Source organism: Haliotis cracherodii, unplaced genomic scaffold (genome assembly GCF_022045235.1).
Source record: "Haliotis cracherodii isolate W230 unplaced genomic scaffold, xgHalCrac1.p SCAF_8, whole genome shotgun sequence".
Taxonomy (NCBI): domain Eukaryota; kingdom Metazoa; phylum Mollusca; class Gastropoda; order Lepetellida; family Haliotidae; genus Haliotis; species Haliotis cracherodii.
In genome coordinates this window covers 54,407,896-54,686,501 of record NW_027266341.1, presented here as the reverse complement: position 1 = coordinate 54,686,501, position 278,606 = coordinate 54,407,896, and the positions used below count along the sequence as shown (strand labels likewise).

The 278,606-nt window shown below is 40.3% G+C and overlaps 3 protein-coding genes across 6 annotated transcripts; 1 reads left to right on the top strand and 2 right to left on the bottom strand.

Annotated features, from left to right (window-relative positions):
• Nucleotides 1–36,539: 36,539 nt before the first annotated feature.
• On the top strand, nucleotides 36,540–55,173 carry LOC139450605 (acid-sensing ion channel 1A-like). The gene is made up of 9 exons (XM_071232372.1): nucleotides 36,540–36,831; nucleotides 40,110–40,529; nucleotides 45,112–45,241; nucleotides 47,336–47,434; nucleotides 48,999–49,244; nucleotides 50,706–50,763; nucleotides 52,262–52,427; nucleotides 53,563–53,654; nucleotides 54,717–55,173. The coding sequence occupies exons 1-9, from the start codon at nucleotides 36,659–36,661 to the stop codon at nucleotides 54,863–54,865; spliced, it is 1,533 nt and encodes a 510-aa protein (XP_071088473.1). The 5' UTR covers nucleotides 36,540–36,658; the 3' UTR covers nucleotides 54,866–55,173.
• A 2,449-nt stretch (nucleotides 55,174–57,622) lies between these two features.
• Nucleotides 57,623–276,698, bottom strand: LOC139449916 (uncharacterized). Of its 4 annotated transcripts, XM_071231523.1 has the most exons (11): nucleotides 276,498–276,698; nucleotides 252,697–252,842; nucleotides 162,819–162,992; nucleotides 128,196–132,093; nucleotides 123,745–123,770; nucleotides 96,092–96,760; nucleotides 71,469–73,691; nucleotides 64,774–64,909; nucleotides 63,507–63,608; nucleotides 61,494–61,667; nucleotides 57,623–60,636 (listed from the first exon to the last, which is right to left on the bottom strand). In XM_071231523.1, the coding sequence occupies exons 1-11, from the start codon at nucleotides 276,627–276,629 to the stop codon at nucleotides 60,379–60,381; spliced, it is 7,938 nt and encodes a 2,645-aa protein (XP_071087624.1). In that variant the 5' UTR covers nucleotides 276,630–276,698; the 3' UTR covers nucleotides 57,623–60,378. The 4 variants fall into 4 exon arrangements, with proteins under 4 accessions (XP_071087624.1, XP_071087625.1, XP_071087626.1 ...); XM_071231524.1 differs by lacking the exons at nucleotides 252,697–252,842; nucleotides 276,498–276,698 and adding an exon at nucleotides 227,478–227,527; XM_071231525.1 differs by lacking the exons at nucleotides 252,697–252,842; nucleotides 276,498–276,698 and adding an exon at nucleotides 198,362–198,680.
• Nucleotides 165,388–173,054, bottom strand: LOC139450223 (uncharacterized). The gene is made up of 3 exons (XM_071231893.1): nucleotides 172,870–173,054; nucleotides 172,324–172,431; nucleotides 165,388–165,394 (listed from the first exon to the last, which is right to left on the bottom strand). Exons 1-3 carry the CDS (start codon nucleotides 173,052–173,054, stop codon nucleotides 165,388–165,390), a joined length of 300 nt encoding a protein of 99 aa, XP_071087994.1.
• Nucleotides 276,699–278,606: the final 1,908 nt, after the last annotated feature.

Here is a 278,606-nt window from a genome sequence, read left to right as displayed (position 1 = left end):
ACAGGACATTAAGCGACTTCCATGCATATTCATTGTCCAAACTACCCTTTTGAAACCGAAGGCCGAGAAAGAATGAAACAGCAAACGTGCAGGCTCGCTCGCCTGTTTTTTTTCCGCTCGCTTCGGTTCAACTTTCATGTCTTTGGGTTTCATTTATAACTAGCATTTCTCCAACTGTGTTTTACCGTAATCAGGGAAGTAATGTTTGAATCACGTAGTAAATGGCCATGTTATTTGAAACAGCCGCCTTCTCTCGGACATATTTCTTCCGGTTCGTTACAGTCTGACGGTTGCAGTTCTTTTCGCCTCTTGCTTAATTGACAGGTCCAATGAACATTGTTTTAATCCCACTCTCCGTTGATTGGCTACTGACTGTGTAGGCGTGTCAAGTTATGTGCATAAATTAAACGATCACCTGATTCATGTCACGCCACTGTATGTATTCCTACACCTGGAATGTTTATCAATGCCGTCATTTTTGTCTGTTTTGATATATGTTTTAACTGTTTTGGGTTACACTATTGTAGATAAAACATGTTTTACGTTGTCGAATAATTATAACCATGGACTGTATATTTTTTCGGTTCATTGAGGTATGAATCGAAACACCGATGTGCAAACTTTTGTAAGAATCCGCTACGCGGATTCATACAGTTTGCACATCGGTTTTTTTTTTCATACCTCAATGAACCGAAAAAAATACCCAGTCAATCCTTAAACAACATTCTTGCTTGTTGAAGGACTTGTCCTGTTTTCTCTGATTGTCTCTGCTGTTATCTGCTTTGTTGTTGTCGCAGCTGGCTTAGCGCTGTGCCTGGAACTGGCGTCGTCCAATATTGGCGCTTGACTTATATAGAACACCTTCTATCTTATCTGTCCGCCCTCAGTACTACACAGCCTACGATTGCAGGCGGACACTCTCACGCCGAGGCGTTAAGGGGACAGTACTATTACCGCCTACTTATAATGAAACTGTTGTTGATAATCTTGAGTGTATCTACCACCTGTTTTCGTAAATATGTCGTTCTATATCCTACGGGGGTGAGGGAATATGCATGCTGAAGCCCCTGGTTTTTTATTTTGAGAAGCTGTTTACCTATGATGTTGTGATAAGGTTCAAGATGAAGCGAACTTATAAACTAGACAGTGGCCACGTAGGACATGTGGACGTGAGTAAATGTGTTCTTTGTCACTGTTCTTCGTACAATGTTGAGACGTAAGAATAAATGTTTCAGTCAACCTTATGGAAACCTGACAGATTAACTAAAAGCTTGTGTTTCTTTGTCTTATCAGGGACCTACAATTTTGTACTCTTGGGGATCTTGGAATTCGTTTAAAAACAAATTTGTTCCAGATCAAATTGTGGGGAAAGGAATTTGTGGTTAGATTTTTCACACTACAAAATGTTTGCCGGCCATGCTGGGTGTCCATTAATAAAACATGTGATACAGAAAGATATGTGTGGTTTGGCCGAAGCGGTGACCCAAGAAATATTGTTTTCTTCTGTGTTCGGATGTTATGTAATATTAGCAACATCTACAGTTGTCTTCTTAGAAGAAGGTACATTTTCTTAAGAATACAGTTGCCCCACGTGTTGTACTTTCGAGTATTTTACTCTTTGAAACAAGAAGGGCGGTACCGAATATCCAATTAATACTTGGTATGGTTTATTGAGACCATTTGTGCAAACGGATGACATACAGTCTATTGTGGAGGCGGATTGAGTTCTTGGCTTCTTGTCACATGTATTTGTTTCAAGCTACGCCATAAGGGTTACCTTCGTCCTAGATACACGTTAAGGATACGTATACAGAGAGCGAATGTTTAATGTTTAGTATGTGTCAGAAGTAACGGACACACTTATCGAGATTTCATGTATTTGAAGGGATCAAAAATGTATTTAGGGTCATTGCTCAACCTAGTTGTTTCAGTAAAGTATAAACGTTAATGCCTCTGGGGCAACATACTAAAGAACCTTAACACTCATTGATAATGTACAGGTTACCTGATTGGTTCATCAAAGAGCATCAACTCACAAAATTGCTTGCCTCTGATTTAAGCAGCCTGAAACTGTCCAGATGAAATGACACGATATTGGATCTGTGTTAAATATGTTTCAAATGACAGGATAATGAGTATCATAATATTGTTGTTGAATTATTCTAAACATGTGTACAGGTCATTATGTTGTGGTTTGTATACTGTAGTTTTGGATATGGGGGACATCATGAAAGTGTGAAATTTTATTTCAGTTACTTTGAAGTCACGTTTGCAACATTCTAATGGTTAAACGCCTTTTCTGTCAAACATTTTCATGTACTAATTGCCGATTGAGCATCATAACTAAACTATAAACGGTTCACTTCATTCAGAATACAGTGTTCTGTGGTTTATTTATTTAAATAAATTGTTTATGTATAGTTACAGTAATATGGTTATAATTCATTCAAACATTAGTCGAAAGTGTTTTCGTATCGTATATATCGCATATTAGCAATAAAATTGTATTACGCGAGCATAGTATGTATATCAAATCATATCATTATGAAACGTTCGAAATGGAGTGTTGGGTGACTTCATATACAAATCTCGCATATCGGATTAGAATTGCTCCGCAGCAACCAGTGCTAATGTGCGAGGCACCTCAGAGAATCAGGTGGTAAGGTTTTGTGATTTGGCTGATAACGTGTCAACGGTCCACGACGTCAATCGTTGTTCGTGATATCAATCGTTGGCATCATTATATACAGGCCATCATCACATAGCTGGAATATTGCTCAGTGCGGCGTTACACAACTTACAAACATTTGCATATTTATTGGACCGTGATACCAAGTTGATCGGATCGGTTTATCGCACCGATTGTGCTTTCCATTAAATGGTCAATGAGTGTGTGTGTGTGTGTGTGTGTGTGTGTGTGTGTGTGAGTGTAGTTTTACGCCGCTTTTAGCAATATTCCAGCAATATCACGGCGGGGGACACCAGAAATGGGCTTCACACATTGTACCCATGTCGGGAATCGAACCCGGGTCTTCGGCGTGACGAGCTAACGCTTTAACCACTAGGCTACCCGACCGCCCCAAATGGTCAATGTAAGTATCACCAATTATCTCATTCAAAATATAGCTTAGGTTACTAAGGAAGAGGTCGCTAACTACTTGGACATGGTAAGAATGAGAACAAACATATCATGTGGGTCAGACGATTAGACATCGTCTACATGCAGCTCATCTCCATGCTCCAAGGTCACGTGTTCTGCAGCCTCATCATATTGCCAAAAGCCAATGGCGTACACAACGTCGAAATTGGAGTAATCGTCGCTTGCCACATGTTATGATTTCAGATGAGTCCCAATTCACGTTGCACTTCCTTGCTAGGTCGTGCCTGGCGACGTCAACAGGAACGCCAAGGCAATGTCAAACTGAGACCTCATGACAGATGTGGTGGTGGATCAGTTACGGTACCGATGTGGGGGGCATCACCATGACTGCGCGAACCCCCCACCATATTGTGCAAGGTACTTGACAGTACTATCGGGACAACACATTGACACCCTCTGCGGGTTGACGTTTTGTCTTTGTGCACACCGTGCCCGAATCACCAATGTTCTCCATCACCAGCACAGCATCCATAGAATGCCATGGCCAGCAATGAGCCCTGACCTTTTCCCCATTGAAAACGTCTGGGAAATGATAGGGAGACGCGTGCGTCAACGTCATAGGTCGCCGACTACGTTGGCTGAACTTGGCCAGGCCCTGCAAGAGGAGTGGGACAGACTCCCGCAGTAGGCTTCGTCCAGAGAAAAAATGTTTGACAACTGTGGCGGTATTATATTTCGGAATATTGATCCAAAATCAAAAACTTTGAAATTTCCCATCTTAGCCCTATAGTCCTTAACGATCGTTGGCGGTCATAATAGCTGCTGTCATCCTTCATAGCGGATGTAGAGCGGATGTATTACTGGGGCGGTCGGCTAGCCTAGTGGTTTAAGCATTCGCTCGTCATGCGGAAGACCTGGGTTCAATTCCTGACATGGGTACAATGTGTGAAGCCCATTTCTGGTGTCCCCTGTCGTGATATTGATGGAATATTGCTAAAAGCGGCGTAAAACCATACTCACTCAGTCACTACAACTATTACTAGAAGCTAATATCTCTTACCATCAAAAAAGGCAAAATAGCGGTGTCAATTATATGAATGGATCACTGAAAACAAGTGATGACACCAGGTATTTGCGAAATGGGTAAGCATTTCCTGCCCAACCTGTATCCGCCGCCCCTCTCTTTAAAGTTTTTTTTTATATTCTGCTTATAAAACAAATAATACCTATATTTTAAAAATTAGATGATAGCCTATAATTTATCCAGTGATTTAAAAAAAGTTATTATGGTATTAATTTTCCGTGCTCTTTTGAAGTGCTTTTCAAATCATGTCGGACATGTCGCCAATACGCATCACACAAACTTAACATGCGACTGGTGAATTCAAATTTATGTCGATAGCACATAAACTCGAGGCAGTGGTTGTTCAGACAGCCTCCCCTTGAAAGATTGTCTGTGCCGATTTGATATGCCACTTCGCCTGGTTGATATTCATTTCTTTACTGTCCATCAGGGAAGAAACTTCAATAAAATCAACATTGACATTGCGATTATGTCCCACATCTTTGGCCCGAATAAGAAAACCATTAAACGCCTAGTTTTCAGCATGAGTCTTGACAACCTTCACAAGAGGACCATCTGCCTAATAAATGTGTGAAAAAGTGCACAATACAATTATATCATGAAAAGCTTCCAAGCTTTCGATTATCAAACCCGAATATGATCAATTTACGTTTGCCTTTTCTTGACTGACTTCGGCAACATTCACATAGCACCGTGCGTGGGTCAATATTGTGGGTCAATGCCCAAGATAACTCACGCTGTGTTCGTGATTTTGACCCCTGATACTCGGTCTACCTGTCAGACAAGAAGAGATAACAACAAAAAAACACCCACTTGGTCATACAGTCACTTATCTTCTCACACATCTGTTTCAACAGGCCACTGTAAGGCCGTCTCTACACTATAGTGACATTCACAGCACACAACCGTTTTAAACTCTTCAGACATGTATTTTCCTACCAGACTACCACTGCAATGATAACTTGCAAAACAGTCACACACTTGACTCATGTTTGATACAACATCTGTCATAAGACTTGTTAATGTTTGGATTTACTCAAGCGATTAGAATCTGATTAAGATTTTTTTTTATACTGACAGAGTTTATAACTTGGGCAGGGTTTTTAAACTGTTGATACATATATTTGCTGTTACAAACAGTATATCTTTCTGCTGATTACTTAGCATACGGGAGTACAAATACTAACACATTTGTAACATTCGACACAAACCCGAAATTACATAGGTTGACGATCTGGGATAGAATAGGTCTTCAGCAACCCATGGTAGCCGTAAAAGGCGACTATGCTCGACTAACGGGATCACGTGGTCAGGCTCGCTGACTTGTTTGAGGCATGTCATCGTATCCCTATTGCGTGGATTGATGCTCATGGTGTTAATCACTGGATTGTGTGGTCCAGACTCGATTATTTACAGACCACCGTCATATAGCGGCGTTATACAACACGCAAACAAATAAATAAAACATAGGTTTGATTCAGTTTTAGTGAGTTGATTGATATTCGTTTGCATACCACTGAAGACACAAATGCTTATTTTGTCCGTTGAAACGTTTGTTTATTCGATTAATGACAGTTAACAGAGAGCTCACGAAAATAATTCATTTGGAAAAAAAACGCAGACAAGAAGACGCTCCTTAATTGTCTGTTTTCTAATTTTGCAATTTTGAATGCTAACTTAATATGCACATCCTAATAATTAAGCCAAATAGTTGATACGGGGACCATCCCGTCAGCCTCATGTCTTTCCTTTAATTTTCTTTCACCTGTGATACATGGGATAGTTAGGAAGTCTATCGGGGTTGAGTGATAAGTTCTCAGCCTCAGAAAGAACAAAGTGCGTAATAGTTCAATCTTTTATTGTGGAAATTGCATGTTGTCATGGAGTTGTATCCACAAAACCTGAGTCAAATGAGCAAATTATTTCGCTGTGACACGTAAAATAAGCTCGGGTCTTTGGAAAATGGACAAACTTGAGGATCATGCGGTAATAAAGTACTTGAAGAAAAGGCCATCCATTAACATGTAAGTAAAACACTAGGTATGGGTGCCCATTTTTGTGTCACTGTAAAGGTGTGGGCAGCAGTTTAAGCGTGGAATGGATAGCCTTGAGAAGCCCCCCCCCCCCCCCTTGAGACGTGAACATCATCAGAAGGGATCCAGAGAAACCACGATATTTTGATGACCGACCGGCGAATGACTGAGCGTCATAATGCTAGTTCAGTAGGCATGTCTCAAGAGAATACATTCCATTATCATAGAAACCTTGATAATGAGGAAATTATCAGCTCGTTGGGTTCTAAAGCTTCTGCAATCTGCAAACGCATCATGCACAACCACAGGTTCCTGTATCGTTGTTAACAGTACTATATAGTTCTAGGTCAATTAATAGCACGTGTCAGAGATGCGATTTCCAATTATAGCGTTACACAAATGCCAAACACACCGTACAGCACTTCTCGCCTTGTATCGCTGTTCCTAAAATAAAATCGCAAATCATCCACACAAACTTGATATCTCTTGTCTTGGGTGATTATTATATCGACCCCAAAACGTGATGCCTCCAAATTCGTTATTGATATTTAATAATATCGACTGAAAGTATTCGGCTCGCCACCATCTGGGCACAAAAGGCTGACATCACACCAGCATAGAATGGGGGCGTGTCGAAAAGCAGCATTTCACTCGTGATATTAATTGATCTTAAAATATTTAAGCAACGAAACAAGGGCCTGTTGGCACAACATGTCTCGTGATAATAATCTAGCTCTCTTTGAAGCTGGGCCAAGAGATTCTTGCAACTGTTTGTGACCATGGTATGAATGAATGAGTTTATTCAGTAAAGGGGCCAAATGCCCATTATACATGGTACATTGGATTGGTCAGTTCACCTGTTCAGAGCGCTGACTATTACATCAGGGGACCGATTCACAAAGCGCCGGCAACCTACGAACAAGTGGTCAATGCTCATCGAAGTGCTGAGAAGGATGCACAAAAGGTTACTGAGGCCGATCATAACCCACGAACACCACATGGATCGGGTCCCAACACATGTTACACACACTGGCAACAACCAGTCTCACATTGTTACAATGGCATAGCGCTACATAACTGGCACATCTTTAAGAAGAGCTTCCTTTCCTTGAGAGCGAGAAATACATATCTTGCAAATCTTTTTATAACATAAAGGTTGCAGCTATATATTTGTTTTAGTTTATCAAGAGTTGGACTTATGCAATAATATTTAGGAAGTACATGTTACCTCAAATTCGAGTAGAATGGACACTCGAGACAAAAATGGAATTCAGTTTCTATATATGGCGCAATACAAAATGGACATAGGCGTTCTGGCCTTTGTATTTTATAATGCCTACCTGCTCCTACCGATACATTATGATTAGAACAGCTAAACCTAATAAGTGTTGTTTGATGGATGGCTATATCAATACAATTGGTCAGATGTTCATGATTTTAAATTGTCCTTGACAGAGCAAAAATATTCCGGCTGAGAATAACATTCTAAATTATTATTCCATGTTTGTTGGCAGATATCTTTACATCTTTGCTTAAAACACAATATAAATGCATTTATATTTCCAAGACCTTGCTGTAACCAAACTTCGCCAAAACCATATGTATACAGCAAAGATTTAACAGAAGTAGAACCCAACAAGCTTTACCATTTTCTGCCCTTCTATACTGAAAATCATAAGAACCTTTCATGACAACATGCAAAACCTAGATTGCTGTTGTATTCCCAATACCTCTTGCAATCATGTTAGGGGTGTTTCTCTTCAAGCTCAGAAAAGTTTACAGAAACGATCGTGTAGATTTTCAGTAACGGGTGAAGGATGGAATCCCGAAACCTCTGCTTCATAATTTAAAATTGGCAATACTTTTATACGAAAAATATGAAAACAGACACTAGCTGGGATTGTTGAGAATTTGTCCAGTGTTGATTTTAGTATTCGAACTACTTTCCATGTCTGTTGTGCCCAAGTCTTTTGAGCAAGATACCAAGAACCAGAGGATGATAACTGCACACCTAGATATTTATAACTAGGGACTATGTCAATGACGGAATCTCCGATACTACACTTTTCATAAAATCTAAGTTTGCCTCCATTCCTGAATACAATCACTTTACTTTTAAAAAAAATTAATAGTCAGTTTCCATTTATCACAATATAAAGATAGTTTTTGTAGACCATTAGCTGTTACATCTAACAAGCTTATGTCACCACTAATCGCTAAAATATATAATTCCAATGGACTTACACCATGAGCTCCCTCACAAATAAAAACTTTCACAATATCATTGATGTAGCATGAAAACAAAAAAGGCGACAGTTGGCATCCCTGTCTAACACCAGAGTAGGGCTCGAAAAACCGCGTATATCCACCTTCTAGAGAAATACACGACTGTATATATATATATATATACTGTTGTTTGGTTTAATTTCTATTTTGATAGTCTGTGACATGAACACGTTATCATTTACGTATACCCCAAGGTCAGACATATTTCACAAAATACATCCCCCACAGTCCGACATATTCGACGAAATGATGAGCTCACGTAACAATCGGCAGTGTTAGGCCACCAGTAAGCAAGTATATATGTCATTGGAATAAGATCGCTCCCCTCCCCTTAACAAACAAATAATAAACCTCCATTGACGTCATCCCTTTGTCATTTGAAGTTTATATATCTTCGAAAAACCTCTTGTGACATCATCATATTGTGTTAAGAGGGGGCGTTCTACAGGATATCCGCCTGTCTCAGAGATATTCTACAGAGAATCCTGCTGACCAAGGCATATTCTACAGAAAATCCCCGTGACCAAGGGATTTTCTACAGAAAGTCCCGGTGACCAAGGGATTTCTACAGAAAGTCTCGGTGACCAAGGGATTTTCTACAGAAAGTCCCGGTGACCAAGGGATATTCTGTAGAAAGTCCCACTGTTGCAGATAAAACAATCCAAAACGCTTATTACAATGCTAACTAAAGGGTATGTGCGGGATTACGTAAAGTCAAACGACGAATAGTACAAATTTTCGAGGCATCGAACCTGTGACCTTCGAATCTGAATCCATGTGAACCTCTAGGTTACAGAGGCGCTGACAATTCACAATGCTTAAATGAGTATCTGTTTCAAGAAGATATATTTTACGTCCGTTTCCTAACATTCATGGAAAGTGTGTTGGAAACATTATATTGTTGATAAATGTTTTAGATTTTTCTTTCGACTTATATCACAGATAAAACACTATCCATAGGATTTAGTTAAAAATGTACACTCTCGGGATCAGTGATGAAAGGGTGTTCAATCGCCTTCATGAAGCACGCTATTGTTCCACTATAAGGTGTCCCGATGTCTTGGGATATAGATAAAACACTCTTCCCTGGTCTTGGTTAAGAATGTAAACACATTGGGTCGGCAAAATCTTTCAACAAAGCTCTTGAAACTGAGAGTCGTGTTTTATCCTTCACTTAAGGTCCGGGGTTCGATCCCCGGCCGCGTCATACCAAGAGACGTTAAAAGATGGTACTTGTTGTTACCCTGTCTGGTGCTCGGCATAAAGGGGCTAAGACAAGGACTGGTCGGCTCGGAGTCAGTTCACTGTGTCTGATTGGGGGTATTCATGTTAAACTGCGGTATGGTATCTCAGTGAGCTAGCACTATAAATCGGCATTAGTCCGGACTAGTACAAGCAGCCACATACACACACGTGCATGCACGTCGATATATAAGTGCAATAATCTTTTACCTCGCCTCTTTCACTTAAACGTACTTCCTGATCTCAAGGAGCAAACTAAACTCACTCACTCATGTACTTTTCGGATAGTACCATTACTATCTTAATAACATCACATTTAAACCGTCTGTATAATTACAATTTGTTACTTCATTCTTGATTTCCAACATATTTGATGAAGTTGATTGTATAATCAATCGATATTCGAGCAAACCGAAGATTATTGTGAACAGAAGTGCATAGAACTTATGTAGGGATCGAACAATCTGAATTTTGAGTGAACATAGCGTTTTTGTAATGCAGAAATTAGATAAACATCGTAGGCTAGTGGGGTATAATACCCGTTTCAACAGCGTTAAGTTTCACTGGGAATACTTACAACAACAACAACAATAAATACAGTCCTTTTTTAAAGCGCCATATTACATTCACAGGTGTATGTTTAATGCGCTACATATTTATTACTCCAGTTACTCTCCCTTGGTTAGTAGGTCCACCATTTGCATTGTCACCTCATACTACCGGGTGCCCATTCACTGCTGGGTGAACTCTGGCATATTTGCAACAAAGTCTCTAGCCCAAGGAGACACCACATATGAGTTGTATTTCAATGCGAGACAGGATCGAAACACTCGAAACTCAGAGATAAAGGCATCGTTTCCCTTTAGTCATGGTCACTTTGATGTGTAAAGAAATATTGTAATAGCCTCAATGTCATGGTTGTTGTAGAATATCTTTATAGATATGCGAAACAATCTGTAAATTTCACCGAAAGGCTACCATCAACATGCACTGCTTCAGTTCAGTTTGAGCGGGGTCCACGGGTGACCCAGTCTTTTAAGGCGCCGCGATTCGCTGTGCGGAGTTGCGTCCCTTGGGCACGCCAGAAACCTATGAATGTTGGTTCGAATCCCGGTTCGCCCCGATTATGTTATTAGGTTTGTCAGCACCATACCCGTGCTCGTGGGTTTCACCGAAGTGGTAAACGTCTAAGACCTGCATCACTTCGGGCTTCCCTCCCACATTAAGTTGACACGCCGCGATATAACTGGAATACTGTGAAAACGGCGTTAAACCCAACTCACTCACTCAGTTTAAGCGCGTTTACTTACAAAGTCCGCTCACGTGATGTACCAATTAGGGTCAGTAATCAGCGCGACGGAAAGTGGGCCAAAATATGACACTACTCGGAATATGTACTACCAATGAATGGTCACATTAATCAATTTTATTCTGCGTTGTCATAATTCGGATATGTTCAATCACCCTCAACCTCAATTCTTCAATGCACCAAACATGACACTTCCGGTAACATGTTCTATCAGTAAGAAATCACGTCAGTCCATTTAACCCAGGGGTGGGTTGTCATAGTCCATATGTAAATGTCTATCCTCCACCCCATGTTTGGGAGTATATTCTTCCATGCGCAAAACATGACACTTCCGGTAACATGTCCTAACACTGATAAATCACGTCAGTCCATTTAACCCGGGGTGGGTTGTTCTAGTTCACACGTAATTGTCTATCCTCCACCCCGTGTTTGAGAGTATATTCTTCCATGCGCCAAACATGACACTTCCGGTTACATGTTCTAACACTGATAAATCACGCCAGTCCATTTAACCCAGGGGTGGGTTGTCATAGTTCACACATAATTGTCTATCCTCCACCCCATGTTTGAGAGTATATTCTTCCATGCGCCAAACATGACACTTCCGGTTACATGTTCTAACACTGATAAATCACGTCAGTCCATTTAACCCAGGGGTGGGTTGTCATAGTTCACACGTAATTGTCTATCCTCCACCCCATGTTTGAGAGTATATTCTTCCATGCGCCAAACATGACACTTCCGGTTACATGTTCTAACACTGATAAATCACGCCAGTCCATTTAACCCAGGGGTGGGTTGTCATAGTTCACACGTAATTGTCTATCCTCAACCCCATGTTTGGGAGTATATTCTCCCATGCGCCAAACATGACACTTCCGGTAACATGTCCTAACACTGATAAATCACGTCAGTCCATTTAACCCAGGGGTGGGTTGTCATAGTCCATATGTAAATGTCTATCCTCCACCCCGTGATTGAAAAATAAACTCTTCCATGTCACAAAGATGGCACTACCACTAACATGTTCTCGAACTAAGATCAAGTCAGTCCATTTAACCCGGGGTCGGGTTGTCATAGTTCTTATGTTAACATCTATCCTCCACCCCATGTTTGAGAAGTATACTCTTCCATGCACCAAATATGACACTTCCGGTAACATGTTCTATCACTGAGAAATCAAGTCAATCCATTGATCCTGGGGGTGAGTTATTATAGTTGAACATGAACCTCCATCCTCCACCCCATGTATGGATCCATCCCATAAATGTACCCAATGAATGAATCAATCAATGAATGTTAAACGCACGAGTCACTTGATAATTGATCATATTACTGATTAGATTGATGGGCACAACACAAAAGCTGAACAATACGCTGACGACCAACCCTAAATTTCACAAGGGTCAAGAAAATGATATCCATGACAGACATGATCACGATGGCAGCAGACAGTACATAAACACAAGCTTCAGTCGTGCAGTTGACACCGGCAACATTACCTGCTATCAACGTGATGACAAATACAACGTTGACAACAGCGACCACTAAATATGTTCGAAAGAGTTTTGCACGCATGCGCCGTATATTCTCTTCACTCTCGCCATTATGGGTCGCATTCAAATGGATTATCTGATTGGCTTGTTGCAGTGATACCTTGATTATGCTGTACGTTGCTACCAGGAGAACTAGAAGGAACAGGCTTGCAAGAACTGGTATCAGATACACATATCCGGGTATCAGCACATGAGAAAAACAGTACGAAATTTCAGTATGTCCAGTGTCCATGGCCATAAACACCACCATAGGGATAGACACCGACAGAACAGGTATGATCCATACAAGCGCAAACGCAAGGCGCCGTCTGAATGAACTGAACCATACATGCATATACATCGGATGAACGATCTCCATATAAACTGCGACAACATAAAAAGACGTGTTTGTCATTGACAGAAACAGGTAAACCAAGTTTATGTGAATCAGCACCAGGCATGCTTTATAATTCGTATGAATGTGAGACCAGTGCATGTATGCCAAATTGGCAGGGTATAGTCCAAATAACTGGTACAGAGAGGCCAGCAAATGACTTCTGAGAGGCAAGCTGACAGCGCTAGGGTCACTTTGACGGAACATCGAACGGATTAGAAGGAAGATCAATGTCACACCAAGAAACCAGGCAGGAATGGTCGCTGCTGTAGAGATCCATGCCACAATGGGTAGGTCCTGTAGCTTGGGACCCATAGATTGAGATGTAAAGTTGTCCATTATGCTGTATTATTCCTTGAAGCGGTATAACATCCAAGGACAGCCGTCTACTGGTGACCTCCACTTGCAGGGAGTGTATAGCAGCTTATTCAGATTCAAGCCCAGAGGGAGACCTGTTTGGTTGTGATTGCATTTGACGTTACTTACAGTACACGTTTCACTGCGCATGTTTGACCTACCTCCTTATGAGTCTCGTATTTGGTCGATGTGATTGTATGGTTATTGATTCCGAATGTAATCGCTTTGGCAAAATCGAAAAAGGATGGTCCCGGTTGTGTAAAACACTCTTAATGGGATATATACGTAAACATCATGTCCATTAGTGCCACATTAACGACAGTATTGCCTTTCTTTGTTATGGGTCATTATCTTGTCATTGCTAACATATTTAGCATCACGTTGTTGGAGTATTGTAGTCAATAGAAATCAAGAAGTGATAGCCGTACATCATAGCAGGTACGAGTGCGTTCGACAAAGGTTACATCATGTCCTTATCTGAGTAGAGATAGAGGACCTCACATGTCCATTGATGTCAGTGATACAGTTTGCACACGCTGACTTAACCTTTCATACATATCAAGTCAAACCCTCTAGATATACTAGTAGCTACTTCTTGCCCCTTGATCAGGTGAGACTACAGCATCTTCTTGCCCCTTGATCAGGTGAGACTACAGCATCTTCTTGCCCCTTGATCAGGTGAGACTACAGCATCTTTTTGCCCCTTGATCAGGTGAGACTACAGCATCTTCTTGCCCCTTGATCAGGTGAGACTACAGAATCTTCTTGCACCTTGATCAGGTGAGACTACAGCATCTTCTTGCTTCTTGATCAGGTGAGACTACAGCATCTTCTTGCCCCTTGATCAGGTGAGACTACAGCATCTTCTTGCTTCTTGATCAGGTGAGACTACAGCATCTTCTTGCCCCTTGATCAGGTGAGACTACAGCATCTTCTTGCCCCTTGATCAGGTGAGACTACAGCATCTTCTTGCCCCTTGATCAGGTGAGACTACAGCATCTTCTTGCTTCTTGATCAGGTGAGACTACAGCATCTTCTTGCCCATTGATCAGGTGAGACTACAGCATCTTCTTGCTTCTTGATCAGGTGAGACTACAGCATCTTCTTGCCCCTTGATCAGGTGAGACTACAGCATCTTCTTGCTTCTTGATCAGGTGAGACTACAGCATCTTCTTGCCCCTTGATCAGGTGAGACTACAGCATCTTCTTGCCCCTTGATCAGGTGAGACTACAGCATCTTCTTGCCCCTTGATCAGGTGAGACTACAGCATCTTCTTGCCCCTTGATCAGGTGAGACTACAGCATCTTCTTGCCCCTTGATCAGGTGAGACTACAGCATCTTCTTGCTTCTTGATCAGGTGAGACTACAGATTCTTATCACTTCTTGATCAGGTGAGACTACAGCATCTTCATGCTTCTTGACTAGATTAGATGCACCTCAAGCGCATATCACCCAATTACCCTACTCCGGGTGTCTTAATACGTTTGTATGTGTGCTAGGAAACGTAATGGTGTCAACTGGAGTACACCAAATGTTACGCCCCCTTCCTTCACGCCCAAGGGAATCTGTTTCGGCAGATAACCTACCTATAGACTGGTTATTCTCTGGCGTTGACGTTTTATATTTCAGGAAACACGCCACTCAATCCCTTGATTGTCTGGTCAGTCGATTGTTTTAAGGCCGCCATCGCAAGGTGGCAGTACTGCTGTGCAGCGTTGGGCAAAATACTTATTTCTTTATACAAATTGTTTGAGAGGTAGAGCGAGACATGTTTACCTTCATCGGGAACACCTTGTGTAATCACTGAGTTTCAATGATCCAATCATTTAATTTCCACCGCTATTTTGCCTTTAGTGCCTAATGGAATCTATTTCGGCGAATAATTGAGACTGATTACTCTCAGCCATTGACGTTTTATATTTCATTGTAGGTGTAAAAATGTTTTGGAATGGTTACCCTGATTCAGCTCGTCGAATGCCAAAGGCGCAGGTCGATACTTAATGTGCTTAAAACAATTGTCAAGTACTGTCTCGATTATTTGCTGGCACCAGGGTACTCTACAGAGAGCGGAGAATGTAGTTAGAATGCACACTGATAACGGGTAATAATATCAGGCACTTTGAGCATTTATCAAGAACAATCAGAGAGTGGGTGGAGATTAGGTGCATAATATAATGCTTTGTTAATTGCTATGCTTATATTGCTGAGTGGGCATGCAAACTTATTCATGGACGCCTGTTTGACCCGGTCGTTAAACAGCCGCAAACACTGCGGAGTTACGTCAATTACCCGTACAAAAAAAGCTATGAGTGTGGGTTCGAATCCCTGACCTGCCCTGATTATGTTTCTAGGTTCGCCAGCACAATATCCGTAGTCGTGGGTTTATCCAAAGTGGAAAGCGTCCAGACTCGATTATTTTCAGACCGCGGTCATATAGCTGGAATATTGCTGAGTTCGATGTGAACCCACAACAAACAGTAATACAACTGAACTGAATTATTCTTCACAGCGACATTAGACCAATTATGAAGTAGTCAAACTTGATGAAATATTCATGTTTCACCGACATAGAAAACTTTACGGTAAAGGGTACATTTTCCCTGGACATGTTAGGATGCAATAAAAACAAAATACCATTACTCTTTAAAGATCGTCAAAAACCTTTTCAAATTGGCTGGCAGACGCGTAGAGGTACCATGACGTCATGCTTGATGTGAGGACACCTGCTTCTCACGACACAAGTAAGCATGTTACCACACCGACAGAACGATGACGCTGACGCGATATATCTAATTGAAACACATACAAAATACTTTTGTTATTTGTCAACATGTAACATGTGTTCACAGTGGGGAATGGCAATTCGGGTCGTAAAATCAAATACGCCCTGCTGTTGTCCCATTTAATTGATATTTTCTTCACCTCATCTTCAACTTTGTTCGAGTGTGATGTCTACAGAAAGTGCAATGTATATAATTCATGACAAATAATACAGTCAGTTATACGTCATGTATAAATTACAGCTTATGTGCCCGTCGATCAGTCTGTGTGTGTTTCATGTACCAACTGAACATTGCGTGGATCTGTCATCGTAACGACCACCACTTACACACTGAACATTTACTAGAACTGGTATCTCAAATACAACTACTTACCAACTGGACATTGCGTGGATTTCCCATCATAACTACCACCAGTTACCTACTGAACATTGCATGGATCTCAGTTCTTTACTAGTACCACTTACACACTGAACATTTACTAGAACTGGTATCTCAAATACAACCACTTACCAACTGGACATTGCGTGGATTTCCCATCATAACTACCACCAGTTACCTACTGAACATTGCATGGGACTTCGATCTTAATGACCTCCACTTACACACTGAACATTAGAACTGATATCTCAAATACCGCCAGTTACCTACTGGACATTGCACGGATATCCCATCTTAACGACCACCCCTTACACACTGAACATTTACTGGAACTGTTATCTCAAATACAAGTACCAAAACTTACCTACTGAACATTGCATGGATCTCAGTTCTTTACTAGTACCACTTACACACTGAACATTTACTAGAACTGGTATCTCAAATACAACTACTTACCAACTGGACATTGCGTGGATTTCCCATCATAACTACCACCAGTTACCTACTGAACATTGCATGGGACTTCGATCTTAATGACCACCACTTACACACTGAACATTAGAACTGATATCTCAAATACCGCCAGTTACCTACTGGACATTGCACGGATATCCCATCTTAACGACCACCCCTTACACACTGAACATTTACTGGAACTGTTATCTCAAATACAAGTACCAAAACTTACCTACTGAACATTGCATGGATCTCAGTTCTTTACTAGTACCACTTACACACTGAACATTTACTAGAACTGGTATCTCAAATACAACCACTTACCAACTGGACATTGCGTGGATTTCCCATCATAACTACCACCAGTTACCTACTGAACATTGCATGGGACTTCGATCTTAATGACCACCACTTACACACTGAACATTAGAACTGATATCTCAAATACCGCCAGTTACCTACTGGACATTGCACGGATATCCCATCTTAACGACCACCCCTTACACACTGAACATTTACTGGAACTGTTATCTCAAATACAAGTACCAAAACTTACCTACTGAACATTGCATGGATCTCAGTTCTTTACTAGTACCACTTACACACTGAACATTTACTAGAACTGGTATCTCAAATACAACTACTTACCAACTGGACATTGCGTGGATTTCCCATCATAACTACCACCAGTTACCTACTGAACATTGCATGGGACTTCGATCTTAATGACCACCACTTACACACTGAACATTAGAACTGATATCTCAAATACCGCCAGTTACCTACTGGACATTGCACGGATATCCCATCTTAACGACCACCCCTTACACACTGAACATTTACTGGAACTGTTATCTCAAATACAAGTACCAAAACTTACCTACTGAACATTGCATGGATCTCAGTTCTTTACTAGTACCACTTACACACTGAACATTTACTAGAACTGGTATCTCAAATACAACCACTTACCAACTGGACATTGCGTGGATTTCCCATCATAACTACCACCAGTTACCTACTGAACATTGCATGGGACTTCGATCTTAATGACCACCACTTACACACTGAACATTAGAACTGATATCTCAAATACCGCCAGTTACCTACTGGACATTGCACGGATATCCCATCTTAACGACCACCCCTTACACACTGAACATTTACTGGAACTGTTATCTCAAATACAAGTACCACAACTTACCTACTGGACATTGCATGGATCGCCCATCTTAACGACCACCCCTTACACACTGAACATTTACTGGAACTGTTATCTCAAATACAAGTACCAAAACTTACCTACTGAACATTGCATGGATCTCAGTTCTTTACTAGTACCACTTACACACTAAACATAAACTAGAACTGTTATCTCAAATACCGCTAGTTACCTACTGGACATTGCACGGATATCCCATCTTAACTACCACCAGTAACCTACTGAACAATGCAAGGGTCTTCGATCTTAACGACCACCACTTACACACTGAACATTAACTAGAACTGGTATCTCAAATACCGCCGGTTACCCACTGAACATTGCATGGGTTTCCCATATCAAATACCACCACTTACCTACTGGACATTGCACGGATATCCCATCCTAACTACTACCACCTACACACTGAACATTAGCTAGAACCCATATCTCAAATACAACCAGTTACCTACTGAACATTGCATGGGTTTCCCATCTTAACGACCACCACTTACCTACTGGACATTGCACGGATATCCCATCTTAACTACTACCACCTACACACTTGAACATGAACTAGAACTGTTATCTCAAATACAACTACCACAACTTACCTACTGAACATTGCTTAGATCTCAGTTCTTTACTGATACCACTTACACATTGAACATAAACTAGAACTGTTATCTCAAATATCACCACTTACCAACTGAACATTGCATAGATATCAGTGGTCCCTTTGTGTTCGTTGTAACCGTAGTTTACTGTACGCTTATAACGAACACGCTTATTACGAGCTGTCGGATATAACGAACTGTGTTGGTTCCGCCCATTTGCTGTATATATGCTGTAAATGTGCTTATAAAGAACTGCGGTTATAACGAACTTAACTTAGAGGTCCCTTTGAGTTCGTTATAACCGTAGTTGATGAATTGTATATTTATGGCAAGTGATGTTAAATCTGAAGCAAGGGATGTTGAACATAGCAGTTAACCCAATGTGTCATACCTACACTGATGATGATGCACTGATGCTGACATTAGATGTTCAGCGGTATTGTCATTCGATGTTCCCTGATGCGGACGCGAGATGTTTACTTATGAATACACGTCTAAATGGCTTCTAACATGCAATGAGCCGCGAATGATTTCGAACGACAAGACGAGTTTTATGTACAGTTTCACTTTATCATTGAGGGTGACAAAATGTTACACAGAGTTCACGCAAACGCGTTCGACTGACTCTGAATTTGACAATGGTTAAAATAAGACCATCCATGGTGAAAAGGACAAGAAATGCAACGCCAAGTATGTGCATACATGTTACAGACGTACAGTCGACCGTGGATACGGTTGCAGAAAGTACCATCATCACGAATGCACCGTTGATAGCAGCAACTACTGCATACGAACGGGACAACTTGGAACGCATGTCTCGTTGGGTGCTTTGGACAGTTCCAATTGCAGCCATGTTCAAAGTCCTGATCTGATTGGCCTGTTTCTTTGACGTTCTCAAAATAAGGCATGACATTGTAATGATGGTAATTAGAAATGAACACACCACAACTGAATACGCGTACACATACCCGTGTTCCAGCACATGGGTGTAACATACACGAATTTGACCGGACATGTCAGAACCCGAAGCTAAATGTGTGATCAGTGACGTCAAGGTCAGCATGGAAGGTACTGCCCACACCAGAGCAGCAGCTAATCGTCTCCTGATTGGACTGAACAACGTATGCACGTGGAGTGGGCACACGATCTCCACGCAGACAGCAACAGCATAGAAACAGTTGCATGATAGAGATGAGAGGATACCGAATGCATTGATATGGATGATCAGGATGCAATTGTTTCGGACCGTGTACATATCGGGCCAGGATACGAATGTACAGCAGGAGGGGTATGTTATCAATAACTGTAACAAGACATTCACCAAATGGCTTCTAAGGGGAAATGTAAGGGCACAACGTTCGTCCTTGGTGAAAGTTGGTCGAATCAGGAGCAAAGTCAAGACCGAACTGACAATCCAGTTGGGTATACCCAAACAAAAGGAGATGTATAGCAGTACAGGTGTATCGGGTAGGGAATTTACATTGAGCTTGAGAGTAGTGTTGGACATGTCTATCCTCAAAGGTGTCATTGATTAGGATTTCAGCGACTTATCTTTGGAGTCTCAAGGGTGCTGCACATACAATATATGGTGCTGAACCGGCGCTGACACGATATGATCCCTGATGATGATGCCAAATCTCCACTAAAGCTGGCACTAGATGTTCACTGGTACTGACGTTAGATGTTCCGTGATACTGACGTTGGATGTTTTTTGCTACTGGCCTTGAATGTTCACTGATGCTGATGCCAGATTTACCCTGATATAAAGGCTAGATGTTCACTGGTACAGACGTTAGATGTTCACTGATGCTGACGCTAGATGGTTACTAGTACTGACGTTAGCTGTTCACTGGTACTGACGTTAGATGTTCACTGGTACAGACGTTAGATGTTTACTGATGCTGACACTAGGTGTTCAATGATGCTGACGCTTGATGTTCACTGATTCCGACGTTAGATGTTCACTGATGATGACGTTGGGTGTTCACTGGTGCTGATGCTAGATGTTCACTGGTACTGACGTTAGATGTTCACTGGTACTGACGTTAGATGTTTACTGATGCTGACACTAGGTGCTCACTGATGCTGACGCTTGATGTTCACTGATTCCGACGTTAGATGTTCACTGGTACTGACGTTTGGTGTTCACTGGTGCTGATGCTAGATGTTCCCTGATGAAAATGCTAGATGTTCACTAATGCTAACGTTAAATGTTCACTGGTACTGACGTTAGCTGTTCACTGATGCAAATTCTAAATGTTCATTAATGCTCATGTTAGATGTTCACTGATGCTGGTGCTAGATGTTCACTGATGCTGACACCTGATGTTCACTGATGAAGGTGCTATATGTTCACTAATGCTGACGTTCAGTGGCATTCTCATATGATGTTCACTGATGCTGACACCAGATTTTCACTGATGCTGACACCAGATGTTCACTGATGCTGATGCTAGATGTTCACTGATGATGACGTTAGATGTTCACTGATGCTGATGCTAGATGTTCACTGATGCTGACACTAGATGTTCACTGATCCTGACGTTAGATGTTCACTGATACCGATCCTAGATGGTCAATGATGATGAACCCAGATTTTACTGATGCTGACACTAGATGTTCACTGATGCTGACGTTAGATGTTCACTGATGCTGATGCTAGGTGTTCACTGATGCTGACGGTAGATGTTCACTGATGCTGACGTTAGATGTTCACTGATGCTGATGCTAGATGTTCACTGATGCTGACGTTAGATGTTCACTGATGCTGACGTTAGATGTTCACTGATGCTGATGCTAGATGTTCACTGATGCTGATGCTAGATGTTCACTGATGCTGACACTAGATGTTCACTGGTGCTGACGTTCGATGTTCACTGATGCTGATGCTAGATGTTCACTGATGCTGACGTTAGATGTTCACTGATGCTGATGCTAGGTGTTCACTGATGCTGACGGTAGATGTTCACTGATGCTGACGTTAGATGTTCACTGATGCTGATGCTAGATGTTCACTGATGCTGACGGTAGATGTTCACTGATGCTGATGCTAGATGTTCACTGATGCTGATGCTAGATGTTCACTGATGCTGACGTTAGATGTTCACTGATGCTGACGTTAGATGTTCACTGATGCTGATGCTAGATGTTCACTGATGCTGATGCTAGATGTTCACTGATGCTGATGCTAGATGTTCACTGATGCTGATGCTAGATGTTCACTGATGCTGACGTTAGATGTTCACTGATGCTGATGCTAGATGTTCACTGATGCTGACGGTAGATGTTCACTGATGCTGACGTTAGATGTTCACTGATGCTGATGCTAGATGTTCACTGATGCTGACGTTAGATGTTCACTGATGCTGACGTTAGATGTTCACTGATGCTGACGTTAGATGTTCACTGATGCTGATGCTAGATGTTCACTGATGCTGACGTTAGATGTTCACTGATGCTGATGTTAGATGTTCACTGATGCTGACGTTAGATGTTCACTGATGCTGATGCTAGATGTTCACTGATGCTGATGCTAGATGTTCACTGATGCTGACACTAGATGTTCACTGGTGCTGACGTTCGATGTTCACTGATGCTGATGCTAGATGTTCACTGATGCTGACGTTAGATGTTCACTGATGCTGATGCTAGGTGTTCACTGATGAAGGTGCTATATGTTCACTGATGCTGACGTTAGATGTTCACTGATGCTGATGCTAGATGTTCACTGATGCTGACGGTAGATGTTCACTGATGCTGATGCTAGATGTTCACTGATGCTGATGCTAGATGTTCACTGATGCTGACGTTAGATGTTCACTGATGCTGATGCTAGATGTTCACTGATGCTGATGCTAGATGTTCACTGATGCTGATGCTAGATGTTCACTGATGCTGATGCTAGATGTTCACTGATGCTGATGCTAGATGTTCACTGATGCTGATGCTAGATGTTCACTGATGCTGATGCTAGATGTTCACTGATGCTGATGCTAGGTGTTCACTGATGCTGATGCTAGATGTTCACTGATGCTGATGCTAGATTTTCACTGATGCTGATTCTAGATGTCCACTGATGCTGATGCTAGGTGTTCACTGATGCTGACACTAGATGTTCACTGATGCTGATGCTAGATGTCCACTGATGCTGATGCTAGATGTTCACTGATGCTGATGCCAGATGTTCACTGATGCTGATGCTAGATGTTCACTGATGCTATGTTTTCACTGATGTTTATGCGAGATGTTCACTGATGCTGATGCTAGATGTTCACTGATGCTGACGTTAGATGTTCACTGATGCTGATGCTAGATGTTCACTGATGCTGATGCTAGATGTTCACTGATGCTGATGCTAGATGTCCACTGATGCTGATGCTAGATGTTCACTGATGCTGACGTTAGATGTTCATTGATGCTGATGCTAGGTGTTCATTGATGCTGATGCTAGGTTTTCACTGTAGCTAACGTTATATGTTTACTGGTGTTGACACTTGCGCTTGATATTCACTGAAGATAACCACTGGTCCTGACGCTTGATATTCACTGAGGCTGACACGAAGAGATAGGGCTGGTACTGACAGTAAATTCCCCATGTCTTGATATAAATCCACTAGTGCTGACACTAACACAGACAGTTTCAACGAATTGCAGAATGACAAATACAACTGGCCTGGCAGATCATGATGACATTCAGTCTCTGTTTAAAAGCAAATCTAGTTACGACTTCACAGCGAGATAAATCTGTGATATGCCGACTCTAAATTACGACATTATGCTATCACAGGCTGATGTAATTAATAGAAGTGGTGTGACTTCTTGAGGTCAAACCTCGTAGCTTTACCGCATAAAGTAGAAGCGTGTTTGTCATGCACTCGTGGTTCCCTCAGATCGTGCCGTCCACTACTCTGCCTCTGTCGATGGCAATACTAAGCAGAGGGTTCATTAGCTCTCACACATATTTGAAAACATTTTTCAAGCAAAGTGGGAAATCACCTGGAACAATATTGTCGCTAACATTAATATTTGGCAGCGACTCGGACCATCAACAAAAAATGAAGAACTGTTAGAAAACTGTGTCATGTCACGTGACTTTCATTGGCTCGGAAAAAGCGTGCGGCCTTTTTCTTCGAAGTGGGGAATAAGGGTTTTATTTTCCCGCTCAGAAATCCACGTTCAGCCTGTCTTCTTCGTGGCGGGGTATGAAGTATTTATTCTCCCGCTCAGAAATGTATTTCCCTCCCAGGCGCGATACATAGTATTGTATCAAGATCACATGAACCAATCAGATCTCATCATTCTGATATGGAGGTATGATAAAGTAGCTTATAAAGATCACGTGAACCAATCAGATCTCATTATTCTGACATGGAGTCAGTATATTCATATTAATTCTGGGAACATGAGCCAGTGGAAAACATTCCAACGGGGAAATTATGAGTGCCACTACATACTGGCAAGTTCATTAAAGTTACTACTGGTAACACATGATCTTTTTTACTTGACTGCCATTTAGAAATGTCGTTTTAACAAATTCTCAAACCCCCTCCTCGACCAAAGAAACGTTTTGTTTTATAGATACAAAATTTCAGAAGAATGCTTGTCCTATGTTTCATCTTTCATACCGTGTTTGTATGTTTTTGAATATAAATAAACATTACTGTTCTCGGGAACAATGTACATATGACCTTACTCGGGCATTCTTCCCCATCAAGCTGACACGCCATTATATAACTGGAATACTGTGGAAAGTGGCGTTAAAACCAACTCACACACTCATCTTTCAATTAATACCATACCGATATATAGGAATGTAAGCACATAGATTGATGTATATCTTTCCTGAAGATAACATGAACTTCACCTCATTATGTCAGCAACTTCTTGGAATCGTCTTGAAACGTGTGATCTTCTTCTGATGGTAACAATAATTAAAACTGATCCCTTAAGTCATGCACATATATTTATTATATTGGTATGTTATTGAACATACTTGCGGGATAGAAAAGCATTGAGTGAATGAGTTGAAACGTCGCATCGGACATGGCTCTGTCACATACCGGCGACAACAAGGTAACTGCCATACATCAACGATACATATTTCAGCAATCAGTAAAGCATGCTATACCATATATCACCTTATAGCTAAAATGGATAGAATTATCATTAAACCGCCCGCATGTTATCAGAAATGAGCGGACCACTGTAATTTGATAACGCCCTCATATTGCTTGACAACGGGCCATTATCACGCCCGTTGTTGGGTGACGTCATAGGATAGGATAGTGACGTCATCTGGTTTGTTCTATGACGTTTCCATATTTGTAAAAGTGGGTCGCGTTGATTGAAGTAAATGTTTCAAACCCGATAATGTTGTTTCTTTAAATTTGATTTTAAAAAATCCAACCATTTTAGCTATAATAACGGTAACGCTATTTTTCCTTCGTTGGGCAGTTAATGGAAGACCTCAGGCTTCTGCAAATGATAATGCCCTGAAAAATAGCGTTACCCTTATATTAACTCACTGTGTTTGCAGACTCTGTTAGTTATGTCACATGTCTTTCACAGATATCAGCTCACGTGCATGAGTGCGCGAGTCTTCTTATGACAAATATCATTTGTTTGTCTTGTCTGATGCCATAATCAGCAATATTCCAGCTATAAGACGATTGTCTGTAAATAACTGAATCTGGATCAGACAATCCAGTGATTGGCATCATGAGCATTGATCTATACAATTGGGTTACGATGACATGCACCAACCAAGTGAGCGAGCCAAACCACCCGATCCCGTCAGTCACCTCTTACGACAAGCATGGGTTGCTGAAGATCTATGCTAAACCGGATTTTCATGGGGTGACAGATATCACCTTATGTGTTTGCAGACAATAAATGTAATGACACATGCTAGTCACATATACCGCCTGAGTGCCTCATAGCAATCGGAGATATCACGTTCCAATTACTGACTGTGGACTTTATATAACCCAGTGCGTTTGTGGAGGTGTTTAGTCATCTGAGGTGATGAGAAATGGGGTTTAACGTCGCGTCCAAGATTATTGCACTTATATAGCGACGAGCATGCACGTGTGTGTGTGTATGAGTGTGTGTTTGGTGTGTGTGTGTGTTACATTTTCATGAGAAATCTCAATATTATAAGCATGCGTTTGATGCCGATTTATAGTGCCAGCCTACTGAGATACCATACCGCAGTTTAACATGAATACCCCACTCAGACACAGTATACTGACTCCGAGCCACCCAGTCCTTGTTTAAGCCCCTTAATGACGAGCGCCAGACAGGGTAACAACAAGTACCATTTTGTAACATGTTTTGGTATGACGCGGCCGGGGATCGAACCCTTGACCTTCCGCTCCCCGGGCAGACGCTCTGCCACTAGACCCCGGAGGCGGCCCTTCAGGCATCTTAGCAGCTAGACATTCAACTCAATGACATGCGCTATAACATGACAACAACAATATGGTTGATATTTACACGAACACAGGCCATTAAGCCACGTCATTATCTTAATCTTATTGTGAGTGACAAAAACTTCGACAGAGTTCACGAAATCGGGACCGGCTGACTCGGAACTTGACAATGGTTAGAATGAGAGCATCCATAACACACAGTACGACGAAAGCCCCGCTATTTCCGTACGCGCATAGTTCAGACACGCAGTCCACGGTGGAGATGTTTCCCGTGAGCAGCATCACCACAAAAATGCCATTGATAACCGCCACTATTAGATATGATCGATACAACTTCGAACGCATGCGCTGTGTGTTTTCTTCGCCACTTCCTGTCACAGTCATATTCAGCGCCATGATCTGATTAGCCTGTTTCTTTGATGTCCTCAGAATCAAACACGACACAGACAGGATGAATATGAGAAATACGCCAACCACAGCTGAATACATGTACAGATAACCCGGCGCCAACACCTGGGTGTAGCAGAAGCTGATTTCATCCCCATCGGATCCTACAATATGAACGACCAAAGACATCAGGTTCAACACTATGGGCACTGTCCACACCAGAGCAAGAGCCAGACGACTCCTGGACGGACTAAACCACGTGTGGACGTGGAGTGGGCGAACGATCTCCACGCAGACTGCAACAACATAGAAACATGTGCTTGAAATAGAAGCAAGAACACCGAATCCGTTGATGTGGATTGCAATCATACAGCTGATCCTAACCATGAATATCCGAGGATAGAATACCAGTGCACAATTGGCAGGGTACAGTACGAACAGCTGGAACAACACATTCACCAGATGACTCCTCAGAGGGTATGTTAGAACACCACTTTCCTCCTTGGTGAAAGTTGGTCGAATCAGAAGTAGAGTCAAGGTCGAACTCACAAGCCAGTAGGGTATACCAAACCCTAAGGCTAGATATGGTAGAACAGGGCTATCAAGTAGGAAACCGGAATGAGAAGAAATGTTCATGTTCATTGGAACGAGTGCCGCATCTTCCATAGTTTCAGCTGTATTTTTATAAGAGGCTTAAACACACTCCAACAATAAAATCACCGTCTTTCTTGCAACCATTTGCAGTGCACGACAGTATTCACAGTACCGTGTTCATTGATGCTGATTATTCCTAACACTAGATGTACACTGGCGCTGATTGGTGCTGACACTGAAGGCTCAATCGTGCTTTTGCTGATACTAGATACTCGCTGGTGGTGATGCCAGATGTTTACTGATGATGACACTAGATTATCGCCGATGCTGGTACTGGTGCTGGTGCTGGTGCCAGATGCTTACTGATGATGACGCTAGATTATCGCCGATGCTGGTGCTGGTGCTGGTGCTGGTTCCAGATGCTTATTGATGACGACACTAGATTCTCGTTGGTGTTGGTGTTGACACACAATGCTGATGCTGATTTCTGATGACAGTAGATGTTCTGTGGTGCTGGTGCTGGCACTTGATGCTCGCTAGTGCTGATATCTACTGACACCAGACCCTGAATGGTAGTAATTTCTCCATGACATGCTGACCTGTGGTAGCTCTATAAGTCCTTTCTTTCAAACACCATGTTCATTAGTGACACTTCATATTCGGTCCACCTGAATTTGGCTGATATTTGATGCTCACTCGTGGTGACGCTTGACACTGAACGCTTGATGGTGCTGATTTCGGCTGAAGCTAGAAACTGACTGGTTGAAACGTGGTGAAATATGGGCACTAGGTATTCCAAACGATGGCAATAGAACTCTTTTTTTCTATCACTAGATGTGGACTGGTTGTATCACGATGGAGATGATCGGTAAATCTGAATCCAAAACTAGATTTCCTCTAGATCTCCTCTGATGGCTGAAGGAGATTTCTAATAATAGATGCTGATGCTTTCTATTATAAGAATAAACATAGTCGTTGATGCATAGAACACTCAGTGGCATCAAACGTTTTGATCCGCTTCACCGACGCTGCGATACCGATAACATGCGTTTGCTTGTGATGTTAAAAGGGTATAGGAGCTTTATAAATAAATCATTGTGAATGTGTTATTCTGTTCTATCTTGTCACGGTAGTAGTAGCTCTGATGCTTATCGATTGATACGTGTTTGGAGGGGATTTACGTCATTAGCTATGAATGTGTGTTTACACAACAATTATACAAATGGCGTTAGTATCAAGACTACAGAAGTCGCGCAATTACTTGAAGGTTTTTTTTATCTGAGTTCCCTGACAGTACTCAAACTATTCGGAACTCATTAGTCCAGTACGCCATCTGTTCAGCTGAGAGTGTGGTGCTTATCATCCGTGATCAGGTCTTGTTTGGCAACCCGAAGCTCATTGATCTTCAAAACAAACATAGGAACTTTACAAATACCACGATTCGGATACACGTGTCTGTGTAATAGATTGTATGTACTGACTATGAACATTCATAAAACAGTACATATGGAATTGATGTAGTTTATGCGAAAGATATGCTTAAATACCTGAAACGCTGCTCATAAAAAAAACAAAGTTTTTTAAATATGTTCTTAGCAACACGCGTAAGTGAAAGGATGTACTGTATGTAAAATGTGAACAGGGTTTTTCAACAATATACCAATCCGGTCACTTTTGGCGACAAGCATAACACCCGTCACATTCACATGCAAAGACAAGTCAATTGTTCACATGAAAAAATACACGGGAACATATGGTACAAGTCAAAATAGGGAATTGCATCGACATCATTTTTGTCCATGGTGCTTCAGATTTGGAAATGTCATCCACATGTCTACCATGAATCATTTTGAAAGCTTTACCGAATGTTGTACACGACTTTTGAACAAGATTCGTTTGACGCTCTTTGTAATCTTCGTGAAAAAAGCATTCTCGATTATGCCTCAAACTTTGTGAAATGTTAACACAAAAGGCTGGAGCTGCTTGAATATTGCTCGACATAAAGGGAAAGTGGAATATTGTTAAGTTGAAGGCATCTCTCTTGTCATAAATTCTTGTTGAAAGTTGTTTGTCACTCTGAATCTTTATGCACAGATCTAAGTATGAAACAGATGTTATATAAGTGAGGTATGTGCGGTATGTATTTAGTTCCCACACTGATTACTGAACGTAGATCCGATGATAGTATATCCTATGTGTTGTCCATATATCTAATGCTTACATTTTGGAAACTGGGGGCACGGGTGGCCCAGTCGTCTAAGGCGCCGTGATTCGCAGTGCAGGGTTGCGTCCCATGGGCACGCCCGATACCTATGATTTTGGGTTCGAATCCCGGATCGCCCCGATCATGTTTCTAGGTTTGTCAGCACCATAACCGTGCTTGTAGGTTTCACCGAACTGGTAAACGTTTGAGACTTGCATCACTTCGGGCTTTCCTCCCATATTAAGCTGACACGCCGCGATATAACTGGAAAACTGTTAAAACCCATTTCACTCACTCACTAACATCTAATGTTTACATTTTAGAAACTGGCGAGGCGAGGTAATGATCATAACATTATTATACCATTATATATTATTTTTTTAATATAAGATGAATATAACTACTAATTACGCATAGTACAAGACATATTTTGTAGCTATAAGTTCATGAATCTGTCGTGTATTTCAAAGTACAACGCGCATCTAATAACGTGATACAACGTTGCTGTTATAGCGATGTACTCTTATTATAGTGTGTAGTATCTCAGTACGCATACAAAACATTATAAGTGTTGTGGGAAGTAGCATATACTGAAGAGGCGTACGTGTCTTATAAAAAGCCACATCGAACCAAGCCATCAAAAGGCGATTCGGAGATATTGGCTATTTAAACATTTCAACTTTGATATCTGCATGAAGAAGTTCCAAACGTATTTCATCGCCATGACAACAAACTGATACCCGTGCATTCTGATCCCAATTACTAATGTCTGGTTCACTCTAGTTCGTGTTACATATTAATGATTTTATGTTTGTGAGGTGGAGTGAAATTGGGTTAAACGTCGCGTCCAAGATATAGCGACGTGCATGCACGTGTGTGTGGCTGCATGTACTAGTCCGGACTGATGCCGATTTATAGCGCTAGCACACTGAGATACCATGCCGCAGTTTAACATGAATACCCCACTCCGACACAGTATACTGACTCCGAGCCGACCAGTCCTTGTTTAAGCCATTTAATGCCGAGCGCCAGACAGGGTAACAACAGGTACCATCCTTTAAAGTCTTTAACGTCGAAACTTTCTATATATACTGCTCTCTCTCTCTCTCTCTCTCTCTCTCTCTCTCTCTCTCTCTCTCTCTCTCTCTCTCTCTCTCTCTCTCTCTCTTATATTTATATACACGCCAGAAACCTATGATTGTGGGTTCGAACCCCGGTTCTCCCCGATTATGTTTCTAGGTTTGTCAGCACCATACCCCTGCTCGTGGGTTTCACCAAAGTGGTAAACGTCTGAGACCTGTGCATCACTTCGGGCTTTCCTCCCACATTAAGCTGACACGCCGTAATATAACTGGAATACTGTTAAAAGCGGCGTTAAACCCAACTCACTCACTCACTATTTCTATTACCCTTTGCTGACGATGTGGTTCTAATTATTAATGTATATGGACTACAAAAGGGGTTTAATGTATTGCACAATTATATCAAGTCCTGGTCATTTTCTGTTAATATGACAAATAGTAAATAGGTATTAGCGAGTTTACTTGACTTTTCTTTTCAAATATTATGATAAAGTTGACAGATTAACTGCAATATCAAAGAATCAGGTGTTCTTTAACTTCTTTTGAGCAGTATATTCTTTTGCAAGTAAACAACCCGATCCCGAAGCACTACACTGTCGTAAAGAGTCTGAAAAATATTAAAATATTCCATATCATAATAATTCTACGCAGCTGCTGATACTGCACATCTAATTTATAAGTTTTGAAAAGGATAAAACCATATCCCTACTATCTAACACTATACATATGTGTCAGGTAAATGAATAGTGCCGAAATTCTTTCACACAGTAAATTGACTAGAATTCGGAGTAAATAGACAGAAAATATCAATATTATTCATTTAGGTCAGATTATCATAAATGCAAGACGCAGTAGAGTTTTCTATATTTATCATGTACCTTAAACCCATTACGCAATACCACCGTCTATTTCAAATGTCAAGGTAGCCCTGAGCATAGAAAATTCTCAATAGAGAATCAACAGGTGGGAAGCGGGCTATTCAACCCACATTAGCCACGTACTCGCGCCAGATGGAACGCGGGGTAGTGGACTAGTACAAGGGAGATAAGTGGTGTGCGCCTGGGCGCAACACTGTTGACGAAATGGGACCTTGAAACTCCGTGCGCGATTGCATGATGCGAAATCGTTGTTATAAATACGTCAGGTAAACGGCGTGTGTTCAGTTTCGGCTTGAATACTGCGAGTTATACATCGTATTTTGTTCACCAACAGTTTTTATCAAGATATAGCTCGTGATGTCTGTTGTCAGTGAGGCACCGCAAGTCCCAGAAGGAAAACCTGCCATTTCGACGGAGGTCCCGGAGACGCAGGAGCGAAGAAGGCATGGATTCTTCGGGTGGGGACGCCATCACCATAGAAACATGTCTGAAAGTGGGAACACTGCGGGAGACGTCGGTTTGCAGGAAGGGGTGCCACACCCAACTGATGACGAGGGTCGACACAGGCATCCTTGGGGTGGCAGGCGTGGTTGTCGGCCAAACATGGAGCAGTACGGCCCGGGGCCCCACGGTCCGGGGCCCCACGGTCTGGGTCCCTATGGCCCGGGGCCCCACGGCCCGGGTCCCTATGGCCCAGGGCCTCACGGCCCCGACTTCGTCCCTTCCATGGGAGGTCCGTATTATGGTTGGGGTCACCCCATGTGGAGGCGATGTGGGGGAGTGCTGAAAACAGAAGAGAGGGCACTGTTTAAGGAGTTCGACTTCTGGTGAGCGTGACGGTGACTTGAGCTCCGTTGAATGTGACAGTGACACGATCCACTAAATGTGACAGTGACATGATCCATCGAATGTGACAGTTCCGTGATCCACCGACTGCGACAGTTGCAAGATCCATCGAATGTGACAGTTCCGTGATCCAACGACTGTGACAGTTGCAAGATCCATCGAATGTGACAGTTCCGTGATCCAACGACTGCGACAGTTGCAAGATCCATCGAATGTGACAGTTCCGTGATCCAACGACTGTGACAGTTGCAAGATCCATCGAATGTGACAGTTCCGTGATCCACCGACTGCGACAGTTGCAAGATCCATCGAATGTGACAGTTCTGTCATACACTGAATGTGTGGAAGATCAATGATCCACTGTGTGACAGTTGTTTGATCCACCAAATGTAACACTTGTGTCGTCCTATGAAAGACACACATGCAGTGGTATGTGAGCTTTTCCAAGGACGTCATGTATAACTGATTTGACTTTACATACTGAGTTCATTACATTCGTTCAATCAACAAAATGTTTGTATTTATGTATTCGCGTTGCATAAGTATATATGTACGCGCGCGCAATAATAACTTCCTCGTCTATTTGTGAAATAATTTGTTTCTGTTCAAGCGAAATTCTCGTCATTAAGCCATGGGTGGAAATTTTGTTATGATTTGTAAAGGCTTAATACATTGTTTGAAATGCAGAGAACATTGTATATTCATGCATTGTGTCACAGGTGTTACATATATCTGGGTGTTTCGGATGCTATTATGTATCATTTTTTGTATATCTAATGAGAAATATATGTTTCATGCATAGTTTTTACATATATGCAGACCTACAAGTGATATACTGATAGAGATTTACAGTTTTGTAAATAAAATCCTACGTTTTGTTAATGGTTTTGGTTTTGTTTAATTTACGTAACATTTCACAACTGTTTGTTTATTTCTTATTAAACGCCGAACTTAGCAATATTCCAGCTATTTGACGGCAATCTGTATATAATCGATCATGAACCAGACAATCCAGTGATAGACATCTTGAGCATCGATCTACGCAACTGGGGTACGATGACATGCATCAACCAAGTCAGCGAACCTGACAACTACTTTAAAACCTCGTTGATACGAAGTCGTTGGTTCTCGAAAATCTGTATTTGAGCACATTACAAACAAAAATTCTGCCAACGTAAAGTAACATTGCCGTGAACGATGTATCGAGTGGAGAGGGTTCTTGCTTATGAGGTTCCCTGTAAGGCATACAAAAAACTATTTTTGTAAAATGATTATTTCCTTATTTTTTTCATTTTCAGTTCACATGACTGAAAGTCAAGTGCGCTTATCTCATGGCCTGTTTGTTCATCATGTACCGGCTGTCGTAAGCATTTTCTTCTCAGAAACCAGTGGTCAGTGAGTTTGATTTTACACTGCTTTTAGCAATATTCCAGCAACATCACGGAGGGGGACACCAGAAATAGGCTTCACACATTGTACCCATGTCGGGAATCGAACCCGGGTCTTCGGCGTGACGAGCGAACGCTTTAACCACTAGGCTACCCGACCGCCCCTTCTCAGAAACCACTGGACCAATAAAGATGAAACTTCACGTTATGACAGTTCTTGTTCAAGGGGTTCGAATCTGATATTCAATATGGCCGCCGTGGTAGCCATATTGAGAAACCTCTTTATAGACATTACTCGTCATTTTCTATCAAAATATAATGCAATTTGGGACATGTGTAGTTAGTAGTGGCGGGGCTCAACATATGTGTTTCGTTCTGTGCGTATAATTTTAAATTATGACCATATTTGACCATGCTTGTAGATTCTCTCATAATGTATTTTTGCCTCTGTAAACTTCTCCTTTGAAATTGCCAGACTGAGAGGGAGCTGACCTTCGCCATGTATGTCTATTTTCTTATGATACAATTACACCTTATTCTGTTTAATTTTAGTGTTTAACGTAGTATTTATGCAGAAAATATCCGAATATCATCGGTGACAGCCACATTGTTCTGTGTCTCTCTTTGGGTTTTTAAAGTGGTGAGTATTTATCCAGGTGAGCTACAGTGTCGTGGTGTGTAGAATATGCAAAAACCACATAGGCCACAGGGAGAAATACAAATATTGCGCCTTTAACATATGTTTTATGTAGTTTGATGGTGTTTGACATTTTATTTTGTTCCAAAAGTCTAAGGCCCAAAGTCTTTCAACGTATTTCTCTATGGTTGAACCATATAGCAACGGAAATGCACTGTGGTGATTGTAGGTCAGAAAAGTCCCCAGTAGCTAATGCTTCCCGATAGAGCCGACTAAAATGGAAATCGGGTAGTCAGGCTGTGTGGTGTTGTTCAAGGCGTGTCGTCATACCCTGATGACGTGTATCGTTGTTCATGCTTTCAGTCACTGGATTCCCCGATCCAGATTGGACTTTGAACCGCCGTCATACAGCTGGAATATTGCTGATTGCGGCGTTGAACACAATTCACTCACTCATCCACTTTTACTCGCAACGAACTGCCCACTGAAATATTCAAATTCTGAGTTTTCAATAAACTAAAAACAAAAAGACCAGCAGTGATTTGTTGAAATTAAATTAAACTTTATAGATTATTCCCATAATCATAAACCTAATACAATCATTTTTGACATATTTTAACAATAATTCTCCTTATACTTTTTATCAGCAATATTCCAGCTATCTGTAAATAATCGAGTCAGACAATCCAGTGATTGACATCACGAGCATCGATCCACGCAGTTGGGATACGATGTCATGCATCAACCAAGTCAGCGAGCCTGACCACCAGTTCCTGGTAGTCGCCTCTTACGACAAGCATACTCGCGTTTTACGACATGAATGGGTTGCTGAAGACCTATTCTACCCCGGATCTTCACGGATCATCTCCTAATGCAAATTGCCTCTTGGATATACATGAGACCCGATGGCAAGGTCGACCCGTGAAGATTCCGGGTTAGAACCCATGCTTGCCGTAAAAGGCGACTACCCCGGTATGCTTGTCGTAAAAGGCGACTAACGGGATCGGGTGGTCAGGCTCGCTGACTTGGTTGATGCAAGTCATCGATCCCAATTGCGTGGATCGATGCTCATGATATCCATCACTGGATTGTCTGGTCCAGACTCGATTATTTACAGACCGCCGTCATATAGCTGGAATATTGCTGAGTGCGGCGTTAAACAACCAACCAACCAACCAACCATGGCAAGGTCACAAAGCTGGGTATATTTGAATAGTTTTGCACACGTGTAAACTGATGCATGTGATATGAGTATTGATTTCATTTCACCTGACTCTTCATTTTTATTCTGCAGATAGAAACGATTTGTCAATTCTGCCTTTGATTTCTGTAATAATGCTGACACCTACATGAATAAAGCTTTTATCAATAATTAACCTAATGAATACAATCAAACAAGGCAGGGATTCCACACGCCTCTGCTTTAAGTATCGGCAGTATCGGGTGCGTTAACTGAGAGAACATTGATTGAACTATAAACTGCTTAATGGTGCCTGGTGGTATGTGGAAATGAAAGTCAATAAATGAAACTGACGTGAGTCCATACTGGTTTGTAAATGAACAATAGCTTAGCCCTAACTATACATTAGTGGTGGATGTTAGGTGAGAAACACGAATTGTTTCCATCTCTGCGTGCATTAGCGCTCGCCTTCACTGCAAACTATGCCATTTAAACAGTCGCGTATTATACAACAGCAACGCATCCTCTAAATCCAGTATGAAAGGACGACATATCTGTGGACATCCGATGTGGGCGATGAAAGCGAAGCAGGGGCTTTTCTGGTGAACTACGAGCAGTTAAGGTGAACAAGATCTTGTAACCGTTTGTAGGTGTCTCATAGTTATTGAAGGTGAACAAAAACAACGGTTTAGCTTGGACAAAAGTCATTAAAGTCGGACAAGGTACAAGCGTTGAGGATGAAGGGGTCGCCTTGAGGTGAACAAAGACCTCCATTGAGGCTGACCCAATAGTGTTATTGTGCGCACCAGTAGCTGTTAAAGGGGCATCCATTGGAGGCGATCCAGTACGTGTTAAAGGTGAACAAAAAAGCGAGCGTTGTGGGTGAACCAGTCGTCGTTGAGGGTGAACCAGTGATTGTTGATTGTGAACAAAGAACAAACGTGGATAACCAGTCTCGGTTGAACCAGTAAATGTTGAGTGTGAACCAGTAAACGTTGAGTGTGAACCAGTAAACGTTGGGGGAGAGCCAGTGGTCGTTAAGGGTGAACACAGAAGAATCGTTGTGGGAAAAGTCATTTGGGTGAAACAGGAGCCTATCTTCTAGCTGCGGATGGTGAACAAAGGACAATGGTTGAGGATGAACCAGTACCCGTTGAGCGTGAACTCAAGTCGGTAAATGAAGACAAGCAGTTGATGTGACCGAACTGCTAACAGATGAATACAGACTAGATGTTGATGTGACCGAACTACTAACAGATGACTGTCGACAAGAAGATGGTGGAAACGCCTGGTGTGCAGACCAAGATGGCGCTGTCTCCCGGGGATAAATCGCCAAGAGCGTGGCGTCAAGTCTGGACTTCGTTTGCTGAAGACACCAGCCTCCACGCCTGCAATTATCTGGCGAAGACGCAGAGGACACGGGCCGAGAGGTTAGGGATTCAACATTTAATGTTTTGAGAGCAATGTGTGGAGGTAATTTCTGGTGCCCACTACTCCCACCCGACCCCAGCGTAATGTGGCTGCCATTCTTGTTCTAAAAGCGTCGTACAACACTATCCACTACCCGTCGCCATCCTGTTAACAGCCACACAGGGCATGGGGAGATTTGATTTATCACCTTATTTCTTATAGCCACTGTGGTGAATGAATAAATGTCCGAAGATTTACTACAGGTTGTCTTAGGGTGTGAGGCACGGGTGGCCAAGTCGTCCCTTGGGCACGCCAGAAACCTATGATTGTGGGTTCGAATCCCGGTTCGCCCCGATTATGGTCATTGGTTAGTCAGAACCATACCCGTGCTCGTGGGTTCCATCAAAGTTGTAAAAATAAGCGACAAAACCATTTCCGTATTCATTAGAAGTCTTTGCTAAACAGGCTCGATTGTGCGAGTACAGCTGTATAATGATCACGTGTTCCTGTATCACTATCAGTGAGTGAGTGAGTGAGTTGGGTTTAACGCCGCTTTTAACAATATTCCAGTTATATCGCGGCGTGTCAGCTTAATGTGGGAGGAAAGCCCGAAGTGATGCAGGTCTCAGACGTTTACCTTTTATTTGAGATGACCTGGCATTGGTGCAGTGGCATATAGATATAGAAGAGCTAGCTACATGAGACGTGTAGTCGTAATGGAGCTTCATCGGGTTTCATCCTTATCGTGCTTATTACTGACCTAACAGTATTCGTACAAAATTTTAGTCATACATTTCAATGCCTATTAAGGCTCTCTCATCGAAATCCAAGGTCATGCAAATTAATAGCATATATTTTCCCTTTTAGTTTGATCCAGCCAACAATTAGAAGAACCATATAAAGGGGTGAGTGAGTGAGTTGGGTTTAACGCCGCTTTTAACATTATTCCAGTTATATCGTGGCGTGTCAGCTTAATGTGGGAGGAAAGCCCGAAGTGATGCAAGCCATATGAAGGAAATAACCCCATTGTTACAAATAGATCTCATACAAATTGCTTCTTTTGAAGTTTTTGACAGCATGGCTTTGCTAAACTATTACCGTATTCGACGTAATAAGCACCCACGGCGATATTTTTATAATTATATTGGGTAGTGAACAATCTCAATTAGCACCCCTTCCGATTGATCAATGATAGACTCGTTTGTTATATGCATCCTTAATTATTGGCAATTAAATCCTGGAAAAATATATCAATATTTACCAAAATATTATTTTAATAAGAACCCCCTATTTCTAATTTTGAGAGCTCCCTGGGCGCTTATTACGTCGAATACGGTAACAAGTTTATTTTTAGGTAATTTACTTGAGATGGGGAGTGGGAAGGAAAACTAAAGCTATTTTAAAGGCACACTAACCATTTTTAAGGCAGAATCTCGATTCCATAACTTTTCAAGAGACACCTAAGATTCAAGACCTCTTAAAGCTTGTGTAAAATCTGTTCAATCAGAAGTAGTAGATCCTTCTTGTATTCTCCTACATGCTTCATTGCTTTACTACAGCCCTTCCTTCCATGTTGTCCCCCCAAAAGAACAATCTGGGTGAGTGAGTGAGTGAGTATGGTTTTACGCCGCTTTTAGCACTATTCCAGCAACATCACTGCGGGGAACACCAGAAATGGGCTTCACACATTGTACCCATGTCGGGAATCGAACCCGTGAAAGTGAATAGTGATGATACCAGGTGTTCAAGGTAAGCCTACCCTGTCTCACCGTTGGCACCAGTCACAAACACATGCAAAGCCACAAATTAGGTGAAGTAAGCAACGTCGGTCTCGGAGAGTAGTTGGATAGGTGACCACGTTCAGCAGCTTGACTACTGAGAGTTTCTAGGGCTTCGGTCCTGCCCCACGCTGAAGCACATGTACATGTGGTGTGTCCTTGTGAGTGACTTTGTTCGAAATGTGTCTCTGTTCACCCAGCAGTGACTGGGTACCCGGGAGGATGTGGTGGTAATGTAGCTGTTAACCTTCTATCGGCTTACAGGCAAATTGGGTTGTATACTCCCCAGGGACATGAGAATGAAAATCGAGTGCTCACTGATCCATTGACCGGGGTAATAATAGTGTAGCGCTATGAGCATCCACTTGATGAATGGAATCTGGCGCATTGTAAATGCACTTATTATTATTATTATTATTATTATTGTTGTTGTTGTTGTTGTTATTATCATTATTATTATTACAAAGAATTGTCTCAGATACGTTTTGAAACGATCCATGGGATATGACAAGCAAGAAAGTGACTCTTGCTCAGAAGTTGTTTGATCATGATTACATCATTCAAGGCCTCGATCAAGATTTATAAAAGTTTTACGGTAGACATGTGGAGGACATTTCCAAATTTGACGCATCAGTGACAAAATTCACTATTTTGACTTGTACCATATCTTCCCGCGTATTTTTTCAGGTGAACAATTGATGTGTTTGTGACGGATGCCACCGGGTTGGGCGGCATACGCTCACCTTTTCGCGAAAACCTGGTGTCATCTATGCTTTCAGCAGAGATGCTTTTATTATTATGGAAAGGGTTTTGTCGCTTTCATTTATTCCCACAAAATCGCACTTTTTTAGCATCGAATCGATGCAGATTTTGTCTATTAACATGATCACATCAAAACCCAACCATCACGAGGGCAACCATCACGAGGGACGTCATCCGGTTTACTGCTCATTACTCGTACCAAGTGTGACCCTTCACAAAAAAAGGTTTCAGCCCTATCTGTGGATTATCATGGCAAGAAAGATAATGCCAACTACATAAGATCAAAAAACATTTACTGAACTCTCTAAAACCATAAAGTGTCGCCACAAACATCAATTACTTACACTCAGGAAAGTAGTGCGTCATCATCTGACCTAAGTTTATCAACATGGTGTAGGTCTTCAGCAACCCATGCTTGCCGTAAAAGGTGACTATGTTTGTAAGATGCGACTAACGGGATGGGGTGGTCAGTCTCGCTGGCTTGGTTGATGCATGTCATCGTATCCCAATTGCGTGGATCGACGCTCATGATGTCAGTCGATGGAGTCTTGTCCAGACTCGATTATTTACAGACCGTCATTATATAGCTGGAATATTGCTGAGTTCGGCGTGAGTTAAACAACAAACAAACAAACAAACACCATAGAGTAGCCAATCACGGACCTGGAATTCGATCTCACGCATATGTTTCATACCAGTTATCTCCAATGGGTTAAGATATAAATACTGTTCAAAAACACACTCGTGTCTTCTTTCAGAATATGGTGGTTGATCATCTTTTTCACAATGGTCACCTGCCTGCTGTACATTCTGGGCGACCTGTTAACAAGTTACTTGAGGTACCCAGTTATAACCAAGTCGAGTGTGGAATATCTCCCGTCAATGGAGTTCCCCACTATAACCTTCTGCAACGCTAATGGATTCAACAGCAGCATGGTGGAAAACTCCGATGTGAAGGAAATGTTCCTGTGGTTTAACCCAATTCTCTCGCGTGTTATAAAGAGGAACACGTCTTCAGTGCTTCCCTCACTGAAGACGCGACAGGACACTCTCTACAAAGCCATGTCCCTCAAGAAGGAGGACTACGTGCTGTTGGCCCTGTTCCGAGAACAGGATGTGAGTCTCGAGATGTTTGACGAGATTAGTGGCAACGCAGGCTACTGCTTCCGGTTTAACAGGTATGGATTTTTTAACAAACAACCACCTGAATAGAAATATCGTATGCAATGGATGACCGTTGCAATCTCATCAAAATCAGATCTTAGTTCTCGCTATCGCTAAACAAAGATCTGATGACTTCCCATTAAGAGTCACGTCAGAACGACCTTTCATCCAACTAATCAGAGCGTCGCTTACCAGATCATGAAACTGACAGTCGGAATGTGTTTTCTAATCATGCAACCACGAAATATTTAACAAGGGGTATTCCGAACGACAGATACGGGTTTTATGATTATATCCATACAATCTAGGCCATCTATAAGCCATTCCAGAATGTTCTTATCAGTTTTATTTATGTTTAATCGAGAATACGTCAAAATATGTTTCGAAGCGTAGTCGCCAGTTTGAAACTTGTGTCGATAGCTCGAGAAAGCTTCCCTCTGATTGGCTAATGCCCATTTCTTGTCAGTCATTTCATTGGTCGGACAAAATTCGCGAAAGGTCGTTCTGACGTGACCCGTAATGGGATGTCCTCAGATCTTTGTTTAGCGGTGGCGAAAACTAAGATCTGATTTTAATGAGATTGTGACCGTTGTCGACAACAAATGTAGCCTCCAGATCTTCCAATTTCTCCTAAAGTACCCAGTGCTTGATTACGAATGAATGAGTGGGTGATGAAAAGTTCTAATACTCCTCAATCAGCATTATTATCGGTACTGAATGTAAACGATCGTTTCTGAAAGCTAACTAAACTAAAGGATCTATATTTATTCCGAATCCACATTAGCCAATGGGGACATATCATACATCGGGATCCAATAAGGGACAAGTGTGTCAATGAAAGTAGATAATCTAGCCTGATAGAGACGGCCATTATCCCATTACCACATCTGTACGGCGTGAGCGCACCTGACAAGGTTGGTTGGTTGGTTGGTTTGTTGTTTAACGCCGCACTCAGCAATATTCCAGCTATATGACGGCGGTCTGTAAATAATCGAGTCTGGACCAGAAAATTCAGTGATTAATATCATTAGCATCGATCCACGCATTTGGGATTGATGACATGCATCAACCAAGTCTGACCACTCGATCCCGTTAGTCGCCTTTTAAGACAACCATAGTCACCTTTTACGGCAAGTATGGGTTGCTGAAGACCTATTCTACCCGGAATCTTCACGGGTCACCTGACAAGGATGCCACCTAGGCGTCGTATGTCTGATACGCCTGGAGTGACCGTACCAGTGAATACGTCACACACTATACCAAACGGATGACGATGTGTTGCCTACACAGAAGGTCACCTCAACAGTTCCCTACATAGAAGGCCACTTTAAAGGTAGCCTACATAGACTAAAGGCCTCCCAAAAGATTGCCTACATACAAGGCCTCTTCAAAGATTGCCGAAATACAAGGCCCCCTCAAAGATTGCCTACATACAAGGCCTCCTCAAAGATTGCCTAAACACGAGGCCTCCTCAACAATAGTCTGCACACAAGGCCATCTCAAAGATTGCCTAAACACGAGGCCTACTCAACGATAGCCTGCATACAAGGGCTCCTCAAAGATTGCCTACATACAAGGCCTCCTGAAAGGTTGCCTACATACAAGGCCTCCTCAAAGATTGCCTACATACAAGGCCTCCTCAAAGATTTCCTTCATACAAGGCCCCCTCAAAGATTGCCTACATACAAGGCCTCCTCAAAGATTGCCTACATACAAGGCCTCCTCAAAGATTGTCTACATACAAAGCCTCCTCAAAGATTGCCTAAACACGAGGCCTCCTCAAAGATTGCCTGCATACAAGGCCTTCTCAAAGATTGCCTGCATACAAGGGCTCCTCAAAGATTGCCTACCTACAAGGCCTCTTCAAAGATTGTCTACATACAAGGCCTCCTCAAAGATTGCCTAAACACGAGGCCTCATCAACGATAGCCTGCATACAAGGCCCCCTCAAAGATTGCCTACATACAAGGCCTCCTCAAAGATTGCCTAAACACGAGGCCTCCTCAAAGATTGCCTGCATACAAGGCCTTCTCAAAGATTGCCTACCTACAAGGCCTCTTCAAAGATTGTCTACATACATTTCTCCTCAAAGATTGCCTAAACACAAGGCCTCATCAACGATAGCCTGCATACAAGGCCTCCTCAAAGATTGCCTACATATAAGGCCTCCTCAAAGATTGCCTAAACACGAGGCCTCCTCAAAGATTGCCTGCATACAAGGCCCCCTCAAAGATTGCCTGCATACAAGGGCTCCTCAAAGATTGCCTAACTACAAGGCCTCTTCAAAGATTGTCTACATACAAGGCCTCCTCAAAGATTGCCTAAACACAAGGCCTCATCAACGATAGCCTGCATACAAGGCCCCCTCAAAGATTGCTTAAACAAGAGGCCTCCTCAACGATAGCCTGCATACAAGGGCTCCTCAAAGATTTCCTACATACAAGGCCTCTTCAAAGATTGCCTACATACAAGGCCTCCTCAAAGATTGCCTACATACAAGGCCTCTTCAAAGATTGCCTACATACAAGGCCTCCCCAAAGATTGCCTAAACACGAGGCCTCCTCAACGATAGCCTGCATACAAGGCCTCCTCAAAGATTGCCTAAACACGAGGCCTCCTCAACGATAGCCTGCATACAAGGGCTCCTCAAAGATTTCCTTCATACAAGGCCCCCTCAAAGATTGCCTACATACAAGGCCTCCTCAAAGATTGTCTACATACAAGGCCTCCTCAAAGATTGCCTACATACAAGGCCTCCTCAAAGATTGCCTAAACACGAGGCCTCCTCAAAGATTGCCTGCATACAAGGCCTTCTCAAAGATTGCCTGCATACAAGGGCTCCTCAAAGATTGCCTAAACACGATGCGTCATCAACGATAGCCTGCATACAAGGCCTTCTCAAAGATTGCCTAAACAAGAGGCCTCCTCAACGATAGCCTGCATACAAGGGCTCCTCAAAGATTTCCTTCATACAAGGCCCCCTCAAAGATTGCCTACATACAAGGCCTCCTCAAAGATTGCCTACATACAAGGCCTCCTCAAAGATTGCCTAAACACGAGGCCTCCTCAAAGACTGCCTGCATACAAGGCCTTCTCAAAGACTGCCTGCATACAAGGGCTCCTCAAAGATTGCCTAAACACGAGGCGTCATCAACGATAGCCTGCATACAAGGCCTCCTCAAAGATTGCCTAAACACGAGGCTCCCTCAACGATAGCCTGCATACAAGGTCTCCTCAAAGATTGCCTACATACAAGGCCCCCACAAAGATTGCCTACATACAAGGCCTCCTCAAAGATTGCCTAAACAAGAGGCCTCCTCAACGATAGCCTGCATACAAGGGCTCCTCAAAGATTGCCTACATACAAGGCCCCCACAAAGATTGCCTACATACAAGGCCTCCTCAAAGATTGCCTAAACACGAGGCTCCCTCAACGATAGCCTGCATACAAGGTCTCCTCAAAGATTGCCTACATACAAGGCCTCCTCAAAGATTGGCTATATAGAAGGTCTCCTCAACGATAGCCTGCATACAAGTAACACTCAAAGATTTCCTACATACAAGGCCTCCTCAAAGATTGCCTAAACACGAGGCCTCCTCAAAGATTGCCTACATACAAGGCCTCCTCAAAGATTGCCTGCATACAAGGCCTCCTAAAAGATTGCCTAAACACGAGGCCTACTCAACGATAGCCAGCATACAAGGGCTCCTCAAAGATTGCCTAAACACGAGGCCTCCTCAAAGATTGCCTACATACAAGGCCTCCTCAAAGATTGCCTGCATACAAGGCCTCCTAAAAGATTGCCTAAACACGAGGCCTACTCAACGATAGCCAGCATACAAGGGCTCCTCAAAGATTGCCTACATACAAGGCCTCCTTAACTATATCTTGCATACAAGGCCTCCTCAACGATTGCCTGCATACAAGGCCTCCTCAACGATGGCCTACATGCAAGGGGTGCCTCAAAGATTGCCTAAAAAACCTCCTTAACGATTGCCTCCTTAGTAAGCCACCTCAAAGACTGACTACATAGAATGCTTCCTCAAATATTGCCTACATCGAAGGCCTCCTCTAAGATTGCCTACATATCAGGGCACCTCAAAGACTACCTACATGTATGGCTACCTCAAAGATTGCCAACATAGAAGGCCACATCAACGATTTCCTATATACAAGTTTACACTACAAGGACACTTTAAAGATTGCCTAGATAGAGTGCCACCTTAACGGCTGGCTCCATCGAAGGCCACCTCCTCAAAGGTTTATCAACACTTTAGCTAACTTAATAATGTCATAAGTCATGATAATAGGAGCCCCTTTAAATGTCAACTTGGTTTCAGACATCTAATGAACTTCCAGTCGCCCTTCTATAACCGTCAATGACAGAGTTGGGGGACCTGCATGTTTGCATCATAAATAAACAAGAATTTGTATTTGTATTTTCTCAAATCACTTTATACTATTGAACAAGCTAGGCATTTTAAACAGACTTCGGTGGAAGCGATTTTCCATTTTCTCAGACATCACTTCCGAAAAGTGTTTGAAACTCATCACCAGTTTAATTTCATTCATGCTACACAGTGTCTGTTTGTTAGCGAACAAATGATCCGGCGCCATGGAGCCCAGACAGCAGGCGTCCCAGGCCCGTCGGGGTCCCTGCAACTGCTCCTGGACATCCACCAGGAACACAAATTTCCCGGCCCACACAACCAGGCAGCCATGATGGTAATGGTGTTCACTACTTCCCTAAACACTCATCTTCCCGAGGCAAGGGAGTTAACTGACTTTAAAAGTCCAGTTTCCACCGTTGACGAACTAAGCTGCAATTATGGAGTTATTTTTTGTACGGATAAGAATTTATGGGTGAACAACTTCTTTATTACAATTAAGAGCGAATTTTCGGTGCAGGCTCTAACACCGTTATCAAGCAAGTGATCGATCTACAGAGTGACTGACTGACTGACTGATATAGGAGATTTAACGTGCGCTTTCCGACCGTAGCGTATTTCGCACACTGGCCTGGCCGGACCATTTATTGAATTCCGAAAAGGGTGAAAGTGGTGTGTGCAACCCGAGAGGGGGCTTTTAGGGGCTGCTTATATTGAATTTTTGGAATTTTTAAATTTGGAATAAATGCCGAGGCGGGTGGAGGAGGGAACTAAGGGAGCCTGGTGAGGTGGGTGTTTGTATGTTTATTGGATTTTGGATTGGTAGATTAATTAGTTTTTAGATGCGCTTAATTAGGTCTGTTTTTATTAGGAATACGCCTAGCGCCTTGAAGTTTTCTAATTTATTTTGATGGTTTAGTATTTCATCTAGAGTAGGAACCTTATTTAGATTGAGGGTGGTTTGTAGTGTGGTTTCTCTATCTACAGAGTGTGGTTGGCAAGAATATATACAAGTAGGAGGCAGTGATTATACAGTAGAGTAGATACTGTTATACTGGAGTAGAGAAGCCTGTTATGTACACACAAGGGTATTGATGACAATCATCGGTGAAGTCAGTGACATAAACAAAGGATGAAGCCAGTAATATAAACAACGGGATTATGGCTGATTGGGGTCTTTGATGAGTTGATGGTACGCCGGGGGTAATAAAGAAGTTGTTCATCCATAAAATCTTATCCTTACTTGGTACTCCAACTTCTAAATGCCTATCAAAGAAGTTATTTTTTGTCTGGACTAACGAGTCTATGCATAGGCCAAACAAAATCTTGTAACGCAATCGACATCTGTTTTATCAATACCATGGTAGCTGCCGTACCGAATTCGTTCGATTGCATGATTTGTATCAATACCATCAATATGCCGTCAATCTTTTCATGTTTTTAATCAAGGTGCTCACGTGATTTGATGCACTTCGCGAAGTGAGACCAGTTGTATTACAATATACATTTTGATTATCGATCAGATCTTCTTGACTGTGCCCCGCCATTTTGTTTGAAGCAAATGCTAGTGATATGAGAAGTGGAATCTGATTGGTCAGTAGTGGGGAAATAAAAGGGACATAACTCGTGGTGGCGCTACGATCGAGCCTAGATATTCCAGCCAAGTTTGGCAAGGGTGGAAACTGGAAAGTCAGTTAACTTCCCATGGGAAGATGCTAAACCCTGTGAAACAGAGACCATGAAATAGGCTTCTTTATGGTCCCTGCTGTGAAATGACGCTCACAAATGTCCATTGGTCTGTATGATAATGACCGCCTCCGTGGTCTAGTGGTAGAGCATCCACCCGGAGAGCGGAAGGTCCGGGGTTCGATCCCCGACCGCGTCATACCAAAAGACGTTAAAAGATGGTACTTGTTGTTACCCTGTCTGGCGCTCGGCATTAAGGTGCTAAAACAAGGACTGGTCGGCTCGGAGTCAGTATACTGTGTCTGAGTAGGGTATTCATGTTAAACTGCGGCATGGTATCTCAGTGTGCTAGTACTATAAATCGGCATCAGTCCGGACTAGTACAAGCAGCCACACAAACACACACACGTACATGCAGGTCGCTATATAAGTGCAATAATCTTGGACGCGACGTTAAACCCCATTTCACCTCACCTCACCTCACCTGTATGATAAGGTAAACAAAATTATGAAATCGCACTGCCGAAAGGAAAATAAGATTTAAGTTCTACTGCAATTGGAGAAAGAGCTCTACACGGCCGAGCTGAGGTAAAAGTGGAATCTATCCACTTGTTGGTGGCTTATAACGCTGCATGATTCTGTCAGACACTTGCATCCACAATGTTCGCGTGTTACCATTACTCGAAAGAGGATTTAACAGCATTAAGACTTGTAAAGTAATCCGGAGTTGACTGATCTGCTACAGGTATACATCAATCACCCGTCCGACAAGCAGAGTTTTCTTGATCCCTCGATTGCTGTGGCCCCAGGAACAACAGCTTACATCTCGATGACCAAACACCAGGTTAGCGACGTTTTGTAAATGTTATGTTTCTGTGACAATATTTAATGTAGTAAAATAGAAAGAGAATCCATATCTAAGCGCGAGCATTTCTAAACACACAGCCAATGACAACCTCATCGCATATTTGAGGAAATTGGGCATAGTTGATGTTGCAGTATTGACAGCGGCTGTATCTCAACTTAACTTGCACTGAAACCTACCACTAGGATCACACCTGTACAGGGTATGCATATGAGGGGATGTCACCTGGCCAGCGTAGGTCCTCTGAGTCTGAAGTGACCACACCCATGAAACGTGCCTACAGTGAGGGCTTCCTCAACCTTGCCTGCAGTGATTGCTTCCTCAACGTCTCCTGCAGTGAGGGCTTCCTAAACTGGCTGCTGTAAATGATTGAAGAACGTTGCCTGCAATGGGGGCTTCCTCAACGTCTCATGCAGTGAGGGCTTCCTAAACCGACTGCTGTGAATGATTGAACGACGTTGCTTGCAGTGAGGGCTTCCTCAACGTCTCCTGCAGTGAGGGCTTCCTAAACTGGCTGCTGTAAATGATTGAACAACGTTGCCTGCAATGGGGGCTTCCTCAACGTCTCCTGCAGTGAGGGCTTCCTCAACGTTGCCTGCAGTGATTGCTTCCTCAACGTCTCATGCAGTAAGGGCTTCCTAAACCGGCTGCTGTGAATGATTGAGCAACGTTGCCTGCAGTGAGGGCTTCCTCAACGTCTCATGCAGTAAGAGCTTCCTAAACCGGCTGCTGTGAATGATTGAACAACGTTGCCTCCAATGATGGCTTCCTCAACGTCTCATGCAGTAAAGGCTTCCTAAACCGGCTGCTGTGAATGATTGAACAACGTTGCCTGCAATGGGGGCTTCCTCAACGTCTCCTGCAGTGAGGGCTTCCAAAACCGGCTGCTGTGAATGATTGAACAATGTTGCCTGCAGTGAGGGCTTCCTCAACGTCTCATGCAGTAAGGGCTTCCTAAACCGGCTGCTGTGAATGATTGAACCACGTTGCTTGCAGTGATTGCTTCCTTGACGTCTACTGCAGTGAGGGCTTCCTAAACTGGCTGCTGTAAATGATTGAACAACGTTGCCTGCAATGGGGGCTTCCTCAACGTCTCCTGCAGTGAGGGCTTTCTCAACGTTGCCTGCAGTGATTGCTTCCTCAACGTCTCATGCAGTAAGGGCTTCCTAAACCGGCTGCTGTGAATGATTGAACAACGTTGCCTGCAGTGAGGGCTTCCTCAACGTTGCCTACATGGAAGGCTTCCTAAAAAAAATGCCTGAAAGAACAGCTGCATCAATAGTCCACAGTGAACATTTTTTCAATGCCGACATCGTCATATATCGAATATACTTGTTTGGGGGCGAAGCTTCCCTGTATTGACTCAGGTCTTACATAAATCTCACGTGAGGCAGAGGCTTTGACTTTTTTAAGTTTTATCACAGTGCGTCAGCGTAATGTGAGAGGAAAGCCCAAAGTACCGCGCTGGCAATATTTTATCCTTCTTGTCAATTGCGTATGTATTATGACTCCTAAACGATCTGCTACATGTTTTTACTGGCAGTACAAGTTCCTGCCGAAGCCGTACAAGTCGTTTGGTGCTGACAACTGCCTTGACACCGACAGTCCCAGCTTCAGGAACCCCCTGAAGTATGCGTCTACCTACAGCTGGGATGCATGCATCTCAGAGTGTCTCTCCCACTACACCACCACCAACTGTGGGTGTAAGACCACTGAAGACCCTGGTAAGTGTGATACCCGACTCTCCTCCACCAACTGTGAGTGTAAGTCCATTGAAGACCCTGTAAGTGTGATACCCGAATCTCCTCCACCAACTGTGGGTGTAAGACCATTACAGACCCGGATAAGTGTGATACCCGACTCTCCTCCACCAACTGTGGGTGTAAGACCATTACAGACCCGGATAAGTGTGATACCCAACTCTCCACCACCAACTGTGGGTATAAGACCACTGCAGACCCAGGTAAATGTGACACTCGATTCTCCACCACCAACTGTGGATATTAGACCACTGCAGACCCGGGTAAGTGTGATACCCGACTCTCCTCTCCCAACTATGAGTGTAAGACCATTACAGACCCGGGTAAGTGTGGCACCCGACTCTTCTCCACCAACTGTAAGTGTAACACCATTACAGACCCGGGTAGGTGTGGTACCCGACTCTTCTCCACCAACTGTGAGTGTAAAACCAGGACAGACCCTGGTAAGTGTGGTGCCCGACTCTCCACCACCAACTGTGAGTGTAAGACCACTACAGACCCGGGTAAGTGTGATACCCGACTCTCCACCGCCAACTGTGAGTGTAAGACCATTACAGACCCGGGTAGGTGTGACACCCGACTCTCCTCCAAGAACTATGAGTGTAAGACCATTACAGACCCTGGTAAGTGTGGCACCCGACTCTTCACCACCAACTGTGTGTGTAATTACCATGACAGACCCGGGTAAGTGTGATACCCGACTCTCCTCCACCAACTATGAGTGCAAGCCCATTACAGACCCGGGTAGATGTGGTACCCGACTCTCCTCCACCAACTATGAGTGCAAGCCCATTACAGACCCGGGTATGTGTGATACCCGACTCTCCACCGCCAACTATGAGTATAAGACCACTACAGACCCGGGTAAGTGTGATACCCGACTCTCCACCGCCAACTGTGAGTGTAAGACCATTACAGACCCGGGTAGGTGTGACACCCGACTCTCCTCCAAGAACTATGAGTGTAAGACCATTACAGACCCGGGTAGGTGTGATACCCGACTCTCCTCCACCAACTATGAGTGCAAGCCCATTACAGACCCGGGTAGATGTGGTACCCGACTCTCCTCCACCAACTGTGAGTGTAAGACCATTACAGACCCGGGTAGGTGTGACACCCGACTCTCCTCCAAGAACTATGAGTGTAAGACCATTAAAGACCCAGGTAGGTGTGATACCCGACTCTCCTCCACCAACTGTGAGTGTAAGACCATTACAGACCCGGGTAGGTGTGACACCCGACTCTCCTCCACCAACTGTGAGTGTAAGACCATTAAAGACCCGGGTAAGTTTGGCACCGACTCTCCACAATAATCGCAGATATACGACAATTGCAGACCCCTTTTAAGTGCAGTGCCCGACTCGATCTCCACCACCATATGTGGGCCAGTGGCAACTGCAGACCCGATTAGGTCCAGGCCACTGTGATGTATAGCACTCCTTGCCTTTAAGCACATGTACCTCTATCTACAATTTCATGTTTCAGACGAGCTGCCCTACCCGTACTGCACGATGGAGGGGTTCATAAACTGTACATTGGCCTACATGCGTAAGGGGCTGTTCATTCACCACGTCATCCACGACAATCCTGTTTATGACATAGCCATTGCATTATGATAAACACCCTGGACCAAATCGCTACAAAGCGGAAGTGACGTCACAATCTCACTCGCTCAAATCACAAAGTATTTGTGTTGTTAGACGGACATTGTTGACGAGACGGCTATTTTTAGCGCCGGGGCATTCGAATCGGGCTATGACAGAACGGTGCTATGACAGCTTATGGTAGCATGGTTGTCAATTGGCCAAGGGTATTTATCGCAATAGAATAAAGAAATAATACACTGGATAATCGAGGGTGTGAATTAGCTTAAACAGTGTTCGCTCTCCCCGCACATACCTTAATGGATTTCATATATTATATATTAAAAGAGAGGGGTCCAAAATATCAAAATCCTCTCTCAGGTAATTTAACTACCTACAACATAGTACATTTGGTTGTCAAAGGTGGGCGGACCCCCTGGATGCTCCTGTGTCATAGAACCCCAATACTAAGGCCTCAATCCCGTTCCGACCCGTGAAGATACGGGCTAGAATAGGTCTTCCGCAACCCATTCTTGCCGTAAGAGGTAACTAGCGGAATCGGGTTGTTATGCTCGCTGACTTCATGATATCGTACCCCTATTGAGTAGATCGATGCTCATGATGTCAATCACTGGATTGTCTTGTTCAGATTCGATTATTTACAGACCTCCATCATATAGCTGGAATATTGTTGAGTGCAGCGCTAAACAACAAACAAACAAACAATCCCGTTTCTCGTCCGATTTTCGTCCCTTGGGACCGAACATTTGATATTCTTGGGGGCGGGGCCCGGGACTCTGTATCGAGATTGGATACCATTTCAGCAGCTTCGGCTGCAAACCCAGGTATTGTTTACATCTTTATTTTTTATGAGCCTGACTTTTTTAAAGAATAACACCTAACAAAAATGTATGTTTATGGCAGGCAAATTCTTTTTTTCTCCAGCAAGAATTTTCAGGGACAATTCATTCTTTTCGATAAAATCCCATTCGGTCCCTGGTGGTCGTGAGTTTAAATTAACCTTATCTGATCCGAGTTTTATCAGCAATACCCACATCCGTTGAATTCATCAAAGTGGTAAACGTCTGCATAGCTGTCCTGCTTCAATATGGTGACACGCCGTCCTGAAACCGAAGTGCTGTCACGCGGCGTAAGGCCAACTTGTCCTCCCCCCCCCCCCCCCCCCCCCCCACACACACACACACACACAATGTTGGAGTGAGTGAGTGAGTATGGTTTTACGCCGCTTTAAGCAATATTCCAGCAATATCACGGCGGGGGACACCAGAAATGGGCTTCACACAATGTACCCATATCGGGAATCGAACCCGGGTCTTCGGCGTGATGAGCGAACGCTTTAACCACTAGGCTACCCGTGGCATATGTGGTGACATATTTAGCAGGAATGAGGTAGGGTTTGATATTAGATTTTCTATAGGTTAACCTTCGTTGTTTTTGTTTAGAAACCATATACATCAACCATACGTCACAGCGAGAACTCTGCAACTGCGAGAAGCCGTGTAGATTCTTTGTGTACGACACCAAACTATCCTATGGCGCATTCCCATCCATGGCTGTCACCAACTATATGGTTGAGAATAACTTTGTGCCGTCGGCTGAATATGCCAGGTACGTGTATGTCACCTTGTTTTAAAGGCATTTCATATGAATCTTTGTTACGATATGTGACCCAACTATCTTGGAAACGGAAAACTGTTTCATAACCATCTGTACCAGACAGCCCGGGTATATTACTGTAGGATTAAAATGAGTCGCAGATTTACTCTCTATGTTTGTGATATCAATAATTCATTTTAGCTTTCGTAAAAGTAGGAGCCGTGGGGTATCTAGACTTGCACACGTCTCTAAGGCAATACTTTTTAGTTTTAATCATAACTTCTAGATTATATAAATACTAAGGACAAGTTGTACCTATAAGAGACGTACTTAGGTGTACTGTCCGCCTACCTGGGCCCCGTTCCACAATGCGATCTTAGCGCTAAGACTGTCGTAAGTCTATGTTAAAGTATGGGAGATACGATCCTCTTACGGCTACGATCGCTTTGTGGAACGGGACCCTGGCCTTGCATATTGTAAGAACTATTGTAGAACTGCTATACGTACATTGACTTATCATTCAGTATATCCTTAGAGCAAGGCTACGATGTAGCCTATTGTTTAAGGAATACGATCCTCATGCAAGTCCCGGATCGATTTCCCACACACAGTTTTAGTTATTGGTTTGCCTGGTCAAGACTCGATTTGGCTGGTCCACATTCGATAATTTACAAACCACCGTCTACACTGAATATTGATGACGGTGGCGTAAAACAACATCCACTCTCACGGAGAAATGTCAACATAACGTTCATGAAGCTGTTATTATGTAGCATTATTCCAATTGCGTGGATCGATGCTCATGATATCAATCACTGGATTGTCTGGTTCAGACTCGATTATTTACAGACCGCCGTCATATCGCTGGAATATTGATGAGTGCGGCGTTAAACAACAAACAAACAAACAAATCGAACAATTTATTCCATTTGTGTTTCAACGTAAAACAGTTAATGACATTGTTCATTTGTATGTATACGCACATTTACTGGTATACTTTGCTTTATTGTCAAGACAAATCCGTGGTCATTTGTTTTGAAACAGGAATTTCTACGCCGCTCTAAGCAAAACGTATATATGTGGACCAGCAAATGAATACAAATATACGGCCTATGAAACGACTGTTAATAGCCACCATTCATTACAGACAAAATCTGATGCACATCAACATATGGTACGAAAGGATGATCATACAAAAGCTTGAATACGAGCCGGAGTACACATTGAACTCTATTGTAGGTAAGTTGTCTCCCTTTTTATTGAAATTTTACCACTTATTCATGTTTGTAATTTTTCGATGCAAATCATGTTATACTTGCATTGACATGTATGATTTGTTAGTATGGTGGAGTGTCATAAAAGATAAACAGTTAGGCGCGATACGCTTCAAGGATAAAGGGCTTAAATCTGCATTTTTACATTATATCGCCACCATAAATTCTCAAAGATACATCCTTTGACGAAGAGTTAAAGTAGAATCGCCACATGGTTCTGTACACTGGTCTCGGATTCTAAACACATAGGCATCATTCTGCTCACCTCAGTCCCGCATGTCATCTCGTCAGTAATGAGAGGAATCCATATTTGAACTGGATTCATGTTTAGTTTCACCTGTTTACGTGACTATCATATTACATCTATTTTATCATTAAATTCATAGTTAAGACATAAGAAAATCGAGGATGAAACCATGCAATATCGCTATTGTGTGTACTCCACTGCAGGATGTCATTCGTGAATAAAAGCGACAAAATCCTTTCCATATTCATTTTAAAAATGCATGTTAAAAGCAGAGGCGATTGTACTATTCCGAATATATCCTGAGCATGTGTTTATGAATCACTGTCACATAGTGATGATACTAGGTTTCCTGCCCTACCGGTGGTACCCGTCACAAACACACGCAAAGGCAAGACAATTGTTCACCTGAACATATGGTACGAGTCAAAATAGATAATTGCATCGGACATCAATCTGTGCCATTCCGGAATAAGCCGAATAGGCGTTCTTGTAGGCTGCGGAAAGATACGAGTTGTGACGAAGGATCCCTGTTGGTTTTTGTTGGTAACGGAATAAGCCGAGTGGATCGAATGATGCGGGTGTTTACTACATAGAGTGTCCTCACTAAAAAATCTTCAGTTCGCTACGTAATAGTATGGCATTGTTCGTTTTTTTCGCTTGCTATCAACCGCTCGTTTGCCTGCCCCAGACTCGATTATTTACATGCCGCTGTGATGCAGATTGTATATTACTGACTGCTACGTATTTCAAGTGACTCACAGTGTTATTGTTTGTTTCTAGGCACCCTGGGAGGTCAGATGGGTTTCTTCCTTGGGGCGAGCATTGTGACGCTCTATGAACTGTTTGAAGCCTGCGTGTACTCGGTCAAGGCCTTTATCAAGAACCGTATTACTCGGAAACAAACACACCGCACTCATCCGGGGCACTAGAATCCAATCATCCTCATCCTGCTGTGTACTGTTCACGCTGGGTTACGGTCTAGGTTGAAGTTATTGTTTTGAAAACTTGCTGATTTTGTCTAAACAATAAATAACGCTTGAGGTCCATAGTTTGGATGATGGCATTTATCAAAATCGGCTAAAATTATTACACGTTTCATTTGTTGAAAAATACTTGGTTAATGTGTCTATGAACTTTTATTATTTTGCAGGGTTAAATCATGAAATTAGAGACAACAGGGAGATATATAATAATTCATTATTCATTCAAGTTTGCTTGATAACGGTGTTAAAACCTACACAGAAACGTCGCTCCTAATTGTAATAAAGAAGTTGTTCATCCATATATCTTATCCTTACTTAGTACTCCAACTTCTAAATGCCTCTCAAAGAAGTTATAATAATTCATGTTGATGCACTGATGTAGACAGCCAGGAATCTGTTTAGTCCAGCGCAACCTCTTAAAGATGAAAACGAATTTCCAGGAATTCATCTTGAAAAAGCAAATTTACTGAAACGCCATGACAAAAGCATCATGTACAGACCCAGTTCAATACAAATCATATACTTCAGAGCGGTAAATATCGATACGTTTAGCTCTTACAGAAGCGCACGTAAAATATAGAATGTGTTGTTACTTGAGGATTTTATTTCACCTTCTACACATTTGTGGACGACACACCACAATACTGGGGTATTTATTATTGAGAAAACAGCTTTGTGAATTAGTCAAACTAGTCTGAGAGTAACTGTGTCATTGTTCGGACATATTTGTTGACAATACTCTAAAAAACAAATATTCCTTGACGGTGCTGGTGCCTGGGGCTTTTTTTGAACATATGTGCAAATCTCCACACCTGAAGCCTGTTGCTGCATCTGATCTTGTGAATGTCAGAGGATAGGCCAAGTGGTTCAATAGTTCTTACATCATACAAAATACCTGGTTCACTTCTCAGAATAGCTTGTCATAACCATTTTGGGGTGTCTTTTTGGTATATGTGACTATATGGTTCCTGCTAAAAATGTAGGCCAAGGTTCAGTTTCTATGCAATCTTGATCAGAATTTGTGTGCATGGAGTCACTTAGGCAACATACAAAATGGATTTGTTGTATTCAAGGCTCCAACATATTAATTCTGCTACTTGAAACACTTGCTTGTTGTAAGAAGTGACTAACAGGATCGGGTGGTTAGGCTGGCTCCCACTTGCTCATGACATCAATCACTGAATTGTTTGGTCCAGACTTGATTATTTACAGACCCCTGTCATTTAGCTGGAATATTGCTGAGTGCGCCGTTAAACATACAAACAAACAAACAATCTTCACAGAGGCCTTGACCTTACACAGAGGTCCCTCACTACTTTCTTGTTTTCCTAAGTAGTTCTTAGACCGCACTCAGCAATCTTCACGCTATATGATGATAATAGCTTTTCAGTTTTCTGCCCAACTCAAGGAATGCTATGCACCTGGCTTCATCCTCCCACAGTAACTGCTTTCGAGTTACCCTAGACAAACTCTCTTCAGCCCATGACCTTGGGTAAGATCTTGACCCTTAAAACAAAAGATCAAGATCAAGTTGAGCTGAGGTGAAATGGGGTTTAATGTCGCGTTCAAGATTATTGCACTTAAATTGCAATGTGCATGAATGTGTGTGTGGCTGCTTGTACTAGTCCAGACTAATGCCAGTTAAATGGCGCCAGCCAACTGAGATACCATGCCACAGTTTAATATGGATACCCCACTCATTATACTACCAGTCCATGTCTTATTCCCCTTTAATGTCGGGTAGCCTAGTGGTTAAAGTGTTCCCTCGTCACGCCGAAGACCCGGGTTCGATTCCCGGCATGGGTACAATGTGTGAAGCCCATTTCTGGTGATCTTGCTGGAATGTTGCTTAAAGCGGCGTAAAACCATACTCACTCACTCACTTTAATGCCGAGCACCAAACAGGGTAACAACAAGAACCATTTTTTAATGTCTTTTGATGTATGACACGTCCAGGAATCGATTCACTGACATCCAACACTTGTCACATCCCTGCCAAAGGTGAACAATTCTGACAAATGTTAACGCATCCCATTTCTATGGGTGGGTTTAATGTTTGTTTGTTTGTTTGTTGTTTAACACCACTCAGCAATATTCCAGCTATATGACAGCGGCCTGTAAATAATCAAGTCTGAACCAGACAATCCAGTGATTGACATCATGAGCATTGATCCACGCAATTGGGATACGCTGACATGCATCAGCCAAGTCAGTGAGCCTGACCACCCAAACCCATTTGTCTCCTCTTACGACAAGCACTGTCTCTTTTTACAGCAAGCATGGGCTGCCAAGACCCCGGATCTTCACGGGTCATCTGTTCAAGGTGAGGTGAAATGGGGTTTAACGTCACGTCCAAGATTATTGCACTTATATAGCGACGTGCCTGTACGTGTGTGTGTTTGTGTGGCTGCTTGTACTAGTCCGGACTGATGCCGATTTATAGTGCTAGCTCACTGAGATACCATGCCGCAGTTTAACATGAATATCCTACTCAGACACAGTATACTGACTCCGAGCCGACCAGTCCTTGTTTTAGCCCTTTAATGCCGAGCGCCAGACAGGGTAATAACAAGTACCATCTTTTAACGTCGTTTGGTATGATGCGGCCGGGGATCGAACCCCGGACCTTCCGCTCTTCGGGCGGACGCTCTACCACTGGACCACGGAGGCGGTCTCGTCTGTTCAATGAGTACAACACAGGTATAGTTCACACACCATTTATTGATGATTGTGGTACTGTAGGAGCAGCAGAAGGTAGTACAGCAAGGAGGGTCAGCTGACTATAGGGCTAGTACATGTGGTTATCATCGTAACTCATGCGTAGCTACAGTCGTAACGCACATGTAGCTACGCATATACAACTTGACCAAAGTCATACAAAAGTCATACATAGGTATGCCAACTCAATCATGCCACATACACAGTGCATGATTGCATACACAGCGTGAACACTCGTGTATGTGCAATACAGATATGATATTGCATAAAAATGTACGTAAAGTAAAATGCTGGGTACAAACTGCTTCTTATCATCATGCTTACATAGGTCACACGTAGTACGCAGATAGGGGTAAAGACTCATGGTAGCCAGCCAACTAACATCATTACGTTACTCTGCCTAGAGGAATACCCTAACATACCGTATTCGATGTAATAAGCGCCCCGCCCTAATAAGCACCCACGGCAATGTTTGCTAATATATTGGCAAGTGAACAATCCCAATTAGTACCGCTTCCGATTGATCAATGTACACAAGACTTAATTTAGACAAGACAAATTTATTTGTGTATAATACGCACTGGTGTGTTATATGCACCCTTAATTATGGGCAATTAAGTTCTGGAAAATATATGTCGTATAAAAACATTTTAGGCTGTCAGCATAAACCACAAAATTAACCATCTTTCAACTATTATTTTCACCAAAATAATATTCTAATAAGAGCCTCCTATTTCTAATTTTGAGAGTGCCCTGGGTGCTTATTATGTAGAATACGGTACATCAAATCTTTTGAAATGACAATAAATAGTCAACTACAAAAATATCAAATCTACAACTTCAAAAAATATCTCTCATGCTTTATTGCTGGTTTAGAAACATTGTATGTTGACATTGACAACTTGGAGGGAGATGATGACAGCAAGATCTTAGTAGTTTAACATGCATGCACCAAGATATCACGTTCCCAAGTACACAGTCACAAATAACTTATTGCAATGAAAAAATTGTTTATTAATAAACTGGTGAAAAATAAACGATTGATGTTTTATCTTACAACATGTCACGTCACAACCATGCTTGTTAAAATACCCAAACAACCTCAGAAAATACCTTGTGTGAAAATATCCGTGATGGGCTTATGTATTGCTAATATATAAGGCCAAAGATCACACAGTCAGGAATTTCATCGAACTAGCACTTTAAGCACCTTTTATAATGCTCAAAAATATGGCATAACTGTAAACTACACATGAAAACTATTCACAGATTAATGGCCGACTTTATCACATTGTACATTAGTCTCATCAGACTTGTCCATCATGGTCCACTGCAAAGGAAATTCATTTAATCGATCAGAGTAATATCATAACGTGTATGATTATCTCCCTTGAATCAGATCATAACTTCACTAATGAAATCACAAATATGTACAGTCATACGCGCTGACAGATTAAGTTGTCATGGCGATCTTTTAAATATCTAGAAATATTTGGCGCCTTAAACATCCGCTGAAATTTCGAAAAAGAAAAAAATTGCAAGCACTTTAAGATGGTGTGCCAGCTAAAATACAAAAGAAGATATTATGGACAAAATTTACAAATAAAACTGACAGAAGGAACCACGAAGGGCGTATGTACAGCATCGATTACACGAGGGCCAAGTTCCAATAAACTGCACCCAAAAGCCTCATCATATATGCTTCCAAATGACTATTTATCATAATCTCAAAATAAATTTCAAACAGTTTACACCAGAGTCAAGCAGATTCAGTCCTATAAAAGACCTTTCTTAATTCCTAAACCAAAAAACGTACACACAAAAAGAGGTTACGATGGTTGCAGTTTCGATGTTTTGATGAAATCAGTTATGGTAGAGAATCAGGATAGATAGATGTGTCTTCGCCTTTCGAGCAACAATAATTTATATACAGCGCAACACAGGCAAGTTAACCAAGTTGTGATGATAACAATGAAGACAATCTGAAGTGGAGATTATGATGTCTATTTTTGGTGTAAATCTGCAATCAAGACCTACATCCATATGCGAAACACAGAGAAAAACTCTGCGACATATGCATCCTACCTTCCAGTCACAACTAGGAGTCACAGACAGTCAAGGAAGGAGGGTTTATACTGTGGCATTTGCATATTGTTTGTTTCTTTGTGTCTTGGCGACAGCTTTGGTTCGTCCATCCATTGTCACATAGTTTCTTCAAAAACTGAACACACTTCGACTCCTCAGAATCAGTGAAGAACGAAAATATATATATTCTGAGGATCAACAATCCAGTGTCCAGTTCATTTTGACAGACTGTATGGTTTTGACAGCAAGAAGCATCAAAGGTTTTATCACAACAACATCCTGGGAAGAACGGTGCACATGGAACACCAGAATTGTTTTCCATATCTTCTCATATGTATTTGGCAGAGTTGTCTTCCCTTTGGCCATAGTGGGAACTGTCCACAAACCTTGCATATTCGAATCTTTCTTTGGACTATTCTAATTTTATGAAACCTATTTCGGATCCATATTTTAAAGAGCTTTTTCAGGGATTGACAAAAATCATCTTGTCAGTAGAGTTGTTCTATGTTAATTGATGGTTAATAGTCTTAGCTTCCTTGTAAGGAGACTGGTTAGAAATGGCTGGAGCACTGTCTCTCCTTGTCAGGGTTAGATAAATTGCCCTCTTCCACATGACGAGAAGAGTTGTCTCCCTTGTTAGAGTTATGTCCCTTATGTTAGACATCTGGGATACTTTTCTTTAACTCCTGAATCTGTTCCTCTCCAAGCATAATCTTGTCCTCCAAGTCCTGTCTGTCTATTGTCAGTTTCGACTTCATTTTAATGAAGTACATGTAATCATCAAATTCGTCATCGGAAAGGAAGTTACGAAGCATCGTAGCCACACTTTCACTGCGCTCGTCAATGTCTTCCTTTAATCCTTTGGCATCCTGGTACTTGGCATTGAGACGTTCACGCTTGTCGATTGTCATTTTCTGTAAAACAATGCATATAATTTAAATATCCATATTTTAACAGCCGCTATACTCTCTCAATGAGCTAGAGTTGAAATATTAAAGACCAGACATCTGAAACATTGATTATTGTTGTTGGGGCAATATTATCTTTTCCGACATTTTCATCCCAAACATGTCACATGATCCTAAGTACACTAGAACTGCCAAAATCTTGGCTACTCAGCAGCCATATCAACCCATGCAAGGGCCATGCTTTATATATCATCCAAAAATTGGTTTCCACAAGAGATGACGCTGGTGCAGACCATTGTGATGTCATACAGTCACCAAGATGTCACAATCAAATGACACCACTAATCTCTCTTCCCATGAAGCTGATAAGCTCTACTTCTTACATTCAAGACACTGGTTATTTCTGTTTTCAAACAGAAAAAGTTGGAAGCCTTGGATATTTTCAACTTTTATCACCAATCATCTTATATATTTGATCTCAGAAGATGAGATTTTTTTAGGCTAAAAAATTAATAGTCTTGGTTCCCAGGCACCGCCCACATCATCATAAAGTCCACAGCACCTTTCGTTATTACTTCCATTGTCAAAAATAAATAATCTTAAAATATTCTGCATCTCTAACACACAACCCTGGCAGTGAAATGCTACAATACTTAAGAACAACATGATTTCATGGCTATTATTGTGAACAATTTATTATTTGATTACATACTAGCTTGTACAACTCCCCCACCCCACCCCACCTCATCCAAAAGAAACACCACTCCCGCACTATATTTTCAAAAGCCATTGCCTGAGAACCAATTCTCCTATTTTTAAAACCTTACATATCTGTCACCAGTGTGTCAGGACAGTGTTTTTACCTTGGTCTTGGCATCAACGTTGGGCCCAAGACTCTGCACTGCATTCTCAGCTCTCGCCAGCTGCCCCGACAAGTTGAGCATGAGGCGTACAATCTTCTCCAGCTCATCAATGAAGCGGTTGAACTTGCCCTTCTCTGCCGGAGTGCGGGCCTGTCTCTCCACCATCTCACACACCTGGGGAAGGAAGAGCGGTGTTACAGTCAGCAGACAGCACAGATGCATGAGACTTTTCTATTACCCATAGGGTTAGAAACAACAGTCATAAAAATAAATAAACCCCACCAGTGTTTTGTTTCCATTATCAAGACGGCATTGTTGATGTCATTCGAATCTTATTGTGACGTAGGGTCGGAATGACATCACATTAGTAATGAAGTCACAGCAGAAGACTGCTGATGTCAATCAACAATTATGGTTTTCAGTGCATTTTTCTAAAGGGGAGTTCAAAAGTATTAAGAAAAAATGGTTAATAATGAAATTATTACACTCGTTGTGTGTCATGCTGATTTTACGAAACTCAGGAAATACAAACACTCTTTGTCATCCTCAGTATGGCACACATGCTCATATTATCTCTATACATGTACATCATTGTGATACTAACATTCAATATACTACAAAACTTGAAATCATATCAAATTATATCGTATGCGTTATTTCATTAATGACTGATTTGAAGATTAAAGTTTACCGACAATATATTAAATATCTCAATCATATGGTAACTGAAGCATTCATAAAATCTCTTCACAAGCCCATGTTCCATTGATTTCTGACAGTTTGTCTGAATAGTAAGTTCAGCTATATCAATATGCCTCCATAGCTGTCTAGTGTCTCCCCTAGCATCCTAGAAAGCTGTGAAAGTGTGAGACACAATATCAGCAACAGGCAGGGAAATCTTACCATGTGAATAGTAAAGTTACACATCATATTTTATGTAATGTATGGAGATGATGGGGTAACTATTGTAATAGTATCAATGTGTTTTAAGAAGACTGCAGTGGTTACAAGTTTTTAAAAAGATTTCACCCACAGTAACAACCTACATCCACATGACCCAATTGTCATCCCTAGCAACAATCTACATCCACATGACCCAATTGTCATCCCTAGCAACAATCTACATCCACATGACCCAATTGTCACCCCTAGCAACAACCTACATCCACATGACCCAATTGTCATCCCTAGCAACAATCTACATCCACATGACCCAATTGTCATCCCTAGCAACAACCTACATCCACATGACCCAATTGTCATCCCTAGCAACAATCTACATCCACATGACCCAATTGTCACCCCTAGCAACAACCTACATCCACATGACCCAATTGTCACCCCTAGCAACAACCTACAACCACATGACCCAATAGTCATCCCTAGCAACAACCTACATCCACATGACCCAATTGTCATCCCTAGCAACAACCTACATCCACATGACCCAATTGTCATCCCTAGCAACAACCTACATCCACATGACCCAATTGTCATCCCTAGCAACAACCTACATCCACATGACCCAATTGTCATCCCTAGCAACAACCTACATCCACATGATCCAATTGTCATCCCTAGCAACAACCTACATCCACATGACCCAATTGTCATCCCTAGCAACAACCTACATCCACATGACCCAGTTGTCATCCCTAGCAACAACCAACATCCACATGATCCAATTGTCATCCCTTGCAACAACCTACATCAACATGACCCAATCGTCAACACTAGCAACAGCCTACATAAACATGACCCAATTGTTCACCCCTAGCAACAACCTACATCCACATGATCCAATTGTCATCCCTTGCAACAACCTACATCAACATGACCCAATCGTCAACACTAGCAACAGCCTACATAAACATGACCCAATTGTTCACCCCTAGCAACAACCTACATCCACTTGACCCAATTGTCATCCCTAGCAACAACCACATCAACATGACCTAATTGTCATCCCTAGCAACAACCAACATCAACATGACCCAATTGTCAACAACTCACCTTCTTCCCAAGGTCCTCGTTCTCCGCAATCTCCTCCTGCAGTGACAGTTTCTCCTCCTTCAGAACCTTCAGCTTGGCGTACAACTTCTCCATCAGCTCCTCCTGGTGTCAGAAACAGGAATTACATATCTCTTGAAGTCAACATTACACTAACTTGTGCATCTGCAAGTTCTGTTTGAGTGACACTGCTTCTTTCCTCCCCAAAACCATTTCAATAGGTCAATCAGCAACACATGATAACTATGGTCATACAGGATCGAACAAGTGAATCTTTGAAAATGCAATAAGTTCATTGTTTAACAGGACACCCCTTAGTGTACATTTTGAAAGAGCGATATTTTTAATAATATTTCAGCAACATAAATAAAGCAAAACACATATACGAATAATGAGGAAATATACACAATTTTTAAGTCATCAGCATGACTAATAAAGGTTTTAAACCATTCACCAAAATAACACATTCACAACATTGATGTTTCCAGCTGTCGTCTGAACAACATAATAATGTTACCATATATAGGTGTCAGTACTTGACGATGTCCAAAATTTGTCAGTGGTCCAAAGGACCGCCATATTGAAATATCTACAAGTCCTGTTGGGTCTCTACTAGACACGAAGGTGAGGACCAAAAAGGGTTTAAAATGGTATTACTTGATTCTAATTCTTCAAGCTCAGTGTTTACCAAATTGCAGTAATAAAAGACATGGCTGGTGAACGTCAGAGGTGTATTCGTTTGCAACAGGGCAACTTTACACCTTTTCCGAGATGCGTGAAACTAGTCATAAAAACAAGTGAGCATGCACAGTTAGCATGAGAAACCGCTGAAGAAGGGAACCACTGTACCATGCAGGGTTGTTAAGGCAGCTGGTGTTGCTTAGAGTTTAGAGTCGATTGATTGCTGATAGCAAAATAACACTGAACCACCGGACCACCATTTTGTTTTTTACTTGGTGCTATAGTTGAGAGCGATCTTAGCGTTAAGGTGATCGTAACTCCCATACCTTTATATAGACTTACAACAGTCATAGCACTAAGGTTGTTTTGTACAACGGCACCCTGGTCCTTTAGAAAATTTACAAGACACGGACAGGTGGACCAGTGTTAGTGTTGAATAATTGCTAGACATACAAATGTCAAAACTCATGCATATGTTTCCCTTCGTCAAATCACAAAACAGTATTATTTCATAGGTTAAAACCTTAGCAGTCAAAGGTATGCCTGGATTAAATCTCAGTATGACTATGCAGCCAAGTGGATTTGTTACCTTCTGTTTCCTGAGGCTGTCGTTGTCCTGGAGGTCCTTGATGATGTCCTTGTTAACCTCCTCATTCTGTCGCCGCAGTTCCATCTCCACCAACGCCTTGGAGGACCCCTTGAAGTAGGACGCAGGTAGGGCACCCCTGGAGGAGGAGGACCAAAAGTGTTACATCAGGGCAACCGTTGCCGCTACACAAGGCATGACCTCAATACAAAACCTGCACCTACACACAGTGTTAGATCAGGGCAACTGTTGCCTCAACACAAGGCATGACCTCAATACAAAACCTGCACCTACACAAAGTGTTAGATCAGGGCAACCGTTGCCTCTACACAACAGCAAATGCATCACCTCAATACATATCTTTCTGGAAAACAAAACATAATAAATTTCAAAGTTCCCAGACCCATAACCATCCTTGAGAAACACATCCAATGGAATCCTGTTTTGAGTACATCACAAAGCTCAAAAATACTATCTTAATGTCCACCAAAACACACGGGATACAAACTTGATGAAACCATCTTGGTCACCATGTTGACTCCTGTTAATACCCAGTACTCACTCCTTGCCTGCATCCATGTTGATGTATCCTTCCACTGTAGTCCTAGTATCCTACAACTGTAGTCCCAGTATCCTACAACTGTAGTCCTAGTATCCTACAACTGTAGTCCTAGTATCCTACAATTGTAGTCCTAGTATCCTTCAACTGTAGTCCTAGTATCCTACAACTGTAGTCCTAGTATCCTACAACTGTAGTCCTAGTATCCTACAATTGTAGTCCCAGTATCCTTCAACTGTAGTCCTAGTATCCTACAACTGTAGTCCTAGTATCCTACAATTGTAGTCCTAGTATCCTTCAACTGTAGTCCTAGTATCCTACAACTGTAGTCCTAGTATCCTACAATTGTAGTCCTAGTATCCTTCAACTGTAGTCCCAGTATCCTACAACTGTAGTCCCAGTATCCTACAACTGTAGTCCCAGTATCCTACAACTGTAGTCCTAGTATCCTACAAATGTAGTCCCAGTATCCTACAACTGTAGTCCCAGTATCCTACAACTGTAGTCCCAGTATCCCACAACTGTAGTCCCAGTATGCTACAACTGTAGTCCTAGTATCCTACAACTGTAGTCCCAGTATCCTACAACTGTAGTCCTAGTATCCTACAACTGTAGCATCCACAACACAGCACTACATCTCTACACAAACACAACTTACAAACATGAATTAACCTCGCACATATTTGCCAAATATCTGCTAATAGCGGTCATGTGACCATGCAATTAGCTGGGAATGTCATTTATCAGCTAACTAGGTCAGTGGGGTTCAAACTCAGCCTATGAAGCGGCTCTGCACTATCTGAGTGTGGATGTGACAAGCTCCACTGACTGGCTGTCTGGGAGCAGTCAAGAGATAGGGATAGTGGTTCTCACGTCAATGGTCCGGAAGATATTCCCAGGGTTAGTTTACTGATACTTAATAAACCTCTAATGAAACAGGATTCTGTCTTTATCAGTGATGCCAGAATATTAAAGTTATTTATAGCTTGGAGACTGATAACAAACTCCTATATCAATATGTTTTGGAATATTCTCGTGTGGATCAACCACGTTGACAGGTGCAGCTGTCTTGCAATGACAACATCATATATCATTTCATTTGGCATATCAAGTTTCCATCAAAAACAATCTTGAATCTTAAGATTTAATCCCGAAAATGCAATATCCTGAGAAATACTAATCCCCTTTCATTCGGATGCTATTTTTTGGGCAAGGTGGCAAGAATTTATTTCAATAAAATGACCACAACATAATTTCCGGGTTTAACAAAAACATGTTTTTCAAATTGTACACATGAGAAAAGTCAAAATTAGTAGCTTGTGAGCATGACCTCTAGTGAGTGAATTTAAGAATTTTATCCCATAAATAATAGTCTAGTCAATAGACTATGGTAAAGTCAAGATAACCCCATATGTACTTGATGATAGTCTCCTTAAGCTGAACTGTTATGATTTGACATGGGCTACATGAAAAACACATTGATAAAACTTGTAGAACATATTGTGTGAGACGTTATATACTTTATTGGCAGATAAACCGGAATAACTGTCACAGCCAATTCTCTCCCACTTTCCTTGTTTCTTGTTTTGTTTGTGAGCGGTTTAATGTTGCACTCTGGAATATTCCTGCTATTTCACAGTGGCTTGTTAATCATTGAATCTGGGCCAGAGTGAATGACATGAGTGAGTGAGTGAGTGAGTATGGTTTTACGCTGCTTTTAGCAATAATCCAGCGGGGAACACCAGACAAGGGCTGGGATTGTCGGGAATCGAACCAGGGTCTTCAGCGTGACGAGCGAACGGTTTAACCACTAGGCTACCCGACCGCCACGAATGACATTATGAGCAAGGATCCTTGCAATCAACCAAGTCTCAGTGTCTGACCACAATCCATATGCCGCCTTTCATTACCAGAATGGGTTCTGGGAACCTGTGTTCTAATCCGGAACTGGCCCTTTTCAATTGATGAAATTATCATACAATCGAACAATGAGTCTGCCACTAACATTGCACCCTACTTGACCAACTAAGCCCCAGCAGTACCCTAGGGGAGACAGATGTGTGTGTGTTCGCAAGGAACTACAGCAGCTGAATGAGTGAGTGATGTTTTACGCCACTTCCTGCAATATTCCAGCCCTATACAACCGGGGAATACAAGCAATGGGAGGCATGTAACCCATGTCTTTGTCTGGACAAAGCAAACACTCTACCCAACCAGCTGACTGTATAAATTATCTAATATATGACAATTATAGCCCTGTTGAAAGAAATACATAAAAAAGATATGAAATTCCAATCCCCTTTTTTCTTCTCCAGATTCCAAACAATCCTGAAATCTACCCATCCCTAGGGCACACATAGTGGGGTAGTTATGGCTAAGAAGACATGATGAGGGCCTTCCCAGAAGCTGATTATGTCTACCCAGCTCCAGCTACATTCCAAATGACCTGGATCTAATAAATTCTGATCTCTCCTACTTAGGGTATGCATGTCTTACATCTCTGAAATTAACAGGACATATGTACCAGCAGGGGCTATATTTACATCCAATACATCATCAATCTGGCAGCCAATCCTTCACAAAAAGAATGCATAATTTAAGTGTTGCCATTTTCTGGCAGTAATGCATCATAAAGACACCCAACAATTACCTCACAGCTTTCCAAGAACAAGAACGTCTATGACAGGTGCACATCTTGCGTACATTCTCATACTAAACAGTTACCTCGCGTGTGGCTTTGAAATAAGCTCATGCAGTTTTTAAATAAATGAAATATAGCTTGTCAATTTCTTTTGCTTTCATCGGTTCCACCCCGCCCCCTTCTAAATATATATGTATGGGATATTCTACAAGTCAGTATGTCTTGGCGCCAGACTTTTACCTCGTTGCTTCATGGGTCTGTTATATGTTCTGTTATGATGTGCCACCACTGGTATTTTCATTGTAAATGTTCCTGAAAATGAAAGCTCCAAGATGGGATAGAAGTGTGTTAACTTCATAGTGATGGTAATTTTATCTCGGCAAAAAGGTTCAGTAAATGAGTACTGGACTCATAACAATTTTCAAGTCTTGCTTACTGCAACTATATAGCTGCACTGTAGCAGAACATGAGTCAAGGAACTGGAGCTTATAGCCCAGCTGGCGATAAGATCACACTCTTAATCTCGGACCCTTCTTGTCATCCCCACACCACATCTCGGACCCTTCTTGTCACCCCCACACCGCATCTCGGACCCTTCTTGTCACCCCCACACCACATCTCAGACCCTTCTTGTCACCCCCACACCACATCTCAGACCCTTCTTGTCACCCCACACCACATCTCAGACCCATCTTGTCACCCCCACACCACATCTCAGACCCTTCTTGTCACCCCCACACCACATCTCGGACCCTTCTTGTCACCCCACACCACATCTCGGACCCATCTTGTCACCCCAAACCACATCTCGGACCCATCTTGTCACCCCCACACCACATCTCAAACCCTTCTTGTCAACCCCCCACCACATCTTGGACCCTTTTTGTCAACCCCCCCCACCACATCTCGGACCCTTCTTGTGCAGCCACTGCACACATAGCCTTGCTCCAAGGCTGTACTGAAATTAAGTCCATGGATGTGTAGTAATTCTATCATCCAAACAAGCAAGTCTAGATATCCAAGGACTCCAGTCTCTATTAGGGACAACTTGTTCTTATTGACTACATAATATAGAAATTATGATTTAAACTAATCATTATTGCCTTAGAGACTAGTGCAAGTCTAACCATATCATGGTATTCACAGCTTTCATCCACACAGAATAACTACGGCAAACAGAGGGCAACATGTGTGACAAGCAAACGCTTTAACCACTAGGCTACCCGACCGCCCCTACTCGAAAAAGCTTTCAACTACTAATAAGCTACTAGCATGTGAACAAGACAAGTGGGCAAGTCTGAGCATCCAACATCATGGTATCTGCCTAAGTCAACTCTTGATTGCTTGATGCAAGGAAATTATAGGAAAACTAGTCCACTGAGATACCATGCCGCAGTTTAACACGGATACCCTAGTCAGACACTGAATACCGACACCAAGATGATCAGTCCTTGTTTCAACATCGTAATGCCAAGAGCCAGGCAGGGTTACAACAAGTATCATCTCTTAATGTTTTTTGGTGTGACGCGGCCAGGTAATGAACCCCTGGCCTTCAACTCTCTCGGCAGATGCTCAGCCTGTCTGTAAAGCGACATACTAACCAATACAATATCTGTATACATCATGCTAATGACTTTTAACACCATAACTTCCTTTGAAATTTCTCTTTAAATTATTTTATGATAATTTGCAGATTGTAAAAACCATAAAATTCAAAAATACCAAAGGCATCCGAATGATAGAGAATCTTTGTACTTGCATACACACATGTATCCCAATCAATCTGGCAATCTTGCAAGGTTTATACAGCATCACTTTAATAGCATATGTAATAGCATTAATTATTCCTCACACAAACAGGCTTTCATTCAAACTTTCATCTTTAAAGTCTGGGAATTATAACTATTTCGGATCATTTATCGTTAAATTTTCTTATCTCCACAATTTCCCCCTGATAGTTACCATGAACACTTCCTATGATCTTGTAAGATCACATGGTTTTCTTCACTGAGTTATGTCTCTTAGATACATGAAATGTAAATACACTTATGGAAATCGCAGAAAGTATGTGAAAATCAAGTAGTCTAATACCCCTGCCTTAGCTTGTCCTCTATATAGCTGTGTCTTGTTTACAGCCCGTGTCCATGAGACAGCAGGCCAACTTTGACCAGATTGCAGATTTTTCAAGTGAATACACAATGTCGGTGATGCAAACAGCAATTCGTCAATTATTATTCAAACAGTTTATACTAATATAGCATCAATTTTGTAATTTCCTCTTCTCACCATGATTAACCTCCAGACCCAGCTGTAAGTAACTTTAAGAAGCGCCCACTACCAAGACCAAAATTTTACATGACAATTCATATTTTCTTGTGCATATTGCAGACTTGCTTACAGAAAACATCAGCTTATGGGTATATCATTAACCTGTATCTATTATCTACATTTTTCAGTTTCATCACCATTTGTACAAAGTTGATACACATAAAACTGAAAGCTAAAACTAGTATAAAGCTACATCAGAGAGTGAGTGAGTGGGTCTAACACACAACAGAACAATTTCATAGTTATATCCTGGCATGTTGGCTTAAGGTTGGAGGACAGGTCAATGCAATACAGGTCAATGCAATACAGGTCGATGCAATACAGGTCGATGCAATACAGGTCATGCATGTTTACCTCTGTGGTTAAACCTATGAGGAAAGGTCTGATGCAGACACACAAAGAATCTCAGATGGGATGAATCTGGGATTCAAACCCAGCACCTAGTTCATGCCTTTGCCCACTCGGCTACCATACCCATCATGCTACAACAGTGAGTCCTCCGAAGATGTTAACCACGACCTTCAACCATAAGTACTCTTCATCGTGGCCACAGGTTCTTCAGTCTGAGATTCGTCTGCCCCATAATTATCATAGTTAGGCAGAATTATGCAATCCAGATGTAGAAATTCCTTGTTTGGGTAACCGCAGTCTACAGTTGAGCTCAAGGGTGCACACCTAGTTCACACTGTACGCTGCATTCATTACTCGGCCACCTTACAGCTCATCCCAACATGGGCCATGACTAAAACTCTCATCAGATCATTACACAGTCCGGACTTCATTACACTACTGATACTGACGTTGTGTCATTAAAGTCATCCAGTAACACTTATACTTGAAGTTCCTTACAAGAAGGGAAGAGAAAAGATCATGTACCTACCTAAAACTGCAGCTTCTCTAAGTCTGAGTTAATATCCACTAAGTAATGACGTCAAGCTTACTACATCAAACCTAAGGAGATCTACAGACTGTAGCCAAACAAATTTTACTGCATTGCCAGGGAGGGAAGTTTATCAAGCAGGATATAGCTAACTTGGAGTAATTATCCACAAATATGTACGCTCCTTCTAGATAAACATCACAAAGTCATAACATCAGTGAGTAGGTGCAGCCATACTATTTTCACATTTCACCTCAGCAATAATTACACAAATACACATAAATACTTACTTTTTATCAGCATCTACAGGTTCACTTGTGTCTTCAGATAAGTTGCCTCCCTTGAGCTGAGCTTTGCCACAAGAGGGCCTCCTGTTGACATCAACAGGGTCTGTAAACATGCCATCCATGTATTTCATCCTCTTATGATCCTGAGTAAGAACCTCTGATAATTTCTTTTCTGAGCCTTCCAATTCCATTGCTAATTGTTTGGCCTGCTCATCACACTCAATCTCCTCTTGTGAACGTTGACGACCATGATGAATTGGAACCACCATAGACTCAGTCTCAGCAGGTTTTGGACTTTCCTTCTCCACCTGAGCATTGGGCATTGATTTCTTATTATCCTGAGTCCGAGGAGAGTCTGACCTGTCAGTGTTCCTCCTCATGTTATTCACACCACTAGAAGCACCTTGTCCTCGCGGAGATTCACTAACACCTTTATGCATATCTGGATGTGGCTGATGATGCGTTCTGGGACTATACATTTCACCATCCCGATGCACACCATTTGAGTCTTGGTCACGTGTGTGGCAGTCTCTCGGCCGTTTCTCCCGATATCTGGGTGACAAGGCCTGAGATTCAGCTGACAAAATTCTGGATTGGTCCTGTCCTTGAGGAGCACCATCAGGAGTTCTCTGAGCACTACTCTGGAAATGTCTTGGTTCTCTTTGGTTATATGCACTCTGATTCACCTGACCAGGAGTGTGAGGACTCCGCTTATCTACAGCACTTTGTTCTGCTGGGGACACATGTCTGAATCTGGGATGGACTGGGGAGGTAGCACTGTTAGCAGGATTGTCCTGAATGTTGGGTCTCCTGTCTGACACATTGGGAGGAGGAGGATTGTCATGAATATTGGATCTCCTTTCGGAGCTAGAGACAGTTGAGTTGGATGAAGAGGAACTGAAAGACTCGTGTCGTGGGTAGCGAGTGCGGGGGTCATCCCGCCATGATTCAAGAATACGTTGAGATTTTTGTGTGTTGTTTTGACTGTTTTGACTGTGAGCAGCTTTCTGAGCAGAGCTTTGACTGAGGTTCTCAATGGTCTCCCAGGAGCTCTCAGCTTTCAAGTGACCACTGATAGTTTTGGGTGATGATGTCCGGATCGGATCAGGGTTAGTTTTCCATGAACTGTCTGCAGGTTTAGGTGATGCTGTGTGTTTTGGAGACCCAACTCTACCTTGTTCTGATCTGGGTGACCCCACATTCTTATTGCCTCCATGTTCTATTTTAGAGATTCTATCTCTCACTGAATTGGGTGTACCAAACTTTTTGCCTTCCCCACCTTCTCCCTCCCGGGAATGATGCGAAACGAAAGGACGGGGAGAAAATAAACTAGTCTTGGACATACCCGAAGGTGACTGTACAGAACCTTGGGGTCGACTCGGCCCTGAAGAAGGTGATTGCACAGTTTTAACCACAGGTGTGATGAAAGTCCCTCCAACAGGACCACTGGGTGCAGGATGCAGCACATGTCTTGCACTTCCACCCGATGTCTGTGGTTGGGCCAGGGGCTTCACTGAAGCTGATGAAGGGGAGTTGAGTTGGGCAGACCGGGAACTGGAGGAGCTCATGGGCAGAGTCTGTTGACTTGGACCTGATGATGGCGAGTTGAGTTGGACAGACCGAGAACTGGAGGAAGAGCTCATTGAGAGTGCTTGTTGAGGTGGACCTGATGGTGAATGGAGTTGGGTCGATCTAGAACTTACGGAAGAAGAGGAGCTCATTGAGAGAGTCTGTTGTGGTGGACCTGATGGAGAGTGGAGTTGGGCTGGGCGGGAACTGGAAGAGGAGGAGGTCATGGACAGAGTCTGGGGAGGTCGGACAGCTGGCTTGGGTGCACTTGTTGTGGGGGATACATAGAATAAGGGGGCAGTTTCCGTGGAGGGAGAATGAAGGGGTTTGCTTTGTAGGGGTTGCACTGTTCCCATAGACACATTTTTCACATGTTCCACATCAGCTTGGAATGCTGGGATATTTCCAGGAAGATTAGGCATGTCATTGTGTCCGATTGAAGCACCAATGGAATGCCTTGACAAAGCAGACTCACTGTTCCATGGCTGATATCCAAGTTTCTTGTCACTGAACACGCTGTTGGCGTCATTGTCATTATTGGTGTCATCTTCCCCTGGACGCAGTGCTGCTGCAGAGGCTGACCTCTTGTAGTTCCCGCTTCCAGAGTTGCGCCGTGAGCGCCTGACGGCAGCCGACATATAGGAGTCGTCTGCATATCTGAAACCGAGAGGACACATATGAATATTACATGTCGGCTCTTTGCCATAATGATTGAAAATCAATGATACTCATGAGAGACAACAACAATGTCATGAAAGACATGAACACCAACCTATTTTTCTTATAGCGTCACAGGACAGATTCTGGGATATCATGAAAAATGAATGACAACCTAAATAATGCAATGCCCTTATGTAACATTATGTCACAGCCTGAGAAATAGTCAAATCAATTTAACAGTTTGAAAGTGTCTATCACGTAATGTGAAATGTGTACTGTTCAAACCAACCATAATTTCAAAGAGAGTTGCTTGTGTTTTTCCACAGTTTGTATTCTCTATTTTAATTTCTTTATACACTTCACATACAATGTTCTGACATGTGACCATAAAATATTTTAGTGTTATAGGCCATCAGGCTGGATGTTGTATGTTTCTGACTTGTATGTTTATTTTTTGTCTATCATGCAATTTCATTTCACTGGTACAGAAAAGTTTGTTTGTTTGTTTGTTGTTTAACACCACACTCGGCAATATTCCTGCTATATGACAGCGGTCTAGATCAGACAATCAAGTGATTGACACCATGAGCATCGATCCACACAATGGGGATACGATGACATGCATCAACCAAGTCAGAGAGCCTGAAAACTCGATCCCATTAGTCGCCTCAGTTTAACTTAAACATATTGTACTGACACACAAGCCAGACAATCTTTATTTTACCCCCATACTGCTGAGCACCATGCAAGGAGACAACAAGTACCAATATATTTTGTAACGACGTGGCCAGCAGATCAAACCACTAAACCTCTGCTCTCCAGACGCTCTATCCACTACACCACGGAGGCAGTGTATGATCAAAAGCGTAAACTACACATGTAGCAGTCTATAGAACATACAAGCTGAAGCCAACTAATGCTTTATATAGATCAGAGTATATTCCACTTGAAGGCTACATCCAGTGGTGACTATAAAAAGCCCAATTTGACAGGAACAGGATCTGTAGCTGATAAGCAGACTTTGACTAGCATCAAAAGAAACAGGTGTTTCCCTTGGCTAGTTACCTCGATCCTCCACCATGGTGGTCTGTGTCAACCAATCACAGATAAATATCACATCTGTATCCACCAATCAGACCTACATACCTCTCCTTTATCAACCAATCACAGATAGATATCACATACACCAGCCTATAACAGATACATATCTAACCTATCTGACACTGAACACTTGAGTGAGACAGGAGATGTACCACATTGAGGAATGAAGAGTAAAGCTTGATCATCACCAGCCTTTCACTAGTACAAACCACCACAAATCTTAGGACAAGATAGAGGGGGAAAATATCATGAGAAGTGATTCAAAATGACCAGGTAACACAGCCTTCTCAGTAGAAAGAAAAAAAAAAACTCTTAAGAAACAATGGCATAGTATTGTACAGATTGCTGCTCTTATGAGTGAGTGTGGGTAAGTGAGTTGGGTTTAACACCGCATTTAACATTATTCCAGTTAAATCACGGCGTGTCTGCTTAATGTGGAAGAAAGCCCAAAGTGATGCAGGTCTTAGACGTTTACCACTTCGGTGAAACCCACGAGCACCGGTATGGTGCTGACAAACCTAGAAATATAATCTGGACGGACCGGGATTCGAACCCACAATCATAGGTTTCTGGCATGACGACCACCTGTGCCCCTGTTGCTCTCATAAAAATATCTGGAAATCTTGACATAGATTTAACATATATATCAAAATTCATTTTTCTCCAGACAAAACAAACAGTTAATAATCACCAGGATTTGTCTAATTGAACCACACAGCGATGAAAAGTACATTTGAAACTGTTCTTGGCATATTGGTACTTTTCAAAGCCAAGTCAGCACACCGAGTACGATTCCTGCTAATAATAGTTCCCAAGGAAATGTTCACATTATAGTTGATGTCTTCTTTCAGTAAACAACTGTCTAGGTTATCTTTTCCTATCACATAAACACCCACTGAGAGACTGTAAGAAATTTCGAATCACAAGCAGGGTAATTATGATCCTGTGACTCCTTAATCCTTAAAACATAAATGTTAAAAATACCATAAACCTTATGTTTGTGAAACAAAAGACTATCTTTCCTCTGGACATATGGGATTGAGATCTGCTGCAGTATTCGTCAGCAACCAAAGGTCATGTCAAAAATAGGAATGCCTCCAAAAATGTACCACTTGGCATTCACACCTGACAATAAGAAATAGCTAAGTACATTACACTCTTCACCATACATCACCTCATGACAAAGGCGTAAAACAAGCGGTGAATTCACCAACAGATATCAATGTACATAAGTCTTCCTATGAGACAATAGACAGCCCATACAGCTGATAAATCAAGACCTGTTGTGGAAGGAAGATTCTTATCTTGGCAATTGGCTTTAATTGAATGTAAAATCTCAACTTGAGATACCCCCATGCCATAATGGCTGACAGGACACTGATCTACAACACATCCCAGACTTCTCTGAAAACCTATACTTCCTGTCTTGAATTGATGCAAAGCAATAATTTTCAAATATTTGTGAAACACTACACGGTAGGTATTTCCTCATAAACTGTTTTCCTGGGCCAAAATATCTGGCAGACTCTGCAGTTTCTTCACAAAGTCTGCTTTGTGTAAATACAAGATTATGATACACATGGGTTTTATACTACTTGGGTTACCACCACTTCCAGCATAAGGTGCATGTGTTTTATACTATTTGGGTTACCACCACTTCCAGCATAAGTCACCAGGGTTTTATACACTTGGGTTACCACTACTTACAGCATAAGGCACATGTGTTTTATACTACTTGGATTACCACCAGTTCCAGCATCAGGCACAGGTGTTTTACACTCCTTGGAGTACCACTACTCCCAACAGCAGATGGCAGATACTTGTTTGAAGACATGTGATGTGCAAGATACACAATCTGGTGGAAGAAGTGTTTTTCAACAGAGCAGATATCTGGGGCAAGGGAATTGATATGCTCCTGTTGCCATTTATATAAACCAAAATAAACACAAATTCATTTCCTCACATCAACAAGTCGTAGATTCACTACTTTTTACTAACATGACATTTCATAGGTTTCCCTCATAATTTGTTCGCAATCCATAAACCCAGTTGTCTCATTTGTAGTTTGTGTTGTCATGAAAATATCAGATTTTTAAAACAAAATGTCCACTTTGATTTACCATAAAAAGCAAAAATATCTCAAACAATGTAGCAGTGAGACATGGATAGCAAATATACCACTCAACCATTGCTGGGGATACTCAGAGATTCCAGGTGAGGATTGTCCTGCTGGAGATCAAATGTGACAGTTGTTACTCAAGTAGTATTTAATAATGGGACTGATCAAGTTTCAGATTCAATATAAGAATAGTTAAAATAATCACAAGTACTCATTTTCATGAGTTGTATTCCAGATTTCATCACAGTGTTAAATATCTATGTATCCCTATTTAACATTGAGTAGCATATAAATGTATTTCCCATGCCACAAGTTAACGGTGCTGTCTTGATAACAGAGCAGTAATTGTCACATTTTATCAGCTTGTGCGACATTAACTACAGGCATGACCAACTGAATCCATTATCTGATCTGTTTGGACAAACACCTGGGATCCCTGGTCAACAGGTCAAAGGTCGCAGGCCACTTCTCATTCCATAGACCCACATCAAACAAGGGGCTCCATGAAAGAGGACATAGTTGACCAACACATACATGTCAACGGTCCCCTCAATGACATATAGATTGGGAGGGTGCTCAATTGGTCACACAAGAATGAAGGCGGACAGGCTGACCTATTTCAAAACCATTCATGAACACCTGTCAGTCTGTACAAAATAAATGCAGAAAACAGAAACACTTCTACAAACATAAATGTGAAAGAAAAACGTGAAAATGTTGAAGGAATTTTTCATTTTACAAATCTTTTTTGAAATTTTTAAGGTACACTATTAAAAATAAAACATCAATATTGATTACCAGTGGGATTCACTGTTTTCATGATGACAAGGATTTTAATTTATTCTTTCAACATATCGGTGTACATGCTTGTACTTTTATCAAGCAAGTGAGAACCCTGTCTTCATTTTACTACAGCTTATAAAAAAGCACTTTTAGATATTCACTGGTTTAATTAAAACCATCTTCATGATCTAAAATACTTTAATAAAGGTGACAATTCCTTTCCAATAAAACCAAAGTGTCAAGTTCTGCAGTGTTTGTGTTTAAAATTAGTTAAGTGTTCACATGTTTGCCCAGAATGTTTTTACTACAAGCAATAAACTGGTTAATTTACTCCGAATCTCCCAAAGCGTGCAGGGCGTCTTGAGCCTTCATAAAACCCAGCTGAGGCATGTTGCACACTGGTGAACCCAACTTCCAGGTCAGATCACAAGCCACATGGTGCTGGAAGGGAGATAATCAGGGCTAGATTGTACACCAATGGCAGCATTCGTGACCAACTCGTGTTATTCCGGGACAAGCCGACTAGCGACTCGTGCCCCTCTCGTGGCCATTATTGCGACCGGGTTCCGTCTAAGCGCAAACGGGCATACCTAAAAAAATTGTCAACTCGTTGCGTAATGGTTCACACATTTTACCCATATATTAATATATATATTTCAGATGCAATTTAAAGCACTTCGGGACGTGCGGAATTATACAGTATGATTGAGACATTTAACTGTGTCTTTGGTATATTTTCAGATGCAAGACATATGTAAAATCAAAAATTATTTCTGAAGGATTCTTTGACGAAGAACTTAAAATCATACGCGCATTCTGATTGGTTTGTCATATTTTCGCACATAACATTCATCGATAGGGGGACAAGACTTCTTGCAGGTGACGGAAAGGGGCGAGTGGTGACGAATGCAATGGCAGTAGAGTAGCCTAGTGGTTAAGCACTGCTTCATCATGCCAAACACCCAGGTTGGATCACATGGGTCCAATGTGTGATGCCAATTTCTGGGGTTGTCCTGCCGCGGCGTTGCAACCTACTGATTCCAAGAACACCACTTTGGATTCCTTGTTTAAGATTGCACAATGGTTTATAAGAGATATGAATGAGTGTGTGAATAGTTTTATGCAACAATTATCAATGAACAGTTATGTCCAGATTCCTCGATATTCCTCGTGGTTATAAGCATAAACTAATCTCAACAGTTGGTAGGATGGCATCCAATTGTTAGCAGGGATGACAGTATATAGTGCACTGTTATATCTAGTAATGGAATACATGGGAATCTGAAGGCGAGGGAAAACATAGTGTTCTGGGAGTTCAGTAATATTCCAGCACAAGAAAAGGCTTCACATATCGTATGCAAGTGGGGAATGGAACTCGTGTCTTTGGTTTGACCAAGGAATGCCTAACCACTTGGCCACCTGACCTCGCTGGTAGGAGATGCTCTGCTAGTTGACAAGCACGTTCTGGTAAGAAATTAGGCTCATAGTGCTCTGGGAGTTGACAAGCAAGTTCTGGTAGCAGAGCAGAGGACAGTGTTGTGGGTGAATGGACAAACATGTTCTGGTAGCACGTTTTGGTAAGAAACTAGGCTCATAGTGCTCTGGGAGTTGACAAGCAAGTTCTGGTAGCAGAGCAGAGGACAGTGTTGTGGGTGAATGGACAAACATGTTCTGGTAGCACGTTCTGGTAGGAAACTAGGCTCATAGTGCTCTGGGAGTTGACAAGCAAGTTCTGGTAGCAGAGCAGAGGACAGTGTTGTGGGGATGGACAAGCATGTTCTGTTAGCAGAGCAGAGGACACAGTGTTGTGGGTGAATGGACAAAAATGTTCTGGTGCCAGAGCAGAGGACACAGTGTTGTGGGAATGGACAAACATGTTCTGGTAGCAGAGCAGAGGACAGTGTTGTGGGAAAGGACGAACATGTAAGAATCTGGTAGGAAACTACGCCAATAGTGCTCTGGCAGTTGACTGACTGACATGTCTGGAACTGGATTGGCAAGAAGCAGGGGAAGAATGTATCCACTGGCCTGTAGACAGACAGTCCCTGAATGTAGGATAACTGCAACACATGCCTGGGAGAGCATGGTATTTGTGCTGGAACTGGACACCCACACACAAACTGAATACCATTTACACAATTGAAGACAAATAAATGTGCAAGCACATCCAGGCATCCCTGTGCCAGAGAGCGGGAAGGGAAGTGTGTCGGTGCGCTGTACAGGTGGTACAGGCATGTGCCCAGGAATGCTCCCACAGACTCTCTGCCAGAACAGTGGTCAATTTACTGCATCACTGGCAAGCATGCAGGGTTGGATCCAGGTCACTATGCAGTACATATGCCTAGACGCTGTATAAACACCATGCACTGAGAATACGGCAACTGTTATGTTATTTACTAAACAGAGCACCATGAGAACTATGTTTATTTGTTCAGGAGAATGAATCTTCTTCACAGCAAATGTAAGTGTAGAACAGATGGACAGACATACAGATACAAATATCATCAACAAAGATGCACATTGCCAAAGATGTATTTACAAGAACATGTGTAAAAATGTGTCATAATCAAAAATAATTTGCAGATCCCAGACGATTATAGTTTATTTCACTTTGTTTAACGCAACACTCGGCAATATTCCAGCTATGTGATGGCAGTCTGGAAATATTCGATTCTGGACCAGAAAATCCAGTGGTTGACATCATGAGCATCCATCGAATATTGGATTCGAACCCATGGCCATAGTTTTGGGGCACACCTGAGTGATGTACTCTGCACTGCGATTTCTACAACATCAGATGACCAATGCCGCTTGGACAAAGAAACTATTTACAGGAAAATTTTGTTTTTATAAACACATGCTCAAATAATAATTGCATAGAAGCAAACAATTAAAAATAAATTTCAACTCCCTGAAGAATATCTTTAACATAAGACACACTGCTTAGGATGAGACGGGACTGCCTTATATTCCCCAGAGAAAAAAACATAGAGTTTGATGCATACTGAAGCAGCCGTTCTGTATTTCTCAGTGCATGGATACACGTGTCATGATACTCTGGTAATACCTGTTGGCAGGATCTACACACGCCAATGTTAAACCAGTGCAATGCGATAACACCATGAAGCAATTAGTGTTATTCAATAGCACTTGATTAACATCTTCAGCAATAAAAACACCTGTGAACGAGTTCCAAAGTGCATCATTATTCTAAAATGTAGCCATTCCTATCCAAATTGTATAACTGAGTGTTTCCGCTTTGAAATGCTGTCCTGACAACCTCACCCATCTAAGACTCATTAAGCTGATTGTCTCCCTTGTTTTGACATCCCCCTCTAAACCATTTTATATGGCGGAAACATCACCTGGTCGCACCGGCTGGCATTCATCTTGGTTATCTCGCAGGAAAACAGGGAACATAGCATCTCACTTTCATCACTGTGAGAAACCTGAGATATATTTCTGTCTGTTTAGCATTTTCGGAACAGAAGAACCAAATTAGACCAGCATAAACCTTTAGCTGGTGGTGGTGAGTGCCCCCTGGTGCTGATCTGACATCAGAATCTACACCACACTACACTGGGGGCAGCTTGTGCTGTTATTACTTTGGACTAGCACTGGTATGTGGACTGTCAGCCCCGCATGGGTCATGTTTCAGCATCCTTAATGTCCTAAAGGCAATGTTTCTTTGGTCTTTCACATAATGTAACCACCACTCCACACCACCCAGACACCATGACACACAATCAGTCAAGACACACAATCAGTCAAGACACACAATCAGTCAAGACAAGACACACAATCAGTCAAGACACACAATCAGTCAAGACACATATTGTAACCACCGATCCACACCATCTGGACACCATGACACACGATCAGTCAAGACACACAATCAGTCAAGACACACAATCAGTCAAGACACACAATCAGTCAAGACACACAATCAGTCAAGACACACGATCGGTCAAGACACACAATCAGTCAAGACACACAATCAGTCAAGACACACAATCAGTCAAGACACACAATCAGTCAAGACACACAATCAGTCAAGACACACAATCAGTAAAGTCACAGATTGTAACCACCGATCCACACCATCCGGACACCATGACACACACCATCCGGACACCATGACACACAATCAGTCAAGACACACAATCAGTAAAGTCACACATTGTAACCACCGATCCACACCATCCAGACACCAAGACACACAATCAGTCATGACACGCAATCAGTCAAGACACACAATCAGTCAAGACACACAATCAGTCAAGACACACAATCAGTCAAGACACACAATCAGTCAAGACACATATTGTAACCACCGATCCACACCATCCAGACACCATGACACGCAATCAGTCATGACACACGATCAGTCAAGACACACAATCAGTCAAGACACACAATCAGTCAAGACACACGATCAGTCAAGACACACAATCAGTAAAGTCACACATTGTAACCACTCACCCTTTGTCATCTCATGTAACCAGCATGCAATAAAGGGACATAGAGGTGAGGTGAAATGGGGTTTAACGTCGCGTCCAAGATTATTGCACTTATATAGCGACGTGCATGCACGTGTATGTGTGTGTGTGTGGCTGCTTGTACTATTCCGGACTGATGCTGATTTATAGTGCTAGCTCACTGAGATACCATGCCGCAGTTTAACATGAATACCCCACTCAGACACAGTATACTGACTCTGAGCCGACCAGTTCTTGTTTTAGCCCCTTAATGCCGAGCGCCAGACAGGGTAACAACAAGTACCATCTTTCAACGTCCTTGGTATGACGCGGCTGGGGATCGAACCCCGGACTTTCCGCTCTCCGGGGGGGGATGCTCTACCATTAGACCACGGAGGCGGTTAAAGCGACATAGAAGCCATGGAAGTCCAATCACTCTTTATTTTTTTCCACAAAGGTACCAGCTGCTTAGATGCTTCACATTCATGAAACATTTTTCCTTCTCAAAATGACACCAGTAAAAATTGAAAGTAAGAGAATCTGAAAGTTTGAAGAGATACCAACATGTCATGTCCTCCATCAACACATTCCACAGATTAACTGAGATTTCAGTTCCAATGTACTGAACCAACTTATACAACTCACTAAAACTAAACCCAGGGATGAAGTCAAAATAACATTAATTCCCCAGACTCCCTGTTTCAAGCTCTGTTGGATACAATCCAGTAAATAGTTTACAATGAAGTAAAAACCTTTGAAAGCGTGTGAATAGCTTTATCTTGATTTCAATCCCAATGATGAAGTAAAGGCATAAGAAGATCTGACAAGGGAACATGTTGGTATCTATATTGCAAAACAATTCTCCATCTAAGTGTCATCCCCATCCAGTTAGCAAGAAGATGATAATGCCAAGTAAAAATAACCTTTCAAAACAACAGTTTCCCAGTACCAAGAAGAGCTGGATGAATATTCAGAGGTATCTGTGCAAACCATGGCTCAACGACCTAAGAAACAGTCTGTCTGTATTATGCCATAGGGAGAAATGTACACAGCTGGGGGATACGAACATTATATCCTTGAATCTGTCTCAGACTGATAAAACAATGGTTGATATGTTATGTTGTCTGACGGGAGGGTTCCAGACCTACATGGGAGGCAGTGACTTGGCCCATCTTGCCTCATGGGCATGGGAACGAACCACAACTAGGGCACTAAGGGATTTATCCAACACATCATATTACTGCTCCTATCATTGTGAGATAACCTAGATTTCACTGTAAGATCAGACGAAAATCAGCTTTTTGTTTTATGGAGTTATTTTTCAGTGTACATTATTTTAATGAATATTATTTTGTAATATCTGAAAATGACTTTTCCCTCCATGTTTATTGGGAAATGTTTAATCAAATCCTACTACCAGTATTGTACAGACACTGACAAATCATTGACAAGCTGCTTGTCAATATAAAAAGTCCACACCAGAGAACAAAGTCTCAATTATCCCATGAAACAGATTGCATTGGGCATAAAAGACAAAATAGCATCGAAAATCATATAAATAGATCGCTGAAAATCAATCATGACACCAGGTGTTCGCAAAAAGGGTAAGCATGTCCTGCTCTGCCGTGTCATCATAATCCAAATATTTGTAGTACTCAGACTTAGGACAAGATTGGCATAATGCATAATATTATGCATGTTGAGAACCAAGTGTGATGTGAGGTGGTGACGTGAAATGGGGTTTAATGTCGCGGCCAAGATTATTGCACTTATATAGCGACGTGCATGTGTGTGTGTGTGTGTGTGTGGCTGCTTGTACTAGTCCGGACTGATGCTGATTTATAGTGCTAGCTCACTGAGATACCATGCCGCAGTGCATGTTGGTGTGTGGCTGCTTGTACTAATGCAGACTTATATAAAAGCCAGTTTTTAGTGCTTGCACACACTGAGATATTATGCCACATCTAAACATGAATACCCCACTCAGACACAGCTTACTGACTCCGAGCCGACCAGTCCTTGTTTTAGCCCCTTAATGCTGGGTGCCTGGAAACAACAAGTACCACCTTTTAACGTCTATTGGTTTGACGGGGCCGGGGATTGAACCCCAGACCTTCCGCTCTCCGGCAGATGCTCTACCACCAGACCACAGAGGCGATTCCATGTGTGAAAGGCAGTGGGTTAGCCTATAATATGTGACTTGACTTCGATGTCCCATATGGTTACACTATGAGAAGCCATTGGCCCTCCCATGGTATGGCTGGGATATTGTTAAAAGCATGTAAAACCGCACTCACCTCACTCACTGATGCGCATAAACAAAACAAATAATTCGTGTTTCATAAACAGTTGTGCATGGAGGTTACCGTGTTTGAAATGTACTACCAATGTAACAACCCTGCAAGGAGTTTGCGATGAAGGATAACACCAGAGGTAGCTCTACTGTCAGAGGGAAGCTCCACACAACACTATCTCCCATCTTAATTACCCTCTCTTATCCGACATATATCACCTTTCTTTCTCAAGAATAGCATGAACGACCCCAGCTTCAATTACCAAAGAATGTTTGTAGTGCTTCCACATCAATATCTCTTTCAAAGACTGTTTATCAAGGTGATGGTTAATTACCACAACCAAAACATACCGACTTCCAAAACTGATTGTTCAAATTCTTTCATAAGTTAGATGTTACTGGAAACTGAATTTATCCTGCGGAAAATCATTCCATAACTGTCCTTAAATGTAAATAGTAGAAGAACCCTTAAAGTGTTAACTTGTAATATATTCAGTCAGTTACTAAGTCAGTCTAATTTCCAATTCACAGCAATCTAGGTGTTGAAGAAGTGGTCATTAATGTCAGAAATAATCCAAATCATTGGGATATTATGGGGGAATAATGACACACAGTGGGTAATCATCTAAGAATTATCCACTTGGGAAGCAAATTTGACCACCATCACCATCATTTGATTGAAAACATTAGTACTGCTGAACTATTTGGCCAAGACACCATATACATAGGGACAAAACACAACAGATATGATCCAATAAACGATGAATGTATATTTCACTTTGGATATGAAATGATATTAGCCTCACTAATCAGATATGACATATTAACACCTATCATATCTTTCAAGCTGCCAGTCCAATCTCCAGCATGCAGTAACAGCAGGAGGCAGAAGCTCCCCATCCCCACTTGCTCCGTATCGGCCCCTGCAGCCTCCATCCTAGACTCGCACAGGTCTCCAAAATTATTATCATATAATCATTACCTTAAATCATAATTTCTAGATTATGTAAATAATAAGAACAAGTTGTCCCAATAAGAGACTGGAGTCCTTACTGTCCATATGTCTAGACTTGCCTATTAGGAGGATAGAATTACGACACATCCATGGACTTATCTTTCAGTACAGCCTTGGATCAAGGCTACCTCAGTTCCCAGCAGCTCCCACACATGGCATCACAAGATAGCTAATTACAACAAGTTACATAAACACAATATGAAAAAGGAGCCGTTTATAGAATTTATACACAATTTATACACTGCATATCAAGTGTGCAGAATTCTTTAAGATAGCGCCTTAAGTGTGTTCTTAGTATTTCAACACTCTCAATGACAGGGACCATATATCAACATACAGAGAAAGAATTCCTACATTTTTTTCAAATAATGAACTGGGTAACACACTATTATTTCAAATAAAAGAGAGTGAGTATTGTTTTACGCCGCTTTTTTAGCAATATCATGGCGGGGGACACCAGAAATGGGCTTCACACATTGTACCCATGTCGAGACGGCTACCCGACGGCCCCTTTTCAAATGATAAACTGGGTAACCTAGAACCAATCTGCTACAATATATATCTTCAAACAAATCTGAAATACTTACAGATAATCTTAGGCCATAACAAAATGATTGTACTTGTATTGGTACGTTGTATTGTTATCCTGACTTTTATTGTATCATCACTGTATCTACATGAAACATGTGCAATAAAATATCTTGTATCTAGATCCATCATATACACAGAAGTGATATGGATCTCATTACCATTCCAATCAATGTATCTGATTAAGAGGAAATAATTTTTTAATTTAAACTTTTGTGACTTTAAGTTGGTAGGAGTTTGAGAAGGCCCCTTTTAGGTTATCAGTGTACACCCAACCTGTTGCTGCAGAGGTAGGGGTCTGACGGTGATCCCAGCCAGACAGACAAGAAGCATCCTCCATAGAGATATCACATTCATGATGATATACTACGAAAATAACTTATATCATTCCCTCTTTTCCGATTACCACTGGCATTTCATCAAATGTAAACTGCAGAAAAGTAGACCTCAAAATAATGCCAATTTCTGGGAAAGGGTGAGGGGTCAAATGAAATTTTTTTATATACTTCTATCAAATAAATTCTGTGATTTCATACTTTCTCATTACTGCTGGCATTTCATCAAATGTAAACTGAAGAAAAGTAGGCTGAAAAAATTAAGCCAATTTCTGAGACATTGCGACGCCAAATGGGAAATATTCTGATAAAATATTCACTATCTTTGCATACTCAAAAGTTCGCGAAGTGGTATAATAAAGATAGACTAACACTTAGTCAATGAAAACATGTCTTTAAAATATTTTTATTTATTTCTTCGAAAGAACCTTTCCTCTTCTATGTGGAATCAAGCAAACTTACTAAGACTTGTTTAGTTTGATCTAGACTTGCTTAGGCTTTCATTAAAAAAAATACCTAAAAATATGAATTCCACAGTCATGGTGCTGTACTATAATAATAAAGACTCCATTCATGAACGCTGATGCTGTGATCGCCATGGGAATAAGAAGAGCAGGAAACAATGCCGATGGTGCAGCAGAGGTTGACAAGTTTACCAACCATCATTCATAATTCATTATTCAAAGTGGCAGCACTGTGTCAGGTAAACCATGTATATAGGTGAGAGACTCTCAGTTGGGATATGGGGAGACAGATCTACCCTTTCTCTAGCCAAGAAATAGAGGTACCGTGACTCCAACCTGACAAATCACCAATCAAGAAGATGAGAACTTGCTGTTAACTCGTCAACCAGCCATTGATACTTTCTTCACGTGCCAAATTCATTAGTGCCATTTCTTCAATGCCTCTCGAGCCTGAGATTGTTACAGGAAGACAGGAATATATTCATCTGAAGAAGACACGAGGCCGAAATATGTTCAGTGCAATTACTCGTCGTCAGAGACCAAGTAGAACACAAGATGTTTTAACACTGAAATTGTGTGAAGTGATCATAAATGATACAAGGCTCTTCATACAAACAACTGGAAAATGGCCAGTCAAAGATGCGCTACAACGGATCTTATGTTTCCAACACCGAGATGTGCCGTATACAATCGCAGTAAACACTCCCCAAAATAACCAACAGGACTACAGACACACACATACTTGTAGACTAACATCCCATCTCTGAAATGAATATATAAAATACAATTAAATTATCATTAAAAAAATATTTAAAAAGGAGCCAGAGACTCTTTTCGTGACACTACAGTAATATAGACTTGCCAAACATTACAGACTTGCATGGGCTGTACTGGATATATTTGTTTCAGGGTCTGCATGACAGACTTACATACTTGTAATGCTTGGTTTAAATGTTACTACTCAGCTAATTAAATCTAGATCAGATACACACCGATAACTGAAAGACATAACTGTTGAATCTTGTCTACAGAATTCCCAGAATGATCCCCTGATAACACGGCATCTGCCATCTCATAAAGTGGTGAGAAACACAATGCCTGAGACTGCTATAAACATATACACTAGAAATCGGTAGATATAGCGCCGTATCCCACAGCAACTGTGATATGATGGAAGATAGGGATAAAAGAGGGTACTGTTTGAAGCATGGTCACAGATAACGGCATGGCGGAACAGAAGTTGAATGTAATCTGAGACAGCTCTCAGACTGCATGATGGCACTAGATGAGACCCTCAAAAAATATGTTACCTATATCAGCACATCCCAAAACAGGTTACGTTGTTTAAGGTTTAACAGTTAATTTCACCTTTTTGCTTTAAAAAAGCATATTTGCAGAATGTGAGTAAGAGATTGCTGAGATCACTGATTTTCAGCGATCCAATATATAATTTCATCGCTATTTCGCCTTTTTACGCCAAACAGAATCTGTAAATACGTAAATCGACTGGTTATTCTCTGGTGTTGCTGTTTTATATTTCAAATGAAGATAATGACTGGTTCACCTATTATACAGCATAAAAAATTACGCTAGTAGCATAAAATAATGACAATACCAGAATAGTGATAAAAGATATGCAACTCAAAACACACAAAAAGTTCTAGGGTCGGAGGGGCAGGTCTAGACAAGGGTCATTCAGGAAACCAAACATACTTTATATTTTGTCCGCCTGAGTGTGTAGCATGAAGGATGAGAGGGGAACACATCCCTCCTACACAGCTGTACAAGGGACAGCTGCAATGCTAGCTAACCCTCACTCAGTAAACCATCACGAAGCGGCTGGTCTTGCATTTATAGTTCTAATTTTTTACGGGTGTTTTTTCTGTTCATAAGGAAAGTAGTTATCCATACGACAAATCCATAGAGTTCTTTGACTAACTTTATCCCTGATGGACTCTCTGACCCTGGGTCATACTACTAATGTAAAATGCCTACTCTGACCTGGTTATGTCTAGGCATAAAGCCGAGATAAAGGATATATATCTGCTGGAGGGAATATTACTGTTAACATACTGAGAACACTTGATGTAAAATACTACTTAGTGTTGAAATTCACTGGGACATATCTACATACAAATTAAAATGGTAGTCTGTCCATGCTTACAAGAATTTTGAAATATTTGCCCAAAATGGAACATTTTAATCCCTTAACACTAAATTTATTATTAAATAGTAATATATTTTTTCTAAATGTAGTGCAAGAGGCATTATATTTTGTATTACCTTTTTAAATAACTGTTAAAGGCATCTGTGTACTCTTACTGTCTGTCACGGAGGGGGACACTAGAAATCGGCATGACGACCAAACACTTTAACCACTCGGATACCCAACCAACCACGCACCCCCCTCCACCACCCCCCCATGAAGCATGAACTAGTCAACTAAAATATTTGCACAAATGAAAACTTTCAATACATCCTTTGGGCCAATACTATTGTTTGCAATTAGGTTTTTGTAGGGTTAGTGTGACCACAGGAGGAATTAACTAATATTCTAAACTGTACTTATAGTCTTTGAGTTTAGCCTAGAATATTAGTTACATGGTTTGCCATTAAGTTTTGTAGGGTTAGTGTGACCACAGAACCATGAATAATATTCTAAACAAAATCTACAGACGAGTCTGCGAGTTTAGTATTGAATATTAGTTGCATATTCCTGTGGTATGACACATTCTATATAGCATCCTTAACCAACGACTATTGTTTATAATAAAGGTTTTGTAGGGTAAGTATGACACACACTACATAGCAAACATATTGTTTGCAATAAAAGTTTTTGAAGCGTAAGTATGACACATTCTGTATACATCCCTACCCAGCTGAACTACCTACACTAGTGGCAACCATGTGGTATGACTCAAGATATCATGCAGCAGCAGCATGAACTGCATCACTGATGGATGCAGCAACATCTGGTACTGCATCTTCTTTAGATATGCCGTAGCATACATAGCACTGCCTCCATGTATATGCAGGGGTACATTCCAAGGAAAGACTTTATTTTCTTAGTTGTCTCTGTTTCCCAAGCCCCAATAGGCCAAGATCTACAGTGTCAACATAGGGTGATTAACAGGCCAGTGCTATTCTCGTCCCACCACTGGGGAATCTCAACACTCCCCCAGCCCAGGAACTGGCTGTAGCAATATGACCTCCATGCTTATGCTCTTAATCCACCAAAAAAAAAATCATTCAGTTTTGAACAGCAACCATGGTCAAATGTCTTTTATTTGTATGACGGTCAAACAATCTTTCACATTGCAGGCAATACCTACCTAAAAGTCTTTTAAAGTTTCAACATGCTTTATGCTCATATCATTTTTTTTTTTGGCAACAAACAAACATAAGATTTCATTTTTAACAGTTTTGGGAATGATCCAGAAATCTGTGTTCAGTAATTTTGAAATTATATGCTACTCTTAATAAATCTTTTCCCAAAATAAAGTAACAATTTTGGGGGGCTAACATCAAGGTTTCAAGATGTTCTATATAGTTTACCATTTACAGTAATTCGGTCTGCAGCGCTGAATACCACAATGTTGAATGGTGAAAAGTGTGTTTCATAAGATAAAATCATGTTATATGTGAAAATTTCAAATCAACCCATGCCCTCTTATTGATCCCAAAAAGGCAGCAGAATTGAGTGACCCCATAAGAAATCAATCTGATTTAAGGGGTCAAGCTGAATTGAAGTGTGAGTCAGAGGTCAGTTACGTGTCACCAGCTTGACATACCCCTGCCCATGTGACAAGAAAACCTGACAACTCTCACCACCACCTCCACCACCACACAGGAACATGGCCTGACCAGAACCAATAAACCATTCTCCCAGGACAGTATCAGGTGGAGAACCAGCAGTGTCATGTTCTCAACAACCACGCTCAACACAGTACAACACAGTACAACACTGTACAACACAGTACAACAAAGGTCATAATGCCAGACTTCCCTGGTGTATACACAAATAGTATAGATGCTACTGTTAGATACATTGATATACACCAACATTCATCTCTCCTTTAACATTGTTTGTTTGTTTCTTTGTTCTTAGTCTTTGCTAGAACCACACCAGTGGTATGATGAAAGGTTGGTTTGTTGTTTAACGCCGCACTCAGCAATATTCCAGCTATATGACGGCGGTCTGGAAATTATCGAGTCTGGACCAGACAATCCAGAGATTGATATCATGAGCACTGATCCACGCAATTGGGACACGATGACACGCATCAACCAGGTCAGCAAGCCAGGTCATGACCACCCGATCCCGTTAGTTGCTCTTGCGGAAGACCTATTCTACCCCAGATCTACACAGGTCCTATCCTTTAACAGAAAACATAATAAATATTTCATAAACAGGGTTTAGAGTGTGGGATTTCGGGTAGGTGGTATCCAGATTTTAATTTCTCAATGGTTTATTTTATTCTGGTGGAGAAAAGATGAAATAGTTTCAAGGGACATGGGTTTGGGGTTAGACTAACATTTAGTCTCTGAAATCTTATATTACACAATATCCTTCTTGACTCTAAAAATAAAAAAAAATTCCTCATGCTGATGGGCTGGCTAGACGTGTTTTTGTATGCGTTTTTAGATTATTATTTTTTCATAAAATAAATATATTCCACAGTCATGGTTCAGGACTAGTTTGGGGTTTGAGGTGCAGGTGGGGGAAGGAGAAAAAAACCTCCATGACCTCTTCTTGATCTACCTATCAATATTCTTTAAAAATAGATATATGCTCTTCTTTGAAGTCCTTTCAAAATTTCATATTTCTTTCTTTACCTAGTATCAGTTGTCTTTCCCAGACAGTTCTCACCGATTCACTATGATGCACACAGTGTTGTAGCATACTTCCTTGTATGTCATAGTTAACAACTGCCACATCACATTACTGAAACTGACACTGGCACAGGCTGCTGTAGTGTAAATAGGACACGACCGAGAGCCACAGTGATCAATCTACATGATTGATTCTACAACTAATTTATGAACTTACAAACAATTGTCAATGGGAGCCTTTATGTTTGACCAGACTCAGCTGTTGCCCCAAAACTGAGAACAATATCATTGTGGACATTGTTCATTAACAGATTATAAATCAATAGAATATTTCATTTTCCATTTAAGGTACCTGTATTCAAGACAGTCAGACAGGGTGATTCTAGGGAGTGTATGTAATGAAATCTAAGCTCCATGCAACCAAATATTGTTCACAATTATAAATGTACACATTACAACGGCAAGGCTTATTTTTTTTATTCACCATGGCTACGATCTGCACCCTTTAATCAAACACATGAAATAAAATGGCTTATAGCTCAGATGCTCTAGTTATGACTACAAATGATGTTATGATATTGCTTGGCAGTCAGAATGTCCAAAGATTTGTGACACTGATAAAATTAAGATGGTGTCAAAATTCAAAAATCTTTATAAATCTTCAGTAACCAATCCAGTAACCCTTAAGGGAAACAGTACAACATCCATTACAATGATAAATGTTGACCTACTTTCTTACAAAAAATGTCAATGAATCACGATAATTTCTTTACAATGAATCATGATTTGCAAATGTATTTAAATCTCCATTTCAAACTTTACACCTTCTGTATTTGAATTCCAAAAAGCCACAGCAAACATCCACAGTAATATACATTGGGTCCCAAGACCTACACACAACTGCAGTGCACCTGCTTATACCTGATAAGACCTGCTGTTTAGTACGAGGTTATGAAACAGTGAGAAGATAACTTACTTGAGCCCCCATCGCTGGAAAGCATACATCACCATTGGTTCTGTATGCAAATGGGAGAAATAGAATTGTCGGTCATAGGCAACAGCTCATCTACATCTCCTTCAAAGAAACTAAACTATATCCATATTCCTCATCTTCTCGAAACTGTTCTCTGTCGCCATCAAAACATTTCACTCCTTGCTAATCCCATGATATTCCCTGACAGGTAACAGTCCTGCGTCTGCTCCCCAAACGAAAGGAGAGAAACTGTCTTCCAGAAGTTCTCGAACTCTCAGGCAAGGTCTGTGACAGGCGTGAACACTGGTCGGAGCAGTCGAGTTGGGTAACTGATACCGCTGCTAGTCCTGCTTGCAAGTCAACTACTACGAGTGACATCCATGTTACTGCATCAGAGACAGAGGGAGCAGGCCAACATGCTACCTGGGAGAGGCCATCAGGTGCATAGGGGAGGCAGGTAAGCAGCCCGCTCCAATTACATATTCCGAAATTGATACCCAGTTGCTAAAAGATATTTCTTTTTTCCAAAAGCTAATAATCATTTCGATGACTAATATGTGTTGGCGTGTACGTGAAAGGACCGATGCGCTTTTTAAAGTTTACCCACAGTTGGCACCCAACACCCCTTCAAACAAACGTGAGAAAAGAAAGTGTTTGCTTTCCTGCTTGTATCAGAAGGGGAGGTTGAGATAGACTTTCCAATTACTCTGACAAACTGACAAACTTGTGAATGTTGTCACAGGCCAATCAGGCATCTACTTGGCCTGGCTGGATGCCCCCTGCACCACGATATGTTGGGAGGTGAGTTGGGTGATGTACTGGAATCTAAATAAAGATTATGATAGTATCTTGGATGTAGTTCTAGTGAGAGCAGCTGGTTAAAGCAATGGTTGTGTTGTGTTTACACAGCCAATGAATCAACATCAGCAGCCAGCCGACACACACCCCATCCTGCTCACGATATTGCCCTTGACTACATGCTCAATATTTCCTTATTACATCTCACACACTGCCCCTCCCAACTCAACATCAACTCTCCCTATCTCTCACATGCCGCCACAACAGGGCTTGCTGTTCACTTACAATCACATAGATAATGTTACACTTGCAGCAAGCCAACAGGAGTTGCTTCCCTTGACACAGTGTTTGTAGTTCTTTTAGTAGTTATGTCCTAGACTAACCTCTCATCTCTGAGATGAACATATCTTAGAGAGAAAAACAGTTGTTAAATTATCTCAATAAAAATATAATAAAACGTCAGAGACTCTTCATTTTAAGATTTTCCTGATACTGCAGCAATCTAGACTTGCCAAACATTATAGACTTGCTTGGGCTGTATTGGATATATTTGTTTCAGCATCTGTATGACAGACTACTTATGTCCTTGAGTGAGTGAATTGGGACCAGCACCAATTTGATAATTATTTCAGGCTTATTGTTGCTTTTTGCTTAATGTGAAAGAAAAGTCCAAGTGTCACAGATCCTACACTTGTACCATGTTGGTGTAACTCAAGAGCATAGGTATGATACTGACACACTAAGGAGATAATAAGCAGGGTGAAACAGGGACTTGCACAATGATCAGCAGATCCTGGTAACTAAGGGAGGGAACAACGCACACCTAACAGATCACTGGTCACTTATTACCCCATATCATTGGAATAAGATGGGCCAGTAATTCATAGTGTATTGTGTAATACTAAAAATTGGATTTATTAACCTACAAGGGCAAACGTATCGGGGTTCGTAAAAATCATATGTGCTCTAGGGTCATATCCCGTCACGACACAAGAGTGTATTGTTTCCGACATCCGGACGTCATTCAAATCTTATTGTGATGTGAGGTCGGAATGATCTCACACTAGAAACAACGTCATAGATGAAGATTGTTGACGTCAGTCAACAAATTGTGGTTCCACTGCTGTTGCGACCTGCTGTCCTTATAAGTAAACACTAAAATTTGTCTGTGTGTGTAGACATCTTCTCCAGTAATGAATAGAACATTATATACCCTGTTACTGTCATACTATGTATGTATTCAGGCTCTCGATCGGGAAATAGCAGAATTTGGACACTCGCGTCAAAAACATGGTATGACATGAAGACTCATATAATATCATATAATATAAAATGAGCTTCCTTTTCAAATCATTTCCTGAGAGGAATAATGTTTACCTGTACTGAGCTTCTGCAAGGGACAGAACAAATTATTCCACAAAGAGCATTCAGTTTTATATATGAACTTATGTATCTAAGCAAATGCATGATGTAAACTAATTTTGTTTCAGTGAATAAACCTACATTATAAGGTATCCATTCTTGGTTACATTTCTAGGAATTCTTAGGAATGAATGACTAAATTAAAAGTAATATCAGAGAGGTCAACGTTCACATATCAACCAATCAAATTCTAAGCGTCATGACATTGTTTTGTGTTACCATGCCACGACAGATTAACTATAATAGGTGGTCCTTAACTTTCTTTTAGTGGTATATATCAAGACGACACCATTATGATGGCACAGATTAATGTCATTGTATGTTCATTCCCTTTCATCACTGAATCAGGTTCATTTAGATGTCATCTCACTCAGGGGTAAATATATATAATACATACCATTTAGCTGAATTTCATGGCAAATAGCAGAGGAATGTCACTGACATTTGATGCCATCTGATTAACCAAACATATTCGGGGGTTCTCAGAAACGAAGAATAATTATCCATGATTGCTAAAAATTACGTTCTGATAGTCAACTCAACCTTAGCACTATGACAGTCATAAGTCTATGTTAAGGTATGGGAGTCACCATAGCGCAAAGATCAGTTTGTACAAATGGCACCATGATTTGCTAATTTTTACAAACACTTGAGTGCATTTCAGGCCAGAGACGTTTACCACTCTGTTGATACCATGAGCACTCCTGTGTCTGACAAACCAAGGATAAATGAGGGTAAATAGGGGTAGATGAGGGTAAACAGGGGTAAATAAGGTTACATACAAATAAATGGGGGTAAATGAGGGTAAATGGGGTAAATGGGGGTAAATGAAGGTAAATGGGGGTAAATGGTGGAAATGGGGGTAAATGGGGGTAAATCATGGATTCCAATCCATGACAAGCATACATTCTGCAGCCAAGGGATGGTTCCTTTAGCCTACACCATTGGACTGATTTGCCCTCTGTCCTTTGAGTACAAACTGATTCATAGTTGACTGTACAAAGTACATTATTTGGTGTATATTTATGTACAATGGTATGATAATTATCTATACCCAAACTGCACTGTTTTGTTTTTAAGAAGTTTTAATGTTTGTAAAAACGACATAAAATGGCGGTGTAATTGTACAGAAAATGGTGAACAGCACCAACACATAAGCCATTGTTCACTGGTTGATGAAGCTAAATTGACTTACCTATCATGGTTTTCTTCCTCCTCTTCTTTGCTAAGGAGATCTGGAGGAGGGGGAGGTAACTCTTCTCCATCGGAAGGGATCTCTGAGTCTGAAATTTTTGGTGGCGATGGTGGTGGTATGTCTGACAGAGTCCTCTCACGGCTGTTCTTGGACGTTGTCACGGCAACCTGCTGGGTAGGGGCGGAGTTTTCCTTGTTGCTTTCCTCAACCAAGTTCCTGATGTCAATCATAGACTGCTCCTTAGAGGGCGATGTTGCTTCCTGAGCAATCAAGGGGTCGCGCTTTATTGTTGTTGGGTAGTTGATTGTTGTTTTTGTATACTGAATTGTCATTGGCTGAGCTGACATCCTTCGTCTTGATTCCATTCGCAATCTCTCAATGTATGCATCTTCTCGTGGAGAACTTTCAAACTGTCGTTTCAAGTCACCAAAGTCCCTCTTTGATCGGTCGATGTTGTCATCCTCTTTCTGGGAGTGATCCTGATCCACTGCTGCAGTGCGTTTACTGAGCACGCGGCCTTCGGAGTGCCGTCTGTAGTTTCTAGGTGGCAAGGCGGGTGGCTGCTCAACTGGGCTCGGTGACCGTGGCGGCGGGGGAGGAGGTGGTCGGCGAGCTGAGAACAGATTCTGATATGTTGGTGATGCAGTGAGGCCGGAGTCCATGCTTGCACTGAAACACAGAAAAACAATCATCAAGGAATGTCCTCATTTGTCTGCCTGGTACACTGACATGTACTCGCTCACTTACATGCTGAAAACGAGGATACAGGTTCTGTGTGTGTGTTTGTTGTTTATCGTCGCACTCAGCAATATTCCAATCAATTAAGGACCAGATAATCCACTGATCCAGTGATCAGCAATGATCTATGCCATCGTCCATTGACAGTCACCATGCCTGACCACCAAATCTATAAGGTTGCAACCAGCAAAGGTTGCTAGAGACTAATTCCAATCCGGAATGCCTATGGGTTTAATGGACTGGATTGTGTCATACATTATGATTATTAACAAATCTTTATCATTCTTTTTATATCATAATTCTTTTCAGACTTTTAGTTTTGACTTCAGTTTTAGTTTCAAATTATGAAATAAAAATATTTAAATTATTTTACTTATCAAAACACCCACTTTCAATTTAAATACCTCCATTTGGTTGTAAAATGCCACATAGCTCATAAACCTCACAGTTATGACATAGCAAAAACATTCTGAAGCACTCATTAAATACACCTGCTTCTCAGACAAAGGGACACAACAAAATATTTAAAGTATTTTACTTATCAAAACACTCACTTTCAATTTTAATTCCTCCATTTGGTTGTAAAATGCCACATAGCTCATAAACCTCACAGTTATGACATAGCAAAAACATTCTGAAGCCCTCATAAAATACACCTGCTTCTCAGAAAAAGGGACACAACTCTGTCAGTTCTATCAGACTGTCGACCTCCCTCACCTATAACAAACAGCCTGAGGCACTTCCCTGCTACACATGACTAGCAGCTAGTCACGCACACCGTCACTCGTGTAACTACTGGATGTCGCGTCCAAGCTGACAGTGGAAACTGATACTGTATATAGACAGAGACAAGTCACAATGACACTTGGTACATGGACCCGACCCGACCCGACCCGCCTGTGATTCAGCGAGGAAGCAGGTGGTGTGCCTGTATCCTGTTCAGTGACATCATCCTCGTCTTTGATGTAAATGTGTAGGTGGGCAAGCACATCAGGCTCTTTACATCCCACTCCATTAATAATTGTTAAATAGGTCAAAAGAATCACACTGCTAGCCTACAATACATTCAGAAACAGGGTTGACGTGTTCTACATAGTCACTGTGAAATGACATCTATTTGTACCTGACAAAAGTAGTCATTTTATACACATTAAATAATTTGTTTCCATATATTCTTATTTACAACTTTGAGCTAAAATTGATATTACAAAGAGAAGACGATAAATCTGAATTGTTTGATGGGCATTATTTAGAAGTTGACGGATGACAAAGACGAGACAATTCATGGATAACAAGTTTCTTTATTTACTGTAAAGGTGACGTTTCAGCCTTGCCTGACAATGGTATAAGGATCTATACGGAAACATCGCCTTTACAGTAAATAAAGAAGTTATCCATAAGCTGTCTCTACTTTGATCGTAAATCTGTTGTTTTTCTCTCTCCCTTATTTGAAAAGATTGTATGTGACAATGTAAGCTTCTTTTCTTTCTTCAAGTTTTGAAAGAACTTTAATACTGACCCCGAGTCCCCAAGAATATCCCAAAGTTCCCACAAAATTTCAGTCATAACACTGAACCAAGACCATCAACTGAACCAGTAGGGTCATCTCTCAATATTGACAAACATAACACCATCATGACTGACCAGTTTACCTCTCCGAGCACTAACCAATCTACACACCTGTCACATCCCTAATCCCCCTTGACCGACACTAATTGACCCCATTAGGCCGTCCGCACTCACCGTTCTCCGTGACTGTGTCAATGGCAACAAATCAACATGTTTGACCACAGCTTCTGGAGCTTGTGCACACACTGAGCCACTAAGATACACTACTACAATATATTGAGGCTGGTATTTATAAGCCAGAATGGCTAACTGGGAGCAATTAAAAATACACAATTTTCCACAATTTTATACGCAAATGCGAATAAGAGAGAGAATTAATGGTTGTCAACTTATTCATGGTGAGAAACACAAGGTTTCGGAGTATATGTTTACTCCTTCATCAATATGAGTGAGTGAGTATGGTTTCACGCAGCTTTTAGCAATATTCCAGCAATATCACGATGGAGGACGCATAAATGGGCTTCACACATTGTACCCATGTGGGGAACCAAACCCAGGTCTTTGGCATGACAAGCGAATGCTTTAACCACATGGCTACCCTTTCATGTGAATGAGTAAGCATATAGTCAGAAACGTTTTGTTCCTCCTAATATAGAAGTTGACATCCATAAATTCTCTCTCTTCTACATGCTTCACTTCCTAATGCCATTCAAAGACTCAAATGACAATGTTCCTAACAATTCAACATTTGACATCTGCCATGAATATGTTACTTTCTGAATAAAAATGAGTGAGTGAGTTTTAAGTCCCGTTTAGCAATATTCCAGCAACTTCAAGAAGGGGAACACCAGAACGGGCTTCACACATTGTACACCTTCTTTAATCTGCTCACTTATTTGTCCAACATATCCACATTGTAGACAAATGTTGTCAATCATTCAAATGACCACTTGAAACTCCCAAACCTATGACAATCACTCAGTAGACATATTCCACTTAATAGGGTCAGTCCTCAGCATTGTTGCCTTTGATAAGGTGTGACCGATATAGCCTGACAACAAAGGCTGTGTAATTCACGAGACACATATCTTAAGTGGATCGCAGTTGAATAGACACTCAGACAATTGACACTATTTGCTCGATAAAGTTGATGACCTTTGAACATGCGACACATGGAAAATGTCACTATTATCACTGATATTCTGTATAATCCTCCATAGATCGTGTATCAAGCATGTAGGGCTTCAAAACTAAGTCCACTCAGTAAAATAAGAAACTGTAAGAAATGAGTGAGTGAGTATGATTTTTTACGCCGCTTTTAGCAATATTCCATCACGGTGGTGGGACACCAGAAATGGGCTTCACACATTGTACCCATTTGGGGAATCGAATCTGGGCCTTTGTCGTGACGAGCAAACACTTTAACCACTAGGCTAGCCCACTGCCCAGAAACTTAAAGAACAACTTTTCGACACTGTATGATGATGAAACGTCCACTGTATGGAAGTCTACATCTTTAATCTTATTTCACTTTCACTTTTTACCAGTAGAAGGGTATTATGATATTTTCTTGTTAAATATAGCCTTTTCGCAACACTTCCTTGATATTTGTCAATGCTTTTTATACCCTTAGGAAAAATGTGAAGTGACAACTAAAGTGGTGATTGGGTGGCCAGCGAAAGCCAGTGTATGTGAGATTGATCATTGTGACCATCCGATCCTCATTCTAGCTCTTACAGCAAGGAGGTGACCTGTTCTGACCTGTCCACAGGGTATCCCTCCGTGGAAGCCAATGTTAGTAAAACTGATCATTGTGAAGTAGTGTCCCTTGCCTCCAGACCAACGGCCAATGTAAGTAAAACTGATCATTGTGAAGTAGTGCCCCTAGCCTCCAGACCAACGGCCAATGTAAGTAAAACTATTCATTGTGAAGTAGTGTCCCTAGCTTCCAGACCAATGGCCAATGGTGGTGGTCCAACCAGACACTTTCCATGAGGGAGATGCATCTGAAATACACCTGACAATTAATGGATGACTTAGACAGACCCAGGGGTCAATGTCTGGTATACATCCAAGCCACCTGGATAACTGGCATACCTCCCTACACTTGGAGCAGGTGCCTGACTGTATACATATGGAGTTGGTGGAAGGCAATTACTAAATGATACAATTGCACTGACAACAAACATATCGGGATCGACAAGCATATTTCTCGAAATTGATACAATATGGGCATGCTTTCAATGGCTACCCAAGACCACTCAATAGACCAACTGCTTATCAATTAGCTGTAATCACCTGGCTGCTGATCAACCAGCAAAGAAAGCAAACAATTTATTTTTCTAAGGTCAAATTGAGGTTAGCAGCTGCACATCCATGTTGTTGCTTTCTTTCCATTATCGCCTCAAGCCAAGGAGTAACAACAAACAACATCTACAACACCACAAAAACTTCACCCAGTCACATATCCAAAAGTAAAAACCACTTATGTTAAAATCAAAAGATAATACTAGACACAACTTGAGTTAAATTCTTTACATCAAATCAAGCAAAAATGGTAAAACAACGCTATGACTGTCAGAAGTCTATTTTAGCATATGATAGTCATGGTGCTAAGATCTCTTCATGAAATGGATCAGAGAGCTGTTAATGAGAGAGTGAGTTGGGTTAAATGCCGCTTTTAACAGTATTCCAGTTATATCATGGCGTGTCAGCTTAACGTGGGAGGAAATCCTCAAGTGATGCATGTCTCAGACGTTTACCATTTTGGTGAAACCCACGAGCACGGGTATGGTGCTGACAAACCTAAAAACATAATCGGGGCGAACCGGGATTCAAACCCACAATCATAGGTCAAGGGGATGCAACTCTGCACAGTGAGTTGCAGCGTGTTAGACGACTGGCCACCCGTGCCCCAGAGAGAGCTGTAAATGAGGCTCTGGGGAACATTTACCTACAAAGTATGTGAAGTCATTTCTGTTATTACCTTACTGTACCGTACATATGCAACAAATACCAACTGCTGTCACTTCCATCTACCGTATTTGCAGTATTAAGCACCCTGTCCAATAAGTGGCCCCTTCTTATCTCCTTGCCCAATCTGTACATAGTCTTAATAAGTGTTCCACAAAGCCAGAAAATTTACCTGACAGTTTGTATTTTCTTGTATATATTACAGATTATTTTACACAAAACCCAGCAATTTCACATAATATGTATGGTTTTAAGAAGCGCCTCCATTGTCAATTTTCTAAGTCAGATTTGGTTTTAATTCTATATGTCATAATAAAAACTTCAGTCACATTTTTCTTCTTTTTTTTAAACTATTTTCAGACGAGGTTGCTACAGATATTTAACCTAGAAATAGTCAAGGGGAAACCCTGATGGTAACAGACAAGCTGACTTTGCTCGAAAAATTTTATTCAACATCAAAGATTTATAATAGTATTTTATTTGCCGGTCCACAAGGACTGGCAGTTACATGAATTAACGGTCCAAGCCTAATTTTACCGGTAAAAAAATTGTAATTACCGGTAAATGGGATCGCTGACCATATAAACCCTCTGCATTTAACGGGCAAAAATGTTTACCCATACATGCATAGATATTCCTGCCATACATCTCCAGTGAAACAAAAATGAAAATCAACCCTGAAAACTTAAACCCAGATACTCAAATCAATCAAGAGTTGCATCCCTTCACCATAATTATGTCAGCTCTTGTGTCGTATACTTCTGCTATCGGGGCAAAATTACCGATTCCTTCTATTTCTATCTGTTTGACCATCAATCCTAAGTTTAAACACACAAACAGTGCCCTGAATTGCCCATATGTAGCCAACAGGAAAAATTACTAAACAGAGAGGCATTAAACACTTTCATTCACAATCCTTGTTCAACTATGAATCATAGCGGCCAAGTGTGTGACTATTCTTGTGCATGTTAAACACAATGTTGCACCAGCTACCCATACAGCAACACAAAAGTTTAATCCCAAAGCATCTTCTTGGCGAACATGCCTTATTTTTGAACTGTCAAAGGTAAACAAAATTTGGGTTGAATAGATTCTCAAAATATCAGCTGAATGAATATACGGGGAATGAAAACAATTTCTCACACAGAGTGAGTGGCGGTATTTAGGCCATTTGTGCTACACAGGCCAGTGTCAGAGAACATTCCTGAGATGAATATACTGTGTTCACTCCCCACTCCCTCTTGTCACAATTACCTGTGCTCACATCTAAGCCTGACTGACCTTCTGTCCACAAGGAACAGTCCTGGAAGGACATGCCATCATGTAACAACTGTCTTGATGATATTCATGCAACAATGTCACTTGAACAATTGAAACAAAGCGACAAAAACCCTTTCCTTATCCAATAGAAATCTCTGCATAAAGCAGAGTCGATTGTACGATTCCGACTATATCATGAGCATGTGTTTATGAATCACTATCAAATAGTAATGATACCAAGAGTTCGCGAAAAGATGAGCGTATCCTGCCCCACCGGTGGCACCCATCACAAACACATGCAAAGGCAAGTCAATTGTTCACATATCATTTGACAAAATACAACACTTGCAGTAGACTAACATCTAGTCTCTGAACTGAAAATATTTTACAGAAAAAGCAGTTAAATTATATTAATAAAATATTTAAATAGGAGCCATGAGACTCTTCATTTCCAAAAACTGCAGAATTCTAGACTTGCCAACTATTACAGACTCGTATCAGCTGTATTGGATATATTTGTTTCAGGGTCTGTATGACACTTGCAGTAGAGATCCAAATATATGTGCTACAAATGTCCACAAAATTCTAATCTTCAAGCCCAAACCTTTCATTTGACATCACTTAGTTGAGTTTGATGAATAAATATGAAGAATTATTATTACCTGAGCTTGGCAGAGAAAAAGAAATTTGACTTCACTCAAGCTATGGCTCAATTATCATACTGCTTTCAATTTTTGTTCATTTTTGCAAATTCCTTTTATGTTTGTTTGTTTGTTGTTTCACACTACACTCAGCAATCTTCAAGGTATATGACAGCGATCTGTAAATAATCAAATCTGGACCAGACAATCCAGTGATTGACATCATGAGCATTAATCTTCTCCATTAATTGGGATCGATGACATGCATCAATCAAGTCAGCGAGCCTGACCACCCGATCCTGTTTGTCGCCTCTCATGAGTTACGAGGTTCTTGTTAGAAAGGAACAGTGCTTCTTCTAATCCTCATTTTTCATATCTTTCATCTTTTACTTCATTTCGTTATGCAGTGTGGTATATACCGTATTCGACGTAATAAGCGCTCTCAAAATAAAAATAGGGAACCCCCTATTAGAATGTTATTTTGGTGAAAAAAACAGAGTAGAAAGATAAATTTTGTGGTTTATGCTGACAGCCTGAAATGTTAATGTACGACAGATATATTTTCCCAGAATTAAATGCCCATAATTTAGGGTGCATATATCACACGAGTGCATATTAAAAGCGAATAAATAAGTCTTGTGTACATTGATCAATCGGAAGGGGTGCTAAGTGGGATTGTTCACTAGCCAATATCTTAGCAAATGTGGCCGTGGGCGCTTATTAGAGCGGGTCGCTTATTACATCAAATACGGTAAATGTCTCAGTGACACTTCCCTCCATACTTCCTGCACGAGGATCCACCACCATCATCTCAAACATATCTTACCATCAATAGCCTTCAGACACAAATAAAAAAAATGTTTTATTTGCTATGCTCCAAAAATTCACACAATAAAACCTTGAAATAGCTTTGTCGATTTTTATCGATGTGTGTAGACAGCTGGTGTACTTCATTTCCATCTCAAAATATTCATCACCATGATAACAAATCGGTTATTGACTACTTGACCAACTGCAATCATGAACGGCCAATATGACATACCAGCCCATGCTGTGTGAACAATCACCTGCTGTCTTCAGATGCTACGCTGTACTACACCAACACAGTCCTTACTTTTCACAGGATGTAAATTGAACACCTTGGGGCTTGGTCTATTAACATGAAGATTACTTACGTGTATTTATAGGTTGTAAGGGAAATGGTATATTGCTGTGCCATCAAATGTGTTAAAAATCCAGCATAGAACAGGTATACACTGTTTTCAAAGGTGAATGAGTGAGTGAGTGTGGTTTTAAGCTGCTTTTAGCAATATTCCAGGAATATCACGGCAGGGGACACCAGAAATGGGCTTCACACATTGTACCCATGTCGGGATTCGAACCCGGGTCTAGGCTACCCGACCGCCCCCAAAGGTGAATGAAATATCAGCATAGACAATACTACCAGGCTGATGCCATCTCAGTTTAGGCTGGCTGTCCTTGTGTGAGAGCATACTGAAATGACATGACAATTTCTTTTACAGTCTGACAGTGGTATGGAGCAGTCGCCCGGAGGTCTGAGGTGCCACAATTTGCTGCGACAGAGTTGCATCCCTTGGGCATGCCAGGAACTGCTGTTTGTTGGTTCAAATGCCAGATTCACCCTGTCTTGTGAGTTTCATAAAAGTGATAAACATCTAAGACATACCTCACTTCGGGATTTCATCCCTACTCAAATTGACCTGCTGTGATATAACAGAAATACTGTTCAGAGCGTTGTTGAACCAAACTCACTCACGAATATCACACCATACAAAACATAAAATGCCAAAATGAAAAAAAAGTATTCTCTCATTCACTTTTATGCTAGACTGATCTACAGTTCAATAAAATATACATACCACTTCATACCAGACAACTGTACGAGGACACCATAAACCACTCCTTGGGAAAGAGCCAAAGAGTACCGGTACTCCACTGTGAAGCACTGGTGCAAAGATCCTGCAAACTCGAGGCGACGTCCCTATCATGTATGGCAGTGCCGACCCCTACATCCAGGCCTACATGACCGTGTCTGATAGATGAGGCATGGCAATTAACTCTCATGGAACACACTTCTGAAGAATGTTATGATGCTGATAATGAGATAATTACTACTATTACCAACTCAAGGTTCTCACACGGAGCTACTTTATTGCCTAATTGTCCCTTTACTCTGCCACTAACTGCCAGAATATTATTATTAAGGAGAGAATTGACTCATTAAATAGAGCAACAGGTAAAGAATTCTAAATGGATCTCGAACATGTGGAATTTACTCCATAGACAAAAAAAAAACATCATAAACAATTTAATCATTAACTATGAAAAATAAAGACACAATTTTTAAATGAATTCATCATAGAAAGACAAAAATTGTGTCGACATTGGAATTAAAGTAAATACTTTAATCATTCAGTAGGCCAACTTTTCCCCAAAAAACTTTGAAATACAAAACTGAAAGTGTTCGACCCTGCTACTATCTACCCGAAGACAACTTGCACACATGACTTAAAACTGTAGTTTCTAAATTTAAAAACATAAGGAGTCGACCCTGCTACTATCTACCTGAAGACAACTTGCACACATGACTCAAAATTGTAGTTTCTAAATTTGAAAACATAAGGGTTTGACCCTGCTACTATCTACCTGAAGACAACCTGCACACATGACAACACAGACAGACTCTACCAGTTACCTCTGAGGCTGATCTCTCAACACGCACTCCCATTTCCCTGCACTGGGCAGCTCAGACTGTACACAGTGTACTTTAGACGATAGGCTGCACAGGCAGTCCGGGGCCTGGCACTGATGGGAACAAGCCGTCAGTCTCACCAGCAGACACTGACCGACACCCTTCATCTGGTAGGTACTATGTTGACTCCACCACCCACAGCTGGAACCTTGGAGGCTGCTTCACCACAGCAGGCAGCCCACTCACAAAATTTTATGAACTCTCAGAATAATTTCCTCAAGATAACAAGCAGGAGAAAGCGTCTGTCCAGAGCAGATGTGTAGTGGCCATTCCTGCCAGGCAGAGTGCAGCCTCAGTGTGAATTCATTGCACGTTTGTGTGAAGTTCCCTCCATGATAAACCCATCAACAATGACACAGGTCTGAGATAATCCTGGGGGTCCAAACTGATCGACAGTGACTCATACACTGCACCTTTTTCTTGAATTAGCTCCCTCTTAATTCTGTTTGAGTTACACACTCGTAAGATGGCTTGAAATACAATCAATGTTTTCATCAATTTCCGTTCTCCTTGGCTCACCTTGGTTTCAAAGGTCATGCCTATAGAAAAGGTAATTTATTGTACTCAATTTTCAATTTCAAATCTGACCCTTATTCAAAGACAAGAATCTTGAGAAAGATAATAGTATATCTTTTTCACTGACCAAGAGTCTAATACAAAAATGTTCAAATAAATAACATCCAATAACATTAAGGTCTTTTCAAATCGACTGCACCTGTTGAAGTGTTTTACAAAATGGCTTCCCTGGTGAAGATGTTCAAGCTAAACTCACCTGATGTACGATATTTGTTAACAGGAAACTGCCTCAGTCTAATCACCTCCAAGAACTGTAACCTAAGTTATCAAGAGACATTAGCAGCAAGATTTAGACATCCCACTTGACCACCATGAGTCATCGTCACCACAGATAGTTCTTATTCACACCCATGATAACGTCGTCCATTATGTAGATGGAATTAAGTCAGCTGGCCTAGCATGAAATGGGACATGAACGAAGAAGAGGTGAAGTGATGGCAATATCAAGCAAGATTTGATTCCAGAATCGGGAGGCTGGGTGAGCAACAGGCGTGTTCATCAATCCCCCGGGACATCCCCTGTTATCTAAGCTGGGGGGGGGAGAGAACGGGATCCTGCTAGCCAATTTACTGAGCGGGCTGATTCATACTGAATGTAACGCTTGGGGCAGCAAACCTTTGTCATAAATAACCATCATCAAAGAAAACTTACACAACTTCATTGACTCATTATGTGAAATTAGAAGACCTACAAAGGTGTTCAGAACCTTTGATGATTTTTTACATTTTTATTTACACACAGCATTGCCAGTCGTATCTTACAAAGGGTTGTCAGCAAAATAGACCCTCAGAGATTGTCAGATCTAGTACCCTATGATGTTGCTACAGCAGGAACAGTTCTGACAACAAATCTGACCAGCAGGGAGCCAGGGGCCCACTGCTCTTTCCTACTACAGCTGCATGAGGTCTCTTAAAGAATATGAGTTGCTATATCTGAGCCCTGTAATTGCCTTGTGAAATGGAACTGAAATGAAATCAAAGTGCTACACTATCGTAACTCTCAACTCTTTACAAAGCTTAATATAATGTGTGACTTGTTGCTGAGGATTACACTGGTGAATGAAACTGCAACAGCAACTGCAACAACTGCAACAGCAACTGCAACAGCAACTGCAACAGCAGCAACTGCAACAGCAACAGCAACTGCAACAGCGACTGTTACAGCCTGAAAAGCCCTCTCAATAAGTGCAGTGGCAGCCATCAAATAAGCCATGAGGAAACCATTTTCACAACAACAAAATAAGACAAATATATCAATATTTGTCATTGCCAGAAACACTTTTCCCCCAATTCAAGGTGCTGATTCCATTCTAGTCCTGCATCATGTAAAGTTATCATACCTTTCATATCACTGAAATACAAGTATGGAAGTTCCCACACTGCTTTCAATATTTTGTCAGATACCTAACAAAGCCAACAAGACCCAATATTGAATGCGTAAATTCCTCACAAGTAAACATAAGCAACCCCATTTTTAATAAGTTGTATCTATGTCTGACTATTACGCTGATATCCCACCTTGGTCTCTCCTAGTGGACTACTGTATTCACCATAGTAAGTGCTCCACTCCAATAACCTACCCCTGACCAACATCTACATCAGTCTAGGTAATCTTGATTAGCGCCGAGTACCAAGCCCCAAAATTGACATGCCAACTTGTAGTTTCTTGTGCATATTACAGATTATTTGGCAGTAAACACAGCAGTGTAGAAAGGATAGTGACTGCTTTGTAACAATTATCGAAAATGTTTTAGTTTCATGGACGTTTGAACCAATTCTGTTCTCCACCACTTGATCTCTGACAACAAATGTAACGTGTATTGTTTTAGGCGAGGTGAAATTGGGTTAACCGTCGCGTCCAAGATTATTGCACTTATATAGTGACGTGCATGCACGTGTGTGTGTGTGTGTGTGTGTGTGTGTGTGTGTGTGTGTATGTGTTGCTGCTTGTACTAGTCTGGACTGATGCCGATTTATAGTGCTAGCACACTGAGATATCATACCGCAGTTTAACATGAATACCCCACTCAGACACAGTATACTGACTCCGAGCCGATCAGTCTTTGTTTTAGCCCCTAAATGCCGAGCGCCAGACAGGGTAACAACAAGTACCATCTTTTAACGTCTTTTGGTATGACGCGGCCGGGGATCGAACCCCGGACCTTCCGCTCTCCGGGCAGACGCTCTACCACAAGACCACGGAGGCGGCGTGTATGGTTTTAAACGCCCCTTTGTCAATTTCATAAGCAGCTAGGGCACTTACTGCGTCAAATACGGTAAATGTTGTACCTCATTCCACGGGTTTAGAGTTATTACTAAACCAATACATTTCTGACACTGGGTCACTGTCATAATGCCCTCCCACTTGTGCAATGAAGGAAAGGAGTTCTTTCTCCCTGGACAATGAAAGGAAACATGACTACATACCAATACACTCAGCATTCACACCGTTTTCAGCCATTCATCATCTGTTAAAAAGTCTCTTCAGATGTTGGCATACATAGAAAAGTTTCATTATACTCGGCAAGGAGTGGAACAACTGGCTGACAGATCAATACAACACACATCATTAACCCTTTCCTTCACAACCTTCCTCGGGTCAATCTTCCTGAAGCAGGACTGATCTCAATAGATTTGCCAATTCCTCTTGTTTAACCCTTCCTATGGCAGAGTAACATGCACTTGGCTAAACCTTAATAAGACAGTACCATTAACCCTTTATATGGTAATAATGGCTCCTAAATTTCTTCACTGACGTGAGATCACTTAATTAGCTGACAGAATAACATCTATTCCATACAAAACCCTTTCTTACAGCAGTATAAAGTACTGCACCAGATTAACCCTCTCACAACCATCACATATCTCATACCAGGAGAAATGTAAATATGAGGTCTTGTCAAACTTTCAATTTCTCTGCACAGTGTTTTTGTAAATATGTTATGCTTGCATGATTACAAATACATGTCACACTCTGAAACTAATGGAGGAAATATAGAACATGCATTCATTCTACAAGATAGGACATGCATACATTCTACAAGATTAACACTTTTTACCACATCCAGCAAATTGGCACTTTTCATAATATGAAGCAAATTAACACTTTTTATCACAACTACCAGATTAAGGCTTTTCATCACATCTACCAGATTAACCCTTCTAATGACAATACTGTCCCATTGTCACTTGTATATTCAGATAACGTCAACTGTTGTGTGGCTGACATATCGCTGATGCCACATCCTGCAGCAGTCAATTCATTCTTACTATGTCAGCAGTTGTGCACCTGTTTAACCCTTGGTATGTCGGGTGTCCCACATTCCATCCCCGCCCTGGGCTGACCCACCCAGCCCTTGCTGGAACAGACCCGCTGTAATTAGCCTGTGTCCTGATCCTGATAGTGTTGACACAGAACAGCTACCATACTAATTGGATTGCAGGGCCCAGAGCAATCCCAGCTCATAGCCTTCTCATTAGGAATGTAAACAGTCACTTACAGTTTCAACAGGATGACAAAGTCGTCATCAGAGAAGGACAATACCTGGATTAACTCGACATTCTTGTCCGATTGGTCAGACTTGGGATGGAGAGGTCAAAGGAGATGACCAAGCAGCTTGGGGGTAGCCAGGGGGATACTGTCACACTGGCTGTTACATGTTGTTTTTTGTTTCTGAATGGGTTGGGTTTTTGTATGGTCTGACTTTGTGTGCTGACGATTAGGTGCCTCACTCTGGCAGTATGGGTTCAAATCCAAAATGGGACTCAACCTTAAAAAGTACTAGAATCTGTATTTTACTAAAAAAAACATTTTTTACGGGTTGGGTTTTATGACAGCTTTCACACAATAGAAAGAATTGTGACACCAATAAGCATGGTGTGCCCATGTGTGCTCATGTTCGGATTCAAACCCAGAGCTAGGCACTATCTATTGGGCTAACCCAGATATATTTGAATAAAGCGCTTCAACCACAACCAACCACACCAAATAATAGGCCATTAATTAGGCTCATGTCTCACACGATGTATGATCAAAATGCATGACACTATCACGCCAGTGAATGGATCAGTGTGCACTGCAAATTGCATTCTCAGCTCCCCGGGGAGTATACCACCCTTTCAGAAGGGACAAGGTATTCCAACAATGAATAGACTTGTCATCAACAGACGACATTATTTTGAAAACAAACCCCGTGTAACATCTGTACTTGGTAAATGTGGAATCAAAAACAAGTTGGTCACACGTTTCCGCTGTGACTAAGAAACACGCAGCAGGGTCACATGACCCACCGATTGGTCATCACAATCTGATCACATAGTCCGATCAGCCTGTCACATTTGACAGGTGTCAGGAACCGTAGATAACAGAATCTATCCTGGCTTTGTTGTCCCATTGCTCCAGCAGGCATACTATGCTGGTCACGCCTCATGGGTGCCAGGCTATGAACTACGGTATGCTAGGTGTCCGATATGTATAGTGTTGGTGTAACGCCAACTGAATCCAACAATTACAAGAATGTCCTATTTTGAATAGCCTTCCTTCCAAGTATTTCAAAACAATATACACAACCTTTTCAATTTGTTCTGGAACACCCACTGAATATTTACACATATGAACACCTATACAATAGTTGGGCAAATTACTTGACAAAACTGGATGGGCTAATCCGATATAAGGCTAGAAATAATTGGTATGTTGGATTCTAAGCCGGAGTTAATTCTTATGTATATTGTCTTCCGTGGGCGCTTATTACAGCGGGGCGCTTATTACGTTGATTGCGGTATATAAAAACTGTAAATAAATTACAGATAACATTAATGTACTGCTGAGTCAGAGACTCTAAATGTCACTACAACATACTACATAAATCCCACTTTGCAAAACAATTAAGATAATTGCCATAAATGAAATCAGAAGATTTAAACTTGCCCGTTAAATCTGCCAAATCCTTGAATGCTATGGCAGCTCATGATGCTGAGCTACAGAAGGACAGATCAGGGTCACTGGCAAGCACATGGACACATTAAAAGCAGTGTTTGTTTGACCATCAGCGCTGACACAATTGGGCTGATATTGATCTAAAAATTCCATCCTCAATACTGGGCGTTAACACTTCATATCACATGCCTATTGTCATTCTATCAATCATAAGCTTAAATATTTAATAACACAGGCCTTTGATCACTGTATCTAATGGACAAAAAAAATCTCAGTGAAAGATTTGGTTGATCTTTTGGACTGCACAGCTTTACATTATTAAAACTAAACATAATTGAAATGAACAGTAATTGATATAAGTTATATTGCAGGATCCCTCGAACACAGCAAGAGAAAGATATGATCTTGAAATTAATGTCAACTGACCCTTGAGCAGAGCAAGGGTTAACTATATGTTGACTAGAGCAGCCATTATCAGATTTCTTTTGTAAACATGTGGACGATCAGTAAATTTGCTCTGATAACAGTTTGAATCGCCCATTATGTCACAGAGGCCTTTTAATTTAATCTGCCCATGAATTATTCACACTCCACTTTCAATTCCATAAAGCATCAACGAGTTTCATTAATGAACACCCACTATTCCTCTACTCACAATGAAGAACAGTCTGGAGGAAACTCTCATTTCAAAACGCATAATAATTCGTTCCTGATGTAGTAAAACAACATACAGTGTTTATGAAACCAGTGTTGTCAAGATTATAACATGACAAAAACATGTCAAATGAGCTTTCTTTATGACTAAACACGAAAGAGAACATAAACATGGTTGATATTTACCTATATGATTCATCCTAATCATGAAAGTTGATAAACAATATCATGTTTCATAACACCTTGCCCTTTTGCTAGCTCTGGGGGCATGTTATCAGACCACATGTCATCTGTCCATACATCACCGCCAGGGGGAGCCACCTCAGACCACTAGAGGGAGCTACAGGTTGTCCATCAGGTTCAAATACTCATTCCAAGGAAGCAATAAATTGGTACTCAGAGCCTTCACTCAGTGTGAGTCATGATGGCAACTGTTGCTTTTCAGCCGTTTTTCAAGAAATAAAGAGCCATTAGCATAATTGAAAGTTTTATTGACAATTCTTTTATTGCAAGACAATCAAATAGTTTCAAATGATTCATTAAATTGTTTATGAAACTACAATTCCTTCTAAACCAGAAAAATAGAACATATAGATTCCTATTTTAGGAATACAAGTAAATAACTTATCCCATGTAATCAAAGTCATAAAATATATACATGCTACTTTAATCCTGATTCATAATAATAAAAACACATTGATTCATCATAGCGTTCCTTTAAAAAATTAATTCACATGAACTATAACTGACCTCTTTTCATCAGGTTTGTACACAATCAATCTGTGACAGCCACTTAATACATGTTCAGTATGTCCTTACAACAGACCTGTGAAGATCCGGGATAGAATAGGTCTTCAGCAACCCATGCTTGCCGTAAAATGCGACTACCCTGGTATGCTTGTCGTAAAAGGCGACTAACAGGATCTGGTGGTCAGACTCGCTGACTTGGTTGATGCATGTCATCGATCCCAATTGCGTGGATGCTCATGATATTAATCACTGGATTGTCTGGCCCAGACTCGATTATTTACAGACAGCCGTCATATAGCTGGAATATTGCTGAGTGCCGTGTTAAACAACAAACCAATCAATCAATCAAAAATCCTCAAAACAGTTATAAGATTTACCAAGGCTTCAAGTATCCAACAGATTTGCCTCAAACTTGTAAACAAAAAAAACATCATCTCAATAATGCAGTTCCTAATATTTCCCATATTTTTTCATACAAAATATCCCATCTTGTCAAGTTTTACAAATGTAATGAAAAATTCATTACACACTTAAAAACTAGCTGTGTGTCCGACTATGGATTTCAGCCTATGTTGCTGCTGTGGCAGCTGGTCTTCATGGAGAAGGTGCTTGTGTACACTGTCCCCTGTAGGCCTGCCTGACTCACGGGGAGAGGCTGGTAGTTTTATTAAACACCACAGCACCCAGTGGTGATACACCATACATAGACTTGCACAAGTCTCTAAGACAATAATTATTAGTTCAAATCATAATTTCTAGATTATGTAAATAATACGAACAAGTTGTCCATATAAGAGACTACGTGCTTACTGTCTACATATCTAGACTTGCCTATTTGGAGGATAGAATTACTACACACACATGGACTTTTTCTTTCAGAACAGCCTTGAAGCAAGGCTATACCATACACTGTCTTCATCATAAAACTACTCAGACCAGGACGGAAAGGGTTCAAATAAGATTTGAAATAGTATGTATAATTACATACTGCGTCCTGTTTCTTCAATAATATTGCCTTGATTTAAATAATATTTGAAAATAGAGGGATAGTTAATATTGTACTGAAAGGTCGATAGATTACGTGGCTAAAAGAAATAAATAAACAAACAGATCACAGAATGTAACAAATAACAAGAAAATCATTTCATTTCTCTAACATTTGCCACATGAATATTCCAGTGTCAACAAAAAGACACATTCCAGACACCAATATGGATTAAATCTGAGAGTCGGGCCTATCGTCCACCTCAACTGAATTGATAGTTTCAATTCAAATCTCCATATTAATTAAAATGTCAAAGAAAATGTTTACCCCAGCTCAAACAAGCCCGAGAAGCAAGTCGAGGACAATAGCAGTTCAATCTCACACCTGACATTCCACACTTGTAACATGAACACACAAACACAATGCAATTGTAAAGTATGTCTGAGAACTTCTATCTAAACCAAGGTGACAGATATTCCTGCTTGTTTATGTTCTTCTACCTTTTATTGATCACCAAGTTTCTACCTGTCAGCTGACGAGGCGGTCACTCGACGCCCAGGACCATGCTACAGGTAATACAACAAGTCTCCCTCATCGATCCTGGCATTGCTGGCATTCCTTCCGACACAGCTGTCTGGGCCGGATTGTGTTAATAACACAAGCGGATATGTTTGGCCTTCATCCATATCACATTTTTTAATGTTGCCTAGATACATACGTCTCTTATTGTTATGTTCAACATGACCAGGCCAATTATAGTACATTTTTCAACCTTGTAAAATGTTTCACTCAGACTTTTGATGCCATGGTTACGTGATTATTTTAACCATCTGCACTGCAAGTGATAGAACCACCTGGTTGATAGGCTTCTGCTCAACTTTCAATTAATGATGGCAGTATTTTATGATTTTTTGGTCTCCAATATCCCAATCTACAAAACGTTTCCCCTTCATCAGCTACTAGGCATTATCCTGAACATCACAGAATATCTAACTGGTGCACGTGTTATCAATCCTTAAATTCACTGCCAATTCATCTCCCAGTGCAAATATATAAATGAGAGTTTTATTGAAATAACAAGTGTGGCCCACGTCATGTTTTCTGATAACTCCTGGCAGTACACATGTTTACGACTTCTCGACATTCCGGACTCTCTTTCCAGACTCTTCTACATCACATGGAATCTTGTTATCCCAATGATGGTTCCAAAATCTTTCTATCAAACCTCTCAAATGTTTCCTGATCGACCTTATTCCTACATTGCTCTGTCAAGCTCTTTCAAATGTTTACTGCTTGACCTTATTCCTCCATTGCTCTGTCAAGTCCTCTCAAATGTTTCCTGCTCGACTTTATTCCTCCATTGCTCTGTCAAGTCCTCTCAAATGTTTCCTGCTTGACCTTATTCCTCCATTGCTCTGTCAAGTCCTCTCAAATGTTTCCTGCTTGACTTTATTCCTCCATTGCTCTGTCAAGTCCTCTCAAATGTTTCCTGCTTGACCTTATTCCTCCATTGCTCTGTCAAGTCCTCTCAAATGTTTCCTGCTGAACCTTATTCCTATATTGCTCTGTCAAGTCCTCTCAAATGGTTCCTGCTCAACTTTATTCCTCCATTGCTCTGTCAAGTCCTCTCAAATGTTTCCTGCTCAACTTTATTCCTCCATTGCTCTGTCAAGTCCTCTCTAATGTTTCCTGCTGAACCTTATTCCTATATTGCTCTGTCAAGTCCTCTCAAATGTTTCCTGCTCAACTTTATTCCTCCATTGCTCTGTCAAGTCCTCTCAAATGTTTCCTGCTCGACCTTATTCCTACATTGCTCTGTCAAGTCCTCTCAAATGTTTCCTGCTCAACTTTATTCCTCCATTGCTCTGTCAAGTCCTCTCAAATGTTTCCTGCTCGACCTTATTCCTACATTGCTCTGTCAAGTCCTCTCAAATGTTTCCTGCTCGACCTTATTCCTCCATTGCTCTGTCAAGTCCTCTCAAATGTTTCCTGCTGAACCTTATTCCTACATTGCTCTGTCAAGTCCTTTCAAATGTTAGGTTGATCTGAGAAGTAACTGAATGAATGCTGTTCAATAATATAGGAACAGTAAGGCTATTCGCCTATTGCCCATGCTGAGTACTCGCGTGGGGTGTAATTTCGTTTCTGCCATTTTGTTGCCAGTTCAACAATTATATGCACCCGATTCATACTTTTTATGTAACCACGTGCTGTCCATGTGTTGACAAAGTGCCATGCCTTGTCTGTATGATGATCAAATAATCGACTGCCATTAAATGGTCTTGAATGACTACCAGAGACTTCTTCTTCATCTTTCAATTTGACTTTTTGTTCATCCATGTCTCCTTCAAACACTTGAAATATTTCCTGCATGATTCTTGGTCAACGATTTCTCTATCAAACCACTCAAATGCTTCCAGCTATACCCCTGTTCCACCATTTCATTTTCAAACCCCTCAAATGTACAAATTTTCCTGCTCACCCAACTCATCTGTTTTCCCTTTCTGTCAAACCACTTACAACTGTTTAAATGCTGGCTGTTGGAACCATGTTCCACAATTCCCATATCAAACCCTCAAAATGTTTAAATTCTTCTTGTTAGACCCCTAACCAATCCCTCTCTTCCGCTGTCTTGATAGACTGCCTCGTCCCCTCTGGTCTAATGCCAACTTCCTCCCACAATGCATCACTGAGATAAATCCCATCCCTCTCCCTAATCCCAATCATGAGTCCTGCTGCCAGGACATCAAACCAACAGGTGCTCCCAGCCTCCAACCAATCACAGCAGTCATGTCAGCCATAAGCACAGATTACCACTTGTAATTTCAACATTTATTACCTTCTGATGGGGGTATTTAACCTGACCTATAACCTCTGACCTGAGACTGAGGTCAGACAGCAGGCAATGAGCTTGAAAAAGCCACCGGTGATATGGGATGATATGGGCCATAATGCCCTTGTGTAAACATACCATGTGTTTCTCCAACCCTGCCACAGTGCATCTGACTACAGGATCTGTAGAATGTCTTAGGCCAGAAATAAACACAAGATAAGATAAAACATAAATATCAACCTACCATGCTACACTGAAATTTGGGGGAGATTGAAAAATGTCCATTCAGCACCTGTATGGCATAAAGGATTAGTTACAGTCTTATCAAAATTCACTTTGGCATTCTATGATTAATCGCTTATAAATTGGATTTTTGTTATAAAGGACGAGGCATGATAAGAGTCCTATTTGGACCACTGAAATGTCAAATTTTAATATTCAAAAAAAGAAAATGGCTATGTTCAGATGATTAACAACTAGCTTTTTCTCTTTCTTTTCTCATCATCAAGTACATTAATATGGCAAAAGGAATTGAGAGAAAAACTAAGTGTCAATAATGTTTTTATTTTTTACCACATATTTGTACACATCACACACATTTTTATCCTCACAAGCTTGGGTAAAGGCTTGCTCATGCTTAACTTAGAAGAAACGCTTGCAGAAAAATCTGTAAAATCAACCCTTTTCTACACATTTTAGACTGCCACATACTTAGTGTTAAATGTAGTTCTCATTCACATAAGCACATCTAATAACTTTAGGACAATTTCGGAATGATCTTGCCTAGTTGATCTATAAGCAGAACCTGTTGGCTCATAAGGGCTCCTGTCATACCTCCTTATCAACAGCAGAGTTGAAATATCTAGAAATGTGCAAAAGCATATCATTTACATAAATATTTCCATGGTATTACCCTCCACCAAAACCAGTTAACTTCACAATTTCACGCTTTTTACAAACATATCCTTTTGTTTAAACTTTAAGCATTTAATAAAGTATCCCTTGTTGAGCTAGTGTAATGTTGTGTGAACTAACACTGTCTCCACACATGATCAGCGGTGTCAGAGGGGTGAGATGTGTGCTGAGCCTGTGGAACCAGGCGAGAGCCCAGAGTCAGTGGTTCACCACATGCCCGCTGTCCCACCCCAGTGTCAACATCAACTCCATCTGCAGTGCACGCACCCTCGTCGTGTTTGTGACACTGTTGTTACTGCAAGCTTCTGTGACTCCAGCTTGTTGACAGTAACAATAGCCTTGTACAGTGTTGAGGTGTGTAATTAACCAATTTTTTTCCGGTAATTACCCCGTTTTTAAAGGAAGCATTTTCACTAACACTTTCTGTTGTTTTTGCCTTTTTCAGTGGTATTAATTGCAGTCATTTAATTCCTGTATTGTCTTCATACACTGATACTAATAGATTCAATCAAGGGCTCTCTCTGGTGAGTGAGTGAGTGAATAGCTAGTGTTTTTGCCTTGCAGTATATCCTGCTTTTAAAAATGAACCGAACCCATATAATTGACTTGGTTCAATGGAAATGACTAAAGTGAAAACATCAACAAAAAGTCACGTCAGCAAAAGACCCCACCTAATAAGACTAACATCTATACCCTAAAACAAAAATATTTTACTGAAAAAAAAAAGATTTTTGAATTATCTTAATAAAATATTGGTTTGGTTTCTTGTTTAACACTGACCTCAGCAATATTCCAGCTATATGACAGCAGTCTATAAATAATCGAGTCAGGACCAGACAATCCAGTGATTGACTTTGTGAGCATATAATAAAAAGGAGCCCAGAGACTTTCTACATTTCCAGAAACTGCAGTAATCTAGACTTGCCAACTATAATAGACTTGTGTCGGCTGTATTGGATATATCTGTGTCAGGGTCTATATGACAGACCAACACCTAAGGCGTGGAAAGTTTCAGTAAAAGAAGTAGTTAATGTCTTTACAGTCCTGCTTTGTAAAGAATCTCATCATCAGTCGAGTCTTGGTCTAAATATTTTCCATTAAGAAAATTTGAATTTTAAAAATCCAAACAGCAATTGGTACCTGACTTTGCTACCAGGTTGCTACGTTACCAGTTTCATGGAAACAATTTTAGGTGTCCTCTGGTAACAAACCCATCAGTGAGTTGAGTGGCCAAGAACTTTCAACTTTTCAAGGAAAACTACATCATAGAGCAGCACTTGGCCACTAGGTTGGTATGTGTTGAAACTTCTATGAAGTTATAATCTGGCAATGATTTTATACAGAAGAATAGACCGAGTTGGTGGTCACATCTAAATGCACCTGATCCCCATCTCATTGATGCCCCTAAACCAGGAAGAGGCACTGGTATTCCTAAGAGGGTACGCAAGAAGTAGTAACCAAGGGAATAAAGAGACAAAACCACTTCCTTAATCATAATAAAGAGTCCATTGAACGATTTCATCAATATTGTAAGCTTGTGTTTATGAATCACTATCAAATACTGATGATACCATCTTGCGAAAAGGTGAGTGTATCCTGGCCAACCGATGATGGCTATCACAAACACATGCACAGGCAAATCAATTGTTCAGAATAAACCACTTTTTGAAAGCTTAATGTTATGTGGTGATCAAACAACTATTGAGCACCTACTACAGCTGTTTTCTACACAATTGCTACAGGATCTAGACGTGCATCATAATGTGTAGTCCCTCAGGGCGGTTCATGATTCTTGAAAACAACAAAATGACCCATAATTATGTAATCTGGCAACATGGTGTTCTCACCCAAACAAAAGTTTTCTTTCAAACATGCCCATCAACATCTGATGCAAGCATTTTGTTAAACTTTGCCCTTTTTAAACACATCTCTGATTTGTCATTCATTGAACAAATCATTAAACTAACAGAAAGTTGTGCTTTTCTTTCTCCCCACATCTGTTTCTAATGCAGCCATTAATATCAATCTCTGAAAAAAGTATTTGCCAAAGCTTAATCAATAGATCCTGCAAAGAAAGAATTGCCACAAGGAAATCATTGTTGCATAAACAGAGACAATTGCACAGCCTTTCGGTACAAACATGTTTACTATTGTGATAAAATCCAGTATTCAACTGTCAAGACAACCCATCTGCAGTTTGCTGCATCTCACTTGGCTGAACATCAACAATAGCCCTTTCAGGATATTTTCCACACAACAAATAACTACACGTGACTTCATTATCACTTAGCTCAGCATGTTTAGCAATAGCTAGTGTTACATCAAATCATGTTTCAGAGAAAACCACTGTCTGTACAAATCAAAATGTAACAAATAAAGTATAGCTTACAAAAAATTCCCTGAAAGCATCTGGCTTAGCCTACTTTGAATGGAATGTAGAAACAGGAACATGGTGGATACCCAAACATAAAACATCTCGTAGGTAGGTTACATTTGCCCAAGGGCTACACCTAGCCTGGAGAGTTACATAGGAAACCTGATAACACTTGGATCTGTGTTGAGAAATACACAGCCAAACTCTAATTACACATTATTCACTTGTCATCACCCTATATTGCTGCTTTATAAACTTCTGGTTATTCATCCAACTGTTCCCGATAACTGTGACTTCAGATCTTGAGATTGGAGAAGAAATGTAGCAAGCTATCTTTTGAAGTTTAAGACCGTCAATAAATCTTCCACCTACATGACATAAGAATGTCCATGAGATTACAACAAGGGTCCTATGTCTCTGTGCCCCTATTTGCATGATATGTGTCACACATTCAGTACAGGAGGAATACACTTTGTACATGGGACTTTCAATTGTACTTATAACAGACAACTACAGATAGAAACATCATAGATTACGCAGCTGGATCATATTGAGGCAAGCTAATTGCTATTACAGACTAATAAACTGAAACAAGTGAATGTCTTTTCAACATTTTTTTACTTCTTATATAACAATGATAACAAGGCACCAAAGTGATTGTTGATGTAACTTTGATAATAAATGAAACTGACACTATTACCTTCTTCAAAATGATCGGTACAAATTGAAGACCCAGGTTCTCATCCAAGTTTATCAGATCTGTAAGTGATATTTAACTTTTCACCCAACTTTTACAACTTTTCGAAGTTCTTAACTTACACTGAGCACAAAACTTGGAACCATGAAGTCATGAATGGAACTTTGTAGAGAAATGAAACTGCCACTGGACAACCGATACAGACTCGTGCAGTCCTGGATATGTGATCTCCTACCTGTAAGCCATCTGTTACTGCAGCATACCACCCTGCCTCTCTACAGCTGTTTCCCTGGTACAAAGCATCAGAAAACCGTCCAACAATCAACAACAACCAACACAAAGTCTGAGATCTCAATCCAAACAGGATAATATGACTGTCACGAATACCACGAATTGACTTCTACCTATATAGGTAATCCAATATAGTTCTACCTACCTCCACGAGCTGTGGACTCCATTATAAGTCATGGTCCCCTGATCTCGTAAATATATCCTGGCCGACCCTCCATATGCCATCTTGACCGTTTACATGTATGTATCCAGCTCCGCTCAAACTGTATAATCCTTCTTGTTAATCCTTCTCTATCACCTCAGTGGCCGCTGCCCATTACAGCACTATACACAAGCCAGGGTCTGTCAGTGTGGTTTCCGACACACACTCAGCCGCTATCGCTGGCCCACTGCAGCCAGCCAATCAGGACACTCGCCACCTTTGTGATTCACTGGTGTCAGGGCATTGTGGGATGGGGGAAAGTAAACACAGCCACATGTCATTGTGAGGGGATCAATCCAGGACAGCCGGGATCATTATGATATCATCCTAAGCAAGTTATAATTGACATAACTGTACACACATAGGAAACTGTACAAGATGATGCTCATTCACCCAAACAGATGACCTTACACACATGACTGACTTTCATTTACCTATATATGCTCAGAGTAAAATAAATGTATTATGTATATTATAAATATTTTGATTAATTTCCTGATTTGTTTGATAGGCATTACTTAGAAGTTGACGGGTGACAAAATAGACACAATTTATGTATAACAACTTCTTTAATACTGTAAAGGCAACATTTCGCTATAGATCCTTATACCATGGTCAAGCAAGACTTGCTTGACAACGGTATAAGGATCTATACCGAAGCGATTATGCAACAATTGATTTAACGAAAAATATTACTGTTTAGTTTGGAGACAAGTGATGGAAGGATAATGTTTTGAAAATATTAACATTTATATTTATAGGTGTAGATCTATATACAGTCCTATGAACTATGCTGTTGATCTTAAATATTATATGAGCATATTGGCATGTGTGTCATACTGATTTTATGAAATGAGTGTAAAATGTCTTGTATTTCCCATGCAAGAGGATAATACATTAATTCTTACATATGTGAGTTTAGTAAGATCAGTATGACACACCTGTGAGTGTAATAATTTATTTATTACCTGTTATGTCTTAACACTTTTGATCTTTCCATCAGAAAAATGCACTGATCACAAATTCAGCCTTGTGTTTTTATGCAGAAACAAGGTCATCATAATATATTCTTTGTGTACCTGGGAGATTAAGAACAGGATTAAGTTAATCCCATATAGTGTGCTACCTGTACCTGCTTGGTGAGTGTCATGTACACCAATTACCTGGACATACAGGTAGATACTCATCAATTACCTATTGTGTATACACTAATTGCTCCATCAGCTCTGATGTAAGGCCCAGGTATGTTGTTATAGTAATTAACACCATTGTTCAACAAATTCAGGTGATTGTCATTTACATGTCTATATTTGCTTGTGACAAAACCGGAAATATCAATTACAAGCCAAGCTGTGTTTTCTTTCAATCATCACACACCTCTCACAGCATCAAAGATTCAAGATATATATCAAACGAGAAAATGTGTTCTTGTCATTTATGACCGCAACAAGACTGAATTTGCATTAATGTTTTGGTTGTGTTTTATCATGTGTGGAAATCAATAGCCAAATAAACACAAAAAGTAGAAAAAGCTCTGAAAATAACACATAAAACAAAATACTGTTCAAAATTGTCCTTACCTTCAATTTTATACGCTCACACAGTAGTTTACTTTCAATATTGTACAAGTGTATTCACATTTACATATACCCTCACACAATTTCTATCAATATAATATATACTTCTCCACTTTTGATGGGGATTCCATGATACACAAAACTGATTCTTATAATGTCAAGTGTATACTTAAAAAGGGCAACACTTCCGCCCATATCCCCCTAAAAAATATATATAACAAGGGCAAAAGTGAGCGTGGCTGACTAATACCCCCGACCCGCCTAGTGTGTCAGTAGTTTCAAATTAAATAATGGATAGGGTAAGGGCTTGAAAAATTCATTAAAAAATGGAAAATTAATAAAAACAATATTTTTTTTGACTGCACCCCTTCATATGACACAGATAATATGTACTAAGTTTGAGATAAATCCACTGAATAGTTTAAGAGAAATCACACAGACAAAGTTTTCGGTCGGTCAGGGGTATAATTGAAAAGAATTGAGCAGCAATGAATACAAATACAACTTTTGAAGGGGGATACAGGCAGAAGTCTTTCCTTAAATAGAATGAAATATCTCATTGTCCCTTTTAAAATTTAAGAAGTACATTTGCAAATTGGTTGTCCTAGAATATTATTTGTAATCACTACTTGCCTTACCTTCAGTGAGATGTAATCATTTATCAATTTCTTTAATAAAATACAGTTACTAATGACAAGACAGTGTTGGTGATCAACTTGTTTATTATAACTGCTGACATGTTTTGATGTAGATTCTAGCACTGTTGTCAAGGGAGTAATAATCAACATCTTTATTACAGCATTGTACGTTGCAATCTTATGAATGACCATCTATACTATCTTGTCATTAGTAGTTACATATCCAAATTCAAAATGTCACTCACAGATCCTGAAATATTGTTGCTTACCTTTGTGTCAACCCTGGATCTCTCTTCTGAAACACAATGGCAGAATGTCAATATATAAAATAATTAACTGATAATATAATATCAGCAGACAACTGGATGGCACATAAATATTATATGAAATGATGGTGAAGGGATTGTTTTCAATTAGGGTACTACAAATATGTTCCTGTCTGTGTACCAAAATGTACCCTATCCCAATAGGATACACAAACGTACCCTAGCTTGGAACTGTAGAGCCCTAAGTCTGGACATTAGACTTGCACAAGTCTCTAAGGCAATAATTATTAGTTTGAATCACAAGTTCTAGATTATGTAAATAATAAGAACAAGTTGTACCTATAAGAGACTTGAGTCCTTAGTGTTGTCCACGTATGTAGACTTGCTTAGGAGGACAGACTTACTACACATCCATGGACTTTTCTTTCAATACATCCTTTGAGCAAGGCTATCTGGACACATCTCTTCCACAAAACTGTATTATGAAATGCATCCACTTGTGTCAAGCAAACACTGTCGAGCTCGGTACATTTAGTGATTGTAATAGGGTACATTTCAGCACAAAGAAAGGTACGTTGGGTACATATCTGCAGTACCCTTTACCGACAGACACCACACATGGAGAACAATCCACCATTCCTACATGATCCACAGCTGCGCCTGAGCAAGATCTTGTTGCACTGAGGACTTGTTTGTTCTTGTGCTTATGATATCAAGCGAGTGGCCATATTGTTAACACTAATTAAGCTGTTCATACGTGTGTGTTGACATTTGAAGAGATTATCACCACACTGCTGTTGTGCAGTTGAATAACATACGGTATCAAATTTCATGTGTTATATCAAATATGTAAAGCATTTCCATTTCTTCTTGTTGTAAGTGTAAAAATCTAAATATTTTTATGAATTTTTTTTATCCATTTGAGGCCTTCACAGACTGGTGCACAGAGCTACTTCCCTCCCCCATTTTTGTCTGATTAAGTGAGTTGGAGGTTTCATGCAGCTTCGAACAGCATTTTTGATAAGCTTGATGTGGGAGGAAGCCCAAAGTAATGCAGGTCAATACCAATTTGTGGACACCATAAGCACAGTTATGGTGCAGACAAACCATGAAAAATATGGGATTCAAACCAACCCTCATAGGTTTCTTGGATAACAAAGGGATACAACTCTGCACAGTGATTCAGGGTGAGTGAGTATAGTTTTTTGCAGCTTTTAGCAATATTCCAGCAATATCACAGCGGACAATACGAGAATCCTATACTTCGTGTCCTCAATTTTGATTTTCGTATAATATTGATAAAAGCAGGTAAACCAAACTCACTTGCATTGATAAAATAAACATTCAATTTTCTGATATTATTTTACCTGAAATCCTTTATATCGGTATAGACTTACACAAGGCAATAATTATAAGTTTAAATCATAAGTTCTAGATTATGTACATAAAAACAAGTTGTCCCTATAAGAGACTGGAGTCCTGTCCACATATCTAGACTTGCCTATCAGGAGGATAGAATTACTACACATCCATGGACTTATCTTTCAGTACAGCCTTGGAGCAAGGCTATTACCAGTACAGTAATTAAACAATGGTGCCTACCACTATTAGATACTGTTATAGTCTGAATCTCGTTACAGCTAAACAATGGAGATAGAAATTGCACGTGACTGAGAGTGAACTCCATGCAACAATGCTCAGGGAGGGTGGTGATGTCAGCACGTCATGTACAGAACTCGGAATAAAGAATGTGAAAATATAGGATGGGTGGCCAGCCAACAAAACGCGAACAGAGATCTAGGTCTGTTTTCTTTCTTTGTCATGCAATCATCTCTTCTGTTTGTGTTTAATTACTCAAAAGGTTAAGATCAGAAACTGGTCCTGTAGGTTGTTTGTCTATCTGGGTTTTCTTACTCAGCGTTCTGGATCTCGTGCACAGGCACTTCTCCTCAAATCGTATTCTATTAAGAAAACTACATTCTTTGACTTGATTTCCTGCACTAACATTCAAACAGGAAGTTACATTTCAACAAAGTATAATTAACAAAGATCATATTTTTGAGCTGGGTCATAGCTAGAAGTCTTTGTTGGGAGTCTATGTTCAGTCTAATTGGCAGTAATAGCAAATATTTTAAGGTCATTCAAACTTTAATACCCTTATTATACACATGGACAAAATCACTGTTAACACTATTCACTAACTGCATGTAGACAGAAAACTGGCACCAGTTCCTAGATCAAAGCCACCATTTAACATAGTTGATAGTTATCATACCAGTTTTTGTTTAACTTCTAAAAAGTCAAAATGCCGTAGGTAGTATATTTTTAAATCAATATATCATGAAAGAAAAATTACAAGTCATAAGTATGAACTGGGAGATATTTGCTTTGGGTGATGCAGGGAAGTGGCTGTGAGTGACTGAAATGGAGGCTGGGGAAATCCCAGGCTGGAGAACAAAGGGAGATAACTTCCACAACAAGACTCAATCTGTTGGTAGAGTGCATGCTGTGTCTGCTTGACACTTCATAATGATGTCACCGGATAGAAATGCCCTCATTATATCACAGTGAACATTCCAAATGCTTACATACAATTTGAATTATACTGTCAGTAAAGAAGGTCATAGAGTGATATTTTCATGTCGAATGATAATAAACTATTACAACAGACAACTAGGTAGTAATATATGGTTTCTTAGTCATAGCTTTAAATAACCTGAAAAAACAACACTTTTTTATGGATAACTCCAAAGTAGCAAGAAGTAGCCATAAAATGGCGTCACAAAGAACAAAGAAGTTATCACAAAAGTGTCACATATTCATGTTCTTCCAACTACTAAATGCCTATCAAAGCTTGATATAAACCCGTTCCCATGATGTGAGCAGATGATTGAAAAGGCATGATCCTCAAATTAACATAAATCTTGAAAAAATATCTACCATATTCAATGTAATAAGCACCCATGCCACTCTCAAAATAAGAAATAGGGGGCTCTTATTAGAATATAATTTTAACAGATCATAAATTTCGTGGTTTATGCTAACATCCTGAAATGATACCAAAGAATAGTCTGTGTGTATTATACACGACAGATATATTACCTAGAATTTAATTGCCCATAATTAAGGGTGCATATTACACACGAGTGTGTATTATACACGAATAAATAAGTCTTGTGTACATTGATCAATCGGGAGGGATTGTAATTGGGAGTGTTCACTAGCCAATATATTCGCAAATATCGCCTTGGACGCTTATTACGTTGAATATGGTATATTTGCCACCAAGAAGACTTTACTATGGAGAAAGATAGCATTGACAATAGTTTCAGGATGAGTGAGTACAGTACTTCATTGCTGATAGAGCTAAATTCATCAATGTGAGTGGGAGGAGGACTAAAATTATAGGTTCACACATTGAACCCACATGGGAATTGAACCAGGGCCTTGCATTGACAAGCAAATGCTTCAACCCTAGCAACACTATGTGTCTTCTACAAGACCCAGCTATAAGGGAATAATTTCCCTTGTATGCTGAGCCATCCCCCTTCTATCAATGAACTTGTTCACTTTGTTCAATCTATCACAGCTGTACTATTGCACTGAAAGTTACTACCGGTACTCTCAGTTGAACTGCCTACTTCCTTGTTACTGCACTACCTAACTCCAGGTGATCAAAGTTCAACACAACTACCTTCTCAACTGCAGGGAAAAAATGAGGATCATGCAAATTGAAATATATACCCAGTAGTAATATTATATCCCTCCTTTTTCTCATCAAACAGAGGGCACGGGTGGCCCTGTCTTCTAAGGCGCCGCGATTCACTGTACAGAGTTGCGTCCCTTGGGCACGACAGAAACCTATGATTGTGGGTTCGAATCCCGGTTCGCCAGATTATGTTTCTAGGTTTGTCAGCACCATACCCATGCTCATGGGTTTCACCAAAGTGGAAAACGTCTGAGACTTGCACCATTTCGGGCTTTCCTCCCACATTAAGCTGACACGCCGTGATATAACTGGAATACTGTTAAAAGCTGCGTTAAACCCAGCTTACTCACTCTCATCAAACAAATGAGCCGCTAACAAAAGCGATTTTCCAATCAATCTGATGTTTCCCTCTCAAACAGCAAATTGATTAATAAAATACTTTTTCAGGAACATTTGTTATTTAAAATTTATGAGCTTCCTTGTTATCCATGTAGTGTTTTCAAACCATGCACAAAGTATGCATGTTCATAATCTTGTAATAGCTGTTACACCAAGATCGCTTTGTGGGACAGTGCCCTTGACCCTACTCCAAACAGTGATCTTAGCACTACCAATATCCCATCTCAAATACTTGAACATAACATACATTGCAGCCATATTGCTGAGACAGAATTGTGAACTAGGGCCATGTCTTTCAAGTATGCTACAGACTAGTGAGACTAAGTCATTTGATGGATATCCTTACCTCTCTCACACCATCCTTAGGCGGAAACTCTTCACTTTCACGAATACTCCCAGGGTAGGAGTTGCGGGGTGTTGATGGAGAGAACACACTGATATCCTCGTACTGGTGATCGGAGCACATGGAGCTGCGGTTGGAGCGGTTCATGTCGGGGCTGTAGTTGAAGGATCCCCGTGACCGGAGTCTGCTCCACTCCGTCTCCTTGCGCTGCTGTCTCGCCATGTCGATGTAGTCACTGCTGCTGCGGGACGATGACCGCTTAATACTGTCGGCCCGATGGGCCTTGGAAGCATTCAGATTCTCTGAAGCCTTGTTGATGAGATCAGTGACAGATTCAGTGGGGGACGTTCCTGGGATGTATTCGTACATGTTCGACCCACTTGAGTCAGCACCCTGTGTGTCTTCTGAGCCAAGACTTCCTGAAGAACTTTTCTTCCCAGTTTTCATCTCCATGAAGGTCCGCACAGCTTGCTGTTGCCGCTTCTTAAGGTCCTCCCCCTTCCCCCCAGTCTCATCAGGGACTGACTGAGAATGGCGAACAGAGTCTGCAGGGTTGTCATCAATGGATGAGGCCCTCGGTCTGTCAGGCCTCTCAGCAGCTGGATAGGAGTTCCTGTCATCCTGGTAAGAATCATCATCTTTATATGATCCTCTATCATCCTTGAAAGAGTTTCTATCACTGTTTCTGTAAGAATTCCTATCCCCTTCCTTGTAGGAATTTCTATCACCATCCCTATACGCACCTCTGTCTTTACCAGAAGCTAAGGAACTAGTTGAGTCCCTATAGGATCCTTTGTCACTGTCTTTGAAGGAGCCCTTCTCATCATCATCAGCTACCACTTTGTCCCCCTCACTGAAAGAACCCTGGTCATTTCTGTCCCTCAGTTGGTTGAGTTGGTCTGAGGACATTCTTTTGAGGCTTGACCTTTTGGTCTCCTCTTTCCACTTATCTCTGGTGGCACGCCAGTCCGAGGAGCGGGGATATTTGGAATCATACACAGTAGAGTCAGGAGGACCACCAGACATTCGTTGCCGAGAAGCAGAATTATCTGCCTCTTCCTGAATCTGGTCCAAGGGCTTTGGATCTGATCTGGAACCACGATTATTAGGATGGTTCATTTGCACATAATCTGTTGCACTATGCATACCATTTTTACCATCAGGACGTCCCGCTCGTAATGTTCCTTCTGTTTCATCATAAATGCCATATGCTTTCTTCATTGATGGTTGACGGCCTACACTTGCTGTGCCGGACTTAGCATCTGAACTGCTCACACGAGTGTGAACATCCCCTTCCCTAGGCATTGGGGATCTCTCATCCCCAGTGAACACAGAATCGTAAGAGTCTAGCCGTGAGTCGTGGTCCCTCTGAATGGGTGCTGGGGGGGAATCCTCATACTGGGTGCTGCCAGAAGTGCGAGTGTCTGTGGAACTCTTTGGTTGAGAAGGGGTAGAGGAATCAGAGCTACGACATGATGCTGATCTCCGACTGTTGATAGAGGATTGGGAATCTTGAGACTTTCGCTGAACACTAAACAAATTCTCTGCATAAGATGCACTCTTTTCTCTTTGATGTGTCACAGTTGAAGCTGAGCTCTGACGGGGCAAAGGGCCACGAGACCTATTGGACATCATAGATGGGTCAAGGCTGTATCTGCCCCGAGGCATGTTACTCTTGCTGCTCACAGAATCTCCCACAGAAGACACATCACCACGAGAATCGGACAGACTAGACTTGGAGCCAAAGTCATCTCTCCCAAAAGGAGCTGAATTTTCTGAAGGGTGTATAACAACACTAGTGTATGACTCTGCCTCTCTCATCCCTGTGTGATGACTTGCATCCTGAGAAGAGGCAGACGACAATCTTTTTTCTTGTTGATGTGGAATTCTACCTCCATAGTACTCCTTAGCCAGACTACGAAGCATGGACTGAGTGCTGGGATCATATTCGGAGTAATGTGGCATCACTATACTTTTCTTACTCTCTGTATTACTTTGCTCTTCTGGTAAATAATCTGCTGCATATTTTGCCTTAATATTTTCAAATCCTTCAAATTTAGAACTGCTGCCTTCATACCCATAACCCATTCCTTTACCACTGTCTCCACCCGAGGCTGATTTGTCCTTGGACAGATCTACATCATGTTTCTGTGAGGACCGTCGAGCCTGGGAGGATTTCTCCTCGAACCCTTTCTGACCATCTGGCAGGGACATGGATGTTCGCGCACCCTCTTCAGTCACCTGCACCTCAGCATTGCACTGTTTGGGATCAGCACTTCGGATAGAAGTTTTGATTGCATAGGAGGACACATCCGTCTGTGTGCTTGTGTTGTAATATGGAGTCTGTTTCACAATGTAAGCCTTTGACTGCTGAATCTGAGCAGATGGCTGATCACTAGGAACACCAAATTTGGGCGGATTTTTCTTATCTTGGGGGCTCTGAAGCGGACTTGTACTTGAGTCTACTAATGTTTTTTCCTTAGCACTTTTATTATCACTGATTGGTCTCACACTTAAGGGTGCACGAGTGTCCTCAACAGGACTGTGCATGGAGCTCGAATCCTGATGGCCTAACCTATGAGCCTTGGCCTCTTTCTCATACTGACTAGAAAACACAGGCGCTGGGTAGGCTGAGACAGATGCTTGTGAGGAAGCCAGTTTATCACTAAGTTCACTCTGGTCCACACCCGGAATATCCCGTTCAGGAGGGGATGGAACACTGTATTCTTTATCACCTAAGTTGTGTCCATCTGAATCAAACCTTGGAGGAGGATACCCAGGCTCAGAGTTGAACAAGTCCTCAAATTTGTTCTTACCAATGTTTTCATAATTCTTTTGCACTACCCTTCCGTATTTGTCATACACAAACTCTGTTTTAAATCCGGGGTCACTCTGATTCCGGGCTGATTTGCCATCCTCACCCTTCCTATCAGATTGTGGACTTTTTTCAAACACAGGTCTCAAGTTAGAGTGGTGGATATACCTGGGTTTGGCTCCCGGGTGAACCTCCTTCTTAGTGTTTGTATGGTCCGTCCAGGACTGAGCCCGTGCTGTGATCGGCTGGCCTGTCTCGCCAACTTCATTAGGCTTTGTCACAGGCCAGGATGGGTACTTTTCATGAGCTTGGTTATAACGCCCATATTGCAGACTGGAAGGATCCCTCACAGGTGGGACAGGTGGGTGGCCAGGTGAGTGCCCAGGTGAGTCCATAAGTTCATGTTTTGGTCTGGGGGGAATTATTGGAGCATCCATATCGGCTTCATCATCTTCTATCTCAGATATTTTTTCACTGCCCAAAGGTTCAATCCCAAAAGCAGAAATATTCTCATAATCTGCCCTGTACCGTCCTAAATGGTGTGGGGCTGACCTGCGGCTGTACTTATCACTTTTCCTTGTATCTGAATATGTTTCATCATTGGTGTACATGTTTGGTCTTGGCTTCTGGTATTTGGGACCACTCTCCTTGTTGTACATACTCCAGGCACTGTTTGGTGATGGTGGGTGATGGACACTTCCTGATCCCCTCACGTCAAGCCGTTTTGGCCGTATGGGGTTACCATAACGATTATCCTGACCAATATCTTCACTGATATTTGGACTGGACTTGGCAGGAGAAATGGACGGCTTCTGAGTACTACCGGAATAAGGAATGTTCTGCGGTAAGTCTTGGTTCAGACTTGGAGTAGATTTTGCTGATACCAGCTGTCTGCTGCGTGATACTCCATGAGACACAGCATCTCTTTGCTCTGCCTCTGAGTAACGTCTTCGTCCCTGGTTCTGGGGATCTTGTTGACCTTGGTTCCCTTGGTAACCTTGATTTTGACCTTTGTCTGGAGGTCGTTGCCAGGGAGGATCATGGGAAGTCCTTTTCTCCTCTCTTCTGTTTGTGGACTTTGCCACACTGAAAGGAAACAAATTATATGTATAAAAAACTTGAATGAATTTTGTAGATAAGACATTTCTTATAATCTAAAATGTTAGTAATGCGACTGTCAGGTAAATAAATATATATACTTTAATTATCTGAGCATATATGTATTTCAAGAATACATTAATAAATACCTCATTTTCATCACGCAACCAGAATGCCGTTCAAAGCTAAATATGCTACTATTTTCCTAACTACAAGCCATGTAACTGTAGCCTAGCTGCACCAGCAAGAACAGGGAACAAAGACTGAACCAGCATATCTCCTACACAAACATTCAGCCAATGAGACATCATTAATTACATGTCTCCTGTAGGACACCAACCTACTCGGAGGTCACAAACTTGTAGTGATACAGCTTTGTCATGTCACTGACTACATAACCCGGTAGCTACCTTCAACTAAGTCACAGATATCTTCAAAATACCTCAGGCAAATCGGATGCTCATAGACCACACGTATGGATCAGTTTCTCAACTTTATGGAACGGCTTCATCATAATCAGTGATTTAGAAAAACCTCATTTGGTGATATATTGGTATAAGATACTTTGGTTCCAGATTATTCCTGCTGAGCCAGCACACATAAGGGGTTAGAGATTGTCTTGGTTTCTATAAATACAAGTGAGAGATAGCCCTTGTCCCTTGCCAGCATCATTCAAATTGTTTAACATAAACTTCTCTGGTTTCAAGGCCATACATGTGTCCCCTGTGCAGCAATGTTACACATGAGAAGGATCTCCTGCAGTGTTGTATGTTAAATTAAAATGACAGTTATGTTTCTTCTACTCAGCAGTACATGTATACTACTCAAAAAAGTTAAGGACCGCTGATTCTTTCATAGTTAATCAGTCATCCCTTGACCTTTATTGACCAGGGCCCCGTTCCACAAAGCAATCTTAGCCCTACGATCATCGTAAGCCTATGTTAAAGTATGGGAGTTAGTGCTAATATGGCTTTGTGGAACGGGGCCCAGTATATATGGTAAGTGGGTATATGTTTCGCACCACAGGAAACATATTCCGGCTATATCATTGCAGGATGTTAATATAGGGTCTGGACCAGGCAAACCAGTGGGTGAAAGCATGAGCAAAAACACGAGGCAGGGGGTAAATTGGCACACAATCAGCCAGTTCACACATTGTGACCTACACTCCTAAGTTGTTAGGTCTTGCGGAAAGAATGGGGTACAAGTGACACGACAGTAAAAAAAATATACCCTAAACTGGCACACAATTAGACAGACCCACATCAGTAGTCAGGTTTTGTGGCAAGAACTAGTGACAGAGCTAATGAGTGTCTGAGTGAGTATGTTTTTATGTCGCTTTTAGCAATATTCCAGCAATATTACGGCAGGGGACACCAGAAATGGGCTTCACACATTGCACCCATGTCAGGAATCGAACCTGGGTCTTCGGTGTGACGAGCGTATGTTTTAACTACTAGGACCGCACTAACCGCACAAGAATGAGTGAATTTTGACCCCCGACAAGGTATGATACCTCCTATGGATGTATGACGGTAGATGGACATTCTTATTCTAGACTTGCACAAGTCTCTAAGGCAATAACTATTAGTTTAAATCATAATTTCTAGATTATATAAATAATAAGAACATGTTGTCCCTATGAATCCTGTCAACATCTTTAGACTTGCTTATTTGGAGGATAGAATTACTACACATCCATGGAGTTTTCTTTCAGTACAGCCTTAGAGCAAGGCAGGTCTTTATAATTCCTATGAGAGGTAACACCATGTATCTTAGCTCAAATTCTCCGCATATCCCAGGCAGTGAGATATGATTGAGATCAATGAGCTCATATCTCCTCCTTACACCTGCATAAAACACGGATCGTATTACACAGATATACGTTATATCAACCAAGTGGACATGGCTAGTCACCGATGCTATCTAGTGACCACATAGTTTAGATAAGTCATTACTATTATGGATCTAGTTGCTTCTATTGTCAGGCTAACGGACCACCCTTATCACTTGTGGCACAATATCAGTCCAACAATACCCACAGTTTAGGATGTCATATCGCACACATAGATGCGTACAGTGATGAATACCACGCCACGAAAGATGAATACACTGCCACGAGGTGGGGACAGATTGGTTGTGATAAAAAGCGTGAGAACATATTTCAGACAGTTAACTTGATAATGATCAATTTTCATGAAAAAGTGTTTGGGTGTCTCAGCCAAAGAAACATCTTCATTTGTCTGTTGTTGAACATTTATTCAACTTGACACATACTGATTTAGTCTTCAATGTTTTCTTTGTACATGAAAATCTCAAGCAATACATTTGAAGATCTAAGTAAAGGATAAATGTACTGTGTTTTCAATTTTTCCTGTGTTGCCTGTATGTCAGCATATATGTGACAGCACTTATTGAATTTGGAATCAAACTTCACACTGTTCATCATGTTTCCTGGCCAAAATATATTCTTGTCTGTCCTTAAAATATCTTTGGATCACAACTTTTGTTGGTTTGGTTGGTTAATGCCATACTCATAAATATTCCAATTTGCAATAGTCTGTAGATAATTGAAACTGGACCAGACAATTCAGTGACTGACATGAGCATCGATCTACTTAACAGGATTCAGTGACATTACAACATCCACCAATTCAGCGAGCCTGGCCACCCGATTCCATATGGGACTTTCTCTTTCAACAAGCATGGGTTTCCCAAGAACAATTCTAACCCGGATCTTCGCAGGATTACAACTATCTAGTAACCCACATTTGATAATACTGGTATCTGAAATCAGTTGGAAAGGAGAACTTTCTCATAAATGGGTCTTTCTGAGGGCAATATTGTTATTCTAAACCCCAATAGGCCATTTCAACTCATTCCCCAAATTCAAGGTAGACTATTTCTCAACAGTCAAGGAACTGAGATTTAAAAAATACAACACAATTCCAATACAAAGTTCTTGAAATATTAATTGTGTTTGTCAGATAAAAACATCTTAAAATGTCATTTGTACTTCTGTCCAACATGGGTTCAATCCAGGCACAATGGTCCAAACAGTAGAATTATACAGTAAGGTAACAGGATCCCTAGCAACACTGAGAACAATTCCATTATGATCGTATTTCATCATCAAGCACCTGTTGCTATCAGAAACTGACACTCTGTATCACCAAGGTATAAAACAACATCACATCAAACACAACCATTTCATATCAAATTCTAAATAAAAGGAAAATGAACAGATAATAAATTGAAACATTCGAAAGTCAATAACTTCCTTAGATAAGGGATCGCAATGTGAAACCCTTTCCCGAGTCGTAACGCAACACATACCTGATAACTGACAATCAAGAAACGAGGTACGTCTCACAGACTTGGAACTATCACGATTAAAAACAATAGCGGAACTCATCTCACCTGGATCTGAGAGCTCAACAAGGTGTATCACAGGTAAGATAGGAAGAAACAATCAGTCCCCGAAGAATAATCCAAGGAGCAGACATGACAGTCACATGGTAAATATTCCTGTGGGTGGGTGTAAATCCCCCACTGACTCAATCCACCCCTAAACTCAGTACTTGTCAGTCCAACAACCACCTACTCCTACCATAGGGATTTTATGTTGAAATGTCACTCAGACCTCAGTCTCATTCAACCCACCTGGGACGACGCTGTTACTTCAGTATCAATACTCGTCAACAAAGGCAGGTACTAACAGTCGATAATCTCTTTGTTGATGTGCTAGGTAAGCACGACAAAAATGTTCTTACCTGTAATATGTGATTAAACATTATGGAGTTCCAACGTAATCGGAAAGGTATGTTAGCGAACGAACAAGAAAAATACCTGCCGAGTGGACTGACCCAGAGAGGGCTATATATAGAACAAACACGCCTGTTTTACTGAATGTAGCACTGCACTGTTAATCCTGGTTGTGGCTGACGCTACCTGTGCTGGGTCCTCAGTGCATCAATAATTAGTAGCCAGGTGAACGTTATCAGCAAATCAACCAGCAGGTGTTCCAGTTGACAGAATGGTTGGGTCAGACAAATGAGAATTCGTTGCAGTGGTCAGAGAGGCACGACACAAGGATGTGTTTTGGGAGAGTAAGGCCACAAAAGAAAACAATATCAAACAAATAAACAGTATACGGTTTCTTATTATTGAGAATATCTAAGGCCATTATAAATACCAATGAGGGCATTTTACTGCTTAAATATTGATGATATTCAAGTAATTTTGATGATAAACGGACTAATGTCACTATTAGTCACATTATGATGCAAATTATGACTAATAAGGACCTGGAGATGTTCTGATCAATAGTCAAAGTGGTATCAAACCCAACTCACTCTCTCAGCAATATATCATAATTTAAATCTAGGGAACAAAAACGACGTTCTTTTTAACATAGGTTTCAGTTAAATCTAATTTTTCAGACTCTATATAAGCATTTAGGGATGGTCATTTGGAGTGACGCTTACATCGAGGAGTGTTGGTTGTGCATCATTAATTTATGAATAACTTCACACACCAATAACCATATCCTGTAATGGATTAGCAGTCCCCAATAAATGAATAACAATAAAATATTGTCACAAAGAATATGCTCGTGACTTAAATGGATTACATTTTGGGACAATACGCAACATAAAGAAATGTTAACATAACAGATGAAACTGATATGGCTAAATGTTATTCACAATCTGTACCAGTATTCTACTCATAGATAGTCGAAACCTTGAGAAATAAATCTCAAAGATATGCGATACATCTGGTATGTCCACTGTAGCTGAACCAGAGAGACAGGACAATGTATTGCATGTGTAATCAACACATGCTTCAGGTGACATAACACCACCAACATTCCTGGGTGTTACGGTGTTTATAGTCTCCTCATAGAGTTACACCACCACAATAGAGCAGGAATAAACACGGGGTAATGTACACACTGTTACACCAACAACCATTATCCAATTCAACAGGATCTGTTTCCTGATGAGATATGTCACCAGCTACTAACTGGCAAATCTATCCCGCAAATAGACAGAGTGAAGGTGTAAGAGTTGTCTCCCCATTGCACAAGTAGAGTAGACAAGTGAAGAAATGTGACTGCACAAGAAACTAAAAATTATGCAAAAACGATATATTCTATCAGTGATTTGAAACAATTGACAACAATTACATTTCTGAATACATAAATATTTTTGGGGGATATCACTATTCTTCTAACCATGTCTTATTTTCCTCAAAACAATCAGTCAATTAAACCTCTCTCAACATGAACTATTCCATTGTCAACGTGCATCTCCGAGTAATTTGTTCACCGCATGCATCAATCAAGTTTTGTAACAATGACATCTCAACATGTATGTCGTTGGTTGTGTTTGCTCTTTAATTGGCTCCTTGTCAACCTTGAATTATTCATTTCAAAGAAAGACCTCAAAAGCATCTCTTCGTGAAAAAATAAAACATGAGGTCGCAAAGTGCTTGAGTGTATTATTGTCAGGATCACACGCTTTTTTATTCTTTCTTCTTGACATACAATGAAGCCCATTTCTGGTGTTCCCCGATTTGATATTGCTGGAATATTGCTAAGAATGGCGTAAAACCATACTCACTCACTCACTCTTGACATACAAACCACAACGCTAGAAATACAAAATAAAGTTCATCAAAATTATTCCAGTTCATCTTAAAGTAACAAAGCTTATATAAATGTCTGGAAATATTGTGTGACCACAACATCGAGAAACATCATTTATCAAATAAACTATTATGAGTTAAAAAACATTACATACACACTCAAAGCCAAGTACATACACACTAAAGGCCAGTACATGAACTTCTCAAAAAACACCTTGTATATACATGATGGGACAGAAGTAACAATGACAGAAGGCAGGATGTCTGCTAAGACGAGGGTTGAAGTCAATGAACTGAGCCAGCGCGAAGGTTAATCTGACTGAGAGAGGGTATATTTTGGTGCCCGTAACAATGCAGGTGAGTGCCACAGAGAGGCAACACTGAGGTAATACTGTGCAACATGACATCACAGCCAGGTACAGGCTGAAGGTGCTATGTGTGTGTGTAGCCTGCAGGCGGGACAGAGACAGCCAGGCAGGGAACACTCCTTCCTTGTTAATCCAGTGTATGGGACAGACAGGAGGGGGAGGAGAGGAGGGGGGGGAGAGACACACACAGAGGGACATTGAGACAGAGAGAGCGAGACAGAGAGGCACACGCACGCACGCACGCACGCACGAACGTACGCACAAACAGAGACACAGACAGACAGGAGGGGGAGGAGAGACACACACAGAGGGACATTGAGACAGAGAGAGCGAGACAGAGAGGCACATGCACGCACGCACGCACGCACAGAGACACAGAGGGACAGACAGGAGGGTGAGAGGAGGGGAGGAAAGAGACACACACCGAGGGACACTGAGACAGAATGTGAGAGACAGAGAGGCACACACACAGGCACGCACACGCGCACACACACACACACACACACACACACACAGGGACAGAGTGAGAGAGACACATAGAGGGACAGTGAAACACAAAGAGCTCGAGAGCAAGAGACACACACACACACTGACAGACACATACACTGAGACAGAGAGAGACGCACAGAGAGACACAAATACACACATTCACAGACACTCAGAGTGAGCAATCGAGTGAGTATAGTTTTACGCCACTTTCAGCAATATTCCTGCAATTACACAGTGGGGGATATCAGAAAATGGGCTTCACAAATTTTACCCATGTGGAGAGAGAAGGAGAGAGACAGAGACAGAGACAGAATGACAGAGAGAGTGAAAGAAACAAAGCAGAGAGGAGATGAGTGATAATGACAATATTTCAGCACAAGCTCCGCACCCAGGCCTTGGTCGTGATGAGCGAATACCACTCGGCTACCCAAACGAACCACTTGTCCAAACTGAGCAATGCATGAGTTGGATTTAACCCATAGCCCCTTACCCTTTCTATAATCAGTACTTTATTCCTTGTGATATCCAGTTACACTCTGTTATAACAGATCACAACAAAGCCCTTGACACATCAAGGTAATTATACAGTGCATGTAAACATGGAAGGTTTTATGAATACTTTTCCTTGTTCTCGTGTCCATGCAAAACATTTGTGCAAACAAGTGAAACAGAACGTCTAATGCGGTTCTCCTCACAACAGTAAAGTACAGCTTGGTGTTCCTGCAGGTGACTGCACACATCATCTAACATTTACAACAATGACTGGCACCTGTCAATCATGTTTATTGTTGTGCTGTAATCTATCTATCGCCTCTTATCTCCTTCCTGCTGTCAAAGAGTCTTTACTGCGATCCTCCTCATTTAAACGTAGAGCAATTAAACTATTCTCCTTATTCAGAAAGCATGTCTGACTGAACAAGTCTTACAAGCTGTCATGAGGTAGATTGCACAAGACTCTGAGGCAATAATTACTGTAAATCATAATAAGTAGATTATAAAAATAATAAAAACAGGTTGTCCCTGAAAAGATTGGCATCCTGTGAATCATCTGTATCTTCAAACCCTAAGAGTGAGTGAGTTAAAATTTAACGTCGCATCGGCATTATTTTAGCAATATAGCGATTATCAATCCCGAAGAGATAAATCACTGGTCTCACAGAAAGGTTTCAACTTCAAAACATAAATCTTTCCACCTAGATATCTTTCATTCTGTTAAAGACAAAGAGTATAAGGAAACTGATATTGATTTCACAGCAAGATGAATTTTTAGAAGCATTTGTTGTGAGACAAGTGTATTTGTCCGACCCCGATCTGAAAAATAATCTTGGAAAACGCTGTTGGAAAATGCCTAAAAAGTTTGAATTTGAATAATTAAGTATAATGATATATGTGGAAATCTCAAAAAGGAGAAGCACATGGCACAGCCACAGCCACACCCACCCCTCCCCACCCCCTCCATCTCCCTGTATCCCCCAGAGATATATGACTATTACCATGCATATATTCGACCCCCATCAATCACAGGGGTGAGTCAAGATGGACCCGTCACACATCGCCCCCCAAGTGCCCAAAACACACAATGACAGCGTAATATAATCAGCCATGCTTCACACTCATGTTTACACAATCAACAAATGAATAGAGAAAGCAAACCAGAATCGTAAAAGTTATCTGAATAAACAAGGATGTGTAATATCACAAAAGGATAAATTCCATCCTTTATCAACAGTTGAGGAAAGTTCTAGACAGGGCTGACTCCCGCCACTTAGCAATACTTGAGTAGGCCGACCATGTAGGACAGACATACACCTACAGGGTGACACAGAGGTAGAAATTAATCTGTATATTGTAAAACTATAGAAATAAATAAAAGAATAATATGAGTGACAATCAAAAAAACACTAATTTCAGAACTGGAGTGAATGAGCATGGTTTTACGCAACTTTCAGCAATATTCCAGCGGGGGACACCAGAAATGGGCTTCACACATTGTGCCCATGAAGGGAATCGAACCTGGGTTTTCAGCATGACAAGTGAACGCTTTAACCGCTAGGCTACCCAACTACCACCTTCAGAACTGGAATGAATGCAGCATGCAATATCAACAGTTAAGTGATCAGCAATCCGAAGGTTGTACAAGTCTCTCCCTCCTCAAAATACAGCCCATGGTGATGTAGCAGAAAATGGCAGATATATCCCTCAATCTCCCCTCCAACAGAATCATTCTATGTGTTTTCCTCACAATTAAATAATATCACTTTCATAATTACATTAACAATTTTATCAGATTTCCATTTCTTTTGAACATATCTATTTGAAACATTACCATACATATCCTTGACATAAATAACCCTTTATTTCATTTGGGCAGGCTAATTAGTCCAGATATCAGACTATCCTTTTGTCTGATTTAATTCTCGCAATGTTGACTTACTTACCGGTATGTAAAACAAACATAATCATGAAGAAGGAAATGACAAGTTATAATGTAGCTTAATTTGGAAATAATAGCACTTTGAGCATGCCCCTGAGTGGTGTGGAATTATACACAAGATGAATGTCCTATTATTATTATCATTATTTACATATTATTATTATTTACATAGTAGTAGTAGTAGTAGTAGTAGTAGTAGTAGTAGTATAATTATTATTGTTGTTGTAATTATTATTTACATATCATCATCATCATCATCATCATCATCATCATCACACATCATTATAATCACAACTGTGGAAATATACAACCTACAATTTATGTTTCCAGAATGTGCCAAAGCAAGCTTACATCACGCACCAGAATACTCCCTGCGTACCTGGCCATAAAGCCCTGGAATGAGGATGCCCGGTCCACGCGTGTCCTATATTCTGAAGCTGACATAAAAGGTCACAACCTCAGAACAGTAAATCATCACCTGCCACACTGGCTTTGCTGTCTCCAATACCAAAGAAATACCAACACTTACAAGTGTGTCAAACAATGAGTACTTATAAACACAGTTACATTTCCAGGAACTTCATAGGACTCGACCACGTTTTTCATACAAATACACTACATACACAAATAAACACACTGTCTATATCCTTCTTCTCAGGAGAGATAAGATTCTTCTTTCACCAATCAGAAACAGGGCATGTTGAACTTCCTTGTCAAGTATCCGCAAGTCCACAAAACTCTCATTCAGTAACATTTAAACAAACACATGTGCAAAAAATGGTAAAAAGATTAAACATTAAACTACACAGCACTGTACCCTAATTCACATAACAGTCTATACCTTCATTTCACATAAAAGCTGTTGAGTTATCTAAGTTGTTAGTAGGGGCACATGTTTTTTTCAAATATAAATCTAAAATTGTAAACTCTTCACTATTTTATGAATTAAACAGCCTTTCTCCTTATATATGTTTCCTGCAGCTAAAGTTGTGATTAGATTTCCAGCAATTTCACTGTACTTGGGTAATAATTAGCATAAACAGAAAAACTCCATTATATACACTTAAGTATGATGATATGAACAGACATGACACTCCTGACCAGCCATGATGCTATAAATATATCGCCATGTCAGACATACACACTTCAACATATCAGTATATATACTGAACAAACAAAGTTAGAATCATGAATATTTTTGAGGATATTGCATATAAAATTGTCAATATCCCCCAAATTACTCCTGATCCCAACTTTTTTGTTCAGTACATATAACCCACCATTACCATGAAGGTGTTATTTCTCATGATTTAAACAATTATTTAACAAGTTTGTAGGAGCTATTTTCAAAATATTCTAAACTTAGACAGTTCTTGCTTTCTTACCCAAAACAGCTTGAAAATAACTCCTATGTTTGCAATTAATCTTCTACGAAATGGTTTTTAATTTAATTTTATTGTAATAATTGTAATTGTCTGCAACAATTTTCTTTTATTACTACATGGTACTTAGACTATGTCAAAACACACATACTTACTCTGCCAGGAGAGAGAGTGAGTTGGGTTTAACGCTGCTTTGAACAGTATTCCAGTTATATGAGGGCGTGTGAGCTTGATGCAGGAGGAAAACCCGAAGTGATGCAGGTCTGAGCCAAGACAGTGAGAAGATGAATGTTATTCAGCTTAGTAGTCTGCAATATTCCAGCCCTATCTCACAAGGCTGGAGATAACCATGTCTGTGCCAGGCAATCAGGTGGTCGATAGTATGAGCAACAATCCATCCGAGAGGGATACGATGATACACCATCAGCCAGGTCCCACCTTATGACACCTGATCCCCGTTTTAGTCAGCTCTTATGACAAGCCTAGGTAGCTGGAGACCCACTCCGACCCCGAAATCCCCATGTGGTTCAGGTGCCAAGAAGACCAAGCTCAGTTGATAATCTGGCACATGCAGTCAGTGAATTTCAAAGCCTGAAATTCTATCCCTGTCCTCTTATCTATAAGCCCCATTCAAGGACTTGGTCTGACCTGCTTGTGTGAACTGACAGGTCTATCAACAACTACACCAGATAATTCACTTCCCTGACAGCTATAATGGCCAATATACACACACAAATTAAGTCCCTGAAGCAAGATGAGTGCCAACAATAAAATTCTTCCTAACATAAAACACATAATTAAATACCATTAAAAATCATATTACCATCATAATTACAGGTTGAATAGAATACACATAAGAGAGATACTTCATGAGTTCCTCATTGTGTTCCTCGTAATAAAGAAGTTGACATAAATAAATACCTTTCTTAAAATAAAACTATTCATTGAACAAACAAATATGATTCAACCCTTGTTTCAAACATTTGAATTTTTGTGTGTTAATTTGATATGATGTAATATATATCCAACTGCTCTTTTTCAAATATGTGAAAAACTACAACAAGGTCACAAAATACAAAGGTGACCTAAAAAACATAAAAAAAATACATCCTTGATTTAACCTTGAGAACCTATTGTTAACAACTGACTTGTTATCAATTACATAACTTTATCAGGTTAACTTTATCTCAGCTCTCTTCTACGAAATTGGCTGCTCTTAAGAACCACAAAGTAGGTGCAGGTTCATACCAGTTATTGCCTGCCTGAATCTGCTGATAGTAGTAGATACTACTTACCTATGTACTAATGTTACATGTGTGACTATTCATACAATGACTAAATGCAAGCTACTTCCCTAAGTACTATCCACCACTAATGGAATAATCCAGCAAGGCCAGAACAGCTTTGTCAAAAGCCAGAGGACAATGATAAAGATTACCAGACTGTCCCACCTATCATAATGTTCCCTAACACACCTCTACCCCCAGGCCAAACTGACCACAATTAATCAAGTGAATATACTAGCGCTGACAAACTACTAAAGGTTAATCCCACATAAGAGGAAAGGCATGTCTATATAACTTACATACTCTCAGCCTTGTTTATACCATTTAAAATACAAATTCAAAAGACTTATTTTAACAGAAAGAATCCAAATATCATAATTCAGATTATTTCAATTCTAATATTAGTCCTACCAACAAATACCCCTAAGGCAGATGATGAGTCTCCCTTGTGCTATATCATAAGATTAACCTTGTCACAGTATATATTCAACAAAAAGAAGGGATAAACGGATCCTGACGATACCTACCTGCATGACATACCTGTAAATATACCAAAACAAAAAAGTTAGGGATCATGAATATTTGGAGGGGGGGGGGGGGGGGGGGGGGGGGGCATTTTTTCGTAGTGGAGGCTGAGCAAACAATTTCATGAAAGTATCACTCGAAATATTCATGATACCGAATTTTTTTTTCTTGGAATATTTACAGGTATGTCATGCAGGTAGGTATCGTCTGGATACATAGACATTTCATGTATGTTAACATGTTGGTCAGGTGTGACACATTCAAACAGAGAAACGAAGTGGGTCATAAAAAGACTATTAAATGTAACAGTGAAATACTGTGAAAAGGAAATGACATTTTCTTTCTATATGTATGTAGTTTTTATTGATTAAATGTTTCACTTCGAGCAAAGTAATTTATGACGAAAAGTGTTTTACATTACTAACGCAATAACTGAAATATTTTAGTGTTTATAGTCATGTGACCACAGCCATATTTGGTGTTTTTGCTTGCAATTAGTACCACCATAACACAAATATGACATTAAATAAAGTGTGAGAAGGATAAAATCAAAGATGTTTCTTGTTTGCAACTTCCCTGTGATTTCAGCATCACATATATATATGCCATACCTACAATGCAATAATAAGTGCAGGGATAGACTTCAACTATTTTATATTTGACCACCTTTGGTACTGAGCAATACCAACCTCATCATAATGCCACATATTGAAAACATGGAAATAAGAAAGTGATAAAAATTATGGGTATGGGTATGGGTAAAATAATTTTATAGTACAATATTAAGGATACCATCCAATGATATCAATATGCTTTTCGTAAGAGGCGATCCCAATTGCGTGGATCGATGCTCATGATATCAATCACTGGTTTATCTGGTCCAGACTCAATTATCTACAGACCACCGCCATTAAGCTCGAATATTGCTGGGTGCGGCGTTAAACAACAAACAAACCAATCCAGTGATATCAACCATTTACATAACACACAGTACCCATCTGAGGAATTAAACATGGGTTATCAGCATGACAAGCTAACGCCGTTAACCACCTTACCCTACTTCATAAGGAAGTGAGACCGCCTCCATGGCTAGTGGCAGAGCGTCCGCCCGGAAAGCAGAAGGTCCGGGGTTCGATCCCCGCCCGCTCCATACCAAAAGACATAAAAAGATGGTACTTGTTGTTGCTCTGTCTGGCGCTTGGCATTTAGGGGCTAAAACAAGGACTGGTTGGCTCGGAGTCAGTATACTGCACATCGCTACATAAGTGCAATAATCTTGGACGCGACGTTAAACCCCATTTCAAATCACCTCACAAGACAGTGGCAGGTATATCAATGCTTACCTGAGCTCCTGAACAATCAAGGAACTCTCATAAAACATTATAGCTGCAGACAAGTGAGTGTCACAAGGCTAAGTATTTACATGAACATCACTTCCAACTCTTCAGCCACCATGGATATTTTCTATTACTCCTGCCATTCTACCTGACAGGCCGCTGCTGTCGACCTGTCTGCAGGTAAGCTTTGTTGACTGATGAGGAAACACCTCCATCAGACAGAAACATGAAACCCCTCAAGATAAAAGACAGATTTCAATGCACTGAAAAATTTGAGATAAGGATTTGTCCAAAAGAATTTATATGAGGGAGAATCATTGGCCGAATCATTTTTTCCTATCTTGCATAATCCTGTCACTGTAATGCTTACACTAGCTCATTAAATAAATGTATCGCATTTCAATCTAAATTTCAATCAAGATGATTTTTTTTTAAACCTTTAACCATTACATAGCCTTGCCCACAAAGGATCTTCATTTTATGCTTGAGGAAAGACCTTATTGGTTATCATGATGATAAGTCTTTGCTTTTGTGTGCGTCTATCTCACAAAGTCTACACTCACTCTGCCTACACCCTTACTGTGCCAAGGGCTGGCAAGTATCCTACTACCCTCACTAACTCTAATATCTACTCTCATACTGGACTGGCCCTGTCAAATCTATTCTGATCATGGTGTACTGCCCCTTGTCTCTCACAGTCCCTGATCCACATTATTTTCCCTTCCACCAGCCCTTTCTGTAATGCAAAAGCACGTCTAGATTTTCCTCAGGTTGATGGGCTCCTTCTCTATTTAAATGAAGTGATTTGTTTCTATCAAAATTATATATTTTCACAGACTAAGCTTTAGTCTTTACTATCCCTTCACATTCCTTACGGCAGACAAGTCTCCTGCTTGTCTTCAATAACTCAAATATCTATCCACATCCTGGACCCTGTGTAATCTACTCTGTTCAAGGTGTACTGTCCAATCACAACCCAAGAGCTAATAATTCTTCTGCTACCCCTTCCCAACCCCAATATCTACCCACTTTCTAGACCCTGAGCGGCGGTGGGTAGCCTAGTGGTGAAAGTGTTCGTTCATCACACCGAAGGCCCGGGTTCGATTCCCCACAAGGATACAATGTGTGAAGCCCATTTCTGGTGTTCCTCAACGTGATATTGCTGGAATATTGCTAAAAGCAGCTTAAAACAATTCTCACTCACTCCTGGACCCGGCCCAATCTACTGTCCCTTCACATCAAAAAGGGCAACTCTCCTGCTACCCTAATGTCTACCCTTATCTTGACGGTCACCTCCTATTCTGTTCTACCCCATGTTGTTATCAGGCACATTAGGAGATGTCTCATGCTTATTCCTAATTCCAGAACATCATCCCACATCCCACGGTATGCTCAAACTACATCCAAATTGAAGTGTCTCTTTGATCACCAGTCCATCCCACCCCCACCCCCACCTCCAACCCTCTATAAAACAAACCCCTGTAACCTTCCTGCCACCCATCCAAAAAGGAAAAGTCAATGGATGTGAAGTAATTCTATCCTCCTAACAGGCAAACCTAGGTATGTGGACAGTAATGACTCCAGTCTCTTATAGGGACAACATGTTCTTATTATTTACACATTCTTCATTATTGAAACTTACAATCATTGCCTTAGAGACCTGTGCAAGTCTATATAACATATACCACACTGTGAAAACACAATTATCAATTTTCCTGTCAATATCTATGTGGTTTTCATTGACTAAATGTTTCAATTCCAACAAAATAATTAACGATGACACCACCCCTCACACTCTCACTGCGGGTTACACACCAATAACCTCATAATTAAAACATCACAGAACATCTGACAAACTCTATCATAAACAAGCATGAAATACTCACATCCACCGCCAATATGACATGCCGGGTGTGTGCAATGGATTAGCTCCTGTGAACTATGTTCACTGGGCCTTTTTGTAAAGAAATATAGTACGTTTTTCAAGATCTGCTCCAGAAACGAGGACTACCACCATTTTCAGTCCAAATCAAAGTCGTTGCCATGGAAACTCGAAAAATAACTTTGATTAAAATCCCAAAGTATCAAAAGGCACCAGTTCACCACTAGATCTAGCTATGTGCCAAGTTTGGTGAAGAAATATGGTACGGTTTTCAAGATCTGCTCCTGAAACGAAATGTGACGGACGGATGGCCGGCCGGCCGGATGGAAGGACGGAAGGATGGCCGGACGGACGGACAGCTCCCATTCCAATATCCCCCTTCCAGTTCGTGGCGGGGGATAATAACAAACTATCAAACACAAACACCTCACACAGTTACCAGTACTTACTCAAAGATGTTGAAATGCATTACAACCCGTACACTGATCACCCGTTAGCTAACACTGACGTCATGGGGCACCTGTTGATGAGAATGCTGACCGTGCTTCTACTGCCAGGCAACACTGACCCCTGGGTAACAATTCTCGGTTAACAAACTTCAGTTAGCTCTCCTTATCTCCTTCCTGTCATCCCACCAAAGACACCCCAGTCAAGGCAATTTGTCACCCGATAGCATAGAAAAACACAGGGACACTCGTAACTGTACATATTCTTGCGTAGTGACGTGTGATCAACTATTATGAAAATAGGAGAGAGGTTACTACCTCCTATTGGCAACAGATGGCATGTTTTCTGTTAGATGCTCAAATTTTGACGACAATGAAATTCCCCATGGATGAGGAAGTCCTAATGTTTTAATGAGTTTGCCCAAACATTTAACTTTGAGATCCAATTAACGTGTCTACTGATCCTTGCAAATCAGTCGGCCTCCCGGAATGGGTGATGTTCTCCCTCTAATTAGCACAGCAGTAGATCACTGACTACCCACACTGCACCTCCAGGTGACCTTTGACCCACACAGAGCCTAGTTGTCAGAACCATCACAACATTATAGAGTAACTGATGCATTTGTCAAATCAACTTTCAAAACTACCAACACATTGTTGGCAACAGGAGCTCACTTTAACAGCAATTGAAAAAAAACCATTAATCCATTTCATTGTGAATGAATTATGAAACTGATGTCATCCACTACTGGCCAGACACCCTATTTCAGATCCCCTCTCACTGGCCCACCTACAACCACCCTATTTCAGATCCCCTCTCCCTGGCCCACCTACAAACACCCTATTTCAGATCCCCTCTCACTGGCCCACCCACAACCACCCTATTTCAGATCTCCTCTCACTGGCCCACCTACAAACACCCTATTTCAGATCCCCTCTCCCTGGCCCACCTACAAACACCCTATTTCAGATCTCCTCTCACTGGCCCACCTACAAACACCCTATTTCAGATCCCCTCTCCCTGGCCCACCTACAAACACCCTATTTCAGATCTCCTCTCACTGGCCCACCTACAAACACCCTATTTCAGATCTCCTCTCCCTGGCCCACCTACAAACACCCTATTTCAGATCCCCTCTCCCTGGCCCACCTACAATGACCCTATTTCAGATCCCCTCTCCCTGGCCCACCTACAACCACCCTATTTCAGATCCCCTCTCCCTGGCCCACCTACAAACACCCTATTTCAGATCCCCTCTCCCTGGCCCACCTACAACCACCCTATTTCAGATCCCCTCTCACTGGCCCACCCACAACCACCCTATTTCAGATCCCCTCTCACTGGCCCACCTACAACCACCCTATTTCAGATCCCCTCTCCCTGGCCCACCTACAACCACCCTATTTCAGATCCCCTCTCACTGGCCCACCTACAAACACCCTATTTCAGATCCCCTCTCACTGGCCCACCTACAACCACCCTATTTCAGATCCTACTCCTTTCCGTTTTGCTGGCCCACCCACAAGTTTCGTTTTTCCCCTTCCCTTGTTGTTGTTCATGTTATTCCTATGCATATAAACCATCTCAGTAACTAGGCCCTGCCTCATCATATCAGCCATGAGCAGATGTCAAACCTCACTTGTAAAATTGTAATTATTTCCTGATGAGAATTACAATGATTACAATACACAATAATAACCCATGTGATAGCTCTGATTATCAACATGAAAATTCAGAGGTGTAACAAGCGCTTTCTCCCCCACCAACCACATACACAATAGTTCCAGTGTCCCTTTAATAACTGATCCATAAGCCCCATTATCACTCACACACCTCTTCTCCAACCCAGCCCCAAGCAGCCCCACCCCCACACCCCTCCCCCTCCCACACTGACCCACTTTACCTATGGTTTATGGCCAAGCAGGGGTCACTCATGTCTTCAGGCCATTGTTTAAGGAGAATGGTTGGTCACTCAGGAATGTGCTTAGTATATCAAGTATAGTCACGGCTACACAGCTCACAGCATCATCAGATACTTGCACCTTGGTCAGACAGAACTGAACACATTCCCTGCACAGGAAGCCCTGTATACTGGAAATGCTGAAGATTTTGTTCTTAATATGATATCCATTTTATGCCTCTACGTCTAGACAGAACAAACCCCTTTAAATACATGTCACATCAATCACAATTGGTGAGTGAGTGAATGAGTGAGTGAGAGAGAGAGAAAGTGAGTGGTGGGTGGGTGAGTGAGTGAGTGAGTGAGTGGTGGGTGGTGAGTGAGTGAGTGAGTGAGTGAGTGAGTGAGTGAGTGAGAGAGAGAGAAAGTGAGTGGGTGAGTGAGTGGTGAGTGAGTGAGTGAGTGAGTGAGTGAGTGAGTGAGTGAGTGAGTGAGAGAGAGAGAGAGAGAGAGAAAGTGAGTGGTGGGAGGTGAGTGAGTGAGTGAGTGAGTGAGTGAGTGAGTGAGTGAGTATTCCAGTTAAATCACGCCAAGTCTGGTTTACCAGTTCGGTGAAACCCCAGAGGACAGGCATGTTGCTGACAGATCAAGGATGACAATCGTGATGAAACTGAAGTCTTATCTTATCTAATCTAATCTTGATATATTCACCCCAAATTTAACACATAATATCGACACAAATGTAAAGGTGAACCACACAAAGGACACATTCCTCAACTCGGGAGTCTTTGATAAGTGCTTATTAATGCTCAGAAACGGATGAAGCTGTCAGCCAGACACACAACATCCCTACAAAAGACTTACTGCATTAGCGTGCCATGGGCCATTGACAATATTCAATATACACACACTTACACCAGCTACACTGATAAATCACAACATCCTTGGAATACCTATACCATGTATCACTGGCGCTCAAGCAGAGCAAATCACACCTCGCTGGACCTCATTCAGCCAGACATCCTCCCTGACGGGCCAGTATGCACCCCTATCACATGCTGCCATTGTGTCACCATTATCCTTCTCTCACAGTGTGGCTACAGCATAAGCACCACATCCCTCACTCTAATACACTATTTAATCATTTATGAAGACGGGACAGAGCACTGGGATGAGTTTAATTACCATGGTAACCTAGGGAGTTGGGGGAGGCCGGAGTCATGGGTTATTTCTCGACATGACCTATTGAGATAGGTAAATGATGGACATATTAGGGCATTATAGAGTGAATGTCCCTCACCATGAATATCAGATTTCACTGGAATAATGGTTCCACTTAATGGGTTAAGCTTGGCTGACTAACGCATTACAAAAAAGTTAAATTTGTTTTGTATATAATGAATAATTATCTTGATTTCTTTTCATTATCTACCTTATACCACTTCATAACAAATACAGTTACATAAAAATTGTGGAGACCTATTGATGATCAAAAAAGCTGATATATTGTAAGAGTTGGCAGGTTCAAAATAACACAGTGATGATGATGATGATGATGATGATAATGATGATACTACTAATAATAATAGACAGTTCATAAAAGCTGATGACATTACTAACATTCTAGAGATCAATACGTATTCAAATTGCATACTCAGGTCCCTGAGAATTATACAATATAGAAATAAGCCATTTTCCTATTATAGGAAAATACATCAAATAAATAAGAATTATGTCAAAGAAAAATACCCCTTCACCCCACATACTTGCCTTCAAGTCACTATGAAGGGGGCCGTTTAATGGCAACTGTCTAAAGGAGAGCCATGACACATTGCCACATTTTAATGGTTTATAGGCACAGTAATTACTGCATAGGAAGATAAAGGGAGAACTTACATCAACTCCTCTGTCTCATACTGTTCACAAGTTTATCCAAGTAAATATCCAGTGGCAGAAAACAGAACCTCTGTGTTGGTTTGTGGTCAGTATAACATTCCAGTGGGACTGGTCACCGCAGACCTGTCTGTCCTCTTATTGGTCGGCTCACCAGGTGATAAGAGTGTTATTCCCCAGTGTGTCGTATTTCCCTCTGGGCGATACAGCTCGTAACCCTCTCAGGTGGTTGAGTAACTCCCACTGTTGGCTGGATCAGCCTAAACAGACTCCTTTACCCGAGGATTAGCCGAACCATTTTATCTCCTATTAGTTAATGCTGTGGGTGAGTCCACTGTCTCAGTAATAGGGGAGCAGGGTCAGAGGGGTGTAGGAAGTTCCTCATAGAATAAGTTACCGTTCAGTGACATTTATTACTTTGGCTGGATTAATTGTCTGACATACATCTGTCAAAGTTATTAACCTGATAATGAACATTTACTCAGAATAATATTTTGAAAATTAATACGAAACTATGACTTAAAAATGTCTGAAACATTGAAACTAAATTTGTAAACAAAAACAAAGTGGATCCTTGAGGTTTACTGTGACAGTATGTGAATATAGTGATTACTAAATAAAATTAACATTTAGGGATATGACAAGAACCCCTGACTGTCACATTAATTTAAAACCTTGAAAAGTAAAATTAAACCTTCAAATCAAATAGCCTAAGTTCCTTGAAATCAACATGAATAGCCTTGTGAATTTAAGTCTTAAGTGGGGAGCTCATTCTCCTCGTCATGTGATCAGTTGTAAGGGGAATACTTCCAAGTAGGATGAGTCTACAGGAACTAGGCACTTGTGGCGGCCATGTTCAAACAGCCCCTAGGGATCTGGTCACACAGAGGGCCAGTGTGACTGTGGCTCACCACGTGTGTCTGACCACAACTGTGTAAGTCCACAAGTCAACATCCCAAACCACTACACAAGGAAAATACTGTCGGGCAGATTGTCAGCAAAATCCTTAAGTCAACCAGCTCTACATGGCAACTCTATGAAAATTGTTGTTATTGTTAGGGAAAGGGTGTTAACTATTCAAATTTATCGAATCAAATCTCTGAAAAAACATTCCTGCGCTGAGAATCTTACGGAGTATCATCTCCATGCTGGAGAGATGGTTGAGATGGGATTCATGAAAGCCAGCAGTCAGAAGGTAGCATAGGTCACAAAGCTGGAACTAGGTAACACAAGGTGGCTGATTCTAGCAGCACTATAGCATATATCACACGATTTCAGCTGCCAGGGACTCACCATTGGATATTCACCCCGTGACAATACTTGTTGTAAGAGGCGACTAACAGGATCGGGTGGCCAGACACGCTGACTTGGTTGATGTACATCATTGTAACCCAATTGCATAGATCAAACTCATGATGTAAAATACTGGATTGTCTGGCCCAGACTTGACTATTAAGAGACCGCTATCATAATAGCTGGAATATTGCTTTATGCAGCCTTAAACAACGAACTTATTCTAACATCTTTCAGGAAAAGAATAATTTGTTCCCTAACTATGGTGGAAGTGTTGAAAATTTTCCTTAAGCACTGACTGAAACAAAATAATAAACAAAACTGTTTGGTCCCTAAAGGTAAATTAATGTCACAAAGAAACTAGGCTCTTGCCATCTGGCAGTCCCAGCTTGTGGGATTAAGTCCTTCAAACCTTGCTGTTTTCCCGATCACATTTTTCAATGTGGCACTATTTACCATTTCTAGACCTAGACAGGAAACTGGCACCAAACCATGCAGCATTTTCCCACTTCAATTTCGGATGACAACCAATTAATTATTTGTTCTTTGGAATTTAAGACCCTTTTTTAAGTATCTTTTCAGTCGTAATAATTTTCGATCATGAAGAGATCAATAGTTTATTACTTAAATACTTCCCTGAGAACAAAGTTTTAGGCCATTTTAACTCACTATTCAGAAAAAAAAGAATCACTAAACCTAAACTCGTAATATATAATCACTGGTATTTCAGAAGAAAATTTCAAAATCTTTCAGTCATTAATAAATTTTTGTTAAAACTAACACATTTTCTTTGGTGAAAAAAGATCCAACAAAAAAAACAACTTGCATATGTAAACATTCCGGTTTAGGCTATTTAAACAACAGTGTTTATACTACATATATTTACTATCAGAAAAAAATTCATAACACCAAAAACTGACATTCTAGTGTGAAGGTCGTATCTTGACCTTCAAACCAAAACATGCATCAAATGGGCTAAAATATGAGTGCATCTAAGTAAATATTTTGTTTGTAGAAACTGTTTACAAAGAACAAATATTATGAGCAAATGTTGATTTATGAGCCTAATTGATATTCGTATCTTTCATTCACACCCCAGTATCATTACATCACAAGGTCAGGGGTCACCCATCCCAGTCACGATGTTGCCTGCTTCACCAGTCCATCACAGGTAGCACTTGACTACCTGTGTTTACCTGTGTGGCAGGTAGATAACATACCTGAAATCCCTTACGGTGTTGATCGTACTGTAATTATGTCCTGGAACAGGAAAACCTTGTGACTACTCCCATACCATCTACTACAATGGGCATTAGGGTCAACCTTGGCCATTATAAATTATTAGATTTCCATCCTGCTGCGTCACTACCAAATACCCTGCCTCACACTGTCTTATGGTCTCCAGGTACCTGTCACAAAATTCCCCTTCTTTTATACATAATGAAATACTCTATAGCCTGTAACATATGTTATATTTGGGATTTCACTTTCATAGTTAAGTACAAATTCTAGTACTTTTTAGGTGGAGTCACATCTGGAATTTGAACCCACACTCTCAAAGAAGCTAGGTCATCTAATCACCAGAACAATCTGTAGTCTGATCAAACACTCATGTTTCATGTGAATCACATCCGTCAACACTATGTGTGAAGCCCATTTCTGATGTCCCCTACCCTGATATTGCTGGAATATTGCTAAAGGTGGCATTAAACCATACTCACTCACTTATGTCTGTCAACAGATAATGTACACAGATGACAAGATCAGTTTCTTTGAAAAAACAAAATAAAATTAAAATTCATCCAGAACAACAACAAGATTGGGATGAAAATCAAATAACAGATTTCTTGTGGCCTATACCCCATGCCTATCACGAGTGATACAGGACGACCTATTCAATAGTATCAACTTCAACGGCTATTTATGGCTTTGTTTGCAGATTCATTAACAAAAAAAACACTTTGTCATTGGGGACATATCTTGTTGGGTGTATTCCCAAATCGTCATGAAAAGGTGAAGGATGTTGTCATATTCAACTGACACTGTAAGAAGTCACGGTGCATATTTTTGCAGTGTTGAAAAGCAAGCAAATTTGTATGCTTGAGATGCTCCTTCCAAGGTGAGGGTTACTGAGTACATGACTAACATGATTGCAAGTTTCTGTCCATGCCATGATTATACACCCTAACCCACAAGGTGGTGAGGTGAAATGGGGTTTAACGTCGCGTCCAAGATTATTGCACTTATATAGCGATGTGCATGCACGTGTGTGTGTGTGTGTGGCTGCTTGTACTAGTCCGAACTGATGCCGATTTATAGTGCTTGCTCACTGAGATACCATGCCGCAGTTTAACATGAATACCCCACTCAGACACAGTATACTCCGAGCCAAACAGTCCTTGTTTTTAGCCCCTTAATGCCGAGCGCCAGACAGGGTAACAACAAGTACCATCTTTTAACGTCTTTTGGTATGAAGCCGTCGGGGATCGAACCCCGGACCTTCCGCTCTCCGGGCGAACGCTCTACCACTAGACTACAGGGGCGTACCCCTAACCCACAAAAAAGGGTGAGACACAATGACAACTCTGCCAGGGAAAATGTGGAATGACCGTTTGTATTCTGCCCAAATTTGAATACTAACATGAACCACTTAGCCCAAAATGAGCTGTGGACTAGTTCAACTTTAGGTGTTACCCCTGTGAAAATTCATTATGCTTCTGACCATATGAGTGAAGTAATCATTGATTATTGCTAAGTTAGAGATAAAAGAATAATGAAAAGCATATAATTTCTTGAGGCAATTGTTTAAGATATGAAGTTGGGGTGTCCAGAATAACAGGTTCCACACTAAGGAGGTTTAAGTGTATGAGATTCGTATGTACTTGAGTTGAGAAAAAGTAGTGAACGAGTAAGTTGGTTTTAACACCGCTTTTAACAGTATTCCAGTTATATCACAACGTGTCAGCTTAATGTGGAAGGAAAGCCCGAAGTGATGCAGGTCTCAGACATTTACCACTTCAGTGAAACCCACGAGCAATGGTATGGTGCTGACAAATCGGTGCGAACTGGGATTCGAACCCACAATCATAGGTTTCTGGCGTGCCCAAGGGACGCAACTCTGCACAGCGAATCGCGGCGCCTTGACGACTGGGCCACCCGTGTCCCCTGAGAAAGAGTAACACCACACTGAGCAACATACCAGTTACATCACAGCCTCAGGAAGATCCGGTTAGAATTAATCTTCAGTAAGCAAAGCTTGTCATAAGAGTGACTAATAGGATCGGGTGGTCAGACAATTTGAATTGGTTGATGCAGGTCATCGTATCCCAATTACATAGATTGATGCTCTCATCTTGTCAATCACAGGATCGTCTGGTTATTTACAGACCGCTGTCATATTTCTGAGTGCAGCATTAAACAACAAACAAAACCAAAAAACATCACAATTGGTGAAAATAATTGTGTCTGGACAGACAAAATCATTGGCTGAAAGCATGAGCAACGATCTACTTCATCAGCCAAGTCACTGACACTGATCCTCATTAGTCATCTCTTATAACAAACATGGGTGCTTGTGACCACCCCCCTCACCCTCACCCAGAATCACACGGGGGTTATGTATCTGAAGATAACGTGCTATTGCTTGGCAATGAAGAGAACAAAATGTATACTACCATTTCACTCAGCATGTTCACGGACATATCTTCTTGATAAGTGGCACTTTTATTGAACACAGCAATAAACATTATTCATTGTCACATGTTCCCTATATTTCCCTTATGAGAAAATTTACTATTTGATAAGACACACAAATTTCATAAAACAAAAGTAAAGTCAGGCTAACTGGCAAAAATATTCTGCCTAAATAGTGAGTCCTACTGAAAACATTTGGAGGGGCAGACCCCATGGCAACACCAAAGCTCTATCAATTTTCCAGGCCTATCATACACTATGAAACTGTATATCCTCTTCCTAGAGTATACGCTGGTCACTGCAACTGACCGCTGACCTTTGAGTGGCAGATGTCAAGTGGACCTCAACAATCGCCAACACCAACAAAAATAGCGGTGTGTCGCTGAACAGCACGGAACGTCAATCACAGCTTACACTACACATACCTGAATTAATTAGCTTCTACCTGAGGTGATAATGAGGCCACAGGTGATTGTAACAAGATGATGGACAGGCAAGGGCTCAGCTGGGGTTAATAATATTCTAAACTGAAGGGGCAGCTTTTCATTAATATAAAAAGTGAGTGAGTTTGGTTTTACGCCGCTTTTAGCAATATTCCATATTATGGCAGGAGACACCAGAAATGGGCTTCACACATTGTACCATGTGGGAAATCAAACCCGGGTCTTCGTCATGACGAACAAACACTTGAACCACTAGGCTACCCGACCACCCCGACTAGAAAAAGATGCATTTAGTTTTTCTCAGACACATCTGTGTGCATGCTGTAAGGCAGATAATTTAACGGTTATCTACATATCAAAGTAAATTTGCTTTAAATAAGCAATTTTCAACATATTTTTTACCCAATTTCACTAAGAATTATTCATGTTTATGTTGTGGTTTTACAAGTAAAATAGTTGAAACATTCAATGATGACATTAAAGTATTTGTTGGTTGGTTGGTTTGTTGTTTAACTCAGCAATATTCCAGCTATATGACGGCGGTCTGTAAATTATCAAGTCTGGACCAGACAATCCAGTGATTAATATCATGAGCATTGATCTTCGCAATGTGGGATCAATGACATACATCAACCAAGTCAGCAAGCCTGATCACCCGATCCTGTAAGTCGCCTTTTACGACAAGCATAGTCGCATTTTACTGCAAGCATGGGTTGCTGAACACCTATTCTACCCCGGATTCTTAATTGTTTTAGGCCAAAATATTCATTTTCTTGTTGTGGAGATTTTTTGGTTCATTATTCCAAGAGGAATAAACCAAACCCTAAAATAGCTAACAATGTTATTTGAGGTTAACTTCTTTAATACAAACTCTCAAAATAAATATTGCTCTGGCCTACAAGCAAATTTTCTGGAACATATTTTAGGCATGTCTTGCAATGACACAGGTGGGATGAGATTCCTGACAAGACATCCACATATTTTCTTTATGTCAATGCAATTATTCCATGTTCGACATTTCAGGAACATTCTTCATTAATAAACATGTTTTGTTGACAAAACACAAACCATGATAGTATCAGAAATATTGATGCTGTCATTTGCTGTTAACAAATTTGTAAACACCACTCATTGTCACATGGAAAAGCATGCAGAGTAATGTGCTCACAAAGCTAACTATTTATAGTAAACACACACGTTCATGTTAATTATTGGATGCAATGCATATATGTCTCCACAATGAATTATTTCTCAGACTGAGGCAATAACAAAAGGATTTTTTACCATAAAAAATTGTACCCAGTGTGTTTGGTCTCAATACAAGACAAGAGCGGGTAACTCTAAACACTCTGCAGTGGAATGGTGGCATATGTGTTTCAGGAAACACTTCATCGAGCTGGCAATGATCCTACTACCTCACCAAGACATACACGCAAACTTTTGTTTTAAATAACTTTATTTCTGTCCTATTTTTAAGAAACATTCTTGACACAGAATGTTCCACATTGACAAAGCAAAATAATGACAGATGGTCATTTATGGAGTTAATATCATGTCTGTGTGTTTGCTATTCTCTTGTAAATGTTTTGTTATAAACTGTAAATTTCTCATGTAAATCGTCAATCAAGACTGTTACTTTCGCAAGGCACCATTTTTGTTACTTGACCAGCAAGTCTTCCGTTGCTTCCAACAGCGTTCTCGAAGCTATTTTTTATTACTTTTGTTTTTATTTTTAAGACTTTGCAAATTTGGAACTACTTTTTAAGTCGCAATTACAAGGGGTGGTGAAACATCCCTGCATGTTGAGTAGAAAGAATCTACGTTTCAAGGTTTTACATTTGGAATGAAAAAAACAACGTAATTTTCCGGAAGCAAACAAAACATTAAGTATATCATAAATAGGATATTCCATGTGTCGAGTGAAATCTCATATTTCTCACAACGAGAGACTTGGGAAAAGGAGATATTTCACGAGTGGCGTATGAAATATGCTCTATCACTGGTAATAGGTTCAAAGATTAAGCTATTCCCAATCATCATTCACAAAAAATCTTAATTAATTAGAACAAAAATGTAAACCTTTAAGCCGAAACACATGGTTGATATTTTGGAAAACATATACATCTAATGACCTGGCATACAGCTGTCACAAGGGTCATCAGGTTCAACCTGGCGGCATCAAGCTGAGTCCGCATCCATCAGTCTCTATTCACTTACTGCGTACGATGACTAAAACAAGGCGGACAGCCCCAGCTGACAAACACACTCACATAATGTTATCTTTCGTTTTCACAGATTTGACACCAGATGAACATGCAGAATATTTTCGAACATCATCCGACGTCAATAAGATTCTTATCTTCATATCCACTGAAAAATAATGTCATTATTTAACGGCTTTGTTTCGCAGTGCACTTGATGACCTTTGGTATGGTTCGCTGGACCAGGGGAGGAAGCGTCTGCGATACAATCAGCCCTAGAATGGCTACCAGGAAGAACAAGCTGTCATGTACACAAATGCCAGCTCAATGATGTACCATCTGTCATACAACATATACTACCACTTAAAATTATCTTGTTCTCATGAACCAAAGGTCAACAACCTTTTTGACACTATCACTGTCTCAAGCCACAGGCATTTGTACCATACCAAATTCCCATACTGAGTGTATAGATACAATACTAATACAAGTAAATGGCGGTAAATGGCGACTATGCTTGTCGTAGGAGGTGACTAACGGGATCGGGTGGTCAGGCTCTCTGACTTGGTTGATGCATGTCATTGTATCCCATTTGCGTAAATCAATGCTCATGATGTCAATCACTGGATTGTCTGGTCCAGACTCAATTTTTTACAGACCGCTGTATTATAGCTTGAATATTACTGAGTGCGGTGTTTAACAACAAACAAACAAGACGAGATATTCATATTCAGTTTCCCCGAATTATAACCATACGATTTACTGCTATGCAGACTTCATAGTGGTTCCAAGCACATCTCCAGCTTATAACATAAAAGGAAAAGGTGCTTAACATACTTCAGACTAGATGAAAGCAAATAAATGTACAATAATCTGCATATGGTCGTCAAACATTAGTCAGCTAATTGTTAGACTTTCTGAAAACATGTGACCAAATGATTCAGTGACATGCATTTACCTGACAATGGGTTTATCTAAAAAACTAATCATAGATAATTTGGCAGTGAAGAGGATGTCTGTAAAAAATCTGAAAGATTTTAGGTGTGATGACAGCCTGTGTATGGTGACATGCCAGCTCATCCAGGCCAACAAAGTGTTTGTTCTCTGGTAATCAAGAGCTCCATATCCACCCTCAGTAGCCCTTGTCATCCCCCAATACCCATTATATTTAAGAGTTAGCTGTATCATGATTCGATCAAAACAAATTGGAAACAGATAGAAAACAGCTGTTCAATTGAGCTGAGGTTAACATGTGCTGTGTCATGTGACTTTCACTGACTCGTAAACAGCGTACAGGTTTTTGCTTCGTATCAGGGTGCAAGTTATTGTCACGCTCAGAAATCCACGTGCAGGTTGTTTACTTCTTGGCAGGGTATAAGGGATTTATTTCCCTCCTAGGGTGGATGTGTAGTATTTAATCAAGTTCACATGAACCAATCAGATCTTAACATTCTGTCATGGAGGTAAGATAACTGGACCTGTTTTGTCTCACGCCAGATACATGATAGGACACAGACTGACTTGTTTTCTGAGGACTACGCTGATTAACATGAGATCAGGAAGCTGTTGTGTGACCTGAACACACGGACAAGATAAATCACTTTTCATTCCAATGATGATATACGTAAACAGTTTCCCCACAAATGAATTTTTCCATTCTCAATCTTACCATGACACTGAAAGAGACAATAGAGATGACATTCCCTGTGACATAACACCAATACCAGGTCATCAGCATCTACCTGATGCAACTGACCCGTGAAGATCCGGGGTAGAACAGGTCTTCAGCAACCCATGCTTGCCGTAAAAGGCGACTATGTTTGTCGTAAAAGGCGACTAACGGGATCGGGTGGTCAGACTCGCTGACATGGTTGATGCATGTCATCGATTCCAATTGCGTGGATCGATGCTAATGAAATCAATCACTGGATTGTCTGGTCCAGACTCGATTATTTACAGACCGCCTTCATATAGCTGGAATATTGCTGAGTGCGGCGTAAAACAACAAACCAACCAACCAACTTGATACAACTGATGCTACTAGAACCCATTAACACAGATGACTTCAAATAGTCCACTATCACTTCACTTCACCTCCCGATGACCTTGACCTTGCTGACAATTGCTTTTCCCACCAATGTGAAAAATTATTCAAGAACAGAATGAGGTGGTATATAACCATAAAAAAAACAATAAAAAAGAAGCATGATAAAACACTGTCATCAGCTGAAGTCAATGTGCACTGATAAAAAGACATGGATAAAAGTGCATAGGCACCAGCCACACATGGCTCAAAGAAAGAGGCATATACTCTTGTGGAATGTAAACAACACTGCTTGTTATTCAGGACATTGTTTATGGTAAGTGCTTTCTAACAAACATTTACTACCATGAGGACAAATAAAAAAATCAGACATGGTGATTCAATAAAAGTGCATTGACGTTAATGGTGTTGCACTCTAAGTGTGAGATTTGTACAAACTCAGTAGCATGAAAAGTCATGGATACATGTTTTAGATAATCCTAAAGGTTACACAACAATTTCTTAATCGCATCATTTCCAGTTGGTTTTAGCTGTCAGTGCCACTCTGACTGGCAGGAGTTATCTACCTTTGATGTGAACAACACAAATTCATTTGATGTTGAATCAACACATATCTTATTCATTATAAGTCATTTCTCATGCAAATCACAAACTACAAGAAATTAATGCCCATAGAGCATGGAGTGAAATTAGCCCACATGCTGCCAACAAATTGTTTATTGATTTTGTTTGCCTTTGTTGACAACTAGAATTTACTCTGTGATGCAATTCAGAGTATCAAAGATTAAAACAACATTATACAGGACACTCGATGTTCTCAGAGACTCAAGGTAGGAGTATCATTTCTCCCGAAAAGTATACAGTCAAGTCCAGTCAAATCCCGTTAATCTGACATTGTTAGTTGCAAATGATTATGTCGGATAAACAAAATTAGGTAGTATCAACGTTTGTGATAAAAAATCAGACAACTACTCGATAGGTAAGGATAGGTAACAATTCAAACGTAATTCAAACACGTAATGAAAAAAAGGAAAAAGGAAATATTTATCTCTGCAGTCGTTGAAATATGCAACTACTCGCATTAAAACATGGGGCTGTGTACTCGTGGGCAGATGACCACTGAGTACGCTGATCACTGTGTCGGACTAATGAGACTGATTAATAAGTGATTTCAGCAATTCATTGCAAATTAGGTGTGTCGGAGTCGGAGTGCGAGACTGTCGGATTAACAGCTCTAAATAGCACTGATTTAATCGGTTCCCATCATTAGTGTCGGATAAAGCTGATTGTCGGATTAACGTGTGTCAGATTAACAAGACTTGACTGTACATGGTAAATATATTCCTTACATCATGGAAACTGATTACAAATTTGTCATAACTGGCATTTGATAGTCATTCACACATTTAGATTAACGATATATGTAAATTATTACTATACCACTTACTTAAAACTCTCCCCACGTCTCTGCCTCGGCCTCATTTTGGCTTGTGATTGGCTGCTTTTAGACTGGCGATAGAGGGCGCTATCATCCTGTATCTGTATTGTCTCGTCAGCACGGTATTCCACACTCAGTTTGCCCGGGTATGACGGCGGGCGGGACACCGACTCATAGTTGCCCCTGAAGAAGAGAAAGAGCATGTTAGACCTCATCATAATAGTTTTTGTTTGTTTAACTCCACACTCAGCAATATTCCAGCTATATGACATCGGTCTGTAAATAATCAAGTTTGGATCAGACTATCCAGTGATTGACATCATGAGCATTGATCCACGCAATTGGGATACGATCACATGCATCAACCACGTCAGGGAGCCCAATCCCATTAGCCGCCTCTTACAACAAGCATAGTCATCTTTCATGGCAAGCATGGGTTCCTGAAGACTAATTCTACCCTAGGTCTTCACGGGGCCTACAGGTGTTATATGTACAGATGCCAACACTTGCATGTACATGTCTGTGTTTGTGTGGCTGCTTGTACTAGTCCAAGCTTTTGCCCGATTTATAGTGCTAGACCACTGAGATACCATGCCACAATTTAACATAATAATTTAACCCCTTGTAACTCAGACACAGCATACAAACTGGGAGGATCAGTGCTTGTTTTATCCACCTAATGCCGAGTGCCTGGCAGGGTAACAACAAGTACCATTTGCACCCGTTCTCAATTTAATGCATATGAAACATGTGGAGCTCAATGTGTTGCATCTGGTACAACCTTATCTATGAGCAGCGATTTTAGTAGGAATTAACTTAATCCAGAAAAGTACCTCATATGCTTCGTCAAATAATCCATAAAACATTAAAAGTAACATATGGTGAGGTGAGTCGAAACCACGGGTTTAACGTCGCGTCCAAGGTTATTGCACTTATAGTGAGTGAGTATGGTTTTACGCCGCTTTTAGCAATATTCCAGCAATATCACGACGGGGGACACCAGAAATGGGCTTCACACATTGTACCTATGTCAGGAATCGAACCCGGGTCTTCGGCGTGACGAGCGAATGATTTAACCACTAGGCTACCCGACCACCCCCTATTGCACTTATAAAGCAACGTGCATGCATATGTGTGTGTGTGTGTGTGTGTGTGTGTGTGTGTGTGTGTGTGTGTGTGTGTGTGTGTCCGTACTAATGCCGAGTTTATAGTGCTAACCAACTGAGATACCATGCCGCAGTTTAACATGAATAACCCACTCAGACACAGTGTCCTGACTCCAAACCGACTAGTCCCTGTTTTAGCCCCTCAATGCGAAGCGCCAGACAGGGTAACAACAAGCACCATCTCTTAACGCCTTTTGGTATGACGTAGCCAGGGATTGAACCCTGGACCTTTCGCTAGACCAAGGAGGCATTCAGTAATATATGGAGCACTTTTCAGACAACCTTTGTCATATTGATTTTTTCATTATTATGTATGGTACATATTTTTTTAAACAAATCTCAAGTTAATATGATTCTGGATTAGTAATTCGGTGATGCAACCATAAAATCACTAATTCATTCCATCAAGTTCTCAAATAGTTTCCTCAGCTTTTTCAAACTGTTTTGTAAATTTGAGAACCAAGATCGCAGATGAAATGGTAATACTATTTAAAACACCTGTTACCCAGATACACCTGACTACGCCCTTTCTCACAATACCACAGCTGTATAAAAGTACAAAGGACACAGGTGTGTCGAAGTGTGCTACTGTCACACACAAGGTAAGTCAGCTATAAAATCAGTCTTTTCCTGTCTTTAGAAGAGTGAATTCTTTGATGAAATATCAGATTAATTCACCTATGCTGAATGAATTCATGTGTCCACTCTGAATAGAAAGTATCATTTTCTCTGTGAACACAAACACAAAAGCACATCATTCAAGGGGATTGTTGGGTTTGTCCTCATTATACAACAGATTAAAGATCATTAAGTGCCAAAAATATCTCCATTGAGCTTTTTCAGGTGGGAGGGGGTGGGGATTTTTTTTCAATTAAATTATGCTTTTCTACTGGGAAAAAATCTCATGTGCCTCAAACTGCAGGGGAAAAAGTGCCCTTCAAATCAACCATATTAATACATCCAAAGAATATAGTCTGTGCTTGTTGGAAAAAAATATTGAGCTCCTAAAAATTAAAAAATATGCTGATCTCAAACCAAAATCTTCAGAGTTTTCTTTTGAAATGTGGTACACATTCTTGTCATTATTAATTGTCTTCTAGGGGGCACGGGTGGCCCATCGTATCAGGCGCCGCAATTAACTGTGCAGAGTTGTATCCCTTGGACACGCCAGAAACCTATGATTGTGGGTTCGAATCCTGATTCGCCCAAATAATGTTTCTAGGTTTGTCAGCACCATACCCGTCCTAGTGGGTTTCTCCGAAGTGGTAAACGTTTAAGACCTGCATCACTTCAGGCTTTCCTCCCACATTTATAAAGCTGACATGCCGTGATGTAACACGAATACAGCTAAAAGCGGCGTTAAACCCGACTCACTCACTTTTGTCTTCTACAGCAATATGTCACATGACCTGTCACTTCCTGTAGTCACAATGGGGGCAGCCATCTTAAATCATAATTGACCTTTTTTGCTAGAGAGTTCCCTCCATCACTGTTAGCCTAGTTCCTTCCCCCAAATCAGAGAGTAGTCCAGGAGACGGGCTACGGGTAATGATGGGGACAGAAGCAAGTCCAGGTGACATTCAACCCTAACTGCCTGACCAATCTACGATATTAAATTCCTGGCTTGAATGAAGACCGTGTGGTCTTTATTAGTGAACAAGCTGACTGACCAGGCAACATGTTATTAACAGGACGCCAAACATTCCACAACATTTTTACATTATCACGGCTGGATCTAGTCTATTCATCACTGACCGACAAACATGGTGACAATGAGAGGGCTTCAGTACATGATAATTATCATTAGCTATGTTGAAATTGGAGCCAGCAACCTTATTGACCTGGTTTCAAAGACAGAACATTTTTTGTATTGTCAAAGTAGTGACCTTGTTTCAGAATAGCATTATTTACCACAGATAAAAACAGCTATGAAATACTGGGGATAAGTGTCAAAAGAAAAATTCCCTCAATGTTTAAATCTGATTAAAAATAAGAAGTGTATGCATTAATAATAATCAAGAAGATAAAAAGTCTGTGTCCTTATCAACCTATAAATAACAAAGATTTTCCAAACAGATTGGAGTAACAGCAATATATTTGACAGCGTTAGACACCATTAATAAATATACCAATATGCACATTTTGTATATACCTAGCTGGGATGAGTCCAAATGTACTACCCGGGTACCCAGCCCCTATTACCAGACCCTACCCGAGTGATTGCTGTAGGTCTCAAGAGATAGGTACAAAATGTCCGCTTGGGAATAAGTTTTAGACGGTATCCCTGGCAAAATGTTTTGAGATACAAGTATAAAATGATCTGGTCATGCATGCACTGAAGTTGACGAAAGTTTTATCTTTATTCAAATACATAAAAGTCAGAAGGAATGGGTGTATAGTCAGCAAGAAATGTGAACATTAGTGTAACTGTAGTGAGTGAGTGAGTTGGGTTTAACGTCACTTTTAATAGTATTCCAGTTATATCACAACGTGTCAGCTTAATGTGGGAGGAAAGCCCGAAGTGATACAGGTCTCAGACGTTTACCACTTCGGTGAAACCCACGAGCATAGGTATAGTTTCGAACCCACAATCATAGGTTTCTGGCGTGCCCAAGGGACGCAACTCTGCACAGCGAATTGTGGCGCCTAAGACGACTGGGCCACCCGTGCACCCTAGTATAACTGTAGGGTTGTAGATAATTTTTGGCATAAGACAATATATCACATGAGTAACCATGTACCCGAGGTACCTATCCCAGCCCTGGTATGAATCGACAAAATTTAAGGCATGTGGACCATGTGCTGTTTTCTTATATAAATTGACTCCTGTGACTGTTTTATGTCAAGTTCTTGAAAGTATCTTTATGCAATACTCAGCATTATTCTGGCTATACATCACGTTGTGGCCTGTAAAAGTCAGGACCAGACAAGCCAATGGTAGACAGACAGCATGATCTACATCTCCTACACAGGGTACAATGACACACAATGAGCCAGGTCACAAAGTCGGATCACCATGTCCCCATATTCCACCATGTCCCCATATTCCACCACATCCTGGGGCGGTTGGGTAGTTCAAGTGTTTGCTTGTCACGCCAAAGGCCGGGGTTCAATTCCCCACAACGCGCAAATCCCATTTCTGGTGTCCCCCTCTGTGATATTGCTGGAATATTGCTAAAAGCGGCGTAAAACCGTACTCACTCACTCCACCATATCCCCCAGATTTATTTAAGGCATTTCCTCCCCCAGAATCCCTGAGGGAAATTATGAATCAAGATCAACAAAACTAGCCAAATAGGTCAACAAACACTTGTCACGTTAAATGTTCATATATGTTCGTCAAGCAGAGAAAGTGTCTATGCAGGAATTACCCCAAAACCAACCCACCTGAGTCGAGGACACATCTATGACCATCAGCACTGAATGAATATTACATGTTGATCACAGGCAAGCACATAACACGGTGAAATAATCGAACTGACACAGTAAATGTTTGACGCCACCGACACTTCTATTCCTGCACAGGTAAATTACCTGTGTGTTCCAGTGTCCACTCACCTGTATACCTCGTTAAACACTGACCGATTTCACAGGTACACAACATGGGGTAGTGGTCAAGTGGCCAAACACTGGACTGGTGCTGGTCAGCATGTAGACATGATCAACATGGTCAGTTTGCAGGATACATGGCCCGTGGAGGAAGGTAACAAATAAATGCAAGCTCAACAGAAATAGTGCTGTCAGCTTCCTACAGACATGTGCCTCTGGACATCGCAATGGGGGGGGAACAGATACAGTGACCAGCTACTCTTGTATACATATCTGGTTCAAATCTTCCCACATGGGGAATACACCATGTCCAGTACTAACTCATGTACTAACCCAATATGAACATCTGGTTCATGTCATCTTGTACAGTGTTGGTTTGTTTGTTAGTTGTTTAACGCCACACTCAGCAATATTCCAGCTATATGAGGGTGGTCTGTGAAAATCGAGTCAGGACCAGACAATCCAATGATTGATATCATGAGCATCGATCCACACAATTGCGATACGATGACATACATCAACCATGTCTCCAAGCCTGACCACCCGATGCCGTTAGTCGCCACTTACGACAAACATAATCGCATTTACGGCAAGCATGGGTTGTTCAAGACCTATTCTGTCCCGGATCTTCACATGACCTTTTAAGTATGCTTGTATAGTGACTACACTATGTTTAGTATCTCATGTCAAACCAATATCAACATCTGGTTCAAGTCGTCTCACAAGTTGACTGCATTGTCCAGTATCTCATGTCATCACTATGCATCCGGTGCAGGTCATCATATGGACAAGGTGATGTGAAATGGGGTTTAACGTTGCGTCCAAGATTTTTGAATTTATATAGTGACGTGCATGTAAGTGTGGCTGTTTGTTTGTGTAGCTGCTTGTACTAGTCTGATGCCGATTTATAGTGCTTGCTCACTGAGATACCATGCCGCAGTTTAACATAAATACCCTACTCAGACACAGTATACTGACTCCAAACCGACCAGTCCTTGTTTTAGCCCCTTAATGCCGAGCGCCAGACAGGGTAACAACAAGTACCATCTTTTAACGTCTTTAGGTATGACGCGGCTGGGGATCGAACCCCAGACCTTCTGTTCTATGGGCGGACGCTCTACCACTAGAGGCATGTCTCAGTCTTCACAAAACTAACTACAATGTTTGAACCCAGCCTTGGCAGCAGATCATGCACGTGTCTCTCATCGTCATCGTAGAAGCACCACCATCACTGTGTGAACCAGTTCATCTTGACTACATACAACTAATTGATTTTGCAGAATGAATAATGTATGAAGAGCTGGAGCCTCCAAGATAAGACATGTCAGTGGATAAGATAACACATACACCACAACATGAACAGAAAGGTGAACAGAATGCCAACACAACACAATACATTCATTGAAACTTGGATATGAATTTCTGGTGGCCAATACCGCCACAGACCACCAGGAGAGACACCATGAGTATGTCAAACTCGTCCACAGCTCATTTCAGGTTGTAAAACAAACTATAACCGGGATAGAAGTAATCCGTAAAACTTGTCACTTGTGTCAGGACGAGTGGAAGAGTGAGTAATGCTGATCAAGATAACTTTCCTTATTTGGTAAAAGAGGTGAGGTGAAATGGGGTTTAACGCCGCGTCCATGATTATTACTCTTATATAGTAACGTGCATGCACGTGTGTGTGGCTGCTTGTATTAGTCCAGACTGATGCCGATTATAATGCTAGCACATTGAGATACCATGCCGCAGTTTAACATGAATACCCGACTCAGACACAGTATACTGACTCCGAGCCGACCAGTCCTTGTTTTAGCCCTTTAATGCCGAGCACCAGACAGGGTAACAACAAGTACCATCTTTAAACGTCTTTTGGTATGACGCGGCCTGGGATCGAACCCTGGACCTTCCGCTCTCCGGGCGGCCGCTCTACCACTAGACCACGGAGGCGGTACCATTTTTGGTAAAAGAAATAAAACAGTTGTGGATAAGAATTTGTTTGTAAATACCTGCAGTATTTCAGCTGTACCATACGACATATAAATCATCAAGTCGGGAGTCAACAAACCAGTGGTTGATATTATGAGCAACATCCTATACTTGAGGTTATAATGACATACGATCATCCAAGGTGGTGCCGTTGTACAAAGCGAACTTATTGCTAGGGTGATCGTAACTCCCATACTTTAACATAGACTTACGACACTCGTAGTGCTGAAGTTGTTTTGTACAACACCAGCCAAGTCACCAAAACCAACCACCTATTAGATTTAGTCCCCTCTTAAGGCAATCAGCAGTTACTGGGTTACTGATGCTGCCCCTGTTAGCAGTCTGCCATCATCCAGCTGTACACGGATGTAATGAGTGACAGGCTGTCGGAGAAGCCACCCACACCCTGATGAATGCCTTGCTATCTTGTGCCGCAGCTCCTACAGCTCCTTAATTAATGATAGGAAGACTCAAACACAAATGAACAACAGCCCAGGGTCTGCAGCATACATCTGAGGAGGTAGGCGAGATAGTTGCAACGATTATAGTTTGTTGTTTAATGCCACAGTCAGTAACATTCCAGTTCTATGAGTATAGACCAGGCAATCCAGTGATTGATATTATGAGAAACAATTGAGGTATGACACACATTCAGCAGGGTCACCTATCCAATCCACTTTGTCACCTTGTATGACAAGCACAGGTTACTGGGGACTTATTCTAAACTGGAATCCACACAAGACAGATTTCAATGGTGAGGTAAAATGGGGTTTAACATCATATCCAAGATTATTGCTCTTATATAGCGAAGTGCCTGCAGGTGTTTGTGTGGCTGCTTATACTATTCTGGACTACTACCCATTTTATAGAGCTAGCCCATTGAAAAACCATGCCGCAGGTTAACAAGAATACCCCACTCAGACTCAGTATACTGACTCCGAGCCGACCAGTCCTTGTTTTAGCGCCTTAATGCAGATTGCCTGACAGGGTAACAACAAGTACAATCTTTTAACGTCGTTTGGTATGAAGAGCCCGGGGATTGAACCTCAAAACTTCAGCTCCCCGGGGCAGATGCTCTAGCACTAGACCACGGACGCAGTCGCAGGTCTCTATGAAGCAATACTGACATGATATAACCTACGTATCTTATAGCAACCCCGAGTCTGATCTTGTGATGAAACAGTGGTTTTGGACAGATATGATTCAGTTTGAAACAAAAGTTAATGTCTGACCTACCTGTGCTAAATACTTTTCCATTATACAGCAGATCAGTTATTGAATAACAGCTTGACATTAGTAACATGTCAACATGGCCATAGGAGTCAAGTCAGCATTGGGTGAAAATGCTGTGTGAACCTGAGTGAGTGAGTGAGATGGGTTTAACGCCACTTTTAACAGTATTCCAGTTATATCACGGCGTTTCAGCTTAATGTGGGAGGAAAGCCCAAAGTGATGCAGGTCTCAGACGTTTACCACTTTGGTGAAACCCACGAGCACAGGTATAGTGCTGACGAACCAAGAAACATAATCGGGGCGAACCAGGATTCGAACTCACAATTATAGGTTTCTGGCGTGCCCAAGGGATGCAACTCTGCACAGTGAATCGCGGCACCTTAGACGACTGGGCCACCCGTGCCCCCCTTGTGAAAATGAGACTTCACATACTTACACAAACATCAAGGGTGACCTAGGTGCTTCACAAATCCTGTCTCACCAACAAAGTGAATTATGTATCAATGCTACATCCAAAATGTTCTGTACTTAATCATATGTAAATTTATGAGTACATAAATGTAATGAAACTACAGAGACATTATGATGGATTGACACCAGCAATTTGACAGGTTTCAATCATAGCTCCCCCAGGGCATACAAGGCAGTGCAGATGATAACCAGGCGTGCATTGACAGGATACAAGTGTACCATGCATTGACAGGATACAAGTGTACCATGCATTGACAGGATACAAGTGTACCATGCATTGAGGGGATACAAGTGTACCATGCATTGACAGGATACAAGTGTACCATGCATTGAAGGGATACATGTGTACCATGCATTGACAGGATACAAGTGTACCATGCATTGACAGGATACAAGTGTACCATGCATTGAGGGGTTACATGTGTACCATGCATTGACAGGATACAAGTGTACCATGCTTTGACAGGATACAAGTGTACCATGCATTGAGGGGTTACATGTGTACCATGCATTGACAGGATACAAGTGTACCATGCATTGAGGGGTTACATGTGTACCATGCATTGACAGGATACAAGTGCACCATGCATTGACAGGATACAAGTGTACCATGCATTGACAGGATACAAGTGTACCATGCATTGACAGGATACAAGTGTACCATGCATTGAGGGTTTACATGTGTACCATGCATTGACAGGATACAAGTGTACCATGCATTGACAGGATACAAGTGTACCATGCATTGAGGGGTTACATGTGTACCATGCATTGAGGGGTTACATGTGTACCATGCATTGACAGGATACAAGTGTACCATGCATTGACAGGATACAAGTGTACCATGCATTGACAGGATACAAGTGTACCATGCATTGACAGGATACAAGTGTACCATGCATTGACAGGATACAAGTGTACCATGCATTGACAGGATACAAGTGTACCATGCATTGAGGGGTTACATGTGTACCATGCATTGACAGGATACAAGTGTACCATGCATTGACAGGATACAAGTGTACCATGCATTGACAGGATACAAGTGTACCATGCATTGAGGGGTTACATGTGTACCATGCATTGACAGGATACAAGTGTACCATGCATTGACAGGATACAAGTGTACCATGCATTGACGGGATACAAGTGTACCATGCATTGACAGGATACAAGTGTACCATGCATTGAGGGGATACAAGTGTACCATGCATTGATGGGATACAAGTGTACCATGCATTGACAGGATACAAGTGTACCATGCATTGACAGGATACAAGTGTACCATGCATTGAGGGGTTACATGTGTACCATGCATTGACAGGATACAAGTGTACCATGCATTGACAGGATACAAGTGTACCATGCATTGACAGGATACAAGTGTACCATGCATTGAGGGGTTACATGTGTACCATGCATTGACAGGATACAAGTGTACCATGCATTGACAGGATACAAGTGTACCATGCATTGACGGGATACAAGTGTACCATGCATTGAGGGGATACAAGTGTACCATGCATTGATGGGATACAAGTGTACCATGCATTGACAGGATACAAGTGTACCATGCATTGAGGGGATACAAGTGTACCATGCATTGATGGGATACAAGTGTACCATGCATTGACAGGATACAAGTGCACCATGCATTGACAGGATATAAGTGTACCATGCATTGACAGGATACAAGTGTACCATGCATTGACGGGATACAAGTGTACCATGCATTGAGGGGATACAAGTGTACCATGCATTGATGGGATACAAGTGTACCATGCATTGACAGGATACAAGTGTACCATGCATTGACAGGATACAACTGTACCATGCATTGACAGGATACAAGTGTACCATGCATTGACAGGATACAACTGTACCATGCATTGACAGGATACAAGTGTACCATGCATTGACAGGATACAACTGTACCATGCATTGACAGGATACAAGTGTACCATGCATTGACAGGATACAAGTGTACCATCAGGAAAATCCACAATGTACCTTTTCATGTATGAATAGGTTAAAGTCCTGACAATCGTGACTAATAACTTCACATAAAAAAACAACAGTTATTCATCAAGATGTCCATAAACAACACATAAACAAAACATAATCTTTCAGGTTTTTGTTGTCATAAAACGTGCCGTAAAATTGTCATAAATCATTAACTGGCAGGTTTAAGAAATATGTTTGACCTGATAACATGACCTAAGAATGACTTGGTTGAGAGCCATTTTGAACAGCGCAGTAAACTATGGTTATAACAAACTCAAAGGGACCACTAATTTTGGTTCGTAATAACCGTAGATCATCATAAGCATATTTCCAGCATATACACAACAAATGGCCAGGATATTTGTTATATTAGTCAGTTTGTTATAAGTGCATTCATAATAAACATAATTTATAAAGATTTTACCGTACTTCAGTCATCAAAAGCATTTTGTCTCCTAACCTGAACATGTACTTTTACAGTATGATATCTTAATATATGTGCCAACCAGAGCAACATAATTTTAATTAGACTGGGGCTTCAGACTACTGGCTACAGATGCAGACAGAGTTACATCATGATGTGTCTGCTAGATGCTGGAGGGCTGGATGCAGTGATGCAGGACCAAGGTGTCTACCACCTTGGTGAAACCCAGGACCACATGGCCGGCAACCAGCATCATCATCAGCGACCTTGGGACACGAGATAAGACAACCAGCAATATTTGACCAGTCTAACAGACAAAGGGGCTGTCAGAGATATGGAGCCTGTTTCAGCCTACACATGGCATCCGGTTGACACACGAGAGTTACAGGTCTCCAGTGAGATATGGCGCCTGTCTCAGCCTACACATGGCATCTGGTTGACACATGAGAGTTATAGGTCTCCAGTGAGATATGAGCCTATATCAGCCTGCATATGGCATCTGGTTGACACACGAGAGTTACAGGTAATAAGTGAGATATGAGCCTGTCTCAGCCTAAACATCACATCTGGTTGACACATGAGAGTTATACTTCTCCAGTGAGATATGAGCCTATATCAGCCTACATATGGCATCTGGTTGACACACCAGAGTTACAGGTAATAAGTGAGATATGAGCCTGTCTCAGCCTACACATGGCATCTGGTTGACACATGAGAGTTACAGAAAATCAGTGAGATATGAGCCTATATCAACCTACACATGGCATCTGGTTGACACATGAGAGTTACAGGTCTCCAGTGAGATATGAGCCTGTATCAGCCTACATATGGCATCTGGTTGACACATGAGAGTTACAGGTAATCAGTGAGATATGGAGCCTGTATCAGCCTACACATGGCATCTGGTTGACACATGAGAGTTACAGGTAATCAGTGAGATATGAGCCTATATCAACCTACACATGGCACCTGGTTGACACATGAGAGTTACATGTAATCAGTGAGATATGAGCCTGTCTCAGCCTACACATGGCATCTGGTTGACACACGAGAGTTACAGGTCTCCAGTGAGATATGGAGCCTGTCTCAGCCTACATATGGCATCTGGTTGACACATGAGAGTTACAGGTCTCCGGTGAGATATGGAGCCTGTCTCAGCCTACATATGGCATCTGGTTGACACATGAGAGTTATAGGTCTCCAGTGAGATATGAGCCTATATCAGCCTACATATGGCATCTGGTTGACACACCAGAGTTACAGGTAATCAGTGAGATATGAGCCTATATCAACCTACACATGGCACCTGGTTGACACATGAGAGTTACATGTAATCAGTGAGATATGAGCCTGTCTCAGCCTACACCTGGCATCTGGTTGACACATGAGAGTTACAGGTAATCAGTGAGATATGGAGCCTGTCTCAGCCTACATATGGCATCTGGTTGACACATGAGAGTTACAGGTCTCCGGTGAGATATGGAGCCTGTCTCAGCCTACATATGGCATCTGGTTGACAAACTAGAGTTACTGCCAGTAACTCCAGCAACAATCAATTGCCATATACTGCAACAACAACCAGTTCAGGTACATATTACTTTACCTGTTCTGATTTGTTTCTTTGTTTAACGCCACACTCAGCAATATTCCAGCTATATGACCTGTTCTGATGTCACATGACTAATAACTCCACAACTAGATGAGTATGATGTCAACAACACACCTCAGAAATGTCGACAAACTCCAGGTAAACAAGACTCTCAGGTACACTGATAAAAGGCACCTGCATACATTGTGTATATAGGTATTACATACACCTGATCTACCCCACACAACTCAGGTAAATATGCATATCTACAATACAGGTATGGTGATTAGAAGTACAGGTATATCTTGATCATGCATTCCCACTGAGGCAAATCTAAAGCTGTTCAGGCGTGACAATGGTTTACTCACCACAATGGTAAACTTGGCTGATATTCTCACAGGTAAATCCAGTGAACTTCTGGTTTCACTTTGTCAACTGTATTCCACAGTGTAATGCAGGAGAACACATTCCAGCAGGCCTAATTCTCCCATGTACATGTAATCAACACCAGCCAACCCAGACCAAACACCCTGCCTCCATTGTGGCTACCTGTCTCTCTGAGCCCACTCAGCCGACACGACCTCTTACCTTTGACCTATATTAGGTCACACACCAGGTCATGCCCTCAGGTAACAGGTGTTGCTCACAGTTTGCTTCCTACCTGCATTAGGACCTGGGGACAAATCTTGCTGTGAAATATAGCCCTGCTACAGCAAAGTAACTGTCTTACACTGTACTGTTAGCTTAACATTTTCAACAAGAAGCATTTTCAAAATGGATGCAAATGATACTTCAAAGTCTTTCATAATTGTTGCTGCCATCATCATCATCATCATCATCATCATCATCACTGAGCAATCTGAATGTATGGGATGATTTATTGTTGGACATTTATGAAGCATATGATTGGATTATATATTATAATGATGGCCATATATTCTCCATTGTTTGTATGAATACAGTGCAGCAAATTGGTGTTTTATTTTAGTGGATGATGTACTGATGGTATATATGACTTTATACTGGTATTTATATCATTAACATATAATAATATTTTCATAACATCATTAATATTACATTATCACTATTACAATATGCTATTGATTTATCTTCTTCAAATATTTCCCATTCTGTAACATGCATTCAACTACTGTCTCTAAACAATTTAGTAAAATTGCGACATTTCCTGTTTCGTAAAGTCACAGACAAACTTCTCAAACATTATCTGTATTTTTCTAACTGCCAGTTTTGTTTGGAGAGAAATTTCAGATTATTTTTGATATCCCTAAAAAAGAAAACCAAGCCATCTTTTAGTTGATAAATGAGCCCAAATAAGGCGTTTCCCCCAGTGTTTGCCATAGCCCAACAGCCAACTGACAGGCTGCCAGCCAAGCTCCTCACAGGGACTATCAGTGCATGTACATCTGAAGAAGTCTGTCTCTAATTTTTTTCCAAACCTTACAGGCTTAAATGTAGTACTGGACTGTAGCTATTATTTGGGACCTTCACAACAAAAGCTATATGGATGAATCTTAGAGTCCAATAAAAAAATTTCTGCATATTCAACACTGAAACACTTTGAAAACGCATATTTGATTTTTTGTAATATTTGGCAAAATGGCCTAAAAAATCAGATGATGTTGTTCTTGGTTTTCAGGTATTTACATGAGATAACAAACACAACAGTGTTGTCATACAGGTTGCTTCATTCCATGTGTTTGGAGATGGACTTGACAACAAAAACACATCTTTTCCAATTTAGAGTTAAAGCTGATTTTGCATTTTCAAAGTGTACAGTTTATGTAATAATTGCCAGGCATTTTTTACATGTTCATGTGTGAGCTACATGTTATTTTCAGGGCTATGTTTTACACAAAAGTATAAGTGCCTTACTGGTGACACACAATTTCAGCATAATTTCAAAACAATTGGAAAAAGTATTAAAGAATACCACATTGATCAATACTGTAATAACATAGCATCAGGGTTACGGCCTTCATTTATGTTGCACAAGTTAGATAATCAAATGTTTATCATGGCACTGGCACACAAGAAAATATGTCTACCCACACTCATAGCTTTGGTTTGATACATCAAAATTATTTACATTTTTTAGGTTAAATCAGCAAGTAAAAGCATAAAGTAAATGTTTGGAAGAAAACTTTTACCATAATTTGAAATGGTTGTAAATGTTGACACAATATTTGTGTGAAAATTTGAATCCTGGAAAACTGAGCAGTTATTACTTCAAAATCTTTGAAAAAATCTCAAAAGTGCAAATTTAAATTCTTTTTCAATGAAGGTTTTCCCAGATCCAAAATAGAATAGTATTGTGATTGCTATCTTAATCCAGACTACACATACTGAAAATAACACCCCAAATCACTCATCTCGACATCTTCAACATCAGCTATGTCCAGACTATGTTCAACACCTTAAACAAATAAGCCCCAACTGCAAACTGTGCATGCGTTGCGGCCCCGGCAGAGTGCAACATCACCGTGTGTGGTTGGTGTACCATCCTGGATAAATGAAACAAACAGTTGTCGTGTTGCAGACAAACACAACACTAGGAGACGGACTGTGCTGGTGTCAGTGCACATGGCATAATGTACAGCTGTACTGGATGTGACGCGATGCTAATATCGCATCCCGGAGGCAGGAGCAACAACAGCATCTACATCAGTTAAAAAGGCTGAGGATCAACTCAACAAACAGTTGTTACGTCGTGGCCCGAAAGACAAAGATGCTGGTATCAATGCACTTACTTAGCCACGTCCAAGATCTGCATTGTGCACAGTGTATATACCGTATTCGACGTAATAAGCGCCCATGGCAATATTTGCTAATATATTGGCTAGTGAACAATCCCAATTAGCACCCCTTCCGATTGATCAATATACACAAGACTTATTTATTCCTGTATAATACGCACTCGTGTGTTATATGCACCCTTAATTATGGGCAATTTAAATCTGGAAAATATATCGTGTATAATACGCACAAATTCTTCTTTTGTATCATTTCAGGCTGTCAGCATAAACCACAAAATTTACAATCTTTCAACTCTGGGTTTTTTTTCTCACCAAAATTATATTCTGATAAGAGCCCCCTGTTTCTAAATTTGAGAGTGCCCTAGGCGCTTATCCTGTCGAATACGGTATATATATATATACATGTCAGGAAGGATGTAGAAAAGAGAGATAACCATCTTGGTGTGCACAACACTCACAGGAACACTCTCCTCCCCAGAGTTCCTTTCCGCCAGCCTTGTACTTCTGCCACAGGCCAGCGAGATGTGACAATTCATCTACCACAATCCATTCAAGATATTGCATATGTTTTTCATCTGTTTAATTTTTGATGAGTCTACACTTATTGATAAACATGTGTCATGAAACGTTTAACTTTCATTGAGAAATATCCTAAAACAAGAAAAACTATTTCCATTTGTGTATTTATCATTTGTTTACATTGATTTACGTTTCCACATGCTGTCATCGATATCCAATATTCTTCCCTAGCTAAATTATTTTCATTGTTCATCAATTTCAATTTCATTTCAACTATCATGTGACTGGTATAGTAAGAATGTAAGGGGGAAGTTTGGTGCTTTTCCGTTAGTCTGCAATCTCGAACTAAACAAACGGACATGGTTTCATCTGAGAAACAGTAAATCAATTGCAAACCATTTCCAAATTTCCAAAAATGGCATTCCCAAAGATATCCACAAACATTAAAATGTCACTACATTTGGGGTTAGAGGTAAAATTTTCAAGAATCTTGGCCACTTTGTCCTATTTGCATACATTAAATTCAAATTCATAAATTTAATCATAAGTGATTTGGGTAATATCCATACAATGAAGTATATTTTATTTTGTTTAAATTATTATTTATTTTTTTTATATATTTTATTTCCCCTTTTCCCTGTTACATGAGGAGGATGGCCATCCAGGGCAATGGTCACCCTCACATTCTGAAGACAATGTATGCATACATTTGGGAAAAATTAAATACAAGTATTGGAAGTGGTGCCAAGTTGATTTTTAAGAAATATAACAAAACATACACACAGTCAAGCGTTTAAATTATTTTTACAAAATGATAGTTTATCCATGTCAAGAGGCAAGATTCTACATCTGACGTATTTACTTAACTCAATTCTCAAATGCCAGCACATCATCACTGCAGATATATCCCTGTGAGACACCTCTACCTCATGCAAAGGAAACTTTTTACAGGACCAAGAAATACCTTCTTAAAGTGAACATTTCATTCTTGTACAACCCAGGCACCTTGAATAACATTCACTACAGTTCAGCCTGACACAAACGAGTATAAAATTTGAAATAACCAGAAAATATTCCATTGAGAAGCTGTGGGTGTCACCTTACACAGGCTTCCAGCCATGCCATGGCTTGACACAAATGTCTGTGCATGTCATGTTTAGCTAAACTTTCCGTTCATTTTTGAAGTTGACAGTTTCCTTGAAAATGCTTTGATGGTGGTGTGGTAATCTACAATACAAACACTGCCAGCTGTAGTAACCTTACTCGACCAACTCACAGACTCGACATAGACTTGAACAAACATTGTCAGCTCCAGTAATCTAACTTGGCCAACTCGACACAGGGCAAGACACAGACACAGACAAACACTGTCAGCTCTAGTAACCTTACACGACCATCTCGACACAGGGCAAGACAGAGACAAATACTGTCAGCTCCAGTAACCTTACTCGACCAACTCGACACAGGGCAAGACACAGACATGGACAAACATTGTCAGCTCCAGTAACCTTACTCGACCAACTCGACACAGACACAGACAAACACTGTCAGCTCCAGTAACCTTACTCTACCAACTCAACACAGGGCAAGACACAGGCACAGACAAACTCTGCCAGCTCCAGTAACCTTACTCGACCAACTCCACACAGGCACGTCATGGGGATGACAACGTCCCTGCTGTTGTTGCTGATGGTGGCCCCCTGCCAGAGCGGCATGGCCTCGAGAATGCACTCTGCAAGGGTCGCCAGTATTTGTCAGCTAATGAAGATCAGCATCCCAGCATCTTCGACAAGTATCAACTTGATCAGGATATCTAACAGATTCTTGTTGTTGTGAATATCAATATGAAGACATCTGTCATACAACATGAAGTTCAGTTGAAGTGTAAACATGCATACAATATGTGACCTTCATCACACAACCTGTAGGTGGAGACTGTCTTGAGTTGTTAATGTCCATATGAACTCTGTCATCACCTGCAGCTCATCTTGACTTGCAAACATCTACACAGTGTACATAAGACCGCTGTCATACATCCTGCAATTCAATATTATACTGAGCCAATATCCATATGATCTGAGACCTCATGAACATTAATAGGTGAGGTGAGGTGAGGTGAAATAGGGTTTAACGTCTCCTCTAAGATTATTGCACTAGTATAGCGATGTGCATGCACGCGTGTGTCTCTGTGTGTGTGGCTGCTTGTACTAGTCCGGAATGATGTCGATTTATAGTGCTAGCCAGTGAGATACCATGCCACAGTTTAACATGAATACCCCACTCAGACACAGTATACTCCAAGCCAACCAGTCCTTGTTTTAGTCCCTTAATGCCAAGCGCCAGACAGGGTAACAACAAGTACCATCTGTTGATGTCTTTTGGTATGACGTGGCCGGGGATATGAGCATTAATACAATCTAAGATCTCAATTATATGACTTCAACCTTATCCTGAGTTGAGAAAATCCATTCTATCTGAATCATAAATGTCTGCTCCATCTCAGACCTCACTGAGGACAGAGACTATGTATTTTAATCAACTTCTATCTTGTATAATTTGTAAAAGGGATTACAATCATTTCTATCTTTTAAGAATTACAAAATTTATTTCCACATCAAACCTAACCCAAATAATTCCAAATACCAATTTCTAAGGCAACAAAAGACTGGAGAGTACAAAAATAACACAGAAATCTGTACCCAGACAGACACAATAATAGTTGATTGTTGTCACGTGTAAAATAAGAAAAGTATTATCCATGGTAACAATAAGTTCCCCGACAACAATCGGCAATCGGACACACAGCAAACACACCTTGTCATCAATCACACAATCGATGACTTTTTCCAATACACGACAACAACCATGTCCAGAGAACCTGCCTCGATTGCCTATAAATCAATCTACCCTCACACTGACATCGGTGTCACCGGCGGCTGTCGCTGTGTGAACCTCCACAGTCAGACCATAACCATTACCATAATCATAATCAATGTCCAGGGTGCATTTCAGTCGCCAAATGTAAACACTGGTAAAAATGTGATGTTATCAGTGAGTGAAAAGCTTCAAGTCACAACAAAAAAAGGACAACAAATTGTCATATTGATGTATTCTGAATCACCTTCATTTAGTGAGTGAGTTTGGAGGGACATTACTTTATCAGTATTTCACTTACCATATTCGACGTAACAAGCGCCCAGGGTGCTCTCAAAATGAGAAATAGGAGGCTCTTTTAGAATATAATTTTAGTGAGAAAAAAAAAGAGTTGAAAGATCGTAAATTTCGTGGTTTATGCAGAAAGCCTGAAATGATACAACAGAAAAGTCTGTGCATATTGTACACGACAGAAAAATGATTTCCAGAATTTAATTGCCCATAATTAAGGGTGCATGTAACACACAAGTGCGTATTATACACGAATAAATAAGTCTTGTGTACATTGATCAATCGGAAGGGGTGCTGATTGGGATTGTTCACTACGCAATATATTAACAAATATCCCTGTGGGTGCTTATGAGAGCAGGGCACTTATTACGTCGAATACGATATATCACATAAAGTAGATCATGTCAGCTTGCTGTGGGAGGAAAGCCCATAGTGAGGTATTGACCACTTTGGTGAAAAAAATGACCATGGGTAGAAACATAATTGGGTCAAGTTAGGATTACAGGCACCTGGCATGACAAAGGGACACGATTCTGCACAGCAAACTGCAGCAACTATGGCATGCCAACTTTATTTGTAATGCAGTTTATCACTTTGAAGAAATCCGGGAGCATGGGTGTGATGCTCACTGACCAAGGACATAAGTTGGGGACTCGAACGCCCAATCATAATTCTATAGCACAACTAAGACATGCAATGAGAGTTGCTATCCCCTAATACCACTGTGCCAACCATTCCCCTTAATAAGTTACCTTGATAGACTTGTTTTTGTATGAAGTAAAAATATCAAATTATTAACAATACTTTCTGCAATTATCCTATGTAAACATGATTAACACATTTGTGACAATAATCTTCTCTTGTGTATCTGAGAAAATACAAACGTAACATTTACGAAATGATTATTTTTAATAGTTAATAACCGCAATCATTGTCATAACAAAAATATATGTAACCTATCATCCTTTCCTGAGAAGACCAACATGTTTATGCCACACATGACACATAATGCATTAAGTGCCATGATTACAAACAGGTACAAAAATATCATGAGTCCGCCTCCAGTCCTTAAGGTGAAGTCATCAATCACAGCTGAGGTACAGTGGCTTCTTGTACTGGTGCACCATCGTCACCACCCAATAGCCTAACCCAGCTCCTTCCACTCCACCTATATCAGTGAGATAGGCTTAATGTCCACGAAGTTAGGGCTAATGGCCATGTGTTTAGTCGCATCAGGATAGGATGTATAATGATGGAAGCAGGTGAGGTGAAATGGGGTATAATGTCGATCAAGATTATTGCACTTTTATAGCGACGTGCATGTGTTTGTGTGATGCTGCTTGTTCTAGTTCGGACTAATGCCGATTATACAGTGCTAGCCCACTGAGATACCATTGCTGCATTTTAACATGAATACCCCACTGACACAGTATACTGACACCGAGCCAACCACTCCTTATTTTAGCATCTTAAACCTGAATGCCAGGCAGGTTAACAACAAGTAACATCTTTTAACATCTTTTGGTATGACTTGGCCAGGGATCGAACCCCTCACCTTCCTCTCTGTGGGAGGACACTCTACCACTAAACCATGGAAAACAAATCAACATGGATAAGGCGACGACAGACCAAGGATCATAATTGGAGTGAAGCCGACGAGCAGGTACTGGTTACTTATATTAAATCATGAACCCCTGACTTAGGTACACACTGAAGATCATGAACTACTGACATGTCACACAATGAAGATCATGAACCGCTGACCTAGTTACACACAAAAGATCATGAACTACCACCATGTCACACAATGAAGATCGTGAACCGCTGACCTAGTTACACACCAAAGATCATGAACCACTGACCTAGTTACACAATGAAGATCATGAACCACTGACCTAGTTACGCATTTAAGATCATGAACTACTGACCTAGTTACACACTGAAGATCATGAACTATTGACCTAGTTACACAATGAAGATCATGAACCACTGACCTTGTTACACATTGAAGATCATGAACCACTGACCTAGTTACACATTGAAGATCATGAACTACTGACCTAGTTACACATTGAAGATCATGAACCACTGACCTAGTTACACATTGAAGATCATGAACTACTGACCTAGTTACACATTGAAGATCATGAACCACTGATCTAGTTACACATTGAAGATCATGAACTACTGACCTAGTTACAAATTGAAGATCATGAACCACTGACCTAGTTACACATTGAAGATCATGAACTACTGACCTAGTTACACACTGAAGATCATGAACTATTGACCTAGTTACACATCGAAGATCATGAACCACTGACCTAGTTACACATTGAAGATCATGAACTATTGACCTAGTTACACATTGAAGATCATGAACCACTGACCTAGTTACACATTGAAGATCATGAACTATTGACCTAGTTACACATTTAATAGGGTCTGGCACAACTGCAGTTCTCAGTCAAAGCATACGAATAGCATGTCGCTAACTGTTGTTACTACTCAGTGATGGGTAGCAGCTACTGGTTACTTATATCAAATAGAAACAAATAATACTTCAATGACAACAACCTTACATTTACATGTTCCCAAGACCATAGAACCAAGACTCTAGAAATATAACCAACACAAAACCATCACATAACAAATATGTCAAATACTCTTTAACTATGGCTACAAATCTTCCTAATCCTGAAAACAATAGTTTTACAAAATCAATGTCAAGGTAAGAAATATCTATTCAATACTGCAAATGCTACAAAAGGTACTATGCCTGAAAGCAACTGTTTCCGTGGTATTCGATGAAAAGACAGCGAGTACACCCTATATTATTGATGGCTTGCGACCCAAGATGGAGCTTGTGGGGTCAGGCCATGTTATCTCAGCTCCATACATTGACAGGTTGAAGTCTTGCAAAGTTTTGGTTGCTAGGCAATCTTAACCATTCAACTTTCATTATTAAACACCAAGATCAAATATCACACAAACGGTAATTTCAATTTAAAATGCATCTTAACGATTTCACTAGAAAAACAATCCTGCATTTTTACAATGTCAAAAAAGATGTTCTGAAAGCATAGATATGTTAATGGGGATACTGACAAAACAGTATTTTAGATTTATTAAACCAAAACTGACAAAATTTAATAAAAGATTATTTTTTTAAAATAACACAAAATTTCAATATTTAAGTGAAAATATAACCCTTAAATATACCTAGAAATAATATTGCTGAATTAATGGCATGAAGGAAACATATAAAGAAATGTGAGTTTGGGTGTTTCATAAAGTCTAAAATTAGATCTCAAAAATGCATGCATGAACATCCATGGCTTCAGGGCTAATGTCTCCAAGTAATGATCTAGGCAACCAAGTCTGGTGACCACTCATCCACAAATATTCATGAGAACTTAAATCATATTGGAAGCAGTTCAGTAAACACAGAATAAACTGAATACCAAACTTCCCTTTCTACAGAATTTACATAATGTGATCCTGAAAGTCAGTCGTCAAAGTTTTAATTGGATCATAATTGTTCTCACTTTTATATACCCTTCCTCTTCATGAATAACATATAAGTATTTTTATCAAAATATAAAAAATTATTAAAATAATTGGAAGAAACTTGATGGCTAAAACGGAAAAAGTAAACGATCAAGTCAAGTGTCTGAATAAATTGCCTTCAACATCTGTCTTATAAAAGTGAGTAGGAAAACCAGTGGTTGGCAGTGTGAGCATCAATCTACTGTATAAGGATGAGTAAGTATGTTTTTTTACGCTGCTCTTCGCAATATTCCAGCATCATCTCAACAGGGGACACCATAAATGGGGTTCACAAATTGTACCCATGTGGGGAATTGAACCTGGCTCTTTGGAGTGACGAATACTTAACCATTAGGCTACCCCAGCGCCCTAGTATCAGGATGAGATAATACAGCCAGGATGTAACTGAGAATTGTCCCAACTAAGTATCCCCATTACGGGTGTAACTTGGACGTTTCCTTAGTATGTGTGGTGACTCATTGTCATCTCTTACCACATATAAAGATGCGTGGGCCCAAATCGGACCTGAATTCTCCAAGAGATGAGCATCAGGTACTGGGGACCTACTCTGCCCTGGAATCCCTTCAGGAAGACAAGCATGGGGAACTGGGGACCTACTCTGCCCTGGAATCTCTTGGAGACACGCATCAGGTACTGGGGACCTACTCTGCCCTGGAATCCCTTCAGGGAGACAAGCATCAGGTACTGGGGACCTACTCTGCCCTGGAATCTCCGGGAGACAAGCATCAGGTACTGGGGACCTACTCTGCCCTGGAATCTCCGGGAGACAAGCATCAGGTACGGGGGACCTATTCTGCCCTGGAATCTCCGGGAGACAAGCATCAGGTACGGGGGACCTATTCTGCCCTGGAATCTCTTGGAGACAAGCATCAGGTACTGGGGACCTACTCTGCCCTGGAATCTCTTGGAGACAAGCATCAGGTACTGGGGACCTACTCTGCCCTGGAATCTCTTGGAGACACGCATCAGGTACTGGGGACCTACTCTGCCCTGGAATCCCTTCAGGGAGACAAGCATCAGGTACGGGGGACCTACTCTGCCCTGGAATCTCCGGGAGACAAGCATCAGGTACGGGGGACCTATTCTGCCCTGGAAACTCTGGGGGACAATCATCTGGTAATGGGGACATGTCCGACAAGGTATCAATAATGTATTCATTGAACATATTGTTTTCAACTTCATGAATTACTCTTATCTTATCATGAAGTATTTCTTTGACATGTGAACGGTATGTTTCAAACGATCCCACAGCATACTTAGACCCATCGTAAGTTCCTTCAGGACAGACATGCAAACACACACAACGTCAACTCTGCCTGGCTGCCTCCATGTTTGTAGACATGTTTACCTGTAAGCGAGCTCGTTAGACAGGCGCGTACCTGTAGCGTACCTGTGACTCTCACCTCTGTTACAACAGGTGGACACATCGACCATCACGACAGCAAGGAAGGAGTTTGCAAAGCAAACCTCCCAATACACGATGTCGGTCAGAATGTCATGTGACCACATCCAAGGCCGATCAGGAAAATGAATACCAAGCATCTCTGGTCAAAATACTCGAATGACAAGACAACGTTTCTGTCCACTCACAAGTTCAAGGTCAGCATATCACACATGCTTGATGTTATTTACAGCAAAGAAGCAACAAATTAAATGTTTATTGACTTATTTTGGTCAACTTTTTTTGGATTGAATAGTCCAGGTCCGAATAAATCTTTCATTGTTTTAGCCATACACAACATGGCCACCATTCTTGATGTGACACTCTGCTGATTATCGTAAAGCAAGAATGTTCAGCGCTACATGGTGACCATTCCTTGGATGGTGGTCATCGAGTCATACTAATGATGGAATCAGGGTTTCGTTCACCGAGCGTCTTCCATCTCTGAATATTGATCTTCCTCACAAACCTTACCTAGAAACATGTTTGCTTGAGGCCTCAGTTAATAGAGGAAAAGGCAAGTCCAGTTTGATGTCTTCCTCATACAAATTTCAATGTTTCAAACAGGCAGAAACAAAAAATCATTCAGTTACTCTCCTAAACTTAACCAAACTTTTTTAGTGAAGCATCACAAGCATGCGAGTGATGAAATTCAAACAATTAATTCACTGTTACTTTTGGATTGATATAATATGGGTTTATGTCGCTTTGGGCAAAATTCAAGCAATTACAGAGCGAGTTACAGCAGAAGTGGACTTTAAAGTTTTTGCGTAATGAGTGAGTATTGTTTCAGGCCACTTTTAGCAATATTCCAGCAATATCACGGCAGGGACACCAGAAATGGGCTTCACACATTGTACCCATGTATCAAACCTGGGCCTTCGGCGTGATGAGGGAACACTTTAACCACTAGGCTACCCCACTGTCCCTTTTTGCCTTATGAGAGAAAATACACCACACTGTTGAATGAACCGCTTCCTAGAATCTCACAATACTCATAACACTATCAAAGCATATCAATGCTTTGTTTCAAGTGTAACATAGTTCACACAAAAACCATTTGAACACTGTACAATAAAGCGTCCAGAGAATGTGTCAGTGTAAGCTAGCAATGGTAGGAGTTTATCTAGACCTGCTCAGAGGCCGATATTCAGCCCCAAATCTGCAACAATTATTGTCAGCAAAAATTCCAATATGGGAATTAAAAAGTTCCTTTTTGATGTATATATTGTTACAAGTGATGTGATGGCCGGTGATTTGTATTCCACTGAAAACAGGACTAAACAAGGGGAGGAAGTTCAATTTTACAGTATTGTATTGAATGCAGTGTCACAACACAATGTTAAAATACCTCTGAAACAAAAAAGTAAGAAGTTAAAAAAATCCCACTTTTGAACAAACTACTTTTTTTCCAGTTTACCCTCCATGGGCACTTAGTTTGGAATCCTGGATAAATCTCTGCATAATTCCGTAGAAGGTAAATGCTGGAGAGGTTCCTTCAGCTTGTAACTACTTTGTGATGTGTACTGTGTTATTCAAAAGCAACAAAACACTAATGTGTGCCTGATGCTAAAAAAGCCTTAATTATCCTATTCCAGAAAGCCTGAAGTATTACACATCCTCTTAAGACCAGGAATATATTTGGATGATATGCCCCATATAATCCTCCAAGGTGGCTTGCAGACTTACACGAACACATTGTGTCTGATGTATTATGATGATCATGGTCCTTGACAAATCACCTTAATAACCATAATGACCAACTTGTCCAGCTGAAGTAAAAATATTGAAAGTAAGGCCCTCTTTGTAGTGGTTTCACTAAGCCCTCGAAGCACACGAGGGAAATACCAGTCGTATTGCCTTCTAACTCAGCATCTGAACAATCCAACTCTCTATGGTAATCATATGACCCCGTATGACCCTGCTTATCCATGTTCATACTGGTAGTAAGAAGATTGACACTGATGCCTCAACCTGAAATCATTGCAAGTCACTAGAGCATGACTGATCCACGCTTGACAGGCGTGACCTAACATTATATCCTGTCTTTCAGACCAGATTAACTGACTGAAAAGGAGTGGAAGCAACCGCACTTCAATGAAGCTGTCGGAAAGAGTGTCATTCAGATGTTGGCAACGCTTGTTCACAACAACTATCCATGTTGTGTGGAGAAATACCACATGAGAAGCCTTTATGTCAAATATAAACATGGCCATGTAGTTTCCGTAGTATTATTATTATTATTTTTATTTTTATTTTTTTTATTATTACTATTATTATTATTATTTGGTAGGGAAGCAGCACAGGGTAACAATCGTTTACCTTCAGGAAAAACAAACATCATGAGTTGTTAATTAAGCTCAATCATTTCCTAAAATGTAGTTTAGTCAAGTATATCCTTTAAATATCATTGTAGTTGTATGGGTAATATTTTCCTACAACTATGATTATAATTTGGAAGTGAGATAGCTCATGTTCACATATGGTCAGCCTTATAGAAAATTTGTTAGGATTTTCAAAAAATGTAAACTAAAAATATCAAAGACAAATGAAGTTGTATGAGAAATACTATTACTATGACTGTTTGGTAGGAATATAGCATATGGTGACTATTGTCTGCCATGCCCCTTCCCAGCATGTGACACCTTCCCGGAACCATCGCTGCCACCAGTGGGCAAGCAGCCATTTCAAGAATCTTGAAAATCTTTGCTCAAACCCCACATCTAGCAACAATCATTTTTGGTGAATGTTTTTGGGAATGCTATAATATTGAATTTGGGAAAAGGTTTCCAAATAACTTACTCTTTCCCAAAGAATTTACATTTGTTTAATAAATCATTTGATCACATCGGTTTGAGATTGCAGACAAACAGAAAAGCATAAAACTTCCCCCTTACTTTCTTATGTACTTATTACATGATAGTTGAAAAGAAATAGCAATTCAAATTGACAAACAAAGCAATTTAGCTGAGGGAAGAGTATGAGGTATCACGGCTGTCCTAAACATAACGGTCAGTCCGTTGCAAGTTCAACTCCATGCATGTACAGTAAGAGAGCTGCACGGAGCAATGGGCTACCACTGTCAGGAGCTTGCAATGACTGCCTGCAAAATGTAAACGTGTTGCATACGAAGCTCAACATATGATTTACCAGCAGAATCACGTACCTGAACGTATTACAGAAACATGGCGTACAAGACCTAGTCAGATGGTTTCAGACCTCATCTATACCTTGCAATACTTTCATTATATTGTTGAACATTAGGTATTCAATTACATGTACATGTTAAACCGAAACCAAATGCTGTCATAATAAATAATTCAAGAATGTAAAACAACATTTAATCGCTTAAAACAAATAATAAAATGACGACTTCTGAAAACAGGAACAACATAATAGCAATCATAAGTGCGGCAACACTTTGTTCCCAGAATTCCACAGTTAGAATGACCTTCACATTCCCATTTTACTGCATTCGTAGAACAAATGCCACCAAATTCAGCTTTCATACAATGAATGTTCAACAAAAGTAATCTGTTGATCTATGTCTAGATGGCAGTTCGCTATATTATGGAAAGTAATGTGTAGGTCTTAGGTGTAACATGAGAGCATGGATATGACGTCACATCACTGGTTGTGTAATAGACAGGCCTTATTTATTATATGTGCTCAGGTGATATAGACTTATATTGCTTTGACAAGGACAGAACGGTAATGTACATCTGTCTTGCATACCATATCAAGCATGTGAAAAGAAAAGAGAAAAAAATGTTGATCTGGTAAATCAAAACTAATAACATCACAAGAAGTCCTTTGCACTTGTAAATCCATGTTTTAAGAAGCTGTAAATCCATGTTTAGAAAAGCTTTAAATCCATGTTTAGAGAAGCTGTGAATCCATGTTTAGAGAAGCTGTGAATCCATGTTTAGAGAAGCAGTAAATCCATGTTTAGAGGACCATTAAATCAATATTTTATTGAATTTTGTTTGAGACAGAATATTTTTAGTCAAAGCTTCTCTGAAAGTAGAAGCAAAACTAAACATTTTTTTCAAGTTATTTACAGAAAATGTGGCAAACCCCTTTGAGGGGAGGTAAAACTTGAAGCAAAATCAATATTTGTCAGTATTTTCTGAAACATTTTTTCAAAAATTCAAAATTTATTTCTAAAATATATAATGGTTGGTCCCTGCATTATCTATGGAAATTAATATCACTTCACATAGGATCTAATTACACAATTTACATACATCTTTAAACATACCAAACAAAACCAAAATATATATATGCATTTTTACTTATCAAAGAACATTTTGCTCTGACCCACATTCCAGTTTTTTTCTTTATTATGAAACGTTTGCCACAGATGTATACACACTGGTTTCTGATATAATCTGCCTTTGAGCTGCCTTGTTTCCAGGGCAACAGACATAACATCAGTATCAGATAGCATGCTACCAGTGTCAAGTAATCCCATCAGCATTCATTAATCGTCATAGTAACCATCAAAGATTACATTTTGCCAGATTGTGTTAACTGGTGTTTCAGAACAGTAGAGGGTGGTCGTAGAGCAACTAATATACACATGTATCATTTCACAGTCACATATTTAGGTGTTGGCCACAGGTATGTTTGCAAAACAAGATTACATTTGGATTAAGTTATGGCCAATGAATGTGTACCACTAAATCATTCATAATGCAGCAGTTATAATAGATTTCATAAAACATCTTTCAAAAAGAATGATTATTTTTATCCTAAACTGATTGTTTGGGAGTGAGGGAGTGGGGAAGTGATGGAGTGAGGGAAGAAGTGAGTCTTACATAGGAAGAGTACAACAAAAGGGAATTGGAGTCTGGACAAGATGGAGTTATGGTTGACAATATGAACAACTCTCAAGACACACAATCGTCAATATGACACTTCCAATCTGGCCTAGTAAAGTATGTTTCAGTCTTATCACACAAACTAGTGGTTTACAGTATTAACACTGAAGAGACACAATCAGTAAAATGACACTTCCAATCTGGCCAGGGGGCACTGGTGGCCCAGTTGTCTAAGGCGCCGCGATTCGATGAGCAGAGTTGCGTCCCTTGGACACGCCAGAAACCTATGATTGTGGGTTCGAATCCCGGTTCGCCCCGATTATGTTTCTAGGTTTGCCAGCACCATACCCGTGCTCGTGGGTTTCACTGAAGTTGTAAACGTCTGTGACCTGTATCACTTCGGGCATTCCTCCCACATTAAGCTGACACGCCGCGATATGACTGGAATACTGTTAAAAGCGGCATTAAAACCAACTCACTCACTCACTCACTCCAATCTGGCCTTGTTAGTATGTTTGAGTCTTACCACTCAAACTAATGGCTGACAGAATGAACACTCAAGTCACAGATGTCCCCTCAAACTGTTTACACAGTTTGTATATACAATTTAGCTACATGTATCCAAAGATGTATATAAATATATATACATCTTTGACACATCACATTCATTCTCAGTATGGAAATACAATATTCAAACAGAACAAACAAGAAAAAGAATGTTTTCTATTGTGTCAAAAAGGGATAAACACATGACAGATTTCGGTGAAAACAAATAGGGTGTTCCTTCATGAATATTGTAACAGACCCATGCTCTACTTCCTGCTTGACATCAATGGATGGAAACAAACACAAACATTGTCTACATATATACATATTTGATAGCTACATAGATGCCATGCTTCATGTTATGGTGTGATAAGGCCTACTAAAACTGCCAACATGGTCATAATATAACACTGACCAACTCATGCCCCTTTCGCCCTCTAGGGGGCGCTGTTCATGGATCAGAGGTCCTGCATGCACTGCTGGTCGGTACGTTTGCTTTATATAGTCATTATGACGTTATAAAATATGTATAGAAGAACAACCATGGGATCAGACTGGATTATCCCCAAGTGGATCATGGTTATTGTTGCAGCAGCAACCCTGTGGAGATGATACCAAAGGTTGTTAAGTCCTTTTTTGGACTGAGTGAACCATGTTTTTAAGCTACATCAGCAGTTTTTTATATATACATAGTCAAATCATAGCTGTTTGTATCTATCATAGTAATTATAACAATAAACACAACATATTTTTTTTCATTTTTGCATACATACTGACGATGAGAAATTTCCACATCTTGAACATATGTTTTTGAATTTAAAGAATTTTTAATGAAATAAGATTTCATGGATCTTAGTAAACTTGAATAATTTTTTTTATAAATGTGCTCCACTGACCACTTAACTGATCCACACAGAGAACTGACATGTAGATGTTCTTGTGAAGAATCCAGTTAATGAGAGGGCTTGTGTGTATCTGTCTGACAGCCCCATACATACACCTCACAGATGTCACAGTCAACAGTGTTCCAGCTATATCATGTCAGCCTGACCCACAGCCCAGTTTAGCGGACTCTTAACACAAGCAACAAAGTGCTGTACATATTAACACTGGACCCCACAGACAGCATCCATATAGGGAATCAAACCTGGCACTTACCACTGACCTACCAACACATCCACAACAAGGGACACTCAAGAAGCAACAATAAACAGAAGGATCTCCTTCAATATTCCTTCATTTTGAGGGTCAAATGCATTCCAAGCCCCCCTGAGTTCAAGGAAACTTACCCGCAAATATGCAAACTGTTCTGCGATGTCTAGGACCTATAATAAACACATGTTAAATATTGACCTGACCTCCTGTATGCAACAGTGTGTTCCAGAAGAGGGTATCTTGTCAAGCAGGTTGTCTTGTGACAGAGTGGCCTGAGAGGGAACAGAGCTGTTTACCCAGAATAAAGATCACGCAGCCAATTTGTACATCCTCTGTGTGTAGCGGTGACAATATGACAACTGACAGTGTTGTAACAAGAAGGTATGTGGCTGGTCGTGACACTGATTGTCAGCATGGGCACATGGTGGATAACATCACAATTAACTGCTTCTTTCTCAGCATTCAGTTTTCAACAGAACATTTCAATGTCAAGACTAAATTACAGCTTTTGTACACTGGCTCTGCATGCTACAGGGTGAAGCTAGCCATTGCATGAGCGATTGTCTCCACTATTTGTTTTTCGTAATAGTCACCAATCCAATCCAAGCAAAACCTATACAGGCACTGAGGCCATCCAATCCCCTATATGAAGCATGAAGAACAGGTTCTGTTTTAGAGGATTTTATCTTATCTGGCCTGGTTTTCTCCATACAGTGAATGAGTGAGTGTGTTTTACGCCACTTTTAGCAATATTCCAGAAATATCACAGTGAGGGACACCAGAAATGGCCTTCACACGTTGTACCCATGTTGTAAATCGAATCTGGGTCTTCGGCGTAACGAGCGAACGCTTTAACCACTAGGCTACCCTACCATCCCGGTAACAGTAGGAAGGGCCCGTTAATATTACCTCAGAACTAAACCTGGGTTTTCGCAAAGAGCAAGCACACTACCCACTACACTAACCCACCATCCATCACAAGATATCAGACATTTTCAAACAAGCACATGATATCTAATATTCTATTGAATCACAAAATATTATTTCATGACTCAGAATGTGCATACACTCATAAATATTATTTAAACAGTCCACCTGAGGAATTTCTATTCAGACTAATGTCTTCTCAAACATCTGAGCCCATTAAACTGAACTATAGTGCATTCCCCCCACCCCATATATTACAGTACTGAGCACTTAAATGTTTTCCACTGACTACCCTTTAGCCCAAGTCTATGTCGAGACCTCTCAGGGCATAAGTGTCTACATGAGTGATCAATCCTGTTAAAGTTTATTGTGGGTACTTTATGGATTCTGAATAAATACCTCAATTACAAGGTAAATACCACCACCATCGCTGTCACATGCACTTTGTTGTTGACATTCTAGACATGTCAATATTGGTTGCCATATTTGTGATGCAGTCGTTGCCGTTGCCGAGACTACCTTACCACTGCAAATAAATTCTCATGAAAATACGCAAAAGTGCATTGGAAGTTTGGAAGCATATGACCAATATACCATTAACTAGATTCTAGGTGATCACTGATCATCAATATCTATTTTAATTCTCCCATTCTAAAAATACCTAATAATAAGTATATTTATATGGTGTTGGGATCCACACCTATTATGCTCAAAGAGGAATAGTGGAATATTTATAGAATGTTATATTGACGACAGATGAGTCCTGATCTTAAACATTAACGACTTTATGCAGTTTTGAGTGATAAATGCAGAGATTATAAATGAAATATTCTAAAATTATCTAATTTTCATTGGATATTACAAATTTAACTTATTTCAAATATACATAGGGACAGTCTGGTAGCATAGTGGTTATAAAGTGTTTTCTCGTCATGCCGAAGACCTGGGTTCGATTCCCAACATGTGTACAATGTGTGAAGCCCATTTCTGGTGTTCCCCGCCGTGATATTGCTGGAATATTGCTAAAACCATACTCACTCACTCAAATATACATCACTAAAGTATGGAAAATACATATTGAACAACATTCCTCTTCACAGATTATTAATTTTTGCTGTTGAAAAATATGACAATTTATACCTGTTATGCATTACATATGATAAACATGTTATTTCCATCATCACTGCCAATTATATTCCCATAATGCTGTTCAAACCAATAAGAGTACCAATTATTTCGAAGAGTAGCCCTTATTCTTATAAATTTGAAAAATGTGGCGGACATTTTCAGCACGGCAGTTCCCATGGCCTTTAGTCGAGCAATCTGAACTGCCTTGGAGTCAAAATTGGATTTTCATGAAACGAATATCAAATGTATTATTACAACAAATTCAAATTAAGACTTGATATACACACATGCTGTTGAACGAGGCTGTTCTAGAATGAGAAACATATCCTATTATCGCAGGGATCTATGTGTATAGCGTACCAAACATGGCTGCCGCAGACATCACAAAATCTTATCCTCTCCCTGCACAAGCTGATTTGCCCATACCATGACCAAAGAACTATGTTCGCATGTAAATATAGTCTCTGTACCCACAAACCGCTTGTCTCGTTTGACCCTGTCAGGAAATACAAACAACCTTCAATTTTCCTTTTCTCAAAGTACCAACAACTGAAGACATTATTTTTATTATCAAACACTTCTCTCTGTTAGCTTTCATCAACTGCAGCAATATTTAAAGACATGGACATCTTGTTTAGTAAATCAGGACAAGAAAATTTAATTCTTTCTTAAGAAATATTAAGGAACTGGTCATTTATTGTAGCAGGAAGGGAGGGTCAGAGGGTCACCCAAAAATATGACAGTCTCTTGGGGTGGGTAAAAAAATAACAAACATATTTGGGGAGAGTCAAATTGACATTTTGTAATAAAATATAAAATGCTTTTGCATTTTGTCTTTTCAAGGAGGGTCATGAAAAAGATGTACAAGGATAGGGAGGGTCTTCAAAAAAAGCATTAAGCATTAAGAGAGGGTCATTATTTTCATTAATTAATAAATCAAAAATACTCCGACCCAAACCCCTGTAATACATGACCGGTCCCTTAGTTCCCTTGATGAAGGGGATTTTCTCCAGCAGTTATGTAAAAGATTTTTTTCCATTAGGAGAAAACAAAATTTACTTGCACTCTTTTGAGATTGTTTAGGAATTACAAATGTAACGCTTCCAACATTGAAGATTACAAGGTTACAAAGGAATACTAGTCCCTCAACATGCCTGTTTTGCTAATAAATAAAATAAAAATTCTTTGAATGCAATAATTCAATACATTAATTTTACAATTTAAATTAATTTTTTTTTTAATTTCAAAATGAAATTTATCAGTCATGTAAACGTATTATTTAAGAATGTTTTTAAAATATTGCTTCTGACTTAAGTAGTCCTATTTATATGGCATTCAGCTTCAAATACTTTCATTGGGGGATAACAGAATTCTGTGATGTTTTACAAAGGTAGATGTCTCCATTTGTCAGTGCTGATGACGCCTCCCATCTTGTGCGATGTAGCTGAGAGCAGTGTCGATTGCTTGTTGTATTGACACGGGTGGTTGACACTCAAAACAACAAATATTGCTGACATTGTTACAAACTGATGGCGCTAGCTCCAAGAGGGACTGGGCCTTCCTATGCTGTATCATAAACAGATATTGACAAGAACAATTTGAAAACAAATACAGTGATCATGAATCACGTAGAAAAAACACCACCGAAGAGTGAGCAATACGGTCACTGTGACCTTTGACCTCAAAAATAGAATGAACAAATTTGAATTCAAGTGATTCAATTATAGAACTGGGAAAATTCTCTTGCATTTAATATCAAAACTGACACAAAAATTCGACAAGAAACATCACATATTTGCAAAATATTTGCGATCTAAATTTGTAATACGCAAAGTTATTTTTAAAGGATTCGCAGTTGTATTGTGTAAAATGACAGGGTAATATATTAAATTACTTTACACTTAGGCACTTCAGAATTTAAGTTAAAAAATATTGTCAGTTCCCCATTTTATGATCCTGACAACAATGTCAAACAACAGAAACTGTTGACTGTATGACTGTTGGCATACTCCATGTTGTATTGATTGAGCGAGTTGAAGTAGAACTTCCCGTTATAGAAACCATGAGACGCTCACCCACAACCTACACAGCTTCATCAAATTTCAAACATTAATATTTTATCACTTAAAATATGTATAAAAAGTTTCTAAATGTCATATCCATTGCTAAGGTTTTCCAACCCTTCCCTTTGTTGTTGTCAGAAACATTGAAAACAAAGGACGAACATTGAAATGTGTTTTATGAAAATATTAAAAAATATATCTTTTTTTAACATGATAGGATTGGTATATTCTCCAAATAAAACAGATAAGAGTTGTTCAATCTTTACCAAATATACTTTCAATTTATAAAAGGAAAGAATATTCAAGTTAAGGACCAGTGCTTAATCCTAATGAACAGTCTGATCATAGTCAAAAAGAAAATATTTTGTTTTCTTGTTCTGTGACTTTATCCCATATATGTATAGATCGAAACTTGAATATACACACCATCATACACCTAGCTAGATATAAATGAGCTTTGAATATACCTAGTACATGTAGGGCAAGTAGACGTATAACAATACCTGTGCATGTGTACCTAGCTTGTGTTATTGCAATCAATACAAACAAAGTAGGTGCAAAACTAGCGCAAGTATTCAGCCACACCCCAATATCAACTGCTGAAAGTCATAAAATTTATGAGCCTCTTAATCAATGGGCCAACTATTATAATACTTGCATGTACAACCATTTTTTTTTTTTACAACAATCATAAAGCCGGTTTTTGGTAATTACTCAAAGTAAACATCCATTTAAATTTTAGACAAATCTATTTAGATATCATATGTTATGTGTCTATATAAACTGACTTCCCTCAACTACAAATGTCACATCTATTTATTTACCTTGATTATCTACCTGTTTGTTTATTGTCAGGTGCAAAACATGATTCACCGTTATTTCTCAGGTAAATTCAAACCTTAGATAAACCGACATCCAAGCCTGCCAATTACAAGTCCATCAGAACTTCATTCAATGTTTCATTCCCCATGCCAGTGTTAAAAAAGACGACTGTTTTTGACAGCAGGGACTTACCTGTTGTACCTGTTCAAACTAATTAACAGCTGTTAAATTCCTTCAGTTATCCGTCCTGAATTGGACAAGGGCTGAAGCAGAGATATCCTCCAATAACAGCCCCGACAGATCATAGAGCACAGCTAGGTCAGAATCACCTGGCTTTACCTGGCTGTACAGGTAAGGTAAATCTCGTTAACACTTCCAGCACACCTCCACACTGTCCTAACACCTTTAGGATGTGACTGATTAATTAGCTCTGCCCTGAAGCATCTTTTCATCTAGACATAGTCACCTAAAGCACAGAATAATCTTTCCGACCAGCCGACCCACAAGGCCGTTCGCTAGCGGCTGGGCGATGGCTTCAGTCGTCAGCTGCTGGTCTCCTTGTGTTGGTGTTCCGGCTGAGCATGCTCAGTGAGACTGATGACAGCCCGGTGTACTCAGCACACAAACAACAAATGGTTGTTCTTTCCCATACGACCAAAACTAATCTGTACAAATATTGCAGTTTTTCCCACATTGCTTGTCAACACCAGCGTCTCCGAGTCCGCTCATCGAGACGTACATGGGTTGGAGCCGGCTGCCACAACTACACAAACTTCCTCACTCCCTGGGGACATCGACAGTAAAGTTCTATTTCGACTGGACAGAACATCACCAGTGCCGACAACCCAAAATTATTACTGCTATTCTCATGATGATGTAAAACAAGACCATTTGCAACAACCTTCATGTTATCAAATAAGTATCTAAATATTTAAATTCATTTATATTAATTGAAAATAATATCAGGACTTCAAAACATTACCAGTATTGATAACCCAAATTATTGCAGTGTGTAAAACCTCCCTAGTATGAAATTGACATTACCATATTTTTATTCATTTAGATTCAAATTAAATATAATTTTAGGACATAAAACACATTTACCATTTTTCATAAGAAAGATAAACTTAAACATTTGTGACTATTAGAAAACAATAAGCATACCATTATGATCATTTATGATCATCAACAGCTGTTAAAATGCACACAACAATATAAACTGAACAAAAAAAGTTAGGGATCATGAATATTTTTGGGAATATTTTTATACCACTGAACACACAATTTCATAAAAATATCCCCAAAAATATTCATGACCCCTAACCCTTTTTGTATATATATGACACTGTTTTACATCCAAAAAATACTACAGTGTTTTTTAAACATATATATAAGTACAACCATAAACAGAAATATCTGCGTAAGTACAGAATTCATGATCCAGCTGTGAAGTTATAGATGTATTGTTAAACGGATTCTATTTTTGACCAAGGAATGCAAAGTTTCTTTATCACATAGTAAATACAGTAAGCTGAAATGGTCTCACTAAATACCACCTTCCTATTTCTATAGGTAACTACAACAGTGATTCAACCCTCCCATACAAACATGCACCTGTATTAGTCATTCCTACCACACCCACTGATTCCAATCAAACATTGCAAAAAAATACCCATAATTCATATAGCTGTACTTTGATTAGGCCATCATTAAAAATAACTCTGTTTCTCTGTGACCTATATATGTTTTCCCAACAACAAAAGAAACGTGAATGCCATACATGTTGATTAATATATGAAGAATTACTCATATTCAAGTGATATTAGATCGGTTCGAAAAACAGACAAATATATTGGTATTAGGGCTGGGACGGGTAACTCGGGTACCCGGGTCGGGTGGGTACTGAGTAGGACCGGGATACCCATAGGACAACCCGGGCCCGTGCTTAGTCACGTGATATATTGTTTAATGACAAAAAGTATCTTTAATTCTATGGTTACACTACAATGTTCGCATTTCTTTCTGACTATTCACCCATTTCTTCTGATTGTTCATATGGTTGAATAAAGATATAACTTAAGTCAACTTCAGTTTATGAATGACCAGATTGTTTAATACATGTATCTAAATACGTTTTGCCAGGGTTATGCTAAAAATGTTCCCAATTAGACATTTTGTATCTCCTGAGACCTATAGGGGGTATCCGGGTAGGGTCGGGTAATAGGGGGGGGGATGGGTCCCCGGGTAATAAATTTGGACTCGTCCCAGCCCTAATTGGTATGTTGTGTGAATCAAAGCTCATGAATACATCACATGTGAGGTCATAGATCCATGATTCGAGATTCACCATTTGTCTTGTGCAGGATTAGCATGTTAAGTTTGAAAATCACCTACAACATTTCATGATAAGAATAAAGTCACTGTGTGGTAACACTTGGCTGATAGTTTGTCATAAATTGGTACACATTAAAACATCTCTTCTAACGTACATACTTCTATATATGTTTCTATGGTTTGCGTTTCTTTTGGCGGTGAGTATATATACCACTCAAGAGAAGTTACGGACCACTTGATTCTTTCATTGTACTGAAGTTAATCTGTCATGGCATAGTATAGGAAATTGGGTGGTTAGGCAGTGAGTTTGTTTTTAACAATAATAATAACAGTCCATTTAATTGTGCTTTTCCAAACTCAAAGCCCACCATTATTATCCTTATCAGTGCATCACTGAGTATTCCTTCTTTGCTCCATTGGTAGTAGACAAACCGATCTGACTCAGTGCCTTAAATAACTGCCCGCTCGCCTGCCCATGGCTCGTAACTTTCTAGTTGGGTTTAGGGCTGGGACAAGTCCAAATTTACTACCCGGGTACCCACCCCACTATTACCCGACCCGCTGTTGCTGTCAAGAGATAGGTACAAATTTCCAATTGGGAATAGTTTGACCGTAGCCCTGGCAAAATGTATTTAGAAATTCATATAAAACAATCTGGTCATGCATACGCTGAAGTTGACTGAAGTTTTATCTCAATTCAAAGATAAAAAGTCAGACGGACTGTCTTGTTGGGTTTTAAAATTATTTCAAACACTGATCTGACTATGACGTGCTAGAAGGTGAACGGTCATGTGTCTCATCCTACTCTCTGTCTCCTCCCACCAAGTTCCCACTCACTGCTGGGTGAACAGAGGCATATTTTGAACTCACTGCTGGGTGAACAGAGGCATATTTTGAACTCACAGCTGGGTGAACAGAGGCATATTTTGAACTCACAGCTGGGTGAACAGAGGCATGTTTTGAACTCACTGCTGGGTGAACAGAGGCATATTTTGAACTCACTGCTGGGTGAACAGAGGCATATTTTGAACTCACTGCCTGGTGAACAGAGGCATATTTTGAACTCACTGCTGGGTGAACAGAGGCATATTTTGAACTCACTGCTGGGTGAACAGAGGCATGTTTTGAACTAACTGCTGGGTGAACAGAGGCATATTTTGAACTAACTGCTGGGTGAACAGAGGCATATTTTGAACTCACAGCTGGGTGAACAGAGGCATGTTTTGAACTCACAGCTGGGTGAACAGAGGCATGTTTTGAACTCACTGCTGGGTGAACAGAGGCATATTTTGAACTCACTGCTGGGTGAACAGAGGCATATTTTGAACTCACTGCTGGGTGAACAGAGGCATATTTTGAACTAACTGCTGGGTGAACAGAGGCATATTTTGAACTCACTGCTGGGTGAACAGAGGCATATTTTGAACTCACTGCTGGGTGAACAGAGGCATGTTTTGAACTCACTGCTTGGTGAACAGAGGCATATTTTGAACTCACTGCTGGGTGAACAGAGGCATATTTTGAACTCACTGCTGGGTGAACAGAGGCATATTTTGAACTCACTGCTGAGTGAGAGGCATATTTTGAACTAACTGCTGGGTGAACAGAGGCATATTTTGAACTCACTGCTGGGTGAACAGAGGCATGTTTTGAACTCACTGCTTGGTGAACAGAGGCATGTTTGGAACTCAGTGCTGGGTGAACAGAGGCATATTTTGAACTCACTGCTGGGTGAACAGAGGCATGTTTTGAACTCACTGCTGGGTGAACAGAGGCATGTTTTGAACTCACTGCTTGGTGAACAGAGGCATGTTTTGAACTCACTGCTGGGTGAACAGAGGCATATTTTGAACTCACTGCTTGGTGAACAGAGGCATATTTTGAACTCACTGCTGGGTGAACAGAGGCATATTTTGAACTCACTGCTTGGTGAACAGAGGCATGTTTTGAACTCACTGCTGGGTGAACAGAGGCATGTTTTGAACTCACTGCTTGGTGAACAGAGGCATGTTTTGAACTCACTGCTGGGTGAAAGGCATATTTTGAACTTGATTAAGTCACTTGCCGAAGAAGTAACAAGTGTTTCAGGACTGAAAACTCTCAGGAGTCAAGCTCTCTGAACAGACGCCATCCAACTACTCTCTGTAACCATTGAATGATTACAGATGGACAACCTGATATAAAGAAATATAATTTTGTTGTCGTGTCAGGCAGGTTACCAGACACAAAGACTTTCTGGTGTGGCCTTACCACTCGATGCATGACAGTACAAGTAAGTCTGTAATCTAGTCAGTGTTCTTCTGGAGGCATGAGTTCAGTAAGAGGTGAATATGAATAATGTTATCTGACCTTGTATCTCGATATAAGGATTTTGTTGATACAAGACTAAAGTCAGATTTGATTCATGTTCCTAAAGGAATAACATGGCTCAAGTAATATAGAATTTTTTTTTTTTGCTCCATGTAAGGCCAGTAACTGAAATTACAGGTAAGTAAGTGAATGAGTTGTACACTGCTAGTAGCAATATTCCAGCAATATCACAGTCAGGGACACAATCCAGTGATTGACATCATGAGCATTGATCTACGCAATTGGGATATGATGACTTGCATCAAACAAGTCCGCAAATCTGACCACCTGATCCGTTAGTCGCCTCTTACAACAAGCATAGTCACCTTTTAGCATGTGTCAACATACGTATGTTCAACAACTCAAAAATGGATGAACAGTAGACAGAATGTATTTAAACAGAAGTGGTGTCTAAAATCTTGGTTCTGTCCTTGTGACAGATTTCTTTCAATTTTAGAAAAATGTCCTGTTTTTTTTTACAGCTCAATAACATATTATTAACAAATTGAAAGTAGTGAGTGGGTGAGTTTGGTTGAAAACTGCTTCAAAAAGTATTCCAGTTACATCACGGTGTGTCATCTTAATGTGGGAGGAAAGCCCTAGTGATGCCAGTCTCAAACATTTTACCACTTTGGTGAAGCCAGTGGACATGGTAATGGTGCTGACAAACCGAGAAACATAATCGGGGCAAACAGGATTCCAACACATAATCACAGGTTTCTGGCATGCCCAAGGGAAGCAACTCTGCATAGTGAATTGTGGCACCTGAGACAAATGGGCCGACCATTTCCCCAACAAACTGATAGTAACATACATGTACTTTAAAATCATAGACTCAAACAAACAAAACTCTATAATAATTCCAGGCATTGCAACCTAGATTACCCCAAAATGTATCCGTGAAGATCCGGGTTAGGACAGGTAACCCATGCTTGCTGTAAAAGGTGACTATGCTTGTGTAAGAGGCAACAAACAGGATTGGGTAGGTAGGTTCGCTGACTTGGTTGATGCATGTCATCATATCCAGATGCTCATGATATCAATCACTGGATTGTCTGGTCCAGACTTCATTATTTACAGACCACCGTCATATAACTTGAATATTGCTCAGTGTGGTGTTAAATAACAAACTAACAAACAACCCAAAATGACAGCATAAGGAAACAACAGTAAATATTTCATGGTCACATATTTCTTCCAACTTCATAAAGAGTGCAGGGTCACGTCAATGTTTCAAGTCATTCCCTTGAAAGCAATTGCTTTTATAATTCATCCAAACAAGTTGTAAAACACATCAAAGAATTTTTTTCCTTTAATGAATTAACTAGAAAAACTACCATACACTGCCTGTGTTGCAAGTGTGAAGGTATACAGGTGTGCCAGTATAGAAATCTGGATCCCATCTGTCCTACCTGTTGGGTCGTTAGTGACAGGTGTGGACACAGGTAGGTGGGAACATTACCTACATAAACATTTTAACCTTCAACTCAACAAATACGATCATAAACAATACATCATTCACTAGGTGCCAAAAGAAAGGGCGTCACTTTGCCAGCATTCAGTCGCAGTTTTCATAATCGGAATAAAAGAACAGGTATTGTATTATTCATAAAAGTTAAGCTTAAAGGAAATTCTCACCTTTGATATGTTTGTTTACAAAGAGCACTAGAGTCAATTTTCTTTGTTTTATTCCCACCTACACATGTATATTTAACAGGTGTGATCAGGTATTAATTAACAGGTGTGATCAGGTATTAATTAACAAGTATGATAAGGCAATGACTAGCCGTTAGCTGAAGTGAGTGAGTATGGTTTAATGCCACTTTTAGCAATATTCCAGCAGTATCACGGGGGGGGCCCCAGAAATGGGCTCCACACATTGTACCCATGTCGGAAATCAAACCCGGGTCTTCGACGTGACGAGCGAACGCTTTAACCAGTAGGCTACCCGACCGCCCCCATTAGCTGAATAACTTCAGAGGTAGTGAGTGAGTTGGTTAACGTCACTTTTAACAGTATTCCAGTTATAGCATGTGGGAGGAAGTGATGCAGGTCTCAGACTTTCATCACTTTGGGAAAACCCACAAGCATGGTTTATGGTACTTACAAACCTAGAAACATAATTGGGCCAACCAGGATTCTAACCCACAAGTTAATTACTTGCTTGCCCAAGGGAAGCAATTCAGGACAACACCTGCCCCCCTGAACCCACTGAAACTTACCATGCTCAATGATCAGACAGGAGTTTCAGAACTTATATTTTATGCTCATCAATACATACACGATCCACATCATTCAATAACCATTTTACAAGAATGTGTTCCAGTCAGCATCATTCAATAATTATTGGTATACTTCATTCAAAGTACAAAAATCAGAGGTGAAGTGGGGTTTAACGTCACGTTCAAGATTATTACACTTATATAGCGACGTGCATGCACGTGTGTGTGTGGCTGCTTGTACTAGACCGGACTGATGCTGATTTATAGTGCTAGCCAACTGAAATACCATGCCGCAGTTTAACATGAATACCCCACTCAGACACAGTATACTGACTCCGAGCCGACCAGTCGTTATTTAAGCCCCTTAATGCCGAGCGCCAGACAAGGTAACGTCTTTTTGTAAAACACCTAAAATTTATGAAAATATTTTGATCCATAGCTCAAATATATAAAAAAAACATTTAAAGTTAAGCCTTTAGAAAGCAGAAAATATTGAATAACAAGAATATATTATCATTTATCGCAGTGACAGTAAACTAGTCATGCTACAACATCATACATGTCCTAACACAATGTTATCTGTGACATGTATATAGAAAAGAACATTATAATGTGGAGATTTAGACTTAATGTCTGAAAAAATGCCTTTCCCCGTGATGTTGTGATTGGATGAAAATATAAACATTCTCATTATATTCTTGTGCATGACAGATTTCGAGACATAAACCTCCTTTCAATGTCAGTCAATAGACAACATGTGACGACAGGAAAAGCGTCCGTATTACCTGGTTAACTCTTAGATACCACCGTTAGCGTAACACAGGTCAAGCCATATGTATGTGCAAATAGAGCTCAGATGAATATTCCATTTGTCTTTTTTATATAACTATAACTTGGAACATGTTCAAAACCCATTGTGTCAGTATTTGATTTTTAATACATTGTTTGCATTAGGAAGTTTTTAAATCTTGCCTTATGTGACCATGGAAGGAAAAACGTTCAGGTGAATAAAAAAATATGTTAACTTCTTTCCATCAAATTGATCCAAGAGTTCGAGTTGACATATATTTTGATCTATAAAGTAAACTATAGACAATAGGGAACGGGGTACAGCAGGATGTGTTTCATGTTCTTTCCATGCACATTAATTATTACAGGATAAAACGAATTCAGTCTGTAACCCATAAAAGCATATACAGTTAACTACAGCTATAACTAATTAAAAGGGACTACTAATTTTAGTTCGTAATAACCAAAGTTCGTTATGAGCATATATACACTATATATACAGCAAATGGCCAGGAATAAAAGAACAATTTATTTTATCCGTCAGTTCATTATAAACATGTTCGTTATAAACGTAATTTACTGTAGAATGGTTTTAGGAGAAATGATATTGGAACATCTTAATATGAATCAGTAATGACAGAATATAATCAGTCTCAGTTTCCTGCCGAAACAGATTACACAGGCCGTTAAAGGCAAAACAGCAGAGAAAATCACATGAATGGACCACTGAAAATCAGTGATAGCACCAGGTGTTCATGAAAAGTAAGCAAGTCCTGACCTACATTTCTATGCTACATTAACAGGTGAATATATCCTGTCGCGAATAACAATTTTCACTCAAGCAGAATTTCTGCAAAAAAAATTTGAAATCTTCTTTACAGATGGTAATTAAAACTGATCTTTACCAGTTTAAAAAATTATTCAAATGGTTCACTCCTACTATGACTACGGGGAGGAAAATAGTTCGAAGCACCCCCATCCCTGAAGTAGACTAATCCACCTTGAAGTACTGTACAAAATATAACTGTGATTGTGACATTAATTTTCTGAAACCATTTCTTTAACAGAAATTACTGATAAATTGTTTTATAATTATCTAAAATTGTACAGGAACATATTGTTATTTTGAATGGTGAAATGTGAGTGAGTGAGTATGGTTTAACGCCGCTTTTAGCAATATTCCAGCAATATCACGGCGGGGGACACCAGAAATGGGCTTCACACATTGTACCCATGTCGGGAATCGAACCCGGGTCTTCAGCGTGACGAGCGAATGCTTTAACCACTAGGCTACCCGACCGCCCCGGTGAAATGTGAGGATGCTCCACATACACTTTTTGTTCAGTAGAATTAAATTTGGATCACCTGTCCATGTCAAGGATCGAGGAACACAGCACTCAAACAATATCAGTGATCATAAATTATGCAACCAATAATCTAATCACACCTACGCAGACATCTTGGAATCGCTTCAGTAGTTGATTTGTACCATATAAAGTCTTGAACATAAAAAAAATAATTTCAATCTATTCAGTGAGATGTAGAGTATGTATAATATTGGTAACATTTGTTTACAAGCAGGAACTATTAGGACGACAACTTGCAGTTTATATGTGTATATAATTGTATATATTAGTACATAATTATAAGACAGCCTCCCTGGTCTGGTGGTAGAGCATCTGCCCGGAGAGCGGAAGGCCCGGGGTTCGATCTCCAGCCGTGTCATACCAAAAGACGCTAAAAGATGGTACTTGTTGTTACCCTGCCTGGTGCTAAGGGGATAAAACAAAGACTAGTCGGCTCGGAGTCAGTATACTGTGTCAGAGTTGGTTATTCATGTTAAACTGCGGCATGGTATCTCAGTGGGCTAGCCCTATAAATCTGCCCAGACTAGTACAAGCAGCCATACAGACACACACACATGTAAGCACGTCGCTATATAAGTGCAATAATCTTGGACATGACGTTTAAACCCCATTCACCTCACCTCACGTAATTATAAAGATTGGTAAAATGTTGTACACATATACTTTCTATAATTGTCTCCTAATTTAAAACCTGGTCACAATGTGCACTACATAGCCCATACACTATGTACACGACACACATATACATATATATACAATATCAGTTTGCGTAGCAGTACATTCAGGAGAATGTTACCATTCAAGCATGCTGACATCTGAGTGCAACAAACAGCTTGCCTGTCAATCTAAAATGTTATATCAAGTTTGAAAAAAGTTCTGCTCCATTTAATCACAATGACAAAATCAGAAAGTATATCCCACGATCACTGAAGCTAACAGCCCCTGTCAGGGTATTATACATAAACAGTGAAACAATCTTTACATGACCTACGCCAGGACCCTCGAAAATAGATCCATTCATTCATAGTTGGACTGTACTTTGTTTTACTTTTCAATTTTCAATTCAATGGATCAGAAAAAGAAAAAGAAACAATTACAAATATATGAAAAATTAAACTATTAAGAGGAGAGAGAATAATATATCAAATTATTGTAGGTAGATCAAATGCAATGTATGTTGGATCAAATGCAATGTATGTTGATCAAATGCAATGTATGTTGATCAAATGCAATGTATGTTGATCAAATGCAATGTAAGTTGATCAAATGCAATGTAAGTTGATCAAACGCAATGTAAGTTGATCAAATGCAATGTATGTTGATCAAATGCAATGTAAGTTGATCAAATGCAATGTATGTTGATCAAATGCAATGTAAGTTGATCAAATGCAATGTAAGTTGATCAAATGCAATGTAAGTTGATCAAATGCAATGTATGTTGATCAAATGCAATGTAAGTTGATCAAATGCAATATAAGTTGATCAAATGCAATGTATGTTGATCAAATGCAATGTATGTTGATCAAATGCAATGTAAGTTGATCAAACGGTTGTATGTTGATCAAATGTGTTGTATGTTTATCAAATGCAGTTTGTTGATCTCAAATGCATTATGTTGATCAAATGCATTGTATGTAGTCTGCGCAGACTGCAAAGCTCTATTAAGAGAACAAGCCTTCTCCGAAGTAAACATGCTACAGGAAAGACACTGCTGCACCCTAAACAGTATAGGCATTTACTGCTGCCCTCTAAACCAACCGACAGAAACAACACTGAAAAACAAAGGAGAAACCTACTGAGCTACACAAATCTGTTTTATTGCCATCTTGATCCACTGTACAAGTCAACCAAATTAGCCAGAATTTGAAAACAATAAAGGCTGCATATTGAATGATATACATACTGGGTGCCTGTGATATATGGACAGTAACAGTATATCATCCATATCACATATTAAGCCATCAACTCTTGTCAACAACATCACCGAAAAATAAACTACAATTAATGACAAAGAGAACTCATTAAACTTCCAAAGGTAGCAAGAGCTCTTTGCCTGTTGACATGTGTCTTTACCATGACCTTAATTGTTATGAGTTGAATCAATAACTGTGTCAGCCTCGGCCATGATCATCAATCGTAGTGCCACTTTTACAAACATGTGAAACTCAACAAGTGGCTCCCATTACATGAATGAACAAAGAAATGAATATTTATTTCTTCAAGTATAGTCGGAAAATAGGTTGTAGCTTACACTGAATATCGACCTGGGATTGCAAATTTGCAAGCATGATACAGATAGGAAAGTACTACAGTGAATAAATGTATAGTATTGCTGTAGGGTCTAGGAACTGACTTCTTTGCCTGCTTAACATATGAAGTTGGTCTGTCATTGAGGTTCATTTCTTCAATGTAGTTGTGATACCACCAAGAGGTGTCATGATTTTGGTGTCTTCACGCTGAAAATCCTCAAACGTGAGATTGTGATGGAGGCTGATGCTGTCAAATAGACATTCACTTGGACTCTGTTGTAATAGATCTTGTGTAAAAACTGATGTTCCACATTACATGAATCAATCAGTTTGTGATATGAAACCAGCAACACTTCATCGGCATTGCTGTTATGTACTGCATCATTAGCTCAAGAACAGAGAGAGTGAGTTGGGTTTAACGCTGCTTTTAACAGTATTCCAGTTATATCACTGTGTGTCAGCTTAATGTAGGAGGAAAGCCCGAAGTGATGCAGGTCTCAGACATTTACCACTTTGGCACAGGTATGGTGCTGACAAACCTAGAAACATAATCGGGGCGAACCGGGATTTGAACCCACAATCATAGGTTTCTGGCATGCCTAAGGGACGCAACTCTGTCAGGAACAGATAAGTCACCAGATGACTGTATAGTGTTTTGTATATGAAACAGGATGAAATGAACACCGAGATTGAATGAATCACTGGTTTAAACAGTGTTTCAGTCCATCTCCACACGTCAGATTAACGTGGGAGGAAACCCTAAAGTGATGCCGTTCTTGGATGTTTTCCACTTCAATGAAACACACAAGTGTGGGTATGATGCTGACAAACCAAGAAACTCAACTTGGGCATATTCGCCATGGAAACCAGGGATGCAACTCAACACAGCCTTTTGCAGTGTCTTCCACAACTGAACCTCCTCAGCCCCTTTAAAATAAGAATTCATCACCCAAATTAAAACCATTTGTGATTGCCGAGGGTCCTGATGGGGCATATTGCTTATCGTAAAATAAAAAAATTACTATAAAAATTGAATGTAGAATGTCCATTAAAACTGCTTAGCATAATCATAAACTTTTTTGTTATAACTGTGTTGTCCCATAAAAGTAAATCCTGTTTGTTTGTTTGTTTGTTTATTTGCTGTTTAACGCCGCACTCAGCAATATTCCAGCTATATGACGGCGGCCTGGACCAGAACAATCCAGTGATTGACATCATGAGCATCGATCCATGCAATTGGGATAAGATAACATGCATCAACCAAGTCAGTGCATGAGCCTGACCACCCGAACCCGTCAGTCGCCTCTTACGGCAAGCATAGTCACCTTTTATGGCAAGCATGGGTTGCTGAAGACCTTTTTTACCCCGAATCTTCACTGGTCAGTAAATCTTGTATATAACTAGATCTAAGGACAAAACATACCCGGTCAGTGTTTTTTTTGTTTGCAAAACACGAATTGCAGTAATGAAATGAAAGCAGAATCACAGGTCTTCATGTTCCCTACAGACAGATCGATGATCCACATTCGCATAGAGATGACTCCGCATTTTAGATTCAACTTGACAGCTTGTTCACTATTCATGTGTGTTTTTACTAAGCCGACAAAATAAGACTACTGACTAAAGGCCCCAAAATACTGACTACTGACATGTAACACCTCCCATCAGGACCCTCATTACTGCGACAACTGTACAAGATGACTTATCACATCCTTGAGAAAGGATTCATTTGTGATGCATGAAACGAATACCTGTCAGCAAGTAAGTAAAATTGTTAAAGTTGAGTCTTCCACAGCATACAGTTAAAATACCAGCTCACAACCACCGTTGTTGTCCTGTTAATACAGAGCTTCATTGACTGCCAGCCAAGATCAACAGACATGAAGGAGTAGCCTCCCTTTGATGTGAAAGCCTGGACCAGATTGTGTACAGAGAGATTAGAGAGTAACCACGGAAGGCAACTTGTGTAGATGTGATGGCAGTGTGCTTCTCCATGCTGGATACCCCAAACAAAGACCCATTGATAAACCTCAGTGCTAAGTGACTTTATACAAATACATTAATCGCCAAGATTTGTGTACCTGTATTAATGACATACTACGCGTACAAGTATTCCATGCATAAATGTTGTACCAAAATATTTAACAATAGATAACCACAATTGAAAAAGGTATGGGACATATTTAGAATTTTTTTACTTGTTTTATCCACTAACCAATCTTTCACAAATGTATTATAATAACATTTTTTTCCTCCATGACCTACAAAAAGTTCAGGTACACAAAAGACTTCAAATGAAGTGAAGGGAAGTAACTCTTTGCATGAAATTCACTGAAACATTTATCTCACATTTCATTCTTTTCTTCTGAATCTGTCCAATTCCAGGAATGTGTTATCAGGGACGAGCCAGTCATGATCAGGAGACTTGGCTATGATTTGTTTGTTTGTTGTTGAACACCTCTCACAGCACTATTCAATCAACATGGACCAGGCAAACCAGTGATGAATAATGAGCAACAATCCAACGAATGCCAAGCAAACAGTTAGCGATCCACAGCTTCAGGTATGATGACATACAATCAACCAAGTCATCAAGTAGGACCACCCAATCCACAGAGTGAGTGAGTGAGTGAGTTAGGTTTTACGCCGCTTTTAGCAATATGCCAGCAGTATCACAGCGGGGGACACCAGAAATGGGCTTCACACATTGTACCCATGTCAGGATTCGAACCCGGGTCTTCGGCGTGACGAGCGAACGCTTTAACCACTAGGCTACCCAACCGCCCCCAATCCACAGAGTCAGCTCTTACAACCAGCATAGGTTGCAGGGGATTTTTTCAAACCAAGAATCCCAATAGAGCCGACATGTCTATGGGAAAAGGGACACAAAGGTTGAATAGGGGTCTTTTGATTGCTTTAAGAATTTTGATGTTCAACAAACCCAGAAAATAGCCCTAAGCATAGGAGTGACAAAGACCAAAATCCAAACAGTTTCATGAAAGTAGAACATTATTTTATGCCATTCGCTTCATATGATCCCTGTTAATATTTCATTGTCACTTCTCATGTATTTGTTTGTCGTGTATCAAATGCTTTATCTCACATATATGACTGTCTGATGTTCAAATGTTCCCCTTTCAAAAGGATAAGTATTTGTTAATTTTACCATGTCAAGGAATAAATATTGCTTTCGCCATCAAACCTGTTTCACATACTCTCAATACGGCCTCGACAAAAGGTTACAAGTATCAAGTTTCTGGTTCTTCGTTTTTTTCACATTCCTCTTGTTGCAATAACATGGTGGTAATGGAGTCTTCACAGCAATTAACATAGCACTTCTATACAAATCTATAGCCTGACCTGGTCAGTGGTCACTTGTCCATGAAGCACACAGAATAATTCAAGGTCCATGGTCAAGCCAGCCATCAGGTGGACACACACCTTGGTGATAACAGACAGTTATATCTCAAGATTTACTAAGGGTATAACAATACATCGGACTATCGATGTATTGCAATAGTGAATCCCCCAATATCAATTTATCGATGGGAGTTGCGTTTTGCAATCGATAGTATCGATGTAGGTGTCATATATACATACTTATTTTATTTTGTAGCACTTTACTGTTGTCTTTATGAAAAGTTAAAAACGTATTCTGATTGAATAGCGAAAAATAGCTTGAAAACTGGTACAGCGGTTAGAATAATGTGCCCCTCCTGTCTCTTAGCAACTCTTCCACAAATTACAAATCACAAATCTGTCCGCAAAATCAAATGTGTGGATGAACTTTGGCCTCGTTAAAGAAGACAACAATGCCGTCAAAAAGTGCATTGGTTGTAGGATTTGTGGAACAATTCTTAGATATAGTGGATCAAAACACGAGAAATTTGTTTGATCATATGCAAAGGAAGCACTGTTCCCCTGTGCAACATCGCCACCGAAAACAAATATACCTTATTCGACGTAATAAGCACCCCACTATGATAAGCGCCCACAGAGATATTTGCTAATATATTGGCTCGTGAACAATCCCAATTAGTACCCCTTAGGATTGATCAATGTACAAAAGACTCATATATTCGCGTATAATACGCACTCGTATATCTGTCGTACATAAACATTTCAGGCTGTCAGCATAAACTATGAAATTTATCTTTCAGCTCTGTATTATTCCACCAAAATAATATTCTAATAAGAGCCCCCTAATTCTAATTTTGAGAGCGCCCTGGGCGCTTATTACATCGAATACGGTAATTGACATACACAATTCACATCATGCCACTCTTGATTTTATCATCATGGATCTCGGGCCCTATAGTATTGTGAGTAATCCAGGTTTCAGAAAACTTATTCAAGTGTTGGAACCGACCTATACAATACCCTCACGTCAGTATTTTTCTGAGATAGCTTTGAAAACGAAATACTAACAAACCAAGAAGCAAGTGACATCTGACTTAAGTAAAGTTACACATGTATCTCTGAGTATTTGTTAGGTATTGTTTTGATATATAGAGAGACACAATACATTCAGTTTATATTGAGTAAGACATGGAGAAGTTTCTCAATTACTTGATGTTATTGATATAGTGCTAACTAGTGCTAACATTGTGTTTTAAGTTAAATCAGCAGTGAAATAAGATCTTATTCTACCATGCGAGAGTTTTGTTTCACATTTTGGTATGGTTGGTATTGTTTACTGTTTGAAAATAAAACAAAACATGGTAAAGTTACAAATGTTTTTCTGTTTGTTAAAATATTTTATCTAAAAAGGATGAAGTTATGGTTGACAATAGTCATTGCAATAGTATTGCAATAACATCTCTCAATATCAATAGTTATTGCAATAGTTGTAATCTTTAGTTGCAGTCTGTAATTTATAATCTATTACTGTTTAATATCAGGTCTCAAAATGTAGGTTTTAACTAGAGAGCCACCTAGCTCATCATGTTATTTTGAACAGGAACATTTTCAATGGTGTCTTGTTCTATATGGAATCATGACTTTCGGAAGGTCTAAAACTTCCCTGACTCGACTTTTGATAGGGAAATTCATATCTGTCCATGATACATAAAACTGATTCTCATGATATGTCAAGTGGATATTTAAATAGAACATCTGCTTATCCCTATCTAAAGTTGAGTGGTATATGTATTGTACACGTGATGCTTGTGTTGATCTGGTGAGAAGTTTGGTATGGCTGTACCTCCACTTCTTCACAGCTAGGTGCAACAGCACTGTCAACACCTACAGCTTTGTATTGTTGTTTATTTATCAACAACTTGCTCACACCATGGAACAAATGTTGGAAGTCGTTCACACATTCCCAACTTACTCAAATATAACCCTGACTCCTGCCTTAACTGAACCTCAGTAGTGTCTACAGTTTCCAGTCCAAACGTTCCCAGCCCCAAAACTGACTGAGACCACATTCCAAGACTATATATATCCATTACAAATGACATTGGACCCTAGTCTTTAGAATGGAGTGACAGATTTTAGAACACTGTCCATTGTCTGCCCTAAACCTCTTTCTCATCTCCAGATGATGAGCTGATTGGTCAAGATAATGTTATTCCAGTTTTACCTGTGGGTCCCATCGCTAATGGAGACAAACCTTTGTGTGTCCATCTGTGATTGTGTCCTTGACTGAGTGTTGGTGCACCTCTGCAAGATGAAATGTCCTCTGGAGAAACGTTGATGTTGGTGTTGTTGTGGTGAGGATGTGGTGATTTTAGTGCTGGTGTTGATGGTGTTGGTGGCGTTAGTGTTAATGTCGTTGTGGGTACTGATGGAGGTGGTTTCTTGGTGTTGGTGTTAATATTGTTGTTGGTAGTGGTGGTGGTGGTGTTGATATTGTTGGTGGTGGTGTTGTTGGTGTTGATGGTGTTGATGGTGCTAGTGGTGGTGTTGTTGTTGGTGTTGATGGTGCTGGTTGTGATGGTGTTGATATTGTTAGTGGTGGTGATGTTGTTGGTGTTGATGGTGATGGTGCTGGTGGTGGTGGTGTTGATATTGTTGTTGGTGGTGGTGATGTTGTTGGTGTTGATGGTGCTGGTGCTGGTATTGGTGTTGTTGTTGTTGTTGTTGTTGATGTTGTTGTTGTTTTTGGTGGTGGTGGTGGTGGTGGTGGTGGTGCTGGTGTTGTCATTGGTGTGGGTATTGGTGTTGGTGTTGATGGTGCACATACTGTTGGTGCAGGTATATCAACATCACCAATATTTGATACTCAGTAGTGAGCAAGTTAGGTTTATGATTCAGAAATAGTTTTATCCCTGTGTGTATGTGTTGGTGATGCCTAGAGTGATGCAGGTCTTAGCTTTTTACCCTCGGTGAAACTCACAACCATCTTAAAAATATTACTACACATCAGACCATACTTGGACAGTTTATTAACTGCTGCAAGAAAGAGTATCACCTCTCCAAAATTTAGAATATAGTACAATTTCTTATCTAGTACTGAAAGGTCTTGAAAGTACCCTATTATATAGAACTGTTAGTTCAGTATATCCCAATGACTCATTAAATGCTGTTTATAGAGATGCCTCTTTAAAAAGTTCAACATTGAAGTGCTAATGTCCATACTGGGTGAAAATTAAAGGAAATTCCTAGCCCCTGAAACTACGAAATGACCTGCTCCCTCAGATAGCTAATCTCCAATCTACCAACAACCTAACCCCACCCCGAGTAAATGAGGGGCAGGCCAGGGCATCACATAGGTGTTAATCCTTGACCAAACCTGTTAGTCTGACCTGTAGTTGTCCCAGTTGCCCATACCAATGTGGTCAGCAGTGGTCAAGTCACATACCATTCTGACATAAGTCAATGTTAGCATTCGTGAAGAAACTGATATGACTGCTCATTAATCTAAACATACAAATCATAGAGGACTGAAGTTGGAACTGGATGAAACTCTAGTTAAGCACAGGGAATGCATGGTTTAGATTTGTTTGTTGTTTGACACCAGACTCAGCAATATTCCAGCTATATGACGACGTTTGATGAAGATCAATTGTAACCCTGAGCATCATAAGTTTACGAAATGAAGAAGTATTACATACTTGTGGAACCATCACCTTAACTAAAAAACTGTTGGGATATTTCATGATTGCATAACTCAAATCAAAGAGAGGCTTCCCTGTTACCAATGAAACTTTGAAGAATTTTAGTGTCATGTTTTTTTTCGCCTATGTTTCTTGGAGAGATACAAAATGCTAATAAAAGCGACAAAAGAAATTGCCATTATCATTAATCTCTACTAACAGCAGAGTCCATTGAATGATTCTGACCTTTATCATAAACATGTCTCCATGAATCACTATGAAATAGTGAGGATACCAGGTATTGCAAAATGGTGGGCATATTCTGCTCCACCCATGGCAACAATCCCAGTAGTCTGTTACTGAGACAACCCACGTGTAACAAGTAGACACCTTCACTTGATACAGAGCTAGAAGACAAGTGGGGAAGTTACTAGAATCTCATACATACAATCCTACAGCCTGCTACAGAGACAACCCACGTGTAACAAGTAGACACCTTCACCTGATACAGACCTAGAAGACAAGTGGGGAAGTGACTAGATTCTAATACATACAATCCTACAGCCTGCTACAGCGACGTCCTGGTAGACTTCAACAACAGGGGTAGCATGACCTTTCCATGGGTCAGATGGACCTAACATGGTCCTATCAACAGCCTGCCATCCCAGCAGTGTGGGAGAGCGAGCAGACGGCTTCCTGTATAATCCACCTGCCTCACCACAACATCACGTCCAACATACAGGTCTCTCATTATAATCGTGTATAGGACTTTCACACTCCAACACAAAACCTATTTGGGATGTTTGTATGAAACTTGACAAAATACAAAGTATTGAATTTGAACTCTCTGCAATCGTTCACAGATAGTTTCTGAGGCTTCAAATATTCAAAGAATGTTGCTTTTTCCACTCGTTTTAATTATTTAGAAAGAATTCTCTTGCAATGACAGTGTACTGCTATCATTTTCTGTAAAGTTTTGGTAGTTGCTGTTTGCAAAATCTGTGATGTCCGACTGAAAGGTCAGTCTAAACGATAAGGTATGACAAATGGACCGGTGTGTGATTTCAACAGAAAAAGGTCAGCCTAAATAATAAGCTGTGACACATGGACCAGTCTGCGATTATTTATATTTTTGATAGCTAAAGGTTGTAGTATTTTGTGATCAGGAAATGAAATTTGACATTTCCACAAGACTGTGAAAGGCATTTCATTCAATATTCCTCTTTCTTTACCATGTTTAATTCTGTTTATAAGAGTACAAAGTTTGAAGAAACTATACAGTGGCAAGTCTGAGGCAGACAGCAAAGATCAAGCTGGAGTCTCCTCACCAAAGGTGTGTGCAGGCTTACATCACACAACCAGCTTCAAAGAGAGCTGTATTAAAGTAGCGTCTGACATGCATGTGTGTGTTAACACAATACCTGATTGCATGTCTAGCTCTTCCGGTATGGAGCTGTTCTAGGTCGAACAGGGCAACTCCGACAGGTAGGAGTGGGTTGGGGTGACAGGGTCAAACAGTAGTCTCTTACCGCTAGTCATGGTGGTCTGTTTACTGTGGGCAAAACTCAGAAGTAATCAAACCTAAAAAATATTGTTTTTGAGAAATGTTTTGGAAGAGAACCAAAAGTGGTGCAAATGGATGAAGTATCATTTTAGGCAACCATCCAGCCATTGGCCACAGCAAGGGGCACTATGAAGGGCTTCACACTTAGAAAATTGACGTGATAAACCAGTGCTTAAACTACTTGCCCACTGAAGTTAGTAAGTGTGTGAGAGAGTGGGAGTTAATACTGCTTTGAACAGTACTTCAGTTATATCAGATACATGTCAGATTCATGCGGCAGGTAGACTTAAAGTGATGTAGGGCTTCGATGTTTACCAACTTGGTGAAATCCACTAGAACCATGGTCAGAGTGAAACTGGAATTCAAACTCCCAATCATCAGGTTCTGTCTCACCTTGGGAATGCAATTAAGCAGAGTGAATTGTGGCACCCAAAATAACAGGGACGTTAAGTACATTCTAGCACCTAAAACAAGTGAGATGTACTGTGAATTCCAGCACCCAAACAACTGTGTGAGAGTGTATTTGACCAACATCACATCTTGTGTCCAAAGTAGCCATGTATGTGTGAGTGGTGGCCCTATGTGGGAGAGTGTGTGACCTGCATCACCAGTTGTGTGTGGGAGAGTGTGTGACCAGCATCACCAGTTGTGTGTGGGATTGTGTGTGATCAGCATCACCTGCTGTGTCCAGTGTGGTCCTGTGTGTGACCAGCATCACCTGTTGTGTGTGGGAGAGTGTGTGACCTACATCACCAGTTGTGTGTGGGAGAGTGTGTCACCAGCATCACCAGTTGTGTGTGGGAGAGTGTGTGACCTGCATCACCAGTTGTGTGTGGGAGAGTGTGTCACCAGCATCACCAGTTGTGTGTGGGAGAGTGTGTGACCTGCATCACCAGTTGTGTGTGGGAGAGTGTGTCACCAGCATCACCAGTTGTGTGTGGGAGAGTGTGTGACCTGCATCACCAGTTGTGTGTGGGAGAGTGTGTGATCAGCATCACCAGTTGTGTGTGGGAGAGTGTGTGATCAGCATCACCTGCTGTGTCCAGTGTGGTCCTGTGTGTGACCAGCATCACCTGTTGTGTGTGGGAGAGTGTGTGACCTGCATCACCAGTTGTGTGTGGGAGAGTGTGTCACCAGCATCACCAGTTGTGTGTGGGAGAGTGAGTGATCAGCATCACCTGTTGTGTGTGGGAGAGTGTGTGACCTGCATCACCAGTTGTGTGTGGGAGAGTGTGTCACCAGCATCACCAGTTGTGTGTGGGAGAGTGAGTGATCAGCATCACCAGTTGTGTGTGGGAGAGTGTGTGACCTGCATCACCAGTTGTGTGTGGGAGAGTGTGTGACCAGCATCACCAGTTGTGTGTGGGAGAGTGTGTGATAAGCATCACCTGTGGAGTGTGGGAGAGTGTGTGATCAGCATCTCCAGTTGTGTGTGGGAGAGTGTGTCACCAGCATCACCTGTGGAGTGTGGGAGAGTGTGTGATCAGCATCACCAGTTGTGTGAGGGAGAGTGTGTGACCTGTATCACCAATTGTGTGTGGGAGAGTGAGTGATCAGCATCACCAGTTGTGTGTGTGAGAGTGTGTGACCTGCATCACCAGTTGTGTGTGGGAGAGTGTGTGACAAGCATCACCAGTTGTGTGTGTGAGAGTGTGTGATCAGCATCACCTGCTGTGTGTGGGAGAGTGTGTGATTAGCATCACTTGTGGAGTGTGGGAGAGTGTGTGACCAGCATCACCTGTTGTGTGTGGGAGAGTGTGTCACCAGCATCACCTGTTGTGTGTGGGAGAGTGTGTAACCAGCATCACCTGTTGTGTGTGGGAGAGTGTGTCACCAGCATCAACAGTTGTGTCCAGTGTGGTCCTGTCAGGGAGAGTGCATGTGACATTTGTCGCTGTTTGCACTGGTTACTCTACACAAAGCGGTACTGACATGGTATTTAATCAAATCACATTCATCACAATTTCCAGATATCACACATAAAACGATTAACCCCTACCAGCTAGTTAACTGATCACTTCTCATAAACTTCAGAACAGATTACAGTGTCACTCTGAAGACTATTGAAGCCAGTTGAAGCCTACTGAAGCCTATTGAATTGTCTTCCTAAACCTTGTCATCTGGAATAGATTCAGAAATATCTAATTGTTAATATTTTGAGGAAGGGTGTTTTGAGTTTTTTTAATCACCACTCTAAAGAATATTATAGTTATCTAATATAACATGGCATGTAGGTATAATTCGGAAGAAAAACCTAAATGATGCATGTTGTACAAATTTAATGATTTGTGTGATGTGGTTGATTGCATCCTACTAAAATAGATCATTGCTCATAATATCAATCACTGGTTTGTCTACACAGCATATTCACAGGCAACCGTCATACAGCTGGTGTTTTGTTTTGTTTGTTGTTTAACGCCACTGCCAGCAATATTCCAGCTATATGATGGCGGTCTGTATAAATAATCAAGTCTGGACCAGACAATCCAGTGATTGACATGATGAGCATAGAGTTTTAATATTAAAGTGCTGCATTAAACAACAACAAAAAAACAAAACAAAGCACAACACTGTACACTAATTGTAGTGCTTTAGATCACAGGGCTGCTTGTGCCTTGGAGTTTAAGACAAAAACCATCAGAACAAAAACCATCAGAAACTGAATGATTCAAGGGTAAAAACTCTCAAATCTGTTTGAAATACAGTCAACTATGTTAATAACGAATATGCCTATAACGAACGGACCGATATAACAAACTTTTTTAATCCATGTATTTACACTGTATATTGCCTATAACGAACTGCCTATAACGAATTTTGGTTATTACGAACTAAAATTAGTGGTCCCTTTGAGTTTGTTGTAACCGTAGTATACTGTATACTCAGACCTTGTGTGATGTAGGCAATGTTGTTTTTTCCCTCTGGTCAAGGTGCCAACTCCCTCCAGATATGCCTACTGAGTAGTGACCTACTAGATTGCCAATGTAACTACATGTAGTGCTGACATGCCAACTGCCTGGACGATCAGCCATTATCGACATGGAAATATCACTTTGATCACCCAAAACATCCCAAGCCCGTCAACGTGGCGCAAACAGACGTCAATGATGGACAATTATCAACACATGATATTGAACAGTCAGTATTGATTCCTGGAAGAGATATTTGTGTATACCTCTGAGATCAATGGCCAATCATCATCCTGTACACATCAGATTTAATGCTAGTCGATATGTGTTCATGATGGTATCAGTAATAATTACAGCCTATTGATACTGTTGACAAAGGTGGGATCTGATAGGTTCATTGTCACTGCTGGCAGGTTATTTGCATATAATCACTAAACATCCTCGGGCGACTGTTATGTTTCTCCATGATCTGGGTCAGTACGTTCAATATGGTCATCACTCTCTCATTTTAAGGGAATATCTGATTTCAACTTATTTTATTATTTGTAGTTTAACACCGCACTCAGCAGCATTCCAGCTTTATGAGGGTGGTAAATAATAAAATCTGAACAAAGAAATCCTGGGATTGATATCATGAGCATTGATATATGCAAATGGGATACGATGACATGCATCAACCAAATAAGCAAGCATGTGTGTGAGTGTTGTGTTGTGTTGAGTGTGTGTGTGTGTGTTGTGTTGTGTTGTGTTGTGTTGTGTTGTGTGTGGGTGGATGGGGGGGGATGGTTGACATCATTTCATCAGCAAGAACAGATATAAAGGTGGTCAGAGGGGCATCCTATGTTTGGGATGGGTACAAAATGTCCGATTGGGAATAGTTTGCCTGTACAGTAGCCTTGGCAAAATGCACATATAAAATGATCTGCCCATGCATACACCGAAGATGACTGAAGTTTTATCTTTATTCACACACATAAAGTCAGAAGGAATGGGTGCATAGTCAGAAAGAAATGAGAACATTAGTGATTTGTAGTGTAACCATAGAGTTCTACATAATTTTTGTTATTAGACAATATATTAGATGACTAACAACAGGTCTGGGTTGTCCTGCGGGTACCCAGGTCCTGTTCAGTACCACCCGACCCGAGTCACCCGTCCCAGCCCTTGTGCCCACATTCCATTAATCTGGACATATGTTAACTTGGCCTGGAATAGCGAGGTCCAGAGCTACAGATAAGCAGCGTATTTGCATAAAATACCCCCGAAAATATTCAAAACACGACTTTCAATTAACTTGCATAAAGAAACGCACACATTAAATGAAAAACTCAAATGTATAAAAACAGCTTACATAAAAACCCAATGAAGCTTTTTCAGCATGCATACAAAGGAGCTAATTTCCGAAACACAATTACGAGCTAAATTACTTTCCGAGTCAAGCCTATATTTAGAACAGTTATATACATCTAAAAAAAATTTTCATTTCTTTAAACCTTAAAATGTTCACTAAATTTGGGAAAAAACCCAATAGAGTTATGAATAGAGGAGTGAAAAAATACTGGTTACCCAAGGAAAAATGTAATAACCCAATTACAATCAAAACCCTGGAGCAAAAACTCAATTGCAGAAAAAGTTGTCTGGAGCTCTGGAGGTCTCCAGTTCATCTACATCCTCCCATTCCAGTTCCCACGTATCTGACAAAGTCACTGCTCTAAGTGGATCTCAAAACAATAAAACTATTTCACTTCACCTTCATGCAATAAATATTTCCACATTAACACAGTTCTGACTTCAGCCCAAACAAATAACTGTATTCTTGTTCAAAATTCCTTTCGTCTTCAAACTTCCGGAATATTTTCATTCTTTTGGGTTTTTTTTCATTTCATCCCACAGTTCATACAGTATATATATATCCAACTTAAAGAGGATATCTGCGTACATCTAATGTCAAATAAGTGTTAAATGACACTTTTCTATAATTGACTCAAGACAAAATTTACCCCATCATCAAAACACACTCCCCACTCTTCCCAAACTACCATTACCAAGCTCAATGGTTTGGCATTCCTGTATAATTGAGATTTCATCCTATTGGACACAGTCTGCAACACAAGACACATCCTCCTAAACCCAAATCAAGCCCAATTCCATACATTCCAAGGAGTCTAAAACGAAGGATTTGTTTCCAACAACACCGCCCTAAGCTGATTGCTGTTCTACTAGCTCAGAAACTAAACCCTACGATCAAAATGTCATTCTTCATAATTCTGGCAACACCCCCACCATGTCCTTGAACATCATGTAGAATCATGTATCTTTGCTGAACAGATTAGATCTCAGGGTAATGTATCACCATAAAACCGACATTGGTAACCTGTTCGAAAGGGAGAAAAATTGGTACAAATTCAGCAAGACGGTCAGTAATTGATACTCCTGTGGAGCCCTGACAAAACATAATTGTCATAAAAACACTGCATCCTTTCACAGGTCGACACCATCCCCGGCTAGCTGTCACATGGCCATTGTCACACGACAACCATTGTCTGACCGCCGGCTGACCACAATGACGGCAATCTTCACCTGACCGACACAATGGAGGCTCCCACAAGAGGCAGGTCACCCACTAATATAAAGAAGTTACTACAATTGGCAAACTAAATTTGCATATCAATGACCACAAGTTTGAATTGAGATTGAAATATATCAATATTAATCCATGAGATCTCCTTTTTGCAATGCCAGGTCACGACATGCCATTGTCAGAAGAGTGATTTATTAAGTCCTGTCACAAAAAATAAGCAAATTATCCAGAGATACTCCACAGTAGCATAATGAAGCCAAGTTGGCCCACAAGGGATCCATCCATAAACCCTTTGTATCATGTGCTAGCTGGATCAAAGATCTAAATTTCCATGTCCAATATTTAAAATTGCCTTGATCATGTTGATTATTACACTGAAACACTACATATGTTTGCTTCAGTGATTTTAATGTGGCCAAGGTCAAAGCTTAACATACGAATAAAATACTTCTTCTGTGATTGGGTTGGGTTGTTAAGGCTGCTTTGAAAGTATTTCAGTCTCATGATGGTGTATCAGAGAAATCATTGTCAATCTGTGAAGAAAGCCCAGGCCAGTGTCTTTACCACTTTACTGAGGTATCGTGCCAACATACCACGATCAGGATCCAGGGGAATTTCTTGAAAAATATTCACAGTATTGTGAAGAGGTTGTGAGTAGTAGTAATTGTAGTAGCAAGAGGAGTAGTAGTAGCAGTAGTAGTGGTGGTAGTAGCAGTAGCAGTAGCAGTCGCAGTAGCAGTAGTAGCAATAACAGTAGTGGCAGCAGTAACAGTAGTAGTAGTAGTAGCAGTAGCAATAGTAGTAGTAGCAGCAGCAGTAGTTTGTTGTTAAACGCCGCACTCAGCATTATTCCAGCCATATGATGGCAGTCTGTAAATAATCGACTCTGGACCAGACAATCCAGTGCTTGACATCATGAGCATTGATCCACGCAATTGGGATACGATGACATGCATCAACCAAGGCAGCAAGCCTGACCATCCGGTCCCGTTAGTCACCTCTTACGACAAGCACAGTCACCTTTTACGGCAAGCATGGGTTGCTGAAGACCTATTCTACCCCAGATCTTCATGGGTCAGTAGTAGCAGTAGCAGTAGTAGTAGTAGTAGTAATAGTAGTAGTAGTGATCATCAGTTGAATTAGTGACAGTAATATAGACTCCATCACTGCTGGTACATCCAGTATAACATCCTATCCAAGTCTCCCTGTCCTAACACAGGGTCCCCCAGCAGCCCTATCACTGCTGGTACATCCAGTATAACATCCTATCCAAGTCTCCCTGTCCTAACACAGGGTCCCCAAGCAGCCCTATCACTGCTGGTACAACAGTATAACACCATATCCAAGTGTCCCTGTCCTAACACAGGGTCCCCCAGCAGCCCTATCACTGCTGGTACAACCAGTATAACATCCTATCCAAGTCTCCCTGTCCTAACACAGGGTCCCCAAGCAGCCCTATCACTGCTGGTACAACCACTACAACATCCTATCCAAGTCTCCCTGTCCTAACACAGGGTCCCCAAGCAGCCCTATCACTGCTGGTACAACCACTACAACATCCTATCCAAGTCTCCCTGTATTAACACAGGTTCCCCCGGCAGCCCTATCACTGCTGGTACATCCAGTATAACATCCTATCCAAGTCTCCCTGTCCTAACACAGGGTCCCCCAGCAGCCCTATCACTGCTGGTACATCCAGTACAACATCCTATCCAAGTCTCCCTGTATTAACACAGGGTGCCCCGGCAGCCCTATCACTGCTGGGCATCAGAACTATTCCTTCTCCTTCTGTTGTGTCTCTGGTCCTGCAGGTTGCAAGGGGTATGATCACCCCTGGAGCGGTAACGCAAGAAGTCTATTTACTTCTCCCAGATTCAACACAAAAACAAAACAGGCACCTTACAAGTCTTGGTTCAACACAAACGACCAAGTTCAGACTCTGATACACCATCCAGATAACCTGTGCAATGTGATATAATAATTACAATAATAGCAGGCACTTCAGACACAGGCTATCATTGGTGTTGTTGAGGCTGCCCTGGTTGAAAGCAGGTAATCACCTTATTACTAAACACACATTGACATAATCTGATCCCTGGCTCACTCCAACGCCATTACTTCATATAATCACAGGTTACAATCAGAGTACTCAACACACCTCCAGATAAACACTGTATTATACAGGATGGAGAGTCCTCAACATTTAACAAAATACAAATATTTTCAGAGTTAAGTGTACCATGTTTTTGCTTGGTTTTTTCCCTGCCTATAAATAATTTAAAAAATCACCTCACATTCTGATAAAATATTGGAAGTTATAATATGTGGTCTAAAAGCCTATGTATGTTAATTTTGGCTTGGAAATTATTGGCACATACTTGAGGTTAGTAACTATAATGAACCACTTCGAAAGTGCGTAATCAATTTTTAACAAAAATCAGAAAAGATGCGTTTTTGTGTGCTAGGCCTTCTCCACACAAGTCTAATGATATTTGAACCCATTATAACAACACTGTTGTGGTTGAATATCTCATGTCATTTTACCAAATATTACAAAAACGAAATATATAAAATAATATATAAAAAATGAAAAATAAATAAATAAAAAATCACGAATTTTTAAAAAAAAATTTGATTATGTATTTCAAATTGTTTTAATTTATTAGCTGATAACAAATTCCATATGGGGTTTGGATGTAATAAATTTCCGACAGTATCAACCCACATAGGCTCTACATGTTAAAAACAATACTGAAAAAAACCTTTGTATCATCCATGACATGCAATAATTGAAACATGAGAGCCTGGTGGCTGAATGGGCTTGACTCTGCCAGTTAATGACAAATGCTTCAGATTGCCATATTCAGAAACGATCAGATGTCAGAGCTCAGGAAGTCCCCTGTAGGTTGACAGTTTGACATATACCCTGACACACGTGAATCAGTACCGCTGTGTGTGTGTGTACGCCATTGACAAGATAGGACACCACCATTAATCATGTCCCTTACGTCAACGTCACCTTGGTATTTTACACTTCTTTTCCATAGAATTAAAGTTCTGCTTGTTAAGAATCATTTTATTAACCAACAGAACATGAAACAAGTGATTTGGGTTCACATGCACTGACAAAATAATCCATAGGAAAGTTCTACGTTCTCAACCTTCGAAATTTTAATTACAAAAAAGTTAGGGAATAAGAATGTAGTTTGCATGGGCATCGCAAGTAACATTTTCAAGTAATCAAACTTAATAACATACTCAAGGAATGGCGTTACTCAGTGCAATAATGTTAATTGAACAATAATATATCTATTTTCAAATTCTGAAGTTGCCGGTGACAAGGTATCAGTTGGATGTAATATTTAACAAGCGTCAGTGAAAGGGCAAGCCAAGGTTCTGGCATTCTGCAGTAGCTTTCTACAATCCCATGTGTCAACATCATCGCCATCACTGCTTGCCAGTCAAATTATTCTAATACAATTACAAAAGTAATGTAACAACATTCAGTTTTGAACAATCCAACCATGCAAACATAAATTATGTTCCTTGCAAACAAATTGACAAAGTCATAATTATTAAGTTCACTGAAATACAAACATTTAAATTGATGAAAAAAAAATGAAAAAAAATATCACATATGATCCAACATCACTCAGAATGAACTTTTTTGATTAACTAAACTATTAACAAAACACCCTATTGAGAGAATTAAGAAGCAAGCAATTCAGCCATATTTGTTTTTGAAATAAAAAACTACAAGTGATTTTAATGAGTGAAGAATTTACCCAACAGCAGCAATACTGTAATTAAGAATTAAAGGAGCACATCTCACACAAGTTACTAGAATGTTGAAAATAACACCTCTCAACAATTCCATCTTGTACAAGTTAAAATTTCATCCTACCTGTTGTCAGGTGACCAACTCGCTCGTATCCTCATCTCGGAGAAATCTCTATTGAATCCCAATCCTCCTACATAACGCAAGTAATCCCTGCGATGTCCGGTCCATGCCATGGTTAAATCCACAAAAAGTACCTCACAACATAGCAATATAGGCCTTGAGGTGCCGGGTCTATCTTCTCCACATGCTTATGTTATAGCCGGGCTGGGATGGAAGGACCACATGCCCAACATGACTGTCAGTAACACCGCTCCGTCCAAACTAAGTCCGTCTTTGAGCCCATGCTACAGGCAGTTGGCCCAGCCAGGGACGCAAACAATAGGCGACTGAGCGTGTTGAATGACCCATTAAATCTCAACAGTGGCCACCCCCTGCACTGATCACACAAGGCCAACACACAGGGCAGAGCAGCCGAGGTGGGGGACAGGCTTTCCCCATGGTCAGTCAAGGTAATGCCAGGGCTTTGGGGGAATCTCCGGCTGAGGATCCTTTCTTCCCCTCTTAGAGTAAGTGAGTGAGTGAGTATGATTTTATGACACTTTTAGCAATATTCCAGCAATATCACACAGGGGACACCAGACATGGGCTTCACACATTGTACCCATTTAGGGAATCAAACCTGTGTCTTCGGCATGTTTTAACCACTAGGCTACCCCACCACCCATTCCCTCTCAGAATAGAATGACCTGACAGACCAATGCTGTGTAGATGGATTTGGATTAATTCTTACAATACTGCCAGATGTACAGACATACTCCCTTGCATACAGATATGTTGACTGATGCAATACTTGATTTGGTAGATGACACCCATACACAGCTGGAAACATCCTCATCCCACAAAAAAATCTCAGCATCTCGCGCGGTAAAGAATGGATTTATTGGACTTCATCGAACTGGTCCAGTTTTCTTCAAATAGGAAAATCATGCTTCATAACCTACCAAGTCACAAAGGCTATCTGTGTGTTTGCTATGGAAATCTCACTGTGTCTTGTTCAGGCTGTTGGCTGAACAAACATGGCAAGATACCATGGAGAAGTTCAAGGTAGATGATAAGATGCCATTTACAGAGAAGCTAAGCAACCCACTGCCTCCCTCTCCCCCTCCACCCCATACACCCTCACACACCCACACAGACACCCTTCCCATGTCTACCAAGAAATAACTTACAACCATATCATGGGCCAATCTATCAGAATCAGTCCTACCCTACAACCATATCATGGGCCAATCTATCAGAATCAGTCCTACCCCACAACCATATCATGGGCCAATCTATCAGAATCAGGTCTACCAACAACCATATCATGGGCCAATCTATCAGAATCAGTCCTACCCTACAACCATATCATGGGCCAATCTATCAGAATCAGTCCTACCCTACAACCATATCATAGGCCAATCTATCAGAATCAGTCCTACCCCACAACCATATCATGGGCCAATCTATCAGAATCAGTCCTACCCCACAACCATATCATGGGCCAATCTATCAGAATCAGGTCTACCTTACAACCATATCATGGGCCAATCTATCAGAATCAGGTCTACCCACAACCATATCATGGGCCAATCTATCAGAATCAGGTCTACCCTACAACCATATCATGGGCCAATCTATCAGAATCAGGTCTACCCTACAACCATATCATGGGCCAATCTATCAGAATCAGGTCTACCCCACAACCATATCATGGGCCAATCTATCAGAATCAGGCCTACCCTAAAACCATATCATGGGCCAATCTATCAGAATCAGCTCTACCCTACAACCATATCATGGGCCAATCTATCAGAATCAGGTCTACCCTACAACCATATCATAGGCCAATCTATCAGAATCAGTCCTACCCTACAACCATATCATGGGCCAATCTATCAGAATCAGGTCTACCCACAACCATATCATGGGCCAATCTATCAGAATCAGGTCTACCCACAACCATATCATGGGCCAATCTATCAGAATCAGGTCTACCCACAACCATATCATGGACCAATCTATCAGAATCAGTCCTACCCTGCAATCATATCATGGGCCAATCTATCAGAATCAGGTCTACCCTACAACCATATCATGGGCCAATCTATCAGAATCAGGTCTTCCCACAACCATATCATGGACCAATCTATCAGAATCAGGTCTACCCTACAACCATATCATGGGCCAATCTATCAGAATCAGTCCTACCCTGCAATCATATCATGGGCCAATCTATCAGAATCAGGTCTACCCTACAACCATATCATGGGCCAATCTATCAGAATCAGGTCTACCCTACAACCATATCATAGGCCAATCTATCAGAATCAGGTCTACCCTACAACCATATCATGGGCCAATCTATCAGAATCAGGTCTACCCTACAACCATATCATGGGCCAATCTATCAGAATCAGGTCTACCAACAACCATATCATGGGCCAATCTAACAGAATCAGGTCTACCCACAACCATATCATAGGCCAATCTATCAGAATCAGGTCTACCCTACAACCATATCATGGGCCAATCTATCAGAATCAGGTCTACCCTACAACCATATCATGGGCCAATCTATCAGAATCAGTCCTACCCTACAACCATATCATGGGCCAATCTATCAGAATCAGTCCTACCCTGCAATCATATCATGGGCCAGTCTATCAGAATCAGGTCTTTCCACAACCATATCATGGGCCAATCTACCAGAATCAGGTCTACCCTACAACCATATCATGGGCCAATCTATCAGAATCAGTCCTACCCTGCAATCATATCATGGGCCAGTCTATCAGAATCAGGTCTTTCCACAACCATATCATGGGCCAATCTATCAGAATCAGGTCTTCCCACAACCATATCATGGGCCAATCTATCTGAATCAGGTCTACCCACAACCATATCATGGGCCAATCTATCTCAATCAGGTCTTCCCTTAAAACCTAAAGATCACAAACATTCCAAGGCCTATCCAACAACTATATCGAAAGGCATTCCAACTAAATCGGGTCTATCCTTGACAACAAGACTACGATCTAAATACAGTGAAACCCTGTTAATCACGACAGCAGTGTTTCCCGTGAATTGATTCGAGTTTCTCCATACATCTGAGCTAGGCTTCCCCCATGTTGACAGAGCCTCTATGGGAAGATCCATGTTACATCATGGGTGAACTCAAATCTCCTGTCCATGAAAGGCCGGAGATCTGAGTACAGGAGCTGGTTGTGCAGGCTGACATAATGAGAAGACATCACCAACATGGCTGACCTCAACATAAAGGCCTGAAAAGGTATTACCCACTTTGGACCAAGTACCCAGCAGAGTTGATTGTTGACCCTGTCAACTTGACATAAACAGGGTATGTCATAGTTGATCCCCATGGTGTGTGTTCAGCAAAATGTTGTGCTTGTTATGGACAATGGGTGATGTGATGGGGATACCTTTGATGAGATGGCGTCTGGCAGACTGAGAACGTTTCTAAGGGACTGACCAGTGGAGATGCTGGTTGGAAGTCTGGACTTTGTGTTGGAGGAAGAATGTTTTCTGTCACTGCTTCAAAAGATAGAAAAAATGTGCTTGGAATTGAGGCTCTAAGCAATTTCATTCATACCCCTAACACATATTTTCAGGATCATAAGTGAATAGGTTCATATTTTTGTGAAAAGCATACGTATTTAACATATAATACTTTGTTCCAATAAGAGTCCATGACCAACTTTTAGATCCATCTGAAATAATCTTACAAGACCAAAATTTTCCATGACAAATATAATTTTCTTGTGTATATTACAGATCATAACTCAGGGAGCAGCAGCACGGAGGGGTGTATAATTGCCTAGTAACTATTATAGAAATATTTTAGTTTCATCTGTTTGATCAAAGATTGTTAGCTACCGATTGATCTTTAGTTGTGTATGGTTTTAATAAGCACCTCTCTTTGTCAACTTTCCAAGTGCCCGGTGAGCTTATTACAGTGTCTATGGTAATTATTTTATCCAGTACATTTTATTTTATTTTATTGAACAATTATTTTTTTTAAATCCAGAGAGCAATTATTTGTCAATTATCACAGATGGGGCAGTATGCATGGACATCACTCTATATCTGTGAGGTGTTGACCCAGGGCCAAAGAATGACACATTGATGATACTTCTGGTTTGTCTGTTCAGACTCAATTATTTACTGGCTGCCTCATAGCTGGAATGTGCTAAATGCAGCATCACACAACCAACAAACAAGCAGAAAGCTCATATCAGACCACAGACCCAATAAGGACTCTTTCGGGACCATATAGTTACATCATCAAAACAGATACATCCAGTTCTGAGATGAAGCTGACAAAAATAATCAGAAAAGTCATGGGTTCCTTGTCATATTCCAATGTTAAAAACGAAAAATTCAAGGACGCTGAGATCCAAATACTATAGCCAGATTTCTCAAGGACAAAGGCCCCCTTAATTTCTAACACTGTTAATCAAACCCAAGCCACAAGCCAGATGAACAAACGAGGCAACAACTTGGCCACTGCAACACACCTTAGGAAACAACACACATAAAGCATTGCAGTCTTCCCAGGCAGGTGCCAGGGTCACGGCTCGCCTGACAGTAGCTCATCAAGCAGCGTCACCTTGATTACTCCGCCGGTACAACAACGCCAGGGACGGCGGTGGCCACGTGGTGGTCATTACGAAACACAGGTCACCCAGTTTAATGCTGGTACACACTGCCATATCGCAACTGTAGAACACCATTAATTCTGCCCTCTGGAGATGGTTGGTTATACAATACTGTTATTGTCAAAGTTACCCTTTTGTATGGAGTCAATAGACTGGAATTTAGTGAGACAGAACATACAATTTTAAACATGAATTCGTTTCTTGTAACATATTACAACAAGTAGAGAAAAACTGAATTACAAACTAATTTCACAAATACACCCAAAGAGTGAGTGTGTGAGTTTGGTTTAGCGGTTCTCTTGTATCAAAGCATGTCAGAGGAAAGCCTTAACATTTACCACAGTGAAACTTACACATGGTTGTAAGGTGCTGACAAACCTAGAAACTTAATCATACTCAAAGACAAAAACAAATGCAATCATGTTCTTAGTCAATTTTGGGATAGTTTAGATGCACAGAAGTCAAACAACTCTCTTGAAGTACTGGTGTGAATAGTAGCATGAAGATAGACGATGTTTTCTGGTGATTTATATATTTTTAATTCAAATTTAAGAAATTTCAAATTAAACATGTACATTCTGACTAGCAGTTCTTGTGTTATGGGATCGCCTCAGTGGTCTAGTGATGGAGCGTCTGCCCAGAGAGTGGAAGGTCCGGGGTTTGATCCCTGGCTGCATCATACCAAAAGATGTTAAAGATGGTACCCTGTCTGGCGCTCGGTATTAAGGGATAAAAGAAGGACTGGTCGGCTCGGAGTCAGTATACTATACTCAGTGGGCTAGCACTATTAAACGGCAATAGTCCAAACCAGTACAAGCTCGCATGCACGCAAAGCTAAACCCCATTTCACCTCACCTCTGGTGTTATGGTGAAATATCTGCTTTGTTTTGAAACACAAGTACTGAGTATGCAATCTGTTCTGGAACACAAGCATAAAACATGTTAAAAGTGACACTGTATTCAGAGAATTAACATTACATGTTCAAACCCAGAAAAAAAAACCTCTGTTACCATGGTTACATGTAAACATGTAAGAACACACAGAATTTGATCTCTGATTACATACGCAGTATATTCACAGTCGTCTTACAATGATCCTCCTATTACCTGTAATCTTTCATCATTTTGACAAAAAACATTTAACAACCTATGTACACACATTTCTGTCATCATAAAGACATTGTAAAATGGCTAGCCACCACAAAAAGCCATAAAACATATGTTGTGTGGTTCATGTTGCACTCAGAAAAAAATGAAGCCAAATGTATGGAATAAACTAAACATCACACGGGGTTGCGCTAGTCAAGGCGTCTAATGTGTGGAATCAGGTCCTCGGTAGCGCAGGTAAATGAAAACAAATCATTATTCATTGACGTGTGTCCCAGCTAAAGTGACATGGCTGCCCCCTTTTTAGCATTTCAAACATCAAGGAGAAAAGGATGTGAAGATGATTACTACCCAGTCAAGTGGGTGAATCCGGTTTTATGCCGCTTTTAACAATATTCAAGCATTTCAAAATGAGTGAGTGAGTGAGTTTGAGTTTACGCCCCTTTTAGCACCATCATTCGTAATGAAAGCCTTTGAAATTTATATTAGTCTGCAAGACTGAGGTGACCAAATTGTGCTGAAGACCAGTTCTCCATGCTTGGATTTTACAACAAATTCGAAATATACAACAGTGATGGAAAAACAACTTAGATCCAAGAAGCTCTGGATGCAACATGGCAGAGGGTGCACAAAGTGTGTGATCTAGACCAGACAAGACCAGTAGTCAGACTTTCATATTAGTGGAAGGCTCGGTGGCTGAGTGGGTTAGATCGGTGACTTTGTGTGCTGGCGATTAGGTGCCTAACTCCAGCAGTGTGGGTTTGGAATCCCAGATGGGACTCAACCCCCAAAAGTACGAGAATCTGTACTTAACTAACAAAGTGTCATCCCAACTACATGTATAACATTTGTTACATTTGACCACTTGCTACATGGTGTGTTCATAGCTCTGAATGGGCTTATCACATTGTGATCATGTAGGAACTGCCCCCAGTTCTTCAGGATGAGGATGTAATGTTAGGACCACAAGGCTTCTCCAGCATTCCCATCCACACATGAGGCCTGTTATCAGTTGCTTTATAAAACTTTTGGGCCTTAAATTCAATGTAGGTGGTAGAATTATTTTTAAAAAGAAGTTTCAACTTCCAGATTAGTATTGCTACTAAAGAATGGAAAAAGTAACATGTAGGTAACACCATCATGGAAGTATGATTGCGAATCGATACCAAAAGATATGTTTGTTTGTTAGAATAAAGATTATATACATATTGATCACCATTTCTTATTAACAGCATTGCTAAAATCCTGTGTTTGCATTTGATCTAATTGTAAAACAGTTGGCCCAGAACAAAATTGTAAAAAGTCATTTTATCCTTTTTCTCATTTCAGGGTGATATGTTTTAAACCACCCCCCAAAAAAGATGTGACATATAACCTGCTGTGAAAGATAAAGAATAGAATCATCATCTTTCCTTGGTAATCTCTTGGTAAATTTATATCTATCCCTGGGAGTCACAGTTACTCCATGCTCCATTAATCAAATTACCTGATAAACACTGCTACTAAATCTACCTGAGGGATAGCCCTGTTGTAATAAATACTGCAGTAATCTGTCAGCTAATCACTGTTTAAAGAGGATTGTTTCATCATGGAGAGCAGACATTTTCTCTCGAGAGTGAATGAGGTGTCAGACCACTGGAATATGATTGAGGTCACAGGAATATGTTTCAAACCAAAGGAAGATGTTTCAAACCAAAGAAATGTTTTAAACCAAAGGAATATGTTTTGAACCAAGGGAATATGTTTTAAACCAAGGGAATATGTTTTAAACCAAGGGAATATGTTTTAAACCAAATGAATATGTTTTGAACCAAGGGAATATGTTTTAAACCAAAGGAATATGTTTTGAACCAAGGGAATATGTTTTAAACCAAAGGAATATGTTTTGAACCAAGGGAATATGTTTTAAACCAAAGGAATATGTTTTGAACCAAGGGAATATGTTGTGAACCAAAGGATTATGTTTTGATCTAAGGGAATATGTTTTAAATCAAAGGAATATGTTTTGAACTAAGGGAATATGTTTTGAACCAAAGGAATATGTTTTGAACCAAGGGAATATGTTTTGAACCAAGGGAATATGTTATGAAACAAAGGAATATGTTTTGAACCAAAGGAATGTGGTTGATGAAAGGTTGTTCAATTTTACATGTCATGACTTTAGTTGTGTGCATGCTGCACATGGCCTTTCACTCACACGCTTTGAATGAATTCCTTTTAGACCGCAACACACTGTATAGTTTCACTATAAGGTATCCCAATGTTTTCTTATTTGTTCTGGTATTTCTTGCATTTAGAAGGTTCATAAGGTTGATAATACACTCCTCAGTTTCAGTTGAAAATATAGAACCTTGAACCTTGGGGAAAGCCCTATGGCTATTCCCTCGCTAGCCGTTTTACATTTTCAATCAAAACTAAGGAGTGTCATCCTTAACTAATAACATATTCTACAGGATGTGATGATTTCCCAAACAAAAGGTCTATGGCGTGACGAGCAAACGCTTTAACCACTGTGCTACCTGACCGCCCCTCACAGTTTGAATATAACCCTTGCCACAGAATCTCTGTGCAACAGAGAGGCACCAAAAATTGAAACAAATTGACTAAATCTCATGAACCCATGTCATTCACTAGTGCACTTCCAACTTTATCATGTCACTGTGACCATGATGTATACATTATTGATATTTTAAAATTGATAAACAGTTAATGAAAATCTTAAAATTACAAAGCCATCTTAGTGCTACAACTGTCGGTGATAAAACATTGAGTTACGACTGTCATTACCAGCATTTACAAAACAGGGCTCTTTAATACTTCTGTCCTCCGTTCAAGGGAACATTTACCACTATATGATGCAGCCGTAGAAATTGGCACTAGTCCTGTAGTCTTTGCCAAACTGCTCTATAGCTAAGGTGTCATAAGGACTGTAGAGACTGGCCCTATTTAAGGGTTTTGCTATATGTTATCATTATAAGGACTAGTGGACTAAAAATGTTAGTTTCTACCGCTGTGTACGTTGTATATCAATATTTTAGTTACATACATGACATACAGACAGATGTATACTCACATGACACCGGTTTGTCAATACCAACTGCAAGGACTACTCGTCATAGTATGTTCTCCCACGGTGAAGTAACTATAGGTCTAGGCTTTGTAATTCCTCTTAAAATCATAAGCAGAGCTGCACAACAACAAATATGTATTTCCACAACAAAACCTCAGTGCTCACGTTTCGCCATTAACTAGCAACTAATGCTCTTGCCACATTTCCCTGTTGATGACGATGACCGAGATCGATGGTGACCTATAATCAATACACTCTCGGCCATAAAATCAGCTGATACCAGGTACAACGACTTCCTCCAATGAAGAGTAAACCTCTGTCCATGGTCACAGTGACTGCATCGCTGATCACTACCCTGGGGGCCACTTCAACTGCCGTTACCTCGTCAATCATTTGACATTTCAAGATGTTCCACCCAAAATATGAGATATATATCTGAGGATAATAAAATCAATTTTGCAGACCATTAACAATTTTCATGGAATCAATTTATTGCAAGAAATAAAAACAAATATTCACTTGGCATGGGCTCATTTCAACAGAGTGAGTGAGTATGGTTTGACACCACTTTTAGCGATATTCCAGCAATATCACAGCATGGGCACCAGAAATGGGCTTCACACATTGTACCCATATGGGGGATTGAACCCAGGTCTTCAGCATGACGAGCGAACGCTTTAACCACAAGGCTACCCCACCATCCCTCTTTTACATCTGAGGTTGAAGGAAACTTATATTTATTTCTGACAATCCTGGTGAGATATGATAGAGTACTAATTAACACATCTGACATGCAATTGTAATTTTCATTTCAAATCATTAATTCACTTCAGGATAAACTATGGTTTTCAAACTGTTTTCAGCAATAAGCCAGCAATATCACGATCAGACATCAAGACAAGATTTCACGTGTAATACCCATGTGGGGAATAGACCTGTATTCAGTGTGATGAGCGAACCCTATAACCACTAGGCTACCACACTGCCCTGAATTTACAAAAAGATCACATCTTGTGATGGCATGAGGCATAAGGCTTGTCAAACAACATTTATTGTTTTCATGTCACTAAAATTGACCCCATCCTGATTTGTTTGTTTGTTGTTTAACACCATAATATAAGGTATATTCCAGCTATATGATGGCAGTGTGTAAATAATTGAGTCTGGACCAGGCAATCCTTTGACTGATATTGTGAGCAACACTTCACACACAATCAACAAGTCACCAAGATCTACCCGATCCACTAAGTCACCTCTTACGACCAGCACAGGTTGCAAGAAACCAGCTTCTGTCACAATGGCTTCTCTATCATTCAAGCTTCGGGATTCGAGGGCTATCACAGGTCATACAAAATATAGGACATATCTTAGAATGAAGTTTACCTGTTACAGATTTGCAAACTACTTTAGAAATAAAACATATAAAAAAATGATCACTCCCTACACAGACAAGTGTGTAAAATGTTTGTTTGTTTGTTTGTTTGTTTTTTGTCCCAGCTAGATGATGGTGGTCTGTAAATAATAGAGTCTGGATCAGACAATCCAGTGATTGACATTATGAGCATCGATCCATGTAATTTGGATACGATGACACGCATCATCAACCAAGTCAGCGAGCCTCAGACCACCTAATCCCGTAAGTCGCCTCTTACAACAAGCTAAGTCACCTTTCATGGCAAGCATGACCTATTCTTCCCTGGATCTTCACGGGTCTAATATGTCTAATGGCCACATCTTGCTAATGATAATGATACAGGATATACACATCCTGTTCGTGATCTTCTTTCCCGCCAAACATGGGATTGTCACGATGGCTTCATATTGCCTCGATCCATATGTAATGCTGACCACGGAACAGGTAACATCATCTGACAGAGTATCTGGTGTGTTTCTTGGCAACTACTGATTAAGGACAAACCTGTTTTCCAGTATCCATGGTAACCAATAGAAATGTACACAAACAATTTTTCCATCTCATTTTGCTGACCTTGACATAATTAACATGACCTAAAAGCATCAGTTAAATGTTACACACTACATTAGACTGAGAATGCACACATGCCACTGTTACAGGTCATATTGTCAAACATCACACACGTATGGCATATTTAAATGAGTTTTTCTTAATAATAATTGAAATATAGTTCATGAAAGGATTTAATCAAAGTCTATCAATATAGAATATAATTCAACACAAAACATTTATTTCTCTAATATATTGTTGGTGAACTTAATGGTCCATTCCACAAGCAATGTAGGACCTGTTCCTATTGATGAAAGGAAGGTTAGTGGACCCGTGAAGATACGGGATAGAAAAGAATGCTATGCTTGTCATAAGAAGCAACTAACAAAGTCGGGTGGTCAGGCTCGCTGAATTGGTTGATGATGCATGTCATCGTATCCCAAATGCGTGGATCGATGCTCATGATGTCAATCACTGGATTGTCTGGTCCAGACTTGATTATTTACAGACTGTATTAAACTATTCACAAATTGAGAGGCTATTATGAAGCCAAGAAGCTTTGTCATCCTCATCACAAAAACACCACTATTAAACTTTGCATTAAAAAACCTGTTTCAAACAAACAAACAAACAACATGTTGTGACCTTAACCATGTTAAGTTAAAAAATTTAGAAAATGAATCATTTGAGTAAATTTTGAAAAAATCAAATGTCTTTTTGGTAATCTGGACAGAAACAGTATACAAATAGTCCCTGGCACAACCAACAACGTACCACAATGCTACATCTCTGATTATTCCACAATATAAGATAGCTACGCAATAAATCGCAAAAAAACAAAAAGAACAAAGCTTGGTTTATTTCACAATAAAACATTGTTCTATCATGACGTCATGACCTTGTAAATTGGACACAGTTATTTTTTAGAGGGAAGTGTCTCGCGAGTTGTTCCCCATAGATGTAGCTAGGCCAAGCAGAACTACGCTATGGCCGAACGATTGCATTTGAAAGTGGACGAGATACGACAATCAGAACTGGGAGAAAAGGTGCACAAAATCGACATGAAAATTGTGAGAATACCAAACTTAAATCCCCTGTACATAAAATGGCTTGTCCGACATTGCTGAGGTCAGATTGTATTCAGGGAGTCATCATTATTTACATGTTTTTAAAGCATGTACATTTTATTGACATCCTTAAAAAGGTCTTTGAAAGGCATTTAGAAGTGATACACATAAGGATGAGAATTTATGGATGTCAACTTCTTTATTTTGAGGAACTCAATGTTTTGGAGTTCATCTGATCTGATGAAGGAGTATAGGTAGCATGTACCATACTCCGAAACATTGTGTTCCTCATAATAAAGAAGTTGACATCATAAATTATCCTTAAAAAGGCTGTACAAAATGTTGATATCTCATAAAAGAAATAAACGACTCGTGGTTGTTGTTTATCATACAGTTATGACTTACATGAGATATCAACATTTTGTACAGCCTTTTAAAGGATGTCAATAACATGATTAATACAGTTCCTTTGTCAGGCAACCTGTCCTGTATGATAATCGGAGCAAACAAGCCAACACATTCCCCATGTTCTATATGAACTGTTTGTTAGAGGTGTCCACAATGCACTGTTAACCTCACAGAACAAAAGGCACAACTGTTTGATAAGCACAGCTTCAGGTGAAACAGATCCACTTCTACACTTTGTCAAAGTGACAGTTATTAATCAAATATGATCTAAGGTTTTACAATCATAAATGTATGCACACTACAAAGCCAGAAAGCAGAAGGTGAATGTCGGACACAAAGACTGGCGGGGACATGAAGGCAGTCAGTCAGCCACAAATCGGCCACCCTCTTCCCGACAACACAAACTCACCATGTATACCGTCTGTACCTTATTGCTGTGTGTAAACACTCTGCAATGAGGCTATGATAGAAGACACTCTCTATTAGCCTTGTCCAGCGGTCCAGTGAATACACATTTTACCACCCAAACATGATAATACCTCACTTGAGTCCATCAAAAGACTGATTCACGGAGCGTTAAATATGTTCCATTCAAAACATGAGAGATGATCCTACACATATGTTATTGAATGTTCAATTTCACATGTTCAATGAGCCCACAGTCTGATTTGTGTTCATCAGTAGATTTCTGTTTGATAAAAGAACCATGATTGTGTACATACTCGTGAGCATTTTGAGACTATTTACAAGTGATAGTGACCAATCAATTTGAATTCATCCAAAGATTGATTAACATGGTCAGTGAGTGGGTGCGTAAGCTGGACTTAACACCGTTTTGAACAGTATTCCAGTATTATCACAGCCATGTCAGCTTGATGGGGGAGGAAAGCCTGAAGTGATGCAGGTCTTAGACATTTACCACTTAAGTTTTGGTGAAACCCACGATCCTGGGTATTGTGCTGACCGACCTAGAAACATAATACGGGCAAACCTTGATTCAAACCCAGGATTATAGGTTTCGCATGCCCAAGGGATGCAACTCTGCAAAGCAAATTGCGGCACCTCAGACGACTGGGCCACCCGTGCCTCCTTATGGCAATCAGAAGATTGATGTTTCATTCAAGAAGTTGACCCAAATAATATTCAACATTACGTGAAACAAAACCAAAACCAACAGGGCATTATATGGGAACTAGGGCTGTGACCGGTAACTCGGGTACTGGGTACTCGGGTACTTGGGTACTCGGGTACTGGGTACTTAGGTGGATACTGATGAGGACCTAACTTTGCCAACTTCTAGAATGCCAATCAAACAGTTATTAACCAACCATTTTTCAGTCACCTTCTATGCTTACAATGATACACAAGCCTCTGACATGAAGCAAACTGTGTCCATTGATCTCTCCCTGCCCAGACAGTAAACCAGTGTATCCAACATATCTCCTGATGTCTTGGTACGACAAGTAAACGCAGTAATCCTTGGAATAAACAGGTTCTGGACAAACATGACATACCATATATATCCTTTATAATGTTTACGACAAGAAATGTGACACTTACTGAAATCCTACAGATCAAATATTTTTCATCCTCCCATATCAACATTAGTTCTGATCACCTAGAATGAATGTGTCAAAAACATTTAATGGTAAAGTTTTATGTCCACTTGAGTGTATATTCCATTTATTCCACATACTTCAGCCTTTAAATATGTTTATGGCAAATAGCTATTTACTGTCCATGTCATTGAAAATCATTAGTGATATTTTTTAACACTAAGTGACCATCACTCTCTGAATGGTCATGCAGAGACAACATAGCCAGGCACCAGTGTTTAACCCATCTGATAATGCTGCAGGTCCTTACCATTTTTATCTCAGGAAGGAACAGGTGGCCATCAACATCCCTTGGATGCGCCTGAATCCTGGTTCGAATCCCAGTTTGCCATGATTATGTTTCTAGGTTTGTCAGCACCGAAACTGTGCTCGTGAGTTTCACCAAAGTGGTAAACGTCTAAGACCTGCATCATGCTGGGCTTTCCTCCGACATTAAACTGACACGCCGTGATATAGCTGGAATACTGTTCAAAGCGGTTCTTAACCCAACTCACTCACTCATCTTGGGAAAGAATCATCATATACAAGCTATTCATATTTTTTCTCTCTAAATTTACCTAACATTTTTTGGCAAAATAAACAACACTTAAAACTTGAATGATGTTGGATTGAAATTATTGTTTATCTCATGATTATTTTGGGGAGAGTTAACAGCAAACGCCACTTTATTTATTTTATTGCAGATCAACCAAGAAAATTCCAAAAACAAGAGTGAGTAAGCAGTGTTTCATGTCCTGTTACCAATACTCCAGACATCATGGCAGGAACTGGCTTCACACATTGTACCCATGTGGAAAATCAAACCCATTCTTTGGCATGACAAGTCAATGCCATGAACACAAGGTCACCAATCACACTGAAACAAAGCAATTCTGAATGTGGCTTCTAGATGACTCGTTCATGAATACCACAAATGCAGAAAGTATCCTAAACCCATATCTTCACGTTCTTTGTACGTCCATACAAGCTAATCCCTGAACTGGACACGATGGTCACTGGCCCCTTGGCACCCAGCATCAAAGTGCACCACGATGCCCCCAAGACATGCTTAACATACAGTGCTTCTGATGACAAAAAATAGCAATGCCAAATATGAATAATATCAAATAAACAAGATATGAAGGCAGAAACATCCCTCCAAACAGGATTTGGTCAGCAGCCAAGGGATTGTCAACACAAGACTGAACTTGAAAAGAAACTGCGGCATCCACACCTGACGTCCATGTCTCTGCAGCAGGGGATGACGGGGGATGGAGTTGCGGAGGTGTTTGCTGAGGATCAAAGTCTTGGACATTGATGCGGTCGCTTCTCAATGCTCATGTTCGGCCATGTGGCTAACATGGCTAAGGGAGGTAACTCTTTGCTAAACATTTTTTGCATTGATGACATTTTGGGTGTCTCATATGATTATATTATCATGCCAAGTATGAGGAAATTTGGAGTATTTAAGTGCAATGGTTAAGTTGCAAATTTCTTGTTCAAACTTTCTCGAAAACAGTCTTAACAGAATTCTTGTAATGTCTCAAGTGAGTTTCATTAACTATGAATTATTTTGGGGGTAATTATATGGTAAAACACATATTCTTGTCTGGTAAAAGACATATGATATTTTTCAGATAACACTGTTTATTAAGTTGTGACATTTAACATGTTTAACTTCATTTTTAATACATTTTTGAATACATTCAATGAATACATAGATGCTCCCAATGGTGAATATGTAGATGTTTCAACGTAGTGAATACATAGATGTTTCCCCATGTTGAATACATAGAAGTTTCCCCATGGTTAATATGTAGATGTTTCTCCATTGGGATTATGTAGATGTTTCCCCAGGGTGAATACATAGATGTTTCCCCATGGTGAATACATAGATGTTTCCCCAAGGTGGATATGAAGATGTTTCCCCATCAAAAATATCTAGATGTTTCCCCTCAGTGAATATGTAAGTGTTTCCCCACAATGAATACATAGATGTCTCCCCATGGTGAATATGAAGATGTTTCCCCATCAAAAATATCTAGATGTTTCCCCTCAGTGAATATGTAGGTGTTTCCCCACAATGAATACATAGATGTTTCCCCATGGTTGATATGAAGATGTTTCTCCATGGAGAGTACATAGATGTTTCCCAATCGAAAATATCTAGATGTTTCCCCTCAGTGAATATGTAGGTGTTTCCCCACAATGAATACATAGATGTTTCCCCAAGCTGGATATGAAGATGTTTCCCCAGGGTAAATATGTACATGTTTCCCCAGGGTGAATATGTAGATTTTTCAACATGGTGAATACATACAAGTTTCCCCATGGTGAATACATAGATGTGTCCCCATGGTGGATATAAAGATGTTTCCCCATGGTGAATACATAGATGTTTCCCCATGGTGAATACATAGATGTTTCCCCATGGTTGATATGAAGATGTTTGCCACAGTGAATATGTAGATGTTTCCCCGCAGTGAATACATAGATGTTTCCCCATGATGGATATGAAGATGTTTCCCCATGGTGAATATGTAGATATTTCCCCATGGTGAATACATAACTGTTTCTCCATGGTGGATATGAAGATGTTTCCCGAAATGAATACAGAGATGGCCTGTGTGTCGTGCTGCAATTAGAATCTTCAGGACAAGAAGTTGAATGGTGACCTTGACTTGTAGGATGATCACAGGTAGCGGCCTGTTGCCGAGACATTCAACAAGTGGTACAGTGAGATTATTGCAGCGATGGTCAAAAGGAAACTAATCTGTCTAAACATGGCAGGCAGACGAGACACATTGCCACGACGGCAGTCTGGCTACAAAACATGCAATTAACAATAGTTAATCTCTACACTTTAAGGCTTTGTATCTATGCAATCATATGTAACAAGCTCTATGTAATGAAAATGTTGGACAACTTTGCTTAATCGATTGAATTGCTACCCTGATTTTTAACCTTAACCCCTACAACCAAAGGTTAAAATTTGAAACTGAAACACCACTGAAGGTTCAGAGGTTCTCATTCATAAAGTGAACAAAACCCATTGAGGTTTAAAATTTACCAATCCCCTACCCCACGCCCAACCTCAATTCCAAAACCCCCTACATCAATCCCCCCCCCCCCCCCCCCCCCCCCACAAACACCTCTTTATAAAAGCCTCTGGATCCGCCTCAGCATCGTCTTTATTGCATATACTAGTAGTTGTTGATGAGGTCACACTGATTTGTTTTACTGTTTCACTTTAATCAGTCAATATGCCTGGAGGTTGTGAGGGTTGATCTGAGGTTAATTCCCCAATAAAACTAATTCATAATATATATATTTTATAAGAGGAACAGTTAGTCACTATGCATGTCATTGCTTATGTGTGTCTTTGTACCTAACAGCAGAAAGCTATCAACGTTTCACTACTGTATTTCTTATTAACAGCAACTTTGAAAAAGTTAGTTCACTTTGGTGTATAATTTCAATCAATCACTAATTTATTTTTGCTAAATTTTATATTGAAATAGTAATTTAATTATTTATGTAGAAACCCATGAACAATTTATTCAGTTGATTTTTGCTGACTCACTAAAATAGAAACATTTTCACATCTAAAACTATCAAGATTTCTTGAAATATTTTTCCCTGACACAGTAATACATCTTCATTGAATACCAATGAAGAACTTGATCCCTCATGTTTATATAATCACATTTCACATAACTTCATAAACATCATCAAAAGAATCGGAGGACAAGAGTTTAAACGTATCATGCTTCGACTCAACCCCTTCTCCACAATGAAACTGTCTCTTATCAGTCACATGACATCACTTAATTGGCAAATACACCGAAACATCAATCTTATGAAATCGCTATACTCTCACGAAAACCAATTATTTCTGATTTTATGTCACATGGTTTTCAATGGGAAAAGCCAGGAATTGGTCATTGACACAGAGACGATATTGCTATGGAACATGAAGAGGGCGTCTAATAGAGTGATGCGATCACCAAAGCATGATGGGATATACAATATATCGGGAGTTTAAGTACTCGAGATACCCGATCATTGGCGTGGAATAAACGTAGAGGAGGGGCACCTTTCATTCCTTCAAACACACTTCAGTGTCGGGGGTAGCCAGGACGTGCCTGCAAGTCAATCTCGCACAATGCTCAATTCTGTGATCAGATCATTGACACTAGTCCTATATAACCTAGAGGGTCTGAGCTGTAGGAACAAGTCTGTGATTACTACCTAAACATAAAAGTTAGAAATTGAGAAACTTGAAATCATCAAGTTTTAACTGACGAGCTGAAATATTTGAGCATCAACATTCTGATTATATTCTGAATTTCAAACATTGTCAATGTTATCAGTGTAAACTAAGTGTACTTCTAGAATTAAAATTGAAAACTAGGTGACAATATTAATTAACTTTACAAGCAATAAATATTTGAATTTCATGATATATTATCAACACATGATTAAACATGGTAAAAGATCCTTCAAATATGCAGCAGCCTTATTGTGGAATGATCTACAACTGGAGATAAAACCATCTCCAAACTTATCATCTTGACAGTTAAAAACCTTCCTTTTTAGACAGGCATGTCCCTAAACTGTTTCTTGACTCTGACTTTTCCAACACGTGCAGAGAGCATGTTTTACTGTGTGTATGTTGGCTCTAGACAAGTGTATATATTATTATTATCAACATGATAAATCTACCATCCTTTGACTGTATGATTAATTCTACTTGAGCTATTTCTTACCATTTCTACATTTGTTCAGAAAACATTACAGGTGACTAAATGAATACGCTATGAATTTTATTGCAGACACTATAAAGAGATGTAATCATTTTTTCTAAATATTTCGGTCAGTGAATAGAATCACAGTTTTCCGTGTTTATTCCTTCCACATGTAATCAAATGTTTCCCCGTGAATTCGTCAACATATTTTACAAACTGACAACTTTTCTCGGCGAGAATGCGGCACAGATTAGAGGGGAACATTACACACACTTAGCAGATTTGACTTTTGAGGTTTTTAAATAGGACAGACATGTAATGGCTTGAGGTCGTTCTGGCATATATTTAGAATGTACACACCAGGGTATTTGTAGGAATTTTAGCAATGTGGTGCAAGGTGAGAAAGCAAACGTTGGGGATACTTTATAGGACGCAAATTTTCTTCCCTTCTGTAGTTTGTAACAGATTTTAGACAGGCAAAAAAAAAATGTTTCCACCTGGTGTTGGAACATGAACCTACTCCGGCCAGGTCTGGTTTGTGAGAAGTATTGCTTCAGCTTCAGGTCGACACAGATTAAGTATATCTGTCCCCAGACGGGGCATGTTTGTGAGCCAAATACAGACAAAAAGTACTTTCAGATTGTGGCAAAAAAATGACTTAAAACAACAAAGGGAGACAAATCAATACTTCCTGTCCGACTTTTCGACATTTGTTTTAAAAAGTCGGTGGCAAACTATACCATGTTAAATTGTACACACTGTGGGTGTTGTCAGTGACAGCCCAAGCAACACAGTCATGGTCACAACTACTACATCAGCCATCATCGTAGGTGCCAGATAGAAAGTCCTTCGCAAAGATACTTTTTGACTGTCTCCAAAAAGAAGACTCCCTTTTCAAAATGACGGCATTCAATTCATTTGACTATTCTCTTTTTGGTTGAGAACGAATCATGTCTTCAATCACCTTTTTTAAAATTAATTGATGGAACGAATGTTTTTAACGCCGCAACCAGCAATAATCAAGACAGCCTGTGAGTAATCATGTCTGGGCGAGACAAACCATTGGTTGCTATGACAACATCCTATGCAGTGGGGTACGAAGTGATGCAGGTCTCAGACGTTTACCACTTTGGTGAAACCCATGAGCACAGGTATGGTGCTGACAAACCTAGAAACATAATCGGGGTGAACCGGGATTTGAACCCACAATCATAGGTTTCTGGCGTGTCCAAGGGACACAACTCTGCACAGCGAAACGCGGTGACTTAGACGACTGGGCCACCTGTGCCCCCCTAATGAAGCAGAAGATCTTATACATATATTTTGGGAATGTAACAATGTGAGCTCCATCTGGTGAGACATGGAAATTTGGATATCGCACAAAACCAAAAACCTGGTAACACTATCTTAAGAAAATGTTCTTTTGGGTTATTTATTGAAAAGTAACAATCCTTTAAGCCTTATAATTAATTTGTCAAAACAAATCATTTTCAACTTTAGAAATAATAAATACCAACCAATATTCCAATTTATACAGTAGGAGCTCACTGAATTTTATAAGTTAACAAAGTATACTTCAGTCATTATTTGTAATAGAGATTACGTTAATAAGCTTTGGTCTAGCTGTTGTGCTAGCCCCAGTCAAGCACTGGTAGGGCAGCATACCAGGTCCCTGTAGCAGATGGGCTCTCAGGGCACTACAGTCCTGTCTCAAAGTCAGGGACACTGAGAATCAGTTTCATACATTGTACCCATGTCAGGATTCAAACCCAGGCCTTTGGTGACATGAGCAAATACATTAACCACTAGGCTATCCCACAGCCCCATAAAACTATAGAGTCAGAGTGTTTAGAGTTAACATGAGTTTGTGAATTTTATGCAATAATCAGCCATTTTTCGAGATTTATGATTTGATTGTTGATTTACGCCACACGTAGCAATATTCCAGTTAAATGACGGTTATCAGTAAATAATCAAGTCTGGACAAGACAATCCAGTGATTTACATCATGAGCATCGATCCACGCAATTGGGATCAACTGAGTCAGCGAAAATGATATCCCGATCCTGTAAGTCGCCTCTTACGACAAGCATGGGTTTCTGAAGACCATTTCTAACCCAGATCATCACAGCATGTCAACATATCTGTTGTGAGAGAGTAGTTTGTGAGTCTGGTTGTTTAATGCCTCTTTTAGTAATATTTCAGCAATATCACGGCAGGGGACACCAGAAATGGGCTTCACACATTGTACCCAAGTGGGGAATCGAACCTGGGTCTTAAGCATGATGAGCGAACGCTTTAACCACTAGGCTACCCCATTGCCCCTGTATCTGTTGTGAAATGTACCATTTGGTATTCAACATATTTTTCAACACTGTGTATATAAATTTTGGTCAAATGGTGTGTGAAAAAATCAGCTGATATCAGGAAAATGTATAATGGATAACAACTTCTGTTTTATTGCATAAAGTGACGTTTCGATTATATTCTTACACCGTTATCAAGCAATAAAGTTGTATGTTTTCTTCCTTTGTCACCACCTTCTAGAATCAAGCAGTCAGCTGATATTGTACAAGATAGTATTTTATCATCCAAAACTGGCTCCCACAGGAGCTATGCTTGGATGAGATCAAGCGATATCTACACTGTAGATATTGCTGCAATGAAATTACATCACAATGCTTTGCAGACCATTGTGACGTCACTGGTTACCATGACGTCACAATCAAATGACATCACTAATGGCTCAGCTACTGAAGCTGTTAGCAGTACTATTTACACTGAAGACACTGCTAATTATTGTCTACAAATTGAAAAAGTTGGATGAATGATGTTGGATGATTAATAAAATCTCACCCGAGTGTCTTTTGATATCAAATATATCAACACTCGTTGATAAAAGTGGCAAAAATCCTCGGCAAGCCTCTGAATTTTTCCACTTTTATCAACTTGTGTTGATATATTTGATATCAAAAGACACTCGGGTGAGATTCTCTGTTTCTCCAAAAGCTACCCTACAATAGTCATGTTATATTCAAGTGTGTATTATACAGAAGAAAGTACGGTAGTTGGTCATACATGTGTTTCATGAAACAATGGAGTTGCTTGTTTGACCAGGAAATGTCTCAGTGTCAAACATACGTGTGTGTCGGCTACACATCTCCGCTCGCTCTGACACTGCGTACACAGGCAATCTTTAATCAGGACAATACTACCTCCACTTACCAAACACTGACAAATACACAGTACTTCCAATCGGGTTTACTTGTTATCTCCAAACTAATGACACGTCAACACACGAAAGAACCTTATCATTTCAGAGTCTATACAAGGGGTTAATGCACTGACAATAACGATGATGATGATGATGATGATGATGATGATGTGAACAAATGGTGAAGGTGGTTATAATAATGATGATAGTGGTGGTAGTGATGATGATGATGATGATGATGATGATGATGATGATGATGATGATGATGAACAAATAGTGGAAGTGGTAATATTAGAAAGAAAACCTGACACAACCATAGATACACAGCCTTCTCTTCAGAACAGCTATGCTCATGTCTTCAACCAAGCACAGATACAGTTTCTTGGAAAAGGATGGGGAAGTTCTGATCACCAATCACAAGTAAACAAACAACTCATGATGAACACAAGTAATCCATGAAGCACTCTTGGGAGTTGTGTTTTTCTCATTGAACACACATACCCAATGAGTTGCTTGTCATGTTGTACTCTCTGTACCGATCACCCATAACAATTCAAGACGTATAAACAATTAGTATGTTCAAAAAGGACGATGTTCACTCCACCTCTCACTGTGTTTCCTCCTGGTGACAGGCAACAGCAGGATATTTTATGGGAGCTTCCCCCACTTCCTTACTCCGTCTACGGACAATCCAGTGTGGTGATTTTATGAGAGCTTGTACCAATAATGAACCAGTTTGTCCACAAAACATCTCAAGTTAAAAGATAAACAATTTTAAAACGTTACCTTTCCCCATCTACAAGATGACATGCGTGAAATGAAATGAGATTCAAATAAAAAACTGATGACAAAATAAGTGAATTAATGAATATCTAAATCTAAAATCAATTCACCACCAAATGCCATAAATAAATCCAAGAAACTTCAACAAGAACATGAAGAAAAGATTATGTAAAATGTCAATGTAGGAACATTATGCACTGAAATCAACGTCTACTTATGATAAAAAAAATAATTATCTTTCATATTCACCCAAGAAAAGAAACAAAATTTAATACATCACATAAGGTCAAAAACGTCTCTCAAAAAGATTATTAAAAAAAACTTCATAGCTTTCCCACATTGAACAACAATAAACAAAACTGCAACCCACTTCCGATCAAATGAACACAAACAGCCTTGGCAGGCTTACCTTCGACTGGGCCTCAGATCCTAGCAACAAGAATTAATCAAAATATCATGAGTGGATGTCAGGGATTGTTCATGACAAAAACATACTTTTCAAAGTATCTCAAGAATTTAAATGGGGAAATCCTGCTGAAACTGTAACAGTGACCTCAATTCAGTATCACTGATTTGGAGTAGTGAGGTATTTTTCCATGCATATAGATTGTGATTTCAGAGCAATTTGAGAACAGGTTAACACAGAGAATACTGATGTGTCTGTGGCATTGTATATCCTGTATGCAGCAGCTGGCTATTAACCATCTAACTGTGTAGAACATTCTTGTGACTGACACCCTACTGTATTTTCTTGTGTATAGTGTGCATGTTTATATTTTCATTTAGTGAGTATGGTTTTACACCGTTTTTAGCATATTTCAGCAATATCACCACAGGGAACACCAGAAAATGGGCTTCACACATAGTACCCATGTGGGGAATCGAACCCGGGTCATCAGCGTGACGAGCGAATGCTTTAACCACGAGGTTACCCCACTGCCCCTTTTCTTCGGGATACTGGATATTTTTTTATCTGAATCTGTAACCACTTGGTTGGTTGGTTGATTTGTTGTTTAATGCAGCACTCAGCAATATTCAAGCTATATGACGGCAGTCTGTAAATAATCGAGTCTGGACTAGACAATCCAGTGATTGATAGCATTAGCATCGATCCACACAACTGGGATCGATGACATGCATCAACCAAGTCAGCAAGCCTGACCACCCGATCCCGTTAGTCGCCTTTTACGGCAAGCAGAATCGCCTTTTGCGACAAGCAGAGTCACCTTTTACGGCAAGCATGGGTTGCTGAAGACTTATTCTACCCCGGATCTTCACGGGTCCTGTAACCACTAAAGTGGGCTAGGAAATGTGTACAGCTTATTGCTGTTTCTGGCCTATCCGACAAGACACTTACACACAGTAATCTTAATGTCTGCATATCTAGCATTGCCTAGTATACATAAAATAGAAACAAAATTGAAAATCATCATGTCTAGTGATGTTTTTTCACCATGATCACAATTTTCACATTTTTATTGACAAGATTGTTAGCTGCTGTTTGTTTACCTGAAGCAAAACAATGTACTTTGTTACTGCACACAAAATCCAAAATAGCAAGTTTCCCCAAAACTTGTACCCAAGAATGGAGTGTGTGCATTATACTCATGTGGGCAAAATACACAAGAACATACAGCATTTGATATCACATGAGCATTGATGAGATCTGAAAACAAGTAGAGTGGGGGTAGACTACTGCTGTGGGCAGACTACTGCTGTGTATTCGAGCTACACAATGGCAGGGACACTGAGAATCAGTTTCATACATTGTACCCATGTCAGGATTCAAACCCAGGCCTTTGGTGACATGAGCAAATGCATTAACCATTAGGCTATCCCACAGCCCCATAAAACCATAGCTGAAAAAATAATAAGTCTTGGTTCTCAGGCACCGCCCGCATCATCATAAAGTCTGCCACACGTTTCAATTCTATTTCGATTATCTTAAAAAAATACAAATCCTAACACATAAAAACAGTGCGATCCAATATAACATGCAATTACTTCCATTTACATGCGTACTGCTTGTATGGCGGCAATAGGAGTTTGTATGCTTATTTATGTAGCGAGGCCCTTTCCCAGGTTGATGATACACAACTGTTTATTTGGTTACTTACTAGTTTGAACAATCAAAAAAAAACAACACCGCCCACACTATATATTCTTCTTCTTCAAGATGGGGATGGATTGGGCACCCCCTGAGGAAGCCAGTCAGTAACATCACCAGACAGGCGCTGTCATGACCCCCAGGGAAAACGAAAAAGAGGACGGCCAAGAAACACCTGGTGATGGGACCTCGAGGCAGACAGCAAGAAGATGGGACACACCTGGAAACAATTAGGGAGGGCAGCCCCAGACCGAGGACTCTGGCGGACTGTTGTCAGCGGCCTATGCTTCGGGAGGAGCGAAAGGCTTAACTGACTGACACTATATTTTCAAAAGTCATTGCCTGAGAACCAATTCTTTTATTTTCTTAAGCCTTTATTAGTGTGTTTTCAAAAAGCTGTTCCATCTTATGATATAATGAGCATTAGTACGAACATTCCATATCAAAAGTGTTATTTAACAGATATGGTTCCATCTGTGGCTACCATGGTAACTGAACTTACCTCCAGACTCTGAGAGTGAGAGTGCGGAAGGCGCTCTCTATCAACTGCCTTGCTTCCTCCGATGTAGAACATGATATTCCGTTAATACTCAACAAAATGTCTCCGTTTTCGAGAGGGGATGAGCAAGCTTTACTGGAGCCCTCAATCTGAAATGTAATGATGATCTCAGTGAGTGAGTGAGTGAGTGAGTAGGGTTCAATGCTGCTCTGAACAGTACTTTAGTTATATCATGTGGAAGGAAAGCCTGTGTGAAATACCGGGTAGGGCTCATACGTTAATGACTTTGGTGTAACCATCAAGGATGGGCATGGTGCGGACAAACCTAGAAAAACTCTTCACAGCAAATTGTGGCGCCTAAGATGATGTAGCGCCCCCAATATGATTTAAAATGTTGTTTTATCCTATACCCTATAATCAAAACCATTGCTAGTGACCCCAAGGTCATAAATCGTCGACAGTAGAATAATTACAACATGCGCAAAGTAATAATTGCACATATATACTTTCTTTGATATATTCATATATAAACCAGTGTCTAAATCTGATCATACAAATAACAATTCCTTGATACAAAACATAACAAGTGCATCCACAATATCAATACTAATCTCGTCCATTCTTTAAACTCAATAATCCAACAAATTCAATTCTCACAGAAGCAGAAAAATACTACTCAAAAAAAGTAAAGGAACACCTGATTCTTTCATCGGACTACAGTTACATGGCTTGACAGATTAACTAAAGTAACATGAAACAATCAGGTGTTCTTTAACTTCTTTTAAGTAGTATATTATATTATATCACACCTACAATTTGATAACAATTTAAATAGCATGATGCTAAAAAATGTCATCCAATCATATAGCCTTCAGTAGTGACAGAAATTCTGTGTCACAGTACTGATATGGTTGGTTGGTTGGTTGGTTTGTCACAAGTTTAACATTAATACCCTACTTAGACACAGTATATTGACTGTGAACCAACCAGTCCTTGTTTAAGCCTCTTAATGCCGAGTTATAAGACAGAGTAAAAACAAGTACCATCTTTTAACGTCTTTTGGTATAACATGGCCAGGGATCGATCCCCAACCTTCAGCTCTCCAGGCATTTGCTATACCACTAGACCATGGAGGCGGTCTCATAACAGAAAGGATGTGTAACACACTGCTGCTGCTGCTTTTCACAACATTCCAGCAACATCACGGTGAGCTTCACACACTGTATGAATTTTGGGAGTTGAACTAGGACTTTCAGCATACAAGCTAACGCTTTACCCACTAAGCTATTCCACTGCCCCTAATACACAGAATAATTGAGGATTTATAAGTTTCATACACAAGCCTATGTTTTCCATTGAAATAGATCCAGAAATTATATCTAAGAAATGTTCTTATGCCACAAAGGAAACAAAACAGACACTGTTCTGTTGTTCTCACAATCTTTATATATATCTCTCAATGCACCAAACTTACAATGACCCACATCAATGTTTGAAAATTCCATAATCTCCCTTTACAAATCATCAATTTAATTTGTCTCTCATTAACATAAGGCATCCATATTTTTTAGCAAAAAACATCAACACAATAGTGTGATTAAAACATTTCAAAGAATCACGGTAACCATCCCATATATAAATGGGGTCGTATTGTTGCGTTATCAGGTTACCATGACGATGCGAATAATTGAATTACAGTGCATATTCTTCATGAATATCAGATCCTGTACCCATAATGAATGAGCCCTGTGGTGTGTGACGCTCCTCGCCCCCTGGGATCATAACAAGCCTATATCTCACACCTCCCACTTCCTCTTCATACAAACACATTCTTTATTCCATACAAACTTACAACAGGATTGAGGACATGCTAAATCCAGGAATAGGTTTTGTGGACACACTCCTCCCTCCGAACAATCACAGAGACTGATATGTGAACCAAAATAATGAGAAATTCAGAACTTGCTTACAACAAAATGATAAATAAGAAACATAATCATGCTCAGGTTCATATTCATCACACTGAGGTCTACAGGTTCCTGCAGAAGCAAGGGTAGGTAATCCTTGACATACACCAGCATGCACCCGTGAAGATCCGGGTTAGAACAGGTCATGCATGCCGTAAAAGGAGACTATGATTGTCGTAAGAGGTGACTAACGGGATCAGGTGGTCAGGTTCGCTGACTTGATTAATGCATGTCATCGTATCCCAGATGTGTAGATTGATGCTCATGTCTATCACTGGATTGTCTGATCCAGTATCCATTATTTATAGACAGCCGTTATATAGCTGGAATATTGCTGAGGGGGACGTTAAACAACAAACAGACAAACAAAGAGACAAACAGACCTTGACATTCAACTTTATACAGCTGGGTACTAGGGCTGGGACGGGTAACTCAGGTACTCAAGTCGGGTGGGTCCTGAGTAGGACCCGCGTACCCACAGGACTACCCAGACCCGTGGTTTGTCACGTGATATATTGTTTAATGACAAAAACTCACCATAGCTCAGTGGTTACACTACAAGTCGCTAATGTTCGCATTTCTTTCTGATGATGCACACATTCCTTTTAACTTGTATATGTTTGAGTAAAAGTCTTTAAAATAAGAAATAATATGAATGTATTGTGAAAGAAAATAGAATCATGTTAGTGGCGCCATTTCATTATATTGTCCCATATTTTACACATGTTGTATTGTTGGCCTCATGGCCATTTATACGGAATAAATGATTTGTTTGAGTAAAGATAAATCTTCAGTCAACTTCAGTGAACGCATGATCTAAAAAGTTTTCGCCAGGGCTTCAGTAAAACAATTACCAATCAGACATTTTGTTTCCCACTCTTAAGAATTGCAGTGGGTACCCGGGTAGGGTCGGGTAATAGGGGGTCAGGTACCCGGGAAGTAAATTTGGACTCGTCCAAGCCCTACTGAGTACCTCCATGCTTGGAACATAGCAACCTGGGATGAATGGGATATGGTGTATCCAGTCCTGTGATTGTAGGGGTATTGTAAGCATGAATGGCTCCAGAGTAGCGAGAGAGGCACTAACATGTCAATGGACTTAAGCAGACCATGTGCAGCTTGACACTTGTATTGATTTCCCATTGTTTCCCATACGAATAAAATATTGTCATGCACTGAAGCTCACCTGCATATGCAGTCAACAGTGTCAAATGTCAAAAGAACAGACACTTACAAAATGTTGCTGTCAGCACTGATATAAAGATGTCTGCATAAATACTGAGGACTAAAAACTAACACTAAACTCTAATGATTTTAACAAAATATGTTTTCTTGATAGGGAGAAACATACACATAACAGTTCAGCTCCTTCAGCCAAATATGCCTTTTGAGAGAGTAAAGCATTGTGGAAACAAAGTCAAAATGAAAAAAGTTGAAGAAAATGGAACATATGTGTTGAAACTAAAAAATGTGAAATTTCATTACAGTTTGAACAAAATGGCTGAAAAATGGCCATAAATAGAGTTTTAAATCTGGCTGCGGTGGCAGGGCGGATTTGAACCTCTTGAACAATCTGGGGTGTCATCATTGGAGACATGTTAAATATCAGTGTCACTGGTCTTGTAGTTTATGAGGAGACGAAGTTTACAGTGTGAGAAAATGTGTTTTGGGAGAATTTAGGAGCATGGTCAAAGTGAAAAGGTCAAACAAAGGTTGAACAAAGGTGAAAGTTTGAAATATCATGAAAAATGGAACATTGTGTTGAGCCCCATTATTAACTACAAATTTACCATCTTTGTTTACATTTTGAATGAAAATGGCTGAGCACTGGCTATAAGAAGTGATGGTCAAAGTGCAAAGTCAAGGTCAAAATCTAAAATATCACAACGGAAAATATATGCAAAACTCCACTAATAATTGTACATGTGCCAATGCTCATGATATTAATCACTGGATTGTCTGGTCCAGACTCGATTATTTACAGACTGCCGTCATATAGCTTGAATATTACTGAGTTTGGCGTTAAACAACAAACCAACCAACCAACCAAATTTTATTCCATTTTGAAAAAAAACAAATGGTCAATTAATGACAAAATAAGTTTATAAATATGGCTCCTGTAAAATTGGGTTTGAACAAATTGGGATATCATCATCGGCAGGAACAAGCATGTGAAGTTTCAACTTAATTGGTTGAGTGGTTTCTTCGGAGAAGCTGTTTACGACTGATGACGGCCATGATATAAACTCACCTGACTGAAAGTCAGGTGAGCTAAAAATTGAAAATGGAAGAAAATAATTTTGCACTGCAGGATCCATGGGATGTGAAAAAGTGCAGCAATTTAAATCATAAAAACAAATAAATATTGCAGTCATGGTAGCATGCACATAAATTGTACTGCAGACATCTTATTTTCTTTCCTCAATCACTGAGGTTGTCTTCAAGGTAGGAAACTAACCATCAATATATAGCTCAAGAATTCACCGATACATTAAATCTTATTATTGTCAGGACAATGGTCACACAATGGCCCCAGTTTCACGCCTGGGACCCTACAAAAGAATGACAGAGCCCCACGGACTCACAGACAGAAAGGCAAAGGTAAATCCCTGTTATTGTCGGATATAGAATATTACAGTAGGGTGGTGGATATACCGCCCGATACCATTTATTACCGCATACCCCTGGCTGGATGAGACATACGAGTAATGACTTATATATCTCAGCTGATACCTAGGATGACTCATGACATATACATTGATAAGAGGATGACATATGAATAAACAGCTTATAAAGCATATAAAGCATATGATATGTGGACGGGAAAATATCACCATGATTGATCAGTGCATTAGGTTTCTTATCAGCTTAAGATCCTCTAGCACTGGCAAGAACAAATATATATAATTATAATTAATTAAAGCTACAAAACCCATTCCATATCCAATAGAAATCTGTACAACTCCGACTATATCATCAGCATGTGATTATGAATCACTATTAACATGATTAAATAGTAATGATACCAGATGTTCGCGAAAAGGTGAGCGTATCCTGCCCCACCGGTGACCCCCATCACAAACACACGCAAAGGCAAGTCAATTGTTCACTTGAAAAACCACGGAAACAAATGGTACAAGTCAAAATAGGGAATGATGGTTGAAGCATGTTATTGTATCCCAGTTGCGTGGATCAATGCTCCTGATGTCAATCACTGGATTGTCTGGTCCAGACATGATTATTTACAGACCGCCATCATATACCTGGAATAATGCTAAGTGCAGCGTTAAACAACCAACAAATGTTACAATCATAAGTAGGTAAAAACAAACCATGTGCACTACTGCAGTCACATGCAGCAGACTGAAATCAATGTCTACTCAATTACAGCTCACCATCTGCTCCCACACTGGGTTTGCCTGCAACACACCATGCATAGAAGTCATGGAAATGTTCGCCCTGCATAAACAACCATCTGTCTCCAGAGCCTCACCACATCCAATCAAAGTGCACTCAGGGGGGTTGGTTTTGATCCCAATTTTCAAAATGGCTGTTTTGGTTGCCATCTTGAAAATGTTGAATGAAATATCAAAACCTTTTGATTGAAATCATTAATTTGATGATTTGAAAATAAAATAAAATGTATTATCAGTGAAGGTAGAAAAAGGTCATGGTCACATAGAAATGTAGCATTCAAAACCAATGCATTCATAGCGACAAAGATTTAATCATAAGACAAGGTAGGATATGGGACCTTTTAGATAAGCCAATATTTTATTAATTTGTTTTGTCTGTTTGTTGTTTAATGCCTAACTGAGCAATATACCAGCTACCGGGTATATGACGGCGGTCGAGTCTGAATCAGACAATCCACTGATTGACATCATGGACATCGACCCACGAGATAGGGATACAATGATATGCATCAACCAAGTCAACGAGTCTGACCACCAATCCCATTAGTCGCCTCTTATGACAAGCATGGTCGCCTTTTACGGCAAGAATGGGTTGCTGAAGACCTATTCTACCCTGGATCTTCATGGGTCAAAAAAACTTTACATTTTGGGAAATCTTTAAAGAATTGTAAAATCTGTATTATGTCTACATGGTATACGTGAGCACTCATCATGTTGATTAGTCAGAATAACTGCTTGTTCCCCCTTGCTTGAACCAGGCCGTGATTTGATTCATTGGACAAAAAATAGCAACTCTACCACATCATGGTCTTATGTATTCATGGGTGATGGAGGAACATATTGCAATCAAAAGCACTGGCTAAAGTGCTGTTATGAAACTTCAAAGAGATGTTCCATTACACGCTCACATATATATTTCAACACATTATGGGGGCGGTCGGGTAGCCTAGTGGTTAAAGCGTTAGCTCGTCTCGCCGAAGACCCGCGTTCGATTCCCGACATGGGTACAATGTGTGAACACATGGTGAAGCCCATTTCTGGACTCCCCCGCCATGATATTGCTGGAATATTGCTAAAAGCGGCGTAAAACCAAACTCACTCACTCACTCAACACATTATGCCTTCTTGAGTGTGAGTGAGTGAGTTTGATTTTACACCGCTTTTAGCAATATTCCAGCAATATCACGATGGGGGACACCAGTAATGGGCTTCACACATTGTACCCATGTCGGGTTTCAAACCCTATTCGGCGTGACGAGCGAACAATTTAACCACAACGCTACCCGACCGCCCCTATGCCTTCTTGAACACAAAAGTAACACATCATATCTCAAATCCATTTTGATCTCAAAACCTGCAAAATTCAACAAATGTTACAACATTCACTACACCTTATTCTCGTTTGCCTGGGACAAAGGAACAGTCTGTGGTACAGATTTGTATGTGCTTTTGGCCCAGGTGTACTTAAAACAACATGCCCAAATATCTAACAAATGTGACTAAAAACTTCAACTCCCCCCAAATAATCCTATGAACCAGAAAAATTAGCAAATTGAAAAACATTTACTCTGTGGCTTTTTGGGCCTGAAATCAACATACATTTGTTGACGGCACTTGCTGTCATCTCCGTGGAAACAAGAAGGAGGCTTTATTGTTGACTCGGATTCAGAAGTGCGGCATTTGTTGGATTTTATCTTGGGCGTTGAATGACATTCCCGGGGTGTTTGGAGATTTATAAATCACATTTTGAACCATCTATGCTCTAAATGGTGTTAACCATGTGATCCTTGCCAGAAGCTGGTGGATTGTATCTAATGGGTCAAAGGACAAGGGGTTCATCAAAGACAAAAGAAAATGGTATAAGAAGAGCACTGATTTTGTAGACGACCCCAGAAAACAAGTTTTAATACAAATATGGTATTTGTGAGGCTCATTGTGATATCCATCGTATCTAAGTCAGGGGCAGTGGCAACATCATCTAAGGTGCTGCAACTGACTGTGCAGATTAGTGTTCCTAAGAAGTGCAATAAGCCTGTTATCAGAGGTTTGAATAGACTGTAATGTGCATCTTTCAATGTCAATGTTTGACACTCCCATCATTGTAACATGCATCTTTCAATGTCAATGTTTGGCACTCCCATCAATGTAACATGCATCTTACAATGTCAATGTTTGACAGTTCCATCATTGTAACATGCATCTATTGATGTCAATGTTTGGCAGTTTCATCATTGTAACATGCATCTTTCAATGTCAATGTTTGACAGTTCCATCAATGTAACATGCATCTTTCAATGTCAATGTTTGACACTCCCATCATTGTAACATGCATCTTTCAATGTCAATGTTTGACACTCCCATCATTGTAACATGCATCTTTCAATGTCAATGTTTGACACTCCCATCATTGTAACATGCATCTTTCAATGTCAATGTTTTGCACTCCCATCAATGTAACATGCATCTTTCAATGTCAATGTTTGACACTCCCATCAACGTAATATACATCTTTCAATGTCAATGTTTGGCATTTCCATCAATGTAACATGCATCTATCGATGTCAATGTTTGACAGTTCAATCATTGTAACATGCATCTTTCAATGTCAATATCTTAAAGTTCCATCAATGTAACATGCATCTTTCAATGTCAATGTTTGACAGATCCATCAATGTATCATGCATCTTTCAATGTCAATGTTTGGCACTCCCATCATTGTAATATACATCTTTCAATGTCAATGTTTGGCAGTTCCATCATTGTAACATGCATCTTTCAATGTCAATGTTTGGCAGTTCCATCATTGTAACATGCATCTTTCAATGTCAATGTTTGACACTCCTATCATTGTAACATGCATCTTTCAATGTCAATGTTTGGCACTCCCATCATTGTAACATGCATCTTTCAATGTCAATGTTTGACAGTTCCATCATTGTAACATGCATCTTTCAATGTCAATGTTTGACACTCCCATCATTGTAACATGCATCTTTCAATGTCAATGTTTGACACTCCCATCATTGTAACATGCATCTTTCAATGTCAATGTTTGGCACTCCCATCAATGTAACATGCATCTTTCAATGTCAATGTTTGGCAGTTCCATGGATGTAACATGCATCTATCGATGTCAATGTTTGGCAGTTCCATCATTGTAACATGCATCTATCAATGTTTGGCAGTTTCATCTAATATTCTAATGTGCATCTATCAATGTATGGCAGTTCCATCATTGTAATATACATCTATCGATGTCAATGTTTGGCAGTTCCATCTAATATTCTAACATGCATCTATCAATGTTTGGCAGTTCCATCTAATATTCTAATATGCATCTATCCATGTCAATGTTTGGCAGTTCCATCTAATATTCTAATATGCATCTATCCATGTCAATGTTTGGCACATGCACCATCTCGCATCACTGTTCACAGCACCATGTCAACCTTGGATGATTTATTCCCAAAGTAGAAACGACGTGGCAATTGTTAGGAAATGTCAGAAAGCAAACAGTGCACACAAACACAACACTGGTTGCAAACATTGTTAACTGTGCAATCCCCGGCAATCCCCCAGTCAACAACTATCAGGGCTCCACATTGCCAGACAGAGAAAATGCCAAGCCAGCAGCGCCAAGAATGCCCCATCATCCTCAATAAAACAAAAACAGTATTCTGCGACAGTTGACCTGTGATCAGGGGGAATTAGGGGCTGCACGATAAAGTTAACATTGGGAAGATACTTCCATGTGAACATACCACACAATCCCATCTCTCATGCAGGCTCCTGATTAACGAAACAGTGGGGGCAGCCATCTGTGAAGCTTGTGTCACAGTGGACAATGCCACTTGTATATCTGTTACGAAGCTGCAGCACAAACAATGACAACATGGCCATATCATACGTGGCATACGTGGCAACTCTCGCAGTTAACACAGTTAACAGTTTGGTTAACACCACTTTGTATTTCAGTTATACTGTGGTATGTCAGCTTGCGGTGGGATGCGAACCTGAAGTGATGCAAGTCTTAGACATATACACGAGCACGGGAATGGTCGCGAAAAAACTAGAAACATAATCAGGGGAACCTAGATTTTAATTCCTGGCACGCCTATAGGGCATAACTGTCCACAGGAAATCTGGTGCCATTGATCATGATGACTGGGCCACCTGTGCCCCTCAATTATGCACAGGATATGTAAATTTTTTCTTGTTTGTTGTTTAACGTGAAACTCAGCAATATTCCAGCTATATGACGGCAGCCTGTAAATAATCGAGTCTGGACATACAATCCAGTGATTGACATAATGAGCATCAATCCAAGCAATTGGGATACAATGACATGCATCAACCAAGCTAGCGAGCCTGACCACCCGATCCCGTTAGTCGCCTCTTACAACAAGCATAGTCGCCTTTTACAGCAAGCATGGGTTGCTGAAGACCTATTCTACCCTGGATCTTCACAGGTGGATATGAAAGAGATGGACACCAGACTGTGTTTCCACAAACACACATCATAATGGACATACATTCACTTCCACTTCGTAGTCATAACAGACATTTTACCCTGTGGGATATAACAGGTCCCCTTAACCTACGCTGGTAGTAAGAGGAAACCAAATGGTCAGACTGGATGATTGAATGGCTTGTTTGTGTCCTCATGCTTAGGTGAAGTGGGACGTCACACATAATATCAATCACTTGTTTGTCTGGTCCAGACTCGCTTATCTGCAGGCAACTGTCATATAGCTTGAGTATTGCTGATCGCTACATTAATCAACAAACAAATATCAAAATCACAGTTAATGTGTAGCATGGAAGAATGACAACATGTATGTCGGGTGGATGTCATTGTGTGTGTTTGATAAAGAAATGCATGCATCCACAACGTTTGGTTGAGCTAGGTGATCGCAGTCTCCCTGTGGCTGAAGAAATTCTTGTTTCCATAAGAACATATATGTCTGCATGAAGAAATGCATGTTTCGATAATGATGTAATTCAGCATGATGAATAGTATGTTTCCAGAAAGACGTATGTCTGCATGAAGAAATGCACGTCTCCATGACGACATATGTCTGCATGAAGAAATGCACGTTTCCATGACGACATATATCTGCACGAAGAAATGCATGTTTCAATGACTTTATAGAATTTACATGCAGATATTCTGCTAAATGTGGAAAACCATATCTGTGAGGACTCAACTTCAGCACAAATTTATATGTGACAACCACGGGTCCAGGTAGTCCTGTGGGTACCCGGGTACTACTCAGTACCCACCTGACCCGGGTACCCGAGTTACCCGTCCCAGCCCTATTAAAAAACCTTATGAACATATTGGTAAAGGAACACTGTGTGGTCTTGATGGACACAAGTACTGAGTCATAGCTATGATGCAAAGAAGCAGATGAATCAGTTGAAATGGTAGTGAAATAACTACTGGCAAGGAACAGTTACTAAACATGTCATTAAATATCGTCGGATCATAGGTTTTCAGACATCCAACGTTTTTGGACAGCCATGTTTATCGCGATCACTCGAGCTATAACAAAGGGTGTTGCGTCACACAAGACTGTAATTACCCAAATGATGGAGTGTTTTTAAGATAAAGTCTTTAATAAGTGAGTGAGATGTTTTACAGTTGTTCATGCTATTAGCTAGAAAACTATGAATGTTTCTTCACCGTCCGAAAACCCGAAACACAGGGATAATTCATTTCAACGTACATGGTGTATTAGCATGCCACTTTGTGAAAAAGAACAAATGCATTTCATCATAAAAATCAATACAGGACACAATAGAGAAAATGACTATTTATGCTGCAAATATACTGTAAGCATGGTAAGCGATGCTTTACTTTTGTATAAAACATGCAACTAGCAAGTCATTGTCCCTGCCGCAGCAGTAACACAAAACCGTCTATATTTGTCAACTATGAATCTTAACCTATGATTCATATAATTCAAAACATGATTCAGCAAGTTTCTATTTCACACAATTTCGCGAACATGATAGCATCAAGGTAACCTCCCCTCCATTCTCGTGTTCCCAGAACCGACCCTGCCAGTCCAACCATCCAGCAAACCACCCAGCACTGCACAAAGATAACCTAACATTAGATGTACAACTTTCTACAGAGGGGATTAACATTCCGATGCTGGAATACCGTTTTCTGGGAAGGCAGTTATGACATGCTGAGAAGTGGGTTTTTAGATTGTCAACACCCCACATGACAGCTGTGTCAGTTTGGACAACCTGAAACACATTTTCTCCTGGTCACGTTAACATAGAACATTAAAACTCAGGCTGAGGGGTAAAGAAAAATGTTACAAAGAGAGCTTCCAGTTGAACTGTCGATCATTGCAAAACTGTGTTTCATGGTTATGGGTTTAAAAATGATCCCGTTACTGAAGATTTTATGAATTCTGACGCTATCATTGTTAAAAAGTCTTAACTTTTTATAGCCCATTTGCTTCTGAGTCTTAACATAAAAGATGAATTTTGTTTTATTTAGAAAACCTTAAAGAAAACCATTCAAAATCAGTTAGAGGATGGCTAACAGTTTCTAGAGTAGGAACAGAAGATATTTTTGACTGAGTATGGTTTTATCAGGGGTTGAAAATACCATTGCCCGACGCCGGTGCCAAGTAAGGTTTAGATGTCGGACGAGTAATATGCTTTTATCATTATAAATTACATGATTAATGTGCCACTCAAAAAACTATTTTCTTAGAGGAAATAAAAACAAGAGGATGGGAATCTCAATAGGTATTCTGACGTACCGGTAGCTTTTGCTAAAATCAAATATTTTGAAAGTAAATAATTGATGATTGCATGGTCAGCTGGAATAAACCCATCTTACAATCTCATTAAAATCTGATCTTTTACTCTAGGTGAATCCCTCTTCATCAACATCTGGGGACACCATACCATATGTATAGAAGGTCGCATCAGGTGAACCCTGAGCAAACTTTGACCTGCCAATCTGCATGGGTTCCTGAGCCAATCAGATGTCAGAAATTTCAATCTTAGCAAAAGAAAATCAAGCAGGACAGAAATATTCCTCGATGGTCCTCCTCTTTGAGTGAAGATGCCACAGAGCTCGGTCACGACAGGGTGTATAAAACATTAACAAAATGATGGTGCAGTCTACAATATGCACTTTGGGGAAAGCTCATTTTCGAGCTACAGGAAACCACTATGATGGTTTGAATGCCGAAGTGAAGTCATCGAAGTTCCATACTCAGTGAATCCCATGGATGTAGGTACAATCAAATCAAATCAATCATAATCAGGGCAAAATTTGCGATATGACCCACAATTAACAAATACTAGCCTACACACCCAACATGGCTGCTTCTATCATAGTTGTATGTGTGGTGGTGTCTATCACATATCCTGGTCTGAACAGACCCCAGGCATTCATTGCTGTTCATGAGGGCCAACAGAAGTAAGGTGAAAATGGGATTAATCGCTTACATAGCGATGTGCATATGTGTGTGTGTATATCTGTGAATGTGGTTGCTTGTACTAGTCCAAACTCATGTTGGTTTTATAGTGCTACCCCAGTGACATATATGCTGCAGTTTAACATGAATACCCTACTCTGACACAGTGTACTGACTCCGAGTCGACCAGTCCTTGTTTCAACTAATTGTACCAAGTGCCAGGGTAAAAACAAATACCAGCTTTTAACATCTCCTGGCATTGAACCCCTGAGTTTCTGCTCTCGGGGCAGACACTCTATCCACTAGACCACAGAGGTGGTCAGCAACAGAAACGAGGATTTGGTGGTCACAATGGTAGATTGGTTATCATCATAACATAGAGAACTGGTCATGCTATCAACTGGGTTTGTTCCGGACCAAGACTCAATTTTTCACAGGCTACCATCATACAGCTGGAATATTTCTGACTTCACCACAAAACAACATTCACACATACCACGTCTTAATACTAACATGATCAGGATCTGTAAGTAATAATACGAAAAGTCATAGTCCATAATAGTGATAATCATAGTTATAATTCTAATAATCATTATATGGTGCTGTACATCAGCATGCTCTAAGCGTTTTGACATCATTACCACAGTCAATGGAATAGTGTGCATCGATATTCATTCTCAGCTCCCTGGGGAGTATTCAAGCCAAGCTGCCTGTGAGGCGCGGTATGGTTACCAGTCTGTACAACACAGGACATCACTGGCTCCCCTGCAACGGATCTATGCTGGAAAGTTCTTCCTAGAGGTGTACACACAGGTTCCTGAGGACATTGCTATTTGTTCAAGTCATGTGACCTTCCACCGGCAAGTCAACATGGGTCTTACATCACAGTTCCTCACCACATTGCCCTGTCAACACTCCAGACAGGAGTAGGGGGTTGGGCATCAGTGGCAGGGACAGTTCTGTGGGTGACAACCCATCCTCAGGGTTTTACCTTGACTTACACAACTTGGGGTCCACGGGACCCCCAATAATCAACTTTAAGGGCCCTTGCGTGCAATATGAGGGTCCCGTAAAGTAATGAAACGGTGCAGTGCTTTACAGCATGGAATGCATCAATGATCATGTGGACACAATCAAGATTGATGGATGAAATAACAGACACCCATCACTGCCCTTGATGCGCTCTAGGTACAATGAATATTATTGTGCATCTCCACATTTTTGCGTCTCCACATTTGTGCGTCTCCACATTTGTGCATCTCGTAAAACCCTGCATCCACACAAACAGTTATATTGTCACATTGAACAGTCTGATGCATTCATTACTGTTGTACAGAATTTCGAACTGTTCAGTTGTTTAATACTTGTATGGTGAAAGTCAACAATATGTTTTTTAATATTATTTTCTTCAAGGTTTCGGAATACATGTGCTGTGAACAGAGGTGATTCATATGAAGCTTCAATGCTTTGTAGCAATGAGAGGAAATAGGGTTTAACTTCACATTCAAGATTAGTGCACTCACAGTGACATGCATTCATGTGGTTGCTTGTATTAGTCCAGGCAGACATTCTATCCACTGGACCACTGAGGCTATAGGGGCACTGAGAAGGGAACACACTGCTACCCTGTGTGGAAGCCCATTTTCATGTAACGTACTTCGTTTTAAAATAATAAAAGAGAAAGACTCAACATGACAGAAAATTCACAAATTGGAATAAAACCTAAATGTAAAAGATATGATGTATTTTTCTTCCCAACGTACGAGTAATCTTACAGAAATTTGAATGATCTTACTTGTCAATCACAGACACCCTCAAAGTACATGAAGAATATTTCTTTCATCCTTGTCATTTCTCCAACCTACCACACTTCTAAAATTACTAAAATAAATCTTTTTGAATTTTGTATGCTTATTTATTCAACCACTGTTTTGAAAATAATCAGTAATCCAAATATAACAAAAGCTTCAGTAACAAAATATCGTTGCACAAGATTCTCAAGAAAATAACTTAAGAACTCTTACTGTGTAAACATGGACAGAACTAACTGAGAACTCATTTGCCAGATCTAAGCCAATTAGCTAGGTCACAGTTGAGGATTGACTTAAACTATCATTCACACCTAAAACAGCCATTGTGGCTAGCTGCTTATTGACCCTGCATAAACACTGGACCCGATATTTGGACTGGCTTCATCAGGGAAGAAAGAGGGACATCTTCCAGAGGCAAGGGAGTGAACTGACTATAAACATCCAGTTTCCACTCTTGACGAACTAGGCTGGTATTATGGATTGATATTTTGACTAACAAGTCTATGCATAGTCCAATCAAAATCATGTAACAAAATTGACATCCGGTTCGTAAACTGTTGTGCAGATTTCGGTTGATTAGGATTTGCAAAGCATGTGCACCAACAACTTAGCGTCAACAGATATTTTCAAACCTTTTTATGTTGTTAATCAAGGTGGTCACATGATTTGATGCACTTCGCAGAGTAAGACCCGTTTTATTATAATATAGAAGTTGATTATCAATCAGATCGTCTTCACTTGGCGACGCCATTTTATTTGACCTTATGCAAGAGATATGAGAGGTGGAATCTGATTGGTCAGTAGAAGGGACATAGACTAGACATAACTCATAATAGACACTGGTGAGCTCAGAAATTCCAGCCAAGTTATGCAAGGGTGGAAACTGGACTTTTACAGTCAGTTAAATCCCTTGCCTCGGGAAGATGAAAGAGGGAATGATTGTGATGAGATAACACCTAAATATCGCTTCGGCACCATTCTTACTTAATGCCACACTCAGCCATACTCCTCCTAATGACGTCTGCCTGCTAATATGTATGTCTAGATCAGATAAACCAGTGATTGTTGTTAGGAGCAGCATCCAAGCACGATGACTCAGAATCAACCAATCCTCCATTATCATGGTGTATCATATCTCCACCTTATTACATTAAATACCCTGGACCCATTCGCCACCATAGCTTCATTTCAGCAGTGACATCAATATCACCTTGATTATCACAAACAGCACATGACATATGTCATCGTATCCCAATTGCGTAGATCGATGCTCATGATGTCAATCACTGGATTATCAGGTCCAGACTCCATTATTTACAGACCGCCGCCATATAGCTGGAATAGTGCTGAGTGCAGCATAAACCAACAAACAAACAAACAAACCAAACTAACAGCACAGAATTTCTCTCAATCCAAAGTGTCATTTGACTGAACAGCTTCTAATATGTGCCTCCCAAATCTGGCCTCAAACGAAGCTGTGAATGGGTTGAGTATCTTTATTACAATCAAAAGGAGCCTTACTACACAGCACACTCCAGAAGACAGCCACAATAACCCAAGTCAGTTTGTTAAAGCAACCATACCCGTGCTCGTGGGTTTCACCGAAGTGGTAAACATCTGAGACCTGCATCACTTCGGGCTTTCCTCCCACATTAAGCTGACATGCTGTTATATAACTGGAATATTGTTAAAAGCGAAGTAAAACCCAACTCACTCATTGTTAAAAGCAAAACTGAGAGCGGGTCGAATTTCATGCTGTTTAGGGGTGCTTTTTCTTTCAGGCTAGTAAATGTTTCAGAAAGGTTAAGTTGCAGCCCTGCTATTCCTATCCAAAATTTGCTAGTTGTACATTCCTTTGCAATAGGGCTTGGAGGATAACCGGGTACTCGGGTTGGGTATGTCCTGAGTAGGACCCGGGTACCCATAGTACTACCCAGACCCGTGGCAAGTCACGTGATATATTGTTTAATGACAAAAACTCACTAAAGCTCAGTCGTTACACTACAAGTCGCTAATGTTTGCATTTCTTTCTGATGATGCACACATTCCTTTTGACTTGTATATGTTTGAGCAAAGATAAAGTTTTAGTCAACTTCAGTGTACACATGATCTGATTGTTTGATACAGGTATCTAAATAGTATTTGCCAGGCGGGGTAAAACAATTTCATAATCAGACATTTTGTTCCACCTACAGTGGGTACCCGGTGAGTCGGGTAATAGGGGGTCGGGTACCCAGGTAGTAGATTTGGACTTGCCCCAGCCCTACTTTGCTATCATGATGATAAGAGTATCCAGAGGGCTGTAACAGCCAGGTCAGGACGGTCAAGCCATGACATCCCCTCCCCTCCACAAGAAGTCACGTCCAAGTCAAACTGGACAATGGAGCTAATAGCATTTGACAGGGACATGTGATCAGAGTTCATCACGACCTTCACCATGGACATGACAGACGACTACACACTGTCAATGGACTTCACACAGAAGTAAGCATTTGTTCGGGGACAATAGCCTTTCTGCAGCAAGCGGTACAATCAAGCAATGGGACCACTCACTGTTACAAAATGGGCCTCTTTAAAGGCAGGTACTATTCTGAGATATAAAAGAACGATAAATGAGACATGATTTTAAGTTTTAAAGACAGAAAAACCTTCCTTAAACACAACATCTAGCAAAACCTGATAGGCAAGTTATTGATCAAGGGAGATAATTTTGGGTATTTGTTTGGGTCTGATTAAAATCTGGTCACGTTAGATCAGGTTTCATTGGCGGAGTTCAAATTTCACCATAAATGAACATGTTGATAGCAAAAACTATATAACTCTAAATCCTCATTTGGCAATCTGAAGAGAATATTTAGCCTGGGAAGACAGACAGACAGATCGATTCATTTTGTATATGTGGCCATGAGGCCAGTATTACAATGACATTTGGATGTAGGACAATTCGTCAGGGAGCACCACTTGTATATTGTAACTGAACAGATGTAAAGACATGAAACTTCTATGGATAACAACCTACTTATTGTTTGAAATGACATTTCAGGCCTACTCCCTAGGCCTTTGTCAGTAGGATAGAGTTAATGCTAAACTATACAGGCTGATATGTTAATGTAACTAAAGCAGTGAAATGTTTTAAACAACATAGGAACAAGACTATGCCTACTATCATTGATGTAATGTATAAAAGGGAGGTATTGCAGAACCAGTTTTACAGAAGGTAAGTTTAAATTCATTTTGAGGTCACAACTAGAAACTATGACTTAATTAACACAAATGGACATTTATAAGTGCCATACTTTGTGCTTGATGGCTGAAAAATTGACCACTTATTGATCAGTGATCGACCAGGACAGGATGAATGTGGTTATAACAAATATCACATAAAAAAGCATTCTTTTCAGTATTCATGGTAACCCTGCACACAAGAAAACATAAAATAATAAACTTTTAAAATGTTGTTAGTGGATACTTTCTGAAGATTCATTCATTCATTCATTCATTCATTCATTCATTCATTCATTCATTCACTCACTCATTCACTCACTCACTCACATGAAAGTCATTCTGCCTTGCAGTTAAAACTGCAGCTGGCTTCTTGAATCACTGATAATGATGTGGACATGGAAATTTATATATAACCTGCCAGTCAGTTGTCAGTTATTTCCTATCCTGGATTTGATATTATTGGCACAAAACTCAATAAAACACTTTAAAAAATGATCTGGCTTTGTAAATAATATCACTGTTTTGTCTACCAACTGCAGAAACCAACTGGAATGAGTCTGTGATTCAAGTAAGAAATATGGTTAACCAGCTGTCAGAGAATCACGTCCACCCACCTCTAAAACTCATTTCATTTCAGTAGCAATGAAAACTTCAAATCTTAACTCTCCTCATTCCATATCCTGGTCGGAGCATGACGCTATTCATTTCATGACAATTTAACCTTTCATCACGACATCCCACTAGCTTCACCTTTAGAACACACTGGATCAGAAATTGAATATATGTAAATTAGATGTTTACATAAGCCTTTTCTTTACAAGCAGATACACAACATATTTCTATGGGCAAATATACACAGTTTATATTACATGCAGCTTAAAAGTAAGTGGGGGAGTCTGGTTTTAGGCCACTTTTAGCAATATTCCAGTAATATCACATTGTACCCATGTCGGGAATCAAACCCGGGTCTTCAGCATGACAAGCGAACGCTTTAACCACGAGTAGTGGGATTATACACTGATGCATCGGTGGATCGTGATTTTTCACTTCTCGATACAAGTATTGATCACAATTGCACACAAAGTAAAAAGTATCGATTCTAACCTTATGTATTCTTTAATAAATGTTACACCAAACACTAATTACTAGTAACCAGCAACCAGATAAACAGTTGTTTACAATCAACCTGGGAAAGGGCTTCCCTACATAAATGTATTCCTTGATAAGTAAAATACTGGAATACAGTATTTGACTACCGTTGGATTTTTTTTTATTTTTTTATAAATGGAAATAAAAATGAAACATGCAGCAAACTTTATGATGATGCAAGCGGTGCCTGAGAACCAAGACTATTTTTTTAGCCTATAGGATCAGACAGGTCATTGGAACCAGAAACCAACATTATTTACACCTTGGGTTAAACGGTGCTACAATTCTTAAATTATCAAAAATACAAACAAACAAATATTACCAATACACTACAATAGTATATAATGCTGTGTCAGCATGTCAACAATAAGGTGTTGATTTTCAACAACATTCCTAAGAAATTCTCAGTCATACTGGAGGAAAACCCCTCCCCTAGTTTCAAGCGAAGATGTTTGTGCACTTAAGAAGACTAACCCTCACTTGGGAGGACTCAACACCTGAGCATGATTAATCACCCCACGACAGCAGCAGCCAGGAGGACTTCCTAATTTGACACAAATTTACACAGCCAAATTAAACATTCAGTTGGAATACAGAAAAGCTTTCCCTGTCGAGATTGTTTTCTACTTGCACTGGCGGAATCTTTGAAGCCGACCTGATTCAAGATACTGACTTATGGTCACCATGACAATGTATTATTTGGTGTTTTAATTTCAATTTGATTAAGTTTTTCTATATTTCACATGTTTACAAACACTCATACATGCAATGATACAGCAAGGTCATGATACAAAGGTATGCAATATATGTATCGCGATATGCATATTTACGTCAAATTGCGGGAAATGTCTTGACTATAAATATTTGAGAGCAGGTTCAAAAGGAAAAGCTAGCTGTAGACACATGTTCGTTGCGGCTGTTTTTAGTAGTGAACTTGATTACAACTGATTTTGCAATTTTTGACTGACAAAACCGCCAGGATGTCATTAAACAAGCAGTAATGTATTTTAGCAGGTGTATCATCTTGTATCGATACAGCAGAAATGTATCATGTATTGTATCGGCACATAAAAACTCACTATGCACCAGTGCACCGATGTATCGTTTCACCTCTAGCAATTAAATAGAGATAATCCTACTGTGAAATTTGAGGTAGTCTCACCATAGATTAGATACCTCTTATTTTAAGTTGGAACCACGTGCTTTTGCCAGTAATTATATTTATTATTATATATAATGTCTTCTGACAAAGACCGAGAAAGAAGTACTTTTCTACAAAAGTTAGCTTCTGCAATGATGCGGGAGTCAAATCAGCTTTTTGAACCAGAGGTAGTTACTGTCATTTGATACTTCTGATTGGCAAATCAGAATCAAGCAAGGGCGGTTGGGTAGCCTAGTGCTTAAAGCAGTCGCTCGTCACTCTGAAGACCCGGGTTTAATTCCCCACATGGGTAAAATGTGTGAAGCCCATTTCTGGTGTCCCCCGCTGTGATATTGATGGAATATTGTTACAAGCAGGGGAAAAACCATACTCACTCACTCACTCAGAATCAAGGAACATCCAAATTCAGGATCCTCATGAACTATTGCTTATGACAATGTAGTGCCAGTGTCCGGAATCCTGCTTTATTTATCATTATTTGACCCTGCTTTAGAAGACACGATATAACCATAATACTGCTACCATGTATTAAATTACACATAACTTTAACCATCTGCTATGTGTAGCAATGTACACTGATCGACTGAACACATTCCACTAGCAGGACTACCTACCCTAAACAAATTGATACTTCAGGGGAATTTCAGTCACTGGACATACAAACGACTGTTAGCACTATGCAGACGACAGACAGACCACAAACACAGCAGACATGTTTATTCAGTACCTTCTGCCTTATTAGTATTATGTGTGTTTCTGTGAGTGGGTGATTATGTTTTTCCAGCAAGATCAGTCGGGGACACTAGATATATATAGTACCCATGTAGGAATTGAACCTGGGTCTTCGTTGTGATAAGCAAATGCTGTAACCACTAGGCTACCCTGCAGGCCCAATGTATGTTTTAGTAAACACACCAATGTCATCACAGTGTTCTTGGCAACATAAATTCCAAGCCAAGTTCAGCAGCCACATCATTTCACACTCTAGATAATGTTTTTCCCAAGGACCAGTAACAAGAATTCACTGCATAGATGTTCATGATTTACAGCCTATATGTTCATACTTTACTGCATATATGTTCATGATTTACTGCATATATGTTCATGACTTACTGCACATATGTTCATGACTTACTGCATATATGTTCATGACTTACTGCATATATGTCCATGACTTACTGCACATATGTTCATGATTTACAGCATATATGTTCATGACTTACTGCATATATGTTCATGACTTACTGCATATATGTTCATGATTTACTGCATATATGTCCATGACTTACTGCACATATGTTCATAATTTACAGCATATATGTTCATGACTTACTGCATATATGTTCATGACTTACTGCATATATGTTCATGACTTACTGCATATATGTTCATGATTTACTGCATGCATGTTCATGAATTACTGCATATATGTTCATGACTTACTGCATATATGTTCATGATTTACAGCATATATGTTCATGATTTACAGCATATATGTTCATGATTTACTGCACATATGTTCATGACTTACTGCATATATGTTCATGATTTACAGCATATATGTTCATGATTTACTGCATGCATGTTCATGAATTACTTATATATTTCATTATTTACTGTATATCTTAATGACTTAAATTGATCATTAGTTACTGTATATGTGTTAAATACTTACTGTATGTGTTCATGACTTACTACGTATATATTCATGAATTACTGTACATATCTTAATGACTTACTGTATATGTGTTCATTACTTACTGCATATATGTTCATGATTTACTGAATATATCTTAATGACTTACCATGTGCTTACTGTATATGTGTTCATGACTTACTGTATATGTTCATGAAGAAGGCTCAGAGTCGATGTTTTCCAGCTGATCCATGTTTGTTCATTATTATCTATAACTAACTTGCGATGAACAATATGTGTACTCAAAGGACGACACACACAATGCAGACATATATTGTAATACACGGTACTCAGGTAATTCCCTCGCAGGGACCCATCTGATTCCAAACTATGTGCCCTTGGCAGGCAAATTGTGTACATTTAATTTGTGCCAAAATGGGATTTTTCTAAGTTTTTATTTTCTATAATAAAAAAAAATCAGAGATATTAAAACATTGTCTTCAGTACAGAAATCCCACCTCTGCTCTACTGGTCCTGTTATCAGTGAATACAAAACCATAACAGTAGTTATGACTAATCAACATGGCAAATCTTAACTTCCAGTTTGGGAATTTTAAGACATTTTCTGCAAACATGAGGCTAAAAATCTGCCTCTGTGAAGGTCTAGATAAATCCCTGTCTAGATATTCACCTTCCAGTCAGCTATCTAAACAATTTAAGCTTTTAATAACTTAACACATATCTGTCAAATTCCATGCCATAAACATATCACACGCTCAAAACTCTTAATAATGCATGGGTTTTTTATATATTTCTTACAATCTCAATCCTGTGGTAGCAGACATGGTCGTGTGAAGCCTGATAATCATATAAGTATGTTTGAAGGGAAATACAACATATATACACCACTCCATGTTAAGGCATGTACCATAGAGTGTATTGCCTATGTTTTTCCAAACCTCAAGCTATGTTAATCCTGAATTAACCAGAGACGAAAACATATTTACATTGCCAATATGTTTAAACGGGAACATTCTGTTGTAGCCCAATGACAATGAGGGGCTTGGGGGATCAAATAAAACACGAGAGGCCCATAAACGGAATAATAAAACCCTACAGCAAAGGTCATGCATTTTACCCTGAAAACGTCTTTACAAACTCTTTTTAAGCAAGTAGAGTTGTTGCTTCAATAGACCAGAAACTGTTGAATAGAATATTTTAGGTACTATTGAAGTTATAGAAAGTGTGTTAGCTTTATCTATTCTCGGAACAAAACCCCTTACTCATAGTAAAAGCATAATATCTGAAACTGGTTAGGGTAAGAATATGAAATAATAAACATTTCACTAAGACAAAACAGTTGGACAATTTCATTGAATATAATATTAATGTTTTAATCCAGACTGAGATATTAATACACCTTCGTGATCCCTGAAATGTGAGATCAATAACTGATATATGTCAATCTACAAAGAAGTAGAATTCAGACATAGGCATTATTATTTATTAAATTAGTATATAAGTTCCCATGAAGCAAAACCATACCCTTGTTGGACTTCAGGCAAGCACAAAAAAGTCATTCCATATTAGAAGTGTGAAACAATCTTTTTAAGATATGTTTGCAACCCAAGTTAGGCATACTATCACTTTCCCTTGAAGTTAAGTGCTATATTTACTTTAACTCAAGTGCTGTCAGTTTTCCTAGGGCAATTTAGTAAATATTGCTGCAATACCAAAATATACATCTTATAACATATACACATTTTATGCATATTTTCTAATTCACAAACTGTCAGTGTGTTGAAGATATCCGTGTCAGTTAATTTGTTCTATAAAGTTATCTTGATAACTGTATATGAAATATTTACATTATGCATACATAACTTAGTCATAAAAAGAAGTTTGATCAACTTTCGAACTGTCAGACGACACCACGCGCTCTAATCAAATCAGCTGACCTGCCCCCCTTGGAGTAGCGTCCACTCACCTCACAAACTTGTAGGGGGGTACACTCCCTGGCCCCACCCCTAAGATTAAACCCCCACGGGTATCCACCCCTCAACACGATGTCAAATGGAGATTTCAATCCTGGATCCTCTTCGCGACTAGTTGTATCCATGCTCCCTCGTATCCATTAGCTCCAAAGCCCGTGTGCTAGCTAACGGCGGTGACTACACAAATAGCTCTGTAGGTAACAGTGTCAATGTGACAGACTATCTCACTCGCGCCGCTTTGCTTGGCTTTCGCTCGCTCCCCTCACCTGGTAGGGACGCACTGCGCATGTCTCAGATATATTGATCTGTCTTGTTGGGTCATTGCGGGGCAGCCCCTGTCACTTATCGACGCAGTTCTTACGCAAACACCGGCACAAGCAAACTATTACCTGTTGTACATACAAACACGCACACATAATTAGCAGCATGACCCGACACCAGGTCACGTGATGCAGGTGGAACTGAAAGTAAACTTGGGGAGAATGTAACGGTAAATGTATCTATTTGGTCAAGATTGAGCAAAAATGTTTATGAAATAACAAAAAATGTTGATTTACTTTACGCTTCAGCAAAGTAAATTAAGTACGTATTAATATATTAGTAATCTTTGTGAAAACCTATGACCGGGAATGAGAATCTAGGATCTTTACAAGAGTTTAATATATTTTTTGTTGTTGTTTTGGGGGTTTTTTTCTTGGGTTTTTTGTTGTTGCTTTTTTTTTTCTTTTTTTTTTCTTTGGTTGTTGTTGTTGTTGTTTTGTTTTGTTTTTAGTGTGTGTGTGTGTGTGTGTGTGTGTGTGTGGGGGGGGGGGGGGGGGGGGGGATGTGTGTGTGTGTTTGTTTTCGGTTTTTTGTTTTGTTTTATTTTATTTTGGGGGGTGAGGGGGGGGGGGGTGTTTTCTTCTTTGTTTGTTTGGGGGGTGTTCTTGTTACTTGTCCATAAGGCTACGAATTTCTGTGATTTACCATTTCGACGGATCTGTATCGCAAGTAGCACATGCTTCTCCGGAGTGTTTACAGGTGAATGTTGTTTTACGCAGGAATCAGCAAAACAACTATGTCACAATGGTCTGCGGTTCATGTACAAATAGTATGGACCGACAGGCAAGTGATTGATAACTTGGGCAAAGATCTAACACTGCCGTCGATGTATAAACGATGACACACAAGCTGCAAAGGTCACACAATATATTCACTCGAAACCCTTATTGGTGGGGTGGACTATGCTTAAATTAACACCCCATCAACCACTGGTGTGACTAGTCAAGATTCGACGTCATTTATCAGGAATTTTTAATATATGTATTATTCCTGACTTCAATACATAAGCCGAATTGCACCACTCTCTCGCCCATTTGCTCTATCCAAACAAGACGTTTGTCTCCAATTCTTTGCATTTCTGTAACCATGGAGACGCCGGAACCGAATAGGATTCCTTTCATTTTATGGCCTGCTCTTGCGAAAATCGGAGAAATTAAGAACCATATTCTGCCCTGATATTTCCACGAGTCAAAACGTTTAAGACCGTCATTCATTCTTGAATATTATTAAGGTAAGTGTTTTGTAGCCATTTATGTATATGCACAAGTAGCTGAATCCAAGATGAGAATGTTAATTTGCCTGTCAAATAAGTTAATACAGTTTCTAAACATTCAACATATAATTCGCTTACCAAACATTCAACATCAACATTCACACAATTTATACATATGGATGATAAACTGTTCTAACATTCAACACAGATAATGCATTTGCATTTGACATATTTAACGCATTTTGCAACCATTCAACATGGGTCACGCATTTTACAATCATTCAATATAAATAACGCATTTTACAATCATTTATCACTGATATCGCACTTTCTAAATAGTAAATATATAGAGAATGCAATTTGCACCAACAGTTATGATTGACAGATCCAATGCATATAATTATGGCGTAATCATATATATTCCATTGTTCAATTTCAAATAATATACAGTTATTTTTTATATTCTCACCGACAAAAGAAAGTCGAATACCATACATGTTGGTTACAAATTAAGAATTACTCATTTTCAAGAGATATTAGATTGGTTCGATGCGCCCATAATGTTATG

Coding starts and splice junctions, on each gene's coding strand:
- LOC139450605 (XM_071232372.1), top strand. CDS start 36,659: ATGACTGTCGACAAGAAGATGGTGGAAACGCCTGGTGTGCAGACCAAG. Junction 40,530..45,111: donor TACTGCTTCCGGTTTAACAG/GTATGGATTTTT, acceptor TCTGTTTGTTAG/CGAACAAATGATCCGGCGCC. Junction 47,435..48,998: donor TCTCGATGACCAAACACCAG/GTTAGCGACGTT, acceptor TTTTACTGGCAG/TACAAGTTCCTGCCGAAGCC.
- LOC139450223 (XM_071231893.1), bottom strand. CDS start 173,054: ATGGTACAGTTGTATCCTGTCAATGCATGGTACACTTGTATCCTGTCA. Junction 172,432..172,869: donor TTATATCCTGTCAATGCATG/GTGCACTTGTAT, acceptor ATCCCATCAATG/CATGGTACACTTGTATCCCC.
- LOC139449916 (XM_071231523.1), bottom strand. CDS start 276,629: ATGGATACAACTAGTCGCGAAGAGGATCCAGGATTGAAATCTCCATTT. Junction 123,771..128,195: donor CTAAGGATGGTGTGAGAGAG/GTAAGGATATCC, acceptor ATTGTGTTTCAG/AAGAGAGATCCAGGGTTGAC. Junction 73,692..96,091: donor GAGGAAGAAAACCATGATAG/GTAAGTCAATTT, acceptor TCTCGGTTTCAG/ATATGCAGACGACTCCTATA.